The sequence below is a fragment of the Caretta caretta genome, chromosome 3 (genome assembly GCF_965140235.1).
Source record: "Caretta caretta isolate rCarCar2 chromosome 3, rCarCar1.hap1, whole genome shotgun sequence".
NCBI classification, from domain to species: domain Eukaryota; kingdom Metazoa; phylum Chordata; order Testudines; family Cheloniidae; genus Caretta; species Caretta caretta.
Genome location: NC_134208.1, coordinates 92,457,187 through 92,745,544, shown reverse-complemented (window position 1 = coordinate 92,745,544; position 288,358 = coordinate 92,457,187). Strand labels below are relative to the sequence as shown.

The 288,358-nt window shown below is 41.2% G+C and overlaps 1 protein-coding gene across 1 annotated transcript; it reads left to right on the top strand.

Annotated features, from left to right (window-relative positions):
* Nucleotides 1-64,336: 64,336 nt before the first annotated feature.
* Nucleotides 64,337-273,553, top strand: MAN1A1 (mannosidase alpha class 1A member 1). The gene is made up of 12 exons (XM_048844674.2): nucleotides 64,337-65,142; nucleotides 117,025-117,121; nucleotides 147,584-147,699; nucleotides 172,838-172,918; nucleotides 194,944-195,038; nucleotides 225,575-225,698; nucleotides 228,190-228,283; nucleotides 234,610-234,725; nucleotides 252,207-252,426; nucleotides 253,324-253,496; nucleotides 264,280-264,395; nucleotides 269,861-273,553. The coding sequence occupies exons 1-12, from the start codon at nucleotides 64,537-64,539 to the stop codon at nucleotides 269,985-269,987; spliced, it is 1,965 nt and encodes a 654-aa protein (XP_048700631.1). The 5' UTR covers nucleotides 64,337-64,536; the 3' UTR covers nucleotides 269,988-273,553.
* The last annotated feature ends 14,805 nt before the right edge of the window (nucleotides 273,554-288,358 follow it).

The following is a 288,358-nucleotide window of genomic DNA, read 5'->3' as shown; positions in this document are numbered from 1 at the left end:
GAAATAGTTATTCTATTCAGCACAGTTCTTTTCTCAGCCATTTAAAGAAATCACAATCTAACACATACCTAGCTAGATTACTTACTAAAAGTTCTAAGACTCCATTCCTGGTCTATCCCCGGCAAAGCAGCATACAGACAGACAGAGACCCTTTGTTTCTCTCCCTCCTCCCAGCTTTTGAAAGTATCTTGTCTCCTCATTGGTCATTTTGGTCAGGTGCCAGCGAGGTTACCTTTAGCTTCTTAACCCTTTACAGGTGAGAGGAGCTTTCCCCTGGCCAGGAGGGATTTCAAAGGGGTTTACCCTTCCCTTTATATTTATGACAAGGTCAGACTAGATGCTCTAGTGGTTCCTTCTGGCCTTAAAATTGCATGCATATCAGTCTTAATAATTGTTAGTCTGGAGCCTTTGCCAAGGACTAAATTCATTTTAAGAAATTAATTTTTATAATGAAAACAATTATTTAGACCTCAACATGTGGTTCTGCTCAGAAAAGTGACTGCAAAAAAAGCACTGTCACATACCAAGTTGCTCAGTGATTTTCATATTAAATGTGGTCAGTTTGCAAGTAAAAATGAGTGTGTAGAAGGTTGTTCCTAGCTGCCAGCCCTGTAAATACAACCTGTGTTCTGACAGCCACACTTGGTCTTCTCCTTCTTGTATATTATCATCAGTCATAGAAGCTCAGTAGGCCAGATTTGTCCCTCATTTACCCATGTTCAACCACTTTGGCTTTCAGTGGGTTTGCACAGGTGGAAATATTGAAATGTGGATGTAGAAGAATAGAATAGAATTTACTTCCCTCTCAACTGTGTTGGCTTTGCAGGGACAACAGAAATAAAAAAAACCAGCAAAATTTATTGTTGCTAAAATCACTAGATGTGACTCTGGATACACACAAGGAGTAGCTCTAGAGGGCAAGATGACATCATTTGTAATGAATTACCATTCAGAATACAATCACATTTTAAAATCATTAGATTTACATTGCATTTGTTGATTAATATGTATAACCAATTAATTGACTATACTTGTGGTTTGTTATGAAAAATGTTCGAGTCTAAATAACCAAACTTCACTAATTTTATTGTCTAAAGACAAAAGCACAATGCAAAAATGAGATGTGCATATCCTCCTTCCAGGAAGCAATTCTTATTTTGCAGCATGTTCACCTTACACAGAAGGTGTGCTTTGAACTATGCCTCCAAAATCACTTAACTTGTAAAGCAACATGCTAATACTGTAACAAGCATTTTATATGTTACCTAAGATCCAACTCAGCAGTTTGTACAAATTCCTTAACTTGTGCTGTACCTTTCTTATCTCCATTTTGGATAGTACATTTTAAACCAGGTGTCCATAAAGGTATCTGCACTAGGGCAGAGCGAATGTACAGTATATTGCCTTTGTTTGACAGGCTTTATATTCACTAATGCCAAAAGCTATATTTAGCTTTGCAGAGTATTGTGAGATATCTACCTTGACATAAGTGAGCAAACTAGACAGAATTGTGGGAAAAACATAATATAATTTGGTTAACATAACTACCTACATATCATGTATAAAATAATATTAATATGGTATTGTCAAGGTTCCTTCCCCATTCTGAACTCTAGGGTACAGATGTGGGGACCTGCATGAAAGAACCCCTAAGCTTATTCTTACCAGCTTAGGTTAAAAACTTCCCCAAGGAACAAACCTTGCCTTGTCCTTGAACCCTATGCTGCCACCACCAAGCGTTTTAAACAAAGAACAGGGAAAGAGCCCACTTGGAGACGTCTTCCCCCGAAGCTCTACACCCCCTTTCCTGGGGAAGGCTTGATAAGAATCCTCACCAATTTGTACAGGTGAACACAGACCCAAACCCTTGGATCTTAAGAACAATGAAAAAGCAATCAGGTTCTTAAAAGAAGAATTTTAGTTAAGAAAAGGTAAAAGAATCACCTCTGTAAAATCAGGATGGTAAATACCTTACAGGGTAATCAGATTCAAAACATAGAGAATCCCTCTAGGCAAAACCTTAAATTACAAAAAGACACACAAACAGGAATATCCATTCCATTCAGCACAACTTATTTTACCAGCCATTAAACAAAAGGAAATCTAACGCATTTCTAGCTAGATTACTTACTAACTTAACAGGAGTTGTAAGGCTGCATTCCTGATCTGTTCCCAGCAAAAGCATCACACAGACAAACCATTTGTTCCCCGCCCCTCCAGATTTGAAAGTATCTTGTCTCCTCATTGGTCATGTTGGGTCAGGGCCAGCGAGGTTATCATAGCTTCTTAACCCTTTACAGGTGAAAGGGTTTTGCCTCTGACCAGGAGGGATTTTATAGCACTGTATACAGAAAGGTGGTTTCCCTTCCCTTTATATTTATGACAGGTATGCTCTACACCTAACATTTGTATTGGCAAACACATTGTAGTTAAACTAAAGGTAAGTAAAAGTAAAACAATGTGTCTGGCACTTTCTGGAACATTACTGAAAAATCAAATTTACCATTGAACACCCACTAGAAGGACAATTTTGCAGCTCAGACAAACAAGTGTAGAGTTATTCAAGTCACAGTACTACCAATAATATTAATGATCCTGGTAAGTTGATAACTTTTAACTACAGTTATCTGGCACACAAGCTAAATGGCATTAAATAGAAAAGAATACATTAGAAAGCTCTTTAATTACAGATGGAGGCTAAAGGATGAGAAGGGCTTTCAAATTCAGCCTTACCAAAGTCAAGCAAACTGGGATGCTATTTACTGATTGCAAGTCAATAATCTGAATGATGTCATAGCTCAATTGTTATATAGCAGTGTCTGAGCTCTGGCTGCCACTAAAATGTGGATTCACAGAACTATGTTCTGATTTTTGTCCCATCAGAAGAGAGCAATTGTGAAAAATATGCTCAGTGGTTCTGTACAATGCACTATGCTGTAGATTAAATTGCTAGGCAAGGTGAACACAAGACAGAGAAATAGAACTAACCATGATGAGTTTACCTCACGATAGAAATAAAGTGTCTTGTCTTCACTATGTTTTTACCTCAGGATAGCTCATCCCCAGCAGTTACTGTGAGGCCATGTCTACACTAGTGAGCTTACAGCAGGACAGCTATACCGATGCAGCTGTGCCGCTGTAAGATCGCTCATGTAGCCGCTCTATGCCGATGGGAGAGAGCACTCCTGTAGACATAATTAAACCACTTCCAATGAGCAGGAGTAGCTGTTTCGGGGGGGAGAGTGTCTTCCACCAACATAGCCCTGTCCAGACAGAAGTGCCGGTGTAACTTATGCCACTCAGAAGGGTGTTTTTTTCATACCCCTGAGCAACATAAGTTATACCAACCAAGGTGCTAGTGCAGACACAGCCTGAGGTAAAAAATACCGTTTTTAGCAGTGAAGACAAGACCTTAATTTCCCTGCAGTAACCAATCACACGTCTAAACTTCCTCCTTCTTTTATATTTCTAAATTCTATTCTCAAACTTTACTACAGATGAGATATAAATTAGTACAGTATTCTTCTAATTCCTTTTGAGTCTTCACATTTCCTTCCAGCACCTGCTTTATTTTTATATCAACTTTTAAAAAGAGAAAATAAAGGAAAAAGATGTAAGCAGGTAGCATAGGCTATTTAGATCAGTCAGGGGAATCTGTTGGATCCTTTTGTGAATAAAATTTAATTTATTTTCAATGAATAATAGTTTTTTTCTGACTATTAATCCTGTAGAGAAGGTACAGGAAGAGGGAAATAGAATTCTCTGTAACCACACCTCTTCTTCAGTGGACTTCTATCAGTCGTTTCCCCTCTGACCAAGAAACGCTGGATGTAGTTCAGTTGGATACCTATTAATGCTACTCCATATTTTGTTTGGAAAGGTAAGACTGGGGTAAAATGTTTCACTGAAAGGGAAGCAGAGGGACTTCCCTCCATTCAGAGGGGGGCTATACAATGTTTTCTTAAATAAAATCAGATTTGTGTTCTAACAGGAGAAATATCTTTGGTTTGTTTATGTCTGAAAGCACAGAAGAGCCAGTGTCTGCCCAGAAATGTTGCACAGCTTCAGCTTTAATAGCATGTAAAAACAGTTATAACTGATATATTGAAATGAGAACTAATATAGCTTCTTTAAACAGAGAGCTAAAATAACACTGCTCCCAATGAGATGAGGAGTGAACCCTTAGATACCATGCTGTCCCATCCATGTCCCCTTTCCACGATGTGAGGTAAATGGTTTTGTGTGTGTGTACACAAATAAAATATACAGGTTTCAGAGGAACAGCCGTGTTAGTCTGTATTCGCAAAAAGAAAAGGAGTACTTGTGGCACCTTAGAGACTAACCAATTTATTTGAGCATGAGCTTTCGTGAGCTACAGCTCACTTCATCAGATGCATACCGTGGAAACTGCAGCAGACTTTATATATACATAGAGAATATGAAACAATACCTCCTCCCACCCCACTGTCCTGCTGGTAACAGCTTATCTAAAGTGATCAACAGGTGGGCCATTTCCAGCACAAATCCAGGTTTTCTCACCCTCCACCCCCCCACACAAATTCACTCTCCTGTGTGGTGCTCCCAGCAGGAGAGTGAATTTGTGTGGGGGGGTGGAGGGTGAGAAAACCTGGATTTGTGCTGGAAATGGCCCACCTGTTGATCACTTTAGATAAGCTGTTACCAGCAGGACAGTGGGGTGGGAGGAGGTATTGTTTCATATTCTCTATGTATATATAAAGTCTGCTGCAGTTTCCACGGTATGCATCTGATGAAGTGAGCTGTAGCTCACGAAAGCTCATGCTCAAATAAATTGGTTAGTCTCTAAGGTGCCACAAGTACTCCTTTTCTTTTTGCAAATAAAATATACTTACAGCTGTGAAGAGTCATTTTGGTTATTTGACTGAATACCAAATCTGTGTGTCTGTATTTGATGAATAACAAATTCTAATAGTGGGTCTAGGGAAGAGATCCAAATTGTGAGGAAATCTTCTCAAACTTACTTAGCAGTCCTTTTAAAATAGAAATGTAATGCATTCTCCTTGTCTGATTTCCTGAAGAGCAGTTCGGTAACATGTCTTGTACTTCCAGTTCTTACTTCTCCATCACAGCTATTGGCATCCTTTTGCAGGAATCACTGAGCTGGCCTTTGAGTAGCTACTTTGGTGTTGCAGTGTTTTGCATCTCTTCTGGAAGACATATGGGTCTAGCAAACAAAACAACTTCAGTGGGATCTGAGGGTGCTCTGCACCTCAGAGGATTAGGTGCTTAGATAACAAGCTACGATTGCTATACAGATATAGGGTCTAATTTAGTTGCTTTTGATAGGACTTGAGATTACTCAGCACCTCACAGGCTCTGCTCTTAATTGGATAAAAGTCCATATTTATAACCAGTTATAGGGTCTGAGCCTGCAAAGTGCAGAGTGCCTCCTGTGGCATGCGGAGCACCCTCAGCTGCTACTGAGTTTAATGGGAGCTGAAGACTCTCAGCCCCTCCAGGAGCTGCTCTGCAGGATCAGGCCACAGGATAATCCTCCTGTTACCGTTGTATGTGTATTAATTATCACTGCCATGGTAATGGGTATACACAGTGGTGTGTTTGGTTTTGAAAGGAAGCATGTGCATTAATTGGTAGTTCCCATATAAAATGTTAATAACCTGAGCTACTTTTATTTAAATTGCAAAAGATACAGCACTTCATGGAGGACTGAGGGGCGGATGCTGCTTCTTCTGAAGTAATTAGCAATATTACCATAGATTTCAGTGCGAACAATGTGAAGTCCTAAGCATCTAAAGTAAACAAGCTATTTTTTTTTTAATTATGGGATGCAAAACCCCATGAGAACATGGAAAAGATTTGACAGGTTTACCATTCAAGTGTCCTCCTCCATTTATTTCACACCTTCTTCAGGCATAAGACTTAGCAAAAAAAGCCAAAAGGGGATTTTGAAAGGTAGATAGAAGAGGGTCAGTATAAGGACTCAGCATGGAAAGGATCTTGGGATAGTTACAGTGGTGCCTGGATGGCAAATGATATAAGTGTGGGGGTTTGGGGGATTTTTTCTGGAATAGCTGAGGGCTGTGACACAGCCATTCAGCCATCTTTAGTTTGCTAAGTGTATTTTGGTTGCACTATATACCAAACCCCTAGTGTGCCAGGTGTACCGCAATTCAGAGCGCTGCATGTGTTTGACCACCTAGACCTTATAGGCACTAGTGCTGATGGATCCCAATAACCACTTAGACACATGGGTAAGTGAAAGGCTAAGTTACTAGAGCTAGTAGGAAAGGAAAATGATGAAAATTCCCTATATATAGAAGCTTACACAGTTACAGTTCAAAGTAAGCAATAATGGTTCTTATTTGGGTCCCTGGGCAGTCCCATTGAGAGTGAGGGGCTTGTCAGGTTTAGTGCGTGGATTGACCTTTCCAGTCAATCTCTATTCCAAGCAAATAGGTGCTTGCAGGGTTCCAGACCAGGCTCAGTGTCTCTCACTGAAGCCCATTGCACTGACTCCCTGCCCAGCTGCTGCTGCTCCCCCATAAGTCCCACACAAATCTACATCCAACGATAACATGCATCCATGACAGCCTGTTATACATGTGGCTCAGTCCACAGTTCCTTGGGCTTTTGTTCAGCTCCCTGTTTGCCATGTGGCTCCTGCTTCAGCTTCCTTGCAGTTCCCATCTTGCCAAGAGAGCCTGGCCTCTTCCTGATTGAGGACTCTTCCCCTACCTTGCCAGGGGAAAGGGAAGTACAGGGAGGAGGGGGCTGATGGGAGTTTTAGGCCCCTGCTTAGCAGGTCTAGCACATAGGTAATGTCACTCAAGAGTGAACAGTACCAGTTCTAAGCTCTTTGGTACACGGTTGTGCTACCTTATGTGTTTTTAGAATGGCTAGCATCTTGTGGGTACTACTGGAAGCAAATAATTAATAACAATAAATAACAGCAAGTAGCACATGACAGCATGGCCAGGTTGACTAACTGTACTCTCAGACCTGATGGCTAAGGCCTACTTTTTGTCTGCTAGAGAAAATGAGACATTGCATAGACTGGAATCATTTTTACATGACCTGTTCATTTGTGTAGTAACAAATATAACAATTTTACAACTCAGTCAGCAGTCAGTTCATGCTACACTTACAAGTTCTGAGGGAGGGTTAAGGGTCATACAACTGTAGCTGTTGTATCTAATCACCTTCTTTAATGCTGAGTTTCTTCTAAATAGGAGGTTCATCTGTAAATTCACTAGATGCTCAGCAAGGTGTTACTGTGGACCAGATCTTTGGCTGCATTGTGGTAGCTTTGCACTGTCCCATTAGCTTAAATGAGCAGGAGGATCCCTCCTCCTCCTCCCACACACAGGCAAATTTTTGGGTGGTACAGAACCTCCATAACAGCTCCTACGTCACTCATGTCCATGCAGCTAATGCAGGGCTGTGGCCAGAGAAAAGGGAAATAGGCATAGGGTCCCAGTTCTCCAGAAGTCCTCAACAGTTGTAATAATCCCCCGAACCGTAGGTAGTCAGCAGAAATTAAAGCAGTTAAAGTGCACTACCTTTTGCCCAGAAGAATAATCTGGCAAAGAGCAGCCCCAGGATCAAAACTGCAGAGGTGCCTTTACACTCTCCTTTGTTCCCACCCCTCGTCTGCACCAGAGGCTTAATCCTATGCTCATTGAAGGCAATAGCAAAACTCCTATTGGCTCTAATAGAGCAGGATTATCGCCCAGGTGCTTCTGGACCACAGCTGAGATCTGGTCCTGTGTATGTAGCTATAATACAGATGATGGGCAAGTTCCTTTGAAATATTTTGTGTTTCTGGAAATGGAACTATAAACACAAAAGTATTAATGGCTCATCAGGTAACAGCTTTAACATATGCTCCATCATACAGCAGGTGGAGACTGCCTTTATTTTCCTTTCACTCTTGGGAAAGCCTCCAAATGCGACAAGACATTATACACAATGAAATACTTCAGGTTTATATACTTTTACACAGCCATGTTGCAGTTTACACAGACTTTGATTTAATTTAATTTTTTTTTTTACAGCTCAGCTGTACAGTCAAGCTTAAAATCACATGGAGATTCATAATTTTTAGTAAACTGTATGAGTCAGTAAATACATTGCAAAGAGAATGTGAAACACCTTCAGAAACTTAATACCTGTTGTCATAAACTGAAAGTCTTGAGACTTGATCTGTTAACAACTTCACACTATGCTGTCTGGAAAATAAACACAATAATAGGGTTTTTCTTATTTTTCCCCAAACTGAAATAACTCATTGCTTTTTTCTCAGGAAAAAAAAAACCTCCCTCTGAAACCAACTCCCCCAAGAACCCACAAAGGTTTGACACAATGAAACTCAAAACACATATTACATGGATCACTTCCTATGTAGGTATATGCCCCAGTTTGTATTCCCCATAGGAAATGAACTGCAACAGCCTCTGAAGCTGTGGAGACCAAAGTAGTTAAAAGCAATAAATATAGGCTTATTTATAAACAGAGCTCCACCCAGCACTAACCCCACCTGCCAGTCTACAACTTTGGGGTTCATCTGAGTAATATTTAGTAACACTTAGCATTTTTATATTTATTTACATGTCCAAAGAACCATCCGATCGCTAAGTAATTAATCCACACAGTATCCCCACCCATTGCAAGCAACAGGGCTTTGTACCTGCCTGGGCCTGGGCCTGTTTCTTTGCCTAGAAATGACAATGGAGAGGACCACATCATATACTTCTCCCCAAGAAGAAGTAATTCAGAGAGGACTGTTAGGATATAGATATTTAGGCCTGTCTGTAAAGGCCTATACTCTAAGAATTTAGGTGTATTCTTATCGCTTGGCTAGTTCTAGAGGTATAAAAGAAAGAAATCACTGTCTGCCGGTGTAAGGGCCTTCTCTTACTGTGACAGTTTGTGGCCCTGTGCTTAGGCTCAGGCCTTTGGCTAAGCAGCAGAGGCAGCCATAAGCTGGGAAGCCAACGGTCACATCCTCACATTCCAAACTAGTCACATTGAAATAAGGTGCTATTGGGCTGTTAGGCACTATCAGGACAGGATTGTATTCCTATCACCTCCAGAGAAAGGGAAGTGCCTAGAAAATGTAAAAGGAAACTTAGTTTGATAGCATCCTGTCTGGCAAGAACTCACTTATCAATACTGGGATGTGAAATCCTCACTTCTGTATTGTTTTGTCATTATAGTACCCACTTTGCTATTGTTTGTCTGTGTAATCTCTGTCTGGTTCTGTGATTGTTCCCGTCTGCTGTATAATTAATTTTGCTGGGTGTAAACTAATTAAGGTGATGGGATATAATTGGTTACATAATCATGTTACAATATGTTAGGATTGGTTAGTTAAATTTCAGGAAAATGATTGGTTAAGGTATAGCTAAGCAGAACTCAAGTTTTACTATATAATCTGTAGTCAATGAGGAAGTGAGGGGGTGTGGGGGGGAGATGGGAACAGGGAATGGGGGTAAGGAAATTGCAATCATGTTTTGCTAAAGGGGGAAATGGGAACAGGGAATGGGAGTAAGGAAGTTGGAATCATGTTTGGCTAAGGGTAGGAATGGGAACAGGGACACAGGTGTAAGGCTCTGTGGTGTCAGAGCTGGGAAGGAGGATACTAAGGAAGGAAACTGGAATCATGCTTGCTGGAAGTTCACCCCAATAAACATTGAATTGTTTGCCCTTTGGACTTCGGGTATTGTTGCTCTCTGTTCATGCGAGAAGGACCAGGGAAGTAAGTGGGTGAAGGAATAAGCCCCCTAACAAGGACTATCTGTTTTAAAGCCCACATTACTACAGTATCTGATGACCTTTCAACTATTGAAATTTTTCCCTCTCCAGGCCCTTATGAGTTAGAAAAATATTAATATCCCTATTTTATAAATGGTGAACTGAGGCACAGAGCAATTGAGTGAATTGGCCAAGGAAATGTGTGGTCGAACTGTGAATTAAATCAAGAGCTCCCAAGTCCCAGTCCAGTGTCTTTACCACTAGACGATCCTTCTTTCACTAATACATTATTGTCACAATATTGTCTTGTTAAAATCAGTAATCATTTGTATAAGCAATGCACACTGCTCCAGGAAAGGATGGTGTATCTTGAGAAGCTCACAGTGTTTTCCTACAGCTAGCTAAGAACGGGTATAGAAATGTTCTGTACTGAGTATCTTCCAGTCCTCAGCCAAATATACAGTGGCCAAGACATTGGGAATCAAGAGGAGAAGCCTGAGGTGCAAAACAGAGAAAGAGGAAAGGATCATTAGAACTATGACTGATATGGGACCCACCCTCACCCAGGGTAAAAAATGGAATAATTATCCTCTAAATACTGCATACCTTGAATTGTTGAGACTCCTTCGGAATTCCAGAGATAATTTCTCATTGCTCGTTTTATAGTTCCAGAGGTCCCATGAAGGCTCAGAGAGACAATGTTTCCTGATACCTCTTTTGAAATTATAATGAAAAAGTTGGCTCCTTTGGAACTAATTAGGTGCTACATAATGTTCTTCCATTATTCTACTGAATAAATGTTTAATATCTCAAAATGATACAATCAAATTTACAGTGTTGATTGAAGCTACCACAAATAAGAGCTCTAGTCATCATCTTAGTGTTAATTTCTGTCATACTCTCTTCGAGGAATAGTGCTCTTCAACGCCCATAAAATCTCTCTGTCAATTTAATTGTATTTAATTCTTAGAAGGATGCTAATACATTGGCTAAGATTCTATAATTATTATTTGTAATGAAGACTGCCCAATAACTGATAAAGTTCAAAGGATTCCTGGTGTTTATTTTAAGTCAAGATTGAATAACATTATATTTTCTTTTGAATAGTAGGCTGTAAAGCCATTAGTTTATACAGTAATTCTAGATGTCTGTGATGAGTTCTGGGCTTACTGGTGGCATGGCCTCATGGTTAGGTTGCTGGGCCTCCACTTTCCCACCCCCCATCTCCAGTGCCTTGCACCAGAAACTAGTCCGATATTGTGATAGCCCACCTCTTGGTCATCCAGCTGTGTCATCAGCTTAGTTCACCTCCTTTCTGAGTAACAGAGTCCAAAAAAACATATAGATTCCCACATTCTCACAACAGGGAGGGCTTTAGGTCCACCTTCTGATCGCTGTAAGTGGCTCATCCATGCCTTGGGGCTTTCAGCATCTCTACACTCTCTTTACTTTTAAGAGGGGTGTGTAGAAGGAAGGTTTATGCCCCCTCCCCATGGGTGGCTGGTAGGGGAGCCTGGACCCTCACACTCCACCAGGCTCCGACCCAGGGCCTTATGAGACACAACAATACCAAGCACCTGGAGTGACTTGAGGCTGCCTCCCTGGGCCACTTCCTACCATTCACCTCCCCCAACAGTCTCAAAGTCCAACATAAAATAGCAACAAGAAAATAATGGAACCTTCAGTCCAGCTGCGTTCCTGAAACAAAAGGCTTCTGCAGTACCCTTGAACAGGAGCTGTCAGGATTGGTCTGTCCTCTTATCCTGTTTGACCCTTTTGCACTGACTGGTTCCCTGTTAAGTTCCTCCTCCAGTTGAAGCAGGCTATGCAGGTGCAGGTAGGGCAGTGTCATGTGGGCTCAGTACTGCTCCTTAACCCCTTCAGTTCCAGTGTAGGACTTACAACATCCATCTAATACCCCTCCCCTCAAGCGCAGGATCTGGGTACTATCCTGGGACCCTTGTTCTTCCCCATCATGGGGGAAAAAACAGTCCACATTCTTATGGTCCCTTCCCATTTGATGGAGTAGCTGGAAACTGTAGGGTTGCAGGGAGAGGTACCCTCACCTAATCCCAGAGCTGGTTTCTTCCACTGAGTTCAGCCAGCAGAGCACTCCGTCACTAGGAGAAAAGGATTCCCCAACAAATAAATAATATCTGTGGCTCACTTCACGGCCGAGGCCTCCTTCTCGATGAAAGAGTAGGGCACTTCTTGGGGAAACAGCTTCTTACTAAGGTGGAGAATGGAGTATTCTTCCCTGTCAGAGTCCTGGGAAAGTAAGGCCCCAAGACCGACATTGGAGGTGTCTGTTTGCAGTTAGAAGGTGGGCCACAGCCCCATAAAGGCCAAACTGCATGTTCCTGAACTGATGGAGGCCAAACAGGGTGAAGAATGCATTCTTTTCTCATAACTCAGCTATTAAAGGAAGCTGTCAATATCCCTTCATTGGGTCAAAAATGGAGATATATTTGGCAGCCCCTAACCTCTCCAGCAACTCATCCATTCTAAACACAGGATACACACTGAATTTCAATATTGCATTTACTTTCCAAAAATTGATGCAAAAATGGGTTGACACACTGGGTTTTGGCATGAGTATGATGGGACACATTCACTTACCATGGGATAAGTTGACTATCCCTAGGTCCAACACAGCCTTTAGTTCACCTCCTACATTTTCTGACGGAGGGGTTATAGATTTTCCCCAGACCCTTTTTCCCAGCTCAGTGTCCACATGATGGTAGGCTAAGTGGATTCATCCTGGCAACTCTGAGAACACCTAGGGAGAGGTTTCAATTAGCCATTGTATTTGTTGTTTCTGCTTGGTCTGGAGTCCTTCCCCCATTGGAATTGGCCTCACATCATGAGCTGAGGGTGCTTGTGGGACAAGCTCAGTTTGGCTGGAAAAAGCATTCTGAGGAAGCCCTTTTGGGCCTTCCAATCCATCAGCAGGTTCATGTGGTATACCTGTGTCTCTTTTCTCTTCTCCAGATTTCTTAAATGACTGCCCCTACCCTTTCTACAATATCAAATGTTCTGTGCCACCTGAACAATAGCTTCGACTCTAAGGTTGGTAGCAATAACAATACCCTATCCCCAGTGTCATAAATATAAAGGGAAGGGTAAACCCCTTTAAAATCCCTCCTGGCCAGAGGAAAACTCCTCTCACCTGTAAAGGGTTAAGAAGCTAAAGGTAACCTTGCTGGCACCTGACCAAAATGACCAATGAGGAGACAAGATACTTTCAAAAGCTGGGAGAAGGGAGAGAAACAAAGGGTCTCTGTCTATCTGTATGCTGCTTTTGCCAGGGATAAACTAGGAATGGAGTCTTAGAACTTTTAGTAAGTAATCTAGCTAAGTATGTGTTAGATTATGATTTCTTTAAATGGCTGAGAAAAGAATTGTGCTGAATAGAATAACTATTTCTGTCTGTGTATTTTTTTTGTAACTTAAGGTTTTGCCTAGAGGGATTCTCTATGTTTTGAATCTAATTACTCTGTAAGGTATCTACCATCCTGATTTTACAGAGGGGATTTCTTTACTTCTATTTTTATTAAAAGTCTTCTTGTAAGAAAACTGAATGCTTTTTCATTGTTCTCATATCCAAGGGTTTGGGTCTGTAGTCACCTAGGCAAATTGGTGAGGCTTTTTACCAAACCTTGTCCAGGAAGTGGTTGCAAGGTTTTGGGAAGTATTTTAGGGGGAAAGATGTTTCCAAACAGCTCTTCCCCAGTATTCCAGTATTTGTTTGGTGGTGGTAGCGGCCAATCCAAGAACAAAGGGTAGAATATTTTGTATCTTGGGGAAGTTTTTGACTTAAGCTGGTAAAGATAAGCTTAGGAGGTTTTCATGCAGGTCCCCACATCTGTACCCTAGCGTTCAGAGTGGGGGAGGAACCTTGACATCCAGGCTTAAATTCTTGCATCTTGGCCCTTCTATTGTAGACCCGTTCCTGGTTCTGTTGTGACTTAGTCAGCTTTTTTTCTTGCAAAAGTCCCCAGAATCTCCAAATTTTGCCTCAAATGGATCACTTACTGCACCATGTTGGTTGTTTTAGGATCCTATTCCACCCATGTCTTGCAGGGGAAATCAGAAATCCTGCTTGGCTGCCTTCCACATAGTAATTCAAATTGAGGAGAATCCTGTGGATACCTGAAGCGCTTTGCAGATGGCAAATAGGAGGGATGGAAGCAATCAGTCCCAGCATCTTATTAAAGTGTTCCTTCAGCCCATCCATCTGAGGGTAGTAAACTGATGTCTTTACGTTTTTGTTTTTCAACAGACCATGCAATTCCTTCATTAGTTCTTAAGTAAGCTGGTTCCCTGTTCAGTTAATATTTTCTTTGGAATTCCCACCTGAAGAAAGATTTTCATCAGTTCAGGAACAGTGGTCACTGCAGTGGTTGCATGAAGGGGGATGGCTTCAAGGTAGACTATAGTGCAACCTAATATTACCAATATAATGTCTGTATCCAGCTGTGCTCTTTCCCAGCAGTCCCATCAGGTCCCTACTAGTCCTCTTGAAAAGTACTCCAGCCACTAGCAAAGGCAGTAGCAGGGCCTTTGGGATCTTCTTGGGTCCTGCCCACAGACACTCAGCTCATGATTCTCAGGAGTCATTAATCTCTTTATGTACCCCCAGCCAGTAAAATCTGAGGGCTCCCCTTTCAAAGGTCTTCTCTCACCCCAGTGTCCCCCACAAGGTACTGCGTCAGCCAGCCATAGTTCTTCCCTGAGGAATTTCTTTGGGACCAGGAGTTGTACCTTCACTTCTCAGTTTTGGGAGTCCTTCACCACCTGGTGCAGTTTCTCCTTTTTCAGTTCAAATCAGGGCCACTGCTTCATCAGTTGAGGATCAATTACTTCGCCATTAACACAGGCAAGTTGACCATACACTTTGCTCAGGGTTGGATCATCCTTCAGTTCACCTACGAAGTCTATGTGTGACACCTGTAAGTCTAGGTCCAGGGGATGACAGCTCCCCTGGTTTTCCTGAATATAGGAGGGGGTGAGAATTTTGTTCCTGCTGGGATGTTACTTTGTAGAAAGATCTTCTGTCTCCCTGCCTCCAGCTAACTCTTCTGGCTCTTGTAACATAAGGGTCAGTTCCTTCAGGTGGGTCATCACTCCATGATTTATGACCCTCTCTGAAAAACTTCCAATTCTGGCCCAGAATCATTGGATAAACTAGAGTGGGAGCCCCACCCTTTCATACTGTTCCTGTGCCGTTCCCTATGGCTAACTATATCTCTTTCACAGGAGACAAGTGTACATCTCATCAGGTGTACATGCTGGAGGCAGGTGGCATCTCCAGGAGTGTCTCTGGGGCCTGATAGCTGTTCCCCTAATCAATATTTGGCTGCAGCCCAAGTCTATTAGTAGTGGCACTTCTACCCTGTTGACCTGTACTGGGACTAACATCTAGCCAGGTATCTTTTCTGACCCTTGGTGTCAGCTGTCCACACTTACCCATAGTTGCAGTCCATGAAGGGACAGTCACATGAGACATGACCTTGCTGTCCACACAACAAATAACTTTGCTTGAGAAACCTGTCCTGATCCCTGACTGACCTAGAGGGAGTTGAATGTCCATGAAGGACCCACCCTCAGGATAGGGCTTTTCCCTAGCTCTTTAGTCCACATGGGGTAGGAAGGCCACTTGTCCAGTTTTATACTAGGCAGTCCTATTTTTGGCTGACTTGCCCCCTGTCCAGTATTGAGATAAAACCAGACATGGCTTTTTCCGGTATTGGATGGGGGACACCATTTTGAACATCACGCCACTCTGCTCCCACCAGCGTGACCTCATATACATGCTGCATGAGAGGTCAGGCTGGTGGAAGTGGGGCAGCACATTTTTGAAAATGGCTTCCTTCAGGCGGCGTGACCTCACGTGCACTCTGCAGATGAGATCATGCTGGCAGGGGCAGGGTCATGTAGCATGGCGCTGTCCTACACCTACATCTGAAGTGCTGAAATGTCTGGTATTCTGGGAATGTGTAAGTAGCCACCCTCATATGGGGCCAGGCCTTTGTGGCTATGCTGTAGCCCCTGATCATCTGTGGAGCTCAGCTAGGTATACAGTTTCCCAGAGGCCACCCCCCTCACCTGCCCAACAGATCCTTGGAGTTCCAGGAGTCAGGCCTACAGTCACCCTATATTTTAATGTCGGCCTCACTGTGTCAGCCACTGTCTCAGGCCTTTGCTGCACTCTCATACCCCAGCTGGGAGGATCCGTGTAAGTTGTTCCAGTACAGTCTGCTCAGCCACCTGCTCCCTGGTTTGCTTTTCAGGTTGGAGGCCATCACTACTAATGCTCTTTAAGGCTCGAGGTCAGGACCCCAGTTGGTATCTTTCCCAGCAAAAGCAATGTTGGTGGGTCTCAACCTTGATGTCAAACACATCTAAGATATCCACCTTGACCCAAGCATAGTCTTTTGTGGCTGCAATACTGAGGCCATGATATACAACTTGGGCTGGCCACGTCGGGTAAGGTGCCAACAAAAGAGCACAACGTTTGGATGGCCACCATGCCGCAGTGCTGACCCACTCAAGGGTGATGGGGAAAGCTTCTTGGTCATCTCTGGGTCCCATCTTTGTGAGTATTATCAGAATGTTTGGGGCAAGTGGAGTCGAGGGGCCCTGCCTCCTGGTTTGTGCTTACCCCGGCATCATAAAAGGGTTACCATTGGCTGGACCAGGCGCTGTTATCACTCTTGCTGCCGTGCTGCTACCTCCCAAATGAGTTGCTGCTGTTGCTGGGTGGTCACTGGTGGAACAGCTGGTTTTGTTGCTGCGGCTGGGCTGCCTGTTGTTGTTGACTGTCCATCAGTCACTTCAACAATGTGTCTATATCCATCCCATTTTCTTTCTCTCCTTCCACTATGTGATTTTTTTTTCCCCTCCTAGGCCTTACAGCTCACCTCGGACATTGACCACCTTCTGCACCAAATTGTGACAAGGGCTTACCAATGGCATTGCCCAGTGGTTAAGTTTCTAGGCCTCCACCTTCCCATCTCTGGGGCCTCTCATTGGCAACCATGCCAACACTGTGATGGCACACTTATTGGTAGGCAACAATTAAGCCCTCAGGCTGGGTCAACAATTTGCTTTGCCCCCTTCCAGGATAACAGAGCCCAAAGAAATATACAGGGTCCCACATTCACACAAGAGAACAGTCCTTCAGTCCACCTCCTGATCCGTGTAAGTGATTTATCCTCACTTTGGAGCTTTCAGCATCTCTACCCTCTCTACTTCTGAGAGGGATGTGTGGAAGGAAGATTTATACCCCTGCACTGCAACACAGATGATTAGTAAGGGACTCCAGGCCCTCCCACTCTACTGAGCTCTGACCCAGAGCCCCATGAGAGGCAACAATTTCAAGCACCCTGGCATGACTTGAGGCTGCTTCCCTGGGCCACTTCCTACCATTTGCCTCCCAGCAAAGTCCAACATGAGATAGCAAATAGAAAATAACTGAACCTTCAGCCCGACCGGGTTCAAGTGAAAATCCCTTTCTGACAGCAAAGGCTTCTGAAGTACCTTTGTACAGGAGCTCTCAGGCTAGGTCTGTCCTCCTACCCTGTCCGCCCCCTTCTGAGCTGTCTGGTTCTCTATTACACTCCCCCTCCAGCTGGAGCAGGCGCTACAGATGTATGAGAGAGTCATATGGGCCCAGAACTGCTCCTCAGCCTCTTCCATTGCAGTGTGGGGTTTATACACCCGTGCAGAATGTCTCATTCTTTTAAATTATGTCAGCCATAATTCATATCTGCTGATAGAGGCGATGCAAACTGCAAACCCTAATGCATTTCAGAGCCACTGTACCCAACGGAGAATCTCTCCCTGAGACGCACAAGCAGCATGTGCACTATTGCCCTCCCCTGTGATTTCTTCAGAGGACAGCCATCCCAGAGATGACCTTGGCCTCACATCACAGAATCTCTTCTTTGATCTGGACCAGGAAGAATACAGTGGGGTAGGGAGACCCCACAAAGAAGAAGCAAGCTAGAGAGGGGACACAGCTTCTCAGCTGGGTAACATGGATACAGCCATCTTTGTCATTATTATGAAGGATATTTCTAATTAGGCCAAATTTTAGCCTATAATCCTAGCTGCTACTTCAGTTGAGGGTGGATGCTGTACCATTCTCCCACCCTCTTCCGCACATTCCCTATCACACTGATTAAAACCGGGACAAAGGCAGAGGAAAAAAAATGGCAAACTGATAGCTTACAGTGTCTGGATCTGTTCACAGCATATAAGCTACATATGTTAAATTAGTAACACAATTGGAGGGTAAAAAGAAGAACTATAGCACTCAGCATAAAAATCTAGATGTTGAGAACAAAATTAATCAAAGACCCAAATTACATGGAGAAGGAATTCTTTAATTGCCCATACAGCAATGCTAGGAGGCCAGGTAACACAAGAGGAATGGTAATTGCTCATTTATGAGCCTACATTCAATCTAGCTGGTATTACTGAAACCTGGTGGCATGATTTACAAGACTGGAATGTTCAAACCAGTTGTTATAACCTATTTAGGAAGAATCAGGTGGGCAAATGGGGAGGGGAATGGCACTCTATGTCAAAAATGGCAATACCTGTGTCCAAGTCACTGATAACTCAGAAGAAAATTATGCAGAATGCTTATGGATCAGGGTCCTAACAGATAAAGCATAAGATTGGGTTGTCACAAGGCCTCCTTTCACCCATCCTACAAATACCACTGCCTAGCCTGTTCTTGTGGTCTCCCAGCCACAAACACACAGAGACGGTTTCTTTCCCTATGTAAGCATTTAACCTTCAAAAAGAAAAGGAGTACTTGTGGCACCTTAGAGACTAACCAATTTATTTGAGTATAAGCTTTCGTGAGCTACAGCTCACTTCGTCGGATGCATACTGTGGAAAGTGTAGAAGATCTTTTTTTACACACAAAGCATGAAAAAATACCTCCCACCACCCCACTCTCCTGCTGGTAATAGCTTATCTAAAGGGATCACTCTCCTTACAATGTGTATGATAATCAAGGTGGGCCATTTCCAGCACAAATCCAGGGATTAACAAGAACGTCTGACGAGGGGCGGGGGGGTAGGAAAAAACAAGGGGAAATAGGTTACCTTGCATAATGACTTAGCCACTCCTAGTCTCTATTCAAGCCTAAGTTAATTGTATCCAATTTGCAAATGAATTCCAATTCAACAGTCTCTCGCTGGAGTCTGGATTTGAAGTTTTTTTGTTGTAATATCGCAACTTTCATGTCTGTAATCGCGTGACCAGAGAGATTGAAGTGTTCTCCGACTGCTTCATGAATGTTATAATTCTTGACATCTGATTTATGTCCATTTATTCTTTTACGTAGAGACTGTCCAGTTTGACCAATGTACATGGCAGAGAGGCATTGCTGGCACATGATGGCATATATCATATTGGTGGATGTGCAGGTGAACGAGCCTCTGATAGTGTGGCTGATGTTATTAGGCCCTGTGATGGTGTCCCCTGAATAGATATGTGGGCACAGTTGGCAACAGGCTTTGTTGCAAGGATAGGTTCCTGGGTTAGTGGTTCTGTTGTGTGGTATGTGGTTTCTGGTGAGTATTTGCTTCAGGCTGGGGGGCTGTCTGTAGGCAAGGACTGGCCTGTCTCCCAAGATGTGTGTGAGTGTTGGGTCATCCTTCAGGATAGGTTGTAGATCCTTAATAATGCGTTGGAGGGGTTTTAGTTGGGGACTGAAGGTGATGGCTAGTGGCGTTCTGTTATTTTCTTTGTTAGGCCTGTCCTGTAGTAGGTGACTTCTGGGAACTCTTCTGGCTCTATCAATCTGTTTCTTCACTTCTGCAGGTGGGTATTGTAGTTGTAAGAATGCTTGATAGAGATCTTGTAGGTGTTTGTCTCTGTGTGAGGGGTTGGAGCAAATGCAGTTGTATTGCAGAGCTTGGCTGTAGACGATGGATCGTGTGGTGTGGTCAGGGTGAAAGCTGGAGGCATGTAGGTAGGAGTAGGGGTCAGTAGGTTTCCAGTATAGGGTGGTGGTTATGTGACCATTGTTTATTAGCACTGTAGTGTCCAGGAAGTGGATCTCTTGTGTGGACTGGACCAGGCTGAGGTTGATGTTGGGATGGAAATTGTTGAAATCATGGTGGAATTCCTCAAGGGCTTCTTTTCCATGGGTCCAGATGATGAAGATGTCATCAATATAGTGCAAGTAGAGTAGGGGCGTTAGGGGACGAGAGCTGAGGAAGCATTGTTCTAAATCAGCCATAAAAATGTTGGCATACTGTGGGGCCATGCGGGTACCCATAGCAGTGCCGCTGATCTGAAGGTATACATTGTCCCCAAATGTAAAATAGTTATGGGTAAGGACAAAATCACAAAGTTCAGCCACCAGGTTAGCCGTGACATTATCGGGGACAGTGTTCTTGATGGCTTGCAGTCCATCTTTGTGTGGAATGTTGGTGTAGAGGGCTTCTACATCCATAGTGGCCAGGATGGTGTTATCAAGAAGATCACCGATGGATTGTAGTTTCCTCAGGAAGTCAATGGTGTCTCAAAGGTAGCTGGGAGTGCTGGTAGCGTAGGGCCTGAGGAGGGAGTCTACAGAGCCAGACAATCCTGCTGTCAGGGTGCCAATGCCTGAGATGATGGGGCGCCCAGGATTTCCAGGTTTATGGATCTTGGGTAGTAGATAGAATATCCCAGGTCGGGGTTCCAGGGGTGTGTCTGTGTGGATTTGCTCTTGTGTTTTTTCAGGGAGTTTCTTGAGCAAATGCTGTAGTTTCTTTTGGTAACTCTCAGTGGGATCAGAGGGTAATGGCTTGTAGAAAGTGGTGCTGGAGAGCTGCCAAGCAGCCTTCAGTTTCAAAGCATAACAGAATGTACAACAGGTATACAGCAGAAGACAACCTCCATAGGCAGGGGTTCTCACACTTCATGGCACTGCAACCACCGTTCTGACAACGGAAATTACTACACAACCCTAGGAGTGGGGGAACTGAAGCCTGAGCTCACTTGAACCCCACTGCCCCAGATGGGGAGCGGGGGGAAGCCCAAGGCTCACCACCCCATGCAGGGGCTCGGTGGGGAGGAAGGGTGTCAAAAGCAAAATCCAAGGGCTTCAGTTCTAGGCAAAGGGCCTGTAACCTGAACCCTGGCACCACAGGTGCCGGCTTTCCAACGTGCCGGGGGGAGGGAGGGGCTGGACCCCCAGCTCTACCCCAGGCCCTACCTCACTTCTTCCCATCCCATTCCATCCCCTTCCCCAAGCACGCTACATCCTCACTCCACCCCGGAGGCTCCTGCACACCACAAAACAGCTGATTGTGGTGGGTGGGAGGGGAAGCACTGATAGGACCCACCAGCAGGCGGGAAGCACCGGAGACTAATAGGGGGCTGCTAGTGGGTACTCCGCACCCACCATTTTTTCCTCCAGAGGTGCTCCAGCCCCAGAGCACCTACAGAGTCAGCACCTATCCCCAGCACCAAGGGCCAAAGCTCTGGGGTTTTGGCCCCAGGGCCTAGTAATCTAAGCCAGCCCTAACAACCCCATTAAAATAGGGTCCCAACCCACAGTTTGAGAACCACTGCCATATAACTTTCTCTCCTCTCTTAACTTCAACCTCCAAGCTTCCCCATGCTTCCTGTTCCTCCCAAATATACATCTTCCCAGTTACTGAGTGAATTGCCTCATTAGCCCAGCAATTGCCACCAAGTGTCAGTAATCCCCAACAGAAACTGCTTAATTGACTCCAATTAGCCTGTTGTCTTCCCTGGGCTGCAGCAACCTCAGTGACCAGGATGATACAGCTAGCACCCTGTCACAATGATATTAGCTGGTGTTTGCTACAAACCATGAAATCATACCAGGGAACAAGATGACTGACTTGTTAAGTACCTATCTATAATGTGTAGGAAAAAATCTGCATGATCATAAGGGACTTCAATTTGAATGACATATGCTGGCGGTCTCACTCTGCCAGTACTAAAACATCCTTGGAATTTCTAAATATTATGCATGACAATTTCCTAACTCAAAAAGTGTTGCATCCAACATAGGGGAATTCTATATTAGACCTTGTCTTGATGACTAAAGAGGAATTGATCACAGAAGTAAAAAATAGTGGTAACTTAGGTACAAGAGACCGTGAAAAATGTGAATGATAATTGGGAATTGTTTAAGAACACTTTACTAGGTGACCAAAAAGCTAATTTCCCACAATCAAGGAAGAAGGGTGCTGACAGTGCCCCCCATAAGGCTTTATGGAAATATGCTTATGAATGTATATATATGACATAACTGGAATATGTTTTATGCTACATATGCCATGTAACATATCTCTGTAAAGGTTATGATCTACTGAATCTATTTATCCTATTTGTATGCATTTATCTTTTTTGTATTCAAAGGTATGAATATTGGGTGTGTACTGGCTTGATTTTTAAGTAGTCTTGGTAAAGCATTTTGTCATCTTGAGAAAGGAATGTGCCAATTAAGTGCTCAGTCAAGAAGCACTTAAGGGACAATGGATCTTGGAATGCTCCAATCCACATAAGAAGTCTACTTGAGGACATTCAAGGTAGCATGTGACCCATGGCTGCTACCTGTAAGTTCTGAGTCATGCATGGACATGTGACTTGCCCATGTGACTCCAAAAACTCCATCCTGGAGCTGAACTTTGCATAGGAGAGAGGAGGGGGTCTCCACCCACAAGAGAGTCTATTTAAGCCTGTGAGTGACCCCTCCATTTTGTTTTCAGCTGGCTAAGGAGATAGGTATTCTTGGGGGTGGAGAGGCTGAGAGAAACTGGAACAAAGGACAGTAACTACAGGGGGTTTGAGTGATTGCTGGACCCAGACTAGAAGAAGACTAGTCGGTAAAAGGAAGCTTACTGGGTGAGGTTTTTATCTGTATTCAGTTTTCTTAGACATAGACTTGTGTGTTCCATTTTGTTTTGCTTGGTAATTCACTTTGTTCTGTCTACTGTTACTTGGAACCACTTAAATCCTACTTTCTGTATTTAATAAAATCACTTTTTACTTATTAATTAACCCAGAGTATATATTAACATGGGGGAGGGTCAAACAGCTGTGCATCTCTCTCTATCAGTGTTATAGAGGGTGAACAATTTATGAGTTTACCCTGCATAAGCTTTACACAGGGTAAAACAGATTTATTTGGGGTTTGGATCCCATTGGGAGTTGAGCATCTGAGTGTTAAAGACAGGAACACTTCCTAAGCTGCTTTCAATTAAGCCTACAGCTGTTAGGGGACATGGTTCAGACCTGGGTCTGGGTTTGCAGCAGGCTAGCAGGTCTGGCTCAAACCAGGCAGGGCATTCAAGTCCTAAGCTGCCAGGGCAGGAAAGCAGGAGCAGAAGTAGTCTTGGCACATCAGGTGGCAGCCTCCAAAGGGGTTTCTGTGATCCAACCCATCACAGGAGCATTGGTTAAAAAATAGACCTTGCTTGGAGAGAAAGTGTGGTAGGGTTACACATTATCCTTGGAAAGGGTTAATAAAGGCAGGAAAGGGTTAATAAAGGCAAGAAATGTCAATTAGCCATAGGTAGAATGCAATTAGGCTTAAATAGGGATGAAGCTCACCTGATCAGAAACAGGCAGGGCTTCTATATAGCAACAGAGCTGATAACTAGGGTTGCCAGGCATCTGGTTTTAGACCAGAATACCTGGTTGAAAAGGGATCCTGGTGGCTCTGGTCAGTACCACTGACCAGACTGTTAAAAATCTGGTTAGGGATGCAGTGGGAGTCTGGGGCTAAGAGAGGCTCCCTACTTCCGCACAGCTCCCAGAAGTGGCCATCAGGTCCCTACAGCCACTTAGTGCATGGGCGGCCACGGAGGCTCCATATGCTGCCCGCACCTTGAGTGCTGGGAACTGAGACCAATGAGAACTGTGGGGGAAGTGCGTAGAGCCTCCCTGGCTGCTCATAAGTCTAGGGACTGCAGGGATCTGGTGGCCACTTCCTGGGAGCCACAGCAAGTGCCGCAAGGATCCCGCACCCCAATCCCCTGTCCCAGCATGGAGTCCCTTCCTGCACCCAAACTCCCTCCCAGAGCCTGCACCTCTCCCCCTTGCTCCATCCCAGAGCCCTCTCCTGCACCGCAAACCCATCATCTCTGGCCCCACCCCAAAGCCTGCACCCCTAGCTGGAGCCCTCATCCCCTTCCTGCACCCCAACTCCCTGACCCAGCCCAGTGAAAGTGAGTGAGGGTGGGGGAAGGAGCGAGTGATGGATGGAGGGAGGGGGGAGGAGCAAGTGGGGGCAAAGCCTCAGAGAAGGGGTGGGGCAGGGGTGTTTTGGTTTTGTCTGATTAGAAAGTTGGCAACCCTACTGATAACAGAGAAGGGGGTTATAGTAAGGAAGTCTAGAGCCATTTTTCTTAATGCGGGGCGTGGGCAGCAGAGAGGAAAAGAGTCGGAGCTTGTAATAGGAGTAAAGGAAGTAGTCCACGGAGGGGAAAAACCTAAGCTGCTAGTTCAAGGGCCCCTAAATTGGAACCCAGCGTAGAGGACAGACCAGGGTTCCCTTACCAGCCACTGGGAATGGTGCAGTCAGCACAGGTTTCAGAGTAACAGCCGTGTTAGTCTGTATTCACAAAAAGAAAAGGAGTACTTGTGGCACCTTAGAGACTAACCAATTTATTTGAGCATGAGCTTTCGTGAGCTACAGCTCACTTCATCGGATGCATACCGTGGAAACTGCAGCAGACTTTATATACACACAGAGATCATGAAACAATACCTCCTCCCACCCCACTGTCCCGCTGGTAATAGCTTATCTAAAGCATGCTTTTACCAGCTATTACCAGCAGGACAGTGGGGTGGGAGGAGGTATTGTTTCATGATCTCTGTGTGTATATAAAGTCTGCTGCAGTTTCCACGGTATGCATCCGATGAAGTGAGCTGTAGCTCACGAAAGCTCATGCTCAAATAAATTGGTTAGTCTCTAAGGTGCCACAAGTACTCCTTTTCTTTTTGCAGTCAGCACAGTGGATATGGATGTTGCCTGAAACTGTGTGGAGAGAGACTGGTGAGACCCTGGAGAACAATTGTATCTTGACTGGAGAACCAAGCCATAAATTGACAAGCTGCAGCTCCTGACCAGCAGGAGAGGGGTCACAGAGCAAGAGACTTAGGCAATGGGCTGACTGACTGCCAGACAGGGAACAAACAGTGGTGAGCTATTTCCCCAGATGAGCTATGAGTAGCACATGCTGTGTTGCAGAAAGCAAAGGCAGCTTTTAAAAGAGAGAGGGAGAGAGAAGACAGGGGAAATTGATGGTAATGAATATAAATCAGAAGATAAGAAAACATATAAGAAATCTATGGTGAGTTGAGTTAAGGACAATAAGATGTAGGTTTTTTAAAGTCTATTAGGAATAAAAAGAACCTAACAATTTTATTGATCCATTACTAGCTATAACTAGTAGAATTATCAACAATAACACACAAAAGGTGGAAAAGTTCAATAAATATTTCTGTTTTGTATTTGGGGAAAAAAGATGTAGCCATATCATATGACAATGATTATTCTACTCTTTCCATTCCACTAGTATCTCAGGAAGATGTTAAAGAGCAGCTATTAAAGTTAGATATTTTTAAATCGGTGGGTCTGGATAACTTGCATCCAAGAGTTTTTACAGAGCTGGCTGAGGAGATTGCTGGAATGTTGATTCTCAGTTAGTCTTGGAACACTGAGGAGGTTCTAGAAGAAAGCTAACAGTGTGCCAATATTTTACAAGGATAACTGGGATGACCCATGTAACTATAGGTAACACTACAATTTTGTCGCGGAAGTCACGGAATCCATGACTTCCAAAGACCTCTGTGACTTCAGCCCAACTGGCTGGGAGCTGCAGAGTCCTACTGTCTCCATAACAGCAGGGAGCACTGAGGTACCCCCGCCAGCTGAGCCAACAGGCCCCAAGCTCCCAGCCACAGGAGGCAGGGGAGGTACCCTGGCAGCTCCCCAGCTGCTGCCACAGGGCAGCGGCCCGGGGACTCTGGAACTCTGAGCCTCGATGGGTGGTGGGGGCCCCAGAGCTCCCAGCCACCTCGCAGCTGCCCAGTCCTTCCTGTTTTATCATGGATATTTTTAGTAAAAGTCAAGGACAGGTCATGGGCTTCTGTGAATTTTTCTTTATTACCCATTGTTAGGATATAGATATTCAGGTCTGTCTGTAAAGGCCTATACTCTAAGAATTTAAGTGTATTCTTATCACTTGGCTAGTTAGAGAGATATAAAAGAATCAAAATCACTGTCTGCCGGTGTAAGGTCCTTCTCTTACTGTGACAGTCTGAGGCCCTATTCTTAGGCTAAGATCTTTGGCTAAGCAGCAGAGGCAGCCATAAGCTGGGAAGCGAACGGTCACATCCTCACATTCCAAACTAGTCACATTGAAAGAAGGTGCTAATGGGCTGTTAGGAATATAATCCTGTCCTGACAGTGCCTATCACCTCCAGAGAAAGGGAAGTGCCTAGAAAATGTAAAAGGAAACTTAGTTTGATAGCATCCTGTCTGGCAAGAACTCACTTATCAATAGCTGGGATGTGAAATCCTCACTTCTGTATTGTTTTGTCATTATAGTTCCCACTTTGCTATTGTTTGTTTGTATAATCTCTGTTTGGTTCTGTGATTGTTCCTGTCTGCTGCATAATTAATTTTGCTGGGTGTAAACTAATTAAGGTGGTGGGATATAATTGGTTACATAATCATGTTACAATATGTTAGGATTGGTAAGTTAAATTTCAGGAAAATGATTGATTGGTTAAGGTATAGCTAAGCAGAACTCAAGTTTTACTATGTAGTCTGCAGTCAATCAGGAAGGGAGGGGGTGGGTGTGGGAGATGGGAACAGGGAATTGGTAAAGAAATTGGAATCATGTTTTGCTAAAGGGGGAAATGGGAACAGGGAATGGGGGTGGGGAAATTGGAATCATGTTTGGCTAAGGGCAGGAATGGGAATAGGGACACAGGTGTAAGGCTCTGTGGTGTCAGAGCTGGGAGGGGGGACACTAAGGAAGGAAACTGGAATCATGTTGCTGGAAGTTCACCCCAATAAACATTGAATTGTTTGCCCTTTGGACTTCGGGTATTGTTGCTCTCTGTTCATGCGAGAAGGACCAGGGAAGTAAGTGGGTGAAGGAATAAGACCCCTAACACCCATGACCTGTCTGACTTTTACTAAAAATAACCATGACAAAAATCTTAGCCTTAATTATAGGCCTGTCAGTCTGACCTCAATCCTGGACAAGATAATGGAGCAGCTGATATGGGACTCAATCAATAAAGAATAGGAGGGTAATATAATTAATACTAGCCAACATGGATTTATGGAAAACAGATTTTGTCAAACCAACAATGACTTTTTTTTATGAGATGAACAACCTTGGTTTGATAACAGTAATGTATTGATGATACTTAGACTTAAGTAAGGTGTTTGACCTGGTACTGGATGGCATTTAGATTAAAAAGTAGAATGACAGAAAATTAACATGGCACAGATTAGATGGATTACACACTAGCTAACAGGTTTTAAAATGTAATTATAAATGGGGAATCATCATCGAGCAGGTGTGTTTCTAGGGGGGTCCTGTAGGCACTGGTTCTTGCCCCTACACTGTTTGTTGTATGCAGTGTTTGTTGTAGCCATGTCAGTCCCAGGATATTAGAGAGACAAGGTGGGTGAAGTAATACCTTTTATTGGACCAACTTCTATTGGTGAAAGACAAGTTTTCAAGTTTACACAGAGCTCTTCTTCAGAAGCTTGAAAGCGTGTCTCTCCCACCAACAGAATTTGATCCAATAAAAGCTGTTGCCTCACTCAGCTTGTCTCCATACACTATTTAACATTATCAACAACATGCAGGGAAACATAAAAGCAGCACTGATAAAGTTCACAAACGACCCAGAAATTGGCCAAGCAGTAAATAAGGAAGAGAACAGGTCACTGATACAGAGCCATTGTTTGGTAAGCTGGGCTCAAGCAAACAATAGGTGGTTTTTAATATGGCCAAATGTAAACGTACACATCTAGGAACAAAGAATGTAGCCCATACTTAGAGGATGAGGGACTCTATCCTAAGAAGCAGTGAATCTGGCACAGACTTGGGGGTCATGGTGGATAATCAGCTGAAAATTAGCTCTGAGGGCAATGCTGCGACTGAAAAGCCTAATACAACCCATGGATGTATGAACGGGGGAATCTTGAGTAGAAGAAGGGAGGTGATACTACCTCTGTATTTGGGCACTGGTGTGGCCATTACTGGAATATTGTCTAGCTCTAGTGTCCACAATTCAAGAAGAATATCTATAAACTGGAGTGGGTGTGGAGGAGACCCACAAGAATGACTAAAGGTTTGGAAAGTAGGCCTGATCCGATGGAAACTCAATCTGTTTAGTTTAAAAATACGGTTAAGGGGTGACTTGATCAAAGGCTATAAAAACTTACATGAACAAAATCAATAAGTATAAATAGTTGATAGTTGAGGGCTCTTCAGCCCACAAGATGAAGGTATAACAAGTTCCAAGGGCTGGAAGGTGAAGCTGGACAACTTCAGACTAGAAATAAGGCACACATTTTTAAGTGAGAGTAACTAACCATTGAAACAATTTACCAAGGCAGAGGTGGATTCTCCATCACTGGCAATTTTTAAATCAAGATTGGATATTTTTGTAAAAGAGATGCTCTAGGAATTATTTTGGGGAAGTTCTGTGGCCTGTGTTCTACAGGCAGTCGGATTAGATGATCACAGTGGTCCCTTCTGGCCTTTGGAAGCTATGAACACACTCAGAAGTTGAATAGAATAGAATAGAGACAGGAGACACGCTTGCTGCAAGATTACAACGTAACACTGCTTAGTTTCTTAAATCCCAGACCCTAACATGCAACACAGAGGGACAAGTAGGCTGCTCCCTGAAACAGAGAGGCACAACTCATCCCACTTTACTGTCAGCTGGTACCCTGCAGGCTGACTGATTGCATGGTTGAGCTTCCCTACTGTCAGAAATAAAGCCCTGAAGTTGCACCTGCTCAGTCTCCTTACAGCACAATGAGCACAGCTGGGCTGCATGACTGCTCTTTTTGTGCCCAACAGCAGCACTCACTTCCTGCTCAGGACACGCATCCTCCAATTCTCTGTCTCTCTGTGCTAGCCTTGTTTCTGCACCGCTCCAACCTAGCCCCTGCCCTGCACCTAGCCTTGTTTCAGTCCTGTCCTGGAACCAGTCCTGTTCCTGCCTTCCCTCACTTCAGGTAATCCAGTTCTGACCTTTGGCTCTTACTCTACATCAACCGTTGGCTCTGGCATTCAGACTCTGAATCTGGTTCTGATTCCTGCTCTGCCAACTGGACCAGACCAAACGTGACTTGATCTTTTAATACCTCCAGAGCCCCCTGCCTGCAAGCAGGAACAGGAACCCCTTATAAGTTGAAGCGATAGCTTGTAATTTTAACACAGCTTTCCATACACCACAGAATGCAAATAGCAATTTTTAATGGACAAGAATTAAAGCAAACGCTACGCAATTCTGTGTGGGACTGTGTTATATTTTGTTTGGGCTATGACCACAATCCCTAAAAGCACTACCATCCCAAATAGCCCTGTATGTTAAAGCTCCCTCCCACTAGCACAACAGCTGATCTGATTTTGGTCCAGTCCTGGAGACTAAAAAAAAATAGAATTTTTTTCTCCATAAATATTCCACTCCATCTGCCACTGTTATGCTGTGCTCTGTCCAGTCACTTATCAGTTCATCAATCATAGCACAGATGGAGGGTCTATTCCCTGAAGCCTGAAATAACTAGCTTTCTTCCATTCAAGGCTTGGGCTAAGCAGCTGGTTCAATTGCAGTGTAAATGCGTGGGCTGGAGCCCAGGCTCTAGGACCCTGCAAAGTGGGAGGGTTCCAGAACACAGTCTGCAGCCTGAGCCCAAATATCTACAATGCAATTAAACAGCCCCTTAGCCTGAGCCCCGTGAGGCCAGGCCGCATCAGCTGGCATGGGCTAGCCGCAGATGTATAACTGTAGTGTAGGCATACCCTAAAAGTCCAAACAGCCCCTACCTCTCCATCCTATACAAAGTTCAAAACACCCCCTTTGCTGTGGTTACTGATGCTAAGTGGCAATGTGAGCTCGGACTGCTGAATGCTGATTGCTGCTGTCTGGACAGTCTGTCTCCTTGTTGCTGGGTTGGTCTGAGTCCTGCTACTCCATGGGGCAGACTGTCTGAGGCCTTTTTCAGCTGTTTTCCTGTCTCCTCTCTCTCCTGCAGTAGAAAACAAAATCACAGACCACCACCACAGCAGCTTGCTCCAGCCCCCAAGCCTGACTTGCCAAGAGCCTACCAGGTGGTTTACCACCAAGTCCTTTGTTTTAGAGGGCACTCCTGCCCTACAGTAGAAGTTAGACCTAACTCCTGTTGCTGCCCTGCACCCACAATGGGAGGCCAGCCAGTGGGACACTTGGAGGGCACTGCTCTCCCTGCCTTTAGCCAATCAGAGCAGTTCTGTGGAGGGGAGGGCTTTGCACAACTGGATACCAGACCAACACCATTTCCTCCCACAACCTCCAGAGTGGGCAGACTAGTCACTCCACCACACCCTGTGAATGTGAGCGACGCAGTAAGTTGTGGTGCTATGAACCATGGCCCAATATAGTACCAGTGTGGACACAAGGCATGACAGCAGAGTTCTGACAGAGACAACGTGGAGGTGCCATAGCAGGTTCACCTACTGCACTTTAACTAGCTCCCTTGTTGTGTAGCCTGTGGTTAGCCTGCTTTGAAGACAGGTCCTTCAGTCTTATTTCCTATTTTGCGTGTGACTGTAACAAAAATGCAACTTTAGCTAAATACCTTAGGCAGTCTTATACAAGAGGTCAGACCAGAGATGATCACAATTTGTTCCTTCATGCCCTGGAATCTATAAAAATGTATTGTGCTGGATTGTCTCTTTTACCACTGTTGCTACTGCACCTACTCTGTTTGCTGGGAGGTAGCGTTGTGCCATATTGCTAATAGAAAGTTGCTACTGCAAAAAACGTATTGTGCCTCTTCATCCCTCTAAAAATAAAACTGATATTCTCTAATTATTATGAGCTCATTAAATCAAGCCATTGAGATGCAGTAATGAGGGACATAACTATAACTTCATTGATCATGTTGGCACTAAGTACTGGCATTGCACTCGCTAGCCTCCCCAAATCGTGTCCCTTCATGCACTGGGCTCAGTTTAAAACCTAGAAAGGAGTCTCTGGTGGGAAATCTCAGCATAGATTGTTCCAAAGTTTTGATCAGAAATCCAGAGAGGAAGTCCAAAGGGCTGTATATGTATATAAAGTTTATATAATGCTACATATACAAACCTCTGCCTCTTTCCGATAGTCATAAATCATTTGCCGACTTCCGTAGAATGTTTTGATCTGTGATCTTGATGGTGGACCAGGAAAGATGAAAACACAATCCAGCAACAAATTTTACTTTCACAAAGTAGCAAAGATTCAAGATAAGTTAAAAGGGAAATAAGAATAAATTCTTTTTTTTCTTTCATAAATCGGTGATATATCTTTGTTTGTACTGGTGTCGATGCCAGGGCAGTAACTACAATTCATTAAACATAGACAAGAAACTCCAGCCTTGGGATTTACCCTTGCTTGTCCCAGCCGAAAGGTACATGCACTGGTGCTGTAGCTGTGTCAGTCTCAGGATGTTAGTGAGACAAGGTGGGTGAGGTCATGTCTGTTATTGGCCTGACTTCTGAAGAGGGGCTCTGTGTAAGCTTGGAAGCTTGTCTCCCTCACCAACAGAAGTTGGCCCCATAAAAAGATATTACCTCACCCGCCTCATCTCTGTAATAGGTGAAAGGTATAAGCTAAAGAAGGATGAACTAGTGCCAGATTCAATGAAGAGTTACTTCAGTGTGCTCATTCCCTCGGAATAATCCACAAAGAATTCACTTTTCATCTATGTGACAATCACAAATAAATCCCACACTACTGTTTTTTTGGTAATATGCTAATAGTTTCTTGTTACTACTCTGCCAGTGCCACCTCATTTTCCTCATGCTCTGCCTCATTTGCATTTTGTCTTGTATAGCCTCTTTTCAACAACTGTCTTTTGCTGGTCAAGAAACCTATGGGCATAAATGAATGCCAATTATATATTAAGCTGTGCAAAATATGAACAAATGGTGTTTTCTGGTTACTTTATATACACACACACACAAAGTCATCCTTATGTAGAGTATTAATTTTTCATGAAGACAGTCTCATTTGCCCCAAAGAGTGCCATGTTTTTCATTATATTGTCATAAAACAGCTGAACAATTCTTATGAGTCCACGCTGGAATTCCTAAAAATGACTTGTCTGAGGCAGGAACTTTGTTTTCTGAAAAAATGTATTAAAAAAAGACTAAAACAATGAGGAGTCCTTGTGGCACCTTAAAGACTAACAAAATTTATTTGGGCACATTCTTTCTTGAACTACTGTGGAACTGATTCTGCTCTATGGTGACTGCTGCTTGTGCCTCAGACCTGCAATTGCACCTCTGATATCCCTCCACCAAGGTAGAATGGCTAGAGAATCTACATAGGTGAGGATCCACAAATCTAGGCCTTGCTCCTTCCTTCCTTCCTTCCCTCCCCCCCCCCCCCCCCAGTTAATCAAGCATACTTGGGCACAAGCAGCCCCAGTGATGTACAAGGGGTTTAGATACTGTCATAAAAATAAAGGGAAGGGTAACCACCTTTATGTATACAGTGCTATAAAATCCCTCCTGGCCAAAGGCAAAACCCTTTCACCTGTAAAGGGTTAAGAAGCTAGGATAACCTCGCTGGCACCTGACCCAAAATGACCAATGATGGGACAAGATGCTTTCAAATCTGGAGTGGGGTGGGAACAAAGGGTTGGTCTGTCTGTGTGATGCTTTTGCCGGGAACAGATCAGGAATGCAGCCTTACAACTCCTTTTAAGTTAGAAAGTAATCTAGCTAGAACATGCATTAGATTTTCTTTTGTTTAATGGCTGGTAAAATAAGCTGTGCTGGATGGAATGTATATTCCTGTTTGTGTCTTTTTGTAACATAAGGCTTTGCCTAGAGGGATTCTCTATGTTTTGATTTTGTTTACCCTGTAAGGTAGTTAACTATCCTGATTTTACAGGTGATTCTTTTACCTTTTCTTTAATTAAAATTCTTCTTTTAAGAACCTGACTGCTTTTTCATTGTTCCTAAGATCCAAGGGTTTGGGTCTGTGTTCACCTGTACAAATTCGTGAGGATTCTTATCAAGCCTTCCCCAGGAAAGGGGGTGTGGGACTTGGGGGGATATTTTGGGGGAAGATGTCTCCAAGTGGGCTCTTTCCCTGTTCTTTGTTTAACATGCTTGGTGGTGGCAGCACAGGGTTCAAGGACAAGGCAAAGTTTGTACCTTGGGGAAGTTTTTAACCTAAGCTGGTAAGAATAAGCTTAGGGGGTCTTTCATGCAGGTCCTCACATCTGTACCCTAGAGTTCAGAGTGGGGAAGGAACCTTGACAGATACACATACACTTTGGCTCTCAGAATTCTGCCTCTTCCTACAGAATATCTCAAGATTGATACAAAGCTCATTGAAGTAAATGGGTTTCTTTCCATTGGCTTAACTGGCTTTGGATCAGTCCCTTAGAACACAGATCTGATGCTTTCTAAAAATGAATAAACTCATCCTAAATGATTGATTTTCAAGCAGGGGTACACATACTCCTGGGGGTACACAGAGGTCTTCCAGAGGGTACATCAACTCTTCTAGATATTTGCCTAGTTTTACAACAGGCTACATAAAAAGCACTAGCGAAGTCAGTACAAAATAAATTTTCATACAGACAATGATTTGTTTATACTTCTCTATATACTATACACTGAAATGTAAGTACAATATTTATGTTCCAACTGATTTATTTTATAATTATATGGTAAAAATGAGAAAGGAAGCAATTTTTCAGTCGTAGAGTGCTGTGTAACTTTTGTATTTTTATGCCTGATTTTGTAAACAAGTAGTTTTTAAGTGAGGTGTAACTTGAGGTCACGCAAGACAAATCAGACTCCTGAAAGAGGTACGGTAGTCTGGAAAGGTTGAGAAACACCATCCTAAATAAAAAGCACCAAATATTGTACCTTTTTTGAATGTGTTAATTTGAAATAACTAAAACATACAATTAAACAATAACCATTAATTTCTTTCCCATCACATCCTCATTTAGAATATGGTAGCCTATTGTGTTTTACATTTTCCACCCAGAGGCGGTGCTAGCCTTTTCCACATTTGCTACAGTCTTTTTGCTATTATGCATATTCACTAAGGGAAAGTAAACTAAATGTTTCACAGCAGTTTACTCAGGGAGGGTCTGTTTATTTGCTGTATGTCACAGGATTATCTGCTGGTCAAGGCCACATTAAGCCTTATGAAACATTAAGCCTTATGAAACAAGTTCCATGTTACATACATGTACAATTTCAAAGATTTAACTCAAATCACTTTCCCTAAGACAAAAAGCAGCGCCCTAAGTCTTAGTAAAATACATTGATAGTAGTAAATCTTCTTATAATTCATTGGGAATGGCAATGCAATGAACTGCAAATTTAAATAGTTTGAAGATTGAACAGTTTGATTAAAGCGTTTTTAAAAAATCTGTTATTTCCCATCAAGAAGCAAATGAATATTCTGAATGACAAAAGACCAATCAGAGTAATGCTCTTTATTTAAATATATATATATAAAATCACTGCAGTTAAGTGCTGCTCTTGAAACGTTAGCTCAAACTTTGAACCAGCTCTCCACAGTTCCCTTGTGACTGAAAAACATTAGACTGAAATGCAGGTACTTTTCACAAATATAATTGCAACTACACACAAGATTATATTTTTTTTATGTTTGACCCTATAATTCTTCCTGTTTAAGAATCAAGTGCTAGGCTTTTGAAATGCATTAGCAACAAACAGACTCTTTAGTAAACAACCTAAAGTATTACAGTACAAATAAAGCTTTTCTAAAAAGGTACATTCTATTGCTGAACTTTGTACCTTAAAGGTTTACATAGAGTTTGAACATAAATGTTTGATTTACAATTAAGTAACCAGAGAAATAGCTTTTTCGCTCTTTTGAAGTCATTTTATAAGTACAGATAAACAACCGTTGGAAGGATACTAGTAATTTGATTTTTGCTTCCAAATAAGTCTCCCTAATTAATTAATCCACTGACAGAAAGAAATATACATTTTTTTTTTACATTTTAAAAATGTCTCAATGTTTATTAAGTCGTTATTACAAATGGTCAAATAGATGTTTTACTACTGTATACCCTAGCTTTTACAGTGATTTTTTTAAGCCCAACACAAAAAATAATACATAGGTTTTTCTTAGAGTGCTAACAGGCAGACAAACTCAACCTGATTGCCTGATTCAGCAAAGCCCTTAAGTATATGTTTAATTTCAAGCATATGATTAAGTCCATTCCTATTCAGCACAGTTCTTAAGTGTGTATTTCAAAATAAGCACATACTTAAGTGCTTTGCTGAACTGGGGCCAAAAATAACTAATCCTCCACATATGGTATGTGGCTGTGAACAAGTCACTTACCTTCCACGTGTCTCATTTTCACAGAGTCTTGTCATAAAAATAAACATTAGTCCTCAAATTACAGAAAGCATGTGAAAAGACTTTCCTTTACCTAAAAAAAAATAAAATAAAATAACATACCAAGAACAAAGTCCACGTCCAGGTACCAAACAACCAATTAATCCAGCCAGGGGACTGGATGACCTAATGAATTAGTTATGGCCTCTGAAGCCTTTCGCCCCTAGGTCATCCCTTCATATTGGAATAAAATCAGTAATAAAGGGTTATTGCTATTTAACCGCTGTATGTTGCCCAAAACTAAAAGAACACCTTTTCTTGCAAACCAAGGATGGGCTCAGCATGAAGAGTGCATTCTCAACTTCAGAGATGGTCCCTACATTATGGTTCACCAGATTTGATAGAAAAGTGTGAGTATAACTGAGACAAGGAAGGTACTAGCATAAGCCCCAGGCTCACAGAACAATATATTACGTGTGTCCTATACATGTAAGGAGGAAACCAGAACTATATTCAAACCTGAATACATTTAGGGAATTTTTCTGTTTGTTGTTTGATTGTATTGAATGATCTTACTTTTTTGGTTAATAAACCATGAGAAAGAAGCCTTGCTTCCTAAACTCTTTTGTTCTGCTGAGTCACTTCACCAGTTTATAGATGACTTTTGTGGAAGAGGGAAATTGATGTGTGGGAGTGACATAACAAATTTAAGGAAATCTTGGGCCTGATTCTCCACTTTGGGACTTCAGTTTTAGGGAAGCCTAACTCCACTGGACCTAATTCTTCACACCTTGTGTAATAATTTAAGATCAGTGGCAAGTGGGTGAAAAACTCTACCAGATCAGAATGGTAGCATTTTACATACAGTGTGCATGTTTTAAAAATGGATACACATGCTGTGGAGAATCAGGTCCAGAGACTTCAAATGAATTACTTCTGATTTACATTGCTGTGAGAGTTACTTTGACTAACAGTTCACACTTTATAAACAAAAAGAAAAGGAGTACTTGTGGCACCTTAGAGACTAACCAATTTATTTGAGCGTGAGCTTTCGTGAGCTACAGCTCACTTCATCAGATGTATACCGTGGAAACTGCAGCAGACTTTATATACACACAGAGAATATGAAACCAGCAGGACAGTGGGGTGGGAGGAGGTATTGTTTCATATTCTCTGTGTGTATATAAAGTCTGCTGCAGTTTCCACGGTATACATCTGATGAAGTGAGCTGTAGCTCACGAAAGCTCACGCTCAAATAAATTGGTTAGTCTCTAAGGTGCCACAAGTACTCCTTTTCTTTTTGCGAATACAGACTAACACGGCTGTTCCTCTGAAACTTTATAAACACAATATCTGATGCTACCTCTGGGGACTACCAGCTGCTGCTGTCAGTCTGGATGTTGTCTTTCTCTCTGTGTCCCATCTTTGATGTTTGTATCTCCCAAGAAAGAGTTTTATATAAACCAATCTCTTCCCTGTGTCGCTTCAAAAATGGTTCAGACAAGGTTATAAAATATCCCATGTGTTCCTACACCTCAAGAAGAACACACTGCTACAGATGGTATCTGTCTACTGCTCCTTTATGTCTGTTATAGAGATGACGATGGAGTGGTGACCTCTTGGCTATTTGCCTGAGTTACTTCAATATTTTTAATATACCATACATCTAATAAAGCAAATGCTTAACTATCCACAGTGGTGGTCTCTTGTTTTCTAGTCTCTCTGACTTTCTGTTAATATTTCCTTTCCATATGTACTGGGTTACTTGGCACTTAAGCCCCCTGAACTGTAATCATGTCTTCCTATCTAAATGAGGAGGTTATGAGCTCAAGCACCTCAACTGCTTTTAATTGCTGTGGAATCACTCTAGGAGATGCGTAGTTTCTGAAGTAGCTGGATCCAAGCCATTAAGGGTTTTAAAGGTAAAAAACAACAACTTAAACTTCATCCAGAAACAATTGGAAGTCATTTTAGGCCACAGAGGGCAGTCGTAATATACTCCCTGTGAGAAATGCCCCTTGATACACGTGCAGCTGCATTCCACACCAGCTGAAATTTCTGAATGGTCTCATTGAATGCATTCTAGTAATCCAATCCTAAGAGGACAAAGACATGGATCCCTGGGTCAAGGTCCACATCTCAGAAGAAAAGGTTGCAAACTTCTAGACCAATGTAGTTCGGAAAAAGTGTTTTGGCCACCACTGCCCCTGGAGATACAGAAGCAACTGATGATCCAATAAGACCCCAGCTTGCAAACTGGGCTAATAGTGGGCATACCCTTTCAACCAACAGGTAAACAAACTTTGTTTCTTCTGGTTGTATCTCCTAGTCTATCCAAATTACCCCAGTCTTATGTATATTGAATCTTCGGTAAATCATCCTCATCCATGTCCCAATCACAGGCAGAATCCCATTCATTTAAATGGCCCAGGTCAGATGAAATTGACACACAAAGCTGCATGTTTTCCCCATACTGGGTCACCATAGGCCAGTCTCATGATCCCCCATAGTGACTTTAGTCCACCTGTGCCATTGCAGGATTAGGCCTATATTTGTAAATGATTGAGTTCTGAGAGAAGCCCCCATACCTGTTTGTCTACTGATTAAAACTGTATGCCTTTGCCTAGTTATGTGTCTTCAGCCATACAATGACTATTTTCATTTTTGAGGTATGGAGTAGGACAACTTCTTTATTAATTTTCATGAAAATTTCAAAAAAGAAACCAATCATCACAGTGTTACTGGGTTAGGGCAAATTAATGTGCTGTAAGGCTGGGGAAGAGGGTGAAAAAAAGTCAAGGAAAAGGATATTTTTTTACAAGAAGCCCCAGAAGGCTACCTAATGTAGTTCATTTAAAGTCAAGCAAGGATTATTTTTATCCCATAGACCTTTTTTCAACAAAAATTATAAATTTAACAAAAAACTGTTCAAATCTCTTTAGAGAGATCCTGCAAAGTAAATAGTTTATTTGAGGAGCTATGTTCTTTGCTGGTACTTTGGTCTTTCTCCTATGGGAAACATTTAGCTGGACTCATTGTCTCTGCCATCTTGTACAGGTGTTATGATAGAGAAATATTAGCTACTGGCCAGTTGGCTGTTCATGAGTCCTTCACCAGAACAGCTTCAATTAAAGATAATTTAAAGGCAATGAAAAGGTAAACCTCAGTCAGAAGTATCAAACTTGGTGTCTAACTAGGCTAGCAATACATCTTCAAATTATTTTTATTATTATGTAAACTTATTCAGCATATATAATTTTATTATTACCTTTATATGTGGCTGATATTTTTTCTTTTGAAGCTAGTTATGCCCCAGACTCCCTAGTGCTTAGTTTCTCTTGGGCACCAGGTCAAGTTCTCTATTCCCTACTGATAGGCAGCATAAATTAAATATCCTCATTTAAAAACAAAAAGAACATTTTTCCAGATAGGGATAAGGGATGATAAAGTGACCTGACACAGGATATAACTCCGCAGTCTCCATTCATAGATACAGCTTCCATATCCACCCATCCTGTTTGGAACAGGACATTGGAGTAGCCAGTTATTTAGCTGTACACACTTTGTTTTTTCCTATGAATTTTCCATCATCATTGTTATTTATGTGTATTGCACTAACTGTTGCTAGTCCCTTTACAGGCAAGCATGAAGACAACAGCACAACCCTCGAGATCATAACATCTAAATAGAGTTTACAGTGAATCTAAGGCTTTCACAGATCTATTTGGAAAATTGGGGCTTCACAGATATGAGTAACTTTACAGAGAGGAGTAGACGTCTATCTGGGAATACTCGTGTAAAGCTATTGTAACAGAGTTGCTGTAGTGGCTGGGTGAGTGGGCGCTGGCGCAAACTGCTCTTAAAAGGCACGGCCCCTCGCAGCTGGTGAGAAGAGCTCCTGTCTGAGGAAGTAACTCTCCCTGGGGAGAAAGGAAAATATAATAACACCAGCAGCAGGAGAGGAACTGGCATCTATCCTCTCTGCCAATAACATATAGATGTAATTCTGTTGTTTGCTCAGCCTGAACCATTATTTCGGGGGCTCTGCTTGACTGTGCTAAAACGTGAAGGGCTTTTCTATGTGTAAACATCCAGGAAAGTTAACCCAAATTAAGCAAACTCACACCTTTTAAAGTGAATTAGTTAAACCACATTAAATGGTGTGTGAACACTTTCATTCAGAATTAAAGTGACCTTAGTTTACTTTAATTCAGTTTGGAAGTGAATTAAACTAAACCAAATTAAAGACACTTTAATTATGAACAACAGTGTCCACACAGGAATAATGCTACTTAAGTAACCCACTTAAATTCACACCTTTATGTAATTTGGATTAGTTTGTCTGGATGTCCCCATGTATACAAGCCCTAAGAAATGACCGTGAGGTCACATAATACTATCCACATGTGCAATTTTCAGATCACGACCCATTGGCCCAGTGCTACCATCCTTACTCATGCTGATTATTTCCTTATTGTAGTAAGTAATCTCAAACTGGACAGAGTAAGGTACTTCTCAACAGGAGTAATGTAGCAGAACTGGGATCTCAGGGCTCCATGTTGTTTCAAATGCCCCCCCTTTTCTGGTACAAAATGGTCCACATTCTGTTATCAATTACCTGAGTCCAACTCCCAATACATTCAGTAAAGGATGGACCATTAATCTGAGAGCACAATTTGGCCTATTTAGTTTGGTCGGGCTTGTCTCAAGAATTTAGGGGGTTCCAAGATCTTAATCTTCTTTCCATTAAATTCATATTTCTTAGGATTTTGTAACCAGTGTGTTACAAAGAGTGTGGTTAGTGTTACTCTTGAGTAGTATTTTATGCAGGTTTCCCCATTGAAATTCCGAGTCATGCATGTGACTATAAACATTTTTTTAGTCACCAGTACTCTGCATTAGCAAACCTCTAGCTGGAAAATTAAAAATAGAGGAGCAACTGAGAGCCGGGGGCAGAGAGGAGGACTAACGGGACAGAAAACCTTTCCAAGGTAGGCAATGGAAAGTTTTCAGGAAAGACCACATGATATCACATCATCCCCTGATAAAAATCTTTAAAGGCAATTTCATTTTTTCAAGGGCAGTTGCTTTTCAATCTCATCCAAGTCACAGGACAGATCACACCAGCAAGAATTGTAAGAGAAATATGATTTTTCCATGCACATCAGGTAGGATGGATTTATCATTCATTCCATTCCAGTTAAAAAGCAGGATAGATCATTTATAGCTGCTTGAATGTCACATGGTTACTTTGCTGTGAATCTGGAAACACTCACCATAAAATACTGATTTTAATAAACTAAATCAATTCATTCCCAGCACTGATCAATACTTAGCAGTGTGCCTGGGAAGAAGAACTGCTGCCACACTTACCTTTCTGAAGACAAAAAGATGAATACACAGGAAAGAGGAAGTGAATCTGGGAATTAATGGATGATTTTAAGAGCAAGATGACCTGAGCAATTTTCTAGTTCTGCTGCAATTTAAATGCGTCCTTCTGTGTCCATGTACAGATAACTATTAATTTCTATTGCATTGTCTCAGCTGTCTTTCAGGTAGCTTTAGAGAAAGAAAGTCATTCCACTGTCTATTCACTTGAGAAACACAGCAGATGCCAGTAATGAACCAGAAAACAATCTTGATATGATGGAACAGGTTTTACTTTGGTATTAATTTTTGACAAATTAAATACTGTATAACCCCACTAAATACTGTTCACTGTATATTAAGCTAGATATTGTAATAGCTAAGAAAATGTATATTTAAGCTGTGTTATGAAATGAACAAATAGAAGAAGTTGAGCAATACGTTTATTTGGGCCAAGAAGTTAACATGCACTATGGTCAGGAAGGCGAACTCTTGCAAAGAAAGAAAACTGGTTGGAGCGCATTCAATTATATGGAGGATGTCCTCCAAGGAAAAATCAACAAGGCAACACATGCAATCTCTTCGATTCAACAGTATTGCTGGCAATGTTGTACAACAGCGAAACATGGGCGCTGACAGAGACTGAGGAGCAACAACTGTCTGTCACAGACAGAATGATGGCAAGAAGAATTCTGGTGTTTTCAATCTGTGACCAAGTCCCCAATGACGTGATCACAATGCAGTGTGGAGTGCAGGACATAACTGTTGAAAGGAACTATGTTAAAATGTGATGGGCCAGGCATATAGCTAGGCTCACTGACAACGTGGAGGATTGGGCTAAAACAAATCTGATGAGGTTCAACAAGGACAAGTGCAGAGTCCTGCACTTAGGACAGAAGAATCGCAAGCACTGCTACAGGCCGTGGACCAGCTGGCTAAGCGGCAGTTCTGCAAAAAAGGACCTGGGGATTACAGTGGATGAGAAGCTGGATGAGAGTCAACAGTGTGCCCTTGTTGCCAAGAAGGCTAACGGCACACTGGGCTGCATTAGTAGGAGCATTGCCACCAGATCGAGGGAGGTGATTATTTCCCTCTATTTCGCACTGGTGAGGCCACACCTGGAGTATTGTGTCCAGTTTTGAGCATCCCACTACAGAAAGGATGTGGACAAATTGGAGAGAGTCCAGTGGAGGGCAATGAAAATGATTAGGGGGGCAGGAGCACATGACTTATGAGGAGAGGCTGAGGGCCCTGGGCTTATTTAGTCTGCAGAAAAGAAGAGTGAGGCAGGATTTGATAGCAGCCTTCAACTACCTGAAGGGGGGATAGGCTGTTCTCAGTGGTGGCAGATGACAGAAGAAGCAGCAATGGTCTCAAGTTGCAGTGAGGGAGGTCTAGGTTGGATGTTAGGAAAAACTATTTCACTAGGAGGGTGGTGAAGCACTGGAATGGGTTACCTAGGGAGGGGGTGGAATCTCCATCCTTAGAGATTTTTAAGGCCCGACTTGACAAAGCCCTGGCTGGGTTGATTTAGTTGGGGTTGGTCCTACTTTGAGCAGAGGGGTGGCCTGGATGACTTCCTGAGGTCTCCTCCAACCCTAATCTTCTATGATTCTATGAATAGATGGACTGCAGCTGTCAAGAAGTGGTACCCACAGGAACTGAAACAATCACGCAGCCGACCTCCAAAGAGATGGGAAGATTTTATCATGAAAAGGCATGGCTGAATACGGAGAAGCAAGGCTAGGATAAGAGAAGAATGGAAGACATTGTGATTGGCACAATCTATATGAGGGCTGAAGGACTAATCAGTCAGGGTGGTCAAGGTGATGAAATGTGCAGATATTTACTTCACATGTTTACAGTCAATCTGTGTTTTTATTCAGAAAAACAAATGTAGGGCCCAGTCCTGCTCCCACTAAAGTCAATGGCAACATTTCTAAAAATAGAAATAGATAAACCTTTAAATGTAAAATTATGAAATGGTTCGATACCTGTCCCTGCCACCACCCTTCCCAAACTTAGACCTTTCGCTGAACTATTTTTATGGGATTTTTTTAAATGCATTCTCTTACTGACATCTCCAAATAATTCCTCGTGTTCACTCCCGCTCTCATCCCCCCAGGTACCCAATGCGTGCATCAAGACCTCTGTCCCATAATAATTGGTCCAGAATTAATCACTCCTTCCTCTAGTTCTCAGTCAGTTCCCCGTGCTATGACCCTTCTCCCAAAAAAAAAAAAACCAATTTCTCCTGCCCCAATTATTTTCCCTTCTCATCCTTGGATACCCTGAGTCTGATCTTTAATCAAAATCATCCTGTCCCAGTGCCACCTGCTGCCATTATCTTAATTCTGCACGGTGACCCTACACTGCATGATGCTTCTGAAGGAGTATAAAGCATTCTCAGATGCCTTCAACTCAGGGAAGCACTGCATATTGCAAGCTCAAGTCAGTGGCAATGGACCAGAGCATCAGATGTCATTGTTGCAATAGGATTGTCATTACATGTGGATGTCTCAGAGGAAACCAGCTGTATGTGGAGGAGCCAGCAAAAAACTGGGCTAGAAACCAGCTGTGTTCTGGGTAAGGGTGGAAAGTGGAATGGACAGGAATTGGTCAAGAGGGATGGCTGTTGAAAGGAGTCTTGGGATAGGCAGCCAGTCAAGGCAGCCTGGAAAAGGAATGTTGTTGTTTTAATTAATTAATAAATAAATAAAAGTACCTCTAAATGGCCTTTCATCTAAAAATTTCAAAATATGTTACCAACATTAAATATCACAATTTCATTATCAAAATTAGCCCCCCCCATTTTACAGTTGGGGAAACTGAGGCCCAGAACCTGACAGATTGGGGCCCAAGACCATATAGACAGACAATAAAAAAAAGCCATTTTTCTTACCTGGACCCTAAAATAGATATAGGTTTAGTTAAACTGCAAATCGGTTCAGATTAGCTTGGATTTTTGCCTGTCCCATTTAATCCACTAAAAGAAAAACTGATGAATTAAATCAAACCAGGGAGTATGTTTCGGGTAAAATAAAATCACTGTTAGAAAACTGACTGAAAGCCCTCCATTTCATTTAGAAAAAGACAAATATTCACAACTGTGTGGTCAGAACACTGATATCCCAGCTGCCATTAATCAGCCACTGGCATTATACCCCCTGAGAACCACCACCTGTGAGTAGGGTGACCAGACAGCAAATGTGAAAAATCGGGACAGGAGATACGGGGTAATAGGAGCCTATATAATAAAAAGACCCCAAAATTGGGACTGTCCCTATAAAATCGGGACATCTGGTCACCCTACCTGTGACTGATTGTACCAGCTGAAAGTTATGCAGCTAGTTAGATGATAGCAAGACACAAATGGATCATTATCACTATTAGTGTCAAAAGTGAGTCAGACCACAGACGGCTCAGACAGGAATGTTTTTAAAAATTTAAAGAACTTTCAAGCAAATCAAAAAGATTTTTAGGGCCTCCAGTGGGAGAGTCTGTTAGGGATGATACAACAGGCAGCAGAAATTCTGAACAAGTTAAAAAGTAAATATCCAGCAACCCTAACTGGAAGCATTGGACAGGAGCTGGAAAAGTCAAATGGGAGTGGAATATATTCAACAGATATTAGGATCAAAAAAATCCTTCACTGCCCTTTTAACCCGAAAAGCTTTCTAAAGTCCATGCAAGGAGTGGGTGGGCTTTTGAAAAGGCACCAGAATTAAATAATAAAGTTAGTGCAATGGCCCAGTCAATCAGGGTACAGTAAAACAGTCTTGTCTGTATTTGTCCCTTTCAAATGTGCAGGGGAGCAGAATGAATTTTGACAGTTGGGGAAACAGTCACTGGGAAAAGGGAAGCACAAGGACACCATTTCAAAAAGTAACTGATGGTGATTTACAATATCCACAGAGTATCAGGCATGGCCAGGCGAGTCCATAGGCTGGGAACATTTACAGATTTTTGTTTTTTTATGAAATGGCCAAACCACCATTATATGATCACATTAAAATCTTATCCAGACCAAGCATGTCAAGGTTCCTTCCCCACTCTGAACTCTAGGGTACAGATGTGGGGACCTGCATGAAAACCCCCTAAGCTTATTTTTACCAGCTTAGGTTAAAACTTCAAGGTACAAACTATTTTATCTTTTGCCCTTGGACTTTATTGCTGCCACCACCAAGCGTCTAACAGATATATAACAGGGAAAGAGCCCGCTTGGAAACGTCTTTCCCCCCAAAATCCTCTCCAAACCCTACACCCCCTTTCCTGGGGAAAGCTTGATAAAAAATCCTCACCAATTTGCATAGGTGAACACAGACCCAAACCCTTGGATCTTAAGAACAATGAAAAAGCAATCAGGTTCTTAAAAGAAAAGAAAAAAAGTAAAAGAATCACCTCTGTAAAATCAGGATGGTAAATACCTTACAGGGTAATCAGATTCAAAACAGAGAATCCCTCTAGGCAAAAACTTAAGTTCACAAAAACATACATTCCATCCAGCACAGCTTATTTTATCAGCCATTTAAACAAAACAGAATCTAACGTATATCTAGCTAGATTACTTATGAAGTTCTAAGACTCCATTCCTTTTCTGTTCCCGGCAAAAGCATCACACAGACAGAGAGAACCCTTTGTTTCTCCAGCTTTGAAAGTATCTTGTCTCCTCATTGGTCATTTTGGTCAGGTGCCAGCGAGGTTATCCTAGCTTCTTAACCCTTTACAGGTGAAAGGGTTTTTCCTGTGGCCAGGAGGGATTTAAATATAAAGGGAAGGGTAAACACCTTTATGACACCCCCCCCAAATCACAGATAGGGTGAAACGCTGACTGTGATTTCTTCCTGGAGCTCTAGGGGAAAACAGAGTTAATAAGACACATGCACCTCTAAATATAATACCAAGTACATAAAGACTAACAATATTTTCCACATCTCAAGGACGATTTTAACCAGTTGATTCTGGGAAACTTTCACGGGAGAGTGCATCAACCACTTTGTTAGAAGCTCCTGGGATGTGTTGGATGTCGAAATCAAAATCTTGGAGAGCTAAACTCCAACGAAGAAGTTTTTTGTTATTTCCCGTGGCGGTATGAAGACACTGTAGCGCAGCATGGTCGGTTTGCAGGTGGAAACACCGTCCCCAAACATATGGGCGTAGCTAATGGCGTAACATTCTTTTTCACTGACTGACCAGTTGCTTTCCCTCTCAGACAGCTTCTTGCTGAGAAACACTACAGCATGGATTTCTTGATCCGGTCCTTCCTGGATTAAAACTGCTCCCACACCACGCTCAGACGCATCTGTGGTTACTAGGAACGGTTTGTCAAAGTCTGGGGCCCTTAGCACAGGGTCAGACATGAGTGTCGCTTTAAGCTGGTTAAAGGCCTCCTGACACTCTTCGGACCACTGAACGGCATTTAGCTGTTTCTTTTCGGTTAGGTCTGTCAGTGGGGTGGCAATCTGGCTGTATTGCGGTACAAATCGCCTGTAATATCCCGCCAAGCCTAAGAAGGATTGGACCTGTTTCTTTGACTTTGGGACAGGCCACTTTTGGATAGCATCCACTTTGGCCTGTAGGGGGTTGATAGTTCCTTGACCCACCTGGTGTCCAAGGTAAGTCACTCTGTTTAGGTTTATTAGACACTTCTTAGCCTTAACAGTTAGTCCTACCTCCCTTATGCGCTCAAAGACTTTTTGTAGATGTTCCAGGTGTTCTGCCCAGGAATCCGAAAATATGGCCACATCGTCAAGGTAGGCGACTGCATGTTCTCCTAATCCTGCTAGGAGACCATCTACAAGTCTTTGGAAGGTGGCGGGTGCATTCCACAGCCCGAAAGGGAGTATATTAAATTCATACAGCCCGACATGTGTGGTGAAGGCTGACCTTTCCTTGGCGGATTCATCTAGCGGTACTTGCCAGTACCCCTTGGTTAAGTCCAAGGTAGAGATGAACTGTGCCCGTCCCAGTTTCTCTAATAGTTCATCTGTGCGTGGCATTGGATAGTTGTCTGGGCGAGTTACAGCATTTAGCTTATGGTAGTCCACGCAAAAACGTATCTCCCCATCTGGTTTGGGAACTAGAACCACTGGAGATGCCCATGCACTGCCAGAGGGGCGGATTACCCCCATCTGTAACATATCCTGGATCTCCCGTTCTATAGCAGTTTTAGCTTGAGGAGACACCCGGTAAGGTTGGACTTTAATTCGGTGAGCATTACCTGTGTCAATGGAGTGGTATGCCCATTCAGGGGACTGAGAATGGGGGTGGCTGAGAATGTCGGTGCGTAGCTAGTGCACAGTTTCTTGATCTGCTGTCACTGCATACAACCAAGGGTCATGGAGAGGTTCACCTCTTCCACGCCACCAGCACTTTTCCCTTTGTAGTGGACACCTTCAGGCCACTCAGCATCATCTCCTCCCTGGGTTGTAAACTGACAAACCTTTAATTCTCTGGAATAAAAGGGCTTTAGAGGATTAATATGGGCTTTAGAGGATTAACACCTTAGGCTTTCAGTTGGAGGTGGGGAATGCTATGAGATAATTAACAGCTCCCAGGCACTCCTGGACCATGAATGACCCTTCCCATGATGCTTCCATTTTATGGGCCTGAAGCGCCTTTAAGACCATGACCTGGTCCTCTACTTTGAAGGAATGCTCTCTAGCATGTTTATCATACCAGGCTTTTTGCTCTTTTTGAGCATCCTGTAGGTTTTCTTTAGCAAGGGCTAAAGAGGTTCGGAGGGTGTTTTGTAGGTTGGTTACAAAGTCCAGAATGTTAGTTCCTGGAGAAGGTATAAACCCCTCCCATTGCTGTTTCACCAACTGTAATGGCCCCTTAACCTCGTGGCCATATACAAGTTCAAATGGTGAAAACCCTAAACTGGGATGTGGTACAGCTCTGTAGGCAAAGAGCAACTGCTGCAACACTAGGTCCCAATCATTGGAGTGCTCATTTAAGAATTTAAGTATCATGGCCCCCAAAGTTCCATTAAACTTCTCCACCATGCCATTTGTTTGATGGTGGTAAGGAGTGGCAACCAAGTGATTTACCCCATGAGCTTCCCAAAGGCTCTCCATAGTTCCTGCCGGGAAATTAGTTCCTGCATCTGTAAAGATGTCGGAGGGCCAGCCTACCCTGGCAAAAATGGCTGCTAGTGCCTGGCACACACTTTTAGCCCTGGTGTTGCTTAGAACTACTGCTTCCGGCCATCGAGTGGCAAAATCCATGAAAGTGAGTATGTACTGCTTCCCTCTGGGTGTCTTTTTCGGAGAAGGACCCAGAATATCCACAGCTACTTGCTGAAATGGAACCTCAATGATGGGGAGTGGCTGGAGAGAGGCTTTGATCTGGTCTTGGGGTTTTCCCACTCTTTGGCATACTTCACAAGACCGGACATAGGTAGAGACATCGTTGCCCATTCCCTCCCAGTGGAATGACCCCCCCAAACAGTCTTTGGTCCTGTTCACCCCAGTATGGCCATTAGGATGATTGTGGGCTAAGCTAAAGAGCTTGACACGGTACTTAGTTGGAACTACCAACTGTCTCTGAGGATGCCAGTCTTCCTGGTGTCCCCCAGAAAGAGTTTCCTTGTATAAAAGTCCTCTTTCTACAACAAACCTGGATCAATTAGAAGAGCTGAGAGGTGGGGGGGTTGCTCCGTGCCACCGTCCAAGCTCTCTGGAGTCTTTCATCTGCTTCCTGTTCGGTCTCGAACTGTTCCCTTGATGCTGGAGAGACAAGTTCCTCATTGGATTGTGGACCTATGCTTGGTCCCTCTGGAAGTGATGTAGGGGATGGGGCTGTTTCCGTTGACTGTGAACCGCTCTCCACTGGGGCACTATGTTGGGGTTCAGGCTCCGGCTGAGCCTCTTGTGTAGGGTTATTGGCTGCTGCTGGTTCAGGTTCGGTGGGGCCCTCTGGTGTTGAGGTTGCAAGTACTGGATTCAGTGCTGGCAATGGGTCTGGTGCTAGCTGTTCTGCCGGTTCTGGTTCTGGGATTGGCTCTGTCTGGGTCTCTGGGACTGGATCCACTACTGCTGTTGCAGACATTGGCCTGGGGTCCGGGTCCATCACTTCTGACCGGGTCCTGGTAGAAGTTTCCGGAACAGAGCTAGTCGTGACAGCTTGTTTAGCCTGGCTGCAGGTGACCATTCCCACCCTCTTGGCTAGCTTCACATGATTGGCCAAGTCTTCCCTCAACAGCATGGGGATGGGATAATCATCATAGACTGCAAAAGTCCATGTTCCTGACCTGCCCTTGTACTGGACAGGCAACTTGGCTGGAGGCAAACTGAAAGAGTTTGACTTGAAGGGTTGAATAGTCACTTGGATCTCTGGGTTGATTAAATTGGGGTCCACTAAGGAAGCATGGATAGCCGACACTTGTGCTCCAGTGTCCCTCCATGCGGTGACCTTCTTCCCGCCCACACTCACAGTTTCCCTCCACTCCAAGGGTATCTGGGAGGTATCTAGGCCTGAGGACCTCTGGTGTGATTCCAGTGCGATGAACTGTAATCTGTTGGGGTTCTTGGGGCAGTTGGCCTTCACATGCCCCGGCTCGTTACATTTAAAACATCGTCCAGCTAACGGTCACTGGGACGAGGTGGGCTGCTGGAGAATGGTGTGGCGGGACGATAAGGTGTCTGGAGGGTTCCTTGGGGGATAGTTGGGGCCTTGAGCTGCCTACCAGTAGTAGGGTGTGGTCTGAGGTTTTCCCTTCTGGTATTCTGCCACCTCCACCCATTTGGCTCCAATCTCCCCTGCCTCAATTACAATTTTGGGCTTCCCATCTAGGATGTAGATGATCATTATATGATCACATTAAAATCTTATCCAGACCAAGCATTATTAAAATCAATAAATAAATCATACTCTGCCTCCTTCCTTCTGACTCTTTCTAGCTTTTCTAAAAAATATATCTTGCTGCTCCTTTCCCCCTTCAAAGTAAAACAGAATTATACAAGTGTAATGCAGATATAATTTACACCTCACTTCACCAGATTATCAATCTGCGCCCTCAAAAGCATTCACACCAAGGGGAGGCAGACACTTATCACCTTTCTTTAGGTTTTGTTGTTGTTGTTGATTATGATAATTTTTTACTGGGTGTGTGCAGCTTTAGTTTATAGCCAAGGTTCTCCAGGTGACATACTGGCAAGGCTGCTGAGCATATGCTGAATGACTGCATTCCCCATCCCTCCTGGCCATGTACCCTTCCTAGCCAATACCTCTGATTTCTTTTATTGCATTGACCTAGTATAATGTTCCCCATCAGAAGGGAAGTTCTGGATGGTTTCCAAGAGTCCCTTAGTACACTTTCTGCTTCAGAGGTCCTTCCTCTGGTTTTATCCTGACAAAAACTGGTATAAAGCCAGGCTGAATTTGATCATTTCATCCCTTTAAAATGTTTCAATTTGCTGTTGCTTTTTTTCTCCTCTAAAACTCCCACACTTTTTCTTTCCTGATTCAGTCTCTCTTCCATTGTCTACATATCTTCAGTGTCTTCCCTCTCTCCACCTTTCCCCTTTTTGGATCTCCCCATTATTGTCTCTTGTCCCTTCATTGATAAATTCTTGCCCTATGTTTTGCTCTATCTTCCATTTCACCAGCCTCTCCTTTTGGTCATCACAGGGGAGTAGTGCCAGGCAGACTGTTGGCCTGAGTCTCCAGCCTGGGAAGGACTGACACCATACCCAGAGCCTGGATCAGGGTTTCATTTAAGGATTACCTGTTCTGCTCATTCCCTCTAAAGCACCAGGCATTGGCCACTGTCGAAAGACAGGATACTGGGCTAGGTGGACCTTTTGTCTGACCCAGTATGGCCATTCTTATTCTTATTTACTCAAATAGAAAACTCACGAAGTACTATGTAATAAAGCTCTTCACTGGTGTGGTTTTGCAAACTGTACCTTGACGTGGGTTAGCTTCCTAGACAAGAAGCCTGGGGGAGGGTGCTGAAGAAGCCCATGTTCTGTTATGCAGAAGCATTTGGGCAATGGTATCACTGAATAAAGAAGATCTATTTCAAGCACCTTGAGGCCGGTGTGATTACTGAACACCACAAGGTACTGGGCGTAAACAGAAATTTAAGAAAATAACTTGAGTGGAAGAATGGAGCAGCTAACATTGCTCAAACTCACTGGAAATATGTAATTTAAACAGTGCTTTGCTCTGTATGTACAAGCAATAGGTGCCAGTGAAAAGGAAGACAATCAAAAGGTAGCCTTATTTCTGACAATAGCAGGTTCTGATACGCTTAACACTTTTCGGTTTACTCAGGCAGAGGAGAACTGTGAAATAGTACAAAAATTTGAGTAGTACTACATTCCACATAAAAATGAAACATGAGAGAAATGTTTTTACCCAAGGTAACAAAAAGAAAGTGAAGCTATAAAAAAGTTTGTGACTGATCTCAGGCAAAAGACCCAATCTTTTGATTTTGGTGAATGAACCAAGTCCCTGGTAAGAGACCAGAATGTGATTGGAATCCAAAACAAAAAACTGAGAGAGAGAGAGATTACTGGAAGACCCAGAATTAACCCTTGACCAGACAATTAGAATTTCTCTGGTGCAGGAAGTCACCTAGTCCAGAATGAAGCTTATGGACAGTGATCTGACAGGAATCATTTCAGAGATGTTCCATGGCCTGTGCTATGCAGGGGTAAGGTTAGGGGGTTGCAGTGGTCCTATGCGGCCTTGGAATCTTGGAATCTATGATAGAGAATCCAAAATACCACAAGTGTCAAGGTTCCTTCCACACTCTGAACTCTAGGGTACAGATGTGGGGACCTGCATGAAAGACCCCCTAAGCTTATCCTTACCAGCTAAGGTTAAAAACTTCCCCAAGGTACAAACTTTGCCTTGTCCTTGAACCATATGCTGCCACCACCAAGCGTTTTAAACAAAGAACAGGGAAAGAGTCCACTTGGAGACGTCTTTCCCCCAAAATATCCCCCAAGCTCTACACGCCCTTTCCTGGGGAAGGCTTGATAAGAATCCTCACCAATTTGTACAGGTGAACACAGACCCAAACCCTTGGATCTTAAGAACAATGAAAAAGCAATCAGGTTCTTAAAAGAAGAATTTTAATTAAAGAAAAGGTAAAAGAATCACCTCTGTAAAATCAGGATGGTAAATACCTTACAGGGTAATCAGATTCAAAACATAGAGAATCCCTCTAGGCAAAGCCTTAACTTACAAAAAGACACAAAAAACAGGAATATACATTCCATCCAGCACAGCTTATTTTACCAGCCATTAAATAAAAGGAAATCTAACGCATGTTCTAGCTAGTTTACTTACTACAGTAACAGGAGTTGTAAGGCTGCATTCCTGATCTGTTCCCAGCGAAAGCATCACACAGACAGACCAACCCTTTGTTCCCCCCTCCCTCCAGATTTGAAAGTATCTTGTCCCCTCATTGGTCATTTTGGGTCAGGTGTCAGCAAGGTTATCATAGCTTCTTAACCCTTTACAGTGAAAGGGTTTTACCTCTGGCCAGGAGGGATTTTATAGCACTGTATACAGAAAGGTGGTTTCCCTTCCCTTTATATTTATGACAACAAGAAAAGAAACAAGCAGCAGAAAAGTATGCAGAGAGCAGGGCACACAATGTGGAAAAAGAGGACAACAACAGGATCACTGGCTAAGATGAATTCTTAATAAGAGCAATGGACAGTGTTGCAGCAGAAGAGAATTGGGCTATCAACCTGAAAGCAAATTAAGTTGGACAATGGTGCACAAGTCAATATGTTGCCAGAAACCTTGTTATTAACACTGAACAAAAAGCCATAAGTAATAGAAAGTAAACAGGTAAAACTCAGGGTTTACAGTGGTGAGCTTATCCCCACTAAAGGATATGCAAACTAGATATATGGGTAAATAAAGTGGAAAGGGTACAATTTGTAATAGCACCAGGGAAAAGAGCATACATATTTGGTTAAAAATGTGTTATGCTCTTGGTCTCATCAAGAGAGTGCACTCATTGGAGAGGAAGAGACCAATACCAATTGAGGAAGATTTTAAGGACGTCTTCCAGAGCTACTGCTCAGGCTGAGGCTCTGCAGAGAGTCATTAAGGCTATTAGCATAAGGCAGCTGGGACAGCATATTTGAGCCCTTATTATCAATATGAGGAAGCTCTCAATACTTGGTGGAACGTTGTTTAAAGGCACCAGGATGGTGATTCCTAAGGCATTACAGAAAAAGATGTTTTAAAGGATACATGAAGGTCATTTAGGGATTTCTAGATCTAAGCAAAGGGCCAGAGATATTTTTATATTGGCCTCAAATGAACAGTGACACTGAGGATGCTGTTAAGATTTGTCACGTATGCCAAAAATACAGGCCAAGTCAAGCAAAAGAGCCCATGTCGGTGGCACAAGAAAAATCAGTCCCCCGGAGCAAAGTAAGCATTGACTTGTTTACCACTGCTGGAAAAAATTATGTACTTGTCCTAGACTATTATTCTCAATTCTCTGAGGCAGTTTTACCTGAAGATACTACAGTTCCACAGGTGATGGTACATATCAAATCTATTTTGAATAGACATAGTAATGTCTGACAATGGGACTCAGTTTATTGGCCATGAGTTTAAGCAGTTTGTAGTGAAGTTTGGGTTTAGACATCTAACTGCTAGTCCCCATTATCATCCATTCAACAGGTTGGTGGGAAATGGTGTCAAAATAATAAAGCATCACTGAAAAAGGCTGCAGCATCAGACACTGATCCATATTTAGCTCTGTTAAATTATAGGATGGCACCAATGAACTGTGGTTTGTCAGCTGCAGATATTTTATTTAAAAGAAAATTGAGAACTAGAAAGTGTGTCATGATAGAAGCTGAGGTAAGGGAACTGGGGATTCGCAGACGTACAACAAGATAGCTAAAGATAAACAAACAAAAACAATATGACCTGCGGAGCTGGTATTTCATGAACATGATGAAGGACAAATCGATGATGGAAATAACTGGTCACAAACAGCAGTGGTGTAATATGCGGTTGCCTTGTGGTCTTCTAAGTTTATCACCCTAGATGGATATATACTGAGTAAGAGGAGACACCACCTTCTTCTGCTACTAGAAGGGAGGAAGATGAGGGGCACTGATTATGGCTTTGTGCCTGAGGTTCCAGTTAGGCAACAACCACAACAGGTCATGCTAACTGAGCCCCAGGACATAACGCTGCCTCACTGCCTCCTGACAAGACTCGTACTGATATTTCAGTGGAGACCTGCAAGCCCAAGCAGGGCACCTCAGAGATTACTTGAACGTTGTTAAGTAATTTATTTACTAGGTTGGTTATAAGTAGTTGGAATTGTGCGTTATATTAATGGTGTTGTTATCAGGATGGATTGATTTTAGTCCAAGTGATTTAAATCACCACTTTTTATCATGTTTTAGATCAGCAAGCAGAAAATCTTGATTTAAATAATCAATTTTAATCTTGTTTTGCATTTGTATCTTTTAGTTATTTTCCTGAAAAAGATTGATTTTCACTGGTTGGTAACCATTAAAACATGTTGATTTGCAACTAAATACAGCCTTTACACAAAAATTGTTACTTCTTTTTATTAACCAGGATGTTAATACACATCTATATTTATACACATTTATTTAAGAAATTATATAGTTTAAGATTTATTTAGATTCTTAATTTTTATTATTTTTTAATTTTATTAAATTTTATTAATTTTATTATGATAGAAAATGATGAGTGATGCATTTCTTATTTATTTACTAGATTATCAATTTTTTACTTCTGATTTGTGTCAAACTGCATTTGGCTGGAAATTGGTATTCAATTAAAAATGCACCAAAACAGCATTTTAATTTTTTATTAGTTAATAAAGTAAATAAAATGACCTTATATATTCTGGATAGATGAGAAAAAAAGTTTATCAAAACATGTTTTCCATTTAAAACTTATTGACTTATTAAACAAAGGAAGTATTATTTCGTAAGTAGTGAACCAAGGTGATTGTTTCTGGCCACCAGCATCTTCAAGTTTTTTGAACAAATAGATCTCATCCTCTCAGACCTAGTTTTTATTCTTAGATTGGAACAGAGAAAAAAGCTCTCCAGCTTTTTCAACACCCAGTTTGTTTCCTAGCTTTAAATGAACTAGTTTAATAAACTGAAAAGAAGAAAATACTCTCTCTGCACCTGCAGTAAAGGCTAGGGCTGTCAAAAGCTGGTTTAGCACTTGAATAATCTATGGTTCCAGTTGCTTAGCCGTGACTTCCACCAGCTCTGTCATTTGACTTTCTTTAAAACTTAAGCAAACAAGGACTGCTCAACTTTTTAAAATTTAGTTAATTGTAATGATTTTACTACACAATAATAAGTTTTGGCTTTCATATATATTTCTTTTAAAAACATATTTAAATTAAAAATATCAGTTAGTAATGTGTTATTCACCGTAGTTATTATTAAAGTTTTAGATGGACAAAGAAGATGTAGTTTGGGGAACTATACCTTCTCCAAGAGGGTTAGCTTTCCAGACTGTACATCTGAGGGAGAGATGCTACAAAAGCCTACCCTCCAATATTCAGGGACAATTGGGAACTACATCACTGATTATCTCTTTCAACCACATTTGGCCCAAAATCATTACTGAACATCACACCCAATCCTCCTACAGGTCATCTACTAGAAGTCCTCCTTCTGCAGCACCTATCACAGAAACCACTCTATTTCCTGTAAGTGGGAACCCCAAATGAGCCACTTACTGGCTTTTATAATCATCTGATCAATCCCAGCTGGGAGGTAGCTGACCAGTCACAGGTCAGGCTTTCCCTGGGCCTTGCTCTCCCTTAAAGTGCCAGACACATTCTAAAGTGAGTGATAAGTATTTCAGAAGGTACACAAAGACAAAGGCCCAAATCCACGAAGAGACTTAGGCACTATTGCAATCCACAGAACACCCACTCAGCTGCTGCCTAACCTTGTAGACACCTAAACTCACTCAGCACCTAAATTTTCACTGTAAAAGTTCCTTAGGCACCTACATTTCTGCCTCTGGGCATGAGTAGTGCTGCCTCCCTCTAAGCATCCAGAGGCCTATCTCCTGCCTAGTGTACTGGCTTTTGTGGATCCTATTGTTAGGCAGCTATCTCTCCCAATGCATTATAGAGAGAACCTAGGCGCCTAACTCAGTTTTTTGGGATCCCATTGTTGTTCCAGTGATTTTCCAGACACCTAAGCCCCTTTGTGGATTCAGGCCCAAGAGTATTTCTTGGAGACAACTTTCAAATATGGGCCAGGTGACAGCCCTACAAGAATACAGCAAAGTTACAGGATCTGATGGCTCTTCTCCAGTTGTTGTAAGAGCTCTTCAGGATTGGGATAGGTTATTTCCTATATTAGCAAGAAAGTTATAAAGCGTTAAAGGTGGAGACGAGAAATGGAAGTAGATTCAGATATTAGAGGCAGAGGGGAAACACAAGAGGAAGTCTGCAGGCCCAAGAACTTATCTATGTTTAAAATGCTACAGCAGCACAGCCCACATCCAAATAATGAAAACAAAGGGCAACTGGGTTTAGAATAATGACTAAACACTAGTGAGTTACATGACCTTGCAAGGACTCAGAGTTCAAAACCTGGGCTCAGATAAGTTTAATAGCTTTGTAGGAGTTTGGAGCCTTATAAAGGAAATTCAAGTGTGGGTGAAAAGACTTGTGCTGCTGCAGGGATAATTTAGGGTCCTTTTGCATCTAAATTATCTTCAGTAGTGTGACAGATAGGGCAATTTCCTGCGATATGCTTGGGAGACCTTACTGGATAACATTTAAGTATCTTTGGGGTCCATAGTATTAGATTAAATGTTTATATATTATTGTTGGTAGAAAGCATCCACCTTTAGAAAAACTGTTTTTTCAGCAGGGATCTGTATCTTGGAAATACTTTTGTCAAATGGCCCCAAAACTGGATCATTAACCACACACTGTTCCCTCATGAGGCACATTTTGAGTCTCAGACAGACGGGATATCACTCTGGGGGAGGAAAAGGCTGTTTTACTGGGCAAACTTGGGATGTGGACATCAAGGCAATAGCCTGACCACAGGGCTCACAGTCCTCCCATTTACTGAGGCTATTTTGATATCTTCCTCAGCCTTACATAATGAGAATTTAGGAAATTTGAGGGGGCCTGGAGGAAAAGTGGGGTCCCCAGGTGGATGAAGCTCAGGAGAGGGCCACAGTTGGTCCAGAGATTCTCAGGGTCCCAGGAAACATGGGTGAAAAGAACATTAATGATATTGCTACACAGTTTACAGGCCCAAATGTGGGTTTTCCTACTGAAACTGTTTGAGCAAGGGAAGCAAGCCCAGGGAGTACCTGACAGGCAGCAAGCACAGGGAGTACCAGGCAGGCAGGACTAGTAGCAGAGAGGGAGAGAAGATACTTAGTCATGGCTAAAATGAAGTGGCAAATTAACATGCTGAGAAGGGAATGCAGCCTTCTTCATGAGGAAGTCTGAGTTCATGCCCGAGAAGCCCAATGCTTAAGAATATAGCTCCAGCACCTTCTTAGACAGACGATAATAAGATGCTCCAATCACAGGAAGAGCTTACACTTAAGCAAGGTGCCAAATACCAGACACTACACAACTAGGATGGACGAGCTATGGTAGTGACATATACTCAAGGTCAGGGAACTCTAGAAGAGAAGCAATGCCCAGAAACCTGAGTAGCTCAACTTGAGGACATCAAATCAATGCCACAGCAGGGAACAACTGGTTTGCAAGAGCAGATAAAGACCTAAGGGCCAAGTTACAGATGATAGAAAGAATAATGGTGTCTGAGTACAGATTTTCCCTTACAACCTGGGAAGTGAGGGTCACACAGCTTGAACATCAGTGGAACCTATAGTACAAGAAACATCAGGCTGAAGGTCACCAGGCAAACGAGATGGAGAAGGAACTGTTGTGAGAATTGGGCCTACAAATTTATCCTAATTGTGAGCTCACCTGTGACAAGTTGAGTGAATGTTTATGAAGTCTCACAACAGCCTGTAACACATGTTAATGGGAAAAGTTACCAGAGGGAGACGGAAAAACTGAATTAGTCCAAACAAAAAGGCCTACTGATTTAACTCAAGGACTGTGTTAAGATCTTGCCATGTAAATAAGAAAAGTGTGGGACCAGAACTCAATGAAATCAATGTGTCTGATATTATCCCTAATTGGTGGACAAAATAATGAGGGGATGGACTATACTCATCACTCCCTTTTGGTGTCTTCAACAACAGAGACTCTGAAAGAAAACATTGGCTACTGGAGTGAGCCTTCACCAACATGGCTGTCACCCCCCATGGTCTCCTCTGACCTTGAACCTTTGTCATCCTGCTCCTGAGAGATGTCATGACCAGACTGGGCCCGGGAGAAGGACCCATCACCATGACATCCCCACCTCTTCCAGCTCTGGATACCACCTGGGACATGAGACTTTGTCATCCCATTCCCCCCACCCTTCCCATGTCTTCTTTTTCTTTCCTACTTTATTTCTTCTCTTATCTCTCCTTTTTCCTTCTGTCTAACAAAAATCTGGCTTAGCCAGCTAAGACTATATTTTGCAACACTGCTGTAAGCCTGTGACCAGAAAGGCAGCTAAAAGCAATGCCCTAAACAGCCCAATGCTGGTACAAGTTTGCCAGGTCTTGGAGTGGCTAATCAGATCATGAGTTGTGTCTGTGTTTCTCAAGGAGTGTTTGCAAGTGAGCATCAATACCAGAGACAGAAGCTGCATTTTCTGTTTTTTTCTCCCCCCTTTTGTGTATGTTTCTTGTTTTGCCTTCTAGGAAACAGGACTGGACTTTAATAACAATAGCAACAACAAAAGTTCCAGCCCATTTCAACTAACTTCTTCTCTTCTCCCCAAAAGGGCAGTTATTACCATCTTTGATACCATCTAAGAGACTGACAGACAAGGTGAGTTTTCCTTCTAAAATCTGTCTCCATCTTAAGGGAAATGGAACAAGGAATATTGTTCAAACAAAAGCCTTATGGAATACTTTACATTTCAAGATCTTTAACTGTTTTTCATCTTTTTAAAAATATTTTTAATGGTGTGTTTGCCATGGTACTAAACAGGCTGTGGTCTCTTTATACCAAACCCTGAACCTTGTTTAAAGCTATTTAATGTGGGACAGTTTCGGGCTCATGTTAACACCTTTGACTCGTTGGGCCCTTTAGTCTATCTTAATTAATACAATACTACCAGTCAACAGAACAAGTTCCAGGAGCTGAAATAGAAAGAACCTGAACAAGCCCTACAGCTCTTGACAGAGGCACTTTGGAAAGGGCAGTCAGACATGATTAATGTGGCTAACGGACACCAGGAACCAGCTGAGACACAAGTTGTTAGGCACTGTCGATGAACACTGTGTACTGGAGCAGAAACTCAGCACCCTGCTGAAGGATCTGAAGCGGCAGCTGCACCTGCAGCAGAAATGAGCAGACAAGCCCGAAGAGCAACTATGGAAGATCCTGGCCAACAGTAAGACCTGGAGGCCAATCCCTCCCAGGCCTGGCAGCTGCTGTCAGGAATGCAGATAAAACAGGAGACTGAGAAAGAACAGAAGGGGCTGATAAAGGAGCAATAACAGAAGCTTCATCTACACTACAGAGTTAGGTCAACATAAGGCAGCTTACATCGATCTAATTTTGTCAGTGTCTGCACTACAATGCTGCTTCTGCCACAGTAAGTGGCCTGCAGGGGTGAAAGTAACTTAAAGGACTTACCGGTACTCCGGAGTCCTTAGGAGGAGTGGGGCCTCAACCGGAAGAGGCATGGCCTCTACCTGAAGAGGCGGTGCCTTTACATCCCCGGGCCCTTTAAATCAAGATTTAAAGGGCCTGGAGCTGGGACTGTGGTAGCAGCAGCTGGGAGCCCCGGGGTCTTTAAATCACTCTAGAGCTACCAGCTGCAGAGACGGCTGGGAGCCCCAGGGCTCGGGGGTGATTTAAAGGGCCTGGGGCTCCAGCTGCAGTAGTGGCAGCCCCTAGCCCTTTAAATCACCGCCGGAGCCCCACTGCTGCTACTCCAGGGCTCAGGTGGCAATTTAAAGGGCTCCGGAGGGTAGTGGCAGTGGGAGCCCTGGGCCCTTTAAATCGCTACCCGAGCCCCGCTGCTGGAGCCCCGGGGTAGCAGTGGCAGCCGGGGGCTCCAGCAGCAATTTAAAGGGCCCGGGGCTCACAGCCTGTCAAGGTTCCTTCCCCACTCTGAACTCTAGGGTACAGATGTGGGGACCTGCATGAAAACCTCCTAAGCTTACTTTTACCAGCTTAGGTTAAAACTTCCCCAAGGTATAAACTATTTTACCCTTTGCCCTTGGACTTCCACTGCCACCACCAAACTTTATCTGGGTTCCTGAGAAAACGTTGTTTGGAAACGTCATTCCCCCAAAATCCTCCCCACCCTTGCACCTCACTTCCTGGGGAAGGTTTGATAAAAATCCTCACCAATTTGCATAGGTGAGCACAGACCCAAACCCTTGGATCTTAGAACAATGAAAAAGCATTCAGTTTTCTTACAAGACGACTTTTAATAGAAGTAAAAAAGAATCACCTCTGTAAAATCAGGATGGTAAATACCTTACAGGGTAATTAGATTCAAAACATAGAGAATCCCTCTAGGCAAAACCTTAAGTTACAAAAAAGAACACAGACAGCAATATTCATTCTATTCAGCACAGCTATTTTCTCAGCCATTTAAAGAAATCATAATCTAACACATATCTAGCTAGATTACTTACTAAAAGTTCTAAGACTCCATTCCTGTTCTATCCCCGGCCAAAGCATCACACAGACAGCCAGAGACCCTTTGTTTTTCTCCCTCCTCCCAGCTTTTGAAAGCATTTTGGTCAGGTGCGAGCGAGGTTATCCTAGCTTCTTAACCCTTTACAGGTGAGAGGATTTTTCCTCTGGCCAGGAGGGATTTTAAAGGGGTACTGCAGCGAAGCCCCGGGCCCTTTAAATTGCCGCCGCAACCCCCGGGGCTCCAGCAGCAGGGCTTGGACGGTGATTTAAAGGGTCTAGGGCTCCGGTTGCCGCTACCGCCCTGGGTCCTTTAAATCATCCCCAGAACCTACCGGAGTCCTGGGGAAGCGGCAGCAGGGCTCTGGTGGCTATTTAAAGGGCCCGGGGCGGTAAAGACAGCTGGAGCCCAGGCCCTTTAAATTGTCACCTGAGCCCTGCCGCCGCTTCCTCAGGGCTCTGGCAGCAGGGCTCTGGAGGCAATTTAAAGGGCCCGGGGCTCCAGCCACCGCTGGGAGCCCCAGGCCCTTTAAATTGCCGACTGGGGAAGCCGATCCACTCTGGTACGGTGCACGGGCTCTTGTCGGTACGCCGTACTGGGGCGTACCGGCTTACTTTCACCTCTGGTAGCCTGCAGCGTCTGTGTAGACCCTCCACTACTTACATCAGCTGTTGGCTGTCAACCTTGAATGGGGCTGACAGCTGGAGCCCTAGCCCCTCTCCTACCCCACCACCCTTGCCCCAGTGCTGACAGCTGGAGCTGTCAGTGCCAGGGAGGGGGGATCTGACAGCTGTGAGTCCACCACCCAACTGACAGCTGTGGGAGGGAGCAGCCGTGAACTCCACATCTACAGCTGAGGCTGTCAGCCCCAGGGCTGCCAGGCTCCAGCTGTCAATGTCCCACAATGCCCCACTTCAGTCAGTGGAAGCACTCCTGGTGAGGACGCGCACCACTGACTGAAGGAGCAAGTGTGGACATGAACCACCGCTTGAATTACCGCCCCCCTGCACGCTGGAGCCCCGAAACCCCTCCCCCCCAAAAAGGAAAAGCCCTGAGGGGACTCCCAACTGGAGGAGCCCCGGCCCGCCCACCCTAGCTACATCGGGCTGAGCCGCTGCTGCCGCCAGCCCCCCTGATCCACACACACCCCAGCACCAGACTGAGCCTCAGGCCCCCCAAGCGCAGGCTGGCCCCTGCGCTGGCCTGACCCACCAGCCCCCCCAAGCTCCGGGCCGGCCCCAGCACCTGACAGAGCCACCGGCGGCTGGCTCCCCTGAGCACCGCGTCAGCCCTAGCTCCGCCAGAGTTGAGCCATCCTCAGTGCTAGGCTGAGCTGGCAGCCTCCCCGAGCCACCAGACCCCTGCCCCTGATGCCCCCCAATCACAGTCGGGTTGGGCAGAGCCGCCGACAGCCTCCCTGAGTGCCTGCTCCTCCTGCCCCTGAAGACCTTGTCCCCCACCCCGCCGAGTCACCAGCCCCAGCAGCGCCTGACTGAGCCTCCTCAGTCCGCTGGCCACGGGCTCTCCGCGTCATTCCTCACTCCCCCATCCAGAGAGGAGGGACGCAGCAAGCAGCGGGGACCTTTGGGGGTGGAGTGGAGGAGGTGGTGTGGGTCTCGGAAAAGGGGGAGCACCATGGCCCAGTTGTCCGGCAGCGGGTCAGCAGCAGCACCAGGAAAGGCAAAGCCTTCCCTGGCCTATTATACCCGCCACCCACTGGTGGCTGTACGTCAACTTAAGTCAACTTAATTTTGTAGTGTAGACAAGCCCAGAGTCCAAAGTGGGTGAAACAGGCCAAGACCTCCCGGCTCCAGGAAGAGCTGAATAAGTTCACTGAAAGACTACAGAGGAAGTAAGAGTTTCCTGCAGCTACAGACAGAGAAGGAAGCTGTCAAGACTGATCCCCCCACTCTGGCACTTCAAATGCAGAAGTGGGGGCCCGCAAGGTTTCTAAAAATTAATACTGGCCACTCCAGGCTTGTATTAAACTCCCAAGGTTACAGCTTTTCTCTGACCTTGGATGGGTAGATGCTGCCACCACCCAAGTGCAAAAACCCCTTTTAGAACCCAGGAAGAAGCACTTGGGAACTCCTTCCTGTGGGGTACCCTCAAGCCCTTTCACCCTCCCCTCCTGGGAAGAGCTGAGAAAGAAAACAAAAGAATTAGCTGCTGTGACCAGCTAATTAAACAACATGTACAAACCTCTTAGGGACACAAAAATACAATCCTGTTCCTAAAAAAAGGTAAATTGTAGTAAAAACAAAAAGAAAGAAAATACATCTGGAATTTTTAGATTTTAAAAAAACAATTACAGGGCCTAAGCATCAAGATAGCTTCTTGAGATCCGTCTTAAAGTTTACAAGCAAAACAAAAGCACCTGGGGTTAGCACAAGGAAACAAGGAACGACAGTTTGTGTGTGTGTGTGTGGGGGGGGGGGGGGCGGGCAGAGGGTGAGAAAACCTGGATTTGTGCTGGAAATGGCCCAACTTGATTATCATACACATTGTAAGGAGAGTGATCACTTTAGATAAGCTATTACCAGCAGGACAGTGGGGTGGGAGGAGGTATTGTTTCATGGTCTCTGTGTATATAATGTCTTCTGCAGTTTCCACAGTATGCATCCGATGAAGTGAGCTGTAGCTCACGAAAGCTTATGCTCAAATAAATTGGTTAGTCTCTAAGGTGCCACAAGTACTCCTTTTCTTTTTACTGTTACAAAAGGATCTGAGTGAGCTCTGTGAGAAAACCCTTGGGGTTTATGAAGACCCAGCCTAAGAGAATTGAACGACTAGAAGGAGAGAAAGCAGCTGTCAAGTGTGGATTGAGCTCAGCATGTCAGGCACAAGACAGCCAAGAAGAGGCAGGACCTCAAACTCCTGAAACAGAATGCTACATTGTGGTCTACCATGTGTGGGTATTGTGTGGCAGAAATTATTTCATTTGTAGAGGAGCTCTTGCCGTGGGTGGGGAAGGGAGTCATCTCTGATACTTAAAAAATGTATAAACTGAAAATGTAATGGTGAAAGCAAAGCTCTGCTTTTTGGAATAGAAGGTGCATGAAAAGTGGTATTAAACCACGAGAAGGCCTGGAAAGTCCAGCTTACTTTTGACTCCGAGTGACGTTCTTGAAAAGACAAAGTTGTTGCACTTTGTATGGCAAAGTACACATTTGTGTTTCTCTCTCTGTATTTATGAATCTGCAATCTCTGCTTTAAGATAATTAATGCTACATCTATGTATATTACTAAACAGTTGTAGCCAGATGCCTCCAGGCTGGAAAGATTTGCAAAACCCTCTAATTTCTTATCAAAGATCATTACTAAAGTATTTAACAATTAAAAAGTCAAGCGGCGGGATGGCTGCCAACCCCTCAGATGACTAATTAATCTGCACTAATCAATAGGGGGTCTATGCTAATGTCGTTTTAACCTTGGCGATCTTCCCTTTTGCGGACGTCAAACGATGAAGAATAAACGCCCACCGCCCACCCAGTCAAACCCCACCGCCAGAGCAAAAAACAAAAGCAGCAGCAGGAAGGGGAAAAAAAGGCGAATTAAAACCAGCTTACACAGATGCGATTAAAGAAACAGTGGGACCCTCACTGAATAGCATTACTCTCCTTAATGCCGCGGAGGCTGCGGCCCGCTCGAGCGCCGCCCCAGGCGCCCGGAGCTGTTTGTGTGAACCAGAGTCCCCGCCCCGTGCGTGTGCGTGTGCCACTCTCACACGCGCGCCCCGCCCCCTTCCCCCGCCAGCCCCGCCCACTCCCCCCGCCCACGCGCTGATTGGCCCGGCGGCGCCGCTCCCCCTGGCTCGGGCAGGCGGAGGCCGGCGCTGCCTGGCAGTTGTTCGCAGGCAGGGCGAGGCGGCGGGCGCGCGTGTGAGGGGCTTCGGCGCTCTGTCTCCAGCGGCAGCATGGGCAGCAGCAGCAGCTGACAGGCAGCAGCGCCGCGCAGCCGGACCCGCCGGGGAGAGCGGAGCGGAAAAGTTCCTGCCGCCGCTGCCGAGGGGGAACTTGGCGCGGGGCGCTGAGCCATGCCCGCCGTGAGCCTGTTGCCGCTGTTCGGCAGCCCCGCGGGGCCCGGCGCGCTGGGCGGCCCGCTGGGCGGCGGCCCGGGCGGCGGCAGGAAGGCGTCGGGCCCCAGCGCGTTCCGGCTGACGGAGAAGTTCGTGCTGCTGCTGGTGTTCAGCGCCTTCATCACCCTCTGCTTCGGGGCCATCTTCTTCCTGCCCGACTCCTCCAAGCTGCTCAGCGGCGTCTTCTTCCACTCGCCCGCCGCCCTGCAGCCGCCGCCGCCGCCGCCGCCCCCGCCCGGAGGGGAGCAGCGCGCCCCGCCGCCCGGAGCCGGCCCCGCCGCCGGGAGCAGCAGCGCCGGGGAGGCGGCCGCGGAGAACTTGGCCAAGATCCGCGAGGATCACGAGCGGGCTCTGCGCGAGGCCAAGGAGACGCTGCAGAAGCTGCCCGAGGAGATCCGCCGGGACATCCGCCAGGACAAGGAGAAACTTCTCCAGGACAGGCGCGGCAGGAAGGAGGCGGGGGCCGCCGGGCTGCCCAGCCTGCTCTTCCGCAAGCCCGTCGGGGCCGTGGGGCGGGAGCCGGCGGACCCTGATGTCCAGCAGAAACGGGCCAAGATTAAAGAGGTGAGTATCCCCGGCGGCTGGTGTGTGTCCGCCATCGGCCGGGCTCGCCCTGCGCGCCCGGCTCCGCGGGCTGCCTTCCGGCTCACTCGCTACCCCCTTGTTTACCCCGCTCGTTGCCCCTTCCCCTGCGCCTTCTCACTGGCGCGCTTCCCCCAGGTCGCTTATTTCCAACTTGCGGAAGTAAGTTGAGGGGGGTGACGCTGGCTCCGGCTCTGAGAGCAGGAACAGGCAGGCTGATCGGCCTCCGCAGGGCGACACGTTAGCGCCTGGGATCTGCTAGGCGTTTCACGGGGCTTTGTGCAGGTGTTTACACTGGTGGAGTTCAAAATGTAGCGTGGCCGCCCGGGTGTCAGCGAACGCGCGTTCACACTGGAGAGGGAGGGAGAACACCGCCTCCGCGCAGACAAACTACCGAGACTAGCAAAAAGAAAAGGAGTACTTGTGGCACCTTAGAGACTAGAAGCTCTTCACGACTCTCTTTCTTCCAAACACTCCTCTCCCCGGGGAAGCTCGAGGGCCGGGGCGCGTTAACTCCGAGTTGTAAAGTGTAGTGTTTGACGCTCAGAGAGCCGTACGGCGTGAGGATGGAGTGGCACAGCAAGGCCAGAAGGCTCCTGTGGCGTTTCGGAGCCGCATCTGTGACAGCATCGCCGCTACTCAGTGCTGTGCTAGGAGGTATAAGCGTACTTTACATCTCAGAGCAATTGTCTTTGTATCCCGTTTGTGAGTGTGTGTACATTCATAAGTAAGTGTAGGCTTCTGAGCAAAACTTGGGGAAAGTATGAAACCTAGCATTTATTCTGTGTTCAGCAACAAGTCTTCAAAAGCATTTTACTGACTTGGTTTAGCAATCAGTTTTCCATACAGTGTGAAGACCTCATTATGATGGTCATTGATCTAGTCCTTTGGGTGCACTGGCAATTCCTTATTGTGCAGGTAGATGGTTATGTCAGTTTCTCCTCTCTGTTGAAGTCCCACTTTATTTCTCTTCTGGTTAATTTCCTGTCTCTCTGCAGATATCTCCTCCTGCCCCTTGATCTTTTTCTTACCCTCATCCCTTATTCTTTTTGCCTCTCTCTATACTTAAGGAAGCTATTCAGGTATGGCTTTCTACCTTGTGAGGTTTTTTTTTCACAGTCTTCAGATATCTTTATTGAAAGGCCATGCACTGCCCTCTGTTACTATATTTCAAATCACTGTTCGTTTACTTGGTGAAAACACTGCATTTTCTAGTACAAAAATAAGCAGCTTTCAGCCTGCTGCTACAAACTAACTGTAGCATATTTTGTCAGTTTTTGCTTCCAGGCTTTCAGATGTTATTAACCTCCTCTGTGCTGGTCCTGCTCTTACTATTGTATATTTTGCTAAAGCATACATGTCTTGACTTAATAGATAGGAACTCAAATGACCCATATTTACTGATCATAACAAGACATGGCTGTAAAAAGGATTTAGAGAAAATTAAGTTTGTCAGGCCGAGGAGAGAGATGAATTGGGCTCTGCCTGCTGCCCTCATTGGACCCACAGGGCAAACGAACTAATGCACCCAGTTCTGTTTCACTTGCTATTTGTGCTTTGTATCTCATGAACATAGATGATAGACTGATTTACTTCTCTCACTGCACTAGTATTGGGGTACAGTGTGTCCTATATTAATTCTTGCATCTAATATAAAAGGACTGTGTTAGTGGTGGGAAATGTAACTGAAGACTGAACTGCTCTATCTCTTCTGCTGCATTTCACATACATTGCAATACTTCGATTTTCAAATGTTTGTGTTGGAACCTTAGCTAAACTGTATTAATGTGAAATTCTAATCTACAGAGTTAGAAAAAGCTGTTGTTTTATAGCATGTAATAGCGAAATGTGTGACCAATAATATACATTTTGCAAACTGCTTAAAATTTTTATTTATTCAGACTGATCCGGTTGTTCAGAAACCTTTAAAAGCTTGAACACCTCAGACTAAACCTCTTTGTAGGGGAACTCACACTTTTCTCCTTTCCTCTTGGGGGGGGAAGGGGGAAATGAAAGTTTCCTTGATGGAAAATAATAACAAAATGTTTTTTCATTTAGTTTTTCACTGAAACTAATTAATTATTCTGGGACATTCCAAACAAAATGAAAAATATTCACTCTTGTAAAATTTGCCATTTTCAACCAGCTCTAGTTCAACACTGATGTTGATCCCTTTGTGGGTCAGTATGACTCCACAAGACAATTTGTTTTCAGCTTACACTTTTAAAAACCTACAAAATTACGTACGAAATGACATTAAAATTGCAAATCAAGCACTTGAAAGTTAGAAACTACAGAATGAAGGTTGCCCTTGCAACCTTAATCTGTGCTCCCAATGTACATTTCCATTATGATGATCTTTAATTATGTGATCACATAATATTTATTTCCTAGCTTCATTCAGTGCGTAGAATGGACAGTGCTCGCTGAACGGCAAGAGCTACTCTGTATTTCTTCTTCTCTTCATTCAATGTGTGCTCCCATACTTAATTTATTACACACCATATAAACCCTGCACTTAGTACAGTATTAATTTCCTCATGGGCATTTTTATGTGCTGTTCATAGCAGCATCTGGGGCTTCACAAATTGTCAGTTTATTTTTCCAGCACCCTCGTGAGGTGATCTTGTTTCTGTTTCATTGGTGGAGAACTGAGATGTAGGTTAAGGCCAAATCTTCAATTTTGGGTGCCCAGTGGGAGATGCCTGGAACATGATATTTTTTCAGAGTACTCAGCATTATATGGCACTTCATATATTCAAAGCACAACTCCCGTTGACTTCTGAGCGTACACAGCTGTAGCTGTACTCCTGCAAATCAGAACCCAGTTATCTCAAATTGGGCACCTGGAAAATGAGGAACACAGAGTGGCTACCTGAGACTGGACTATAAAAAGAAAGGGGAGAGAACCCCATAGTTGTCCATCACTTGGGGGATTCAAGGCACTGGAGCTTTTGAAATCACTGAATGTTGGGTTCTTCAGCCAATGGTGCTGAAGTCTTTGGGAACAGATTAGGTGAGAAACTTGCTTAGAAAAAGATGGGTAAATTGCTGAAAGTAAGTTGGTTGTGGTTTTTTTTTTTTTTTTGGTCTTGGAACTGTGTTTGCTTTTGTTGGCTTGTAATGCTTTTTATTTTAATGGCTTGGTATCACTTAATCCTATGTCATTTTGTTTAATAAACTTGTTTTAGTAAAAAAACAATTCAGTGCTGTGATGCAAATAGGAGTGTTCACCCCCAATTCAAGTAATTAGCAGCAGTTACTGTCTCTCTAAAGGAGCAGCACATTTCTGAGAGTGTTCCAGGAGAGCACTGGATGCTGCAGTGGGAAGTCAATGGGGTAATTTGGGGTTCACTATTTGTAACTTGCAAGGCAAGGTTAGGACTGGCAGGGTCCAGAAGAGTTTGCTGGTAAGAAGAACAAGCTGGTGTGTCAGACAGTTGTCACACAGCTAGTAATAGCAAAACTCTCACTGAGGCAGCGACACAGTAGCAGTTCTGGGAACCTCAGACAGGGGGTGTGGGGCTGGGGGTATGGTGCACAATCATATGTTTAAAGACTATCATAATGGATACGCACAAGGGGGCTAACATAAGATTGCACAGTACATATGAACATAAAAGTGTGAAAAATCACAGTGACAAGATGGGTGAGGGGGCAGTATCTTCTATTGGACCAACTTCTGTTGATGAGAGAAACAAGCTTTTGAGCTGACATAGAACTGTTCTTCCAGGCTGGGAAGTGTACTTGGAGTGTCGCAGCTAAATAGGAGGTGGAATGTATTTTTTAGCATAAGTAGTCCACCTTGAATGGTCCCTTGAAATGTGTTAAGTGTAATAGTGAAGCCTGCTTATTTTTAAACTCCACTCTGAAGTGAGGAAAATTGAGACCTGGATTGCTGCATTGCTTTATTAGGGTGGAGTTCTATTCAGATGTGCAAAACCTCTTGGAAGGTAGTGTTTTACATTCAGTGGCAGATGTGAGATGCTGCATTCCTAAGTATTCTCCCCCAACTCCTCTTCAGAGGAAGGAGAGGTGGAAAACGCCACCAGTTATTGAAGCCTTTATGCTCTCCAAGCCTGAGGGAGTGAAGAAAGGGCTGCTGTTGTAAGACAGTGAAATGGCTTTGTCTGCCAAACTGTTTCACTGCAAATAAAAGTAACGCTATACTTGTTCGAAGGCCACAACTTCCTTGGAATCTTCACACTGGTAAGCCCATGTGGATATAAACTGTTCAAACTGATGGCTTGTTGTTCTCCTTCTGTCTTGAGTAAGGTCATGAGAATATGTTGCTTAAGTCTTTCTTTTTTAATTACTTCACATTAATAGGTTGACTAGTCTGAGGGCATGTCTTCACTAGCAATGCTAAAGCGCTCCTGCGGCAGTACTTTAATGTGGCTGTGTAGTTGTGGCACCAGTGCTGGGGGAGAGCTTTTCCCAGTGCTGTGTAAAAACAAAACAAAAAATCCGCCCCCACGGGGCGAGTAGCTACCAGTGCTGGAAGCGCGGCTTGCAGCACTGGTGCACTGTCTACACTGCCACTTTACAGTACTGAAACTCGTAGCGCTCGGTGGCGTGTATGTGTGTTTTTCACACCCCTAAGTGAGAAAATTGCAGCACTGTAAAGTGGCAGTGTAGACAAGCCTGAGGCAACTTGTTTTCTCCTGGCCTTGCACATTGAAGAAAATGTAACTTCACGATGCAGGGATCAGATCTTTATTTTGTCTTGTGCAACAAATTGATACTTTACTAGTAAGTAAATAATGGGATCTATTCCCCTTTCTGCTTATGTTGTAAATACAAGGTTTAATTAGGATTACTGTAGGTATAAGGATTTCTTCTAATCTATGTCACAAACATCTCTATCCCCCATTTCTAGCACTTGATACTTTTCTGTTCCTCCATACAGTGGTGGTGCATTGATGAAACTTCTCCTTTGACACTTCTGTGTGCATGTGACTGTACATTTGTACAGTTGGTTGGTGTGGTGGGTTTTTGTTTCAATCACAAAAGCATGGTCTGTTCCTTAAAGATCTCACATTTAAAAAATATAAGACAAAGGGAAGAGAATGGGAATGGACATGCAGTGAAGTAATCAGATGGTGATTATTGGTCATATGCGGCTGATAAATTAAAAAATATAGAATCTTGTAGTACTTCACAACCTTATAATCATCCAGATTCTTGATTGGTCCTTCTTTGAGCAGGGGGTTGGACTAGATGACCTCCTGAGGTCCCTTCCAACCCTGATATTCTGTGATTCAGTTTCTCATACTTCACAGTAGAAGTGAGTCCTTATTGACTACTCTCTGTGGTGGGGAACGGGGGAGTTGTTTTTGCACACACCCCACATTGTACTTGGACGACTACACTTAAAATTTTTTCCCTCTAGTATTTGTATCTTAGGGTTTTATACTGCTACTGTAGATAGGGGCAATGTTTATTTTTAAGATACAGGTATATGAAAGGCACAATTAAAATTGTTTTTTCCATTTTCCCAATGTCTCCCATCAAACTACAACTCTTGATCAGTGAAACTTAACTAATCTCTTTCTATCAGATCATTCCTGGGATAAGGGTGATTCCTACTTGTTCAGGTATTGACCACATCAAAACCTGTTCAGTTTCAAAACTGAACATAGAGTTATTTAGTCTGGAAAAGTCAGATTTGAAGCATTCACCTACTGACTCTTGAATTGTAACGCAACGTCTGAAAAACCTGCTTAGTCAATTGTAACATTCAACTTTTTTCTGTAGCCATCTTTTTCAAACATCTCGCACTTGTTTATGGACGATTAAGTGCAAGACTAGCTTGACTGCCCGAATGGCACTTCAGAGTTATGGGAGAGCAAAAAGGTCTGAATGCTGTCTGTAAATGCCCCCCTTCCTCCCCCCCCCCCCCCCCAGAAATTGCCACAAAGATGCCTTGTCTGAGTTTCTTAAGCTTACCACCACCACCGACTTCTTGGTAAAGACTAAACATAAATTTGAACTAGAAAGGATGAGGTTTGTTTTTGATTGCTGGTGTTTTTGCTTTTTGTTTTGGTGAAAATTACATAAGGCTAGGAGGAGTAAGGTTTAGAATGGAATGTTTTCTGTGTTTTGGCTAAGATTATGAACTCCTAGTGGTAACTTTGTTTTAATGTTCACTTAGCCTGTGGCATCCATGCAGCATGAGGAAAAAGAGTAAATCATAATGTTAGATCATAACTGCATCTTCTATGAAAACCTGCTCACTGCTACTCAGAATTTCGGACGCAGCATTTCTTATGCAAGATAGTTAACTTCATTAGAAGCACCTGTATTGTGTGGATGATACTTTTTAAAAAAGCCTTGGAAAAAAAACTGCTGTGAAGTTTGGTAAACTGTTCTTGGGAAGATTGGGGTGTCGGTTCTCACCTCACCTCCCCACCCCCCCACCATGAGGAAAAGCTATAATAAAGCAAAAGACCCACAAATTTTAAGTGTATAAAATATACCTTAGCATATAATGTTTAGAGAGCTCTAATGGATGAGTAATTTTATATTTATATTTTAAAGTGTTGATTTGCTCATCTTAGGCTACAAACTAAAAGCAGTTCCTGAATTTGGCTTTTATTATGGCGAACACTATCGTATACCGTGGAGTAGCTAACTATATTGTAATATGCTACCTCTTTCTTTGTCGATAAATTGTAGTTTAAGATAGGATGACAGTAATTTTTAAGAAAATGCACTTAAGCTAGTTATCCAAAAATTCCTATTGCCTTATTGCTCAAGAAGTGACAGCACAGTAATGCTATAATGTGCCTTGAGGAAATTGGCCACCTCTTTAGTAATAGTTTACTCTTCTTGCTTATTCTGGGGCTGTAAGCTTGTGGAGAGGAATTTCATAGGTAGGCTCAGAAATAGAATAATGTGTGAAGTACCAGTTTTTCAACATGTTGGATCCTTCCTTTATTGTGTGTGTGGGGGGGGGGGGAAGAGGGGGTTGGTGTGTGTGTGAGAGAGAGATAATTAAAGAAAATGTGTGTATTTCAGGGCAGTGTATTTGTAATGTTTTTCCTTCTGATATACTAAATTCAGCTTTGCATAGGTGTTATGAAAATGATCAGGTCAGGCATAAAATGGGAATTAACTGAAATAGCTTAATAGCAAAAAGTATTCCAGAAGGTGTTTCAATTATAATAAAATACTTGGCAGCTTTTCTCAAAGTACTCTGTGAAGGTGAAGTACTGCTTTTCTCCAATGGGGAAACTGAATTCAAGGTGGCTCACTGGAGGTCACACAGTGGGTCAGTGGTAGAGAATTGCACTCAGTTATCGACTACTAATCTTCTGCCTTGTGCTCTAAATTATGCCTTGTGCTCTAAATTATGCCTTGTGCAGTATCTTACTAAGGGTAAGATACTGCAATTGTTATCAGGCTGAGTAGGTCCTTCTCAGCGAAGTAGTCTCACTGAGGTCCGTGTCGATTAAGCTTTTGGAATCTGGCCCCAACTTAAGATAGCTATTGGCAGTAGTTACGGTGATGGGTGTCCACTGCAAAGGTGAGCAACTCTGAGACTTGCTCTTAAAAGTATATGCTGGCCAATAGGTCCAAATAGTTAAATTATCCTTTAAAGTAGAGTATTGTGTAATCAGTGCTCTAATTAGGGGAGGTAGGAGGCTCCACCTTCTTTCAACATTTTTATCTCTTCCCCTCCCCCCCATCTCTTCAGTTTGAGTTCTGCTGTAACCAAGAACCACTTCCATTGGTCTAATTAGTTTGTACAGGAAATTGATATATTTGAGGGTCTTAGCAAATATACTGCATTTTATTAGCTGGTGGTGAAGAAGATATGGGTATTGCTCATTCTGATGCTTTTAATTTTTAAAGCCTTTGCCAGCATGTTAACAGCAGGTTCTGTGCTCCATCCAGTTATAGTCTCTTACTTATTAGAGTTAAGTACACACAGCACTTGAGGGAATGCTGCTTGTTCCTAAGTTTGCATTCCTAAAGTATCTATCTTTTAAATTATTTAAGAAATACAGCAAGTGAATGAAGTCTGCCTAAAAATTTCTTAAATCTCTCAACACAGGACTCTAATAAGAAATAGCACAAGAAGCAAAAGAGGCAGGATAAATAAGAAAATGTTGAAGGGCCAGAAGGTTGTACAAAGGGTGAGATGATGATTTAGAACATCGTTTAACCATTTAACCAAGACTGACTTGCTTTTCAAAACAAAAGATTTCAGAAGAATCAACTTTTCCTCTGAAAGTGGATGGAGAAGTTACAATTCGGAAAGAACCTGTTTCTGCGTAGTTCTCAGTCACATGGGGATTTCTATCTTCTGTCTTTATTTACTACAAGTTATTGTGTCTGTATCTATTGACAGAATTAAAGTGGAGAGGAAGAAGGTAAAAGGAAAATCATTGTCTTGTACTCATCCTTTTCTTTCACTCTTTTCTTGTCTTATCTGGTTGGTATGTGTCCCATGTCCAGGGATGCCTTTACTGTTCAGCAACATGGAACTTGTCTCTGATATCAAACCTCTGTAGTCTTTGATTTCAGCATTGTTTAAAATGTAGCAAGAAGAGGTCTTGCATTAGATAAATATAACTTGTTTCTTGAATTAATGGCTGGCAGCATTTAATTGTTCTCTTCAAAGGAAAAAACAGTTCAGTAGTTGCAGGCTTCTGATACACACTTAGCAGATGACATAATACAAAGGACCCCTATGCCTTTAAATTCCTTCCTGTTTAGCTTTCCTTCAAAGAAATAGCCTGTGTGAGAGAATGCCTAAGTTTTTTTTTTGTTTGTTTTGTTTTTTTAGATTGGGGTGGCGGAGAATATTGCTTTGGAAAATTGCACTGGTTAAGGAGTTAGTATTTCTACAATTGACTAAAATGCGCACAGATGCAGGTCCATTCTTTCTAGCTCACCGTTTTCTGTCACTGCTTTTCAGCCCTAGCATCAGTAATTGTGCCGACTGGTTCTCTAAAATACAGTTTTGCTAGTACTGCTGGAAACCTGCTGCTCATTACTGTGGTTGTAGTTCTCCACCCATCTGTGATTCTGAGAATTGCAGTCCAAATTTTGTGTTGGACCTAGGTAATCGTTTTAAAATACTTAAACCAAAACTAAAGGAGTGGAAGTAGATGTAAATTATTTACGTCTATAATTATTTTGAGCTCCTGTAACAGAAACCCTAACTGCTGTTCAGACATTAGTGGAGATTGGACCTCTGTGCTGGAATGTGATAATACTTTCTTACTGTATTGAAGTGGTTCTTTTGACAAGCTTGTCAAAATTGTGGATGTCTGAACACAAACTGTATACCAACTAATATTTGCATCACTAGCCATGACCCTGGCAGACCAGGTGCTAGCTCATGTCAAAGCTACTGGGACTCACTGAACACTGACAGATGCATAGCTGGAAACCAGTGTGGCTCTCCTGTGTTAGTATTGTTAAAATAGCTATTAGACTTGTAGAAAAAGTTTAATCTTTAGACTTTGATACGTGCAGCATCCTACAAGCATTTCATAACCTTACATAGGGTAGGTCTTCACTACCAGTGTGGAAGTGCTGCCGTAGCAGCGCTTTAATATGGCTGTGTAGTTGTGGCACCAGCGCTGGGAGAGCTCTCTGCAGCCCCCACGAGGGGAGTAGCTACTAGTGCTGGGAGCACGGCTCCCAGTACTGGTGCACTGTCTACACTGCCATGTTACAGCGCTGAAACTTGCATCGCTCAGGGGGGTGTTTTCCCACACCCATAAGTTGGAAAGTTTCAGGACTGTAAAGTGGCAGTGTAGACAAGGCCTTACTTTATTACCTGGGATATGGATATATCATTTAGGTTTGTTCTGTAACTAAAAATGTTTGCTAAGACTGTAAACCCCTCACAGTCAGGACATAAGCATTACCGAGTGTGAAATACTAGTTTACCACAAGAAGTGTCATCTTCTCTCCAAAAGAAGGCCTATAGACTACAGACAAACCTTTGTGGAACAGCAGTGGACAAAAGATTTTATTGATTCTGTCCCCCCACGCCCATGAAGGAGGCTCTGTGCACAAGCCCTTGTCCCATCATAGCTTAAATGCTGGGGGAAGGGAATAAAAATGCTCATTAAGGAGAAATTATCACTATGCTGCTTGGAATTTGGAGAGGGCAATGTTTCTAAGCATAAACATACTTAGCTTGGGTTAGCCCTAAAGGACATAGAGCTTGCACATCACAGAAGCTTCTATTACTTTTTGAAACCTAAGACTGTGACTCATTTGAGTGTGTGTTTTCCGCCTTTAACCTTGGAATAAAGAAATAGTTATTTACTAGTTAATAAATCTGCAGTTTGTTACAGTTTTGGCTAAAAGCATTTTTTTTCTCCACAAGAGCTGTAGTACAATTGACCTGGGCTTAGTGACTTGTTCTTTAGGACTGTGAGTAAGATGAATATTGTGATTTTGTGTGTGCATGAGGGACTATCACAAAAGCAGGCTTGCCTGAGTGGCAAGATAGACTGGAGTGCTCAAAGGGACTGTCTGTGACTACACCTTAAGGCTGTTATGCTTGAGGAGTTCACACTTGATTGGTGGAATCTAATTTTAGAACACAACCAGCTTTGGGTTTGTAACAGTCTGTGGTGAGGTTGGCAAACATGTTTGTGAGCCACTCCAGACAGCTTGACACAGCCTGTAAAGGCTTGGGTCAGGTCTACGCTACAGACCTATGTCAGTGTAACTGTCACTCGGGGTGTGACAAATCCACACCCTTGAGTGGTGTATTAATAACAGCCTAACCCCTAATGCAGACAGCACTTCATTGACAGGAGAGCTTCTCCCATTGATGTAGCTACTCTCAGGCAGGTGGATTAACTATGTCGACAGTGTAGTAGCATCTTGACGAAAGCGCTGCAGCGGCACAGCTGCACCACTTCAGCTACACTGCTGTAGTGCTGCACATGAAGACAAGCCCTTAGACTGAGCACAGCTGTTGATCCGGAAAGCTGTGTACAGGATTAGTGGAGCCACAAAGGGAATCTATTTGTAAATGTATATAACTTCATCGGGGGTTACATGACAGCACAAATCAGAAAACTGCATTTCAGAGAATTACCTCAGAAAAAGTTTGAAAGTCCCTGCTCGTTCAGGTCCTTCAATAATTATTGGAGCAACAAAGTCAGGTACGATGAGGCGTTAATCCTATCATCCATTCTTGAGTATGTTGAAATCGTTCCTTTAATAAATAATAAAAAAAAAAAGGGAGGGGGGGGAATTGATACCAATATGTTCTCAATTTTGAATAGCAATGGCAGATTTTAAATTCATTAGATGGCCCTCCAGACAAACCCGGGGCTCTGGGAAGGAAAACAAAGCAAATCTGCACCACAACTTGATGAGTCTACAGATACTGCTGGACTGGGAGCAACTACTGCTTTTATTTTGTACTTGAAATGTTTAAGTTAATTGTGCAGGTAAGCATGCTCACCACTAAATTTATTTTAAAAAAAAGATGGTTCTGCAGTTCGAACAGTTTGCCTGTGAAAGTAGTCTGTATTGATGCATGCATGCATATAATCAGTGTTTCTTTTATCACCTCACCTACTTCTTAATTTTTCATTTTACCATAAATTAGACTATTGTCTTATCAGGGCAGGACTTCCTTGTTCCTTCTGTAGTACCTGGCACAAGAGTCTGAAATTAATGGAATTATAATGGGGTGAGAACTTACTTCAAAGAATCAGCTGTTTGTTTGTGTCTCCAGTAAACATATGAAAATGCTGACAGAATCTATTGACCAAATTCTGTATGAAAACATTTAATTTGCCAACTGTGTACCACTTCTGGCAATAAGTATTAAACAAGTACCTGGACAAAAGCTGTGAGGTATAAAAAGTAGCAACTCTTCAAGGATCTACATGTCCACGTGAAACTCCTTTTCCTTGCAGTGGCTGTGAATAAAAACAAAACATAAATCACTTACAACTGGATAATTTGATTGTTTTGCAGGTATGAAATTAAGAATATAGAAATTGACATACTATAAGATTAAGCTCATATTTATGATGATAAAACAGCACTTTGAATTGGTTTCCTTGAAATGAATTTGGAATGGCAGTTCTAATTTATTACTCTTCATATACATTTATATGGTTATAAATTTAATTTCTTTAATCAAATAAAATCAGCAAAGACTTGTTACAAAGAGGATGGTGATCAGTTCTCTGTACCCACTGAAGTAGCACAAGAAGTATTGGTTTTAATCAACAACAAGGGGGATTTAGGTTAGATATTAGGAAAAGCTTTCTAACTATAAGGGTAACTAAGCTCTGGAGTAGGCTTCCAGTGGATGTTGTGGAATTCCCATCATTGGAGGTTTTAAGAACAGGTTTGACAAACACCTGACAGGGATGGTCTAGGTTTACTTGGTTTTATCTCGGCACAGAGCCTGAACCTGCAGACTTTGAGGTCCCTTCCAGCCCTGCATTTCTGTGATTGTATGATATAGTGTCACTCAATCTATTATACCTCAAATACAAAACCTCTTCACCTGCAAATACTGTTGAATTAAAAATAAGGCTTCAGGCTTTGAATATACTTAATTTTAATATTTGACAATTTTCTGCCTTTTCTGACTGAGATTTGCAATACTTTATCAATATTTCAGACACTGAATTTAGTAATTGTTTCTGGTTACATCAGATATAGAAGAAATATAGATGTAGACATTACACTGCAGAGTTGACTTTGCATTTGATCTGTCAATATTCTGCAGCTCTTTAAGGATTTCTAAAAGTGAGACTGTCCTCTGGTGCGGTGGTTTTTTGTTTTTGTTTTTTATGTTAAGTCCTGAAACTTTTAAAAATCCCAACTTGTTTCATCTTAGAAATATTAAATCCAGTTTGATCTTCCCTATTCTTGCTTCTGGAAGACTCTGTGGGCGGGTGTGTGTGTGTGTGTGTGTGTGTTGTGCTTGCCATCTTTTCAATGTTCAAACTTCAACAAGACAAAAGCTTCACTTAAAACACTAGTCCACTAAACATATCAAACACATGAAACAGAAAATAGGATGACAAGGAATCTCTTCTGTTGCCAAGCATTCATTGCCATGGTTCATGGTACTAATTCTCCAGTCATAGTAGATGGAACCTGAATTCCTAATTAAAAAACAAGCAAGAAATGCAATAAAAACCATTTGGGCCTTCTTTAAACGTCATAAAGAAGCAGAAAAAGCACACAAATCTTTCTTTCTAGGCCACTCTGAAACCTACTTCAAATGGACAATGTGTATTACTGATGAATAAAAGCTAATACAGGTGAGTTGCATCATACGCACATTTAACTTACGCGAATTCAACTATATGCGCTCAGCAAAAAAAAAAGGAAAAATAAGATACCTGTAAATAGTGCGGGTGACTCTGCCCACCATTCCACTCAATAAGTGTATGTCTGGAGTGAGCGTGAGATGGGAGACGTGAATCTGCTGTTCCTTCAGTCGCTCTCAGTTCCTGCATGCCTCTCATAGTGTGAGCATCTTGCTGCGCTGAGCGTGATTCTAGTGTTTAAAGGTACTGTATGTATTTTTCATACAACATGGCCCTTAAACACAAGCCAACTACTTCATCTGGTGCTCAACCGAAGAGAAAGCAATCTGTTCCAATGCTGGAGGAAAAACTGGCTTGTTGGACTTACTGAGAGAAAGTATGTCGATCTCCAGTGTGGCGTGTAAATATGGCCACAACGAATCTCGCATCCGTGCCATCAAGATGTGAGAGAGAAATTCATCAAGCTGTGGCATCAACTGCTCCAATAACTAAGGTGATGAGCCAGGTGCATGATAAGACTTTAGTGAAGACTGAAAAGGCATTAAACTTACGGCTGGAAGACATGAACCGTAAACGTGTGCCTATCGATGGCAACACGTTGCGAGAAAAGGCTCTTAGCCTCGATGTGCTGTTCAAACCTCCTGCCGAAGAGGGACAACCTTCTGATGAGAAGGAATTCAAAGCCAGCCAAGGTTGGCTTAATATTTTTAGGAACCGCATCAGTCTCAAAAACATGCAGACTACTGGTGAAGCTGCATCTGCCAATGAAGAGGCAGCAGAAGTGTACCCAAACAATTAAAGAAAATCATAGAAGAAAAGGGCTATCTTCCGGAACAAGTTTTTAATGCTGACGAGACTGGGCTCTTCTGGAAAAAAAATGCCCAACCACACTCACACTTCAAAATCAGAAAGACAAGCCCCTGGCTTCAAAGCAGCTAAGACCATGTGACTGTGTTTTGCACAATGCGGCTGGGCATTTAATAAAGCCAGGCTTGCTCTACAGGGCTGCAAATCCCCATGCCCTAAAAGGCAAGAACAAAAATCTCTTGCCTGTGTTCTGGCAATCAAATAAGGGCTTGGGTGATGGCAGCATTATTTCTGGATTGGTTCCACAAGTCTTTCATTCCAGAGGTCAAAGGGTACCTCGAAGAGAAAGGACTTGACTTTAAAGTGTTGTTGATTGTAGACCATGCTCATGGCCACCCTGCAGCACTCCGGTTTGCACATAACGACGTTGAAGTCGTCTTTCTCTCACCCCCAATACCTCCTCCAACCTCTCGACCAAGGTGTGACTCGCTGTTTCACGGCCACGTGCACGAGGCTTACATTCTCATAGATATGTAGGGCTATGGATGCTAATCCCAATCTTAAAGTAATAGAGTGTTGGAAGTCCTTCAACATTGCCAATTGCATCACTTATATTAAGCAGGCAATGGATGCAATCAAGCCTGAAACAGTCAATGCATGTTGGCGAAACCTATGGAAAGAATGTGTGAATGATTTCAAGGGTTTCCTGACCCATTGACAAAAGTGAAATGCATTGTTCAGGTGGCCAGGCAAGTGGGTGGTGATAGCTTCATTGACATCCTTGAGGAAGAAATTGAAGAATTAATTGAGAGCCATAGAAAAACATTGACCAATGAAGAGTTAGAGGAACTGATAAAATCGTCTACAGATGACAATGAGGACGAACAGGAAGAGCCAGCAAGTTGGAATCTATATAAATTTGCTGAAGTGTTCCAAGCAGCGAAACGCTTGAATGATTTTAATTTCTGAATACCATGCCTCTATGGAACAAAGCCTCAAAATCACAAGTCGTATTACAGACAATTTGAGACCATATCAAGAAATGTTTGAGCAGCTCAACAGACAACAGCAACGGTTGCCGAGTACCATGTTTTTCAAGGAAAAACGAGCCGCAGATGAGCCTATGCAATCAACTTCTGAACTGAACCAGAGCCAACCACTTAATCTACGACTCGCTCTCCATCACCTCCATCTCCTGGATCGACATCAAGCCCTGACAACCCCCTGTAATTATCCCCTGTAATTAAAAATACAGTACGGTAAAATTATATTTTGGATATGTACTCTTTAGTATATACTATACATTACACATTACTGTACAGGGTTGTATACACAAAACCATGTATAGTATACTGTACTTTATGGTCTTTAAGGGATTTTCAAGGGTCATTTTGACTATACATGATTTTCGCCTTACTTTAGAACCTAACTCCCGTGTAAGATGCAGCTCCACTGAACAAGCACTTCCTCTTTGCGTCTGGGTAACTTAATTTTAAAGTGTAATACTAGCGTTCATAGGTGTGGCCTTACTGCAAAACAAATTTAAAGTAATCATGAGGGGTCTTAAGCCTTCTAAATTCTTCCCAGGCACGCAGTCAGTTGTAACTACTCAACCACTTCTACAGCGTAGCATTGCTAACTTGTATTACGCTAGTATATTGCATTGGCTTTCTTTTCTTTATTCCTATTGTATCCATTAATATAACAAATGGATTCCTTTGTCTGTCTCCAGAGTTCTGATCTTCCTAAAAATGATTACTATAAGCCTACACCTATACAAAGTTACCAAAATCGTTCAGGTTGGCTGTATCTGAAGACTCTTCTCCCCCCCCCATCCCCCACCTTTAGCTTTCCTAATGTTCAACTCACTAGTTTAAATTATATACAATCTAAGTAGTCTTATAAATATTATAGTGGTAACACAGATTGTACCCAGAAGCTTGCTTTCTTCCATTGCAAGGGTTTTGGCACACAGTTTGTTCTACTGTCTTAAAACTTATCCCTGATGTGAAAGGGTCAGTAGTGAAATAGTGAAAATATGCACTTCAAAGGTGGTGGTAAAAAAAAATAAAATAAAAAATGAACTCCCTGTACAAGATTTACCAGGGCAAAGATACTTCCCCACATCAAAATAAACTATCTGTCCCCCAAACTAACCTTGGCAATTCACCCTAAAATTTAAGCAATCGTTGCTCTATTACACAAGGGTGGAAATTAATTCTGCCTGTGAAGAACACTTTTGCCACCAGTCTTCTGCTCCTTCAAAAAGATCTGTGAGCACAAGCACCTTCATGGAAGGGTTAGTGGGAGGAAGAGGCTTGCCAGTCATCAGGCCCCAAGCCATTTAAGACCATATGGATCAAAATCAATTGGATCCCAGTGCAGACTATGGAGCACTTACGTAATGTGGGTGTGGTGTGTTTTTTTTTTTTTGCTTGAAGCATTCATTGCTCATGCAGCAAGCGCTTGTTTCTCTAGGAGTTTACTGCAGAAGTTGGGTAGATGCCAAGTTACTTCATAGCTTAAATGATAGCCTATGCTATCTGTAAAAACTTGCTCTGTGCTGAGAAGTAGGTTAAAGATCTTTCTCTCCCAGGAAAGCTTAGTGTGGGGTTAATGGACCACCAACAGAACTTTGAGCAAGGAGTTGGACCACTTATTTTTAGTATCAACAAGACCATGTCTGGTAATGCTCCTGCAATGAATTTAGAGTGGTGTCTTGAAAGCTTCTTGTTGTGAAATCTCACTTTTTAAATTTAACTAGATGGGCATCAACAGCAAAAGATGTATATATTTTAAATAACCATATCTACACAAAACAAATGAAGTAAAAATGACTCCAGAAAGACTGTCATTTTCTTTCAGAGAATAGAAATCAGGTTAAGAGAACTCTTGTTAAAATTGGTTTGAAAACCACTAGACTACAAATATTTTAAGTGAGTTTTCAGAGTATCTTTTCAGATAATTGTAGTGTTAGCGTAAACTTGTTTCTCTATTTTGTTGACAGCATTCAGAAATTTCAGATCAAGTCAGACTTTGACTGAAGTCCCTTTCACCTTTCTCTGCTTTTTTTTTCTTTCAAGCTATCCTTCATTTAGACTCAGCCCCCTTTCCTTCTAGCCTTATTTCAGCACTTTATTCTATTGGTGGCGATCTACTCTGGTTATTACCTCTTAGAATTAAGGGTACACACATTGACACCTTTCCAATGCTAACATTCAGAGTCCAGTGTTCTAACTTAAGTTTCTAAGTGTAGGCCTTTTTTCCTGTAAATGATTCTTCCTGCCCATTAACAAATATGTGGCAGTTGCTGTAGAGTAGCCATGGAGATAGTCAGAGACATAGTAACTTTAAGCTGTTACATAAATCAAATGAAAATATCTTTAGATCAGTAAAAGACCATTTATTTTCACAACATTCCTCATGGTATCCCTGTTTTATGAGTAGGGGTAGTCTCTGTTTGCCAGAAGCTAGGGAATAGGCGATAGGATGGATCACTTGATGATTACCTGTTCTGTTCATTCTCTCTGGGGCACCTGGCATTGGCCACTGTCAGAAGACAGGATACTGGGCTAGATGGACCTTTGGTCTGACCCAGTATGGCCGTTCTTATGTAGAGAGCTGAGGTGCGGAGATCTAAGGTCAAAAGTATCCACTAATTTTTGGTGCCCAATTTGAAATTCCTAGAACCTGATTATTCTCCTCCCCTCCCCGCCACCCCACCCGAATATCTAGCATTCTGTAGCACTTTATATGTTCAAAGCACAGCTCCTGTTGACTCGAGTTGCAGCTGTGAGTACTTGGCACTCCTGCAGATCAGACCCAAGGCCTCAAGTCAGATGCCCAGAAAATAAGGAATGATTAGAGACCGCCTGTGGAAAAAATGGGTTAAAGGAACTTGCCTAGCATTACATACAAACTCTGTGGCTAACGCAGGGATAGACTCCAGTTCTCCAGGGCAGCATTCAGCTGCCTTAACTATGGAATCATCCTTTCTCTTCCTGTAGTCTCTTGCCTCACTCACTACATGCTATACAAGTTCCACAATATACGAGGCAAAGGATCTGTACTACACAATTCTGAGTCATCCCCAAAGCATGTCCATCCTGTGCACTTAATGTTCCTGTGGAAAAAATAGTATGTGATCACATAATTGAAAGCCGTCTTACAATGTATACACAATGTGGGGAGCGGGTGAATTGAGATTGTGTGGGCAACTTCAGTTCTGGCATTTCCTAACTTTTGAGTGAGTGACTTGGCAACCTTAATGTTTTTTATGTACGTAATTTCTTAAATCTTTGCTTTTTAAAATAAAAAAAAATGAAAAAACAAGAATTAACCATGTGCCATCGTATGGACACCTAAATGGGTCATCCAGGAATGGAACCCTTTCATCCACTACACAGACCATTGCTATTTATGGGGATAACTGACAGTTGTAGCCAGTTTTATTCTCTCTGGCCCTTCACTACAAGGGAATGGAATACTTTGGAATTTTGCAGATGGTTGCTGACTGCAGAGGAATAGTAAGACTCTGTGACCTTGGGTTCCCTTCTAGGTGGAGGGAAGTGTTCCCTAGGGGCCCTGGACTCTTCTACCTGTTTTGCCTAAGTGTAACCACTTCACCCTGGCGTGGTCCCCGTCCTTTTCACATCATTTAGCTAGTCCCAGTCTCCATTCTTCAGATTTTCTAGTAAATCCTAGTCTCACCTCTCTGGACTCCTAGTTCCAGTCACTTCTGTAGCTCCTCATCACATTTCTCTGCATGTGCCCATCATTCCCTTGCAGAGGATTCCAAGGATATACAAGGGAGAGTGACCCCAACCACTCCTTAGTTCCTTTAACTAAAAGGTACATTGAACTTAGCCCTGCTCTACGCTTTGAGTTTAGGTCGAATTTAGCAGTATTAGATCGATTTAACCTTGCACCCATCCACACAAAGAAGCCATTTTTGTTGACTTAAAGGGCTCTTAAAATGGATTTCTGTACTCCTCCCCACCGAGGGGATTAGCACTGAAATAGACATCGCTGGGTCGAATTTGGGGTAGCGTAGACTCAGTTCGACAACATTGGTCTCTGGGAATTATCCCAGAGTGCCCCATTGTGACCGCTCTGGACAGCACTTTCAACTTAGAGGCATTAGCCAGGTACACAGGAAAAGCATCGGGAACTTGTGAATTTCATTTCCTGTTTGGCGTGTGTGGCGAGCTCATCAGCAGAGGTGACCATGCAGTCCCAGAATCTCAAAAGAGCTCCAGCATGGACCGAATGGGAGGTACTGGATCTGATTGCTGTATAGGGAGATGAAACCATGCTATCAGAACTCCGTTCCAAAAGACAAAATGCAAAAATATTTGAAAAAATCTCCAAGGGCATGATGGACAGAGGCTATAAGAGAGGACCCACAGCAGTGCTATGTGAAAATTAAGGAGCTCAGGCAAGCGTACCAAAAACTGAAGAGACAAACGGCTGCTCCAGGTCAGAGCCCCAGACATGCCGCTTCTATGATGAGCTGCATGCGATTCTTGTGGGTGCCCCTACCACTGCCCCACCTCTGTCCTTGGACACCTGCAAGGGGGGAATCTCCTGAAACAGGCATGCGGATTTTGGGGATGAGGAAGATGATGATGATGAGGAGATAGCAAACAGGGAAGCAGAGAAAGCGTTCTCCCCGACAGCCAGGAACTGTTGATCACCCTGGAGCCAATACCCTCCCAAGGCGGGTTCCTGGACCATGAAGCCGGAGACAGCACCTCTGGTGAGTGTACCTTTGTAAATATAATATATATGGTTTAAAAGCAAGTGTGTTTAATGATTGATTTGCCCTGAAAACTTGGGATGCATTTGCAGCCAGTACAGCTACTGGAAAAGTCTGTTAATGTGTCTGGGGATGGAGCGGAAATCCTGCAGGGACATTATTAAGGGGACATTCAGAGGAGGCCGTTCCTGCTGGACTGTTTGCCTGTGGCTGAAAAAAAAATTATCCCCACTTTTAGCCACACGGTTGGGGGGGCCCGTTCACGCTGAGCTGTTTGCGTTTGGCTGGCAGGGATCTTCCCTGATACTAGTCAAGCAGTGGGAGGAGGGGTGAAGCGATCATCCCAGAGCATTGGGTGGGGGTGGGGTTTAGTTGAGTTTGTGCTGCATGTTAACCCGAAAACCGCAGCCCGTTCTTTTAAATGTCCAACCTAACGGGTGCTTGGTATGGGAAAGGAGGGCGCTGCTGTTTGAAACAATTCCCACATGTTATGAAAGTTGAAGAAGACAAAAGACTGTGGCTTACCATGGCTGCCTGCAAGCTGAATTCTGTTTCCCGGCCCTGCGTGTGTGATTTCTCACACCAGACCCTCAATATAAGAGGCAAAATGCGACTGTGTACCGAAAGCACATGTGCTGTGTAATGTTAACAGCTTGGTTCACCGTGAAAGTCTACCCATTGTTCTCTAAAATGTGTCTTTTTAAATACTACTCTACCTTTTTTCCCTCCCACAGCTGCAAATGTTTCAACACTCCCCCATCGTCTCCATCCCAGAGGCTAGCGCAGATCAGGCGAAAAAAAACGCACTTGCGATGAAATGTTCTCTGAGCTCATGCAGTCTTCCTGCACTGAAAGAGCTCAGCAGAATGCATGGAGGCAAACAATGACAGAGTCCAGGAAAGCAGAAAATGAAGGTGAGGACAGGAGGGACGAGCAAGAGGAGAGGTGGTGGCAGCATGATGAGAGGAGGCAAGAAGCAATGCTAAGGCTACTGGAGGATCACACTGATATGCTCCGGCTTCTGGTGGAGCTGCAGCAAAGGCAACAGGAGCACAGACTGCCACTGCAGCCCCTGTGTAACCGCCCGCCCTCCTCCAAGTTCCATAGCCGCCTCACCCAGACTTTCAAGAACGCGGGGGGGCGCCCTTTGGGCATCCAACCAGTCCACCCCAGAGGACTGCCCAAGCAACAGAAGGCTGGCATTCAATAAGTTTTGAAGTGCAGTGTGGCGTTGTCCTTCCCTCCTCCCCTCATCCACCTCTCCACCCGGTGCTTTCCTCCTCCCCCACCCCTCCCGGGCTACCTTGGCAGTTATCCCCCTATTTGTGTGTGGAATTAATAAAGAATGCATGATTTTGAAACATCAATGACTATTGCTTCTGCAAGCAGTGATTGAAGGGAGGGAGGGTGGTTGGCTTACAGGGAAGTAGAGTGAACCAAGGGAGCGGGTTTTCGTCAAGGAGAAACAAACAACTGTCACACCGTAGCCTGACCAGTCATGAAACTGGTTTTCAAAGCTTCTCTGACGCGCAGTGTGCCCTGCTGTGCTCTTCTAATTGCCCTGGTGTCTGGCTGCGCGTAACCAGCAGCCAGGCGATTTGCCTCAACCTCCCACTCCGCCATAAACATCTCCCCCTTACTCTCACAGATATTGTGGAGCGCACACCAAGCAGTAATAACAGTGGGAATATTGGTTTCGCTGAGGTCTAAGCGAGTCAGTAAACTGCGCCAGTGCGCCTTTAAACGTCCAAATGCACATTCTACCACCATTCTGCACTTGCTCAGCCTGTAGTCGAACAGCTCCTGACTACTGTCCAGGCTGCCTGTGTACGGCTTCATGAGCCATGGCATTAAGGGGTAGGCTGGGTCCCCAAGGATAACTATAGGCCTTTCAACATCCCCAACCGTTATTTTCTGGTCTGGGAAGTAAGTCCCTTCCTGCGGTTTTTGAAACAGACCAGAGTTCCTGAAGATGCGAGCATCATGTACCTTTCCCGGCCATCCCACGTTGATGATGGTGAAACGTCCCTTGTGATCTGCCAGTACTTGCAGCCCCATTGAAAAGTACCCCTTGTGGTTTATGTACTCGCCGGCTTGGTGCTCCGGTGCCAAGATGGGGATATGTGTTCCGTCTATGGCCCCACCACTGTTAAGGAATCCCATTGCTGCAAAGCCATCCACTATGACCTGCACATTTCCCAGGGTCAGCACTCTTGATATCAGCAGATCTTTGATTGCACTGGCTACTTGCATCACAGCAGCCCCCACAGTAGATTTGCACACTCCAAATTGATTCCCAACTGACCGGTAGCTGTCTGGCATTGCAAGCTTCCACAGGGCTATTGCCACTCGCTTCTCAACTGTAAGGGCTGCTTTCATCTTGGTGTTCTTGCACCTCAGGGCAGGGGAAAGCAAGTCACATAGTTCCATGAAAGTGCCCTTATGCATGCGAAAGTTTTGCAGCCACTAGGAATCGTCCCAGACCCGCAACACTATGCGGTCCCACGAGTCTGTGCTTGTTTCCCGAGCCCAGAATCAGTGTTCCACCACACAAACCTGCCCCATTAGCACCATGATGCCCACATTGCCAGGGCCCGTGCTTTGAGAGAAGTCTGTGTCCATGTCCTCATCACACTCATCACTGCGCTGACGTTGCCTACTCGCCCGGTTTCGCTTTGCCAGGTTCTGGTGCCGCATATACTGCTGGATAATGTGTGTGGTGTTTAATGTGCTCTTAATTGCCAAAGTGATCTGAGCGGGCTCCATGCTTGCCGTGGTATGGCGTCTGCACAGGTAAGTCAGGGAAAAAAGTCGTGAAACGATTGTCTGCCGTTACTTTCACGGAGGGAGAGAGGGCGGGCCTGATGACATGTACCCAGAACCACCCGCGACAATGTTTTTGCCCCAATAGGCATTGGGATCTCAACCCAGAATTCCAATGGGTAGCAGAGACTGCGGGAACTGTGGGATAGCTACCCACAGTGCAATGCTCCGGAAGTCGACACTAGCCTCGGTACTATGGAAGCACTCCGGCAAGTTAATGCACTTCGAGTGTTTTGTCTGGGGACACACAATCTACTATATAAAAACGATTTCTAAAAAACCTACTTCTGTAAATTTGACCTAATTTCATAGTGTAGACCTACCCTAAGTATTCATTCTCTTTTGATTGTCTTATTGTGGCAATAAAACTGCAGATGAACTGATTCAGTTGCATCAGTTCATCTTAAACATTGAGTGTTAAAGCAGGAAGACATAAGGGGGGTGGGAGGAGTGTTTTTGGTTAAATAAGTTATGTTCTATGTCTGTTCTTAAATCAGATTTAGTAGGAGCTTTTATTTGTGGTGATAGCCGTTAAAGTTCTATTAAGTAAATTATATGTGCTACTTCTGTACTAGAACTAGAGTCTTAAGTGAAGGCTTATTTGTTTGAGCCTCTTATCAATATATCTAGTCATTGGGACTTGCTGAACAAGAAAACCATAGATCTGATTGGTATTTGAAGATGAACTTTTGCTCTGTATTGAGTATGGTTTTCGGTTGCTTTCTACCTCTTATATACATTGGACTTCCTTTCTGTTCTTAGGGTGGCATTTGCATGTTGCTCAGAGTAGAGCGATTAGGTAAAGGGTTTCTAATATGACTGTGTGAAGTCAGGCCCATAATCCATATTTAGGCAAAATATGTGTGTAAAACACCTCTGAAAAAATCAAGCCATTTATCTACTAATACAGATTTAGGTGTTTAATTTTACTCACCTATGTTGGGAAAACTTTCTTGGCTCTTCATATAGTGGACTGGCTCATAGCAAGCTTTTTATTGCAATTTGCAGAAACCCTCTTATGTTCTGTATATTTCAAAGCCTTAAGATCATGTTAATAAAAATCATTGTAATGTAGTTTTTGGAGGTCAGCCAGTGAAAATTCAGAAATGTATTCCTGGTATAGTCTCTTTCCCTGCTAGTATTTAAATTAGACAGAACCATTGTGAATTAATGAAACTATAATACTGATAGCACCAAGAAGTTTAAAAAGAAAACTGTTACTGGGGTGTAAAAATGCATAAATGAAATATTAAGCTATTTTTGTCTGGTTTAAAATATCTCTTGTAACTTTGATAACCACAAACTGTCTTTTTCGGCTGTGGTTACAGAAAACCATTTTCTGTACTCAACCATCTTCCTGTTAAAAAGAGACAACCAAGGGACCCTAATTGAGGAACCTAATTTTTCCCCATGAAACTGTAATTGAACTGTTTTCTGGAATTGTAGCTGAGCCTAAATGGGCTGATACAAATGGACTAGGTACTTCTGTGTTTATAGTAAGATCAGAAAATATATTGAATTGGATTCTTTCCTTTCCTTGACAATTTTTTTTCCAAATAGCGATGGTGATGAAAAACTTTTCCTACCTCTACCGAATCATAGCAGTGTGTGTGCATGAACGGGTTTCAAAAAAGACCTCCAGTTTTTTAGGTTTTCACTTTTTGAGTGAAAGATGCATAAGGATGTATTTTTTTCTGAAACAATTCTATCATTTAATAATATTGTGGGAGAGAGGGAAGGGAAATACAAGTTTTACATGCTTTGATTTCTTTCTGTTCTAAGAGTTGTCTTCTAATTTAACTCTGTGCACAGTGGATGGTAGGTTGCTAGGCCATGCCATTTATCTGTTAAATAAGTTTTTTGCCTCTTCAGACCAATTTTTGTACAGAATCCTCCATTTAATAAAACTTAAATATCTCATTGCTCTTAATTTTAAACATATTATCTATTTAGAGCAGTGGTGGACAAACTTTTTGGCCCGAGCGCCACATCTGGGAATAGAAATTGTATGGTGGACCATGAATGCTCACAAAATTGGGGTTGGGGTGTGAGAGGGGGTGAGGGCTCCAGGGTGGGGCCAGAAATGAGTTCAAGGTGCAGGAGGCGGTGGGGGAGGGGGGTGTGGGCTCTGGGGTGGGGCTGCGTATGAGCGGTTTGGGGTGTAGGAGGGTGCTCTGGGCTTGGACCAAGGGGTTCGGAGGGCAGAAGGGGAGTCAGGGCTGGGGCAAGGGGTTGGGGTACAGGAAGGGGTGCAGGCTCCAGCTCGGGGGTGCGGGTTCTACAGTGAGGCTGAGGATGAGGGGTTTGGGTGTAGGAGGGTGCTCTGGGCTGGGATTGAGGAGTTCCGAGGTGGAGGTTCAGAGCTGGGGTAGGGGTGTTGGGGCATGGGGAGAGGCTCGGGGTGTAGGCTCTGGGCGGCGCTTACCTCAAGCATCCCCTGGAAGTAGCGGGATGTCACTTCTCCAGATCCTACGCAGAGGCGCGGCCAGACGGCTCTGCACGGTGCCCCGTCTACACGCACCATCCCTGTAGCTCCCATTGGAGCACGTTGGAGCCGGAGGGAGGCCATGCTGCTGCTTCCGGGAGCCACGTGGAGCGGGCCCTGACCCTGCTTCCTGGCTGGAGCGCTGGAACAGGTTATGCCCCAGACCCTGCTCCCCAGCAGGAGCTTGAGGGCCAACTTAAAACAGCTGGCGGGCTATAGTTTGCCCACCCCTGATTTAGAGTGTTCAGCTGAGCTACTGTGGGATATATTAAAATACCTCAACACCTTACAGCACAGGCCTGCTGACGATGAACTTATGATGGCAAACAGGCCAGAAAGGTTGTACGTGGCTGTTAAAAGTTCTGCCAGTAGTTCCTGTTCTAAGAAAACAGAAAATTTTGTTTAAGAGGAGTGGTGAGGCTTTTTTTCTCTGCTCAAGAATAAAACGGGTATGCTGACTTATTTTTCATTCCATTGTGCAAAGTGAGGCCAGGTCCTTCCTAGGTGTCATGGAAAAATCAAAGTTGTCGGTGTGGGTTTGGAGGGGTAGTATGCTGAGGAAGTTCCTTGCCTGTATGTCCTGCCATCTTGTATTGATATGGGGAATACACCTTCAGCTTTTGCTGGGGGAGAAAATATACCATATTAAACTTCCCCAAGCTGATTTGGTCACTCCAGAAAAGGCCACTTGAAGCATAAATATTATTTATTTGGCGATGTTAAGGGAAAGTAGTAGATACAGCAAAACAAGTCCTATCAAATGATTGTTTACCCGCATTTATCTTCCCACTCAGTCCCTTTTTCAGAGATAGTCAGATTCTACATTCTATGTCCCATTTGTCTGTTTTTACTTAAGTATGGGCAGCGAGGAGGAGGATTAAGGATTTTTTATATTTTTTTTTTTTACAATTAACTTCTTTGGGGACAAGGACTGCCCATTTGTTACGTTTGTACAGAACCTAACACAATGGGTCTCTGCTTGTGACCCCCAGGAAGTGCCACACACTAAGAATAATATTGGGTGCAAGAGCAACACAGAAAATCATTTCTGCCTTTTCAGGCAATATTAGATGTCCCTGCTGCTTTGCATAATACTATAGCATGTAAAGGTCAGCATGACATTAGCAAAGTTGCAGACACTGCACGGTAGTATTGAAAATACAAGTGAAGCATGAAAGTTTTGGGGCATTTGCCAGAGATCCTAGTTGCTAAATCTTTGTCAAATGTATGGCAGTACTTTGATTAGGAACATAGGAAATGCAATACTGGATCAGATCAGTGATGGCTATTTTATCTATACAAAATCTATTTTGTTTTTGCTTTGATAAACTTAGCTTCAGTTGTATATTGTGGCAATGATTACACATGTTTTGTGTTCTGTTTTTAGAAAAAGCCTCCTTTTCATCAGTTTTAAATTTGGCATTCAGTTTAATTGACTAAATAGGAGCTAATGACTATCTTCTGTATATCATTTACTTCATAAATCTCTATCATGTCCTCCTGTTGCCGCCTCTAAACTAAATAGTGTCAATCTTTTCGGTCTGTCCTCATAAGAAATCCTTCCCTGCTTCTGTGGCCTCTAAGTCTTTATCCCTTCTATTTTCTGCTATATAATTTTGTGAGATAAGAGTAATCAGAACTGAGCATCACTATTCAGGTATCTTAAATGGTTACATAACCACTACATTGGTTATGAAAACTAGATCAATGGCATATCAATCCTAGAAATCTGAACACTTCATTTGTTTTGGCTGACACAAAACATCGAACAGAGTCTTACATTGAGCTGCCCACATTAATGCCCAGACTTTTTCCTGAAATTCTTATAGTTAATTTAGCTGGTCTCTCACACTGCTAAGTTCTAAAATTATTCCTTTCAAAATGCACCATCATGCATTTGTCAGCCATGAAGTTAATCTGCTGTCATGCTACCTACTTATGTTGCTTTACTCTTTAAAGTTCCTCAGTCTTTCTCTAATTTTGACTTAACTTAGTCCGTAAACTAATTCCTTAATCTTCTGTTGAAAATATTAATTCATATATATGGAAAACTAGTGTTAATTTTTTAGTGTTGTCTTTATATTAGTTTTTGTCTCCCAAGTCCAGTATTGAGATTGATATTATGCATTGTAAAGACTCCATGGTGTGGAACTTTTGGATTCATTAAATTATGTAATAAAGTATCCAGTGACTCATGACTCGAAACCATTTAATCGGTAAATTTTAAAGTTGGAAAATACCAGGACTTAAGAAATATATGCAAGAACTTGTTTCAGAGATGTCCTTAATCAACAAAGCATCCCCCACAAACGGATGGAATGCATACACACATTTTTATAATGAAAACTTCTTCACAAAACTGCTGTCACACTTAACTTTGGTGGAATGAAGGAAATGGTTACAACTAATGACACAAGTGTCTCATATTCCTTTCTCTGGAAATAAGGTGCCTTAATTGGAATATTAATAACTTCTAAAACTAGTTCAATATTGTGTAAAACTATAACATAATGGATACCCTAATTACACAAATCTCCTTTTATAAGGAAATGTGGCATGAAAACTTTAGGAATAATAATGATGTGCCCAGTGCTCACAGCTCTAGAACTATTGACCATGAAAGACCAAAATAGTCAGGAGAACGACAGGTTACACTTAAGTTTTCGTGTGTGTGTATGCATGTGTGTATCATAGTATACATGTATGGTTCATGAAGGTAGGTGACAGTTTGAAAACACCCTCACTGCTTCTGGGTTTTCATGATTTTACAAGCAGCTTTTAGGAAAAATACAAAAAATTAAAGAAAATAGTGCTTTTAGCATCTTTGAAACTCTAGTTGCAAAACCTACATGCATGTAGAGGAAAATAGTTTTCTTTTTCACATTGGCTAACTTTGAAAATCTTGCATGTTTTCTTCTTTATTTTTTTAAAGAGGTATTTTAAAGGCTGTAGAAGTAAACTGTATTTTTAAATAACCTTTACAAAGGTCAATACAGTAATGGTCTGGATCCGTTTGGATCGTAGTCCGAACATGTTAGCCGACGGCCAAGGATGTTTGGTGAGGTGCCAGCTATGCCCGTTTATACCATCCGTGACTTTAACCGCTAGGACGCACTGTCCCTTCGCGGCGGGCAGCCCGGGCTAGGCTGACGGATGCCCCAAGGTCCTAACCACCCGTGACTTTAACTGCTAGAGCTCAGAGCTCCTTCGCAGCGGGCAGTCAATACTGACTGACAGGTGCCCCAATGGCAGCACTAAGAGCCTCTCCACACCCGTGACTTTAACTGCTAGAGCTCAGAGCTCCTTCACAGCGGGCAGCCAGGATTGACTGACAGGTGCCCCAAGAGTTTGCCCCGTGGAGGCGGCACAACTCAACGCTAGGCTCTTAGTACTCTCACCTAATGGCCAGGCTTTAGAGCCAAAACGGCTGAGGTTTTTTAATTGTGTTGGCTGCTTTACAGTAAACCAGAGAAAACAAGTCAGGCTTATGCATAAATGGTTACCAAAATTTATTAAGCTAGATTCTAATCATTTGGTTACAAAATTGCTAGTGCCTACTTATTTAAATGTAGAGATGTTACACACACAAACAAGTTACAAAACTGAAGCCAAAAGAAAACAAAGTATAGAGCTCTATTTCAAAATATGTGTACACTAAAGATAGGAGATCAGGTGTGGGTGCTTCTTACCCTCCTTGCATCTCTCGATTCCAGCGGTGCCAAGCCAGGATCGGTCACTCAATTCCACGGAAAGACGAATAAGGGACAAGGCGTAGGGACCCTCTTAGCTGCAGAAGCCTTGGGAGGCTGTCACTTATCTGACCAGCAGATAGATAGTGAAAAGCACTCAAAAATCATGGTGCTGTAGGTCCCCTACTTATACCTCTGTACTCCTTTATTCTCTTTCTCCTTTCTTATGCCAAATTGAGGCTGGTCTGTCGGGGTGACGCCAGCTTTCGCAAGAGTAGTTTACACTTGCAAGGGAGAGAAACAATAAGTTTCGACTACTGGACATTTCTTTTATCAGGGTAAATATTTTCCCACCTAGGATGTTGGTGTGTGTGCATCACGCTATTTAGTAGGGGCTAAGAGCCAGGTCTGTCACAGGGCCTCTGCCTGCTGTGAGCTTAATCGTTGTATCTGTTCCCAGAGGCACATTGTAGCAGCACACCTGTGCTTTCACAGCTTCAAAGGCTGTGCTGGAATATATGTTAAGTGCCCTGTTCCGGCTTCCTCCTGTGTTTCCAGCAATGCTGGTCTGAGGGGGGGGGGGTGCTGGCTGTCTGGCTACAAGGCTGTAGAAGTAAACTGTATTTTTAAATAACCTTTACAAAGGTCAATACGGTAATGGTCTGGATCCGTTTGGATCGTAGTCCGAACAGGTAGTTACCTTATTTGCATCCATAACAATGCGTGGATAACTACTAAGACTTACCTGATAAAAGTGGTACCATACTGCATTTTCTAAATAAAGGTATGAGTGTCTTACTGGGGCAGAGATAGACCTCATTGGTTTGGCATAAAGTGAGATCAAGGCAGAGGTAAATGAGGGAGAAAGGATACCAGTGAAGAGCAGCTGATCTCTTAGAAGGGGGTCTATAGTGCATTGTGTACCTAAATGGAATTTTGTGATGTAAAAAGGTAATGAAATATTTCCCAAAACTTGCAGAGAACCATAATATTAGAGCTGAATTTTCAATTTTCTTAAAATGCATATTTGCAAATGATGCTGTTTGGGAACAGGAATCGGAGTTGCTGCACTGTGTTAATGTTCTGTTTGGAAAGATTTATGAGGGAATGTGTGATGCTTGTTGAATCTAGTGGTGGTGAGCTGACATTATCTGCTTCATCCCAAGTATTGTGATTAACTGGGATTAACGTCTAATGTGTATTTTTCAGCAGTTTGGAAAGTCCAACTCTGTTCCTCCAATTTCATGCTGTTCGACTGGAGGTTGTTTTCTGGCCACAGTGGTAACACTACAGCCTCATTTGGTGAACGGATCAACTGCCATATATAAATTTAATCTATGTAAACAGTTTCAACAGAAACAGGCTCTCCTTTTAAATTCTGAAAGGGCAGTTTTATGAAAGCATTTGTTGTTGTGAACCTGGTATCAAAGGTCCTGTGCTTCTCCTGACTTAACCATCAGTATTTAACCATACTGAACAAATAGTTTGATTATTTCATTTGGCTAGGGGGCGAAAAGAGAAGAAAATTAAGATGAGAGTTAGTGGTCCAGGACTTGATATGGTCAGTCTCCTGACCCAGTATCAAGACCTCTGATAGGGCAAGTGTTACTTCCCATGTCCAACATTTTGGAAAACGTTGGCTGCTCAGTTGCAAGGGTAATCTTGATTCTGGTGGCTTCATAACTTGAGTGCTTGACTCTGCAAACTTGCTCAAAATAACTTTTTGTGTGCAATGTATTTTCTAAATGTCTTACTGCTTGGTCTTGTATAACTATGCAATAAATATACTATACACTAGCATCCATAGTTAGAGTTGTAATGGGGAAAAGTAAATTTAGTTTCCTGTGTAAACTCAAATCTTAATGCTGCAGTAATGTAACTTGCTATTCATTACTATTGATTACTAAGGAAAATAATTTAAAAATAAAATGGGTGGAAATAGAACTAAAAATTTAATTGAGGTGGCACAAAACTATTTGAGATGGAACATAAGATGTCCCATGTTTTCCTCTTCGTTCTTTTCCTTCTGGCTATCGCCATACACTTTCTGACCAATCCAGTACTAAACACTTTGAGAACACCAAATTTGTTGTAACTAAACAATATTAACTGGAATAATCCTATGCTAGTGTTTTGACAGTGGATCTGTCCTCTGAGCAGAAGATGGTCTGAGACAAAGGAGAAAAATCTTTTCAACCTAACTAGCTAAATAGCTTAGGAAATAATGTTCTGTGTCTGGATGAGCGGTGGTAGTGTTAGACACACATACTTTATAATCTCTAGTTGAGGCTCACAATGACAGATTTTGGGCTTATTGCTTCTTTATAATTTTGGAGGCTCATTTACTACTGTGATAAAGTTGAGAGATAATCCTTCTGCCCTAAAACCTTAAATGTTTATTTTTATAGAAACTGATTATGCTTCAATAGTAGAAGTGAAGTATTGATTTTTGATACTCATCGCTTCTGAACCTTTAATCACATAGCACATCAAGACCTTAACTTTTTTTTTGACTTAGTGAGCCACAAGAGAAGTAGAGTTTGTTGTATTTGAGGTTCCGACACTAATTCTCAAAGTATGCTTTCGCTGGGTGGCTGGACATTTCTGTGGCACCCCCAAGGCATGCATCAACTCCAGAGAGTCAGTGGGCATAAGTCTCTGCGCAAAGATAATGTTTACATTTTTTTCTGTATCTGTTACTATTTGCTCTTATTTGTGTTTAATGGATACATAGGTTTTGTTCCCACACCTATTATCATATGGTGAACAGTAGCAGTTTTAGTTGCAGAGACTTTACTTTCTCCTCCCATTCCTTCTAACTGAGCTGCAGTGACTTGCAGGCAGCTAAGTTGTAAGTTTTTGTACTTGCTAGAAAAAAAAAAAGCAAACCCTGAATGGGAGCAATAGACTCACTTCGAGCTTATACTAAACAGTATGAACTTTAAAGCAGTCCTACTAAGCAGTCCTTCTGTCTTTGAAATACTACTGAGCCACTGCAACTGGGCTAGAAGGGAAATGCAATATTTCTCTCTGAAATTCAGCTATTTGCAAAGCGCTGCGAGCTGAATTTCAAAGAAAACTACCATGTCCTTTCTGAGTTCAGCCCCTGAGGGTTACTTTATTTTTTCCCTTAAAAAGGAGCCAGTTTACTTGCTCAAATGAAAGTAAAAGTTCAGATTTCCCGACATGCCTGTAAAAGTTTAGTTGCCAGGATTAGGGAGAGTAGCCTCAAGAATCTTCAGTGGGTAGAGGTGGGCTGTGGAGGAAGAGGAATAATGCTCATTGTAATCCTGTCTTCATCTTATTTGGAAAAGTAATTTACAGTTAAGAGAATGTGATGTATATAATCACTTGTCAAAACTGGTTTCCAGTTTTATTATGATGCCTGTTTATTGACACATGTGAAGAGCTGGTCTCAATCCAGTTTTTAGTTGACAACGGTGGTGGTGGTGGTGTTTGACACCTTGTTCTGTTGTTGGTGACCAAGGACTGAACTGAACAGAAGACCCTCACCCTTAGATGTGGACCTCCCAGGTCATGAGGACAGGAGATTGTGAAGTTTTCACTTGTACTCTCAGAACAAAACAAGTTCTGGGATAAACAGGATTTCAGTATCCAGAGAGTTCAGCCACTTTTCACAAGCAACTGAATCCACTAAAAAGAGAAATTTAAAGAATTGTAATAGTGATGAACCACTTAAGTGAACATGCTTCTTGGCCAGTGCATGGTCTTTGGCCTTCTGACTCAATTGAGGTATGCACCAGAGATCCAGGAATGTGCAGCCTTCTGTGACTTAAGAAAGCAATTGAGTGTTTAGAGAACTTTGAGGGAAATAGCTGGTGGACTGTGATTAAATCTGAAAATTGTTAAAGCCTTTTCCTGGTCCATATATTTCCATGTTGGCAGAGTAAATGAGCCTGTTTATACTTCCAGAAAATAAATCTCCTAGGTCAAGATGCTAGGAAGAATACTGAAGACTCATGAAAGCAATAATGTGGTGGTTTGGTTTTTTGTTATATTTTAAAACATTTCAGATATCACTTGTGTATTGTTTCCTGTCAAAAGCATCACTTCTGAATTTAGATATGTAAGTAACTATATTCTTTCAGTGCATTTTCGTAGAAATGTAGAGCTGGACTGGACCTCAAAGTCATCAAGTCCAGCCCCCTGTGTGGAGGCAGGACCAAGTAAAGTAGACCAGTGGCTCTCAACCTTTTCAGACTACTATACCCCTTTCAGGAGTCTGATTTGTCTTGTGTACCCCAAGTTTCACCTCACTTAAAAGCTACTTGCTTACAAAATCAGATCTAAAAATACAAAAGTGTCACAGCACACTATTACTGAAAAATTGCTTCCTTTATCATTTTTACCATATAATTATAAAATAAATCAGTTGGAATATAACTATTATACTTGCATTTCAGTGTATAGTATGTAGTAGTATATATTCAGTATATAAAGCAGCATAAACAAGTCATTGTCTGTATGAAATTGTAAGTGTATTGACTTTGCTCGTGCTTTTTATGTAGCCTCTTGTAAAACTAAGCAAATACCTAGATGAATTGATGTACCCCCTGGAAGACCTCTGTGTAACCCCAGGGATACTTTACCCCTGGTTGAGAACCCCTGACCTAGACTATCCCTGAGAGGTGTTTGTCCAACCTATTCTTAAAAACCTCTAGTGAAGGACATTCCACAACTTCCTTGGAAGCCTATTCCAGTACTTTACTGTCCTTAGAGTTAGAAAGTTTTTCCTAATACCTAAACTAAATCTCCTTTGCTGTGGATTAAGCCCATTACTTGTTATCCTACCTTCAGTGGACCCAGAGAACAATTGATTACTGTTCTCTTTACAACATCCCTTAACATATTTGAAGACTGTTATCAGGTCCCCATTCAGTCTTCTTAAGACTAAACATGCCAGTTTTTAATCTTTCCTCATAGGTCAGGTTTTCTAAACCTTTTATCACTTTGTAGCTCTGCTCTGGACTTTCTCCAAGTTCTCCATCTTTCCTAAAGTGTGGAGCCGAGAACTGGACACAGACTCCAACAGAGGCCTCACCAGTGTTGAGTAGAAAGGGACACTTACCTCCCGTGTCTTACATACGAACCCCCTGTTAATATACGCCAGAACATTAGCCTTTTTTGGAACTGCAAAACGGTATATTTTGCTTGGTAGTGTTCTATTTAAATTATTTGTATTGAGTTTGTGGCATTTTGGTGCTAACTTATTATGAACAGGACTCTGTTGTTAGGCACTTTACAAATACACAGGAAAGTATGCTCCTCCCAAATAACTTGCAATCTAATTTGAAACAAGACTCCTCAAATGCTTGTGAAGAACAATAGGAAGGGGAGACGGATGACAAAAATATAATCATATCAGAGCTACATAAGCTAGCTATGTGTACTGCTTGATGGTTCAAAGTGATTGGAAACTGTAACAGTACATATGTGGACCTTAATGAATATTTGAGTGAGAGGGAGGATAATATATCTGTGGTGCTGAGTAGAATTTTTACAATTACTTTTTTCTAGCTATATCAGTAAAGTTGTTGTGGAAAAAAATGGAAAGGACTACTTTAGACGATAATTCTCTGTTTGGTATCTAAATAACATGCCAGTTATTTTTGTACAGTCTCTAGTGAAATGCAACTATTTTTGTATGTCTGAATGTAGATATTGAATTTTTATTCTTTGCTTGTCATTCAGGATTAATGTCCAATCTGAGTTCTTGCCCTCTAAACTTTCCTCTTCAGGCATGTTTGTCTTCAGTTCAAATATTTTCTTCCTTTTTACAATAAACAGTCTAATAATGTTTTGGACTCCCTTTCAGTGACTTGCTTGGGAAAGGAAAGTTGTAGAATGCCCTAAGGACATCTTCTGCATGTAACCATTACTCCTGGGATGTTTTTCACTTTCTGCTCATGGGGTTAATATATTTGTAAGCCAATGCGATGGGCATCTCAAATTTCTGAGAAGGAAAATCTGCAGAGGGAAAAAGGAAACCGCCAACTTCTCTCCTTTACCGTACTGGGAATATGGAGCTGGTTCCTCTGCCCTTATTTTGATGCTTTTCCATTCTCCTACCCTCCTCTTCAGCTCTTGCTAAAAGTAAGGAAGAAAAGAAAAGTAGGTAAGTGGATGGGGGAGGAATGAGGAGAGAACTTTAACCTCAAGGTACTTTGTTTTAATCCAGATCATGGCAACAGTCACAAAGTTATAAGATGAATGCTTGATGGACCGTTTGGGACAAGTTTTGTCTCGCCTTTTAAATAAGGCAGTAACCTAACTCGAATGGCTCTGGTGGTAACAGCTGTTTATATTGTGTAATTTAAATGGAAATTGAAATACTTATCTGAAAATTGGGGCATATTAAACCTAGTATGAGACTGTGCCCAACTAAACGTTGAGTGCTATACTGCAATATCATATCTGTATTGCCTTTTCTACCACTGTAACTACTGCTCTTGCAGAACGGTTTCCTTCATTAAAAACGATAATTGGAGGCAAAGAAAGCTTTGTGGTAATCAAAATTACTTATGATATCTTAACATGCCAACTAAGGTAAATATTTTCAGGACCAGTGAATAATTTTCAAACTTCTAAAAGTTACAAGAGAATATCACAATGTATTTCCATTTGTTTTAATGCTTAGGTTTTTTAAACAGTTAAATTTTATGCATATTCTATTAACTTGCATTTTATACCTCTTTACCCTATAGATACAGACAACCACGGGTAAGATTTTCTGGTGTGGCCTCTTTGAACTGTCCTATTGGTATAATTTGGCTCTAAAACTAGCTAGTTCAGCCTAAAGAGGATCACCCAAGTACACATACTGGTCTCCTTTCCTTCTTGTTTAGCAGGAAGAATGGTGGGCCCTGAAAAAAGGATCATGACTAGGATACTCATGCCACACCACACAAGTTACAGCTGCCCTTGGGCTGCTCTAACTTGATGCAGAGATGCTGATCCTGTGCTAAGCAGCATTCATGTCAGGAGTGTTAAGGTGAATTTTAAGCCACCTTTGTACCACCATCCTCTCCCAGCTTGCAACTTGTGCTCTGTTACCTTCAGTGATAGCTAAAGATCTGGCTGCATAACTCTGACTCAAGGTAACAGGGAAATTTTTGGTGTTGGTGTTCAATTGAGATATTAGAAGCAAACATTCAAGACTTACTACTTCTAAAATGTACTGTTAAAGTGTATATTACATATCAAAACTCTATTCAGGCATTAATCCTGAGTGACTTGATATCCCTACAGTAATTCTTACATTATTTAACTGAGTTTTATGATTATGTAGATGGGTCAAAGGAATAGTTGTCCTTTTGTTTCTGCATTTATAAAGTTGTCTTCATTTTTAAGTGTATATATGAAATGTCAAGCAATGGAATACATTTAGTCATTCCCTTAACTATTCATTTCCATTCTCCTTAGTTACTTTTTAAACAAACGTTCAGGTTATAGAATTAATAGTTAGCTATTCTCTTTAGAAAACGCCATGTCTTTTAAAAACAAAAACAAAAAAACCCCCAAAAACCTAGAACAAAACACGCTGTTGGACATGCTTCTCCCCTCAAGGAAGGGTTGAGAGAACAAACACATGAGTGTCACCATTTAATGCAGTACTGGAAGGCTCTCATAGTAGGGTGATGAGGGCTGTCTAAGAATCTATACAGAATAGAACCTTATCGGTAATTTACCATAACTCCTATTAAGAAATACTACTTAGCATTTCTATCATGCCTTCTATTTGAGGATTTTAAAGTGCTTTATGTTAATGAATTAATCCTAACAGCCCTCAATGTTTTCCTTTGCTGTACTTATTTCCTTTTAATGTCTAGAATTTATTATGTTGATTTTTATGTAGGCTACAAACTGCTCATATGAATGACTTAAAATTCTGAAGCACAAACAATAAGCTGGTCACTTCTCTCATACAGAGCATTAAATCCAGTACTGAGTTATATATTTCACAATATTATGGGTTATGTCATAAACATAAAGGGAAGGGTAACCCTTTCTGTATACAGAACTATAAAATCCTTCCTGGGCAGAGTCAAAACCCTTTCACCTGTAAAGGGTTAAGAAGCTAAGATAACCTCGCTGGCACCTGACCAAAATGACCAATGAGGAGACAAGATACTTTGGAAGTTGGAGGGGGGTGGAAACAAAGGGTCTGTCTATCTGTGTGATGTTTTTTGCTGGGAACAGATCAGGAATGCAGCCTTACAACTCCTTTTAAAGTAATCTAGCTAGAAATGCGTTAGATTTCCTTTTGTTTAATGGCTGGTAAATAAGCTGTGCTGAATGGAATGTATATTCCTGTTTTTGTGTCTTTTTGTAACTTAAGGTTTTGCCTAGAGGGATTCTCTATGTTTTGAATCTGATTACCCTGTAAGGTATTTACCATCCTGATTTTACAGAAGTGATACTTTTATCTTTTCTTTAATTAAAATTCTTCTTTTAAGAACCTGATTGATTTTTCATTGTTCTTAAGATCCAAGGGTTTGGGTCTTTGTTCACCTATGCAAATTGGTGAGGATTTTTATCAAACCTTCCCCAGGAAAGGGGGTGTAGGGCTTGGGGGAATATTTTGGCGGGAAGACGTCTCCAAGTGAGCTCTTTCCCTATTCTTTGCTGCCACCACCAAGCGTGTTAAACATAGGGTTCAAGGACAAGGCAAAGTGTGTACCTTGAGGAAGCTTTTAACCTAAGCTGGTAAGAATAAGCTTAAGGGGTCTTTCATGCAGGTCCCCACATCTGTAGCCTAGAGTTCAGAGTAGGGAAGGAACCTTGACAGGTTATATGAATGATTGCAAAGGATGTTCCTGGAAACCAGTGTGGCTTGTCTAGGCACTTTATGGGATTCTCAAGGTTTCAAGTAGTTCTAAAAGCTTTTCCAACACTGTTCAGGTACGTTATGCTATGAGTAAAATTTTCAAAACTCCCTAGAAGCCCAACTCTTACTGAAAGGCAATTAGACTTGGGCACTTAAATTACTTTGGGAAATATTACCTTATCCCTCATATGAAACCTTGAATGAAAATTTAAATGTAGTTTAAAAAAGCTCTTTGGTTTATTTCCCTAGAATTAAAGTCTGTGCAGGAGGCTACTTACTGAAACACTAACATGAACATACTTCAGAACATGTTTGACATCATCTGACTGATTTAGAAACATTGACATTTTGTCTGGGTATTATGCAAACTAGCCAGTGTGTACATACTTTTTACTCAGTATGATGCCATTAGGAAATTATGCTATTAATCTGTTCAGCTCACAATTTGCAATAATCACCACACTGACAGATCAGAGCTTCTGTATATTAAGATCCTTGATGACTGGGGATATGTTTGTATCTATGACAAAATACTGTTTTTACCAATGGGAACTCTGACAAGTTATGTCTATATATAAACTTAAACTCCTATGAAATAAATGAAAATGGAGACACTCCCTTTAAGATGTTAAAGCATTATCCTACTTAATGTAAAACATGTGGGGCTCAAACAACATTCTGTTGATTATCACTGTTAATTTTTAAATTTAAAATTAAAATGTGGGAGTATTCTATTCTAATATATACTTTATTTTAATTAACTGATACTTTGAATCTTATGTATAAATTCTTCTAAACCTGTATTTTGCTAACTTGTGTCATCTTGACTGGATATCTTGACATAAACTTTGCATTTTTGTTGAAGGCAATGTTTGAAATTTATGAAACAATGAAACAAAACCCACTTACTAGCAAATGTAGCTAACAGTCCAAAATGGTTTTAAAAAGACTAGTTTTCTTCCTTAGTTGTTATATCTCCATAGATACTCATACTACTCCATGGATAGGGTTCTGTGTCTGTCACAGAGGTCGTGGAGGTCACGGTTTCCGTGACTTCTGCAGTGGCAAGTGTGGCTGACCCCCAGGGCCGCCCAAGCAGCTGGCTGAGGGCCAGCCACAGCCAGCCACTTGGGCAGCCCTGTAGCCAGCAACACCGATTGCTGCTGGAGCTGCCTTGGCCACTGATTGGGCAGCTGGCCCCGGGACCACCTGAGTAGCGGCTGGTGTGGCTGGCCCTGGAGACCACCTGAGCAGTGGGCCTGGGGGCAATGGGATACAACCCCAGGGGCGGTCGGAGCAGCCGCTGCTCGGTGGCCCCAGGCAGCTGCTGCCGCTGGCCCTGGCTCCCCCAGACTCCCCAGCTAAGATTTAGTGTGGGATATTTATTGTACAAGTCATGGAGAGGTCATGGGGCTGTGAATTTTTGTTTATTGCCCGTGGCCTGTCCATGACTTAATTAAAAATACCCATGACTAAATGCAGCCTAACTCATGGATATTGGCTAACTGCTGTAGTAGTAACTACAGTAGCACATTTTACTTTGCGTCCAATGGGGGAGGGAATGATTAGGTTTTCTTATGAATTTTGCTGAGATTAGATTAGGGAAATGTGAATCAGTGAAAGATTTAGTTTTAAGTGGCGTCTTTTAAACCTCGGGATAAGGCATAATTTTAAAGTGAATAGAACAGATTTGGATTATGGAGTTTTCAAGCTTTTTTGTATAAACATAATGTGTAGTATAGGATTATCTGTAATAGCAATATTTGGAAAAAAGGATTAGGATTAGAATAAGAATTCCGAATGCTTGAGTGGTGGGGAATATGGGCTAGTCTACACTGGCAACTACCACAGCAGCGCTTCAGCGTGCCTTGTGTGGCCGCAGCAGAGTGCTGGGAGAGAGCTCTCCCAGCGCGCTAAAGAAACCAGCGCTGGTGCACTGTCTGGACTGGCACTTTACAGCGCTGAAACCTGCTGCACTCAGGGGGGTGTTTTTTCACCCCCCTGAGCAAGAACGTTGCAGCGCTGGAAATTGCCAGTGTAGAGAAGCCTATTAGTTGTGTTAAACACTTTCTAATGCTGTCTTCATACCAGTTTGACCAGGATATGGAATTGGCTAAAGGTGAGCTCTCCCTTTCCTATATTCTTGTAATGGAATCCGAGTTGATCTGATAGGTAGAATTGAAAACTGCATTTGCTTTTTTTAAGTCAATGTCAAGGTTCCTTCCCCTCTCTGAACTCTAGGGTACAGATGTGGGGATCTGCATGAAAGACCCCCTAAGCTTATTCTTACCAGCTTAGGTTAAAAACTTCCCCAAGGTACAAACCTTGCCTTGTCCTGGAACCCTGTGCTGCCACCACCAAGCATGTTAAACAAAGAACAGGGAAAGAGCCCACTTGGAGACGTCTTTCCCCAAAATATCCCCCCAAACCCTACACCCCCTTTCCTGGGGAAGGCTTGATAAAAATCCTCACCAATTTGTACAGGTGAACACAAACCCAAACCCTTGGATCTTAAGAACAATGAAAAATCAATCAGGTTCTTAAAAGAAGAATTTTAATTAAAGAAAAGGTAAAAGAATCACCTCTGTAAAATCAGGATGGTAAATACCTTACAGGGTAATCAGATTCAAAATACAGAGAATCCCTCTAGGCAAAGCCTTAAGTTACAAAAAGACACAACAACAGGAATATACATTCCATCCAGCGCAGCTTATTTTACCAGCCATTAAACAAAAGGAAATCTAACACATTTCTAGCTAGATTACTTTAAAAGGAGTTGTAAGGCTACATTCCTGATCTGTTCCCAGCAAAAGCATCAAACACAGACAGATCAACCCTTTGTCCGTCCGTCCCCCCCCCCCTCCAGATTTGAAAGTACCTTGTCCTCTCATTGGTCATGTTAGGTCAGATGCCAGCTCGGTTACCTTAGCTTCTTATCCCTTTACAGGTGAAAGGGTTTTGGCCAGGAGGGATTTTATAGCACTGTATACAGAAAGATGGTTACCCTTCCCTTTATTTTTCTGACAATCGACATTAGATAAAATTGCATATTGCCTTTGAATACTGTAGGAAGTGAGGCAGTGATAAGTTTGGATCCAATTTTGGGTAAACCAGTTCCATATTCAGGGGGTTTTAAGCTTCTTCAGAGGCTAGCTAGGGAGGATGCTTCGATTTCCTCTGTAAAGCTTTGGAGGGAGGTTCAAAACACTGCTGCTTTGAGTTGATACTGATAACAGTACAAAGCCTAATCATTTAGGAGAAATCACAGTGTATTGGCTCTCTAATGGGTAAGGTTTGGCACCCTGATTTAAACCAGCCCATATGATTTCTAGCAATCTGGATTGTGATCTTCCTTGAATTGTGGACAATGATGTTGATTGGAGATGGTTCAGAGACGAGCCATATGAATGATTAAAGGATTGGAAATCATCCCTTACAGTGAGGGAGTCAAGGAGCTCTATCTATTTATCTTATCAAAGAGAAGGTTAAGGGGTGGCTTGATCACAGCCCAGAAGTACTTACATGGGGAACAGAAATTTGATAAGTGTTCTTCAATCTAGTAGACAAATATATAACAAGACACAATGGCTAGAAGTTGAAGTTAGACAAATTTAGATTAGGAAATAAGGCGCACATTTTAAGTATTGGTAATTAACCATTGGACAACTTACTAAGGTTATGGTGGATTGCCCATCATTGGAAACTTTGTAAAATCAAGATTGAATGCTTTTCTAAAAGGTGTGCTGTAGTTCAAAAAGGAATAAATTAGGGAAGCCTTATGGCCTGTTACGCAGGGTCAGACTAAATGATCGCAGTGGTCCCTTGTGGCCTTAAGAAATGTAAACTAAAAGTGGGGGATGGAGAGCATCTTGTAAATGAAATATTAAAGTTTGTAACAGAGGATTGTTTAGCCAGAAAATGTTTAGTAAAATTCCATTCTTAATGTCAGTCCCAGAAACCTTGCCAAATCCAAGACTTCGTATGTGACTATCATCTGCTAAAGTGGTCAGACTTAAGGTAATTTTTTTGTTTAATGTATGTTGGAAGTAGAGCTACTACTTGGTAACACTAATGCAGTGATACTCAGACCTCAGTGGTTCAGGAGCCAATTTAGCTCAAATCAGCATTTCCCAAAAGAGCCACAGTATTGTGAATTCATTGTTTAATTTACTATAGTACCATATATTAATATTTAAACAGTATAACAGGAAATATTTAGGGGTGTGTGTGTATGCACAGCAGAATGAGCAAGTATTTTATCAACTACAATTGGTTAACATAGCAAACGCATCCTGACTGATTAATAACTTAAGTTGTTTAATAATCAGTGTTTTAATATCATGTGCTGCAAAGAGCCACAGGAGACACATTAAAGAACCACTTACGACTCCTATGCCTCAGTCTGAGTATCACTGACATTAATTTAATATTAATGGAAAATGGTACGACAATGATTTGAGGGGGAAAAAAGTGCACAAGAATTTTAAATTATTAAGCTCCAATAAACAAGACTTCTTGGCTAATTAAAAATACAAATTTGAGACTGATTTTTGTCTGTCTAGCATGCTATAGTGCTAACTAAAACAAGTCTATTAATCTACGGTATTTTGTCTCTTGTTCTCTGTACAACAAAAACAATATTAAGAAACTATAGGGGGGCACAGTTGTCTACTCCATGTACATAAATATGCAAGTTCTAGCTGCATAGTGTTACCTGGGTCTCCTGGAGGCTTCTGAAATCTAGAACACAATGAAGAGCACCGGAGGTCTGACAAACTATTTATAAGGGATGCTGCTTTATATACTACGTTGCATTAAAAAAAAAAAAAACAAAAAAAAAACTTGTATTGAGCTAAAGTTAAACTAAAAAGTGTCTGTAGAAAACTAATTGGAAATAAACTTGACTAAAAATTTAATAGTCATAGCTAGCTGACAATAAGCAAAACAAATTGAAATTTTAAAGTGATATGGGAAAACATAGGAAAACGTTCTGTAAGTTTGGCATATACAACAAGAAAATGAGTAAGCTTGGCTGTTAGTGGTTTTGAACCCCTATCCATTTGTTCCGTTACTTACTATAGGAGAAGCTCGTAGTTACCCTATATTTAAGTTGCCTAACACTGTCCATTATAAAGGATTTCTGCAACCTTTCTTTGAGAATCTCTCAGCTCTATTATTTGCTACAGGTCTTTGATGTTCAGCACAGTTCATGGCCTGAGGCTAAAGAAGTGACTTTTCTTGTTCTGTGAAATTCCATTCAGATTTTACTGAGGAATAGTATGTTTAAAAATGGCTATTTCCTTTCTTTTGCTTGCCTTTTTTAGGAAATGGCAGCATGGATTCATTCAGAGGCCAGGCTTACATCTGTGGCAGCACCACCAACACCTGCTGCCTGAGCAGTAGGGAGGTAGGTGAAGCTGCTGGAGGGAGGACGTGGGGGCTGATTGCACCCTGGACCCAGCACTCCTTGCACTTTGAGCACATTGCTAGACCTGTAGCTCTAGTAGCAGTCTCTGCTGTAATACTGCAGGTTTGAGGTTCAAACCTTGTTGATTCAGAAGGCTTGAGTAGGTTGTTAGCTGCACATACTTAACTTGATTTTGCTTTGAGTTTTTTAAAAACAAATCCATAAACTCAGGAAATTTCATACTCAATCTGTTAAAAGAATGCCAAGGTTGCAAAGCCAAGCAGTCAAAACTTAGGAAGTGGCAAATTTAGGGTGGCCTGTGCATTCTTAATTTGACCCCCATACTGATACAGTTATTAATTACATGATGACATATTATCATTTTCTTTGAGATTCCTGCACACTTTATTCACTTTACAGGATAGGTACACAAGGGGGCAGAATTGAAATTCCTCTACAAGTACCAGATTTATGGTTGCCCAATTCTCAAGTGTTTTTGCAACCTTTAAGTTACATTTAAAATAGTTGTTAGTATAATTATAACTATTCAGAATTTTGCTGTAATGGTACAATACTACTTTTTCAGTTTCTTAACTTTTTTTTGTTCCTTCTACATAAAGATAATCTGCTATTTCTGTTATCAGAGAGATCAGCATGGCTATGTAAAGCAGCAAATGTGAGTTGTCTTTGTAGGAGATTCCAGCTTTTCTCCCCATGCAGAATTCTAGGTGCCCGGAAGTTGATGATTTTGTATAAAAAGAGACTATTATGAAACAGATATATAAATCTAGTAATGCAGCCACACCTATCGTGTCAGAATGCTGAAAGTATTACTGTATGATAGCCCAATCTGGGGGAAAAAAATTAGTTACAGCCTGTATAAAGGAATAGCTTCTTGTTCTCTTCAAGCATTAGTGGGACTTGACAATAGTAGTCAATCCTATGGTCACCTCAGGGAGTTTTCTACTTCTTGAAAAGTAATTTGATAACATCAAAGTTTCTGTGGTAGAAATAAATGTTACCTTGTCTTTTGAGTATCGCCTGTATGAATCCCCTTCCTTGGTGTGAATGCACCTTGCATGCCTGAGCTCAGATATTTCTAGAGAGCAGTATCTCAGCTTGTGCACTCAACCAGCGTGTGACTTTTACCTGAAGACACACAAGGGGATACAGAAGAAGAAAAAAGAGCAAGTATACAGATGCAAATAAGTAGCCACATTGAGCATTGTAGTTCTTTTCTTAAGATGTTGTCCTTTTATTGTTGACATGATTTTTAGAATAGCCCAATTAACCTATTAATGACATTAACTTGCAGATTAAAAACTTACCCACTATAATATGTATCATATCAGACAGATAAGGAACATTGAGGTCTTTCATTTTTAAGTTTGAAAAGTTAGTTGGCTCTGCCACTAGCTAAGCATTCTATTAGCAATAATTTAAGGTTAACTTCAGCAGATGAACATCCTACTTGCTGCTGCAGAACTGCACTCAAATTTTCTCAATACCAATAAATATTAAACACTTGTGAAAGGAGCTTGTTAAATATAAAAATTGCTTATTAAATACAAAAATTTAAGTCCTGTTAAAATATCTGTTTGGCTAGTTCAGTTTTGAATTCACTTCGAGGCAGTTTGATCTCTTCATTTTTTGCCAAATATGCTTATTCTTTGACTTGATTAAACTGACGAATGTGTCTTTAATGATATTAAATGGTAACTTTTTACCTAGTTTTCTAAGCTGGTCTTTGTCACATACACTCAACTCTGCACAATGATTGTATCTGACTACTAAAAACTCATGAAGACCTGAAGAGCTCTTCGTAGCTCAAAAGCTTGTCTCTCTCACCAACAGAAGTTGGTCTAATAAAAGATATTACCTCCTCCATCTTGTCTCTCTTATATCTTGGGACCAACATGGCTGCAACAACACTGAAAACTAAAAATTCATGTTTATCACTGATTGATTTTAACATAAGGCATGATAAGTTAAGGCATTGTTAAGGCATGATAATATCACTCCTAATGCTAATCCTAATACAATCTTCCAGTTCATGTTCTGGTGTTTCCACATTTATTGATTAAAAGGAAGGCTCAACTGTTAAATTAAGCATTCCAGCTATAAAGACCATACTGCACTGTATTGTATTGTATCGACTAATTCCATTTAACTGTAAGTTCCTCTGGGCCAGGGACTTGACTATTTGGCGCACTTCACCTATTCTACGTCAGTAACATATGTGCTTTTCTCTACTTGCTGAATGGCTCTACAGAAGACCACAAAAGCCATGTCTGCTTGTATGAGCTAACCCACTGGTGGGTATTCTAAGGTCTTTTATTAACACAACCCAGCCTGTATCCTTGCAATATTTAGTAACCAGAAAGATAAGTATACTGATTCTCTTCTGCTTCATTAGGAAAGTGTCTCCGTGAAACCAAATAAGACTTTTCTCTAAGCTGTCATGACATAATGACAAAACTCATCTGAACATCAGATGAAATAATTAGGATAAGTGCTTAGTACAGTCAAATTGTGATTCTTGTAAAATACAAGCAATATGCAGAAGTCTCTGTGGAGCATAATAAAAGTATCCTCGCCTTCCAGAAAACTCTTGTGAAGTATTCTGGGAAACCTTTCAGGGCAGAATTTGTTTCTGAGAAGAAAAATAATTGCTACTACTCTTTTCTGCTGTCGCTAGGTAGAAGATACACTGTCTTGTACAAAATATGATGGATTCAATGGTCTGGCTAACAGACCTAGCCATTTTTCAATTATTTCAACACCAGTGGGTCAAATTCCTCTGTTAGATAATATTTTATATCATATAAATACTCTTTGCTGTTTTGAAAAGGAAGGTGCTGAGCCCAGATGCAGAAAGTGAGCATCCTTCTTGATCAGCAGTTAAGAATCTGATATTCAGGGGTCAGGGCTGCTCTGTTTAAATGAAGTAGACAACTAGGATTCCTATTAAATCATGTTAATTATACTGTCTCATTATTTTATGGTTGTGTTGGTGTTTAAACTAAACTTTACAAAGTAACTCTCTATTTCTTCTTTAGCCAGCTTTCAGTCTAATATTTGGGTGATTTCAGTTATACCTTGTTAAGTTTATGAAAATGTGTGGAGAAGGTAGAAAGTATTATCTAAATAAAGCACATTTCTGCTTTTGACATTGACTGAACACATTGCAAAATGGGGTAGGGGGGAATCTTGCCCATTTTTGTGGAATTGAGTTGCCAAGTTTTGGTCAAAACAAATATTTGTCATGATCTGACCACAGGTGTATTAGAGAGTACAAGAATGTAGTGCTGATTAAGGTCCATAACTGGGTATTGAAGTGAGGATTATGTTTTCCCATCCCAATGGTATAATTATAATATTGGGATATATATTGAAGATACAGATTACAGAAAAACAATTATTTTAAGTAACAAAATATACTGGTGTCTGCACTGGGTATATTTATTCTCCCTTCACCCTTCTGTAGCCACACTTTACTCTTAGAGCAATTTTACATGCTACAGAAGGGGAGGAAGGAGAATGGATATACCCCAGTGCAGACTTCAGGGCTAGGGTAAGGAAACCCAAATAAACTAACTTTTGGTGTCCAGGAATTATGCTGCTCTCCTACCTGCTCCTCTGAAGTTGATTCCCACCACCACGTCCTCTTGCTCTGTAGCTGCAGGTGGTGTAGCCCTGCAGGAGTGTTTCTTCTAGAAGCTTGCTGGATTCTAGGGGAGGATGGAAAGACAGGAAGCAAATATCCATTCTCCTCCTCTTCATATTTATACTAGTGTGGATGGTTTGACTTTAAAAATGAAATAAAATGAGACAGTAAGTAAGGCCCTGTCTATGCTAAGGAAATTTACTCCTATGCAAACCCTTAATGTAGACAGGCCTCCACTGCTGCAGTGCAACTTTACCTTGGTTCAGCCTGCTACAAAGTGTTTTAGTCAGAAAATCCCCAAGAATAAAGATCAAATATTTCTCTTGGATGCAGGCATACAACTTTGATTGAAGCCGGTGGGAGTTGCAAACATTTAGGGAAGATCTACACTACGGGGTTAAGTCAACCTATGTTATACAACTCACGCTATGTGAATAATATAGCTGGAGTCGATGTAGCTCAGGTTGACTTATTGCAGCATATGCACTGTGCTGGGTCGATGGGAGAGTTGACTTACCTTATGCTTCTCGTTCCGGTGGAGTACCAGAGTCGACGAGAGTGATCTGAGGTTGATTTATCGGGTCTTTGTTGCAGCACTGATCCACAGTATGTGTAGATATACCCTTAGTGAGTGACAGAATTTTGAGGCTGTTAACTTGTCCAGCATTGTTAGTGTACTCCCGTAAATAGAAATTTCAACAGTTAACAAGCACCATCTGAAGAAGGTTTTATTGCCTTTGCTCATTACTGGATATAAGTGTAGACTTGATGGACGGTCAAGACACCGATCAGTATATAACATGCTCCCTTCAGTTTTTAACTCCTTTGTTCCATTTGTAGCCTATATGTCACCGGACACCATCTACAATAAAGGGTCATTAGGCAGAAGACAGATTAGCAACATTGACTCTGAATTCCATATTGTTAGTCAAACATTTGAGGTTATTTGAATGTAGGTATACATGCAATGGTACTTTCACTCCCATGTTAAAGAATGTATTCTGTGAGTTGAGAGTGGTGAAGTTGATTGTAAAATGGAATGTTAGATCACAAATGTGATTTGTGTCCAGTTCATTTTGCTGTTGGCATTACAAGAAATATATGCTTCAAATGAAGCTGGAGTTTGAGATTTGAGAGATACTGGAGACTAGTGTCAGTTTAAAAGTTCTGAATTATGTTAACTTCTTAGTGAATGCTCTATAATGATTCCACAAGATTGTAACTGATGCTGGCTGAAGCCTCGTGAAACATACTTTATACTTTATACTTTAGGGATAAAGTATACTTTATACTTTAGGGAGGTTTTTCTTTATTTAAAACAGGGGTCAGCAACCTTTCAGAAGTGGTGTGCCGAGTCTTCATTTATTCACTTTAATTTAAGGTTTCGCGTGCCAGTAATACATTAACTTTTTTAGAAGGTCTCTTTCTATGAATCTATATATTATATAACTAAACTATTGTCGTATGTAAGTAAACAAGGTTTTCAAAATGTTTAAGAAGCTTCATTTAAAATTAAATTAAAATGCTGATCTTATGCTGCTGGCCCGCTCAGCCCGCTGCCAGCCTGGGGTTCCGTTCACCTAGGCCGGCAACAGGCTGAGCGGGGTCTGCAGCCGGGCCGGGACCGGTGGCCTGGGGACGGGGGGATGGGGCCCGGTGGGATGGGGCCCGGGGACGGGGGACGGCGGGCCGGGGACGGCGGCCGGGCCGCTGCCACTCAGCCCGATGTTGGTCTGGGGTTCAGTCTGCCGGCTCCTGCCAGCCAGGGTTCCGGCTGCTGTCCCCGCTCAGCCTGCTGCCAGTTTGGGATCCCGGCCCTGCCCACACAGAGTGGGTACCTACCTTCTCCCTGATTCTAGCCCAGTCTCTTCCTCTCTCTCTGCACTGAACTGAGGATGGAAGTGCACTGAGCACAGGGCTGGAGGTAAAGGAGCAGGCTGGGGGTTGGGGTGCAGGGTGTGGGGAGGGAGGTGCGGGGGTCAGGGCGGAGGGCTGGGGGTGTGTGGGGAGGGAGGTGCGGGGGTCAGGGCGGAGGGCTGGGGGTGTGTGGGGGGGGGAGGTGCGGGGGTCAGGGCGGAGGGCTGGGGGTGTGTGGGGGGGGGAGGTGCGGGGGTCAGGGCGGAGGGCTGGGGGTGTGTGTGTGAGGGGGGGAGGTGCGGGGGTCGGGGGTGTGGGCTGGGGTCGTCGGGGTGCTCACAGCCCCCTTTCCAGAGCGGCTCACAGCAGGGGCCTGGAGGGGATATACCCTGACTCCACCCCCCACTCCCGCCCCCGCTTCCTCCTCAGAGTAGCGAGCGTGCTACGGCTCTGCTTCTCCTCCTCCCGTACAAGGGCCATCAGCTGATTGGCGGCAGGGAGGAAGAGGAGGAGGGGCAGCAACCCCGAATTCTGGGGTAATAGGCAGGGGAGGAGGGAGCTTGCCTGCTTTGCAGCAGCAGCCGACAGAATCAAGCTTCTTCAACCTGGCCGGGGGAGCAAAGAAGAGCCGGCCGGGTCAGGCAGGATTTTTAATGGCGCGCTGCTGCCTTCCAGGGTCCTGGCCTGGGTTCGGCAGCGGGCTGAGTGGGGCCGGTGGCTGGGACCCGGCAGGCAGCAGCGTGCCATTAAAAATCAGCTCGCGTGCCATCTTTGGCACGCGTGCCATAGGTTGCCGACCCCTGGTCTAAAACTAGATTGTGAAAAAAATTATTGGTTAACATACTTTCTGGTTTACATATATGCAGAGCAGCTGGGGGGGGGGGGGATAAAAATATCTTGCTGCCACTTGACTTAATATTTCACAGGAGTATTTGTTATGAAAAGGTTATTTGAGAGGTATAAATAGACATCCTTCTTAATGGCTTGCTAACTGTGAAACATTTAGCTTTGTAGGTTTCAGAGTAGCAGCTGTGTTAGTCTGTATTCGCAAAAAGAAAAGGAGTACTTGTGGCACCTTAGAGACTAACATATTTATTTGAGCATAAGCTTTTGTGAGCTACAGCTCACTTCATCGGACTTCACCGATGAAGTGAGCTGTAGCTCACAAAAGCTTATGCTCAAATAAATGTTAGTCTCTAAGGTGCCACAAGTACTCCTTTTCTTTTTGCGAATACAGACTAAACATATTTATTTGAGCATAAGTTTTTGTGAGCTACAGCTCACTTCATCGGACTTCACCGATGAAGTGAGCTGTAGCTCACGAAAGCTTATGCTCAGATAAATTTGTTAGTCTCTAAGGTGCCACAAGTACTCATTTTCTTTTCCCTTAGCTTTGTCAGAGCTGTTGCCCTCCACCACCTCAGAAGAGGGCACTGTGTGTGTTGAGGAGCAACCTTGTTGCCATCCCTTTATCAAGCTCTATCCTGTTGACATAGGCCTCCCTCCTCCTCCTCCTCCTCCTCATTTGCGCAGGAGTTTCCTTCCAGGACTGAATCCAACTTGCTGGAAGACAGGTATTCAGATAAGCGGGGTGGGCATAGGGACCCAGCCTAACTAGAGAGTGGTGATGGGTCCTCACCAGTCCAGCAGACTTGTGTAGATGGAGCCATTCTGAAGGTCTGGGATTAGGAGGCAGCACTGTCCGGCAAGGGGGTCAGTACTCCCGGGGTCCAGACTTCTGCTCTCTGTTTGCAGAGTTTCTGCTTGGTCTCCCCAGCAGAGAAGGTCAACTGCTGGTTGGTGGCTGCTGCAGCAGTGAGGTAGCAAGACTGGCAAGGAGCCTTGTTCCAGCAGTTGAGACGCGCTCTCATAGCCCCATCCGCTTCTGCCAGACAAAACCCGCTCCTGACACCAGTCCTTCAGTGTGGCCCCATCAGGCACTAGTGTCTGTTTGACAGCCTTGTCATGTGCTCTCCATCTGGGGGGCACATCCCATGTTTTACAAACCTCTGCTTCAGACCATTCCAGAGAAGCATCATGGTCTGGCTAGGTGTGGTTTAGTGTTCATATATATAGGTTCTGTGGCTCTGAGAAAACAACACACTTGAAGAAATATTCTGTTCAGGTGACATCATGTGTTTTAGAGGTTGTGTCCACTTAAAATGCTACAGCTGAACCAGTGTAGATGCTACCTATGCTGACAGGAGGACTTATGCTGTTGGTGTAGGTCATCCCCTTCTCCAAGAGGCAATAACTAGGTCGACAGAAAAATTCTTCTGTCGCTCTAATGCTGTCTATACCTGGACTGAGGCTGGTTTAAGTACACCACTCAGACATGGATTTTTTTATTATTATTTATTTATTTATTTTTGCGCCCCAGACTAGTGTAGTTAAATGGCTCTAATTTGCTGGTGTAGATCAGGCCTTAGTAATCTTCCCTTGAGGTAATGGAATTCCTCAAAATGAGTTTTGTACTTTCAGAGACCAATATACCTATTGATATGGGTATATATTTGCATTAGTGTGAATGTTCAATCATAGGAAGAAAGCATTGGCTACTGCCGCTAAATGACATCCAGAAGCAGCAAAGTATTTAGTATGACACTGCCTCTCTCCATTCACTGTTGCAAATTATAGTAATTTTAAAATATCAACATATCTTCTCAAATGAAGCAGCGAGCAGCTATGGTAGCGATGTCAATTTTCCCCCCACATATTTTGCCTAGCCCTCTTCAGCTGATGTTACTTGTACGGATCTTGAACCAGCTGGTTTGTATCCAAGCCACAATCTCTTTGCCAGATATTGAAAATACTCTTAATCTTTGCCAAATTTTGATCTCTTAAAAATTGCTCTCTCCTGCTCCAGGAGAATGCATGTCAGACTGTCTTCAAAGTAATATTTACTTGTCTTGGTTCCAGCCATTTACCCAAGGAAAATTCTTAACTGAATTAATATACTGTGTATATATCAAATTTCATCTTGATGAGAATTAATTGGTCTCTATTGTAAATTTGAGGATTTAATTGAAATGGAACCTCTAGTATAACCATAGTATCGCATCAGTAACACAGTGCTGTTAAATTGTTGTTTGATGAAATATCTTACACTTCTAATACATACAACCATAATTCAATGCTTAAATTCAACACTTCTTGAAAATACAGTATATTCGCAGTATTTACTGTTATGTTTTCTTGTTAAATCAACATTATAATCCTGATTTCATTTCCCTCCAGATGATGAAACATTCCTGGGATAATTATAAGCGTTACGCTTGGGGATTAAATGAACTGAAACCCATATCTAAGCAAGGACATTCAAGCAATTTATTTGGTGAGTAGTTTGTGCTTTTGTACTTAGTGACATGTATGTTAGGACAGTAAATCAGTTGAGATTACAGTGGTGACACACGTGCTCTTCCCACCTGTTGTGATACTGATGTTTTTTGCATAGCATGTTTTGTATAGAAGTTAACAGACTCAGGTGACAGCTGCATTGCCTTGTCACAAGTTATGTCATCTTGCTCCTCTGAATGAAGATAATGAAGCATATCGGCGCTATACCATATGTAGGTAATTGCACTGTATTACACTACTCTGATTCAGATCATTTTGTCACTTCACACGGTAAAAACATAAAATAAAAATTAAATGCTAGACCAGGGATGTAGCTACCACTTCCATGGAAGTGCAAAAGTGGAACTTTCACAAGTATCTTCTGGCGAGGAGTGAGTGACCTGTTAATTGACTTGAAATGGAGAAAATCTTTAACTGGTTTTCTCTTCTGTGAGATGGCCTATAGTTGTACTCATAAAAGTTGCAAGAGATATAGCTATAAATTAGTGTTAAACATTTCTTCAGCCTGAAATTAGCTTGAAAAAGTTACAGCTGTATTGGAAGAAGAATGTGGACAGAAGACTAACGTAATGCATTTTAGAAATATCTTTTACATTTAGAAATGGTGCAGAACTGAATAGAAGAGCAGCAGCTAAAGGGGAGGTTGAGTGGAGAACACTGCTTCCTTATGCACAGATTAATGTTGGCTTAAACCTTGTACAACAGGAAAGAACCTGAAAATTGCTCATTAGAATATAGAAACTATTGTTAGCCTTCATTATTCTAGAAATAGTAAAAGTGAACTAATTTCCTGATGCCCGCAAGATGATGCATAGCTTTGATTTATTAGAAAAATACAAAAATATGTGAAGCTATGTGCATGTGTATGGTATGTAAAAATAGGACATTTATATTTTGCTTGAAATGGGAGAAGAGATGAAAAATTGTATTATCTTTGGATGACCCTCCTAAAACAGCCTAAGTGCAGCATTTAGCAAATCCTCAAGAATTAAGTATTCTAGTGCAACATTTCCAGAAGTTCAGGTTTTACTCCCCTCAGGATTCAAAGATCATGAGTGAGTGAGTGTGTGTGTGTGTGAGAGAGAGGGGAGGAATGGGGTGGTGGGAAAGGGGGTGAGAACATAAGAATGTCCATAATGGGTCAGACCAATGGTCCGGCTAGCCCAGTACCCTTTTTTCTGACAGTGGCCAGGGCAATTGAGTGATCCATCTCCTGGTGTCCAGTCCCAGCATCTGGGAGTAAGAAACTTAGGGACACCCAGAGCATGGGGTTGCATTTCTGATGATCTTGGTAAATAGCCATTGATAAACTTCTCCTCCGTGAACTTATCTAATTCTTCTTTGAACTCTGTTATACTTCTGGCCTTCACAACACCCCATGGCAACGAGTTCCACAGGTTGACTGTGCGTTGTGTGAAGATGTATTTCCTTCTGTTATGTGAAGAGGTAAATAACACTTCCCTATTCACTTTCTATACCCATTTATGGTTTTATAGACACCTATCATATCTTCCCTTTGTTCACCTTGGAAAAGAGACCACTGTCCCAGTTTTTGAATCTCTCCTCATCTGGAAGCTGTTCCATACCCCTAATAATTTTTGTTGCCCTGCTCTGTACCTTTTCCGTTTCTAATATCTGTTTTTTGAAATGGGGAAACCAGAACTGTATGTGGTATTCAAGGTGTGGGCGTACCATGGATTTATATAGTGGCATTATATATTCTGTCTTCTCAATCCCTTTCTTAATGGTTCCTAACATTCTGTTAGCTTTTTTGGCTGCCACTGCACATTTGAGGAGATTTTTTCAGAGAACTGTCTACAATGACTCCAAGATCTTTCTTGAGTGGTAACAGCTAATTTAGACCCCATCATTTTGTGGGTATAGCTGAGATTGTTTTCCAATGTGCATTACTTTGCATTTATCAACATTGAATTTCATCTGCTATTTTGGTGTCGTCCAGTCACCCACTACTGTGAAAACTCTTTGCAACTGTTCATAGCCTGCTTTGGACTTCACTATCTTGAGTAATTTTGTGTCTGCAAATTTTGCCATCTCACTGTTTATCCCTTTTTCCAGATCATTTATGAATATGTCTAATAGCACAGGTCCCAGTAGAGACCCCTGGGGGACACCACTATTTACTTCTCTCCCTTCTGAAAACTGACCATTTATTCCTACCCTTTTTCCTGTCTTTTAACCAATTACCGATCCACGCGAGGACCTTCCCTCTTATTCCATGACTGCTTATTTTGCTTAAGAGCCTTTGGTGAAGGACCTTATACTCGGACTTTCAGAAAACCTTTGACACTATCTGCACTGGGTCACCTTTGTCCACGTTTGTTTGACCCTCTCAAAGAATTCGAATAGATTGGTGAGGCATGATTTCCCTTCACAAAAGTCATGTTGACTCTTCGCCAATAAATAATGTTAATCTGTTTGTGTGATGATTTTCTTCTTTACTATAGCTTTCACCAATTTGCCTGAAAGTTAAGCTTACCGGCCTGTAATTGCCAGATGGCATCTGGAGCCTTTTAAAAAAATTGGTGTTACATTATGTATCTTCCTGTTACCTGGTACAGAGGCCGACTTAAGTGATCGGTGATATACCACAGCTAGTAGTTCTACAGTTGCATACTTCGGTTCCATCAGGACTTTTGCATGAATACCATCTGGTCATGGTGAGTTAGTACTTTTCAGGTTATCAGTTTGTTCCAAAACTTCGTCTATTGATGCCTTAATCTGGGACAGTTACTCAGATTTGTCACCTAAAAATGGCTCAGGTGTGGGAATCTCCCTCCCATCCTCCTGTAGTGAAGATTGATCAAAGGCTTCATTTAGCTTCTCTGCAACAGCCTTGTCTTTCTAGACTGCTCCTTTGGCACCTCCATCATCCAGTGGCCTCACTGAGTGTTTGACAGGCTTCCTGCTTCTGATATACTTCAAGTATTTTTTGCTGTTTAGTTTTTGTCTTTCGCTAGTTGCTCTTCAAATTCTTTATTGGCCTTTTGACTTGCCAGAGTTTATGCTGCTTTCTATTTTCTTCAGTAGGATTTGACTTCCAATATTTAAATTTTCTTTTTGTCTCTAACTTCCTCTTTTTACTTTGTTTAGCCATTGCATTTTTTTGATCCTCTTACTGTGTTGTTTAATTTTGGGTATACATGTAATTTGAGCCTCAATTAAGGTGTTTTGTAATAGTTTCCATGCAGTTGGGTGGCATTTCACTCTTGTCACTGTTCCTTTTAATTTCTGTTTTTAACTAGTGTCCTCATATTTGTGTGGTTACCCTTTTTGAAGTTAAATGCTACTGTGGGAGCTGCTTTGGTATATTTTAAATGTTATGTTAAATTTAGTTACGCTATTGTTATTACTGAGTGGTTCAACTATATTCACCTCTTGTGTGCCACTTAAGACTAAATCAAAAAATGCCTCTCTCCTTGTGAGTTCCAGAACTAGCTGCTCCAGAAGCAGTCATTAATAGTGTCTAGAAATTTTATTTGTGCATCCCATCCTGAGCTGACATGTACCTAGTCAATACGGGGACAGTTGAAATCCCTCACTATTACTGAGTTTTCTATTTTTATAGCTTCTCATCTCCCTGAGCATTTCATAATAACTTTCATCCATAGAAATTCCATGGTACAGTTTGATTCATTTAAGATTTTTACTGAATTTGACTCTATATGCATGCTTTCATTTATAGTGCCACTCCCCCACCAGAACAACCTACTCTGTCATTCACATATATTTTGTCCCAATATCATCATACCATCAGGTTTCTGTGATGCCTACTATATCAATATCCTCGTTTAATACCAGGCACGCAAGTTCACCCATCTTAGTATTTAGACTTCTAGCATTTGTATATAAGCAGTTATAAAATGTATCAATATATAGTGGTCTGCCTTCATGTGATGTAATCTTTCTGTTTCTCTTCAGCTACTACCTGTACTTTATCAGTTTCTATCCTATTCTTTTTAATAGGATATAGAGAATCCCCATTAAAAGATCCTCCCCTAAGGGATGTCTCTGTCCCAAAAGGTGTGCTCCTCTGCACTTGTCAGCTTCCCCGACCCCCCTTAGTTTAAAAAAACTCCTCTATAGCCTTCTTAATTTTACATGTCAGCTATCTGGTTCTGTTTTGGTTTAGGTGGAGCCCATCCTTCCTGTATAGGCTCCTCCTTTCCCAAAAATATTCCTCAATTCCTAATAATCCTAAAAACTTCCTCACTATGTCATAGTTTCATCTGCATGTTGAGATCCTGCAGTTCTGTCTGTCTAATTGGACACATGCATGGAACTGGAAGCATTTTGGAGAATGCTACCATGGAGGTCCTAGGCTTTAATCTCATATCTAGCAACCTAAATTTGGACTCCATGTCTCAAGAGATCAGCAACCTTTGCACCTAGCAGGCAGTTTACCTCCATGAGGGTCTCCAGGTGATTACAAACAGTTATTTATATTTCCTATGATCTCCCATTACTATTACCAATCTTCCTAATAACTAGGGTCCCCTCATCCAGAGGGGTGTCCTCAGTGTGAGAGGATACTATGACATCATCTGGAAGGAGAGTCTCAACTATGGGATCATTTCCTTCCACTCCACTTTGATGTTCTCCAATTAGAATTTTTTCCTCCTCAACAGCACAGAGGCTGTCAGAGTAGGGGTCGGACTTCTCCACTTTGTCCCAGAAAGTCTTTCTTCCTTAGCTCCTCCAGTTCAGCCACTCTGGCCTCAAGAGCTCCTGCGTGGTCTTTGAGGGCCATGACTGCTTGCACCAAATGCAATTGACATGCCACTTGCCAACATATGTGAGTGAAAAGAGAAATTGGAAACTATCCAAGTGTCAGCAGTGCAACTGTATCTGAGGGTATGTCTTCATTGCAGAGTCAGCCCAGACTCTTAGATTTTTAGCTCAACTGCATCCACATACAAAAACCTCTATCTGGGTTTGGAGTTGCATTTAAGCCTAAACTGGAATCCACCCACTTTCCAGTGAGGACACAGACAAAGATCACTCAAATGCTGATAGTCTTCCATTGCTATTCCTGAAGAACAGACAAATTCTTCTGCAATTGACAATACTAACTGTGAAAGAATCCTAGTTTCTCAGCACAAAGAAGGATGGAATATGCCCCCAGAGACACATGTAGGTGAATGAAGAACCAGTGAGGACACAGTAACACAGATATGACTTAGCTGTAGGGTTGCTCATGTCCAGTCTAGACTAACCAGGGTGCTCACAAGCTGGGTACTGATCACGTAGGTTAACTCTGCTGTGAAGGCATATACTGAGTTTGCAAGGAGCCAGGAACAGTAGCTGAAGTATGAACTTATTCATTTCAGTGGGTGCTAATTCAGATGTCAAATAATAATTTAAATGTCAACAGTTAAGCAGTGAAATAGTTATCAAAGCATGTAAGAAAAGAGGATGTCATTATGAAGACGATTATTTTTTGGATAGGCCTAGAAATGCACAAGGTTTCCAGAGGGGCATGATTTGTTCCCTTTTCCTGAAGGGAGGTCTGCTGCTTTCGAAAGTGTGGGAAACGTTATTGTAGTCTCTAAATTTATGAGAACAGTGGCACCTTAAAAACTAACAGATTTATTTGGGCATAAACCTTGTGGGTAAGAAACCTTCAGATCTGAAGAAGTGGGTGTTCTACCCACAAAAGCTTATGCCCAAATAAATCTGTTAGTCTTTAAGGTGCCACCAGACTCCTCATTGTTTTTGTGGACACAGACTAACATGGCTACCCTTCTGATAAATTTATGAGAACACTGTTTCTTTTTTCATTTCAGTTAATGGCTGTTTGAAAGGTTTAATATTTGATTTGACTAAAATAGTTAAACGAAATAGTTTAAAATGTTACCTGGGTCTAATTTTAAATCCCTGTTTTTCTGATGTACATAAAACAGAAGTGAAATTTCACCTTTACTAATTGATTCAGGATGGATCCCTTTTTAGTAAATTCTGATAAGGGGCTATAATGCAATTTATCCACTGTTGTCATTTTGCATCCAGTATAAATTGTTCCAGTACTCAGATAGTATAATCTGTCATCTGAAAACCGGAGACCAGTAGTTTAATAAGAAATAGCCATAAAATCATAAGAACAAGATGTCTAAGTAGGGGTTGTAATCCTTCATGACATCAGACAGACATGCAGGAAAATTATTAAAGATGTACTGTACTTTGAAATTTTTCTTATCTGTGGTTATAGCATTAGCAAAGGTCATGCTAGACATTCTTCACTGTGGAACAAGTGAGGTGTTATACTTAACCTTTACTTTTATGTGTCAAGGAAGAATAACAGCTATATTGTTGTTTGAAGTTTGACAATGATGGACAGATCACTTTGCTAATTATGCTTGTGGATATAATAGTGCAAGATTTAGATCTGAGTGGCTGGTGCAAACTACTCGTGAGACTAATAAGAAAAAAAATTGAACATATCCCACTTAAAATGGCCACCATAAAAATTAAAGCTCTGGAGACCAATGAATCTGTGTGAAATGTAGCCGTTTTAGTCAATGTAGCCTGTGATAAACAGGATGAGAAAATGAACCTGGTACCAAAAATAGTGTGTGGGTCTCTAATACTGGGAAAAATTTCAGAGACCTATGAAAGCACTGAAGAAATCATGGAGCAGATAATGCGTTACCACATTGTCATGTGGTTCCTTCTGGAGGCCATCTATTTGGTATTGGTCTTGTCCATCAAGAAAATAAACCAACATGAGCCTATGAAGTTACTTGGTAGAAGGAAGCATTAGAAGGTCCTCTGAAAATATCCACCGCTCATTTCAATAGTAGCTATCTACTTTGTTTTTAAAATCCTTCAGGTATGGATGGGGAAGAGAAGAAAAAAAAATTACCAAATGGTGCCCCTTTTAAAGCTGTGTGTAGGATTTGGGCCTTATGTATTGTAAACTGGCTGCTAATTTCATATACTATATCATGCATAACTAAAGACTATAATATTATAGAAAGTTATGGCCTCTAACTGAAATCAGGCACGAGTCTGATTCTGTTGCTTGAAAGTGTCCTAAATCAGGCCCAGAAGATGCTTTGGCGCACCAAAGCTTCCTGTCTCATTGCAGTGCTAAATTTCTTACCCAAGTATATCTTTGCACTACTTGTGAAGAAAGTCATTCCTCTAGATACCTCAACTACATCCACCATTGCCCAGAATCAAGGGAAGTAGAGTAAAACACTGGCTCTCATTTGGTCTAATTGCTCCTTATAATACCAGAAAGCACCAAATCTACTAGAATCTTCATCTGTTTCTCCTGAAATCTTCGGGGTCTCTAGTAGGGGGAAATCATAGAACTGTTTCTAACAGTGGCCTCAGACAGGTAGGAGTATATATAACTTCAGATTAGACTTCAATAAATGCCCTCCCCCCACCCCCAGCTCTTTCCCTCCCTGACAATATTTTGGACCATAAAACAGTAAAAAGCTTTATAGATTATTTTGCATTTATTGTCTTCAGACGCATACGAGCTTTTTCTCCTCCTTTTACTCACATACTATATATAATTGAAGTCATAAAAAACATCTGTGCTTATCCACTTGTTGTTCTGAGGGGGGAAAAAAGATCAAAGAGTTAGACTTCAACTGTTTCAACCAGTTGATTGCTGCAAAGAAATTCGAAATGGAATTGGTCAGGAATGTAACCCTGGGAGGGTTGTTTTTTAAGAATGGATCTCCGCTAGTGAACCCAAGGATCTTCCAGCCATTCTTCAACAACCAAGCAAGTCCATCTTAAATTCAGACTGTCGTCATTAGTACCCTCAGTTTGCAGTAAGGAGTCTTTACTTTGAGTACTAAACCTTATTCTTTCTGGCTTTTGGTATCTTGTGTCACAAGATTTCTAAACTACAATTGCATTCGTGGTGATAAGTTAAAGCCTAAGTATAATTTATTAACCAGCTGGTTAATTTTGAACCTTACTCCTCTCCAAGTTAATTGGTTCAATTAAGTTCTATTGTATTTAACATGAAAAGTGAGTGTCTGCTGTGGAACAGATTGGACTTCAGGCCCTTATTGTAGAATGCCAACTTCCAGAGCTATAATTCAGTGGTGCTAATGTCAAACAGACAATATACCAATCCATCCAGATTAACAGAGAGGACACAAAAGACTTATGCAAGCGACATTCCACCTTCAAAACTTAATTTTGGATGTATAAAACTGGACTTGAGAGTATGGCAGTCCTCGTTTGGAATGTCAAGCCACCTGCAAATCACCATTTGTTCATATCCTGGAGTCTTTTGAGAGGGAAAATAAAAGATGCTTTTAACAAGTGAAGTTGAATGTGGATGTTAGTGAGGCTCTTTACGTGACATGTGCATACTCTCCTCTGTACTTCACACCACCATTCCAGGTTAAGCTTTTCTCCACCAAAATATAAAGTAAGATGGCAGTTATGGCAAGCAAGATGATGGGATAGGATGACCAGAGTAAGTGTACCTGGGACCAGAATGATTATATAAACCATGTTTCTCAGCGGTAAGGCTACGATTTTTGGCCCACAAATTTTTGGTAAGTTTCATGGCAGACAGCAGGTGTGTGTGTGAGGGAGAGAGAGAAATGTAGCTTTTGCTACATCAACATACACAGGTGCTGAAGGATGAAGCCTGGGAGTAGCATGGTTTGGAGTGCAAGTTCAACCTGGGGTGGCAGTTCCTGTCCCTCAGGGCTGTGCCTGTCTTCCCTATCCAGGTATTGCAACCTAGCACACGGGATTGTAGCAGCACTCGGGTTGGGCCCATCTGCCCCTGCCTCCATTTGTGGAATGGAGGACGGGCCCAACCTGAGTGCTGCTGCGATCCAAGTCCCAATGCAATTTGGTTTGGGGGGACCTAATGAAATGTAGTTTTTTTTAAAAAAAATTTTAACAGCCATTTCCAAGATTTCAGACTTCATTCAAATTCAAGATTTCTGTGATTTCTTTGACAAAATCATAACCATGCTCATAGGATAGTAGGGTACAATCACTTATGACTTTAACCAGATTAGGTGTTTTAGGTAGTTTTATCATATACACACACACACACAGAGAAAAGAAGTTGACAAAATTGGTATAAGAAGGAAGACTTAGGACTACCACAACAAGGTTTTAAGACTTAATTTTTTAAATCTTAACCTATTGATTTATTAGGTCATTTCCAACTGAAATTTAGACATTCAGAAAATGGGGAATTTTGTGATAATTTTATTAATTTTGCCACTTATGATGTTTACCTTGCAGGAGAAGAGGAAGTCCCCTCCCTCCCCAGCCCAGCTGACACTAGCAGCTGGAGCTGGGTGCACAGTAGGAACCACTGGCTTGTGCTCCCCCAGCCACTGGTGCTGGAACTGGGGACACCAGAGGGCCATTCTTCCCCCCCCTTAACATGGCATAGGTGGGTGGGCGCAGAGTGGCACAGTCAGGGGCTGTGCATTGCAGAGGGAAGCTGATCACAGCTCCCCTGCAGCAAAGCGCAGCCCCTGCTGGCTTTGCTCTACACCTTCCTGAGGTTTGCTGTTTGTGGGGGAGGGGCAATGCTGCCTCCTGCCCTCCCAAACTATGCCATGTTAAAAAGGGGGGAGCATAGCCTCCCAGCACCAGTAGCCCCTCCATTTTTACAGTTTCCGGTGCTTTTGCTCCCGGCCCTGCCTCTCCCCAGCTCCAGGCCCAGCACTTGGAAGTGGGGGTAGGGCTAACGGGGCCTTTGGGCTCACAGTGTGTGTGCGGGGGGTATCACAGCACCTACCTGACTATGGGGCTCTGGGCAGGCACCCAACCCAAAGGTCATCCCTGCCCCACTCACTAAAAAAGGGATGACCCCTCCCATAACATGCGACCCACATCTCTGTGCTGTCTAATGCACTTTGGCTGCCCAGCTGTGAAGGCAGCACCTCTGTCAGCAGCAGTGCAGAAGTAAGGGTGGCAAAACTGTGATTCCCCCCTCCCCCCCCCCCACACAATTGCCTTGAGACCTTCCCACAACTCTCGTTTGGGTTGGGACCCCTATTGTTATCACAGCATGAATTTTCAGATGTAAATATCTGAAATTGACTATTTTTAAAATCCTGTGACCATGGACCATGAATTTTGTAGTGTCCTATGTATGCGTATGATAGAAGGGACTGCCTAGTATTAGATCTGTACAGCTGCTTATACCGACAAGGGTATTTTTCCTGCTACGGTTGATATTGGTTGCCTGAGCAAAATAGCCTATTCTGGCAAAAGCACTTTTATGCTGGTATAGCTGCATCTACATTAGGGTTTTTGCTGGAATAAAAATGTTTTAAAAATCCTAATCCTATACTGGCAAAAGTTTGTGTAGATGTGGCCTAAGTTTGTAGGCCTGTGGGAAGAGGAGGGGAGCAGGGGAGGATTGTTAAAAATCTTCTAATGGATTTCCGATACTGATTTCTGGGTTTTGGTGAAAATTAGTTTGGGAGTAGTAAACTGTCTCTTGCTTGTTCTTTGGGGGTTCTTAACATCCCCCCCAAAGCTTTCCACAGTCAAGTATATTTGTTTGATGTGGACATCCCATTCCTCCAGTGCTGACTTGATGCTGCAACTCAGTTCTAAGTCTGGGAGTGCTGTGGTGTAGTAAGAATGTGGGGGTAAAGCTAGCCATAAGTTTTGTGAGGCTGTTGTTTTATCAAAAAATTCTTTTCTTTCAAACTGGAAACTTTCTTGCAAAGCTTTAGGATTCTGAAAGCTTCTAATATTTCAGCAAAAACAGAAATGTCAGGGTTTCCCCCACTTTTGCCACTAAATGCACTAGCATGACTTATATGCAGGGCATTTTTGTTTCATTTTTGAGACTGGCTTTTTTTCTTGCTATTCTGACTTCTCAAAATCTCCAGCTTTTGAGAAATTAGTAGTTTAAAAAAGAATTGAAAGTGGGAGAGAGGAATTGTGAATATCACTTATTTTATTGCATTCAGTGGCAAAAATGGTAACAGAGCAAAACAAAAACAATTTTGAAATCTGGGTTTTAAAAAAAAAACAAATGTATGTTTTGGTTTTAGAAAGAAAATTATTTAAAGTCTTCAATACTTAGTTTTGGTATGGAGTAGTGACACTGTCACCTTGTAGGGTAGGACTGCTATTTAGTATGATTTCAAACATACACATCTTTCCATTTCTGTCTTAATTCCCTCCTTGACCTAATAAACTTCTTATCTCCTGTAGCAGTCAGAGTTATTGCAGGAAATGAACTAGTCATGTTGGAAACCAGTTCTTCACTAATTAAAGCACTATGCTACAGTATGCGTCTTCCTCAAAGTGCATTAGTTTGACCCATTTGAAATGGGGATTAACTGACATTATGTAGAGAATGTCAAATATGAGGTGAAAGTCAGAACTGAAAATCCTAGCTGCTTTATGAATAGTAGGGAGAAATTAAATGGTCTTTGGCATTGTAGAAAGAGCTCTGTAAGTTCTGCTGTTCTTTCTCCTCCAGACAATTTCCCTTCCCGTCAACCGCTTTCCCTGAAACTATACTGAATCTGCTTATTAGCATGTATATGTGTAGTAAAAGGAGTACTGATATATCGGTAAATAACCAATATGCATGTAACATCCTGGTATCTCAGTAATCTTTAACCTGCCATTACTGGGAAACTTCTTCTAAAATTAACACTGTTTTCAGACTTCTTAGGGTTGCCAACCCTCCAGGAATTAGATTAGTTTTTAATTAAAGATTGTCATGTGATGAACCTTTCAGGAATACATCCAACCAAAATCTGCAACCCTAGCTCTAGGTGATCTGTGTTAGCCATGCAGTCTGGTTTTAAGTTTGTAGGGATCATCATTTCAGAACATTTTCCTATGGGGTGTTACTGCAAGAAAGAATTATATCTTTGTTGCAGCTTTTGCATATGGAAGGCAGTATGATCTAGTGAATTTGGCATTGGCCTGGGAATCAGGCCTGGGTTCTATTCCTGGCTGTCACTGACCTTCTCTGTGTGACTTTTGAAAGTCACTTTACTCCTCTCTGCCTTTGTTTCCCTTTCCACTCTGTCTTGTATGGACTATAGGTTCCCTGGCGCAGGGGGCTTGCTCAGTACGTGTTTGTCCAGGGTAAAGCATAGTGGAGCCCTAATCTGGACTGGGGCCTCTAGACGCTACGGTAGTACATATAATTAACAATGCTTGTCCATGGCAACATGCAAGTTCATTCCATGGCTACTGCTTGGCCATGAGGAAGGCACCGACTCCAAATAGGGACAGTGTAACACTACAGTTTTCTGCTTCTGGGTGTTGGAGAGACAAAAGTTAGAACTTTTAGGGCTTGTCTAAGTAGGAGAATTTACTGCTAGAGGCGTTGGTATAACTCCTTTAGTCTTCCTTTTGTCCCTTCTCACCTTGCTCCGCAAGAGGATTGTGCCTTTGCTGCTTCTGCAGTATGTTTAATACTATTAATGTGCAAATACAATAGTTCTATAGCTGACAGTAAGTCTTGAAAAACCCTTCTGAGATATTTTGGTGAGTTTCCAAAACCAATTGAATACTAGATTTGAGGGGTGGGAGTGTTGGGAGGGAGGATGAAGAAGACTCATTAGTTTTTGCCCCCATCTTTCATACAAAAATGAAAGCCACAGCCACAGTTTTCAGGTAAATTTAATGAAACATAATTTCAGAGGCGGGAGTATTAGTGAGAGTGGGAGGGGGAAGGAAAGGATGTGATAAAATCATAGTGGTGGTAAATGTGTGCACTTTTAAGGTAACTGATTTTGGAAGGAGGAGAGCAGGGACTAGACCAGGGGCAGGCAAACTTTTTGGCCTGAGGGCCGCATCAGGTTTCTGAAATTGTATGGAGGGCCGGTTAGGGGAGGCTGTGCCTCCCCAAACAGCCAGGCATGGCCTGGCCCCCGCCCCCTATCGGACCCCCCCCTGCTTCTCGCTCCCTGACAGCCCTTCTCCCCCCCCCGACCTCTGCCCCATCCAACCCCCCTGTTCCCTGACGGCCCTCAAACCCACCGCCCCTAACTACCCCCCGCTGCCCCATCCAACTCTCCCCTCGCCTTCCTGACTTCCCCCCCTTGCCCCATCCAACCACCCCGTCTCCTTGACTGCCCCAGACCCCCTGCCCCTGACTGCCCCCCCGTCCCCAGAACCCCTGCCCCCATTCAACCACCCTGTTCCCTTCCCTCTGACTTCCCCAACCCCTGTCAACACCCCTGCCCCCTGACCACCACCCCTGAACTCCCCTGCCCTCTATCCAACCCCCCCCGCTCCATGCCTCCTTACCGTGCTGTTTGGAGCACCGGTGGCTGGCAGCATGGCTGCACCAGGACAGGCAGCCATGCAGCACAGAGCATCGGGTCAGGCTGGGCTCTGCAGCTGCGCTGCCTCAAGAGCTCGCTGCTCCGCTGCCCAGAGCATTGCCCGGCAGAGCAGTGAGCGGAGACTGCAGTGGGAGGGGGAACAGCAGGGGAGGGGCCAGGGGCTAGCCTTGTGCGCCAGAAGCTCAGGGGCCAGGCAGGACAGTCCCCCGGGCCGGAGTTTACCCACCTCTGGACTAGACTTAACTCCTACAGTGTTGGACGCTCAAATGCAGCTGCACTTTATTGATTTTCATCTTTGTATTCACTCTCACTGGTAAATTTACTGGCTAAAAGTTTATTTTTCTTAGCACTACAGAGCCAATTCATCTATGGGAGAACCTAAAAATTAAGTTCAAATTGTAAAATGTTAATGCTGATTTATAAGCCAGAAAGAATCCTTTCTTTGACTTTCACGTTTGGGGTGTACAGAGAAGGCAGCTTGATGGGGGAGAAAACTCAAGTTATTAGTAAATTAAGCAGATTTGATCTGGGAGCCCACTGTGAAAATGCTAGAGTTCTGTACTATCTCTGTGGACTAACCACAGGAATCCTATTAATTGTAATTCAAGAAGAAAAGTTAGTGTCTGCCCACCCCACCCCTAACCTTCCCAAGGCAGAGGGAGCTAGACATGCAAGGAAAAAAATCATAGGCACAGCCAGTCGAAGGAGAGCGCTTTAGCCTAAGGTTTATTTAAGTTAACAATGAAGTAAAAACCCTGGAAGGTGTAAGTTTTGTTTTTTGTTTGATTTTGGTTTCTTTGTTGGACTGCATTCAGTATGTGTACTGTATTTATATTGGGGTGGGTTATCAGTTTGCTTACATTGCTGTATTAAATAACCGCCATCTTAGGACACATCCGCAAAGATATTAAGTAGAATTCTGCTCCGCTTCGTTATATGGTCACCTTTGTTAAACTACTGGATTTTTGTTGGTCTGTTAAGTGGTCTCTAAATCTTATGCTCTTAAATGCCATGGGTAACATTTTCAGAAGTCTGCCTAGTCACCAAAGTCCTTGTCTGCTCTTTATGCAACATTAAGAATATGAGGAAACCTGCATAGGCATAGCTGAGTTCTCCTTAGCCATATAAAACAACTATATACAAACATTTATCTAGGAGGCCTAAATAAATAAATACACTGCTGCTATGTTAGATTTAGATGCCTTCTTCAAGAGAAGAGGAACCCCAAACTAGAGGTATACTGCCCAATTCCTATACACCACAGTCAACTGAAGTCAGTTAAGAAGACTCACTGGATTGAAAGTGTTCGGTTCATTTTTCACTATTACCAAATGACTGGATTAAAAACTAATCTGAAGTATTGAAATCTGCAGGGGATTAGCCATTTTTTAACTAGGGTTTTGCAAACGTTGGTGTGACGGGTTGGATCACAGAAACCCCCTTGGGGCTGCCAACTGATGTACCAAGACTACTTCTGCCCCGCCTTCCCTGCCAGCTTGGGACTCCAAAACCCTGCCTGCTTGTGCCAGATACACTTGCCACGTACAAACACAGACCCAGATCTGAACCACGTCCCACAAACTGCAGGCTTAACTGAAAGCAGCTTAAGAAGTGTTCCTGTTTCTAACACTCAGATACCCAACGCCCAATGGGGTCCAAACCCCAAATAAGTCCGTTTTACCTTGTATAAAGCTTATACAGGGTAAACTCATAAATTGTTCGCCCTCTGTAACACTGATAGAGATGCACAGCTGTTTGCCCCCCACTCCCCCCAGGTATTAATACATACTCTGGGTTAATTAATAAGTAAAAAATGATTTTATTAAATCCAAAAAGTAGGATTTAAGTGGTTCCAAGTGATAACAGACAGAACAAAGTGAATTACTACGCAAAATAAAATAAACCACGCAAGCCTATGCCTAATACATTAAGATGAAGACAGATAAAATCTCATGGTCAGAGATGTTCCAATAAGCCTTTTTTACAGACTAGCCTCCTTCTAGTCTTGGTCCAGCAATCAGTCCCACCCCCTGTAGTTATTGTTCTTTGTCGCAGTTTTTTTCAGGTACGCTTTGGGGGTGAAAAGGCTATCTCTTGAGTCAGCTGAAGACCAAATGGAGGGGTCTCCCAGGGGCTTAAATAGACTTTCTCTTGTGACCCCTCCTCTCCCATAAGCAAAGTCCAGCTCCAAGATGGAGTTTTGGAGTCACATGGGCAAGTCACATGTCCATGCATGACTCAGTTTTTACAGGCAGCAGCCATTGCCCACATGCTATATTGAATGTCTCCAGGAAGACTTCTTATGTGGATTGGAATCTTCCAAGATCCATTGTTCGTTAAGTGTTTCTTGATTGATCACTTAATTTGCACATTCCTTTCTCAAGAAGCTGACCAAATGCTTTTCTAAGGCTACTTAAAATCAAGCAAGTACACAGCCAGTATTCATAACTTCGAGTACAAAAATGACATGCGTACAAATAGGATGAATATATTCAGTAGATCATAACCTTTACAGAGATATGTTACATGGCATATGTAGCATAAAACATATTCCAGTTATGTCATATATACATTCATAAGCATATTCCAATAAAGCATTGTGGGGTGCAATGTCTCAGTTAGCTTTCGTGCATTTTTAATAATTAATCACCCTTGGCAACTTTAATCTCTAACAATATATTGGAGTACCATCTAGGAAAAAAAACCTTTTAGTGAACTTTAAATCTAGGAAGTCAGCTTCTTAAAATCTGAGTTAGCTTTTACCTCAGCACTTCAACAGCTGTAGATGTACAGAAATGTTAGCTTTGAGTCCGACATTTCTATGTTTCCACATATAGTGAGGATAACAAATTCAGTGTGTTCTTGGTAGTACTGTATGTATACTTAGAAAACTTGCAGGTGATTCCTGCTAGTAGACATTTTAATATGTTATCAATGCGAGGTTGCTTCCTGTCTGTTAGCCCAGGATAACTTATTATACATAATCAGGTTTGTATTTTTTTTCTTGTATCGAATAAAAGTTGTACCAGCTGTTGATGGCTAGATGAAATGAGAAACTGAGGCAGCCATGTTTGATGTGGCCATGATACAGATACAGAAAACATATAGTAGCATGTCTGAGTGCAGTGTTTCATAAAATGTACACTTGTGATTATTAAATTACTACAGTGTGTTCTGTGCCCTGGCTGAGCCTCTTCCACTTCTGTAGAAATGATAGCTGAGAAAATGGCAAAACATTAGTTGCTTCATTCTAGTTATGGAAGTAATGTAAAACAGGGTCTAAAATATTAGTCGTATTTCCTTAGTGCATCTTAAACAAATACTATCAAAGACTTTATCACAGAAATACAAAGAATTAAGTAACCATTATGGCTGTCAAGCAATTAAAAAAATTAATCCCCATTAATTGCATGATTAAAAATATTAATCGCATAATAGAATACCATTTATTTAAATATTTTTTCTACATTTTCAAATATATTGACTTCAGTTACAACACAGAATACAAAGTGTACAGTGCTCACTTTATATTTTTATTTCAAATATTTGTGCTGTAAAAAAATAGTATTTTTCAATTCACCTCATACAAGTACTGTAATGCAATCTCTTTATCATGAAAGTTGAACTTACAAATATAGAATTATGTACAAAAAATAACAGCATTCATAAGTAAAACAGTGTAAAAGTTTAGAGCCTGCACATCCACTCAGTCCTACTACTTCAACCAATCGCTTAGATAAGCAAGTTCGTTTACATTTTCAGGAGATATTGCTGCCTGCTTCTTATTCACAATGTCACCTGAAAGTGAGAACAGGCGTTCGCATGGCACTTTCTTAGCTCACATTGCAAGATATTTACATGCCAGATGCGCTAAAGATTCACATGTCCCTTCATGCTTCTGCCACCAGTCAAGAGGACATGCGTCCATGCTGATGACAGGTTCTGCTTGATAACAATCCAAAGCAGTGCGGACCGACGCATGTTCATTTTCATCATCTGAGTCAGGTGCCTCCAGCAGAAGGTTGATTTTCTTTTTTGGTGGTTCGGGTTCTGTAGTTTCCGCATCGGAATATTGCTCTTCTAAGACTTCTTAAAGCATTCTCCATCCCTCTCAGATTTTGGTAGGCACTTCAGATTCTGAAACCTTGGGTCGAATGCTGTACCTGTCTTTAGAAATCTCACATTGGTACCTTCTTTGCGTTTTGTCAAATCTGCTGTGTTCTTAAAACAAACGTGCTGGGTTATCATCCAAGACTGCTATAATATGGAATATATGGCAGAATGTGGGTAAAACAGAGCAGGAGACCTACTATTCTCCCCCAAGGAGTTCAGTCAAAATTTAATTAACACGTTATTTTTTTAATGAGCTTCATCAGCGTGGAAGCACGTCCTCTGGAATGGTGGCCGAAGCATGAAGGGACATAAGCGTATCTGGCATGTAAATATCTTGCAATACCAGCTACACAAGTGCCATGCAAACGCCTGTTCTCACTATCAGGTGACATTGTGAATAAGAAGCAGGCAACATTATCTCCTGAAAGTGTAAACAAACTTGTTTATCTAAGTGATTGGCTGAATAAGTAGTAGGACTGAGTGAACATGTAGGCTCTAAAGTTTTACATTGTTTTGGTTTAGAGTACACTTATGTAACACAAAAAAAATCTATCCTTATAAGTTGGTTTCATGATAGAGATTGCTTTACAGTACTTGTATGAGGTGAATTGAAAAATAAAATTTATCATTTTTACAGAGCAAATTTGTAATACTATAAAGTGAGCACTGTACACTTTATTGCGAGTTGTAATTTAAATCCTTATATTTGAAAATGTAAAAAAAAATCCCAAAATACTTAATAAATTGCAGTTGGTATTCTATTGTTTAACAGTGTGATTAAAACTGTGATTGATTTATTTTTTTTAATTGTGATTAATTTTTTGAGTTAATTGTGATTAATCGACAGCCCTAGTAACCATAAAAACTACCTTTCCCTTAGCACAAGAGAGGACAATTGCACTGCTTTTAGAAAGGCCATCTGTTAGTGGTGTATGCCAAACTTCCGACATTTTAAAACTTCTCCTTTTGTCTCAGAAACCCTGCACGAAAAGTCATGATTTCTTGATGTAACTCATCCTGTATTCTTTTGTAGACACAAAGGATTACAAGACTGGGGCCTAGTTTTGCATGCTGGATTGGATAGTGGATGTTTCAAGGTGGGATACAAGGCGTCGTGGGTGATACGGTGTTGGGAAGTGTTGATGGTCCTCTCCTTGCTCCTCCCCCAGTTGGTTTTGCACTGTGCTGTGAGATCAAGGCAGCTGATTTCTTTCCATTCCAGCTGAGTACAGCACTGGTAGAGGAGGAAGAAATGCTGCAGAGTAAGGGAAAAAGGGAACTTTACTTCACTGCCTCTTCATTCTAGTGCCTAAGGGATTTTTTTGAAACTCTGTTTTTCAGCCTGAGAGATAATGATCCAGCAGACCCACATGTGTGACCTGCACCACAAGCTGATAGACACTGCTGTCTACTTCCCCATTTTTTTTAGACTGTTTGTCTTAGATAGCTTTGATATCTGGGAAGTTGTTTTGGAGCAGTAAACTTATTTTTTCTTTCAGTTTAATTTTATCTGACATTATTAGTTATTGGATTTAGTGTTCTTTTTGGCAACTTAATGGCTGTCTTCTGTTTCAATTTTTGAGTCAATAACATAGCTTAACAACTCTCTTCTTCTCTAGTCCAGAGATCCTCAAAGTTACAGTGGGGACAACCTTTTGGTGTCTTTTTCACAAATCACCTCTTCTTACATTCATAACTGTGTGGACTACATTGCACTGGAAAACATATGGTTCATTAATGATTTTGGCCTTTCATTCACAATTTTTATAACTTCTTAATGTGAACTCTAACAGTTTTTAAATGGAAAAGTAGTAATAGAAAAGTATTTATGGTGTTATTTCCCCCACCCACCCACTTAGCAGTTGGCAACAAGAACATGTGATCAAGTTAAATCTTCACACAGAGTTTGACAGCAGCTGCTACAGACTACAGAGGCCCAAATCCCTTAATTCTTCGTCAACTTCGTTTTTCCCCAGCTTTCCTTTTTTTATCCACCTCATGAATTCTCTCCAGTATCCACTTTGTATTATTTATTTCCCAGGCAAAGGCTGTCCCATCCCAAGCAAGTCGCATACAGTATATTGGTTACCATTTAAAAATCAACAGATCATAGACTTAGAGTATAAGGTCAGAAGAGACTATAGATAATCTAATCTGATCTCCTCTATATCAGTCTATTACATTTCACTTCACGCAGTGACTGTTATATTTAAACTAAGTTATTCGAGTAAATCATAACTTGTGTTTGGCTAAAACATTTTCCAGAAAGGCCTCCAGTTGATAACAAGACATGGAGACTCTACCAATGCCATTTGTAATTTGTTCTAATGGTTAATTACTCTGTTAAAAGTGTGTGCCCAATTTCCCGTTTGACTTGTCTGGCTTCAGCTTCCAGTCTGTTATGCTTCTCTGCTACATTCAAGGGCCCTTTAGTACCTGGTATTTTCTCCCAGTGAAGATACTTGTATACTATAATCAAAGTCGCCTCTCTGCGTTTTTTGATAAGTTAAACAGGCACTGAAAAGCATTTTCTCCAACCCTTGAATAATTTTTATAGCTCTTTTCTGCACATTCTCCAGTTTTTTCAACACCCTTTTAAAAATGTAGTCACCGAAACTATATGTAGTATTTCATTGTCGATCACAACAATGACATGCACAGAGGTAAAATCACCTTGCTGCTTCCTCTGTTTAGATGTCCAAGGTTCACATTAGGCCATTTTGCCACAGTATTGAACTGGGAACTCATTTTGAGTTGCTTGTCCACTATGACCCCATAATCCTTTTCAGAGTCATTGCTTTCCAATATACATTTTCTCACTGTGTAGGTCAGACCTCCGTTCCCTGTTCCTAGATATACAACCTTGCATTTGGTGGTATTAAAATCCATATTGTTTAAATTGGGCACAGCTTACCACATGATCTTGGTTGCTCTGATTGACTGCTCTGTCTCCTGATAATTTACCATTCTGCCAGTCTTTGTCATCCACAGATTTTATCAGGCAATTTATTAACTTTCAGATCACTGATGAAAATGTCAAACAGTGTCAGGTCCAATTTTGATCCCTTTGGAACCCACTGTAAACACCCCCCTGCAATGACCATTCTCTTTTTAAGATCTGTTAGCTGGTCAAATCTTAATCCATTTAATATGTGCTCTATTGACCACCCTCTTTATGTTTGTTCCTACCCTAAGTAAGACAAACCACATGCTATTTTTTATTTTAAAATATGTAACTAAAATAGAACATCAATTGGTATTTGCCTTTTTTGTGTGTGCTTTGTTTTTTTTACTGTTTTTTTTTAAATTACACTTAACTCCTTGATTGTTCTCTTGTACTACTGCCGACTCAGTAAACTTGTACATTTGGTTATTCCTGCCATTATGAACTAAATTAACTTTGTCACTGTCAAACTTTAAGGATTTGAATCCAGTTTCTCAAACTTGGCTCCAAACTGTAATATTACCCTCTAAGTGTGTAATCCTTTTTCAAGTAATTATCCTCCAGTTTGATCAGTGTTCTTTCTGTGCCGTCCCCATAATAGTTAAGAAAACAGTGAAGAATCTAGAATATGTCCCTACTCAGTTTCATTGACGTTATTTGCAACTCGGCACTGAACCATTGGTATATTTTTATAGTGCTGTCGAAGTCAAACATCTTTTTGTACGAAAAGTCTTGTGAAACATTTTAAAATAGTTTACTTAAATTTGAGAGAAATGTATGTTGGATTTCCTTTAGTCCCAACATTTGTTGCCTTGCTGAAAAAAGAGCTTAGCCTGATAGTGTTACATTGAAATGATGATTAGCAATCTTATTTTGCTTTTGATGCTCAGAAATCATCTGCTTTATTCTAATAAAGGCATTGAAATTAAGCTCACTGGTCTATAATTCCTTGGGACTTTGAGATTTAACGTTGATTTAATTACAGAGTTACATGTGGTCTACAGATGCAGGTTTTCAAAAAGGTGGTGTGTGTATATATAGGCTTGAATAATTTAGCTAACAAAGTATTAAGTGATTTGTTACTTAGTCTGCCGTTTCATTTCTAGAAAGTTCCTGTTTCTTTCCTTTTGTATTTGGTGGGTTTGAATGGTTACAGTTGTGGTTTATCCATGGTACAACTGTATGCTCTATGTAGTTTTCTTGTAATTTTGAGTTCCCATAAATAGTACTTGTGAGTTAACTCAGTATTTCCAACACCATGTGCTCAAAATTTGAGTCAGGCCTCAAAACTATGAAACAAAACAAAACAAAAAATTTTAGGTTCTTTGTATTGGCCTTACAGTTTCATACCTGTTCAGGCATGGGGGTGTTCACTTTTTGATGAAACTTGAGGACTTATTTTGGCTATTGTTTTTAAGAGGGGGAGATTTCCATGTATCACTGGATTCCAGGAGCTGGAGTCTTGAGAATAACACACAATATTACGAGACTCAAAATAAAATGGTGAGAGTTGACAACTCTATCTTCTTTCTTCCTTGGTTAAGAATTTTAGACCAGTCTCTTTGCTCAGTCCCTTGCTCAATACTGTAGAGGTACCAATCATGGCTACATATTTATGGCTGAGTTGAGCGTTTTTTATGTTTTATCTTTATAAAATATTGTGCATTACCCACTGTAGCTGCTTTTTTTGGAGATCTCCGCTTTAAACTTTTGTGTATTAAGAAGAAATCAGTATCTTTCTAAATACATCTAATAAAAAAAGATTGAGTGTTTTAATGTGTCTAAAATCTGAATGACTTCAGTTCCCACGCTACAGAGACTGGGTGGTACATTGTTCAAAATTTAGGCTAGCACTCAGAAAAAGCAGATTTTAATTTTTTTAGAACACCACAGTCAGCTTGTCATATAAATACAGGGGGAGTCTGAAAGTCTCTGCATTTTGTTCACTCAAGCTGGTAGCCTCCCAGCTCAGGTAGACACTTGTGCTAGTGGGGTTTGAGCTAGCACGCTAAAATAGCAGTGTGGGTGGTGGTGTACTAGCAGAGACTCGGGCTACCCACCCGAGCTAGGACACATCCAACTCCATGGATCATGAGTCTGTCTGCCTAGGCTGGGAAGCTCACTGCCAGCTGCTGTTTAGATGTGCCTAGGAAGGCCACATTCTTACTATAACTGCTTGCATCAGATAGCAAAACTGTTTCTTTCTGCTCCACGCAGGAAACAGCTGCAGCTATGAATGACTCCAAACCTCTTTCCTCAACAGGGCAGAAGCATCTTTTCTCTTGCTCAAAGCAGGGGATGGGTTAGGTTACACACCCTGGAATGCAGTACTTAACTCTTTTTAGAGCAGTGGTTTTCAGCCTGTGGACCCCTTGGGGGTCTTCAGACTAAAATTTCCAAAGAGGTCTGTACCTCCATTCAAAAATTTGTTAGGGGTCCACGAGTCCAAAAAGGTTGAAAACCACCACTTTAGAGAGATTAGCTGTATTACAAGAGGATTAACTCAGGGAGAGGTATTGTAATGCAAGCAGACAAAAAGTCCATTGAAATGCACTGAAGGAAATCCAGATACAAACTTTTTTCCTGTAAGTGGAGCTAAACGATTACAAAATTTACTATAAGCAGTTTTCACAGTACTTTGTTATTAAATGTCTCTAGAACCATAACATGATATGATGTATCCTCTTATGGCACCTTAAAATCCCACTTCTTCAGTTGCATCTGAAGAAGTGGGATTTTTACCCATGAAAGCTTATGCCCAAATAAATCTGTTAGTCTTTAAGGTGCCACCAGACTCCTTGTTGTTTTTGCGGACACAGACTGTCAAGGTTCCTTCCCTACTCTGAACTCTAGGATACAGATGTGGGGACCTGCAAGAAAGACCCCCTAAGCTTATTCTTACTCGCTTAGGTTAAAAATTTCCCCAAGGTACAAACTTTGCCCTGTCCTTGAACCGTACGCTGCCACCACCAAGCGTTTTAAACAAAGAACAGGGAAAGAGACCGCTTGGAGACGTCTTTCCCCCAAAATATCCCCCCAAACCCCACGCCCCCTTTCCTGGGGAAGGCTTGATAAGAATCCTCACCAATTTGTACAGGTGAACACAGACCCTAACCCTTGGATCTTAAGAACAATGAAAAATAAATCAGGTTCTTAAAAGAAGAATTTTAATTAAAGAAAAGGTAAAAGAATCACCTCTGTAAAATCAGGATGGTAAATACCTTACAGGGTAATCAGATTCAAAATACAGAGAATCCCTCTAGGTCCAACCTTAAATTACAAAAAGACACAACAGGAATATACATTCCATCCAGCGCAGCTTATTTTACCAGCCATTAAACAAAAGGAAATCTAACGCATTTCTAGCTAGATTACTTTAAAAGGAGTTGTGAGGCTGCATTCCTGATCAGTTCCCAGCAAAAGCATCACACAGACAGACCAACCCTTTGTCTCCCCGCCCTCCCCACCCTGCTTCCAGATTTTAAAGTACCTTGTCCTCTCATTGGTCATGTTAGGTCAGGTGCCAGCTCGGTTACCTTAGCTTCTTATCCCTTTACAGGTGAAAGGGTTTTGCCTCTGGCCAGGAGGGATTTTATATCCCTGTATACAGAAAGGTGTGGTTACCCTTTCCTTTATATTTATGACACAGGCTAACATGTCTACCCCTGATACTTGACCTCTTATCCATGCATTCTAGTAGATTTCCTGAGCATGCCCCTTATTTTCTTGTATGATTTTGTTGACTTGGATCACAATGTATCATTCCTGAACTGCTGTCTTCCAGCTACCAATAGTGTACGTCTTGCATTTTGTATTATGTTTTACGTTGTAAGAACACTTGAATTTAGATAAGCACAAGTTACTTTACTAAGTTAAAGGGACACTGTCAGCTTGAATTTATGAGAAAGGGGCTCCAGGCAGGGGTTGTGGGAAGAGGAGACACCCTTCTGGTTTCAAACCTCAGAAACAGCAGCAGTTCTGCCATCCTGTTACTAGTAAACATCCTCTTTCAGGCCCTAGGGCTGAGTGAACATGAGCTCTCTGAGTGGAGTGCTAAGGTGAAGTCACGCTAGTGCCGGACATGGGGTGGTATATCTGCAGTGTTATAGCTATGTAGCTCTGCTAGTCTTAGAATATTAGAGAGGTGTGGGTGAAGTAATATATTTTCTTGGTACAACTTCTGTTGGTGAAAGACCATTCTTTTTCAGGGAAAGGTAGAGTGTCACAACTAAATACAAGGGTGGAATAGATCAGAAGTTAATGTATGTTGCAAGAGACCATTCCGGGCGAAGTGGAGTAGATAAGCAGCTGGCAATCAACATCACAGTGCAAGTGGGTAAATGCCCAGTTCGGGTAAATGCAGAGTTCCTATAAATGCACAAAGAAGATAGGAACAACTTTTAAACTTAAACTATAACCAGTTACAGTAACGTTAGGTGTCACAAGTAACTAGTAATAGAAGAATTAGTGTGTCCTTCAAACAAGTCTCTCTCAAAAAAAATTGGCAGCCCTGTTGTTTCTGTACAAGGAGTCAAATTGCTTATCTGTTTCGTGAATAAGCAGGAGACCTGAAGCTCTAAATTCTAAAGCAGGAAACCAAAACTGCAATTAGTACTGCAGTTCAACTCAGGAAAATAGTATTGCTTTATAGTCTTAGTACAAACCCGCATTGCTGATATATTTCTATCCTGGTATATTTCAAAAACAGTATGACAGTGTTAAAGTTACACTGGCAACTAAATACATATTTCTAAAAATTAGTTCTCTGTTGACTCAGCAAGATGAATTCACAGGCAAACTAGTGTTATCAAATGTTAGCCAATACATCTCGATGCTTCTGCACAAAACACACAATTAGATCACATATGTAAACTAAAATAAATTTAAAATATAAATATTAAACTACTGAGTAAATCTGGCTTAAAATTACTGTGCTCATTATTGACTAAAATTCTTTGGGATAAGAAGAAGCATATAAACAGTTTTGGACTGAAATAACATTTTGAGAAGGTTATCAGTGAAAGTGGAAGTTTAGACTAGAATGCTGCTTTTATTATTACTGCAGTTATCTGTATTACCATAAGACCTAAGATCCCCAGTCATGGACCAATACCTCATTGCGATAGGTACTTGATAAACACAGAACAAAAAGGTAGTCACTAGCCTGCATTATAGAGCTGCTTCTCAGTCTGTTAAAACTTTTTTTACATCCTTTGCTAACAGTGCCTGCACTCAGAAATGCTTGGATATTCTGTGTTAGCTGTTGGTTTTCCAATAAGTATTTTAATCGTTTCCAGTACTGTTTCTCAGGATTTTAAGCCCTCTTCTGTTCTGTAAGTCCTTTGTTCACTGAGTCTTCCTGATTCGATTTGGTATGGTGTGTATTAACTCTTCTCATGAATTCCTCTCATCTTCGCTGTATCTATAATTTTATTTAAACATTTAAAATGCAGTATTCTAAAAGCAGAAGTTCCATAACAGCAGTACTAAATTGCAGCTAGCACTGAACTGCACGCATGTGGGCAAGCCTGCTGTGATAGCAGCACTGACCTTGTTCCTTGCTTCGTGGGTGTTGGGCTCCTGCCAAACTTCCTGCCCATCATAAAATCTTGCAGAGGAGTAGGATTTATGAACATACACTCTGGAGCTGACAGTTGGATCAGTGATACTACAAGTCTTAATTTGTTTCATATTCGAATTAAAAAAGGAATTTCTTATTCTTAGCTTAGGTTTTTTTATTGATCCAGGTTTTTATATAGTGCTCAATCACCATATCAGTGCTTCCATAGAGTATCCAAGGTGTTGTCCCCATGCCCTTGTGAACAGACACTGTGAATGTGTGGGCTGGCTAGCCTGGCACCAGCTGTGACATTGTGGCATCCTCAGTATGTGGGCTATGGCTGTGATGGAATTTATTCAGGACTGTACACTCAATTTGGAGGTTTCAGAGTAGCAGCCGTGTTAGTCTGTATTCGCAAAAAGAAAAGGAGTACTAGTGGCACCTTAGAGACTAACCAATTTATTTGAGCATAAGCTTTCGTGAGCTACAGCTCACTTCATCAGATGCATTCAGTAGAAAATACAGTGAGGAGATTTATATACACACAACATGAAAAAATGGGTGTTTATCATGCACACTGTAAGGAGAGTGATCACTTAAGATGAGCTATTACCAGCAGGAGAGCGGAGGGAGGGGAAGAAAACCTTTTGTAGTGATAATCAAAGTGGGCCATTTCCAGCAGTTAACAAGAACGTCTGAGGAACAGTGGGGAGCGGGGGGGGGGGGGAATAAACAAGGGGAAATAGTTTTACTTTGTGTAATGACTCAACCACTCCCAGTCTCTATTCAAGCCTAAGTTAATTGTATCCAATTTGCAAATTAATTCCAATTCAGCAGTCTCTCCTTGGAGTCTGTTTTTGAAGTCTTTTTGTTGAAGAATTGCCACTTTTAGGTCAGAAATCGAGTGACCAGAGAGACTGAAGTGTTCTCCGACTAGTTTATGAATATTATAATTCTTGACATCTGATTTGTGTCCATTTATTGTTTTACGTAGAGACTGTCCAGTTTGACCAATGTACATGGCAGAGGGGCATTGCTGGCACATGATGGCATATATCACATTGGTGGATGTGCTGGTGAACGAGCCTCTGATAGTGTGGCTGATGTTATTAGGCCCTTTGATGGTGTCCCCTGAATAGATATGTGGGCACAGTTGGCAATGGGCTTTGTTGCAAGGATAGGTTCCTGGGTTAGTGGTTCTGTTGTGTGGTTGCTGGTGAGTATTTGCTTCAGGTTGGGGGGCTGTCTGTAAGCAAGGACTGGCCTGTCTCCCAAGATTTGTGAGAGCGATGGGGGTCGTCCTTCAGGATAGGTTGTAGATCCTTGATGATGCATTGGAGTGGTTTTAGTTGGGGGCTGAAGGTGACGGCTAGTGGCGTTCTGTTATTTTCTTTGTTGGGCCTGTGCTCTGTCAATTTGTTTCTTCACTTCAGCAGGTGGGTATTGTAGTTGTAAGAAAGCTTGAAAGAGATTTTGTAGGCTTTATCTCTGTCTGAGGGGTTGGAGCAAATGCAGTTGTATCGTAGAGCTTGGCTGTAGACAATGGATTGTGTGGTGTGGTCTGGGTGAAAGCTGGAGGCATGTAGGTAGGCATAGCAGTCAGTAGGTTTCCGGTATAGGGTGGTGTTTATGTGACCATCGCTTATTAGCACCGTAGTGTCAGGAAGCGGATCTCTTGTGTGGACTGGTCCAGGCTGAGGTTGATGTTGGGATGGAAATAGTTGAAATCATGGTGGAATTCCTCAAGGGCTTCTTTTCCATGGGTCCAGATGATGAAGATGTCATCAATATAGCGCAAGTAGAGTAGGGTCATTAGGGGACGAGAGCTGAGGAAGTGTTGTTCTAAGTCAGCCATAAAAATGTTGGCATACTGTGGGACCATGCGGGTACCCATAGCAGTGCTGCTGGTTTGAAGGTATACGTTGTCCCCAAATGTGAAATAGTTATGGGTGAGGACAAAGTTCAGCCACCAGGTTTGCCGTGTTTCAGAGTAGCAGCCGTGTTAGTCTGTATTCGCAAAAAGAAAAGGAGTATTTGTAGCACCTTAGAGACGAACCAATTTATTTGAGCGTAAGCTTTCGTGAGCTACAGCTCACTTGTCTGATGCATAAAAGTGGAAAATGCAGTGAGGATGTTTTTATACACACAGATCATGAAAAAATGGGTGTTTATCACTACAAAAGGTTTTCTCTCCCCCACCCCACTCTCCTGCTGGTAATAGCTTATCTAAAGTGATCACTCTCCTTACAATGTGTATGATAATCAAGGTGGGCCATTTCCAGCACAAATCCAGGGTTTAACAAGAATGTCTGAGGAACGGGGAGGAGGGAGGAAAAAACAAGGGGAAATAGGTTACCTTGCATAATGACTTAGCCACTCCCAGTCTCTATTGAAGCCTAAGTTAATTGTATCCAATTTGCAAATGAATTCCAATTCAGCAGTCTCTCGCTGGAGTCTGGTTTTGAAGTTTTTCTGTTGTAATATCGCAAATTTCATGTCTGTAAAGTTTGCCATGACATTACTGGGGATAGTGTTCCTGACAGCTTGCAGTCCATCTTTGTGTGGAATGTTGGTGTAGAGGGCTTCTACATCCATAGTGGCCAGGATGGTGTTTTCAGGAAGATCACCAATGGATTGTAGTTTCTTCAGGAAGTCAGTTTGGAGGAAGTCAATTTGGACGAAGCTTGAGACAGCCTAAAGCCAATAGCAAGTAACTCAGATGGCTTCCTCCCCCTGCCTCACCAGTGTGATTGGTTCATGAATCTTCAGGAAAAAGTCAGTGGCAGATTTTAAACACTAGTGATGTATTTTGTTTTGCACCAAAACAGGATAAATACTTTTTTTAAATTGAAAGTTGTGATAACCTGACTTCTTTAAGTCCCCAAAATCAAGAAGAAAGATTGCAGCCTATGTGAGTCACCAGAACTAGCTCTAGAAATAGCATCTAATACCTCCTTGGTTTTGAATTGGAAGATAAACTGGTTGACATGCACACTTAAGTGAAGACAAAGATTTGAAAAACTGTATGTATCCATCTGTCTCTGGTCTTATACTTAGATTGTAAGCTCTGTGCGGTGGGACTGTATTTTTGTTGTTTGTACAATGCCTAGCACAATGGGGCGTGGTCCATGAGTAGGGCTCCTAGGAACAGTAAGACAAATAATAATAGTAGGTGAGGTCACTTGAGGTCAAGGTAGGGCCAAGTGGAATATAAACACAATTCACTTAGGGCTAGTCTACAGTGGCAACGCTAAAGCTCTGCCACGGCAGTGCTTTCATGTGCATTGTGTGGTTGCGGCACAGAGCTGGGAGACAGCTCTCCCAGCGCTCTAAAAAAACCACCTCCACAAGGGGCGTAGCTACCGGCGCTGGCAGCGTGACTCTCAGCACTGGTGCACTGTCTACATGGACACTTTACAGTCCTGAAACTTGTATCGCTGAGGGTTAGTTTTTTTCAGTTTTGTCAGTGTAGACAAGTTCTTAGAGAAAGGATGTTCTTTTGATTGCAGTACATGATTAGAAGACGAGTTCAAGAGTCTGTTCCTTGCTGTCAGGCACTCCTGTGTGACCCTAGAAAATGAGAATATTATTCTCGAACTCTTGATGTTGTTGTGAAACTGAGTACATCTTTAATAGTGTTTCAAGATCCTCAGTGGCTGTTTAGTATTATGCACTGAGTGTGCAAGACAGACAGTGACTGAGAACCCAAAAAAAGACTCTGAAATACATTTTCACAAATATAACATTAACTAGTATTACAGTTGTGGTAATCTTAGTTATGTACTTTGGTCAGTCTTATAAATGCAAAAATATTGTTAGAGCTTCTGTTACTACTTGAAGGGACGTTATCAATTACATTGTGCTCAAATTTTAGTGTGTGCCATATAAGTAGGCTTGGCAGAATATGATTTAAAAAAAAATAATTTCAGTGGATAATAGATGTATGTTTGTTACGCATTTTTTAAAATTTTTATCAAATTCGAAATTTCACAGTTGTGGGAAATTACGGGGGGAGGGTCAGACAATAATTAAATGACATCAGACACTGAGATTCCAAAAGTTAATTTTTATAACCATTAAAACAAAAAATTTTCAACATCACATGTAAAAATACAAAAAGTAAATATCCTTAAATCAAACTAAGCTCTCAAGCAGCATTTTTCTTATTTTGCCAATCTGTAAATTTCTGCAATCCATGGAAATGTTTTTCATCAGCTTCTGTGTTTACAGTGAAATAGACATTTGCTGACATGACATTTACCGATTGAAAATCTAATCCTTACAAATCAAAGTATAAAACACAATTCCCCACCCACACCCCCAATCCAGTAGAAAAGTCAATGAAATATAAACATTCCCCTACAGTATTTGAAACACAAAACATTAGTGTTTTACTCAGGCATGAGAATCAAAATTAACTGACTAGAAACTAGTTGTACACTTGTTCGTATGTTTTATTTTTAACCAGATTTATTTGAAGAAATTACTATTAGAGTTTATAATTATATTTCCATGTATTTTCAGGTAACATTCAAGGAGCAACAATAGTAGATGCCTTGGATACACTGTATATCATGGAAATGAAAGATGAATTCAAGGAAGCCAAGGAATGGGTAGAAAAAAACTTAGATTTCAATGTGGTGAGTATTGGGGATTATTTTTTTTTATTAATTGTTAGTGCATTGTGATGATCTGAGAACAGGGTCCCATTGTGCTAGGCACTGTATAAACAAACTAAAAAATAATCCCTGCCCCCATAAAGCATATAATCTAAATAGGCAAGGTGACATAGGAGACAAAGTTGTAACCTGTAGTCAGAATGAACGGAATGATCACAAATGGCGTGTTAGTGCCACAATTTTGGGGGGCTGTGGGTGGGGTATTTTTTGAGTGGTCATGAGTTAAAAGGGGACTAGCTAAATGGAAGGGAAAAAGGACACTGGCCTGTCACTGCTTCTGTGCAGCCAGCTTCTCTTGCTAGAACTAATATTCTGGTCAAAGCTACTTGATAGATGTGAAGAAAATCAAGCACGTTCAAAAAGTACTTTTTAGTTGACTGACTATACAATTTGAGGCCAAAATGGTACCCAAAGTTGACTCCTAAATCAAGGTAATCTGACTTTTTTTTTCCAGAAGGGCTGAATGCTTGCAGTTCACATTACAGTTAGTAGGAGTTGCTAATGGGGACCTTTAATAATATCCCACTGTAACTTGCGTGTCAACTTTAGATGCCCAAATTTTAAAACTTTTGGTCTGTTTCTGTACAGGACACAAGATGATGATCTACCAATAAAGTTATTACCTTTCTCTATAATTAATATACACTGTAAATGTCAGTGTAGTTAGGGACTTTTATGCATACTGATAAGACCATTGAAGTTGAGAATCCCATGACCTGAAAGTGAATAAGCTTGGATGTAAGGGCTTATCTTGGTAGAAATGACACAGACTAGCTGTTGCAAACCTGTTTCCTATATGGACACTATTCCACATCTTGGAATTCAGTTCTTCTAAATCACAAGAAGGCACTCTGAGTGCACAGTCTATGAAAATAGGCCCCTATGGCATGAACCATTTTTAATCAGTAGGTTTTTTTAGCGCTGCGGCGGAGTTAAATGTGGGTTTAGTGGTGTTAGAAAACTAAATGAATAAATTTACTTTGAATAATGCTAACTTTAATTTAGGTAGGTTAGCTCCAAATACCACTTAAGGCTCAGCACTTACAGCTAGTGGAAAAACAGAACAGGCTCCATTCTTTGTCATATGTCTGTATATCTCTGCTGAAATGTTTTATCATATTATCCTGCACTAGTTAACATTTTATTGCCCTTTCTTCCTTAACGTTTTATTTGTATATTAAATTTCTGAGATTTTTAGTAACTGTCTTTTTACCCATGCAAAGGATTTATTTTTTATCATCCGTGCAGTGATACAGCTACTAAACGTTTACTGTTACACAGCTGGTGTATAGATGGGGGTTATGTGAAATTAATCTGATCGTTTCAGTTAGTTGTTGCAGAAAGAGAAGATTAATCAGGTAGCTATTTAAAAAAGTATATTTGAAGTCTTCATTTGAACTCCTGGACTAACTCTCTACAAATTTAGTTTTAGAACTCTGCTGTTTCACTTTCCACAGCTATAAAATTTGTTTTCTTTACATACATAACCTAGTAAACAAGGATAAAATGAAGAAACATATAGCACTTAAAAATGACTCTGTGAGGCAAAACTCTTAATCTCTTTGTCTAGGTATCTATATGGCCCCCATCATCAGAGTATGGCAACATAGCTTAGCTAAATTAAATGATGGTTTCTATAAGCTTGTAAAACTAAGGATGTTCATTTGTTTAATTTGGCTAGTTTTAGGTTGTTCTTTTTCACTGGATAGACTTACTGTTACCAAATTTATTAACACAGCCACTTTAAGATTAACCTAGCAAAATAAATGGTATTACAAAACAAAGAAAATGAGTATGAAGAATTGTATGAAATTGATTGATTAGTGGAGCTACAAATGTTAAGCTGAAAGACTAAAACCAAATAAGCTATTTGTCAAATATAGTTTGTTTTTTTATTGCTCAGAATACGCTCTCAAGCTTCTGAGAAGGCCAACAGTTGAATTCTCTACAAATTTGGCTCCTATGGTGAATACTGACTTTCTTGGTATACTCAATGATTTGAGTCCTGCCTATAGTTATGGCACTTCCCATTGGCCTTTTTTTAGCTAGACCATCTTCTAGTTTTCCCAGTAATATAGCAATCTGCAGTAAAATTGCTTCCTGGAAAAACAGGGCTGTTTTTATTTTGAGATATTTAAACGGAGAATTGGGTCTATGCTGAAGTTTAGTTAAACTAGCAGCTGAAAATGTCTTGTTAATGTTTGAATTTGTTTAGTAGTTTGCCAAAGTAGACTCAAGTTGGTATACTTTAAATGTCTCACTTAAAAGTGGTTTTCTTTTGTTCAGCTTTGAGGATGAAAAGAAATAAAAGTATTTCAAAAGGTTAGGGGAGATCCTAAGGGTACATTTATCATGGGGCGTAATAAATTGTTGTCCCGTCAAAGTCTGTTGGAAGGAAAACAAGCATGAAAATAAAATATTATGAATGGCACGGAAGTTCTAAACATGCACATTGGAGCTTGAACAGTTCTGAGTAAAAAGGGGTGTTATACTGATTTCTTACTAGTTGTATAATATCCAATTTGTCAGTTATACCACAGGAGTGTAATACTTTTGATCGGTAATATAGCAAACCATGTCATTTAATTTTAGTAGTTGAAGTGTGAACAGGGTTTTATTATATAATTATTGGTTAAAAATGTGGCAAGCTATTTAAAAATTGTAAGCAACATTCTTTCACCATCAGTTTTATTTTTGTAGTAGCCTTAACCATCTAGTGCATTTTTAGTGATCTAGAATTAAAGAAAAAAAGGTTTTTGTCATAGTTTTTCTGACAAGGGGGCTTTTCCCTTGTAAATCCTTCCTTACTTCCTCAGATCCGTCATGAGCGATTACTCATTCTGACTGGAGAAGACTGGATGAGGCTGAGCTCTCCTTTGTCATCCCAAAGGGTTAGTGAGGGAAACAATATTGTATGGTTTCCCTCAGAGGGCCTAAACATGTTGTCACTGCAGTTATTGGCTCCTACCAATCTGGTACAGGGTTAATCTCAGGCTGTCATCCACAAAAACACTGTAACAACTAGTTCTTAGAGTGCTTGTTCATGTCAATTCCAATCAGGTGTGTGTGCGTGCACGGCAGCCAGAAGATGTTTTCTCTAGCACCATCTGTGGGATAGGCCTGGGCGCCCCTGGGAGTTGCGCCTTCATGACTCATGGCTTAATAAAGAGCCCTGCCAACCCGCCCCACCCCACCCCTCCTCAGTTTCTTCTTACTGCCAGTGATGGTTAGCTGGAACATCCCATAGCTCTTGCCTTGGCAAGCACCATTAGTAGTGTCCGTTGTATATAGTTATCATACGTTAGTGTTAGTTATTAGTAATTGTAGTGTAGATATAGTTGATGTTAAGTTTTTCGATGGGGGTTTCCCCCATCCCCTCCCAAGACTCCTGGCACTATGGTATGCCACAGTCTCTGAGCTTTAAAACTTGCAAGGCCTGTGGCAAACGTATGCCTAAAAGTGGCTGCACACCTTGTGTTTAAGGTGCGTTGGGGAGAGTCACCAGAAGGAGTGGTGAGCCAGATCTATCTTGGGTTTCGCCCTCGGACTTCGAAAGACAGAGACTAGCATCTTAAAGTCCTTCTTATGGAAGCTGCGGTCCAGCCGCTGTCAGACCCCAGATTGGGGGATCCCGCACATAGCATCTCCTCCTCGGTGCGGAGCACCCGGCACCATCTGCAGAGAGACTCTCGGCACTGTCACAGCTCCTCCTGTGTTCAGCGGGCACCTCTCGCAATCAGCTGTGCCACAAAAGAAAAGGAGGCGAGAGAGGGGCTGCTGTCCCCTGGCCAAGACTGAGGAGCCAGCCGCTGCGAGACCCCAGTCGGGCCCCACCACCTCGGCCCCTTCGCCTGCTAGGGTCACGTCGACTCCTGCTCCAGTGGTGGCATAGTTGAATCTGGATCCTCCCTGCTTGCTGGCCCCATGGAGCCAACAGCTACAGCTCTCATTTACTCTTGAGGTACTTATGGTGGCCCAGGACTTGTTACACTGTATGGTGCTGTTCTCCCCTCCCAGGAGGGATGAATTGCCCGCACCAGGCTGTCCCAAGGCACCATCAAGGGGAAAGCCGGTGATGATGTCGCAGCACTCACCATCCCCAGACCTCTCCCTGGCACCAATGGCACAGGTGCGGGAGCCACGCCAGTCCCCTCGCCCACGCCACAAACTGTCTATTCCCTGCAGTGCAGCTTCTCCATGGTCATCCTTCTCGGAGACAGACTCTGACTTCATTTGATCAGACAGGAGGAGGAGTAGGAGATGGAGGTTGCGGCAGGATCGTCCTGCTTACCCGGCACTGTGGCCTGCTCAATGGCAACACCTGACGCAGTGGCCCTTCTGGATGCCCTGGGCCTTACACCAAATCCAAGGGCGAAGCCAGGAGTCCCAATCTAGAACAGCATTGGTAGCATTTATACTGCCTCCAGCTCAGTCAGCTCCGGGAGTACCAGGAGTGGCTCTAGCCTTTCCCAATACCAGGTTACCACCACCCATGGTACCGCTGCTGATCACATAGATGCCATCGGCACCAACAGCCCCAGCACCGGCGGTCTTGATGTCGCCACTGACTCTCCCGGCACTGGCTTCTATAGTCATGGCACCGAGAGTCACAGCACTGTTGGGGTCGACATCTGCATCCCAGGAATCCAAGCTGCTGCTGGATCCCCTGGTCATGGAGAGAAGGGAACAGCCAATTCTTCTGGGGCTTTCCTTTTCTTCCTCACCAGATGAGGCAGTGGCAGGCACTGCTATAGCCCTGGCCCTAGAGGACAGCACTACAGCAGCTGCTGCAGCGGGCTGCCAAGATTCTGGGCATCCAGGTGGAGGAGGTTGTAGAGGATGCCGATCACGTAGTGTATATCCTTGCCCCCTCCGGACCTGCACACGTTGCCTTGCCCCTCATAAGACCGATAAAAGGCTGCATAGCCTAAAGAACTCTGGGCCCAGCGACTTGAGGGTGGCTCTCCACACTCCTGCCACCCAGCAGAAACACTTCAGGCTGCAACCCCCTCCGCGGTTGTACCAACCACAGAACCGTCAAAATGATTCCTGGAGGAGGAACAGGAGCAGCAGGAAAAGACAGCACCTGTCCTCAGGACAGGGCTCTGGCCAATCCAAGTCATCTTCAGGCCAGAAACAGGCCTTTTGAAGGTGCACCAGTGCATGGACTGGATCCAACCCGTCTTTCTCTTCCTGACGATCCCCTTTCTATCCTGTGTGGGCTCGTTTCACATCAGACTGATGGGTGCACTGCATGGTAGAAAGGGGATACTCTCTCCAATTCTCGGCCCTCCTGCCCTTCTACCCTCCTTACCCATCCCTTTTCAAGGACCCTTCTCATGAGCAACTCCTCATACAGGAGGTGCACTCACTCCTTTAGCTGGGAGCAGTGGAAGAGGTTCCGCAGGAGCTGAAGGGCAAGGGCTTCTATTCCTGGTATTTCTGAATACCAAAAGCCAAAGGCAGGCTCAGGCCCATCCTAGACCTGCGAGAGCTCAACTGGTTCATGAAGAAAGTCAAGTTCCTCATGGTCTCTTTGGCCTCCATTATCCCTTCTCTGGATCCAGGGGACTGGTATGCCGCACTCTACTTGGAGGATGCGTACTTTCATATAGCAGTCACACTGTCCCACAGAAAGTACCTCAGGTTTGTGGTGAGCAACAACCGCTACCAATTCAGTCCTCCCATTCGACCAGTCAGCGGCTTCTCGAGTATTTACCAAGTGCATGGCAGTCGTGGCCACGTTCCTACGTAGGTGGCAGGTACAGGTCTTCCTGTACCTCGATGAATGGTCCCAAGTGGAGGCACAGGTCAACTTCATAAGAATGACATTCAATGAAGTGGGCCTTCTGAAAGTGGGGAAATCTATGTTGACCCTGGTTCAACAGCTAGAATTTATAGGGATGGTACTGGACTCAACACGGGTCAGGGCATACCTCCTAGAAGTTAGGTTCTGGTCCCTGGGTGATATCATTTGAAGGTTTAGGCAGTTCCCCACCGCCACAGCAAGGAATTGCCTGAAACTCCTGGGGAAAAAAGGCTGCTTGCACCTATGTGGTGCAACACACCAGGCTTAGATTCCAGCCGCTCCAGTCATGGTTAGCCTCAGTGTATCGGCTGGGTTGGGACAGTTCGGACAGGGTCGTGACTCTGCCTCACCTGGTCCTCTACTCCCTCCTGCAGTGGCTTGAGCCGAAGGTAGTGTGTGTAGGGGTCCCCTTCACCAGCCTTCAGCCATCCCTCTTGCTAGTGATGGACATGTCAGCCTTGAGCTGGGGAGCACCTCTGGGAGACCTCGGGACCCATGGCCTCTGGTCTTAGGTGGATCTCGCTCTCCACATCAATGTCGGAGAGCTCAGAGCGGTCCACCATGCCAGACTTTCGGAGCCCACTTGGCAGGGAGATGTGTATCAGTTATGACTGAGAACACCACGGCAGTGGTTTATATCAACAAACGGGAGGGTACACACTCCTCTCTCCTGTGCCAGGAAGCCCTCAGTAGAGGTTCACTTGGCTGCCGTCTCGGCCTTCCATCCAGGTGCAGAGAGTTGGTCAGCTCTTTTCTGAAAGGTCTCGACAGGTTATACCACACGTCCGACAACCAGTCCCAGCCTGGGACCTTAATCTGGTTCTTTCCAAATCGATGGGGCCACCCTTCGAACCGCTGGCAACTTGCTCCCTGCTCTACCTCTCGTACAAGGTGGCCTTTCTGCTAGCAATAGCCTCAGCCTAACATCAGAGCCTCCTTACACGGTGTTCTATAAGGACAAGGTTTAGCTCAGGCCACACCCAGCTTTCCTCCCGAAGGTTGTCTCCCAGTTTCACATCAACCAAGACTTCTTCCTTCCCTGTGTTCTATGCAAAGCTGCACACAAACGCCGGGGAGCAGAGGCTTCACTTGTTGGACATCCACAGAGCCCTAGCCTATTACACTGAAAGAACTAAACTGTTCCAGAAATCCATTCAACTGTTTGTGGCTGTGGCACACAGGATGAAAGGTCTTTCAGTCTCCTCAAACGAATTTCATTGTGGATCACGTCCTGAATCCGTGAGTGCTAAACCTGGCAGAGGGGCTTGCCCCTCCGCTCACAGCGCACTCCTCCAGGGCGCAGGCTTCTTCTTTCCTGGCGCAGGTTCCCATTCAGGAAATATGCAAAGCAGCAACGTGGTCATCTATACATACCTTTATATCACATTATGCTATCACCCAGCAGGCCAGAGATGATGCGGCTTTTGGTAGAGCAGTGTTCCAGTCAGTGGACATCTGAACTCTGACCCCGCCTCTGGAATTTAGGCTTGGGAGTCCCCTGATTTGGCACTGACATAAACAAGTACTCGAAGAAAAAACGGTTACTCACCTTCTCGTTACTGTTCTTCGAGATGTGGTGTTCATGTCCATTCCAATACCCACCCACCTACCCCTCTGTCAGAGTAGTCAGCAAGAAGGAACTGAGGGGATGACAGGTCAGCAGGGCTCTATATTGAGTGCCGTGAAGGCGTGACCTCAGGGGGTGCCCAGGCCGACCCAGTGGATGCTGCTGGAGAAAAATCTTGTGGCTGCTGTGCACGTACATGCACCTGATTGGAATGGACATGAATAACACATCTCAAAGAACAACAGTTACGAGAAGGTGAGTGACCATTTTACTTCTAGGCTGTTTATCCACAAATGTGTTAAATTACATTTTGCTTTAAGGTAGATACATGATCAGAATTCATAAGATATTTGTCACCAGAAGGCAGGCCCTCGAATGGGAGTTGCATCTAATCCCACCTGTAATTGATCAGCTGCCTGTCAGCTGATGCTATGAGACAATAGATAAAGTGAAAGCTTGAAGGTCAACTGGTCTTCATAAAAGCCAGAAAGTAGATGGAGGTGGTAATTGTTAATGTTGCATAAAAGGCAGAAATGTTACATAACAAACAAATATTTATTTATTTGGAAAGAAGCAGGATTAGGTGCCCGTATTGCATAAGGTTGATGAAGTACTTTCCCGTACATTAGTAACTGTGGAAGATATTAAGCAACTACTAGGGAATGATATAATTAATGCCTGTCAACTTGGTTTTGTGGAAAATAGATCTTGTCAAACAAACCTTACTTCATTCGTTGAGACTTGAAGTTTGGTTGATAAAGGTAACTGCAAAGATGTAATATACTTTGCCTTTTGTAAGGCATATGACTTGATACCACGTGACGTTCTGATTTAAAAACAAAAAACCCTAGCACTATAAGTTATCAATAAATCACATGTTAAGTGGATTAAGAACTGGTGAACTGACAGAACTCAAAGTAACTGTCATGGCGGGGAGTCAGTGAGTGGGATGTTTTCTACTGGAGTTCCGTAGCGATCTGTACTAAGCCCCACATTATTCAACATTTTATCAATCATCAGGAGTGTTGTATGTAAGACATGGAAGGTAACTTTCACTTTGCTTGGCAGTGGTAAGGTTTTAGTAGGAGTACTGTAGCCAGTTTTGGTCACCATATTTTAGGAAGAATGTGAACAAATTGGAGAGAGTCCAGAGGAAAGCAACAAAAATGATAAGTTTTAGAAAACCTCGCCTATGAGGGAAGGTAGGACAAGAAATGGGCTTAATTTGCAGCAAGGGAGATTTAGGTTATATTAACAAAAACATTCTAACTGTAAGGATAGTTAAGCACTGGAATAGGCTTCCAAGAGTTATGGAATCCCCATCATTGGAGGTTTTTAAGTACAGGTTAGACAAAGACCTATCAGGGATGGTCTAGGTGTACTTGATCCTACCTGAGCTCGGGGGGCTAATGACCTCTCAAAGTCTCTTCCACCACTACCTTTCTGTGATTAGCCATTGGAACAAACTAACACAGGAAGTGGTAGATTCTCCATCTCTTGACGACAGATCAAAATTAGATGCGTGTCTGGAATAGATGCTTTCCCAAGCAAGTTATTGGGCTCAATTCAGGGGTTAATGGGTGAAATTGAATGGCCTTCAATATATGAGAGGTCAGATTAGACTCTCTAAGGTTCTCTTCTGGCCTTAAATTCAGAGAGTTTAAAAGGGAGATTGGCGGGAGGTAGGGAGGCTCTTGCATGAAATTCTGGGCCACGCTGCTATATGAAATGCCTGCCTGGGAATATAAGCAGAAACTCTCTGAGACTGAGGTCTTAGGCCAGGCAGCAGGACTTAATTTACCATTCTGATTGATACTGAGATCTGTGTATATTTTGAACAATAATCGCATCCCCGAGGAATAGGATTGAGAAACTGACATGATGGGAGCTTCACTGATGTACTGGCTGAGAAGTTGACCTTCTAGCTTACACAAGTGTGGAAACTAAGGCAGAGTGAAATGCAGAGATAGGATGACCCTGCTTCTGAACTGTCAGAATGCTCAGTAAACCAAATTAGCAAATTAACACTATTTTAAATGTTGATATGTTGTTGATAATATTTAATATTATTCTTTATGCTGAAAGCGTGCAAGACTCTTTTTGAAAGGTTTTGGATCCCTGCGCTCAACTGGCTCCTGTGACTCCACAGTCCTTTGCCCAGGAAATGTGTTAGAGGGATGAGGTCTAGAACATGCAGGACGTTTGATTATATATTGACAGGTCTGTGGTTCCTTGGCAGTTCCAACTTGCACAGGAGCATTGGCAAAGAATTGGTGAGCCATAGCTGTAATAACTGTTTGCTGGTTCTCAGCCTGTCCCTCTTTCCCATTTCCTGGGCTGCCCTTGGTTGCTGTGTAAGGCACAAACGTCATCCTTTGCTAGGCATTCTGCCAGGTTGAGGAAGAGTCATTGGCACTCATTTTCTCCCTGGGGACCTCACAGCCAGAGCTACTCTCTCCTTTCACCCCTATGATGCAGCTGGAGGCCAGTCGGGAGAAACTGAAGCTGAACAGCAATGATAATTGCTCTGAGCCCTTTCAGCTTTGAGCAGAGCTACTCTTGGGCATATAGGGAAGCAGTGCTCATTTGGGGAAATGGTGCCCCCTAATATCTCTTTTTAGTGACATGGCTGATTTACTTAACAGATTTCAGAGTAACAGCCGTGTTAGTCTGTATTCGCAAAAAGAAAAGGCGTACTTGTGGCACCTTAGAGACTAACCAATTTATTTGAGCATAAGCTTTCATGAGCTACAGCTCACTTCATCGGATGCCTAAAGTGGAAAATACAGTGAAGATGTTTTTATACACACAGACCATGGGAAAAAAAAGTGAGGATGTTTTTATACACACAGACCATGAAAAAATGGGTGTTTATCACTACAAAAGGTTTTCTCTCCCCACTCCCCCCCCACCCCCACTCTCCTGCTGGTAATAGCTTATCTAAAGTGATCACTCTCCTTACAATGTGTATGATTATCAAGGTGGGCCATTTCTAGCACAAATCCAGGGTTTAACAAGAACGTCTGAGGAGGGGGGGGGGGAATAAACATGGGGAAATAGGCTACTTTTTATAAAGACTCAACCACTCCCAGTCTCTATTATTATCATACACATTGTAAGGAGAGTGATCACTTTAGATAAGCTATTACCAGCAGGAGAGTGGGGTGGGGGGAGAGAGAACCTTTTTGTAGTGATAAACACCCATTTTTTCATGGTCTGTGTGTATAAAAACATCTTCACTGTATTTTCCACTTTATGCATCCGATGAAGTGAGCTGTAGCTCACGAAAGCTTATGCTCAAATAAATTGGTTAGTCTCTAAGGTGCCACAAGTACTCCTTTTCTTTTAACTTAACAGAGGGGACCTTGAGGGCCATGGTTTATACTCTCAGAAGCCCCAAGTGGCCTAGCCTTGGGCTACATGTTGGATGACACTGATCTAAATAGACGACAAGCAGATGAAGGATGGACAAGCCAATGTAATCAAAGAAAACCTTGGTGGTGATAAAAATGCCTTCTAGGTCTGTGTGTTTTTTTAATTACATCATTAAAGAATGACTGGGGGGAAATACTTTTTTCAAGACCATGAATATCAGAAAAGACCGTGGGAGCCATGGGGACTGGGTCAGCAAAGAAGTTGCAGCATGTTGCATGGAAGCGGTGCAGAGAGAAGAGGTGACAAAGAGGGGGAGTTAGGTATGTTGCTTTGGCAAACCAAAGTTAGGAAGTAGGTTGTACAGATCCTGGAAGGAGAGGCCAAAGTTGATGCAGGGCTAATGTAAGAAAAAATGCTATATATGATATAATTGAGACTCATACTTTCTTGCCTAAGATATATCTGCTCACCTTGATAGACCACAGGTATAGGGTTAGGTCCCTTCCAAAATAGCAGGAATACATCCATGTTACTCTGGTGGTATAAAACTGAATCACTATAGAAATACATGAGAATTTGTACTGTACTTCCTAAATCTCTGCTACACAATTCACAAAAGAATCTCTGCTCACTCTACAGTGATTGTCTTCAGATCTGCTTCCTATGTTGGTATTAGAGCAGTGGATATCAAACTCTGGGTTGGGACCCCAGAGTGGGTCGCGACCCCATTTTAATGGGACACCCGGGCTGGTTTAGACTTGCTGAGGTCTGGAGCCAGAGTTCGAGGGCTTCAACCCTAGGAGATGGAGCTGAGGTTACAGAAGGGGTCAACAACCTTTGGCACCCAGCCTGTCATGGAAATCCACCGGCGGGCCGGGACCATTTGTTTACCTGCAGCGTCCGCAGTTTCAGCCGATCGCAGCTCCCACTGGCCACGGTTCGCTGTTCCAGGCCAGTGGGGGTTGCAGGAAGCAGCGGCCAGCACGTCCCTCGGCCCACACCACTTCCCACAGCCCCCATTGCTTCTGTTTGCAACAAACCTTTGTCATTTGTTAGAGGAGGAATGCCCTTGGTCTGAGCTGGCCCTGCCTTCTTGCCCACCACTGACTCCCCCGGCACCTGTACCTAGTGGTCCTTCCTTCCCTTTGGGACAACAGCCTTTAACTGTTTTCAGGTAATGAACTGTCTGTGTTCTGGGGCTGAAGCTTCAGGGGTTCTAACAGGTTTTTTAAGCTGCAAAATCAACAGCTAGGACATGCCTGTGCAACCATAATATACCTGTTATTCTCTCCCTTCCGTGTATTCATTATGATACAGTCTTCAGTTACAGATCAGATATATTTTCTGAGAGGACTCAGCCTCATTTAGTTCAAAGGGTGCAGACACAAGGGAGCAGAACTAAAGTCACACTGACAACTGTAAATATCGCATTTCTTTTTTGCATTTCTGACAGGTTAATGGTTAACGTTGAATAAAGATTGACAGATTGTGGAGATAACTGATAAAATAATCCCATTTGCTGTTTATGCTAGATTGTATGGCTCCATTTTTATAGAGTTTGTGCTTTCACTCTTCTGCATGGTTTTTATTTTAGTTGAAAAAGACCTTTACTGAAATTGTACTTAACTTTAAAACATATTCGTCCTACTATTTATTATATGGCGCTTGATGTACACACATAAAATACTGAAGATATTGCAGTTTATTTTCTTGAATAAGAAAAGACAGTAAAATTGCTTTTTGTTAGGATTTTGCTGTAAAGGTTCCTCATTCAAAATATCTTTCCATTACCTTGCAGCAGATATTTTTGCCTGCTATCATATTTTTCAATATGGTATCTTGTTTTGCCCTTATGGTCTGACAGACTGTGAGATAAACAGAGGTCTTCACCATGTGTACTTGCTTATTTTGCTTTCATATCCTCTTTACTTTGCACAGTTGGCTGCACTCTAAAATATCTGGCAACAGCAGGGCAATATACTAGTAATAGACTAGCATGTAAAGACCCTAAAAGCTTGTGGGTTTTATTTATGGTAAAGTTAACAGAAGCTTGCACTTCACAATCAAATGTGGGAGGTTTCTGTCAGCCAGTGTTCCATTTCACTCTTCCGTGGCCTCTCTCAGCCTGTACATTGCACTTCCCTCTGAGCACGATCACTGCAGCGTGAACTTGCCAGGGACCTGCCAGGTGCCTTCCTGTAGCACAGCAAAGGGATTGTGAGCAGCTAGTGTAACAGTGTCTTCAGAAATATACCTTTTTGTATCAGCTCCTTATGCTCAGATGTAGCTGAGAAGAAGTTTGTGGAGGCTTTGTTTTGTTTTTTCAATTGTAAGAGTGTTTGTGAGGGGAGTACTTGTGGCACCTCAGAGACTAACCAGTTTATTTGAGCATAAGCTTTCGTGAGCTACAGCTCACTTCATCGGATAAGTATGTATATTTATTTATTTATATTTATTTGAATATAAGCTCACGAAAGCTTATACTCAAATAAATTGGTTAGTCTCTAAGGTACCACAAGTACTCCTTTTCTTTTTGTGAATACAGACTAACACGGCTGCTACTCTGAAACCTGTGAGGGAGCGTACTTTCCTTTCATTAAAGAGACTGTAAAGGAACAGAACAATTTACTTCTACCACGTGCTGCTTGTTTGTTTCACCTTTGAACAATGAAAACAGGCTTATCAGTGTTGCAGAATATGTATTTATTAAACAGATGTGATGTCTTCCTGAGTCTGCATACAGGTCCCAGAGTATTTGCTGCTGTTTGGCAAAGCACTAAACGGCCTGAGTGAGATAAGACAAGTCTTTCCGGTGTGGCTAATGCATTAAAACAGGGGTCGACAACCTTTCAGAAGTGGTGTGCCAAGACTTCATTTATTCACTGTAATTTAAGGTTTTGTGTGCCAGTAATATGTGTTAACATTTTTAGAAGGTGTCTCTCTAAGTCTATATTCTATAACTAAACTATTGTTATATGTAAAGTAAATACATTTTTTTAAATGTTTAAGAAGCTTCATTTAAAATTAAATTAAAATTCAGATCTTATCAGTTTAGTGTGATCCTTGCCCTTGCTTTTTCTTGCTGAGGTTTCCAGTGTCTGGCACATTTTTGGATACTTTAAGCTGCACACAGGCTTCTGAGTCATCAGTTGTTAACCGGCTCAAAGAGGGACAGAGGATAGATTTCATGTGTGAAAATACCTATTCACACAGGTACATGGATCCACATACCTGTAAGCATTGCAAATGCAATTTTCTTCAAACAGTTAAATTTCACTGGCAGGGATGTCCAGCAGGTCAGAGTAGAGGCCCCATGATCTCTCTCAGTAGCTTCAAGTGCACTCCACAGATCTCCAAACTTTGATGCCACAATTCTGAGCTTTTTAACTGAATGAGCTGCACTTTGGAATCTTCAGCGCCCATCCACTGAAATACAGACAAATCCAAGTTGCTTTCGTTGAACTTTTCAGGTTTAATTAGAAAAGAAAACATTGGGACAAATCACTGGAAATCTTGAAATCTGTCAGAAACTTCTGATTCCAGTTCTTGCATATACATTCCAATCTCATCGACACTGACAGTGTAACGTGTAACGTGTCGATAGCTTTTTTATGTAGCGGAAAGTAGAAGTTTGAATATCCAAGAAAAAACTGCTAGTTTTACAACAAATGTCTTCCAAGCTTCATAAAGATCCAGAACTGTTTGCCCTGCACCCTGGAGACAGAGGTTGAGCTCATTTAGGTGAGGGGTGATGTCAGTTAGAAACATGAGCTTACACAGCCATTTGTAATCATCCAGTTTGGGATAGTTTTGTCCTTTTCCCGACAAAAAGGCCTTGATTGCATCAAAACAGTTTACAAAGCACACCAAAACCTTGCCAAGATTTAGCCACGACTTAGCCACCAAATGTTGCTGTGAACTGGAATGTCGTTATAAGCACTGATCATCTCTTTTAGCAGTGCTTGAAACTGTCTGTGAGTCAAAGCAGATGGAGCAACAAGGAAATTCATAATTCTGTATTCATCACATTATTAAGCTCTGAGTTAGAAATTATAGCTCCCAGGTTATCCTCATGGATGATACAGTGAAATTTGACTGTCAGGCGGCCAATCTGATCTTCAAGTAACTTTACAAATCCCTTCTGTTTTCCAACCATGGCAGGAGCACCATCTATTGTCACACAAAATATTTTTCTGATGTCAACTCCTCATTCTTCAAAATGGTTTAGAAAACTTTCCACTATATCTTCCCCCTTTGTTTTGCGATGCAGGGGTTTTAGGCAACAGAGTTCCTCTTGGATTTCATCGGAAGCACAATATCTTGCAACAACTGCCAAACGTGGAATGTCAATTATATCCAGGCTCTCATCAACTGCAACGCCAACTGTCTTTTAATGCAGTCATCTGCTTTTCATTAATGTTTTCTGCCATTCCGTTTATGCTTCTCTCAACTGTTCTGAGACCGGCAGTTTTTATTCTAGATATGATCATATCTTTATCTGGCAAATGATTGAAAAAAACCTCCGAACTGCTGAGAAAAACTTTTTATATATTCCCCATCTGTAAACAGCTTTCCATTTTTTGCAATGCACTGTGCAGTCTTGTAACTTCCTTCTGTAGCTTGATTTTTTTACTTACACTTAAGCATTTAAAAACACTGCTTTGCTTCTCATATCCTGCTACTGCCTTTTTGATCGATTGTCTTGTCTGCTTCGTCAAGAGGTTTTCTCGTGCTTACTTTCAAAATGTCATCGAACACTTGATGTGCGACAAATAACACTTTCACAACAGAGAGCACAAACAGCACGGTCCTTTTGAATAAATCCAAATGTGTCTGTCCAAGAAGGCTGAAATGAACGGACATCTAACTTTGCTTTCCTAGGAGCTGACATTTTGTCAAATGTACCCCTCAACTCAGTGGGGAAAAAAAATGGTGACAGAGGGCACGCACAAGGTCAGACGCAGTACACTGTTCCACGTGGTCTGATATAAGCAGCAAACCAGGACTTAAAAATATCCCAGTGGCCTGGAACAATTTTTAAGGTGGGGGGAGCTGAGCTGTGCCCCCTCCTGCCTCTGTCTGCACCCCTCACTGGCCTAGGCTGGGGCCAGTGGGCCACAGCTTGGGGCAGCTGCAGAGCACCAGGCCGAGGCCAGGATCAGAGCCAGAGGCCAGCGGCTGGTGTCCTAGGCCAGCAGTGGGCTGGCAGGGGGCCAGCGGCCGGGACCCCCGGCTGGCAGGGGGCCAGCGGCCGGGACCCCCGGCTGGCAGGGGGCCAGCGGCCGGGACCCCCGGCTGGCAGGGGGCCAGCGGCCGGGACCCCCGGCTGGCAGGGGGCCAGCGGCCGGGACCCCCGGCTGGCAGGGGGCCAGCGGCCGGGACCCCCGGCTGGCAGGGGGCCAGCGGCCGGGACCCCCGGCTGGCAGGGGGCCAGCGGCCGGGACCCCCGGCTGGCAGGGGGCCAGCGGCCGGGACCCCCGGCTGGCAGCAAACTGAGGGCTTGGGGTTCCATCCATCCAGGCAGGCAGCGGGCTGAGCAGGGCTGGCGGCCGGGACCCTGGTCGGCAAGGGGCCGGTGGCCGGAACCCCAGGCCAGCAGCAGAGTGCCACTGAAAATCAGCTTGCATGCCGCCTTTGGCATGCGTGCCATAGGTTGCTGACCCCTGCATTAAAATATACTTTTCAGGAGACAAGTTCAGCAACCAGAGTATGAGTATTTTTACCAAAGTTTTTGTTTAGAATGAAATCTTTAAACTAGTTTTATCTTTAGCCAATCAACAAGGCACATGCTGGTACATTCCACACTAGACTGCTGAGGATAATGAAAAGAATGATATGACAAAATTAAGTTGGGAGAAATACCAAATCATATGTGCCGATGAGGATAACTTAGTCTCTGCTCCACATAGAGTTTTACAAAGGGGACATGAAGGATCAATTTCTCCTGACCCAAAATGCGATTATTTTATTTCTAAGGAAAGAAATGAGCAAAAATCCAGTTACCTCTCCTCAGGGATTCTGATAGGATGGTACAATAAATTAAAAAAACTTTTCAGGCATCCTTTTGAGTGATCAGTTGGAGGTATAAAAGAGGAAGGAAGACAAGGACACATGATCTGGGGACCAAAAATAAGAGCCATCCTCTTGGGGTTTGCAAAAATGAGGAGGGGAGGGGTGAGCCCTAACCAAAAAGCCCAATTCAATGGATGAGGAAGGAAAAGTCTGAATAAGATAAGCTGGTTAATGGTTTGTCCTAGAATTCTTTGGCCCCATTTACAAGTTTCTTTCATGATATGTATCTTAATTTTCAGCTGGGTCTGATAGAGAAAATAGCTTTTCATTTTGCCTTATATGCATCCTTTGAACAAATTATACATTAGTAGGATAAACATAATGGAAGGGAAATAGATAGGACTTTTTACACCTTAAATATTGCAATACAATAAATCTAATTTTACCCTGATTCCTAAGACTGACACATCAGTACCCTGCTGCTTATAGAATGTCTTCTTTCCTTAGAAGGAGAGTTAGAGATGGAGGCTTCCTTCAGGGGAAGATATAAAACCTCTTCTGCTGCTTTACAAATCTCTATATCATCCACATACTTTGCCAAGGTGAAACTTTCTTGGCATAATGATCTTAAGGATAAATATCCTATTAAAGATGCAGCTCTCAAAGCTACACTCCATGAAATGTCTGGCTCCTTCATTTGTTTCATATGTTTCAGTGGATTTGAATCAAGAATTCAGTAAGGGTATGTCTACACTACGAAATTAGGTCGAATTTATAGAATTTGTTTTTTTAGAAATCGGTTTTATATATTTGTGTGTGTATCCCCACAGAAAATGCTCTAAGTGCATTAAGTGCATTAACTCGGCGGAGTGCTTCCACAGTACCGAGACTAGAGTCGACTTCCGGAGTGTTGCACTGTGGGTAGCTATCCCACAGTTCCCGCAGTCTCCGCTGTCCATTGGAATTCTGGGTTGAGATCCCAATGCCTGATGGGGGTAAAACATTGTCGCGGGTGGTTTTGGGTACATATCGTCAGGTCCCCGTTCCCTCCCTCCCTCTGTGAAAGCAAGGGCAGACAATCGTTTCACGCCTTTTTTCCTGAGTTACCTGTGCAGACGCCATACCACGGCAAGCATGGAGCCCGCTCAGCTCACTGTCACCGTATGTCTCCTGGGTGCTGGCAGACGTGGTACTGCATTGCTACACAGCAGCAGAACCCCTTGCCTTGTGGCAGCAGACGGTGCAATAGGACTGGTAGCCGTCATCGTCATGTCCGAGGTGCTCCTGGTTGCCTGTGTGAGGTCGATCAGGAGCGCCTGGGCAGACATGGGCGCAGGAACTAAAGTTGGAGTGACTTGATCAAGTCATTCTCTTTAGTCCTGCAGTCAGTCCTATTGAACCATCTTATGGTGAGCAGGCAGGCGATACGGATTGCTAGCAGTCCTACTGTACCATATTCTGCCAGGCAGGCAAGAGATGAGGATGGCTAGCAGTCCTACTGCACCGTCCTCTGCCGAGCAGCCATGAGATGTGGATGGCTTGCAGTCCTTCTGCACCATCTGCTGCCAACCAAAGATGTAAAAGATAGATGGAGTGGATCAAAACAAGAAATAGACCAGATTTGTTTTGTACTCATTTGCTTCCCCCCTTCCCCCGTCTAGGGGACTCATTCCTCTAGGTCACACTGCAGTCACTCACAGAGAAGGTGCAGCGAGGTAAATCTAGCCATGTATCAATCAGAGACCAGACCAACCTGCTTGCTCCAATAAGAACAATTACTTAGGTGCACCATTTCTTATTGGATCCTTCCGTGAAGTCCTGCCTGAAATACTCATTGATGTAAAGCCACCCCCTTTGTTGATTTTAATTCCCTGTAAGCCAACCCTGTAAGCCATGTCGTCAGTCACCCCTCTCTCCGTCAGAGCAACGGCAGACAATCGTTCCGTGCCTTTTTTCTGTGCGGACGCCATACCAAGGCAAGCATGGAGGCCGCTCAGCTCACTTTGGCAATTAGGAGCACATTAAACACCACACGCATTATCCAGCAGTATATGCAGCACCGGAACCTGGCAGAGCGATACCGGGCGAGTAGGCGACGTCAGCGCGGTCGCGTGAGTGATCAGGACGTAGACCCAGATTTCTCTGAAAGCATGGGCCCTGGCAGTGCATGCGTCATGGTGCTAATGGGGCAGGTTCATGCTGTGGAACGCCGATTCTGGGCTCGGGAAACAAGCACAGACTGGTGGGACCGCATAGTGTTGCAGGTCTGGGACGATTCCCAGTGGCTGTGAAACTTTCGCATGCGTAAGGGCACTTTCATAGAACTTTGTGACTTGCTTTCCCCTGCCCTGAAGCGCATGAATACCAAGATGAGAGCAGCCCTCACAATTGAGAAGCGGGTGGCGATAGCCCTGTGGAAGCTCGCAACACCAGACAGCTACCAGTCAGTTGGCAATCAATTTGGAGTGGGTAAATCTACTGTGGGGGCTGCTGTGATGCAAGTAGCACACGCAATCAAAGACCTCAGAGAAACCAATATTCCCACTGTTATTACTGCTTGCTGTGTGCTCCACAATATCTGTGAGTAAGGGGGAGATGTTTATGGCGGGGTGGGAGGTTGAGGCAAATCGCCTGGCTGCTGGTTATGCGCAGCCAGACACCAGGGCGGTTAGAAGAGCACAGGAGGGCGCAGTACACATCAGAGAAGCTTTGAAAACCAGTTTCATGACTGGCCAGGCTACGGTGTGAAAGTTCTCTTTGTTTCTCCTTGATGAAACCCCACACCCCTTGGTTCACTCTACTTCCCTGTAAGCTAACCACCCTTCCCTCCTCCCTTCGATCACCGCTTGCAGAGGCAATAAAGTCATTGTTGCTTCACATTCATGCATTCTTTATTCATTCATCACACAAATAGGGGGATGACTACCAAGGTAGCCCAGGAGGGGTGGTGGAGGAGGGAAGGAAATTGCCACACAGCACTTTAAGCACAGCACTTTAAAAGTTTACAACTTTAAAATTTATTGAATGACAGCCTTCTTTTTTTTTGGGCAATCCTCTGTGGCGGAGTGGCTGGTTGGCCGGTGGCCCCCCCCCACCGCATTCTTGGGCCTCTGGGTGTGGAGACTATGGAACTTGGGGAGGAGGGCGGTTGGTTACACAGGGGCTGTAGTGGCAGTCTGTGCTCCAGCTGCCTTTGCTGCAGCTCAACCATACACTGGAGCATACTGGTTTGGTCCTCCAGCAGCCTCAGCATTGAATCCTGCCTCCTCTCATCACGCTGCCGCCACATTAGAGCTTCAGCCCTCTCTTCAGCCCGCCACTTACTCTCTTCAGCCCTCCACCTCTCCTCCCGGTCATTTTGTGCTTTTCTGCACTCTGACATTATTTGCCTCCACACATTCATCTGTGCTCTGTCAGTGTGGGAGGACAGCATGAGCTCGGAGAACATTTCATCGCGAGTGCGTTTTTTTTCTAATCTTCACTAGCCTCTGGGAAGGAGAAGATCCTGTGATCATTGAAACACATGCAGCTGGTGGAGGAAAAAAAAAGGGACAGCGGTATTTAAAAAGACACATTTCATAAAACAGTGGCTACACTCTTTCAGAGTAAACCTTGCTGTTAACATTGCATACATAGCACACGTGCTTTCGTTACAAGGTCGCATTTTGCCTCCCCCCACCGCATGGCTACCCCCTCAACCTTCCCCCCTCCCCGTGGCTAACAGCGGGGAACATTTCTGTTCAGCCACAGGCAAACAGCCCAGCAGGAACGGGCTCCTCTGAGTGTCCCCTGAAGAAAAGCACCCTATTTCAACCAGGTGACCATGAATGATATCTCACTCTCCTGAGGATAACACAGAGAGAGAAAGAACGGATGTTGTTTGAACACCAGCAAACGTACACTGCAATGCTTTGTTGTACAATGATTCCTGAGTACGTGTTACTGGCCTGGAGTGGTGACTTGTCCTACCATGAAGGACGCAATAAGGCTGCCCTCCCCAGAAACCTTTTGCAAAAGCTTTGGGAGTACATCCAGGAGAGCCGCGAATGCCAGGGCAAAGTAATCATTTCACACGCTTGCTTTTAAACCATGTACAGTATTTTAAAAGGTACACTCACCGGAGGTCCCTTCTCCGCCTGCTGGGTCCAGGAGGCAGCCTTGGGTGGGTTCAGGGGGTACTGCTCCAGGTCCAGGGTGAGAAACAGTTCCTGGCTGTCGGGAAAACCGGTTTCTCCTCTTGCTTGCTGTGAGCTATCTACAACCTCATCATCATCTTCTTCGTCCCCAAAACCTGCTTCCGTGTTGCCTCCATCTCCATTGAAGGAGTCAAACAACACGGCTCGGGTAGTGGTGGCTGAACCCCGTAAAATGGCATGCAGCTCATCATAGAAGCGGCATGTTTGGGGCTCTGACCCGGAGTGGCCGTTCGCCTCTCTGGTTTTCTGGTAGGCTTGCCTCAACTCCTTCAGTTTCACGCGACACTGCTTCGGGTCCCTGTTATGGCCTCTGTCCTTCATGCTCTGGGAGATTTTGACAAAGGTTTTGGCATTTCGAAAACTGGAACGGATTTCTGATAGCACGGATTCCTCTCGCCATACAGCGATCAGATCCCGTACCTCCCGTTCAGTCCATGCTGGAGCTCTTTTGCGATTCTGGGACTCCATCATGGTCACCTCTGCTGATGAGCTCTGCATGGTCACCTGCAGCTTGCCACACTGGCCAAACAGGAAATGAGATTCAAAAGTTCACGGTTCTTTTCCTGTCTATCTGGCCAGTGCATCTGAGTTGAGAGCGCTGTCCAGAGCGGTCACAATGGAGCACTCTGGCATAGCTCCCGGAGGCCAATACCGTCAAATTGTGTCCACAGTACCCCAAATTCGACCCGGCAAGGCCGATTTAAGCGCTAATCCACTTGTCAGGGGTGGAGTAAGGAAATCGATTTTAAGAGCCCTTTAAGTCGAAATAAAGGGCTTCATTGTGTGGACGGGTGCAGGTTTACATCGATTTAACGCTGCTAAATTCGACCTAAAGTCCTATTGTAGACCAGGGCTAAGAGTTGAGATTTCAAACAAAGCTGCAAAGAGAGGTATGTGGATGAAGTTTTGTAAATCTGATAACTTTCAAACCATTGTTAGCTTCAAAAAAGTCTGTCTCCTATTTCCTTCTCAACCTCTCTCCAAGTGTATAGATTTTTGATATATAAACCAACACCTCCTCCCTTTTTTCCCCTGCTTGTCCTCCCTGAGCAAGCTGTCCCCTTCTATACCAATATTCCAGCCATGTATCCCACCCAAGTAACTTGCAGCCAGGCATTCATCTCCAGGATGTATCTGTCTCTGCCTGGGCCCCTACACTTGACCAGAAGGATTGAAGAGAACACCACCTGCGCCCCCAGCTCCTTCACCCTTACTCCCAGAGCCCTGTAGTCACCTGATTTGCTCAGAGTCATACCTCACAGTATCAGTAGTGCCCACATGGATGAGTAGCATGACATAGTAGTCAGAGGGCTGGATGATCCTTGACAATTCCTGTATAATGTCTTGGATATGGGCTCCTGGCAGGCAGCACACCCCCTGGGAGGAGAGAACACTTATGAACAGCAGTCTCAAACCAATTTTGGAGCTAGAAATAGTGTCCAGACTTCCGTTTTGTGGTTCTCTTAAAGACTACTGGAGTACTAGCAGGCCTCTGTTGGGTTTGTGGTATCGCTGAGACATTGCAAATGTAGCTGATGGACCAAGTTGTGTGTCAGAATATTTTTCAGTATTGGCAGCAAACTTCTTGAAAGGTTTCAGAGTAACAGCCGTGTTAGTCTGTATTCGCAAAAAGAAAAGGAGTACTTGTGGCACCTTAGAGACTAACCAATTTATTTGAGCATGAGCTTTCGTGAGCTAGCTCACGAAAGCTCATGCTCAAATAAATTGGTTAGTCTCTAAGGTGCCACAAGTACTCCTTTTCTTTTTGCAAACTTCTTGAAGACACTTGATGACCAGGACAAGTAGGTGAATGATTGGCAGACAGATGGGATGGTCTTAAATAGCAGGCTGCAAATTTTTTAATTATATTTCAGGGAGGGCTGCTACGCTTCCTGACCCCTGCTCTCTGATACCAGGCATTAATTGGTTCCCATGATGGTTACACAGCTGTGATCAGAAAGCAAACTGTTTTTCTGGGTAGACAAGGAAGGGTCTACCCATTGACTAAGCTCTGAAATCTTTCTGCCCTCCTCCCACAACTTCCCCATGTAAGGTGGAGGTGAAGTACCGAGGCCACGAGGTTGGGTGGGGGCAGGATCTCAGGTCTGAGACTTCAGGTTCCACCTTCCGCCCCACTGGGCATGAAGTCCAGCTGTGCAATCCTGGGTCTCATTTACCTCTGTGAGATGGCACTTTTAGACTTTACCCTCACTAGCCACGGGGAACACCAGTGTTTAGCATGAACTCATCTCACACTCACTAAGCCCTGGTACCCATCTCCTGCCTGACCCAGTTCCTGGTCAAGGGACCAAATGTCTGCCACAGCTTATGACAGATGTACTCTGTCATCTCTAAGAAGCTCAGGACCATTGTTATGGAGATCCCTGGGTTATCACTGCCCTCCCTCTGAGCTTCCAAAATCCTGGCCATGATTCACATTTTTTAGTGCTTGCCCCTCTTCAGGCTTACTCAATGCCCCAACAAACTCATCTTGCAAACATCTGACTAAACCAATGGCGTGTGAAGGCATGACTGCATAATCCACTCTACATCTCTGTATGTCCTAATTCTTAAACATAAGAATGGGCAAAGGGAGGATACTGGAAAAAGTAGTCCTATCGAGAAGATTGTCAGGAGGTTCTTGGAATAGAAAGATGGTGAGCCCCACCAAGTTCCTTGACTTTCGGCTGACTTTGGCTTTTCTTCAACATAACATTATAATTTTGGAACAGCCTCCAAAATAATCTCTGAAACCCATTCTATACCATGAAGCATTCCATACCATGAAGCATTCCATCTTTTATGCTCATATGTCACTGATTTTAGATCTGTATTGTTTATGCAGTCTTTTGAACCCATAATATATCTTTTAGAAACCACATATCTTGTTTGTTTAGCACAGCCTATTTATTCTACAGCCAATTCTTTATATGCTAATCACACTGCAAAAATATGATTCTTGCTAATTGGGAAACTCACTAACTTCATAGTAGTTTTTAACTAGGGTGACCCTATGTCCCATTTTTTATAGGGACAGTCCCCTTTTTTGGGACTTTTTGTTATATAGGCACCTATTACCCCCCACCCCCGTCCCATTTTTTCAGTTTCTATCTGGTCACCCTATTTTTAACCACTCGAGCAATTGACAGCTACCCTTGTACTATTGCACTCCTTGGCCCTTGCTCCAAAATTCAGATCTTTCATCATGTATAATACAAACTCACTTAAGGTGTCCTTGTGCTATCTGAATGTATGACAGAATCATTAGTACTAATGTGCTAACCTCTCTGGCATTTTTAATTGAAGTGTCTGCTGAGTTCAGTTCTGCAAAATAAAGGCAACATTTGAACAGAATATTTTGAGAGCAATCAGGCACTAGGTTAAGTAACTTTTAAACTATGAGTATTCAGATATCCTACATCTCTCATTGAAAGGACATTATCAAATTATGTAGGTTGTCAAACGTTTTAGAAGAGCAGACGTGACGAATCCATTGGAAATTTTTCCCTGTTAAAGCAACTTTGTTCCATGAAAGCTTTTACATAATATTGATATGTAAAAATACATTGGGCCAAGAGCATCTGGGGAAGGACTAACATTAGAAATGTGAAAGATTATATGCTTTTTTTATTCCGTTTTTATAATTAATACATCTAATCAATGTAATTTTTCTTTTAAACAATCTATTAGATTGAGGGAACAAACCTTGGTCAAGATGCAAGTCTAACAAAAACATATTTGCTCTGGGAGCACATTCTGTGCACAGGTACTGAGTCACTTGTAGGAGAAGAGTACCAAGATGTGGGGTGTGTTAGATATAACTGTGTGGGGATCAGAGCTAGTCAGCACTAAAGTCATACAGCATCTTTAAAGTTAGGAAGAAGAACTAATAGTGTTATGCTTCGAATTATTTGTTTCCCTCTTCTGCATGCTGCTGATTGGTATTAATGGAGTTTAACACCCACAAAGTAAGGTGGAGGATGGTGAACTTGAGATATTTCTTCTGCTATAATTGAAATTGTGAATACATTATATACAGCATGCATTAGCATGCCATTGTGGCCTTATGAAACTAACACTGGATTTTTTCACATATAAAACTGACGTTCAAGCTCTAACTATATGTATTTATATCCCTAGAATGCAGAAATTTCAGTTTTTGAAGTGAACATCCGTTTTGTTGGTGGACTGCTTTCAGCATATTATCTTTCCGGAGAAGAGGTAAGATTATCTATCTGCATTGTCAATCTAAAATTCCAATCATCTTCCCCCCCCCCCAAGTTATTGTTTTGTATAAGTCTAATGAATGGGAAAAAAGTCTCAGTTGTAAAACTGTAATCAATGTATACGCTAGGTGTAATGTATACGCTAGGTGTTACATTCAAGCACAGAGTAGTGAAGTTTGCTGATGCTACTGGAGGTGGGTTTGGATCATATGCTTCTCACAGGCCAGTTTGGAGTGTATTGTCACAGACTCACACAATTTACAACTGACAGGACTAATTATTCATCCAAGTGTTAGCAAAAGTGCAGTTGGAAGATATGACTGGAGAAACTGTTGATATGATTGAAGGGGGAACGGAATGAATAACTAGCATACAGATGCCAAAGGAGACTCCTAAAAATACCACTGCTCAGGGGTCTTAGATTAGTTGGTATGAAATTCGGGTCTTAGGTGAGTTGGTATTTGGTATTCTGGCCAGCTGCAGAAAGAGAATGAAGATTGCTGTGTGGTTTTTAACTTTTGTCCTGATCCTCAGTTGTATAGATGTGGAGAAAGTAGAGCTGGAATTTGTCCTCTAATCTCAAACAGCCAATGGTGTCAATCTTTACTTGTTTCCCATAGCTAGTCTGGAGGCCTCAGGGACCACAAAAGCAGTAGCCCCTCCTACCAGTAGGTTCCAGTGAAGAGCATGCTGGCAACTATTGCAGAAGTCTTGATAGCTGCTCCTAGATATTTCTTCTTGACTTCCTTCGCAATGTTATGCCTGTTTTTTCTTGAGCAAACACAAGCGAGCACGCCTCATGATTCTCTTCACAGTGGCAGTTACACAGAAGGCGTTGGGTTTATAGTTAAAATTCTAAAGGTTCTATGTTTAAACTCCCCTGTTCAAGTTCTCTGAAGCAGTTTATACTCTCACATAGATATATTGCTCCACATTCAACGTTATTGTGATAGTAAATCCCAGAGGCTGAAACTAACCACCCTTTTGTTTTTAGTAAATATACATTTTAACTGAGATGTTTCATCTGACACTTGAAGGAAATCAGCCATCATTCTACAATAACTTACTGACCCAGAAATGAGTCCATCTAGAGTAATTTTAGAAACAAAAATATCGGGTTTTTTCAATTAAATAGTTATACTCCACCAATAATTTCTCTTCCAGCAAAGCTGCTGCTGCTCACAAACTAGTGAGCTTTTTGCAGTATAACCTGTTGTTAACATTTAATTAAGCAGTAGTAACAGACGTGGAGAACATTTCTTGGCAGTTAATGACCAGCTAGAAGAGTTAAGCGCTCTGAACTCAATTGGTCATTAACTGCCAAGAAATATTCGATGTGTCAGTTATTAGGTCTATTCTAAACCATCAAAATATAAACATATAAGGAGAAAATTAATGATCTTGTGTGATTATACATACACACACACACTACTTATCATGGATACAGTATTCTGTTCTAGTACTTACATTCCTCTAGAAATTACTTACCAGTATACTAACTGGTAAGAAAAGAGGCCTGTGTGTTCAACATGCCTTTAAGTCTATAGCTGTGAATAAGTTATTTTATGTAAGATCTTTGTAGGACAAAATAGTTTTATTGGCTGAAGAAAGGAGGGTAGGTCATTATGGTGCTACATGTGAGCCTTTGGGTGAAAATCTTACAAGTCCAAAAATTGACGCATAGCTACTTCTTTTTAGTTGATACCTGACCAACATCTCTTGGGCCATTCAGTCCAATTTCAAGTGGAATAGGAATTTGTGCATTCTTTCAAACTTTTTTTCCATCTACTACAAATCAAATCTAGTGACAGTGCATCCTCCACAGGGAGGAAGGAGAGCAGCTGGATTTGACATCCTCCACCTTCAAAGATCTCTGCTGTGTTTGATAAGTACATACCACCTCACAGATGTCTCGATTATTTCAAGATATCAGTGCTTGTTATAGTACCTCTCAAATACTGGGCAGAGTGTTCAGCACCTTTTTTATTCTGGTTCCTTCACTCCTCACCCCCCCCCCCCCTGAAAGCCTTGTGTATATTGTTACCGTACCACCACCTAATGGATAATATAGTATCATCTTATCCTTTTATTATTTTTGTCAGACAATTCTGAATTGACAAGTGTGAGATCATGAATTCCCTAAGCAGTTGTCTAGTTTAAAGAAAACAGTTTGTTGGCACACCCCCCAAAAAAACTTTTGGCTTATTTTCCATTCTCATTTAGAAATATTTTGATTTTGCATTAATAGATAATTTTCCACTTCAAATTCAGCTACTTGAGTTCTCTGAACTGCTATCTAGAATTATGTCATGGGGTAGCTGCATATCTCTAAGATGTAGACTGGAAAGAGCTTATGTTCATCTGAAAGTCTTTGGGATGTTGGTCCTTTTTTCCTGTATTAGAAATGAACATTTTTGGACTCCATGGGGTCTCATTATTCATTTCAGAAAATCGGCCGGATATGGTTGTCCCTGCAGTTGTCAGGTAGCTACTTTCTGGGTCCCATGCTGTGGCTGCTTGAGCATAATCTATACATGGCCACTGGTGAAGCTTTAGTCTGTAGTTGAAACACCTTTTTAAATCAGACATTTCAAAGTGTAGGAATTTTTTTCCTCTTGACAAAAAAATAAAATGGCTAAAATTAATAGGAAACAATTGTTTCAGTGGTAATTCTCTTGCCCAGTTAGGTGGACTCTTTTCCAGAAGCAAATAAGTTGGTTAATTAAGCAACTGGCAAACAACAATTTATAATGTTTGAATACAGGCACTCCTCACTTTTTCTCAAGGCTAAGTATTACAACTTATTTTAAAGTACAGTGGTCATTTGCCTGTCTTGTTACTAGGTTTAACTTGTGAACTGCTTTGAAGATGTTTGGTTTTTTAGAACACACTTACATCTATTTTCTTTGAAATATATGCCCACTGATTGTTTTTCATGGCTTTAGTTATGCCCGCCCCAGCTTATGGCAAGGGAACTGCTACATATGCAGTCCCAAATTGCTCTACCAGCGTCGTCAGACCAAATTTGTAACATCCTTGATATTCAAGTTAGACTTAAACCCCTCCCCTGCTTGTATCCAGCTAGCAGTTGTCGTAGTGCTTTAAGTTCAGTATCTTGACCTATTTCTGGTAGGCCTCTTTAAAAAGATTCTTACCTTTCAGAAGCAGTGAACTACAAATTATCTAGTTTTCTAATGAAGGTAAACTCTGGAAATGATCAAAAAGCTGAACATGGCAAGCTTTAATATAATATAATATATGACATATTCTGTCTAAAAACATTTTGGAGAAAATCTTCATCTTTAAATGAGAAATTTATGGCAATTGATTACTCGAGAAGGAAAATTTTAAACATATCCTTTATTGAATATTTCTGTTTTGTGTTTTTAGTATCTTCAGCCACAGTTCAGAATAATCCTTGTAATACCTCTGACCCTTACTCATATGAGTAAGCCTTTGTAAGTATTCACACAAGAGGTTCTGATTAAAGTTTGGAAGATCAGATCCTCAGCTCTTCCACATCATAATCAGATTGCCTGTGAAAAGCGTAATGTTGATGTGCTTTGTTTTCAGTAGTGTGACTAAAGGCAGCTTTGGTTATGTAAAAAGAAGTGATTGAAACAATAATTGTTGGTACTTCGGAATTAAATGCCCATGGTTAATGATCTAAAATAGTAACATATTGCACGTCCCATAATTATTTGTAAATTTAAGTTTAATCATAATTAACTAGGAATATTGAAACACATTGAATAGATTCTAAAACATCTTGCTTGCGCTAAAATTCATTCAAATAAAATCGTGAATATAGCTCATTTTAAAAATGTGATAGACATTGAATACTTTGGTCTGATAGCCAAGTCTTTACATGGCATATTTGACACATCTTGTTGCTGTAATTACATTAAAACCTACTGAAAAAAAAAAATTGCCTTTCTGGATTTAATCAGGCTACCATGAATGATATACAAGTATTAAAAGAATTAGATTTGAAACCAGGAGTTTGTTTGCATTTGGATTTAAATGTTAGTCTTAAAATAGAGAGAACACACAAGAAAGGTCAAACTTGACTAAGATGAGCTAAACTTTTCATCGGTGTTAAGAGCACTTCAGGTATTTATAGACAACATAATCTGAAAAGAAGTCTTAGATTTTAAGATCTTTTCTTTTCTTGTGTATCTGGATTACTACAGAATATTGTGTGTGTAACTGAAGACTGCTTTCTTGCTATTTATCAGATGTGCTATGGAGAAAGAGAGTTCATTTATGAGGGAGGAATTGGGGATAAAGTTGACTTAGGGGTGGGAGAGAGGAATCATCATTTGTCTGGAAGTAATACAAATCTTTGGGAGTTTTGTTTTGCTTTCCTTCAGGGTGCCACTAATGCTGATTTTTCCTCTTTAGCTTGACCACTCTTACACTTCATTTGCAGTTAGACAATGGATTTATTATTTTATCTTCAATTGTGCTTATGGCATGGTCAGTACAGCTTATAAAAGTGGGCCAAGTTTCTCGCAAATTTTTGCTTAATTGCTAGAGGAATTAAAATGTCTAAATCTGTTAAAACCGTATGACTGACTGACTGATTCCAGTTCTCAGCTACCACTATGCTCTCTCCATTATTGTCCTGGGAAGACCGCTACTAGGGGCGGGATGGGGACAGTGTCAGAGCTGCCATGTGATGGCCACCATATGCTGCACCCATAAAAGAGATTTTACTGGAGGGGAAGCTTCCTGAGCATGCTTCACCATACCTTCTCCCTGTCCCCACTCTCTATTTTCTGCTAATGGGAACAACACAAACTCCTGTCTAGTCATATGAACAAAACTAGTTTTTAACAACTTTTTGGAGTCAAGCTCTTGATCTGCTAACAATAATCAGCGACTGAGTGGCTAACTGGAATCCCCACAAGAGCTGTTCTTCTACTGCTCTGCAGCACTGCAATCCCAGGTAAGCGTGGAAGAACTGTGGTGCTACTGTCAATAAACACGATAGCTTCCCTCTCAAGCTCTTGTCATTGATAGGTATACATGGATATTAGACAAATGAGAGCTGTACAGAGGGGTACAGGCAGTTCTTTGACTTACTTTTTCATTTGATCATTGGCTGCTGCTTCTGAGTGATGTTGAATTTTCTTCTAGCTATGGGCACTCCTTTCCTATTCCTCCACACCCGACAGGCCAATAAGCAGACACCTCTTGTTAGATTGGTGGGAGCCCTCATAGATGGTCACACAGTATAGGGCACTTGGACATCCCACAAAATCAGCATACACACACATCCCCTGGAATTCAGAGCAGTCTGAGAAGCATGCAGGGCATTCTTACCGTTAATCCAGTCTCAGCACATTCTCATAATGTCAGACAACATGACAACTGATCCGCATAAACAAACAGGAAGTAGTGAGATCCATTCCACTGTGCATATAAGTGGCCAATTTATAGAACTGGAATATCAAGAACCACAACACCCTGTCTACAGCGTACCTTGCAGGAACCCAGAATTCACTGGCAGACAGCCTCAGCAGGTGCTTTAGCTCCCACTTGTAGATGGTGGCATACAGCTAACTGGTGAATAGCTTCTTCACTCAGTGGGGAATCCCATCCTGCCTCCCAGACAAACAGGAAATGTAGCACATACTGTTCCATAGAGTTAAAAGCCAGAGGGACCACCTGATCATCTGGTCTGACCTCCTGTATATCAGAGGTCACCAACAGCACCTAGTGTCCACACGTTAAACAACTGAAATTAGACCTGAGTATTACAGCTCACAGAAGACTAAACTATTACATGCCACAGGCAGAAAATAGGAAGGACTGAGGTGCACCAATGCCCAAGGCCCCCACAATGCCAGGGAAATGAATAAGTGAGAGAGACCTGGATAATTCTGGCAAGTGATCTGCATCCATGCTCTCGGAAAGCTCAGGGCCAGTTCTTCAGAGGCGATCATCTCCTACTCCCTTGGATAGATGGTTTGATCCTGCTGCTTCCTTAAGTAATGTGGAAGATTTGACAGGACAGAGCATGAGTTGTCGTCATGCCCAAATGGCCTAGAGAGTTCAGGTTCCAAGGTCTTCTCCATATGTCAGCCCAGCTGCCTGCCCATCAACATTCTTCCCTTCCCAGACCTCGATTCAATAGAACAGCAGGGTCAGATATCCCAATCCAAAAGCTCTTTGCCTCACCTTGTTATTTGGATGGGCATTGGATCTAGAACATTCCTGTTCTGCAACTGTGCAAGCCATTTTTACTAATAGCAGAAAGGAGTTCACCAGGAAATGTTACCTCTCTGGGCCCAACACAATCATATGTCTCCAGAGACAACAGATATTCCTTGGTATATTGGGTTACCACCTTACCCTCAAGATGACAGTTCTTTCCCTTAGCTCAATACAGGTTCTCCTGGCAGCAATCAACATAGAATCATAGAATATCAGGGTTGGAAGGGACCTCAGGAGATCTAGTCCAACCCCCTGCTCAAAGCAGGACCACTCCCCAACTAAATCATCCAAATTTAATTTTGTATTTATTTCCTTTTGCCCCAGATCCCTAAATGGCTCCCTCAAGGATTGAACTCACAACCCTGGGTTTAGCAGGCCACTGAGCTATCCCTCCCCCCGGGCATGTCTACCTCCAGTGCATAGCTACCCTGTAATTACTCACCCACTAACCTCCAGGTTCTCAGAGAGCTTAATTAGAACTTTCCCACTGGTAATAAAACTGACCCCTCAATGGAACCTTAATTAACCCTTTCAGCACTTACCAAGCCATCTTTCCACCCCCTGTTAGCCTTCATAGACAAGTGAAGCACTTACATTCCTCATTGCATCAGCCAGACAGATAGGTAAACTGGGGGCACCAATGACAGGCCCTCCGTATGCAATATTTCATTAAGACTTACTACTACTACTGCTGCTACTACTATATCCGAAATTTACCCCTACAGTAGTTTTGGAATTTCCCATAAACCCCCAGATTATCAGCTCCCCTGTATTCTTCCCAAAGCCCCAAGCCTCCAGTGAAGAGAGAGAACTTTATTCCTTGAACAAAAAATAAGCTTTGGAATGTTACCTACAGAGAACAAAGCAGGTCAGAAAGTCACTCGGGCTGTTTGTTGCCATAGTGGAACAAGCTTGAGGACTAGTTATTTCCTCCGAGGGTCTCCCAATTGGATTTCTGGCTGTATTCTACTTTATCAGCTTGTACATCTTCCTCCCCCACACAGGATCAGGGCTCATTCTTATGGGAACACAAGCAGCCTCAGTAGGAGGGCTGGCTCCAGGCACCAGCAAACCAAGCAGGTGCCTGCAGCGGCAAGTGTAAAGGGGCAGCAGGATGTCGGGCCTTGGGGCGGCAATTCACCCTTGGCGGTGGCGGGAATTTGGCAGCTGCTCCATCACTCCACCTCCCTGTTCGGCTGCAAGTATTTTTTGTTTGTTTTGGTTGCCGCTTGGGGCAGCAAAAACACTGGAGCCAGCCCTGCTCAGTAGTATCACTTCAAGAGGGTACTTTTGCTTGTTGTTTGCAAGACAGTAACATGGAGTTCCATTCACACATTCACAAGACGCCACACCTTGGTCCAAGCCTCCTCCTCTGATACATTCTTTGGGACAATGGTTCTACAAGCAGCTAGGCCACGTTGCACCCTCCTCACCAAGTAGTGCTTATCAGTCACACACAGTGGGATAGGACCAGCCCTCGAAGAAGAAGGGGAAGTTGCTTACCCTTCATAATTGGAGTTTTTTGAGATGCATGCAGAGGATGGAAGTTCTGTTTTGTGAATAATGTTGAAATTTTGAAAATGGGTTTCATTCCAAAAGGAAATTCTCTATGAAGGGAAATTCTGAGGGGGAAAAAATCACTTTGGGTTGATCAAATGTTCTTTGTTTTGATTTTGAGTATATTTTAGAACTTATATTTTAACATTGTAAAAATTTTAAAATGAAAAGTTTCAAAATGGAAAATCAGAATGTTTGCTCTGAAAATGTATATAAGACATGTAAACATGGTTGAAACTGTTTGGGGTTGTTTTTTTTCCTTCTAAAACTAAGTTCCAGTAAAGTCAACTTGATTTTGTGAAGTGTTTTGATTCTGATAGAACTGCATAGTCTGGCAGACTATAGCGCAGTTGAAATTTCTCTGACTACCTGTGTTTAGTATTCACATAGCTATAAGTTAACATCCTAGGAAGATGATTGGGGACAGTTTTATATTTTAGTGGTATTGCCTGTCAGCAAAATGAACCAAACACAAAGGTTTATTTTTTTCCAGTGCCGCTAAACCCCAATTATCTGAAATTCAGATGATCAAAAATGTGAAAATAGACAAAATTCTGATTTTAAGGGATATGTCTCCTGAGCCATTCAGACAATCAGAATGTAAACGTAGTGATGTTAGTCACAAAATATACTATTTGTGTATGAAATGTAGATATGAGATGAAAGAACTAGTCATTTAAATGCAAATTTGCTATTTTTATTGTAAAAGCCATTCAATAAATTATTTCGAATTATACAACTAAAAATGCAGTTGTATTTCAGTTTACTTATATGTTGAATATTTAATTTGATCAGTACTGTAAATGGCTAAAATATGAGAAGTCTACAGAAAACAAAAACAAAAAGATATGCTACCCTGTTGTGTGCATGCATGTGTATATATTCTAAAATAAAAGCAATAGTATTCTAGTGTTTGATCTTTTTTTAATGACTTAAAGAACAAGAGTAGTCTGTCTTACTAGAAAAAGAGGGCTAAGTGTTCCTCTGCTCTGACTATGGCAAGCTTTCCAGAGGACAGCTCAGCTGTGAAGGAAGTTGCCCTTTTGTTTCCTCCACTCACAAGCAAACGTCAAGGACCCAAATTATGAGGGTAACAGCTACTGTTAAAGAAACTTAATGAGTAAGCACTTGCTGTTCCTGACAGTCATAAGGATAAACTGCAGTCTGCCAAGCCCAAGTATTTTTCAAAAGCTTTCTTGTCAGGTTTCACTATAAATCCAATGAGAGCAAAAATTATTCTGTGATTAGGTTCAGTGCTTTAGTTATGACAATGTTTTCCAGAGTCATTGCCCTCCTAAGATCACCACTTTGACAGGTTAGTTCTAGGTCATAGATCTAAAGGAAAACTTGAAGCCACAAGAATGTAAATCCTGTTTGGCAACTGCCTGGAGCAGAGCTTCTGGTCTGTCTCAAGCCTGAATAAATATACCTTCAGTATTTTTCTTTAACAGGCTCCATCTGTTTCTTTCTCTCATGGGATGGGGCAGATTGAGATTAATTAAAATGGCACAACCAATTTAAATCAGTAGGGGGTACTTCAATAAGTCAATTAATGCAATGTGCAGTAGTAAATGAAACTTCACCTTACATTTACACTGTCACCATTTACCCCACTCCTAAATGTGCACTTCTCTGAATTTAAGTTCTAAACTCATGTGGGTGCACTTGAAGACCTTGAAGCTGAGGACAGTCCTCTCTTGGTCCAGTAAACCAGCCCAGCTAAAGCAACAAGGAGCAGAGCAATTCTAACTTGAGATCATTCCAAGCTGCACATCTCCTCTGACGAGGGAGTTGTTTAAAGGACGGGTCAGTATTGCTGGATTCTGGTTAGAGGATAAGACCACTTGATCTCTTATCAGACTTAAGCAACCCCCTAGTCTTTTTGCTATCTCTCTTCCCTTGCCAGCACTTTCCCAAACAATAAAGGTGGTGGTTACTCACAATGCCTTTATTTGTTTACACAAACTGCAGAAGACTTCACAATTCCTATATTAAATAAAGGGTGCAGGCACTTAGCATTAGTCAAACTTGTTTTGACAAAGCCAATAGGTGTGGTGTCTTAGATGTTAGGTTCTAACAATCAAATGGATTGTAGCCAGTGATAGCCCATTTCTTTGAAAGAATCCTCAGTAGTAATTAAGAAACCAGCCATTCAGGAGAGGGTGACTGTCCTTTCCTACCCTGCAAGAGAAAACACATGTTCATTTTGTGCCTTGTAACAGATGTTCCATATGAAGGTGATGGCCAAAGTTTTCCAAGATGTGCTGAATATACTACCCTTTAAAATGTTGCTCTCCCCTGGGGGGAAAATTGACACTCTAAAAATGGCATCATGGGGTTCCATGTATGCCTCTGTCATTTCTATATCTGATTACAAAGAGATTTTTTTCTAACTCTCAGTCCTGCCATCTCTGGTTTCACTTCTCACATGTACAATAAAGGATTTACAGGCTGAATTTGGTCCTTAATGATATCTGTCAACCATTGCTTTTAATGGAGTTGCCTGGACATCACTGGAATTCATGAAGCATTTCTGCTGAGCACAAGAATGTGTAGTTAGTCTCTACAATGTTGAACAGGAGTGAAAAGCATAAAAACTTACTGTCACTTGCCTAAGTAGCTATGACTTGAAGATGCACACAGCACAGATCTGTTAGCAAGAAATTACTAATTTTTACAGTCACTATTCAGATTTGAACCACCCTTGAAACTGAATCAACAGATACATGGTGCACGAAGTCACAATCCTGGGTTCCAAATCTGTCTCCATTTCTACTGTTGTATACAAAGAGTGGGGCACTTGTGAGTAAGTTTTAGCCTCTCTAGCTCGTTAAAATTTTGAATTCTTGCAGTATTATGAGGAACACAATGTAAATAAATAGTTCTGCAATCTGCTGTAATTTTTTTTTACCACAAAACCTAATAATTGTATAGCTCCACTACTGGGTCTGATCTCTGTAAGTGTAAATAAAAATGGCCCATATTCAGTGGAACTGCTATGGAGGAAAACATCTAGAAACTGCTTCAATATCAGTTCTTCCAAACTAAATGAACGATATGTGGTCTCTCTCGAGGATAAGTGGTGGAGGGAGGCAGGGGGAATGATCTTTATTAAAATTGCTACCTGTCAATGATAGAAGCTGAACAAGTTTAGTATAATTACAGTTGTGCTATATTATCCTTTTCTGGAAGTCATCTTACTAATATGGGAGTTCACGGTAAGAGCTGGTAATTCCTAATCCAATTCCAGTTTTAGTTTAACAATTAGAAGAACTTTGCCCTTTAAACATGAAATATTCAGTATAACCTCGGAATTACGAACACCTCAGGAATGGAGGTTGTTTGTGACTCTGAACAAAACATTATGGTGGTTCTTTCAAAAGTTTACAGCTGAACATTGACTTAATACTGCTTTGAAACTTTATGCAGAAGAAAAATGCCGCTGTTAACCATCTTAATTTAAATGAAACAAGCTCAGAAACCGTTTCCTTCCCTTGTCAGATCTTCTTTTAAACTTTCCCTTTTTTTTTTTTAGGCAGTTTGTGTTTAACACAGGACTGTACTATACAGGATTTGCTTTTTTGGGTCTCTGCTGCATGATTGCGTACTTCTGGTACCAAATTAGGTGTGTGGTTGACCGATCGGTTTGTAACTCTTTAGTGTTTGTAACTCTGAGGTTCTATTGTATTTCAGTATTATGTATTCAATTTCTGCTGCTTCATGTTAAAACAGTAAAGGAAACAGTTACTCTTTAAAGGAGTGCTGTGTTTTTTCTTGATGCATAAACAAATCCCACTACTGTTCAGTGGAATTATACATGTGTATCAAGGGGGGGCAGTAGTATGCAGCTACCACAATGATAGTGCTGTATAAGAACTTGAACAGAATAGATCTTGTGCATAAATGACAGTAAAATAAGCTTTAAATGTTCACTTTTCTTGAAAGAAATATTGAACTAGTGAGTGTTAGATTTTTGAGTTTAGTGTAGACTTGATGAAACATCCATATACACATGATGACTTACCTTAAAACTTTGGCAGATAAACTGAGGAAATTTGTTGTCCTTCAGAAACCACCAAATTTGAGCTGCCATCTTGCTTTTTTTCCTGTGTCCATCCACTACTGTTTACAAAGGTTTGACTAATGCACCTGTTCACAACTTCTGAAAACAAAAGCAAAGTTTCTATAGAAGTTGTTGGGCTCATTCCTCTCCTGGAGGAAATCGAGGGTGCCAGTCAGATGGAGTGTGTGCATAGGACTTCAGATCCAGTGTTTCTACACTACATGAGACCTGCAAGTCTCTGTTTACCTCAAACCCTTTTGATGTAACAGTAATAAGCTCCTCTGATCAGTTGTGTTACAACAGTTTCCTCCACTTTTTTAATTTAAAGGCAAAGAATTGTTTCAAGTCACTTGCAAAAAATGTTTTGTTTAGAAATGCATAGATTCTTCATAGGGAAGTGTGACTTTAATGAAATTTAATGTAACATAATGAAAACAGTACTTACTATTATTCAGATGGTCACCTTTATAATACGAAAGAATTCTTCAGCCCTTTGTATCCCAGGGCCAATCCCCAACTGTCTGGTTTCTGCTCCTGTTCCATCAGAAGGGGAATGTCTGTTTGCTACTGCTTACTCCTAGTAGTTAACACTGCGCTGCTACCAGTTGAGGAGCTCCTTAAATCGTTGTTCTGACATACCAATAAGAAATTCAGGTATTTTATACCAAAATTAATAAAATTGATTGGAAGCATAAATCAACTAATAGGAGTACTCAGTAAAATACTGTGCCTATTTATTGTTTTACAACAATATTTAATATGAATAAGGGCTTTTAAGAAGTGTTTTTCCCACTAGCAAATAGAACAAGCTTACAAATGTCCTGTGATGTTGAATCTGAAATTTAACAACCCATCTTCTCATTCGCTATTGACATTAAAGAGCAAATAGGACAGCCACTGCCTCCACAAATTGCATGCCATCAGCACATAATTTCAGTCTTTATGTGCCTCCCATAGTGATTTAGGAGCTTATTCTATTGCTAAATCATGGCTCAAAGTCACTTAATGGCATTAGAATTAAAAGATATAGCCAGATTTATGAGGCCAGGAATGAACCTTCTGTGAGTGCTTTATGCTGCTTAAAGAATGTAGTTATTGATTCACAACATAGCACCTATTAGGTGCCTCCCTCCTTTCACACAAGCTATGCTGCGAATCAGATCTTACCAGTCAGCTATCTGAAAAGAAAATTTTATATGGAAAGTGCTACCCCTTGTTTGGATATGGTGGCTCACAACATGTAAAATGAAGTTTCTAAGTTTGCTGTTGTAGCTAGGGTTTGGTACACAAAGCTAAATGAACAGAAAATTAGGAAGCAGATGCTTGTGGCTTAACAGTGGAACTGTGCTTAAAGATACTCATTACTGGTGAATAAGGATCAATTTTATTGGGACAGCTGTTTCCTTAATCAGGAAAAACTCAAACCCCTAAGATGACATCCAGAGGTATACTGTCTCTTCACAATGTGATATAGTATGTCTCGCTGTTGTATACTGTGTTCTTTACTTAAATGTATAAATGTTTTAATTTATACCACATAAAGTATATTGTCAAAACCATGTAGTGTTAAATTTCTTTCTTCCTTAGCCATGGAGGAAGCAGAACCATGAAATATATTGCATTTATGTTGCACTTTTGGCCTCCCAACGCTCTGCTTATCCTAGAAGAGATTAGTAGACAAGTAACATTCCATTTCTATGAGCAGCATTCCAACAGCAATTAATGAAAAAAAAAATCTGTCATAGATTGTGAGTTCTGTGGGGTATAGACTATCTACCTGTGGCATATGTCTGTACAGTGCTTTGCACAGTGTGGACAAGGATCCTGAGTGAGGCCTTTGGGCACTACAGCAGTACAGATGATAAATGTGATAATATCAGGTTACTTTCCCCACACATATAGGTCATGTGAAAGCAGGGATTTGACATTTACACTGGTCTGAGATCTAGGATCAATATACAGTTGTGGACCACTGAGAGTTTTAACATCTGATATCTTGCCATCTTGGGATTTCAGCCTTTACAGTGATACAAAACATTCTGTTTCTGTTCCTACATGATAAGAATGGTACTTCCAAACTCTGTCACTGATTTATTGACACTGAGATACTATTTTAAAAAAACTGGTGTTAAGAAGACTATAGGGGGACCTGATGCCATAGTCTTCAAATGTGTTAAGGGCTTTTTATAAAGAGGGATGGTGATCAAGTGTTTCTCTATTTCCACTGAAGGTGGAAAAAGAAGTGTTCTGCTTAATCAGCAGCAAGGGAGATTTAGGTTAGATACTAGGAAAAACTTTATAGCTTTAAGGATTAGTTAAATACTGGAATAGGTTACCAAAGGAGGTTGTGGAATCGCCATTTTAGGAAGTTTTTAAGAACAGGTTAGAGAAACACCTGTCAGAGATGGTCTAGGTATATATGGTCCTGCTACAGTGAAGGGAGATGAGCTGGGTGACATCTCAAGTCCTTTCCAACCTTATGATTCTGTCACTTCTGTATAGTTATTCATTCATTAATTGTTGTATAGCTTTTTCAAACACCACTCATACCTGAAAATTAAATACCTCAAGCTGAGAAATTTTTCCATTTGTATGTTCCTCTAACTTCACTTTTAACTGTACCAATAAACATAAACCTTAAAGAAATTACAAATTTCCTGTTATAAATATCAGCTACGTTAGCAATTACTGCCCTTCGCCTCCAGATTAAGGGCCCTTCCTCAAAACTTTTAGGCTGTTTTTGCAATTTATGGCTACCTAAGCACTTCCTAAATGTACAGAAGCATAACCAAAAGACAGAGTTCAATATAATTGAAACAAAACTCTGTGTCTTGAAGTTTGTTTTATGTATTTATTTTTGATTTGAGCCTAAAATTGAGCAGTCACCTGCCTAACTGCTAGTTTCAAGCATAAATCTAAATTCAAATTATTATACAGCAGTTTCTCGTCCATCTCTGTTTAGTTCTGTCTTCAAGCTTTTTAGTATTTTGTGCTGGGCATTACTGGCTTCCCTAAAAGATTTCAGAAGACAGTAGAGCTACACTTTAGTTCCCTAGTTACAGTGTTTCAAAAAATCATTATACATGTTAGATACTGCTAGGATTAGCAAGTATGATTGATTAATTTTTCACTGTTTGTATATTTGGATTAAGCGTGGGAAGCTCTCACTAATCCAGTTATTTCAGTCTGATTAAACTCTCCAAAGCCTTTTCTGACACGGATAACTTCATGGCACTGTTTGACTCTTTTTTGGTATGATGATCATTTGAACAATAGAGGAGTAATTTCCTTTTCCTGCGGTTCATGGTACCATAAAACAGCCAAAGCTAATCTACTGAAAATAGTGGCAGGATTTTGGTTGTTACATTAGGTAACTCTTTATTTCTAAATAGAAAACACTTCAGAACAATTTTATTAGTTTTAGTCAATGAGCAATGTAATACCAACAGCAATTTGTCTTAAGGTTTAACTGCCTTGTAAAATTATGGGTACATTCCATGCTCTGACTCTCAAAATAACATCATTCTAAAAACACAAAATACAGAACAGTATGTACCACATTATGTATTTATATATGTTAAATACTCCAGTATCATATTTAGGGATTCGACAATTTATGAATAAGCAGTTAAGATGAGAGTTTAGCCACAATGTGTTAAGCTAAGCAGAAGATTTAAAATAACTGTAACAAAGGTAACAGTAACTAAAGAACTAAGAAAATCAAAGACCTTCAGCACTGACTGACATCTAAATTCTGGGAGTGCAGCATAACAGAAACAGAACTTTTAGGGCATGGGTACTAGCGGAGTCTGTATGTGGAAATGTTTTGTAGACTACTACACATTTGTCTGGAGTCAGATTTCCAGTAGAGCTATGAGATGCCCAACATACTGTTACTGGCACATTTATTTATTCACTTCTGGATTTTTCATGACGATAACTTCCGAGGGTCCTACAGGAATGCTGTTACTTGCATCTGTTTAATGTGTTTCTTTACATTGAATAAAGTTAGACCAAGACTGTTTCGAAAGTTGGAGCCTAAAGTTAAGCTCCTAAATCTATATTAGGCATTGAAATACATAGCCTGATTTTTAGAAGTGCTACACACTCTAACTTCTGTTTTCTGAAAATCTTGTCCAGAATATTCTCCTTTTGATAAGGATGTTGTGCTTGTTTCACGCACTTCCGTATAAAAATATTCAGTAAACATAAAGGGGCTTCCATTATATGATCTGTATCTCCCCATTTTGCTTTCCTACCACAATGTATACAGTTTCACATTTCACTTGCTTTTTCATGTGTTGGTGAAGGGAATCAAATCTTCAACAATGTGCTAACATAATGAGTTTGATATATGCTACACATTTAGAATTTTGTGATTTTTCTTTGTTTCCATTTCAATGACCTATAGAGAAGCAGTTTAGAGTCTTAAGGACTTTTTTTTTGTGTTGCCATGTTTATGATGTTTACCTTATAATCACTTAGCAAGTTATATGCTGAGACAAATTCAATAACAGAGTCTTCCCCTGCAATTGTTTGTTTTTACAATTACTGTTGCATTGCTAGTAATAGGTATTTTATAAGTTTACCATTGTTTTAAACTATGCTTTTAGGTTGATCCATTGCATTTTTAAGGAAATGGTATATGCATCAAATTTAACATACTAGCAAACTCTCAAAATAACTTGTAACTAACAATGCAATGGCAATTATAAAATAACTTACCTGCAGGTAAAGGATTTGCTGTTGAATTTGTGAAAGCATCTGGATAATCTGTAGATGGATCATAAAGACCATGAACATGACGTTATAGGAATTGCTGAAAATAATGTGACATTTAAAGTAGTACTCTGTATATAAAAGTGGTGTTGCATGCTAAAGGACACACCAGTATGTGGAAAATAGGATTTCTATGTGTAGCTTTGAACATCTTTTGTGGGGGGGGAAAAACATTATTTTAGTAGGTGATCTTGTATAGAAAGTATCAGAATGAGCTTTTCAAAAGAGTTCTCTGTTAGCAGATCATTTTAAACTTAAATAAATCAGTACTCGTTGTGGTAAAAAGTCTTCTATTATATTGCCTGAGGAAAAGCAAAGCAGACTGTCCTTGTTCATTCTCGTATCCTTGTTTCTTTGTTTTGCATTGTAATATTCTTGGGCTGGCCCACTGGGAAAGGCGGTCAGTTGCTGCAAAGAAAACAATGCATCTTAGTCAGAGTCCTGTCTATTTCCATCTGTAAGTGTAATGAAAAAAGTGAGTAATGTTTTATTGAACAGATATAGAAATGAGAAGAAAATGTTTTCAATATTTGTTTTTAAAATTCTAAGTATGATGTTTTCCTGATGTAGTGGTTAAACTTTAACTTCCAGTTTCATCTTTCTGTAGAGAATTCTTTCAGGGGTGTATGTTTTATAATTTATTTTATTTTTTAATCAATCAGATACCACAATGCATAAATTAGTTTGGAGCTGAAGGATAAGATAAAATTACCCCATCGTTGCTGATGAAGGTTAATGTCTTTTGATGGAGTTAGAAATGCCCTTTAATTTACAATAATTCACCATGCTTGGCTGTGTATTATAGTTAGAATTTGTAGGAGGCACTTGTTCCTCCTTTGTATTCTGTTTTCCCTTTTTTCTGATCACTTCATTTGCAATAGTTATTAGGCTAATTTGACTTTCATAAATATTTGTCATTCCAGGTAGAGGGCATCATTTTTCTCTGAGAGCGAATATGTATGCCTGTTTCATTCAGGAAAAGAAAACCCTATACTTTGGGTTGTTCATTCTCACCACAGAAAATAGCTTTGCACTCAATCCTGCAATTAGATCTGGGCAAGTAGCCCTTTGTGCCCATGTGGATGTTAATGAGGTTCCATGGGAGTATAAGGGCCTGCCATCATGGACGTGATCTCAGGACTGGAGCTTCTGTTTGTTAGTTTGAACTATTCAGTTCTGAATATTTGATCTACTATCTTGAAAATAAAGCTTTTATTTAAATCCACAATGATCAATTCAGTAAAAGAAAAAAGTTTTATGAGTACACTTGCCATTTCTGCATAGCATATAATAGCATGGTGAATGGGAGTAATCTCTCTAAATAGACTTTTTAAAAACTAATTTATTTAAACTCTCCACACATACAGTCTAAAGTTGGTGTCCAAGTTCATCAGAGCACATAACTTAAGTTCTTTGCTGAACAGGGATGACTTTCTGAGTTTGGAGTAGGTCAGAAAGGTGCTTCACACACTTTGAGAGATGATTGAACAAATTATAAAAGCAATTATTGTAGGAAGTTTGCTGATGAAAATACAGTGTATGTAGATGTGGTTATTTTCCTTACCTTGTACAAGGAAGAGTTCTAACAAGTGTTAATACTGTGAAAGACAGAGAATTAAAATTGAGGAATCTGGATGACTTATTAGTAATAGGGGCCACGATACACATAGGCATTGTGTTATACCAAGGCATGTCTCCCCAGAGCTTGTGTATCCTATCGACAGAAAGAAAAGGAGTACTTGTGGCACCTTAGAGATTTACAAATTTATTTGAGCATAAGCTTTTGTGAGCTACAGGTCAGATGAAGTGAGCTGTAGCTCAAGAAAGCTGGTGCTCAAATAAATTTGTTAGTCTCTAAGGTGCCACAAGTACTCCTTTTCTTTTTGCAAATACAGACTAACACGGCTGCTACTCAGAAACCTGTCGACAAAGTAGTTCATTTTGCAAAACTGTTAATCTAGCGTCTCTCATGAGGAATAAATTTATTTAAATATTTTTTAAAATTAAGAAGCTAAATTATAGAGGCAGAATGATAAGTTAACAATTTTAATGTGTTCATTGAATGAATTGAATGACAGGTTAAGTTTGGTGTATGACAATAGATGGAATAGACATGTTTAAAATATTCTGAGGGAACAGAGACAAGTTTAGTAAACATTCGCTAAAATCTATATTGGCATGTGGATGTGTCTTTAAAAATGAACGTTTCAACTTCTTAATTTTCATCAACTTGTAAAAAGCAAGTACCTTATGGATTCTTTTGCATAGCATTTATTTCTTGCACACTGTTAGGAAATGTATGGTCTGCAAAAGAAAAAAATGTTCTGAGATAGATTGAGCTTACTAATTGCAGCTAAGATGAGTTTTTCTTGTTTGTGTAGCTGAACTGTATTAAAGGTATCAGTTAAATGAATAAAAAGTGGCTTCGCTGTTAGCTTTTTGTCTATTCAAGGATGGTGATTTTTGCTGGATCATGTTCCAATTAAATATGTTCAGCCATTCACACAGCATTATTGTATGCTTGAAATCACAGTTGCCAGTACTGTTTTTTACTCATTTAGATAGTTACCGCACAGTCAGTAGTACAGTCATGTTAAATTGTAGTCTAGGATAAAATTAAAGAATGTCTATAGTTCCTTTATTCTAGTTCAAATTTTGAATTTTTGAAAGAAGTTAAAAATTATTAGAATCAATTGAGTAATTTATGAAAATCTTTGTTGCAAGTGACAAGAGTGGACTTTTATGCTCAAGACTTGTTCTAGAATGTTAGTTCAATTTAAAAATTACTCTGGTCCTATTTTCTTAATGGCTTTTCCTTTTCCGTTTCAATTCCTGTACTTTTAGCTGCTAATTTTGAAAAGGGTATTCCAATTAACTTCCTAACACCAATATGCTTAATTTTTTCTCATGTTTTAAAGCTGATGTAATATTTGTTCACAGCATTAGTTCACATGAATAACTTATGGCTTTCCTTGCTTATCTAAAAGTGGAAAAATATTTCCTTAATGCTTAATATTACAACCATTAGTTTTGGCTAACCAATTCTTGTCTCCCTAAAACAGACAAAACAAGTTTCAAGGAAATTGAGATATGTCAACAAATAAGTATAACAAGATTGAATGATGGAAGTTTTATTACTGAAAGTTGTGAATAATTCGCAGTTCAGTATTGCAGCATTAAAACCTTGATGTTAAACTAAAGTAGTATCTTCTTGTCCAGAAACAGTTACTCTAATATATCTCTTGCTGAGCCTGTGTATAGGCTGCTTAGTAATGATTAATACAGCCAATAATGTACCACAGTTCTGAAATCATGGTCATGGCCTTGTATCCTATATTATAATTAAATGTATGTATGTTTTTATTTATAAAAAGCAACTCAGACTGTCCCGGGGCACATGTCTTAAAAATAATACCCATGAAACATTGACAACCATCAACCTTGACTCCTGTTCCACAAAATAAAATACGTACTGCCACAATGTCTCATTCAGGCAAAACCCCGAGAAAAGATATGATCTCATACTGTGTCCTCCTCTGTTGCATTAGTAGGGAACATAAATTCCAACATGAGTGAGGTCCATCATTATATACTGTACAGCCAGTCTCCAGATGTTTTAAATATAGGGACTGCTAGCATGAGTTGTCCAGTTATCTCCACTGTCATGACATCGTATAGGAAAAAGAGATGGTCTCTAAAGTAGCTAGGGCAAAAAACAATATTGGTATTTATAGATCAATCTGAACAACTTGAATTGCAAACAAAAAGAAATGGAAAGCCAGTGCAGTCTTCATAGACTTATTTTAACATGCTCCCGATAGCTAATGCCTCCAAGCAGGGAGACAGTTGAATTCTACACTAGCTGTGGTTTCAAAGTATCCTCTACATTAACCCCAGGCATACTGTAAAGCAGTCTGAAGGACATAGCCATAATTTGTAGCAAAATCCATATCATCATGAAAATATAATGAACTGCTTTGAATATTCAGAACAAACTGGATATCGAAAGCATCCTAAACAAATTGCTTATTTTTCTCATTGTCAAATTTCTGTTAAATCTACCTCGATACTACTTTGGCCCTGCTCACAGCACTTAATTCCTGCCTCTCTTCTGTGGAGTAGAGTACGGTTAAGAGTGGGAGGAGTAGGCTGAAGCACCAACTCCTGCGGTCCAACTCCATGCGGATACCAGCTCTAGTACAAGAATGCAGCTAACCGGCCCCATCCAAAATCACATATTTCTGTTGCAAGTCCAATCCCACAATCATTCGTAGTCACAAATGGTAAGATAGAGGACCCAACAGGAAACTATGGTTAGTTTTGTCCCATGTGGTTACAGAATCAGAGGCCAGAAGGGATCATGGTCATCTAGTGTGATCTTCTGTATATCTCAGGCTACCAACGCCACCCAGTATCCAGGCACTAAAATCCAGCAACTGAAATTTGACCAAAAAGTGTAAGATCCTCTGATTAAATAAAAACCTACTTTATTTACAAATATTGAAAGTGGCTTTTGGAAAGTACAGTATTTCTTATGAACTGCTGTTATTTATGAGAAGGTAAATGAGTGTGCTCCCATCTTCTCTTGCATTGGTCCACCAGCAAATGTTGTTTACACACACAAGTACATCTGTACAAAGTTGGTGTGTGCATTTTTCTTCCTCAGAAAATTTGGCTTAGAATACCAATTTAAATTGTGATATATATCAAACTGAAAATTGATGCCTAAAAACATATATTGTAAATGTTTTCATGAGAAAAACTAAGTTGAAGGGGGAGGCACTGTTGGAGAGAAAATCAGCAAAGGTGACTTTGATATTTTAGTACACCTGGGATAATTATTTTTTGTATGTTCTATAAAACCCCAGTGTGATTCAAAGCAGATAATAGTGCTTGAACAACCAAGTATTGTAATTGCTCTCCATAAATAGGTTTCTATATTAATTTGGAACAGTTTTCCTGTATTAGAAAACTCTCTTCTTGAAGAGATCATCAGATAGTGCTCAAAGAAAGCCTTCCAACAGTTAGCTCAGTCCAGCCTGAGCTGACTGTTGGCAATTGGAGAGAGCAGAACCCATATTTGCAGTATTGTTATAACTAGATACTTTTTCTCTAAGCATAAAAAGTTTTGTTGTGTTTCCTGCTGATAGTTAGACATATTGAAGTAGTTCTAAATCTTATGAATAGAATGCCAGGTATAACTTTTCCTTCGGTACTAAAGTATTGTATCTTCCTTTTTCTTCAACATCTCTGCACAAACCCCAGGGTGCTATACTATGTAGTGTTAAGGGATGCTTTGTAAAACACTACCAATAGTAATATCAACAACACTATTTATTTCCTAGTACTTAGTACATAGTTTATACGGTATAATATTATGATTGGTTTTTATTTTTCAGATATTTCGAAAGAAAGCAGTGGAACTTGGAGAAAAGTTGCTCCCAGCGTTTAACACTCCCACTGGAATACCTTGGGCATTGCTTAATATTAAGAGGTAAAAATAACTATTTTTTGTGAATTTAGCACACATGAGAAGGGCTGCATTCAGTTAAATTGAAGCTGAAGTCCTGTGTTTCTCCACAGAACAGGCGTAAGCACAGGCAGAGCATATACTTTCTCAGGTTTACAGTCTGAGCAGTGTACCCCAGACTTTGTTTTGAAGAGATCACCTCTGAGCAACGAAAATAATTCAGTCCTGTCCATTTAGTCCTTAAACTCTCAATGGAGACTGCCAACAAAGATGCCAATTGAGGGGGGAATTTTTGTTCACTCTGAACTTGGCTGATGTCAACTCATTACACGGACCAGTGAACAGCCACCATTTTAATATTCTAGAAAATTTTAGTCTTCCTACATGCTCACTGGGGGGAAATTCCTATAAGATCTTATGTTTTGCAGTTCTGAATGTAAATAAATTAAAAATAAAAAGTTAGAGAACATACGTGAATTCCTAAGTGTGTTTCCCATTTTCTTTTTATCACTTACTGTGCTGCTAGTCATGAGTGCAATAGAAATACCCCACTTACCAAAATGGAGATTTTTCCCATTTTAATCAGTTTTGGAAAGCCTTTTGGGGGAAACATATTCTATTCAATATTTTTTTATACCACACTAGTCTCAATAGTAACAGCACTTTTGGGAGTGCATTAAGAGATGTGAGTAACATCTATCATATGATTCATTCTCTTCTCTCTTCCTCTCCCCACGGAGAAAATTGTGTGTGCAGTGCAGTGTTTTGGTTTACTAGGATTTTGTTTCAGGTTTTTTTAATATACACATTGTGTGTGTTAAAGGCAGGTTGAAGGAAGTGTGCCTTGCACTTGGGGCAAAAGATGGTGAAAGAAGGAAGTTTATGATGGTCCTTAGTTTCTTTGGGAGAAAGACTGGTCCCCAGAAAAGCTCTGTCTCCTGCATAGATGAGTTTCATCTTTATTGTAGAAAGTTCCATTTTATCCAAGGGTGGAGTTGTCGACTACGGTTCTCATCCCAGAGAATAATGATGATCCTTTAGATATCCTGGGACAGGCCATCAACTGCCATCAAGACCTTGGACGTGACTCTGTTGTATGGGAATCCAGCATAGAGAGTAGAGGATGGGTTTGGTTTGCTCATGGTAGCCAGTGTTGCGAATTAGTTAGAGTCTTGAAGGGCTGATGGCTTCAATCTATGTACCGCAGGAGCTTTGAGGGAGCACAATATTGAGATTCTGTATAGTCTTGGGCAGTGAAATCAGTCTCTGATTCCAGGGCCAGGGCATCAAGGGTGTAGTGGATTCAGCACCAAGTGGTTCAGTGCCTCCTCCTCACCCAAAATTAGAACCATTCGGAATGCTTTCAGAACTGAACTAACTTTTTTGCCGGCCAAACAGAAAAATCAATTGATTTCCCAGCTCTAGCATCAATAGAAGCTTTGTCCTTTGCCTCCCTTGCTTCAGGGAAGCCAGTGTTTATAACATTTGAAAGGGACTGACACTTGTGGGCAGGAGACAAACTATGACATACAGAAAAGTAGTTTGGATTGCTTTTGTCATGTTGGGCCAGTCAAGGGTAAATCTCTATCCCTGGGGACAAGTTCCTATACAATACTTTTCTGGTTTGGATGGAAATTGTCTCCAAAAATATGACCCAGCCCACCTCTTTATTTTTGAGCAGAGTTGGACATTTGTCCATATTATTCCCGCTCAGACAATGTTACCACTCTTCCACAACATCCAAGTATTATTTTCACCTGTCAGAAGTAAGGGGCCTGAGGCTTCCTGCTGTTCCATAAAATATCTGGTCTCCACTCGCCTGGAGAAAGGGAGTCCGGAGGTTACTTAAGAACCTACTTGTTAGTAGGTAACATTACTGCTAATCCACTGAGTTGTTCCTTTTTAGAATAATGTTTGTTTAACATCCTGACTAGCTCTTCACCATGTGTAAACTATATTTATTACATGATAATATATTTTAAAACACTGGAAAGAAAATTGTAAACGTAAAAGCGTACAGTGAAAGTTAAAGCCGGTCTAAATAAAATTATCATTTGTGTAGTTAGAACAGGGTTGACAGTGTTTGTTAGACACCCCTTCTCCCTCCCTTTCCTCCCCCCCCCCCCCCACTCCACACTGTTAGCAAGTGTTGGTCCTGTGATGGAATATTATGTAGGTTCCACCAAGTCATTACCCACCAGAGATATAAGGGAGCTGTCTGTAAGGAAAAGATATAAGAGATGGGGAGAACAATCCTGAGATGGGAACCATAAGAGCAGTTAAGACTAGGGAGAAAATTTGAGCTGAATGTTAATAAAAGCAAACGCCAGGAAACGGTAAGTTTGTACACTACATAGGCTACTGACTATGTTTGAGTGTAGACTGAGAATAACATCTGTTCACGATAGATTCAATTATGTCTTATTTCTGCATTTTAACATCTGTTACAAGTTAAAAGTGGAATTGAGCTGAACTCTTAATTCTCTGTTCCACAAAGTGAGAAAGCAAATGGTTGACAGAATGGTTGAAATATCTATGAACAAACTGGATACAGTAGTTACTCAAATCATAGAATTGTGGGACTGGATGGGACCTTAAGAGGTCATCTAGTCCATCCCCCCCTGCACTGAGATAGGACTAAGTATACCTAGACCTTCCCTGACAAGTGTTTGTCTAAATTAGTCTTTAAAACCTCCAATGACAGGGATACCACAGCCTCCCTTGGTAAGCAATTGCAATGCTTAGTTATCCTTATAGTTAGAACATTTTCCCTAATATCTAATCTAAACCTCCCTTGCTGCAGAGTAAACCGTTTAATGTTTGTCCTGCCTTCAGTAGACATGGAGAACAATTGACCCACTATCCTCTTTATATAACAGCCCTTAACATATTTGAAGAGTGTTATCAGGTCTCTCCCAGTCTTCTTTTCTCAAGACTAAACACAGCTTAGTTTTTTGGATGAGGAAGAAAGTTCCCTTAACAAAACAACATTTATGCTATATGAGCATTGTGCATATCTTTGTATCAATAAGTAATGTCTTTATAGCAGGCTAGGCTTTGATTTTCATTAATCACCATACTGTACAGAATGGCTGTCTGAGTTAGGCTGGGGGTCTATCAATCCCTGAAGCAGTGCAGAATTGAGAGGGCACAAAGGTATTGCCCTAAAGCCAATTTAGCTAATATGCCTATAGGAAGCACAACACAGAATCTCACTCTAAGGCCATATACTGTATAAATTATTTCTTCAGTCTTGAAAAAAGAAAAAAACTTGTCCTAAAATACTTTAATATATACTTTTTGAATCATGGTAATGACAGACCACATATTTTAAAATAGTGCAGAAAAAGTAAGGTTCTGTGACACTGCACCCCATATTCTTCATAGTGTTGTTATGATGTGATTATGACATAGTTATGATGAATGTAAGATAAGTCGTGAGATATCATTAGAAAGGTTATGATTTTCTGAATATGATTATGCTATTTGTATGCATGTATAATTTTGTATCTGAAGTTGTGTCTCTGTATTTCAAATGTAGTTACACCTGGGGAACACCCACTAGACAAGATGCCTACATTCTAGATAGTGGGTGAGGAAGAGCCATTAGAGAGAACAATAGGCCTTAGGAGAAGCTTATCTCCCACCTGGGGAGCCTTCCTGTGAATGCTCCAAACAGCCTGTGAGTGATGGCTGCTATGACTCTACAAGGACATGTGATGAAACCACATGTCTCTAGACTCCATTTTGGAATGTCAGTAATTTTCCACAGACCAGTCTGGGAACTAAGCTTTGAAACAAAGGGTTCCAGATGTATGCAAAAGCTATATAAGGCAGGGAGTGACATCATCTGGTGTTCTTCACTCCCCACACAAGAGACTCCTGGACCCAGGCTAAAGGGATTCTTAGCCTGTGAATGGAACACCTGGAGATTCCAAGCTGTAAGCATGTGTAGCTTGCCCCTTAAGAATCTGCAGCCTGCTTGTATCATGTCTTACGGTGAGAAACTGCTATTCATATCCAATCTATTTAGTATATTAAGAAGGGCTGTCGATTTAATTGCAGTTAAGTCACGCAATTAACTCAAATAAAAAAATAATTGCAATTAATCGCAGTTTTAATTACACTGTTAAATACAAACTGAAATGTATTAAGTATTTTGGATGTTTTTCTACATTTTCAAATATATTGATTTTTGGTTACAACCCAGAATACAAAGTGTACAGTACTCACTTTATATTATTTTTATGACAAATATTTGCACTGTAAAAATGATAAATGAAAGAAATAGTATTTTTCAGTTCATCTCATAAGAGTACCGCAGTGCAATCTCTTCATTGTGAAAACGCAATTTACAAATGTAGATTTTTTTTGTTACATAACTGCACTCAAAAATAAAACAATGTAAAACTTTAGAGCCTCCAAGTCCACTCAGTCCTACTTCTTGTTCAGCCAATCGTTCAGACAAACAAGTTTGCTTACATTTATGGGAGATAATTCTGCCTGCTTGTTATTTACAATGTCACCTGAAAGTGAGAAAAGATGTTCACATGGCACTGTTGTAGCTGGCATTGCAAGATATTTACGTGCCAGATACGCTAAACATTCATATTCCCCTTTGTGCTTTGGCCACCATTCCAGATGACGTTTCCATGCTAATGACACTCGTTAAAAAAAATTCATTAATTAAATTTGTAACTGAACTCCTTTGGGGAGAATTGTATGTCTCCTGCTCTGTGTTCTACCCATTTTCTGCCATACGTTTCATGTTATAGCAGTCTCAGATGATGCCCCAGTATGTTCTTTGTTTTAAGAACACTTTCACTGCAGCTTTCACAAAACGCAAAGAAGGTATCAATGTGACATTTCTAAAGATAGCACTCGACCCAAGATTTAAGAATGTGAAGTGCCTTCCAAAATCTGATCGGGACGGGGTGTGGAGCATGCTTTCAGAAGTCTTAAAAGAGCAACACTCCGATGTGGAAACTACAGAACCCAAACCACCAAAAAAGAAAATCAGCCTTCTGCTGATGGCATCTAACTCAGATGATGAAAATGAACATGTGTCAGTCCACACTGCTTTGATTGTTATCAAGCAGAACCCATCATCAGCATGGAAGCATGTCCTCTGGAAAGGTGGTTAAAGCATGAAGGGACGTATGAATCTTTAGCGCATCTGGCATGTAAATATCTTGCAATACCGGCTACAACAGTGCCAAAAAGGGACTTAAGTGTTTTTGGAAATTATACTCTTTGTCTTTCTCAGCTGTCATTTTGCTTACTTGAGGAAAGATACAGATTTTAGTGTTTAAAATAACACTTCCCTTTGAGTTTCTGGACTTTATTCAAAACTCCTTTAAACATTTTGTTTGTCTTAAAGAAACAATAATCATCCTATTTAAGAGCCTGTACCTAGTAAGAGTATTTAAAGAAACCTTAATGGGAATGAGAAAATGAATATATGAAAGAGGATCAAAACAAATGAGAGAAGTCAATAAATCAGAAACCTTATCTGTTGGCTCAATTCCACTTATTATCGAGAATACCTAAAACATGAATATTGCAGAGATTGAATTGTGTTAACTACTAGAGAAACTTTGGAAGAAAAACTGGTAGGTACAGATTTAAAAGCAAATTATTTTTTCAGTTGATCATACAGAATCTCTAATTGTACATACTAACATAGCTGTACATGTAGGGGATTGTAGTGAGAGCATCAACCTCCTCATATTTTCTGCTCCAGCTGTCACTGCTGACCATACAGAAGTTACACCTGTAAATGGTATTTTTCCTTTTATCTTATTGTCTAATTCTGGCGATTATACGTAGTTGTAGAGGAGAGAAATGAGTCCTAACAAAACAAAAAAGCTAGGAGTTCTTTTGATTGCTTGCTTGAATTTTAGGACAAATGCCTCATTTAAAAGCAGTAGCAACACTAAAATAAATAAATAAAAAGCGTAGGGTTTAGGGCATAACGCTGGGAGCCCTGAGAGTCCCAGCTGTGTCAGAGAGACAAGCTAAAAACTGGTCTACTGTAGAAAATTAAGTCTGCTGTCACTGAGAGGTGTGAAAAATCTACACCCCTGAATGGCATAGTTAAGCCAACCTAACTCCCAGTGTAGGCAGCACTAGGTCAATGGAAGGCTTCTTCCATCAACCTAGCTGCCACCTCTCAGGGAGGTAGATTACCAGCGCTGATGGGAGAAACACTCCCATCGGCATAGGTAGTATCTATGCACTGCATACACGTGCTGCTGCAGTCCTTTAAGTGTAGATATACCCTAAGGTTTTAAGTCCTCCCTGCTGGCATCGCAAAGTCTTGTGGCTTAGCATTGGAGACTCTGAGTGGCCAGCAGACAATAGTCTACATTATCTTTGTCTCTGCAAAGGATCTATCTATCAGTGATTAATTTGCATTTCAAGCATTCTTTAATCAACAAATTGATTTATGTCCTAGACACAAGTCCTTCAGCCTGTATTTAATTTCTAACTTTTAAAAGAAGCGTTATTTACTAACTATTCTAATTATGTCACCAGGGTATAAACAGTGTTATTAGCTTTTAATTGTTTTAGGCAACGCAGTCCCCCTTGTGGCAAATTGTAGAAGGCTTTGCTTTAACTGAAATGGAGAACTAGTTGGTTGTATGTTACGTGCTTAGTGTATTTCTTTAGTAGTAAAAATCAGATGAGCAGTACTAAAAGTAAAATGAAAGGTCTTGTGCTGCTTTAAGTTGGTGTACTTTTTCAAGGGGCATGCATAAAATAAAAGCAGTATATACAAAACTAAGTTAAACTTCCATGATGATACAGAAGACTTTACAGTTTGGACTGTGTATTACTTTGACTCTAAATGGCAAAGCACTGAAAATAAGTGTCCTTTTTATATAAATTTTCAAGACATTTTTAAACCTATTTGCTGTCTGATTTGCAGCTGAGCAGTGCAGAATCCCAAACTATAACATTTCAGAAGAGGCTCCAGGGAACATAGTGTAAGCATGTAGCCATTTTAAAAACAAGAAAAATGTTTTTCATTGTTAGCTCATTCATTAATATATGTAGTTCAGACTGCAGCTTTAAGACATTTGATTTGTGTGTGAAGGTGCCATGTGGCTCACCTACACAAAGGATGAGGGACCAACTGTTGTTACCATGGATATCTCCTTTAGCCCAAGTACCAGAGGCCTGTGATTGTTTTGGATCTGAAAGACAACGGTTCTAGTTCCGCCTTCCCCCACAATACAAGATGTATATAGTAATTGTTTTTTTCTTACTGTATATGAATTTATTATAGTGAGTGATTATGTTCTCAGATTCTGTGTACCTAACTTAAAGAATCTAATTAAAAATCCCTTCCCTATCAATGGCTTTGATTTCTTTGGATGTCCTAATTCTAATAGTTGTCCAATAATCTGTAGTTTCATAATAGACAAGATTTAAGTTGGTTAAAACCAAACAAAGATTTGGTTAAAACCAAACAAAACTGAAAATACTTTTTTGGGGCGAGGGAAAGAGAGGAGAGGACACATGGCTTTCATGCGTAATAAAGAAGGCAAAGAGGGCACAAGCACGCTCCCCCATTCAAGTAACAGTAAGGGGGCAGAGTCAACGTAAAAATCACACTTAAGTTGAATTTTTTTTACCTTTGTCACAAATAACATCTGGAATTGTTCTAATTGAAAGATTAGAGGAAAACCTTTTATCAGTTTACTTCGTGCATTTGACGTTATATATGCGGTGTAGTTTCCATTATCTGAATAGCATGGGGGACACAGTTTTTATTCGGATAAGCAGGAGTTCAGATAATTGAGAGGGCAGAAGCAGCAGCACCCGGAGCTCTCTGCAGCTCCGCTGTTATGGCCCCGCTTGCCCGCTCCGGTATTGGCAGGACTGCAGAGGGCTCTCTGCACTGAAGCAGGAGCCATTAAGCAGCAGGATGGCCTCCCTTGCACCTGGGGGTCTCTGTTCTATTATCCGAATCAACTGCGGGACAAGGATGGGATACAGAGAATGTGGAGGTTTGGATAATAGGTTTTGGAAAATCCAGAGTATACTGGATTCAGTTTCACGGTTTTGCCGTGAGTCAGTAGTCCCTAGGAAAAAGAAAATTTAAGAAATAAATAATTCTCAAGCCACAAAAATTGACAAAGTGACTTGGGTACGGTATCTGAAGTTGCTTTAACCTAGCTTTTAAATGGTCTAGTTTTCAAACTGCTGGAGTAACTTTTAACAAATGGTGGCCATGGTTTTATTGAGAGAAGGGGCAATACTCCCAAATATCATTAAACTCCAAAACCTTATTAACATTCCAAAATATCATTTAAAACAAATAATTGTCAACTGTTTTTCATAATTCGCTGGTAAAATGGATTCTGTTAGGATCTTCAGAGGCAGAAAATTCTGCGTGTTTCTTATTCCCTGAAGAAACAAGACCTCCTTCCATATTGACCTTTTTAAAAAAAAAAAAATGTTCTCCTCTTGATAAATAGATCATTATCTATATTTATATAATCCCCCTGAAGTACTTACATAATAGAATCCCTCCATAGCCTTTCTCCAAACAGTGTAAGGTGTAGTCTCCCTAGGTTGTTATAGCTGAAACCTTCCATATATTTGGTTAATTTAGTAGCTCTATTCTGGAATTTCTATATGTGGATAGTAGTAATGTGCCCCAGGTGCATACATACAATATATAAATATTTCACTTGTCTGAATTTTAACCTTTTTGATGGTCGCTGGGAATCCTATAAGCCTGTTGGCATTCTTTTCTGAAACAAGAATGCATGAACCTCAGAGTTCCAGACGCCTCAGGAATGGAGGTTGTCCATAACTCTGAACAAAATGCAGTTCGGGCTCCAGTTCCAGCAGTTGACACTCCAAGGCAAATTGCAAGAAGGGGCAACACTTCCTCAAGTAAATTACTACTGATACCTCTACTCTGGAAGCTACTGTCATTTACGGTGATTTCTGACCATTTAACCAATTTGCTTTACGATTTCCATGACCTTCAAATGCAAATTGAAAAGTTATAAGTTTTCAATTTTCTGCTGCTATTGTGTAGGGAACAAGACCATTAAGGGAAGACCACAAAACACTTTTGTGTCTCCAGCAGTCTAATACCTCAGAGAGGGATTAAAACCGTTGTGGTTGCTCCCATTAGGGCTGGGCTTAGTGTTGCCAGGTGTCCGGTTTTCAACCGGAACACTCGGTCAAAAAGGGACCCTGGCGATTCTGGTCAGCGCTGCTAACTAGGCCATAAAAAGTCTGGTTAGCATGGGGCTGGCAGGCTCCCTACCCAGCTCTGCATGGCTCCCTGGAAGTGGTAGGCATGGCCATGGGGGCTTCACGTGCTGGCCCCACCCCGCTCACTGGCTCTGTAGCTCCAATTGGCTGGGAACTGTGGCCAATGGGAGCTGCGGGGGCAGTGTATGTGGGCGGAGGCAATGCACAGAGCCACCTGGCTGTACCTCTGCCTAGGAGCTAGAGGAATATGCCTGCCACTTCCCGGGAGCTGCCTGAGGTAAGTGCCACCCTGAACCCCTTCCCGCTCCCAGCCCTGAGCCCCCTCCCAACCCAAACTCCGTCCCTGAGCCTGAACCCCAAACTCCCTGCCCCAGCTCAGAAACCCCTCCAAGCTCCCAGGCCCCAGCTCAAAGCCCCCTCTTGTACCCTGAACCCCTCATCTCCAGCCCCCCAGGCAGAGCCCTCACTCCCCCCCCCGCACTCCTTCCCCAGACTGGAGCCCCCTCCCATGTCCTGGAGCCCTACCCCCAGCTCAGAGCCCATACATGCCCCAAACCCCTCAGCCCCAGCCAGGAGCTCCCTCCTGAAGCCCAAACTCTTCATCCCTGGCCCCACCCAGAGCCCTCACCCCCAGTCAGAGCACACACCCCAGCCCCAGTCTGGTGAAAATGAGCAAGTGAATGAGGGTGGGGGAGAGCAAGCGACAGAGGGAGTGGGGATGGAGTGAGTGCGGGACGGGGTGCCTCAGGGAAGGGGTATGGACAAGGGTGTTCAGTTTTATTTGATTAGGAAGTTGGCAACCCTAACTGGGGTGTCGCCAAAGGAATGAAGAACTGGCTTCCTCAGACTACCAGTGTCAATGAGGAATCCAATAGCGCTGTTTGATCTAATAAGACTCCAAGATTGCTAACTACAGAGAAGAAAAGGAGGCAGCCATTATAACCTCAAGTTGCTTTCCTCTACACACTAGGTCTGAGTTAAAACAGCTAGCTTTCATCCAGGAAGCTATCTGAGACAGGCACTAAGAAAGCAGAGCGATCAGAGCCAGGGTTTGAGAAAGATTATACTTGACTACCATTAGCATTCTGATTGTATTATTGACCCAGAACATCTCTACTCACCCAGCAGCTACACATACATATTAAATATAAGGACATAACCCTGAGGGCTCCCCACATACACAAGAGAGCCTTCAGGAAGGATGAGCGGTTGCCCATTATAACTGACTACTACACTCAGAAGGAAACAAATGGAGATACTGTAAATTGATCTACATCCATGCCATGTTACGGATCTTTGCTTCATACCTCTTTTTTTATGGCCCTTTACATATAACTCTTTATTTCCTTCTACCCCCACCACCTTTTTTGTTTTCAATTTGTATAAGCATATTTACTTTCTGGTACCATACTTTAAATCTAGCTAGCAGGATGGATGTTTACAATGTTGTTTGCTTGTCTTGAAATTTGTGATAAATCTGCTGAGGATGCTATAAAGAGATCAAGCATTCTTGTGTAGCATTTTGTTGTTCAGTCCTTTTGGAGTGCCTTCAAAACAATTTTTACAATTTGTTTTCCCTAAATAACAGTTCTACTTATTATAGATTATTTTCCCCTAGTAATCAAAGAATCCCATCATCATATTAAGATCACTGAAGCCAAGCAGTTCTCAAACATCAAAATCCATAATTTCTTTAGCCTCTGTGATGATAAGGTTTAATGGTGTTTCCCCCGTTGTTAAGATCCTTCTCAGTAATTCAGCAAAGACCCTTCTTTTAGGATAATTGGTTTGTTCCTGCTTCCATTTGATTCTTGAATTGTATTTTGAGTGTCTCCCAATGTTTGTATTCATTGTTTGTTTTTGATTGAAAACTCCTCAGGTCGACCATGTCTTCTATAGCATATTCTTCTAATTTTATAGAAATTATAGAAATGTAGGGCTGGAAGGAATGTCAAGATGTCATCTAGTCCAGCCCCTTGCCCTGCGGCAGAACCATGTATACCTAGGCCATCCCTGACAAGTGTCTGTGTAATCTATTCCTAAAAACCTGTAATGAAGAGTATTCCACAACCTCCATTGATAACTTATAGCACTTAACTCTTCATAGCGTTAGGAAGATTTTTGTAATATGTAGGGTAGGCAGAATTCAAATTTTATGTTTGTAATTATCACTTTATTTTTAAGATTTTTAAGTGTTCACAGTTAGTGGGGAAATTATGGGGTGGGTGAGGGAATTATGTAATGTGAGTAGATGTTGAGATTCAGAAAGCTTTATAAACGTTAGAACAAATAGTCAAATCACATCAAAATATACAAAGTAAATATCCTTAAATCAAACTCTACCAGTTCTCATGCAGCATTCTGCTTACTTTGCCTAGATCTATATATCTGTTATCAATGAAAATGTTTTTTTTGGGGGGGGAGGATGTATGGGTGGTGAAATGGACATTTACTGATAAAAATCTAATCCTTCCAAGCATATCCTTCCAAGCATATCTGAGAGCTTTCTCCGCTATTAATAGTTGTTGAATCTCCAACTTCTGTTAGTTGTTGAATTTCCCATAATTTCTCAGATATCTGAGAATATATTAAAAGTTCTAATTTAATCACTTCCCCTGTCCATCAGATGTCACTTCCTTGGAAACTGTGATGTCACATACTGACTAGTTCTCCAGTTATCCATGCTCTTCCAGGAGAAAAGGAGTAGACAAACGAATTCCTACTGTATAAACAAGCAGAAACAAGGTCCTTTCAGGCCTTTCTGATGCATCTCTAAATAAACAAAAGGCAGAGACTAATTTGTTTTTTTTAGGTCACATGTAAGCCCCATTCTGCTTGTTTCTCTCCACTCACGTGCACTATAAAAGCCTTCTTTTGATATTAGTACAGACTCACAAGAAGAGGCCATGCTGGTGAAACATTGTACCAATTCACTTGAAAATATATCTAAACGAAAATGTCCAAAGCACTCTTGAAATACCCATTAGTCTAAATCTTTTAAAAATCAATTTCTTACCCTTACCACTTCAGTTCAGTTCTTGTAAATTTCTAAGTTCATGCTCTATGATGGTCAGACAGGTATTGAGCAATTTTAATAGTTTCTAACTAGACCAAAAAAATCACTACAAGAAGGAATACCTTCTTTAATTATGATTAAATATTTCTAGCAGTGAACTTGAATCATTCAACAAATTCCATTTAAAAAGGATGCTTAAAATACAGTATAGTTGAAATAGGGATTAAAATACTCTGTGGTTATCTGGAGTATTCCACCCATAAAAGGCTCTTAAAAATCCCTTACTATAAAGTTGACTCTAGCTTTTCTCTCAACTACATTAAATCCAGTTATAATTTATTTCCCTTATTATAACACCTTCTTACAATAATTTAAAAAATAGATCCCAGAGAGGGTGCTATGCAGAAAGATCATTGCAGAGAATCATATATGGAAATAACTACAGCACTTCTGTTCTGCAACATGGGTTAACAATGATTGATTGCAATCTGTTTTTATTAACTGGAAGAAGAAATATGGCATAGCAATATTAAGAAAATTAATTGTAATTTTCTAATCTGGAAATTAAAGTGCAGCTGGGCATGAGTACAGTTAGTGCAATTTTGTGATTTAGCAGTCATGACAAATTATCTTCATCTGTTTTAAGGCAGAGCGTTGTTTTGTTTTATCTTTATTCAATTTCACAACTGCACCAGTTTCAGGAAAGCTTTATATGTAAAAGTGCTAGAGATGCCCATTCATTCTGAAAATGTCAATTGAAGCTCAGCAGCATTAATTAAAGCACTCTTTCTTTTTTCCTCTTTGTCAGTGTCAGTGTAGTTTTTATGGAACATTTGTATAAAACAGTGATTACTGGTAATTGACCTGCATATGTTGAATAATCTTAAAATGCTACTGAGAGTTTAATGTTCCTTGTAAATTGAGAGGCTTCCAATTAAATAGAGTTCTTAAGATAATCACTTTCAAAACTAATCAAGTAATATAAGGATGTTACTAAAGCTCTTATTGACTTAATTGTGAAAAATTAAAAAATGCAACCAATGCAATTACTGTAATGGTTTTTATCTACTTGTATTTTTCATAATTTATCCATAAATCTGTTTTTCTGCAACACAAGGAGAAAATAAAAATTACTTAGGTGTATTAGATTTGGATCTGTGCAAATCAGTCTGAGTGCTGTCTGCCATATCTTTAAAATAAATCAGTGTTGCAGTGAACTATTATTATAAATGCATTGCTTTACTTACACAAAAAATCAAACCAGGCCCATTAAGGGGAGATAATAATGAACACAGTTTGGTCTGTTAAACTAATTTCCTAATCAAGGGTAGCATAGAAACCCTGCTATATTTATAGCTTAATAGAATCAACTTTGAGAAGTTGGTTCTGTTTGAAATAACCCCAAATCTTCAAAAGCCTAAAGTTGATTACTCAACCACACAGAGCTTCCCACAAATGCTTAAAGGATTGCTGACTATGTGGTAACTGTGCCTCAAAGAACTGCAGACAATGTCCAGAAAATAATTAAAAATACAAAAGGGGTTTGAAATATGAAAAGGCAAAATACAACCATTTTAAGATGGTCATCAAAAATTCCAGATGAAGAGACTAAACATAACTCAGACTGGCCTTTTAGAGAGAGTTTGCCATGTGCAGAAATTGGATCTTCTTGAAGCATTAAAAAAAAAAAAAAAAAAAAAAACCACTGAAATAATGGAAAAGCAAATTCTAATTAAAACACATATTAGATCAGTTTGACTTTTGAGTTTGTTGATGATCAAGTAATGTTTCTCTTGTATTGATTTATTAGAATGTTATGTTTATTAAAAAAAAAAAAACCCAGACCCTATGTATCCCTGATGGCTGTAGCTGGCTGGTCCATCAAGGCTGTATAGGCCACTCTCACAGATTCAATATATGCTACTACCAGAATCTGACTAGAGAGAGATCTTTGGGGCAGGGGACAGTCTTCTTGTTCCGTGTAGAGCACCTTGCACAAAGGCATCTTAGTCCAGTACTTGGGCTCGTAAGCACTACCAAGGTACAAATAAATAATATCAAATTCAAGTCTTTAAACCAAAATGAAAACTTTGGTTATTCCCTGGATAAAAATAACATATTTGCTTTAAGAGGAAGTTCTTGAAGCTTTACTCAATTTACTTTAGAATTTCACCGGGAACTGACTTGGATTCAGGGAACAGAATCACCCCCACACACACACATACACCCAATTGAAGAAATAGTAGGAGAGGGCAAGGGCTTATTTTGTTTTGACTTCAGATACGGCTCCCTGAGGCATTAAAAGACAGTGATATATGTAAATATGAATACAGAGCTATTTGGGTTTATATGAATATTTCTGTGAATGCACAATGTTAGTGCTTTTCCTAGTAAGCACTTCACAGCCAGCTTATGGTTGCCTTTGGCTTACATTTTCATTGAAGGTTCTCTAGTAAATTAGTTGATATTCTGTATCATTTAACTTCCTATGTACTTCAGTCCTGTTTAATGTTTAGACCTGATCAAATTATTCATTGCAGAAAATGTAGTACCTGAGTAACTTGTTTCATTAACATTTATCTTAATAAACCATTGCTTCCACAAATGTTGGTTCAAAAGCAAATGAAAATAGTATAAACACTGCTGAAGTGAAATACAGCTGAGAATTTGCAAAAAGACCCTGGAGAACTTGTCCAAATTCTTTCTCTGTGGCATATCAAATTTTTATTCTGCTGAAGCTTCTACCATACTGTACCTTTCAGCTCTTAGATCAGCAGTATTTTCTTGGGATACTTTCATGGACTACATGATCTTATAAAAAGATGATTGGCACAGAGTATACCTTACAAAACCGGTGATGATTTATATCGTACAATGTATTGTCTGGAGTGATATCCTAAGCTGTAATTCAATCAAAGCTGTGTTGACGCAGTATATTGTTGCACTGCTCAAGTGGATCATGCAAAACAACAAATTCCTCAAAAGCAAATTCAACTATGTATTCATCTCAGGAGTATTAGTAGTTTTGTAGAATGCTTTTTAACAAAATTAAAATATAGCTTAAAGATTTGAAACCTTTGTTTTCGGTAATGCTAGGCTTGCCTGAATTTTCTATTTAAATTTACATTTTTTTAGAACTTCACCTGAGTTATGTAGTTTTGCTTAGTCTTGTTTTATTTTCCTGATAATTTTTTTAAATTCATCCCTATATTTTGCCATATCGTTGGGTTTCTGTTGTGGTATTGCTGGCTTAATATTGAGGATTCTTCATAAGGGAGAGAAATTGACAGTTGGGTCTAGGAAGTCTCATGTTGGGGAGGAATCAGGGTTGCCAAAGAATCGACATCTAATCAGACAGTTCAAGATTAACTCTGAGTCACCATCTCCCTGATCTACTGCAGAACATCCTGTGTGCAGGGATCACGCTGGTCTGTGTTGCATGTTCACTTGAAGGCAAGACCTGGAGACATTTGTGTGCACAAGCACACACACCCACAATGATCACCAAGGAATCCTAATCTGTTTACAGGCCAGAATATGTACAATATGTACAGTCTTCATCCTTTATTACAAATAACTGACACAGTAGTCAATTTTTAAAATTTTAAACTCTTAAAATCTGAGATTTTCCAAGGGTCTGCCTAGCCCTTAGACTCCTGGAAGGTTTTTTGTGTTTTAACTAGTGACATCCGGGGGCCCCACAATACTCACTCTCCTTCCCTAATAATGGAACCCTGGAACTGACCCTGCTTGAAGGTTGAGGTTATCTGAGAAAGTTTCAAGTGGCCATGACCCTTGCCACATCAGGTTGGCTGCATCAAGAGCAGGAGCCCCACCAGCTTCCTTACTTCTCAGCTCTGTGCATCTTCCCAAAACCACCAAATCTCTTAAGAGCAAGGCATAAACCTCAAGGGGGCTCTTCAGATTGGTTCTCCAGGTGAACCGATCCAGATGGGGAATGTGGGTGCTAAATGCCCCCAGCAAGGCTGTGGTTTTCCCACTATTCATCAACAGGTTATGTGGTTTGTTACTGGTCACAGCAGGAATTGTATGTCATGATATTTTTTTTCTCAAGGATATCATTTGAAAGCATAGTATGGAGCAGGAAGTCATGGGGTGTCTCATTGGCTAGCACTGAAAGCTGTGTCTCCAGGAGTCCTCATTCTTTCTCCTACTCTGTCCTGAGAGCTTTGGGAAAAGAGGGGGAGAGTAGTGTGTTCGTGTCAGTGTTTCTAAATTGTCTTAATATCCCAAAATTTTATTTACTTAGTAATAAATAATACACCCTCATCAAGGCAAACAGTAATAGAATTCCAGTAGCAGCTGTGGTCGAGGCACTAATGTCACTCAGCATCTGGGACACCAGAGGGAAGGACAAAATGAAACTGCACAACCATAGGGCAATTTAAAAGCTATTAAAAAGAGAACTGAGACATGCATAGAATGACAGATATTGGTAGGTAAGCCATCCAAACAGTTTTGTTCTAGAAATTTTTCTTTCTGGATTTAAATTTAGGTTAAAAAGTTACATTTCTATTTAGAAAGTTAACTTCTTCTTAGAGAGATGTCAATAGAAGCAAATAATCCCTCAGCAAATTAAATGAAAGGCTACTATATCTCACTGACGTCTGTGAAACACTATTGCTGTACTTCTCCACAGTGGCTTATAATGGAATAAATGGGGAAAGTATTCATTATATGATTATAATTGGATTTTAATAGTAGGTATATATAATGTATCTTATAAAGCTGTTAGTGTTGATATTTGCCCTTCAGTGGTTTCTACAAGACATAGAGAAGAGGGTATTTTTATTAGTCGTCTGTCAAAGGCTCCTTGATGTAGATACTTTGAGTACATAGTGTTGGTAGGGTTGTCTACATTAAATACCCTCAGTAAAATGTATTAAAAGGGGCCCAAGGCAGGCTTTCTGCTCAACCTCTCTGGATGTCCACTTCAATTTTCATACCCCGTAGGGTATGCAACACACTGGAGCCCCCACAGCACACAAAATACATCCCCTTAAAGAACACACATAATTTGATTTGAATTTTTGATAATTTTTCAAATGAATGCAAATATTAGACTGTACAGACAGTGAACAATGCAACACATTTTGGTGTTCAGCAGATACAGCATGGAAATTGTACTTGCTCTGCTTATTCCACAGTGTGATTATTTTCTGTCTAGATAATAAAGTGTAAATAGTTCTGTGCATAACAGACTTGTTCTCTGGGATAATGTATCAAAGATGTTCTGAGTATCCCCACTTTTAAAAGTGATTGGCAAAGAATCTTTAAAAATCGAGTTGTTCCTTTTTTCTTCCTTATGATGGATAAAGAAATTCTAAAAGTATTTTAACAGCTTTTTAAAAAAAAAACCTTAAAAGTTATGAGGAATGTCAGGTTTGGTATTCTCTGGTTTTGCAGAATGACTTCTGGGATGTTAATTCTGAACTCCAACAGCTAAACTGAAAATACTGGGAAGTTAAATCTTTAACAAAGGCTTATTTTAGCCAAAACATTAGTCATATAAATGTTAACAAAGACTTTATATAGTCACACTAAAAATTCCTTCTCTCAGTTGCTCAATTTTCATTTGCTTTGCTTTTGTGACAGTGTCATTTTATCTTTCTCCAGTCAAGTCTTCCTAGTTACGGCCTGCATTTTTAATGTGAGGAACATACAGAAGTTCTATATTATGGAGATAGGGTAAGGGGTAAAGTTACAACCTTTTAGCCCTTTATAGTCATAAAAACTAGAAAAAGTATAAAAGCCATTATTTTTAACTCCACGGGTCATCTTTAAATAGGTAAGTATAGTTACAGTATTTATTAAATGTCACAAGGCCAAAAATGCAGCAGAAGAATCATGAAATAAAAATCGAATACACAAAAGGGGTGGGGGGGGGAATGGTGTATTAAAACGTTATAGATGAGCTCATTCTATTGGAAAGTTTTTTGTCAAAGATGTAGATAGATTTAGTATAGTTCACAAATACCTGTTAAAAATCTTGGCTGTTTTTTATGGAACCCTTGCTCCTTTGTTCTTGAGTTATATGTTGTCAAGGTCTCTCTGATTCTCTCACCTCCCTCAACCTTTGGAGGACTGAAAGGTGATCTGCGTTTCTGCCCAGCCATCTGTTTCATTTTAAATACCTTGTTATGGGGGAATTCTGCACCAAAAAATAAAAAATTCTGCACACAATATTTTAAAATTCTGCAAAATTCTGCATATTTTATTTGTCAAAATAACTCAATATAATCACACCAGCTTCAATTATTTTGGTAATTTATTTCAAAATACCTGTTAAGTATGTCCTGAACAATACAGACAGTGAAAAAGATTCAGGAAATGTTTTTTGTCATATAGATTCCTTACTAGGCATATAAATACAGAACTTTGAGTAATTAATTTCAACTGCAATACAGAATCATATTTCCCAGCCCCCTCAGAAGCAGTGCAAAGGCTTGGGGGAGTCAGGGTAACAGGAGCTGAGGGAAAGGGAAGGAGCCTGGGAGTGAACCTGGACAGGTGTTGGGTGTGGGTGGGAGAAATATGGAATAGATTTTGGGGCGGGAGGGGGGCAGGGAGGGATTGTTAGGGAGCCTCTCCCATGCAGATTCTGGCTGACCCCTAGCCTCTTCCATTCAGTCAGGCACACCTACCCCCATCTCCATATGTTCCTCTATCCCCGTTCAGATACCCATTTCCCCCATCCCTGTGTGTCGCCACCTCACTCATCCACCCCCATGTGCCCCTGCACAGTCTCCATCCTGTCCCCACATGTCTCCATGCCCCCACTCAGTCACCCCCTTTGTCCCCATGTGGCCCTGCGTCCCTCAGCCAGCCTCCACTTCCCATTCCCATGTGTTTCTGCATCCTCTCTCCTCTGTCCCCATGTGGCCCTGTGCCTGCACTCAGCCAGCCCCTTCCCCCATGTGGCCCTGCAGCCCCTCCCTTGTCCCCAAGTGGCCCAGCACCTCCATTCCCATTTAGCCCCTGCCCCAGTCTGTCCTTCCTCAATCCCCCTTACAACCCCCAGTCTGTGACCTCCACGCTGTCTGCCCCCTCCCCACCCCCCAGCCCCTGTCTCCTGACCTGGCTCCACAGGCATGGCACTGTCAGGCAGGCAACCTCTTACCTTCCCTGTCAGCAGCTATTGCTGCTCCTGCTTTTTTTCTAGCACCACTACGGGCCAATGGGAGCTGCTGGAAGTGGCGGCCAGTATGTCCCTCAGCCCGCGCGCTTCCAGCAGCTCCCATTAGCCCGGAGCAGCGAACCGCAGCCACTGGGAGCCGCGATTGGCCGAACCTGCGGATGCAGCAGGTAAACAAACCGGCCCGGCCAACCAGAGGCTTTCCCTGCACAAGCGGCGGTACAAGTTTGGGAACCACTGGTATAGTTAGTTTGGGAGCAAATTAAAATACTTTTTCACCCAACTCTCCTGAGAGAGATGAAAAAAATCGTATTTATAAAGTATTTCAAAAGTTATATATCTGCTTATATCAATAATAGAAAAAGCAAAAATATAAGAAAACACCAGGTACTTTTACTGATGAACTATTCATCATTTAATATATTCAGAAACTTGTGGTGGTGTTGATTAGAGAGAGTGTGGTGATAAGTCCTTAGCATGGAAAATGTGCTTATTGAATCCGGTTGGATTCAAAGAAGATTGGTCAGTTGCTCTAAATTGTCCTGCTTTTATGCTAACTCTGTTTAACTTTAATATGTATAATTTTCATTGTGCCATATGATTAAAATCACTTTACTTTTAGTAAGAGAATTACTCTAAAACTTGATGACAGCTAATTTAACAGTTTATTTTACACAGTTCTCAATTAAATGCCTTAAACTGAAGTGATAGAAATATTAGTGCATATTATGAGCATTATTTGTTTCTGGTCATGTTAAAGGATTATTCTTCAACATATGATTTAAGTATACTCATATTTTCTACCCTGCTGTGGGGATACAGCCCTTTCAACCTTTTTCAGCTCTCCGGAATTATCTGGTACTTAAATTGAAAAGGAGGAAAAATTCTGCTTTGGATATTCCCTACTTCAGGCTATGATGATGTTCTAATTTACATCACAGATTATTGCAAAAAGATTGCTGAACAAAATTAATGTTAATGTAGCTAACTTAATTAACAGTAATAATGATTAAAGGCAAAACAAGCATTTTTAACTATCCACTCATGAGTAGGTATTTTGACATCGCATGCTTGTTCTTTTTTAAAAAAAAATTTTTAGACTCACTTAATCGTAAAGGGATGCTCGGGAAGTTTTAGACAAACTTTTGAGTGACACTAAAATCAGATGGAGAATGTACTGGATTATAATTTTTATCACAACAGGTGGGAGCCAGTGAGTCATGACATTCTGCGTCCTTGCTATTTAAGACAATTAGTATATAACACTAGAATTAATTCCTTTTTAAATACCTTAGGCCATCTGTAAGGTGGCTACCCATTATGTGAAAATATTGGTTCCCTGAAGTAATCCTAAATAGCTGAAAGGAAGAGATACAGGGTCACTAGAATGTAATTAACTGGTAGGTAATAAAGTCTCGCACCTGGGGAAGACTGCATTGTCTTTATAAGGTCACTGTATCAATGCCTGAATGTGTAAAACTTGAGGAAAACCAGACACGTGCAACACAATATTCACAAATGTGCCAACTTTTCAATCAATCCCTTAGACAACAGTAAAGAAATATTCCTATTTAATTTCTAGTGAGGTGTAATTACACTAGTGCTGATTGATCAAATTGATCATAGTTCAGGCATTCTGTTTGATTTCTATTTATCTCCATGACTGAGTGTGGTAGTTTCATTTATAAACTTGGAGTCCCTTGAAATTGCATAACTCCCCACTATGAATTAACTTCTGTTTTATCATACCGTACTATATCAGGAGGCACAAGTGAAGCACTAAAATAAAAAATTCATAAATAACATGGATATTTTCTAGCATACCAGAAGTGTTTCACTTAGTATAAATGTATCTTGTGAAAAGCAAAATATCTCTTTATTAGTAAATTGACTGGATCCTACTGGACAATAATATACTACTAAAAAATGTATGTGATCGAAAAAGAGAGCCTGTAAAAAGTGTGTAAATATGCATTTTTTACAGGATTTTGACTTTCATCTTAATTATGAAATAGTCATGGGCAGTAAAGGATAAAATTGTGATATGTAAACATACCCTGTGCTGGGGAGAGGAAACTCTGTTTTTACTGAATATTATTGATTCCCGTAAAGAAGGCTCTCATTTCTCAAATCCAAACAGCTTTAATGCAAGATATTTATACAGTGACAGTTATGTTGTAGCCAACCTACCCAATTTTGCAATGTAAAACTTTGCAATGCTATGTTCCTCTTTTTTATTTGTAATTAACTAAAAATATATCCTGATCTTTAGCATTGTATGCCCCAGTGCAGCAAAGCGAAGTACTTAAGCCCATGCTTAAGTGCTCTGCTGAGTCAGGGGCTTGACCCCCTTCTGTTTTTCCCCTTTTCCACCACATCAGGTTCAGGCTTCTCCTAAAGGCTCTGCATAACTCTGTCTCTGCCTACTTATCCAGGTTAATCTGAAAAACATGACACCTTTCCACTCCAAACTTGATACCCTGTCTGTCCTCTTCTCTGCAGCCATCTCTGTACCTTTTTTCATACACTTGAAACTTGCTTAGGAAGGTCATGTTGTGTTATCTATGTCCTTTGTTACAATGCTTGAGGCTAACTAAAGGAACTTTTAGTGCCTGATCCTTCTCCATTGAAGCCAATGTGACCTTGACCATTGACTTTGATGAGCATAGGATCATGCCTATGATGAGAGTCACTGATAAAAACAAGAATTATTTGATCCAAGGACAAATGTATTTATAAGAAAAGTAAGAATGGGGGGTGGGAGAGAAAAGGAAGATTGGGGCAGGCTGGGAGAAAAAGATATTTCATACTTTCTTAAAACATTTGGCTTCTCCCCTTTTGGGGGAAGTGGTACTGTATTGCTGTACTCCTGCTGTGTTTTCTTTGTCACTGTATTTGAATATATCTAAGGATATGTTAAAACTTCTGAAAAATAAAATTAAAAAAACATTTGGCAAAGTAGATTATGTCTGGAAAATTACAAGTCTGAAAAAGACAACTTGAATTTTTATCTAGAAAAACAGAAATCCATTTAATACTCTTTCATGTAAGTGTCATAGAATCTCTGAAAGTAAAGATCAGAAAGGCAGCCACGCACTGCCAGCATGGGGTCCATGTGTGTTATGCATAATGTTATGCATAAATGTGTTACATAACGAAAATGAACAAGGTAAGGCATTTATAAATTCATGTCATAATGCATGTCATAGTTGCAGTCTTACGATAAGTTACCCACTATCTGAAACGAGTGTTGATACAATTGCTGCGTTCAAAAGAAATAAATGGGTTGTCAGTCAAAATGACTATGATGCATAAATCTTGATATGATTGGTTGATGCACTAAGTGTTAAAATAAATTTTCAACACTTTGTATCTGCCATTTATTTTAATAATGCATCTATGTAGTTAGAATAATTTAATTCCCAGAACAAAAATTTAATCATGCCACATGCAATACCAAGAAAAATAAATGTGAATTGTAGTTGAATCATTGTAAGGCATTAATTATTTGTAACTTCAAAATATATCAATTTAATGTATTTTGATGTACTTAAAATATTTTATTAGGACTAGGACACGAGGCTCACAAAACAGGATGAAGTGACTTCAGAAAAATGAAGGATAAAATCCATATTAAAATGGCCATATGAAAGAATAGTAAACATGGTTTAGGCAATATAAAAGTAATTATCTAAACTCAGCTGTTAAATCTTAATTTATAAGATTATGATATAGTGCTTTATAAAACCATTTGAAATTATTTGTATAACCTGATAAATTATGATAGTCTCCCAGTTGTCAGTGTATGCTATCCAGTGTTTTGAAGCATCAAGCCTTGTAAATGGACAGTTTTCCCTTGATCTGAAAACTCTCCACCAAATTGGAAGGGCTGGTATACTTTAACCTTTCCCTGCCTTGAAAATTGATGGTGGCTTTCTTTCAGAAAACGACTGCGTGCTGCTTCTAAAAGAGAAGTTGACTTTTTGACCATTTTTTTAACATTTATTACTCAGGCATGGTTACTAATTTGAAGTAGAAGAAACCATTTTTCCAGAATCTGAGGCAGGGAGGCCCATCTTAACTATCTTTCAATCAACTTTTTACAAAGCAACTTTAAAACCTGAGATGAGTCAGTGAAAAGTTGGCAGTGGAGGGAAGTGTCTGGTACTTTTGGGGAGGATTGAGGGAGAAGAGTTGAAGAAGATGCTCTTTTTTTAGTCTTCAAAGTAGCCACTACTCTGGTCCACAGTCCTCTTTACAGCATTGTTGATTTCAGGAAATGCTATGCTGCTGCCAAAAACAAAGCACATATGAATGCCTCATATATACCTGTAGCTTTTATTTATAACAAATCAACCACTGCGTAAAACAGTCTTTCTGTGGGACTCTCTAGTTTCTTTAGTATTTGAACACAGCTTTTGTGTAAAGAACAGTCCACAAAAAGATACTGCTGGAGCGAATATGCTGCTTGTCAGTATATAGCTGAGTGAATAACAGGCTTTTTATGATAGAAGCAGAGGAAAGATCCCCCTTCTCCTTTGCCTGCTGGGATTGCTGAAATGTGATGAGTGTCTTTTTATTCCCCTTGCAGAGAGGAAACCCATAGTAGTCATGTAAAGAACACGTTAGTGGCACCCAGCCTGGTTATTCGTATATTGTGAGATCATGGGCATAGTGTGGTGTTTTTGAAGGACTAACTGTGATGTTCAAAGACATATTTTAGACTAGGATAAATGGATTTAGTTTACTCCAAGTACTACAGGATGTGTATTTTATATACAAGCATTCTTTACATGGTTTCTGTCAAAACTCTATTAATTTTTTGTCAGTTATTTCCAATTCAGAGGGGGTTTTCATTGGTTTCTGAGAATTCTTTTTATATTTATACTGATTCTACTCAGCATCCCAAATTATGCAGGTAGTTGCAGTAGTGAATTTTGCTCTAATAGCTCTCTGTTTTACATATTCTAATTTATTATTACATGGATGGCAGAACTGTAGAATCCTGTTAATGATTTTTGATTTGCTGTTCACTTTTCTTTGGGGGACTCTATTAAAAGTAGTTCCCACTAGTATGCATTATTGATATCCCTTTTCTGATGTATTCTGTTTCCTACAGCTTTTTTTAGTCCTTGGAAATTGATTACTTAGAACCTTAGTGCATAAAGTAACAGGAAACATGAATTGTTTAGATTATTCATTAGTGTATTTCAGGAAACATATTTAAGACCTGTGGTGAAATTAATTTTTATTAAAATTAATTGTGTTAATGAATAAAGTTAGAGGAATTTTTTGATTGTAACATTGAAAAATTGCATTTAAAACCTTAGCATTTCTAATAGCAATGTTTAAATTGTGTACTACCCCACTACCCTGTGTGTCTGTCTTTTTGTTTCTCTCTTTCGCTCACTCCCTCTCTCACACTCACACACACACAGTCACACAAAAAATCTCGACATTTACTGCTCAGTTGAGTGCCTTATGCTTCCTGGTCTGCTATCCCTCCATCTTCAGGGCACTACTAATGTCATCATATTAGCATAGGACAGACAACCGGTTGAAAGGAGTATAAACCAATGCCCATTTGCGTGCAAATAGATGCACTACATTTGAACAATGAGGGAAAACTAGAAAAGGTTAACATGGAATATCAGAATAAACAGAATGGAGACAGTTATACAATTAACCCTAACCAAGACTGTATATTGGCTACTTTGACTAGTAACCTCACAATTAACCAGCATCAATAGGTGCAGTATTGCCAAGTCCACGTGTTCAAAAGTCTCACATCAGAACCCAAAAATCCTAAATTGCACAGCTCCAGGAGCAGCCCAACGACCCTATTGTGACTCACTCATAACATGGTCAATTGTTCACCCTTGCTCTGGGGGAAATAATCCACCCCAGCCCTCTGTCTGTACATTAGAGGTAGAGACAAGGCTATGTTGACATGTAGAGGGAGGAAAGTGGTGGCCCTACAGAGGCTGCTCTCCCTCACTCCACAGTGCCACCTGTGATATGGGTAGCCTGCACAATGAGGTAAGGGGAGGGCCTTATGTTACCTTGCTCCCTTGCACAGCCGTGTAAGAAAAGGACGGTCTCACCCTATGTATGTATACATTAGGTTTTATGTATAGGTAAAACAAGATACTCCAAAGTAAGTAATGATTTTGAGTGCCCAATTTGAGACACTTCAAAGGAACCTGATTTTCAGAGTGTGCTCAGCACTTTTTGAAAACCATGTGCCTTTAAGTGTCTGAAGTTGGGTACCCAAAATTACAAGAGGCTTTTGAAAATCCTGGACAGGGCACCTATAAAACCCTCTGGGGATCAAATGCCTACCATTCTTGCCGGTACCATAACTCCCCACATTGGATTATAGTGCTGTGGTGATAAAAGAAGTTGATCAGTTTTTCATTAAGTATTAAAGCAGTAAAATTTAACCTTTGTTCAGGGAAAATGGAGGATTATTCTTAAGAAAGCATTTCTGAGGTAGTACTCAGTAATAGAGTATAAAATATCTGATATTTGAAGAAGCAGACCTACTGTAGCCACCTCGTTGGTTGTCTGTCAAGAGTCACTTGACCTACAGAATCTTTGTGCTCAACTAGAGAGCACAATTGGGACAAATTTCTTCACCGGTAGCTCATTTTTATGTGTGCACCTGTGTTGCTGAATGTTTAGAACATATTCTTGATTCCTTTCATTTGCTTAGTAAAAATGTTGGAAGCAATTATGTTTTATTTATCAAATTGACTTATTTTATGCTATCTGGTTATGTGGCAGGTGTGACTTTTAAAATATTTTACTTCATATGAAAGGTAGACATTGAACGTATAGATAAAAACCTGTATTGGTACTGACCTTTTTTCACTGCTGCTAAGGAGGTTTCATTTAATAAAATATTGTTCTGAAAAAGTAGTTGTCAGATGAGAACTAGACCTGAGAATTTTTACACTGTATGAATACTGCTTATTACAACTGCCATGACTGGCCATTATGAACTGACTCACAAAGGTATCACTTACGGAAACTGGAGATGCCTGTATGGATGTAACAATCAATTTAACCTAAATGGAATGTACCCATGGAGATATTTTTTTCTTTGGGTAGAGGCATAAGGGAAGATAACTAATAAAATTGACATGTATGACATCTATAATAGTGGCACTTCACATTCATAATGTATCATGTTAACTTTTGAAACTTATTCAGAGAGCATTATAATGAGCAATGTACTGTACCATCTGCCTAGCTGTAACTAGTTAGTCATATAAAATGCACCGTTTAAAAAAAATATGTTGTAGCACTATGTGAGCACTTAGACAGTGGGGTCCTAGTCCATACCTTGGGTTCCTAGGCGCTACAGTAATACAAATAAATAATAATATTTATAATGAATGTTATTGCGAATGACCTTTCCAAAACAGGACCATTTTAAGTAAACATAAGTCTGAGATTCTAAAAGACTTTCTAATGAATTTTAGAAAGAGTAGGAGAAAAATGTGTCTCTACTGGAAGTATCTCTACGCAGTTTGGACTACAGAGGGTGTGAATTGTGTGTGGATAGTGTAGGCACAAACTCAAGAATACTTACTTTGCTTAAATGTAGTCCTCTTTAAACAGCACTAAGTTGATGTGGAGTAGGTACCTTATAGATAATGTCTGCAGCATCCAAACAAGGGAGCTACACAGCACAGCACACTAGTGCTCCGTACAATTAACATCCCGTAGTCCAAACTGTGGGGCCATGCGGATAAGCCCTTAATTTCAGAACAATTGTTTTGAGACCAACTTTTACAGAGCAGCAGATCAGATCAACCATCATTCCATTTAATTAATCTGAACAGTTTATTTAAATGGAATTTTAAAAAATTAGTTTGAACCACAAAATACAGCTGATCAGAAAATTGTTTTCCCATCCCACAAGGATTTTTGAGATTTTGAAAAATTATCCCATCCCGAATCAAGACCAAAAGTGAAAATCTTGAAAATTTTCTTTGAAATAAATCTTGAAAATAAAAAAATTATATTTGATTGAAATTTTCAACCTATTTTTACTATAAATAACTTAAAGTAACTTACATTTTTAAGTGAAAAGGTTTTTTTGAACAAAATAAAATTTTTCATTTAGAAAATATTGAAAAGAGATATATCAACAATTTCAAAACATTTTTTGAAAATGTTTTGAAATTTTACCAAAAGCAACCCTTTCTCACATTTTTGGTTTCAACAAATTGGCATTTTCCATCTTTTGTTGAAAAATTAACAGCCCTTTCTTCCACAGCTGACTGATCCGTAAATAATCATGCATAGTCAACTGCTTTTGACTTGTCAAACACCGTATCATCCAAATCACTTATGACTAGTTCTACGACTTTGTCACAGAAGTCATGGAATCTGTGACTTCCAGAAACCTCTGTCACTTGAGCCCCCATGCATGGGAGCTGTAGGGTCCCCGCCACCCCTGGCTGCTGGGAACTGCAGGGCCCAAGCTCCCAGCTGCAGAGGGCCACGGGGTGCCTCTCAGCTCCCAGCCGCTGCGGACAGCGGGGGTGCCCCGGAGCACAGAGCTGCTGTGACTGGCAGGGGTACCCGGGAACATGGAGCGGCACAGCCAGCAGGGGTGCCCAGGAGCTCCAAGCCAGAGCCACTACAGGTGGTGGGGGTGCCCCGAGCTTGGAGCTGCCAGTGGTGTGGAGACCCTGCAGCTCCAAGCCAGGCACCCCTGGGTGGTGTGGGGAGCCTGCAGCTCTCTATTTTGTCATGCATATTTTAAATAAAAGTCACGAATAAGTCACGGGCTTCCGTGAATTTTTCTTTATTGCCCGTGACCTGTCCATAACTTTTACTAAAATTATGCGTGACAAAATCTTAGCCTTACTTATGATTACCTAATCTGGTTACAAAAATTACTTTTCAAAGCCCATGCAAACATCAGAGGCCTCAGCTTTAAGCCCTCACTCAAGGCTTGTAAGAGATATCTGCTTTCATTTTTGGATGGTGGGGACCAGATGCCCTGAAATTCCTCATTCCCCTTCTGCGAAATCTTTTGGTGGAAGTACAGCTAACTCCCATACTATCTCTTCAGAAAGTGGCCACATGCAGTGTTCTCTATGCCTGTGATGTATTCTGGGATGCATCTTTTTTCCCCTCCCTTATGAAGTAAGTATAGATTGCAGTAGGACCAGTGTTGTACTGCTGAATATCAGGGATGGCAAGTTGCCCACTCCCCTGAATATCCTGATGGGATGGGGAGAATATTCCTGCTTTGTTGGCTCATAAAGATGACATGGGAGGGGACAAGGTCAACTATCTGCAGCAGAGTGCTGCACAGCTGGCCAGTTTGCTGAAGATACTGAAGTTAGTTTGAATTTAGGGTACACCACCTGCCATTTTGACCAGTGACATCTGCGAAAGCCAAAACCGGCAGGTTTCAGATAACACTATTTTTAATTACTTTGCATAATTGCGAAAATCCATCTGTGCTTATTTTAAGCAACTTTTGTGATCAAATGTATGAAAAGACGTGTACATTCAGTAGCTGTAGTTCCCTCCTTTTGTGAAGACAATAATACAAGTCCCTCAGGATCTTTAGAAGAAAAAATACAATCTGAAGCCTGGAAGTTTGATATTTACTTTTAATGGAGCAAAAATAGAGAATACCTGTGCCCTAGTAATGTCACCTTGGACAAGGAGAATCTGCCACCCACCCTAAAACCTCTAATACTCCAGCCAGTACTAAAGAAACCTTCATGACATGCTAGAAACTTCGCAAATGAAGCGGATTGGAAATTTTCTGATTGCAAGTTTTTTATCAGAAATGTCTTTGCCACAATTGAGATCTGCTATGGGACTGTAACTATTTGCTGAAACTTCCAATAGAAATCTGGCTGGTTTCCTGTCACCACCTCTGCCTGACTCCTCAGCAGCTCCGCTGAATGGCTTCCACAGTGCTGGGGCTGCCAAGGCTTCAGGCTCCAAAGAGACTGAGGAGGCTGTGGGCCATATTTTGTTTCAGAAACACTAAAATGTTCCCTTTGCAGGAATAGTTCAGTGATACTGAAACAAAATACTGCAGAATTTCACTTCCATGAAAACTTTTGAGATTTTGGCTTTTTGTCCCAATTTGAGACAACTTTTTTCTCCCCAGAAAAAACCCTCAAATGTTTTTGTGGAAGTGGAATTCAGTTTACCAGTGAGCACCACCTGCAAGATAGAGTCCAATGTTTAAACTCCCCTATGCAAATCGAGAGACTCGTTTAAAAAAAAAAAAATTCTCCAGTGCCTCTTGTCAACTGTCAGTCAAGCTTCAGGCAGAGCACAGTAAAGAGGTGGCACTTGTTTCTTTGAATTTATCAGTTAAATACCCACAGCTGGCCCATGCTAGCTGACTGGCTCACAGGACTCAGGCTAAGGGGCTGTTTAATTGCAGTGTGGACATTCAGGCTCCGACTGCAGCCTGGGCTCTAGGACCTTGCAAGGTGGGAGGGTCCCAAAGCTCAGCCTCCCATCTGTAAAGATTAAATTTTATTCGGTGAAGTGTTGTTAGTTCTGAATTTAATTCTGAAAACATTAATCATGGTTAAAGAGTGCCCTGAAAGACAATGGATGATAGCTATCATACCTGTAGTTAAAATCTACATTATTAGGGTAGGATTTATGTTCTAAAGTCTTATGAAATCTTTTATTGAGACTTCATAAATTTAATATTCAATATTTAGATTACAGTAGAAACCCAGAGAACCCAGTCAGAATCCGGGTCCATTGTGCTAAGCGTTGTGCACAAACACATGAATCCCCAAAGGGCTTATAACTTAACTTTAGGAATGCATAGTAGTCATGTAAACATAAATACAGCTAAATCTTTAAGTGATCAATCAATGTCTGACTTGCTTAAAAAGGTGGTCTAATAAAGGTGGAGCAGAATTGAATTGTACTCAAACATTTAAGGTAACTATGGGGTAGTTTCATAAAACAGAAGGTGGCCTAGTAAGGGTGTTACTTTTACAAGTTTCATTGTGTTATTAATTAAAAGCTTTGAAGTTAATTCTCTTCTGGTAGCTAGAGTGTACCTAATATACCGTATATTTTATTAGTACTACTTTATAGATGCTAATGACCTTTTCTGCCTTTTCCTCCCTTTAGTGGGATTGGTCGAAACTGGCCCTGGGCTTCTGGAGGAAGCAGTATTCTGGCAGAATTTGGAACTCTGCATTTGGAGTTCATACATTTGAGCCATTTGTCTGGAAACCCAGTGTTTGCTGAAAAGGTTAGATTCTTTGGTAAAACTTTTATTTTAAAAAAATGAAAAATTGGAATTTCTGTAATTTTAAGTGTGTCACAGTAAGCAGGTGAATAGTTTCTGTGGGAATCCATATTAATGAACACAAAGCACATGGCTGAATTGACATCCATTTTGTCATGGTTATAAAAATTAGAAAACCACTTATCAGGCCACATAATATTTGGAAGTTTGGTTAAGTGGTAAATTCATGTAGATTAGGTATTTGGAACACAGCACTTATTTTAGTTGGTGTAACTTGTTTGGTTAAGGTGAAAACCACAAATGAATTTTATATTCAGATAATATACTGTGTTCATGCAGAAGTACAAAGGACTGTGACCTAGCAATCACTTCGATGCATTTTCTAAAAATACAGGGTGTCACTACTGTAAGTAAGGGATTTGGGAGTCTCTTCCATTTCATGTCCATCTTTATAGTGTTCATAACTTTTTGAGGAAAGTACCCTTTAAGTGATATTTCTCATACTTGTTCACAGCCCAAAGGTGCATTTTTTCCAAGTTTGGTAAAATTCTACGTGGCCGTTTTTGAGCTTTAAAAAAATAACATTTTCACTACTTCAGAAATTGTTGTGGCTAGCCCTGTATTCACATTTAGATAACTACAAATGGATTATTTTAAAAACTTCAAATGTGGCTTGATGATTTTTTACATATTTGAAGAAACATCGCATACAAATAAATTTTTATGCATTCTAAAAAAGCCTATGGTTCCTGCATAGTATGTTTTTTCTATTAAGTTTTTAACATATTGCACCACAGTACAGTATTTCATTTACTGGTGTACAGATTTATATTGAATCAGTACAGATGTGTTTATTGGAATAGATACATATTTGAATAAATGTACTACAATAATTTTAATAATCCCATGTGTATGTACAATATAAAAATGTTCCCAGTGAATTGTTCCTTTAATCACAAACATAAATACATTTTAAATAAGAAAAATGTCTATTATTTCAAAATCTATAATGTGCCTATCAAAAGACCTCTGTGCATATGCACAATTTAAAAAACCTAATCTGATATCAAGTAAGAAACTCCACAGAAAAACCCAGAGTTGGTCTATTCAACAGCTCCCTTAAAGGCCTTGTTAAAGAGATCTGCAGCATGCTCTGAAGGTCAATAGATTTGGTTCTGTTGGACTAAAAAAGGTGACAAAATGGTGGATATGGATCTTATACAGGTAGATTTATTGAATATGTATTCAGAGTTTTTTTTATTTTTGAAAAAAAATTACTAAATACAAAAAACTGTGTGCAAAGGCGTTAAAATTAAATTACTGGTTCCTAGGCAACTGTAACTCAGCTACATTTAACATATATACCACATGCATTTATATAAAATATTACTATGTACAATAGAGTAGAATTATAGATGTTGTAATCGTATGTTTTTATTTCCTGACTTTTGTATATTTTAGATCGCAACAGGAACATTGCATTAATGTAGTTTATGTACTTAATTTTGTTTATTAATTAGAAATGGGTCAGACATGTATACAGCAATATACATATTTAAAAATGACTTTTCTCTGTTAAATTATGACATCTTAATAAGAAATTCCAAAGGAAGCTGTAAACTTTGTTTCGCTCCAAAAGCAGTGGTCAAACCTTTTAATTGAGTATTAAGTACACCAAGCTTCATGGATTGGCTGAACAATGTATTGTCCCATTATGTAGAGTGCAATATTAAAGCTCACACAATTATTGGAATCCATGAAATGCATATGGCAAAATGAGATTAATTAAGGACAGAGTTTGTTTTAAATAAATTTGAATTTCAAATGTTTTTTCCCCAGGCTCACAAGAAGTAACATTTAAGATAACATATTTTAATTTTTAAACTAGTATTAAGAACAAAGAAAAACCTAATGAAAATGCACAAGTAGATAATCTTGGCAAAGAAGCCAAAGATTTGAATAACCTTTAAATGGAACTACATTCTGTATCATAGAGGTAGGAACTCCAACAGAGCTGAGGACATCTTGACAGTGTTTTAGGGAAAAGCTTCCAGTGCTCCTGCATTGCTGTTTCTGTTCTGTGGCTAAATCATGATCTTCTTTCTTCAGTGCAGTTAATCTGGTGTCTTTCATTAAAATTCCATTAAAATACTACATGTGCTCTATCTACAATGAACCATGCTTGAGGGACACACAGACTGCTGCTGTCTTATGGTCCTGCAATGATCTCAATATCGGTGGAGCATTCTTTTTTTCTGTGGAGCATTTTAGTTGATGACTAGATTAGATTTGTTTATTTTAAAAAGAAATCCTCTATGCCTATGCATAGAGGTCTTTCGATAGGGACATTATATATGTTGAAAGAATACGTATTTGTTTGAATTAAAATGTATTTATGCATGTTGGTTTAAAAAAGGATGTACTGATGCTACTTGTATTTAATGGGAATATAAGACTAGATCAAGTGCTCATTGTTTGGTTTTCTTTGTAATAGGTAATGAACATTCGTAAAGTTCTGAACCGGCTTGATAAACCAGAAGGTCTTTACCCTAATTACCTGAATCCCAGTAGCGGTCAATGGGGTCAACGTAAGTATGACAGTTCTTCAGAACTGCCAGTTAACTATTTTTACATACCATTTCTAGGAAGACATCAACTCTTGGTTGTTTCTTGCACTGTTAGCAATTGATAAACCTGAGTTCTGCTTGGGTTACTTATTTTTCTACCTACTTCATATATGTTAATTTATATTTCTCTGACCTCTAGCATATTTGTTAGTTGAAAACTTTTGAATGAGTCTAAGTGTGTGATTGAAAAATGTCTTTTTTCACTGAAAAAATTAAAGTGCTGTTAAGGCTGCTGTTTAAAGAAATGCTATCAGCTTGTCTTGGATCAAAATTCTATGTTGGTATAAATTGGTTTAGTTTCATTGAAGTTAATGAAACTGTGCCAGTTTATATTAGCTGAGGGTTTGCCTCTATATTTCTTCTGTGAGTGCTTACTCCACTCCATTACACTGTAGGCGTATGTGTCTCATGCATTGGTTCCAGAGAGTTTTCCCTAGTGGTATCTGTAGGGGCCGCCCTGCCCACAACCAAGCTCTGAATGGAGGGCATAGAGGAAGGAGCTACCCCATCCCTTCTTGAGTTTTTCTTACCTTCTGTGATCAGTAGTCGGAGCATTCTGTGTTCACAGCCTCGCTCCCTGAGAACAAACTTGTGAGTACTTTAGCTAACTTTTGCCTATTGTTACTGTGTTTCATCCATTGGACTTTATTTTTCTTTCTGTATTTTCCTTTATATTAAAAACTATTCCCTTTTAGTACATTTTCTGAATTGGACAGATCTCCAGGTCTCACCTAGTATTGGGGAGCCTATGCCAAGGTCGCCAGGTTTCAAGCCTTGCTCTGGTTGTCAAAAGCAGATTCCTATCACAGGTTTCAGAGTAGCAGCCGTGTTAGTCTGTATTTGCAAAAAGAAAAGGAGTACTTGTGGAGTACCTTAGAGACTAACAAATCTATTTGAGCATAAGCTTTCATGAGCTGACCCTCATTCACACTGTCTTAAGTGCGTGGATGAGGGCCACATAAGAGACAGATGCTTGATATGCCAGGGCTTAAAGACCAGAATGAAAAAGCTGAGGGAAGAGCAGCTTTGATGTATTCTGTGGAGGCTGCTCTTAGATCAATGTCTGAACCCTCTTGGTTGTCAAAAAGAAGCTCAACAATTACTCCTTGGAGAATCCACCATGACCCCGGTCTGCTAAGATCCTGAAACTGGTGCCCAGCCCCTTCAAGTCCCCTTCATTTGTCTAGACACACTCCCTGCCCCCCGAGTCAACTCGGCTGCGGGAACTCTGGTATTCTAGTTGCACCCTTCAGAGGCAGTGTGGAAGTAAAGCATGCATTTGTGGAACGTTTCCCTACTGACTTCTTCAGAGTAGCAACATGGTCTTCCGTCAACACGTTTACTAGACAATATGCACTTATTGCTTGCATCAAGAAAAGACACAAACAAGGGAAAAATGGTTCTACAATTACTCTTATGATGCGACTTCAAGGCCCATTGCGTTTGATAACAGCTTGGGAGTCAACTAAAGTGTAAAAGACGTATGCTAGCACTCGAAGAAGAAAGAATGGTTATTCGCCATCTTGTAACTATTGTTTTTCGAAATACGTTGCATATGTCTGCTATATGCCAACCCTCTTTCCCAACACATCGGAGTCTACCATTGGCATGCTGGTCCGAAGAAACTAAAGAAGGGGTAGGGAGGCCAACCTGAGCCTGAGAGAGAGCCAGAATTTACCAATGTACATTGCCAAAGAGCCACAGTAAACATGTCAACAGCACCCCATCAGCTCCACTCCCAGCGCCTCACACACACCGGGAGCCTCACCGATCAGCACCTCCCGCTCTCTCCCTGCACTTTCTGATCAGCTGTTTCATGGCATGTAGGAGGCTCTGGGGGGAGGAGCGCGGGCACTGCAGGCTCAGGGGACGGGGCAGGAAGGGATGGAGGCAGGGCAGGACCTGTGGCAGAGCCAGGACTTGAGCAGTGAGCACCCCCTGGCAATTTGGAGGCTGTAGCTCCATCCCTGGAGTCGGTGCCTATACAAGGAGCCACATACTAACTTCTGAAGAGCTGCATGTGGCTCCGAAGCCACAGGTTGGCCACCTCTGCTTTATATCCTCCATTCAGAGCATGAGCAGCCAGAGCATGAGCAGGGCTGCCACTATGGGTACTACTAAGAAAAATTCCCCATCACTGGTGCATGAGATGCACACAGACCTACAGTGTAATGGGCATATGCAACACGTCTCAAAGACCAGCAGTTATGAGAAGGTGAGTAACATTTTTCTGCAGGTGAGTATTTGTTCTGCTGACATTAAATGATGTAGGCAGACAAGGAAGTAAGCTAAACAGAATTATATTGCCTTCAATTCCACTGGAAACATCATGAGGAAAAATCTAACAAAATCAGTGGGGAATGAATATATTGAACAACGTCTCAGGCATTTTAAGTTCCTGGCCCCTTTCTGGTCATTTGACTTTTTCCTGTATGAACACTGCCTATTGTACTTCTATAGCATGTTGAGAACATGGGTTGCTAAACTAGAAGGTGTTACTAGAATCCCTTTTTTATATTGTTACACTATTAAATGATTGTGGTTTGGGGGGTTTTACAAGAGGAACTTTGGTTTACCTTTACTGTAGCAATCCCATCATAGAAATTCTTCTGAACAGTTGATTCTGCACACCCACTGAAAAGAAACAAAATAGGAATTATTAAAATATTTAGGCAGAGATATACAAGGTACTTGGGTATCTATCTCATGCCCAAGCCCCAGCTGGATTCTCAAGCCAGGTGAAGATGGGCATTCCCTCACCTGTCTTACCTGCAGGACCTGATTTGGTAGGCATGCTCTGAGCACATCTATTGGATTGAAGCCCATTCAAAATCCAGCAGAATGAGGAAGAGGTAGTGGTGCCACCCTTATAATTTTTAGCCCACTAGATAGAGCACTCACCGAGGATGTGGGCAGCTCTGGCTGATGGGGAGAAGGGTTCAAATCCTTTCTAAGGAGAGAGCCCTATCCATTGGATTTTGGGATATTCTAATGTGAGTCTCTCTCCATCTCTCCTGTTGAACCTGTTCTACTTTGGATAGATGCTGAAATAGCCATTGGGCAAGAGAGAGAGACTGAGAATGACTCTAAACCTAGCATGCTGGCTTTTGTAGATCCCATTTTTAGATGCCTATCTCTCCTCATTCATCATACAGAGAGGCTTGGTGCCTAACCCAGGCTTTGTGGATTCTAGTGATTTTCAAGGTGCCTAAAAATTAGGCATTGCAGCACCTAAGTTCCTCTGGGGAGCCAGACCTTAGAATATAAAAGAAAAATAATTGTTTTGGGAAAGTTGTTCTTTTTAAATGTGTTTAGTAAAGTATTTTAGAGGGAATGACATAATGTAGAAAGTTTCTTGCTGGTTTTAAATGTCAGTTTTTGAAGAAACTATTTAATATTGACTTCCTTATTTGTTCGTGTTTTCTGCTTTTTAAATAAATGATCTACATGTACGCTACAGGACAAAAGAAAAGGTGGATCGGAAAAATCATTTAAGTCAGCATGAACACACAGATTTTATTCTCTAGACACCCTCTTACTTTCTCAGTCTGGCACAACACTGAGTTGGCATGATCTGGTAGTCTTTCATCCTTTTGCTTTTTTTTCTTTTTCTTTAAACAGAGGAACAGGTTGCTTATTCTGTCTTGTTCTGTCATGTTGACTATATCAGGCAGCTCAGTTAATTTCAAAACTTGCCAAGCATGCAGTCAGTTAAACAAGACACACAATGGGAGGGGACATGAGGAATCCTCACTGTTCTGTTTGCAGCCTGGGTATATTGGAGAGTTGTCCCCAAAGGCAAAGGAAGTTACTGTTTTTATTGAATAATGGATTTGAGGACCTAAATTATACTCTTTTATATCTTTCAGAGTAGCAGCCGTGTTAGTCTGTATCCGCAAAAAGAACAGGAGTACTTGTGGCACCTTAGAGACTAACAAATCTATTTGAGCATAAGCTTTCGTGGGCTCCAGCCCACTTCATCAGATGCATAGAATGGAACATATAGTAAGAAGATATATATGTATCTGATGAAGTGGGCTGGAGCCCACGAAAGCTTATGCTCAAATAGATTTGTTAGTCTCTAAGGTGCCACAGTACTCCTGTTCTTTTTGCGGATACAGACTAACACGGCTGCTACTCTGAAACCTTACCTAATATTGCAGTGCCTCACCTGGGAAGATAGCCCTTACTCTCACCCAGTTTAAAAGCTGCCACTGTCTCTCTCTGATTGTCCTTTTTTAAAAGTGAATCAAATTCTAATTCTGCTATTTGGGCTTTTGACCTTTCTTATGTTTATATAATAGTGCCTCAAACTTCTCTTTTGCATGAATTCCCTGGGTCGTATCCGGGAGCTTGTAAATTATAAAGCCATCTTTCTTTACCAATGGCATGTAATTTATATATGGAAATTAGCTTCTTGTCCATACAAACCACGAACACAAGTGTTGATGCAGGTCGATCCATGGCATGTTGAAAAAGCAACAAATAAAATTAAATCTACATTTGTTTCCTCTGTTCCAATTCACTTGCTTTTTGTTTGCAAGCACGGATTTTTAACAGTGGAAGAAAACAAGAACATAAGTCATAAAAAGATGTTTTATTTAAGATTATTTTTCCAGTGCCTATTGATTGCAACAAAAAACTAATTGCAACAACATAGAAGTATTCGTCTCACAAACATCAGCCAGGGGAAAATAACAGCTTCTGAATGTTAGTGTTTCACTTACAATGCTGTAACTCTGAAGGACGTTGTTGGTTCACTGCCGTTGTTCTTGTAAATTCATTTAGTCCTTGTTATTTTGACAGTAACCTTACAGTGATTTGCTGCAGCGTGCACCAATTGGATTTGTCTCCTGCAATAATGTATATAATAATAAGACTTATTATTGATGAGATTGTTTGTGCTATTTAGTTTGCAAATGTCAAGGGTTTCTATGGTAATTTTATTTAGGAAACTGTAAAGGTCATTTAAATGCTGCTATTCAGAGATCAGCCCTCCATCATAGAAAAACTGCTCTTGGGTTTTTTTGAAGAAGCCTTTTTTCCTTTCGGATTATGAATAATAATTAAATGGTATATTCTCTTCAAAAATTAAAAGATCTAATTTTTTTAAAAGCTCTTCATAATTCAAAGCTCTGCATAATCATAGTACATTTGTTTGGGATGGGATACTAGGAAATATTTTGGACACCTAAATTGGACACTGGAGGTCACAGGCTAGTGGAGAAAAGACACACTGTCGTGGCAAAGCTTTAATGGAAATACATGTAGATTCTACATTTGCATGGCTTTCCAACCCCCAAGGTGAGCAAGAGGATGCATTTTGTGAATGGGGAGAGGGAGAGAATTTAGGAATTTTGAAAAATTCCAAATGTCGCATTCAACTTCATAGAGAAGCAAGGATAGCCTTGCAGTCAAGGCCCAGGACTAGGAGTTAGGAGTCACTGGCTTTTTATACAGCTTTGCCACAGACTTCCTGTTAACCTCTGTGTGCCTCAGTTCCCAAATCTGTGAAACTAGATTATTTTAATTGATTAGTATCAGTAAAGCACTTTGAAGTCCTCTTATTGAAGATGCTCAATAAATGCTAATTATTAATATGAGTAACAATAGTTTTATTAGAAAATACTATTTGTGGAAGAGGAAATCTTTATCTAGTGCTCTTGTTTTAAAGCAGGGGTCTCAAACTCAAATGACCACAAGGACCACATGAGGACTAGTACATTGGCCTGAGGGCTGCATCACTGACCCCCCCCACCCCCCGCCACTGCCCTGGCCATGCCCCCACTCCACCCCTTCAATGAGGCCCCACCTCTTCCCACCCCTTCCCTGCCCCCATTCCAACCCCTTCCCCGAAATAAGGAATGCATTTGTGAGATTAGGAGTGGGTTTTTTGCCAACTTTTTCTGTTTTTTAAAAAACCTTACAGTATATTATAGTTACACATCTTTTGTCTATCTTAGATTATAAACACTTAGTGCAGAGATATTGACTTTTTTCATTTCTGTAAAATACCATGAACTCCAAAGACACTATGTAAATAATAATGGCTGCCTTCTCCCACCCTGTTACAGGTCGTCATTCAAGCAGAAAGACTAACCATTTATTTTAAAAATATTTTCTGCTGTAAAATAAGTACTTTTCTGAGGTTTTGGGCTATATTTATAACATGATTGTTAGAGGGAGGCATCCTGAAATTTGTTAATCTATCACAGTTACAAACTGTAATTGTGTTTCAGTGCTCAAATTCAAGGTGGAATTGCTGAATCCTCTTCCTCCCTTTTCAGATCACGTCTCTGTTGGAGGACTTGGAGATAGCTTTTATGAGTATTTGCTCAAGGCATGGCTGATGTCAGACAAGACAGATGAAGAAGGCAAGAAAATGTATTATGATGCTGTTCAGGTAAATGAGATATTTAAATCTTTCTTGCCATAATAATCTAATCTATAATGTTCCTAAAGAAACAGGCTCTGGGGAGAATGCAGGATTTATGCCTTTGCTACCACAATGAATAAGTTTTTTAAAAACTAGTTGTTTTATAAGACTTTATCAAATATAAATCTTAGAACAGTGCAGATGCTGTGTGGGAATCTAAAACTGAACTGAAATTATTTCAACTCAAGTTATAAAAACAGTATCTAATATTTTAAAATGTGTATAAAATGTGCATTAGTGTGTAATTTTTTAAAGAAAGCTTTATCTGCAAGCAGTGCCAACAAGGATTCCATTTTTCCTCACAATAACATAAATTAGATACTTTTTTGTCCCTTTTCTTATGTTTATGATACAGGAAATCCCTCTACTGTGTGTTTTAATTCCCAAAACATATTACTTAAACTGCTAGAGTATTTTGAATGTGGGCATAATAGTGTCTTAATATATAATCAGTCTGTGGATAATTATCAGTAAAATTACAGTACTGGATTAGTGTTGTATAAGCACATTAGTTATATCATATATTCATTTTTCAGCTTTTGTGAAGTAACAAACTGCTTGAATTGAACTGTGATTGGAAAGTTTGCCCAAAAATAAAAAATTGTGCATAGTCACCCCCAAATGCAGAATACAGTGCAATAATACAGTCTTGACCACTGCAACCAAGTTCACATCCAAGAGAAAAGGCACACCCTCCTGCCCAGCAAAAGATCAAGGGGGAAGGATATGTTCTGGCCTCCAATGAGAGGTCCAGAGATTGCTCACCACCTGGATGAAAACAGGAGAGCAAGCTACCTTTATTAATGCCATCAGTTCAGATCCTTCTGGTCTTTTGGTAGGCTTCCTTTTGCCTACCAATTCCACCTCCATTTTTTCTGAACTGAGCACGAGCCAACTGTTCTTAATCTAGGTTTCTATTTGCCTCAGATACTGTAACAAAGGGGAGTCAACATTATCTGTGCTAGATGGTGAGGCAGAGCTATTTTTTAGCATAGTGATGATCCTGTAACTTACAGCATCCTTCAGTCTACCCATGCCTTACGTGAGTGTTGAACAAAGCTTTTCTACACAGGAAAGTGTTACCAGTTATACCGACATAATTATATGGTTTGGTTAAACTGATGTAGTTATACAAGTATAACCCCCTGTGTGGTCACACGTGTTCTGGTACAAAAGTAGCTTTATTTGGTTTAGTTTAAACCTGTTCCCAGGTGACATAAGCTACACTGAAAAAAATGCCTTCTTACACCAGAGTAAGGGTGGGTTGATGGGTGTGAAAGAGTGTGTAATACCAGTTTAACTATGTTGGTTTAAATTCACACCTTAACTTATACTAGTTTTTGGAATTATTATCATTAATATGGGATACTACCATGACATCAGTTTAACCATAAATTCCTTTATTAAATCTAAAGGTCACATGATATTTCTACAATAGCTCTAAGCATGTCTAAAAAGCTTAAATAATAAGCATTTTACTATATCCAAACAATAACAGAACATTTATAGGTGTTTGATTAAAATACTTACAAAAGGGCTGACCCAGGGTACTTAGACCCATATTGGTCATTTTCAACTTGGTCAGGCAGGTATTAGCAATAGCCTTTTAAAAGAATTTTTTTATACCCTATAATAAACAAGTGATGTCATTGCCAATTATTAGACCTGAGCGAAGTCCATTTTATAATACATTAAACTAACACATATAGCCAATTATTTACTGCACCTGGTACCCAATTAACCATGTTTTATTTCAATTACTTCAGACCAAATCTTAAATAAGAAAACACTACAAGTTTAACACATCTCTTCTTTCTCATGATCTCATTCTTTGTGGTCACATGTTTTGGGCCTATTTCTCATGCTAGTATCACAACCCAGTTGAAAACCATAGTTCACCCATGTCTAAGGTAGGCCTGTATTCCAACACTGGTATAACTTTCCTGTGTAGACAAGCCCTAAGAAAGGGGACAGGACTGAACTGTGCACACCTCTGCATGTGAGAACTCTCAGCAAAGAGGAGATGATGCCCATCGTGATCCCTTGGGATCTGTTCAAGGAGAAAAGCTAATCTAGCTCTTCCTTGCTAGACATTTAGGTGGGTGAGCAGTACCTCACGATCAAGAAGTGTCGTTAAATCTAACATTAGTATGGCTGTTTGAACTCTATTATTAATATGCTTATTATCATGTTTATATCTAAGGTGTATTTTAGGCATAAATAGCTCTTAGGTTGTTATTCAGCATTACCAGCCAGCAGAATTAGAGGCACGGTGGTAGTTGGCAAGCTTATTAGTATCCAGTGATCATGAAGCATGTGCAAGACGTCTACATGTTATAACGTTGCTGGTAGAATGACATCCTTATGTGTGGTGGTGTTATGCTTTTGTCAGTACTGGCCCCTTGTTTTTTCCACTGTCCTACTCTAAAAGCATTATGAATCTACTTCACATACGGTGGGATTAATTTTCCCCAATGCTTTCAGTGTGCGAGAGACTAACCCAAAGCAGTCACAGGGACCTGTATATTCCAATATACTCCCATCTGTCAGTGCTACTCCTCCCCACCAAAAAAGCAATTGTGCTGATGCAAGATTTAATGCCTAATTCATTACTTTATATTGCCCAGCAACTAAAAAGGTAGGTGTCTATAGCATAGTGGGATTTAGTTTTGTGTGAAAAAATCATTAATTTGGAGTTTGTTTAGAAAGAAGTATTTTGCTGAAATCTTCTTTTTCTTCTATCCAGGGCTTGTATGTTAAAGGCAAGCTCGTTTCTTTAAAATGTGATGATGTCCTTGCATGTTGTTTTCTTATGGCCACCATGAAAAGCAAGAACTAAATTGAAAATCTATATTTTTAAACTGTCGTTATTAAAATATATTTTTGTGGTTGACCCTGTTTAAAATTTAGTTGGTTTGTGATGCGCAAAAAAAAATAGAGGTATCCTCATTTCAATTACCAGAACATAATCTTATAAAGTATTTATAAAGCAATCTTTAGAAAGATTCCTAAAAACTGGAATTTATGTGGGAGAGACCATGAATAAATAACCAAATTTAGGCCTGTTTTCCCCCATTAAAAGGAAGCATTATACTTTAAGTAATCCGCATGTTTCAAGTGATTGTGGAGGTAGGAAGAATTTTAAAGAGCTAATGCCTCATTGATGATGATGCCCAAGAGTAAAGAGTCCACAAAATATTTTTTACTCCTCATATTTAATTGTTCATGAGCTAAAATATCAATCTACACACACACACACACATATGCAATACAATAACTAGTCTTTTATTTTAGGATTAATGCAGTTACTTTCTAAGGGACTGTCAAGTAGTTTGGTCAGAATATTGGTCCGAGCATAATTTATCACCTGGCAAAAAAAGAATCCTCCATTCTGAGGTGTCTGCACATGGAGCCTGCCAGAATTATACAGAGCTACTGGGAGTAGTGGCCAGAAGGGCCAGTGCGAGTCCTGTGGCTGCCCAAACCAATCGCCTTCCTTTTGGGCAAAATTAATTAATCACCTCATTTAGGGCCTGAAAAATGAGGCTGAGAAGGTACTGTGCATGTAAAGCACCTCCCTGACTGTGCAGGATGGAACATGTAATCCCCTAGCTATTGGCCAAGCAGCCTGGGGAGTCTACCTTAAAGGAGCTGCAGCAAAAGAGAGACCTCCTGACAAACAGTTCTAAAACCGATCTTGGTTGGAAGAGGAGACAGTCAGACCAAAGAACACTGTCAGTGGGGTACAGAAGGACAACCACCCCTTCCTACTGCTTACCTTAAAAGTGGTAACATATTCATTTTTGATTGCTTACAAAATAGAGGGATCCTATTCCAGTAGCCTTCTCTCTCCCCATGGTCGTAGTGTAGGGGGTGTTGCAGCGCTACTGCTGGGCAGCCTTTGTGGGTCCAACATATTGTCAAAGTTTGACTCAGACTCACAATTTATCAGACCACTCTGTTTTATTCGCAAAGCTGCTCTGCTAATACATTTAGAAGTGAGCCCCCCGAGTGGGGCTTGTGTCTTTTAATTTATACAGTTTTTTGGAGAACAAGTTACAGAGAAGTTACAGACAAAAGAAGAAAAAGATTTTAGTCACCACCCTTCGAGATCCCTGAGACCAGTCACGTATCTTCCATTACCTGCCACCGTTAACAATCTCCTTTAACAGCTTCCAGTTAACTTAACTAATTGCCCTTCACACCTTCTGTTCTGATGCCTGCTTCTTAGACGTGCTGGCTCTATCTTAATTGCTTCTCCATTCAAAAGCTAACTGTCCCTACGTGTGCTCCCTCAGATACTTTGTAACATGTTTTGGCATGCCCTCTCATACACAATGTATCCAGCATGTCCCCTTATACAACGTTATACTTATACAATGTTATACTTCCACAATATATAGAGAGAAACCATGGGAAAATCCTACAAAGTCTTTGGATAATGATCATCAGAGAGCAGGTGTGAAGACCCATCACACCCCTTCCACCCTGGGTCTAAACATCGTTTGGGAGTTTGAAACCAGAAACATGCTTGAATTTGCCTTATATTACATCTTGATAAAGCCCTTGCATCAAATTAACATGACAAAATTTATGTCCCCATAGGGTCAACAGACCTGTACAGCATTACAATACGTCCAGCCCTAGCATAAGCCTGTGTGACCCAACCAACTGGTTAAATGAATGCAGACCCATAGTAGGTGGTGCATAGAACTTTCACAGACAATCAGGGAGTAGTGAGCACTTCTATTATAAACTCCTATATAACTGCTATAAAAATTCACATTTCACATCAAGCTAAAGCTTGTCATATGGTGCATGGCATAGGCCCAGAAGCAATAAGTGTCAACCCTTTTCAGGAAGTATTGTGGAATATATTTGCTATAAAAAAAAAATCTTAATGTCTCAGGTATATTATGTGCGTATATTTCAGTGAAACTTGGTAGGTGATTAGTCTAGGATATTATGTAATTACTTTTTGTTAATAAGATATTTAACTTTCTACTTGAGTTCAGAAACTGGAACTTTTATGCCATGGCTGGCATAAACAGTTGTTCTGACCATATGGAGCTGCCAGTTGCATCTCCATAGGTAAGGATGAGTTGAGTTTTGCATGCAAAGTAGGAATTAAACTGCTCTGTTAGGTATGAAGAATACAACATATCCGTCCCAAAATTACAGCACTCGTGTACAAAACATTTGTTTGAGAATTCCCAAGTGCATACATTAGTTGGAGTTAAAATTAATTTTTAAATTGGTCCTTTAAGAAGTTTAGCACCCTTCTTGATATCTTTCCTCTCCCACCCCCAAAAATTACTTTAATAATACATATTCTTCACATTTTCCATAGAGCTAACGCATTTAAATCTTCTATGTAGACTACATTTTAATCACTTTTTTAGTGTTAACGATCACTTTTTGCCATTACTGTTCACAACTAAACTTTATTCTTCAGTAAGGCTGGCACATAGATGTATTCTTTTTCAGAAAAACAGTCAAAGAATTTCCTTCTTTCAAAATGGTTGCCATCTCCTATTATTGGCAATGGAGTAGATGCCACAGGCTGCTCTTAGTAGACATGGTCATCATCGCCCTTCGCGTCTCCCAGCAGTCCTCCTCTCTGCATCCTGATAGCGTGGAGACCTTCTCTGAGGAAAGGAGGGCTTCACTTCCATCAGGAACAAAAGGAGGCGGTGCAGTTTGACCTCAGTCCTATTGAGAACATTAGGAAATAATGGCCATTTTGCAAAAGGACAATTCTTTCTGTGATTCTGAAGAAGATCTTATTCTTCAGTTTATGCTGACAGATATACTTTAATTTATGAAGAATAATAAAAAAATTACTATTAGGGCTGTCAAGCGATTAAAAGATTAATCAAGCAATTAAAAAAATTAATCACAATTAATCGTGCTGTTAAATAATAGAATACCATTTATTTAAATATTATGGATGTTTTCTACAGTTTCAAATATATTGATTTCAATTACAACACAGAATACAAAGTATACAGTGCTTACTTTATATTTATTTTTTATTACAAATATTTACACTGTAAAAAACAAAAATAGTATTCTTCAATTCTCCTAATACAAGTACTGTAATGCAATCTCTTTATCATGAAAGTTGAACTCACAAATGTAGAATTATGTACAAAAAAAACTGCATTCAGAAACAAAACAATGTAAAACCTTAGTGCCTACAAGTCAACTCCGTCCTATTTCTTGTTCAGACAGTTGCGAAGAGACACAAGTTTGTTTACACTTGTAGGAGATGATGCTGGCCTCTTCTTGTTTACAGTGTCACGTGAAAGTGAGAACAGGCGTTCACATGGCACTGTTGTAGACGGTGTCACAAGATATTTACGTTCCAGATGCGCTAAAATTTCATGTGTCCTTTCATGCTTCAACCACCATTCCAGAGGACATGTGTCCATGCTGATGATGAGCTCTGTTCAATAACGATCTAAAGCAGTGCGGCACAACACACGTTTATTTTCATCATCTGAGTCAGATGCCACCAGCAGAAGGTTGATTTCCTTTTTTGGTGGTTCGGGTTCTGTCATTTCCACATCAGAGTGTTGCTCTTTTGAGACTTCTGAAAGCATGTTCCACACCTTGTCCCTCTCAGATTTTGGAAGGCACTTCAGATTCTTAAACCTTGGGTTGAGCACTGTAGCTATCTTTAGAAATCTCACATTGGTACCTTCTTTGCATTTTGTCAAATCTGCAGTGAAACTGTTCTTAAAATGAACATGTGCTGGGTCATAAGAACAGTCATGCTGGGTCAGACCAAAAGTCCATTTAACCCAGTGTCCTGTCTTCTGACAGTGGCCAATGCCAGGTGCCCCAGAGGGAATGAACAGAACAGGTAATCATCAAGTGATCCATCCCCTGTCGCCCAATCCCAGCTTCTGCCAAACAGAGGCTAGGGACACCATCCCTGTTCATCCTGGCTAATAGCCATTGGTGGACCTATCCTCCATGAACTTACCTAGTTCTTTTTTGAACCCTGTTATAGTCTTGGCCTTCACAGATGCACAGGTTGCCTGTGCGTTGTGGGAAAAATACTTCCTTTTGTTTGTTTTAAACCTCCTTCCTATTAATTTCATTTGGTGACCCCCTAGTTCTTGTGTTATGAGAGAGTAAATAACACTTCCTTATTTACTTTCTGCACACCAGTCATGATTTTATAGACCTCTATCATATCCCCCCTTAGTAATCTCTTTTCCAAGCTGAAAAATCCCAGTCTTATTAATCTCTCCTCATATAGCAGCCATTCCATACCCCTAATCATTTTTGTTGCACTGAACCTATTACAATACATCTTTTTTGAGATGGGGTGACCACATCTACACGCAGTATTCAAGATGTGGGCGTAGCATGGATTTATATAGAGGCAATATGATATTTTCTGTCTCATTATCTATCCCTTAATGATTCCAAACATTCTGTTCACTTTTTTGACTGTTGCTGCACATTGAGTGGATGTTTTCAGAGAACTATCCACAATGACTCCAAGATCTCTTTCTTGTGTGGTAACAGCCAATTTAGACCCCATCATCCAAGACTGCTGTAACATGAAATAAATGGCACAATGTGGATAAAACAGAGAAGGAGACCTAAAATACTCCCCCAAGGATTTCAGTCACAAATTATTTAACACATTAGTTTTTTAACGAGTATCATCATCATGGAAGCATGTCCTCTGGAATGGTGGTCAAAGCATGAAGGGGAATACAAATGTTTAGCATATCTGGCATGTAAATACCTTGCAATGCTGGCTACAAAAGTGCCATTTGAACGCCTGTTCTCACTTTCAGGTGACATTGTAAATAAGAAGCAGGCCACATTATCTCCTGTAAATGTAAACAAACTTGTTTGTCTTCGCGATTGACTGAACAAGCAATAGGACCGAGTGGAATTGTAGTCTATGAAGTTTTACATTGTTTTGTTTTTGAGTACAGTTATGTAACAAAAAATCTAGAATTTTTAAGTTTCACTTTCTTGATAGAGATTGCACTACAGTAGTAGTATGAGGTGAATTGAAAAATATTGTTTCTTTTGTTTGTCATTTTTACAATGCAAATAGTTGTAATCAAAAGTAATATAAAGTGAGCACTGTACAGTTTGTATTCTGTGTTGTAATTGAAATCAATATGTTTGAAAATGTAGAAAACTTCCAAAAATATTTAATAAATTTCAGTTGGTATTCTCTTTAACAGTGTGATTAAAACTGTGATTAATCATGATTAATTTTTTTAATCGTGTGCATTAACTAAGATTAATCGACAGTCCTACTCTTAATCTATTTCTTTTCAAAAACTATTGCACCACATCAACTCAATGAAGACAATTTTGTGGGGTTTTTTTGTTCTTTACTAAAACCTGTTCCTTTACCACATAGATGAGCATGTTTTGTATTGCATCTTATTATATCTGGGCATACTTTTAACAAGACTCTATAACAAGCTGTACAAGTAGATTTATGTCTGTCATCATTAGTCTTCCACTGTTCACTTAAGCCCTCTGGTGAAGCCAAAACAAAGTCTACACCCCATATGTTCGTTGTTGTAAACAAACGAATCATCTTTCTGGAAGAATTTGAAAATGGAGGACTTCCCTCCCTCCTCTCCAAAAAGTTAAACCCATGTGCAGGGAGGAGGGGATTGAAAGAACAGGTAGTGGAGACTCCTCTAAGCTGTTTTCTAGCCCACAACATTCCTTTTTTCCTTCTCTTCCTCTTTCTATCTCTGCAGCCTTATGTTAGCTGTCATTTTGTTGTTAAACTGCTCCCAGGTAGCATCTGCTGCTGTTCCCTTTATGATGATACACTCCAGCCACTTCCTCCCTGCAACCTCTTGCATTGCACCCTCTATTCTAGCTGTCTTGATAGAGTGCTAACTGTACTCTTGCCCCTGTTCTCTCAAATGCATTTCTGTTTACTGTGAAGGAAAACTATACCAGTTCCAAACAATTATCCATCAGTAATGTATTTTCATCTAATCAAAAACCACCTCTTATAGTTTTTTGATTCCTTGCAGATGCTGTAAATTGGTTCATGTAGAGAATATTTCACTATGTAGAATGAAATAATAAATTTATCTCATAGTGATAAATGTGAAACCACCAGATTCACAAGTGGGGAAACATCACTGGAATTATTCCCAGATCAAATCTTTGTTGAAATTGAGTTAAAAGTTAAAATAAATGACATGTATGTTTTAAAAAAAAATCTATGTATTATATAAAAAGGAAAATAAATTGGCCATAAGTAGACAATTTTGAATTTCATGCTGTCCTGAACTATTCATCTATAAAGATTCCCTTTACCACTACCCCACTCCAATATCCCTTTCTAATACATTTTAGAGACTTGATTTCCCTGCCAGAACTTTTCACACCACAAATTGTGAAACACTAATTTATATGGGATTGGGACTGCAACATACCACTAAAATTCAGAGACTACAAGAGCTCATATTTTAATGCTTGGCTGCACCAGGAATTATTCCTGATTAACTCCATGTGTGGAGACACTTATTCCAAAATAAGACTGACTTTTTCCAATTTAACTTAATCCATTCATGCCAGAAGAACACTGACACATGGACTTAATCTTTCAGGGCAACCAGTTGGCATTGTTAGGGAAAGAGTAGAGATCAGTAAGAAAAAGTGGAGATCAGGTGTGCAGTGATTGGAGGTAGGGACCAATTTACTGGGCTTTTGTGAAAGATGTGTTTGTGTTTCAAAATTAAGTTTTATAATACAAACTACCTCGCAGCCTTAACTATAATCACTAGAGTCCATTGATTCCACTTTGGATCAGGCCTTTAAGTGGCTTCATGATGATCAGTGGCTTTATCATGCATGGGAATTAAATCAATCTTTGCTATGTATAATAGTTTGATTTATGAATTGGTTTATTTTAATGTACCCAATCTAGCTGCTAGATAATTTATTGTAGAATTACCAACTGTTACCAGAATAGTGATTTTTTTTTTTTTAAAAAGGATGCTACTCTGAGACAGGTTTGCCCTTTCGGTTTACAAAAAGTTTTAGTTTGAGGTTGTTTTGTCCTAAATTATTGACAGTTTAATATTAGAATTTACTAATATTCAGAAAGCAGTTACCCACACAACTATAGGCTATCTTAAATAATACCATATTTTATTATAACACAAAAATCATTTTATTGCATAGCAGTTGAAAGTGTCTGGAAATTTCTTTGTCTGTTTATTTTTACTTTCCAATACAATTATGCAGTAATATATTTCACTACAAGCTTCTTTGAGTCCAACTTCTTAGTTATATAATTATAAATGAAAATATTTTAAACCCTATTGGAATAACCAGTGAAAACAAGCTTTAAACAACATTCTTTTAAAAAATAATTACCCAGCTACTCCAAAAGAAAGAAGCTTCCCCACCTGACAGAAAAGCAATTTTTCATGCATTTGGAATGCAATTCACTTGTTAGTGACTCAATCTCTGTAATCCTGTTGCCAGCCATATTGGAAGGGGAGCAGAATCCATGTTCCAGCCTCTATTCCAAATAGGCTAAGGAAGAGAGAGAACCCAGGAGGGAGCATTTGGGATGGAGGAAGAAGAAAAACAACACTGAAGGTTCCAGGGGGGAAAGTGGGGGAGAATGAAAGGAAGAGGATAAATCGGGGGAAAATAGGGGTATACGAGACACACTCACGCTCTCAAAGTCCCACATGACAGTTTCATAAGCAAACTAGGGAAATGTGGTTTGGATGAAATTACTATAAGGTGGATGCACAAGTGATTGAAAACACATACTCAAAAAGTCGTTATCTGTCCAACTGGGAGAAAGTATCTAGTAGGAGCCCACAGGGGCCTGTTCGGGGTCTGGTACTAGTCAGTATTTTCATTAATGACAGATAATGGATTGGAGAGTATTCGTATAAAAGTTGTGGATGACACCAAGCGGGGAGGGGTTGCAGGCACTTCGAAGAACAGGACTTAAATTCAAAATGACCTTGACAAATTGGAGAATTGGTCTGAATTCAACAAGATGAAATTCAGTAGAGACAAGTGCAAAGTACTACATTAAGGAAGGAAAAATAAAATGCACGACTACAAAATGGGGAATAACTGGCAAGGCAGTAGTACTGCTGAAAAGGATCTGGGGGTTATAGTGTATCACAAATTGAATATGAGTCAACAGTGTGATGCAGTTAGTATTATTCTGTGTTACATGTAAGACACGAGAGGTAATTGTTCTGCTCTACTCAGCACTGGTGAGGCCTCAGCTGAAATACTGTGTCCAGCTCTGGGGACCACGCTTCAAGACAGATGTGAACAAATTGGAGAGAGCCCAGAGGAGAGCAACAAAATAAGAGGTTTAGAAAGCAAGACCAATTAAGAAAGATAAAAGAATTGGTCAAGCTTCGTCTAAAGAAAAGAAGACCGAGGGGGAGACCTGATAGCGTTCAAATGTGTAAGAGATTGTTATAAAGACAACAGTGATCAGTTGTTCTCCATGTCCACTGAGGATAGGACAAGAAGTAATCAGCTCAGTTTACAACAAGAGAGATTTAGGTTACATTTGAGGAAAAGTTTTCTGTAAGGAGAGTTAAGCTCCGGAACAGGTTACCAGGGGATGTTGTGGAATCCTTGTCATTGGAAGTTTTGAAGAACAGTCTTTTAAATAGTCAGAGATGATCTAGGTATATTTAATTTTGCCCCAATATTGGGTGGGGGTGAACCTTGTGAATCCCTTCCAACCTTACATTAGCATAAGATCCACATTAGGAAACTGTGAGAACCCCCTGACTTGTATCTTTATCGTCAAAAATGGAAGGAAGTCTTCATCTGCCAAAACCCACATTTTCAGTTCCCAAACCAGAGTTTTCAAAAACGTGTGAGGATTTTTTTTTCAAGCAGTTGTAATTTTTTAGCAAAGTTCTGTATCATGTGAGGAAAACTGAATTGCCTGAAACTGGGGTAGCTAGGGGGAATTCAAAGGATCCCAAAAGAGAAAGAAGAATAGGTTGAGGAACTTCCTAAGTCAGTAAGTGATGCCAGAGAAAAGACAAAGTGTCACTGGTAAATCCTTAGGCATAGGAGAGACAAAGACAAAGGAAAGACAAAGTTAGTATTTTTCAGAATTTGTTGGCTTTATTTTTGTAGGTGCTCAGATAGCACAACATAAGTACCTTGATGGATAGATGCAGTAAAAGTTAATAAAGAATTTTCTGCTGATGTTACAGTATATAGAAGACCTTTATTGCTACTAAAAATAACATTGGCATTAAAAGGGAACAAATAACTATGATCAATACTTCCCATGTATGGTCAGTTTATTGTTTTTATCTTTGTTTTTTAATGGTTCCCTGTACTGTTTTTTGGGGGAGGAGGGGCAGGGGGTGATTTAGTGTGGACTATCAAATTTATCTTCCCTTTAATTTATCTTCCAGCCATCCTTTTGGGTTTTATTATTGTAATGGAATAAACTAAGCATTTGGTGGACAACTGAATAAACAATAGCATTGTTCATCTTCAGTCCCTTTCAAGAGCACATGGGTCCCATTCCCTGTGACTGTCATCTTATGTTTTCAGATTTTTCTTTATGCCTCCCATTTAATCTCATGATACATATGTGGCTAAATTGGAGAGAGTCCAGCGAAGGGCAATAAAAATGATTAGGGGTCTGGAACACATGACTTATGAGGAGAGGCTGAGGGAACTGGGATTGTTTAGTCTGCAGAAGAGAAGAATGAGGGGGGATTTGATAGCTGCTTTCAACTACCTGAGAGGTGGTTCCAGAGAGGATGGTTCTAGACTATTCTCAGTGGTAGAAGAGGACAGGACAAGGAGTAATGGTCTCAAGTTGCAGTGGGGGAGGTTTAGGTTGGATATTAGGAAAAAAATTTTCACTAGGAGGGTGGTGAAACACTGGAATGCGTTACCTAGGGAGATGGTAGAATCTCCTTCCTTAGAAGTTTTTAAGGTCAGGCTTGACAAAGCCCTGGCTGGGATAATTTAATTGGGGATTGGTCCTGCTTTCAGCAGAGGGTTGGACTAGATGACCTCCTGAGGTCCCTTCCAACCCTGATATTCTATGTAAGCGGGGGAATAGTCCCGCTATTGTGGGGAACTTTCCTGGCTTCTGCATTACCCCGGTAAGTGGGCTAGCGAAAGGATCTGAGTCCTCGCTTCCACTTCCTTTACCCGGTGGCCTCCCTGCCCTTGAGGACTCCCCTTCCACTCTCCTATCTGGCAGAGTCCTCGTAACCCCAACAAGGCTGGGCCCAGGATTCCTGGGGGGCTCGACCCCCAACCCTGCTGTGATTACCTAGGACGGGCTACGGTGTACCCACTCCGGGGTACTCTCTCTGCACTGGGCACTTCCCTGACCCACTGGCCATTACATACAATTTAAAGCAAATGCAAGTTATTTAATCAACAATTAATTTTAAAAAGAATAAGGAAAAATGGGAAAGGTTAAAGGAAACACATCAACCCGCTCTGTGGCAGGGAACATCACAAACAATGTCTCTGGAATGTCAGGGCAGTTCACAGTCTGTTCCTTGTAAGTCCCAGGCCTTTTTCTCAGGCCTGGCTGTGCTGTAGGGATGCTGTGGGTTGGACGCTCGCTCTGGTGGTGGCCACATGCTCTCAGGCTCTAAGTGGTAGGACCCTTCTTCCCAGTGTCACCCCTGCCCTGTCGGGGTTACAATCCAAACCTGGCCTGCAGAGCCTCTTGGCTGAGGCATCTCCCTGTGCTGGAACCACTGCCCGGGGTCCCCCTTGTTCTCCCCACCTGCTCTCCAGCCCCAGCTCCACCACTGTCCCAGTGCTGCTGCTGCTCTGCCTCCAACTCCATGGGCTGCTTCTTTGGCCCCTCTGCCCTCTGGTTGCTAAGCTCTGCTCCCAGGACAGGTCTGCTCTGCAGGCTACTTCTGTGACTCTGCTCCCAGCACTGACCTGCTTCGTGGGCTGCTTTTCTGGCCCCTCTGGCTATGGTTGCTGCAGCTCTCCTCCCAGGGCAAGTCTGCTCTCTCTGGGCTGTGCCTCTGGCTTTGGGGTTGCAGCTCTGCTCCCAGGACAGGGTCTGCTCTCTCTGGGCTGCTTTTCTGGCCTCTCTGGATCTGGCACAGCTCTGCTCCACAGCTTAGCTTGGGCCCCTGCTTTCTCCTTAGCTCGGCCCCACTCTGTCTGACCCAGGCAAATCCAGTTCACACGGAGGACCGGGACCTCCCTGGCCTCCTGACTCTCTGATTCGCCTGCCCGTCCTGTCATTGAGGCTGACCTGAAGCATTGGCCTCTCCGCATTGTTCCTGGGGACTATGAGTCTCAGGGTCCTGATTCCCCATCAACGCTTCCCCCCTTTTTAGTACTGGGAGCTAGCAACTAAAACACCCCCACTGAATGTTAGTAAGGGGGCAACAGTCCCCTTACACACAGTGTACCTTCTGGTACGTACATAGTGTGTTCAGATTTCCCTAAATCTTGTGATGACAGACTTCCCCTACTCCTAATTCTTTCTTACTAGTATATTTCAGCATTTTTATTGCTGGGTTTTTCAGAGGTCTCCAAGACCTCATACACTGAGAACTGCCTAGGCAGAACCCTGAGTTCATGTGGAGCTCTGCTGGCTTTTAGCTGTGCGCCAGGGTTTCATGTGGGTAGGCTTCTGCAGCTACGTTTCTCAGTACAGCGTCAGAGCTTTAGTATGTTCACTTCTGGAATATGTAAAGTACATCAATTTGAATAACACTTTTTTTGTAAAGGAACCATTCAGTGCACAAGAAATACTCATTACTTATAGCACTGCAAGCTGGGAACGTGCTGCTTTATTCAACTACATAGCAAAGAGAGCAGGGGGAAAAGACAGGCGAGCTAAACAGGAAGTAAGGGAGGGCTAGATCATAGCTGCAGCTCATAATGTTCTGAATAGCCCTTGATGATCACTTGACTACACCCTGGCTTGAAGTGGTTTCCATCATATACAGGGTTTGAAGTTCGGGTCAATGGCTCTCAGCACCCCCACTGTACAAATTGTTCCAGCACCCCTGACCACTTCTGGTGTCATCAAAAAGCATTTATTTTTCTGTAAGCGGACTGCTGCTGCCTCAAATCTTCTCCAGTGTTGATAGATGTTCAGTGTCATTTCTGCTTGTGATGGCCTTGGCAAAATTCCACATGTTGACAATATTCCATATGGCAATCTATTGTGTGGTATAAGCCCCTGTGGTTGTTTCTAGGGGTAACTTTTTTTGTCTTTACAATCCTGCTCCAGCCTCATCAGTTGGTATGCCTGCAACATGTCCAGCTTACTAAATTTTTGAACTTCTACCTAACACTGCCAGCAAGTCCTCCATCCATGGAATGGGATAATAGTCTAACCTGAAGCCTTGACACACCTGACTTTATAATTCCCATAGATATGGATGGTCTTGGGTTTAACCACAGAAACTGTACGTGTGACCCATTCAGAAAATTGCACTGGTGAAATGATACCTTCTTTTCCAGTCTGTGCAACTCAGTCTGTCTTTTTTTCTGAAACCTTAAGGAACTGGAGTTGCTTTAAAGTATTTGGTATGACCCCATCCTGGGTGTAAATCCTGGCTTTTACACCATCCAAGGTCCCTAACCTTTCTTTAAAAGTGGCTGGGTGAGCATATAGGATTTCCTGGAATGCTGGTATTGTGCTACGATCTAATTTGAAAATTTCTTCCCAGTTTAGTTTTAGTTCTTGGAACCAGTCTCAGCCTCCTAGGTTTTGCCTTTGTCCCTTGACCACTAGGACTGCTAAATTTTTCTTTTGGCTTTTATATTTTACAGGGGCAAGCACAGCATCTACTTCCTTGCTGGGTTCTCTGCTGTAGGCACTCAGGGTCATTCTTGCATTCACTATCAGGCTCGGTTCTGCTTTGCATTGTTGATATGTTTGTAGATTCATTGATTGCAGTAGCTGAAACCCCTGTATTTAATTCTACTGTTACTTTGTAAGGTCCCACGTTCTTCCCTTATAGACAATACATAGTGTGTACCTCCTTTGTGTCTTCCTTTCTGCTTTCTTCTGTTTGCTCTGTTTTTTTCAGTCTACCCCGTCTGGGCTTGAGATGCTGTTTGCTTTGCATCATCTGGCTGAGTGTCCAGTCTTGAGGCACTTACGGCATTGGGCTGTCCCTTGCAGCTGGCTTAGCATTTTGCATATTGAATCAGCTTGATTGTCCCTGCAGTCTAAGTGCAAATCTCGTAAGCTTTTCACTGCTTCCATTGCTGTTGCTAATTCTGCTGCTTTGGGCCAGGTTAAGTTCCCCTCTGACAGCAGTTGTCTTTGAATTCTCTTATTACTGATACCACAAACAAATCTGTCCCACAACATGTCCTCTAGGACGCTTCCAAATTACCAATATTCCATTAGTCTTTTTAGTTGTGACACATACACAGGTACACTTTCACCTTGCCACCTCATTCTAGTATGAAACTTGAAACATTCTGTAATAATGTCTGGCTTTGGCATGCAGTACTCTGTTAAAGTCTTCTGAAGGTCATTCAAACTCTTATCTCCTGGTTTCTGAGGTTGTAACAAACTCCTTAAGAGACAGTGGGTTTTACTGTCAGACACTGAGGAAAATTGCTTTCTGTTTTGTCCTGATCTGTAATCTCATTTGCAATAACATAGTGGCCCAATCTTCCAATATATTACTGTCAATCTTCATGTTCTGAATTAAACTCCTCAGTTTTCCCATGAATTACCATTTTTATCTTCTTCCTCCTCACCAGTTTTGTGAAGAGACCCACTCAGCGCATAAGAAACACACTTTAGTTGCAGTGCTGCGGTCTGGGAACCTGCTGCTTTATTCAGCTATGTAACAAACAGTGGGAGAAAATGTGCACTAACAAAACAAAGTAAGGGGAGGAGGTGGAGCATGGCTCCAACCTCTAGTATTTTGAGTATCGCAATTAACCCTTTGATAATCACCTTACTACACAATTATATTTGATACCATAACTATATCCTTTGAGTACAGTAGCATTTTAAGATGGAAAATTTGCAAGCTAAATCACTGAAGCCATTAAAAATATATCCTATGTATACAAGATGTACTTTTCATAAAACTGAGGGGAAGATCTGAATCATAAAATGGTATTTTCTTATCTTTTTAATTCAACTTTTTTAGAAAATTTACCAGGTAGTATACAGACAGTCTCAGCAAATTTATCATGTTGTTGTTGTATGCCAACCTGCGCTGGTAAAGAAGAGTTGCATTTTCTTTGGGCTAGAGGTTAATTAGCATCATTAGTGGCAAATAAAATCAAAGCAAAAACTATACTGAAGATAAAACTGAAAACAAAAAAAGCTGGATGGGTGTAAATTTATTACTTTCCTATTTTGTGCAATTTTGCCTTTGTATTTCACACATTGCTTACAAAGTAGTAAATTTGGCTTAAAAATGTATATTTTTGCAGTCCATAGAAACCCATCTGATCCGGAAATCTAGTGGAGGTCTGACGTACATTGCTGAGTGGAAGGGTGGCCTGCTTGAACATAAAATGGGACATCTGACGTGTTTTGCTGGAGGCATGTTTGCGCTGGGTGCAGATGGGGCACCCAATGATAAAACTGGGCGTCATATTGAACTTGGTGCTGAAATTGCTCGCACGTGTCATGAGTCTTATGATCGTACAAGTAAGTACAGTATGATGAATTTTGAGAGATTAGCTGTGCTTTAATCTTTATCTATAATTCTGTCCTGGTTAAAACAGGTGCAGAAGGTATTGTATGGAACTCTGTAAAATTAATGTAAAGTCCTTTTTGTTCCCTCATTTAAACTGTTGTTTTGCTCTGAATAGTGACTCTAAAAATGGTCCCTCATTGTCAACAGATATGCTGTCTGTGTCTATTGCATCTCATCTTCTTTCATTAGTGACAAAAATATTTTTGCTCCCTCCAGCTCTGTTGAGCCCACCACAGATGAAATGGATTCTGTTAATTTGTGCATACATAGAACTATTAATGAAGTTCTAAATACAAGGACAACATTCTGTTCAGAGTTTCTCCTGTGTAACATTTAGACAGTAGGGTTACACAAAGATGACTGAATGCAGAATTTGTCCTTCAAGATCATTCTTAAAGTTGCTGAAGCAAGAAGATGAAAGAACCCAATCGCGGTGAATTTTTCAGAGCGAACTGGAAAAAAATCAGCCACAATACACATGAAATATCCCACAATACAAGTTTTACAGTTACTCTTTGGAGTAGAACTGCAATTTAAAGCATTGATACAGCATATCCCTTTTGACCCAGCTATTGGGATTTCCCAAATATAACAATTATAAGGAGGAGTTTGGTCACCCCTGGCTAAAGTGTTGACTACATGTGTAATGTTAACTTCATATGAAAGTATGATTAATGTTTAGTAATTTACATAAACTGTCATGGTTTGTGCCTGAAAAGGAGCATTTGTGGGTTTTAATACTTATATTTACAGTGAAAAAATACTCAAACAATTGGAAGATGTACAGTTAAATTCCTGCATACAAAATCATTGCTAACATTGTTATACATTTAATTTTTATTGCCTAGGTATGAAATTGGGACCAGAAGCTTTCAGATTCGATGGAGGTGTAGAGGCCATTGCTACAAGGCAAAATGAGAAATATTATATCTTGCGACCTGAAGTTCTAGAGACCTACATGTATATGTGGAGGTTCACTCATGATCCAAAATACAGGCAGTGGGGATGGGAAGCAGTAGAGGTAACACATTTTGTGGGATTGTGTGGTGCGTTTTTAGTTTGTTTGTTGAGAGAGAGTTCTCCTATTACAACTTAACATCTTGATAAATTATTTACTTTTGCTACTATTCAGTAACAGTAAACATGTTCATTTTGTGATTTGTTCGTCTAAAACAACAGGTAATGCAGTAAAATACTCTCTGGAGATTTAGATGAAATCAGATAATTTTGGCTTTGGCTAAACCCAGTCTTCCCAGTTATCTACATCCGTAAAACACCTCACAGTTTTTCTGTTAGTTGCCTCTTAGGCCAGAAATCCTGCAGGTCTGTACCAGGTGCATAGTCAGGGCTTATTGGGGAAATCTGAGCAGTGTCCGCTGTATGACCACTAATATGCACTAAAATTGATTTTTAGGGGAAATTTACATTATTAAATGTTTTGCAAAAAGTGTTGTGTCAGGGATATTTAATAATTGCATTTTGATGACACAGTGAATAGGTTTCTTAAAGTAAATTTCAGCCAAGATTTCAAAAGTGACCAGAGATTTTTGACAGCCAATTTTAGGAGTCTCAAAACTTAAGTCACTTTTGAAAATCTTGGCCTTAATTCATATTGTTTAAGGCCACAAGTAACCATTAGATCATCTAGTCTTACCTCCTGCATATTACAAGCCACTATGTTTCACAGTTACTCCTGTACTGAGTCAAATAACTTGACTAAACCATAATTTGAGTTGGGCTTACGCTTCTCTTCCGGAAAGGCATCAGTCTTGATTTGAAGACATCAAGAGATAGAGAATCCACCTCTTCCCTTGGTAGTTTGTTCCAAAAACCAGTACTCACCCTCATTGTTTAAAGTTTGTGCCTTATTTCCTAATTGAATTGTCTGGTTTCAGCTTCCCATCTTTGGTTCTTGTTAAATCTTTATCAGCTAGATTAAAGAGTCCTTTAGTACCTGGTATTTTCTCCCCATCACAGTACTTATATAATATAATGAAGTCACTTCTCAATCTTATTTTATGAGCCAAACTGACATCTTTAAGTCTATCACTGTAATGTATCTTCTCCAGCTCTCAAATTGTTTTTGTGGCTCTATTCTACTGTCTCTCCTGTTTTTCAACATCCTTTCTAAAACGTGGACATCAGAACTGTATTCAGTATTCCAGGCTCAGTCTCTCCATTGCCATATACAGAGGTAAAATCTATTCTCAACTCCTGCTCGTTATTAACCTGTTTATACATCCAAGGATCGCGTTAGCCCCTGGTAGCCACAGCATCTCACTGGGAGTGCTTGTTGAGTTGTTTTCCACTATGACCCCTAGATACTTTTCAGAGTCACTGCTTTCCAGGATACAGTCCTTGTTCCTGGATTATTAATTTTGCATTTGGCTGTATTAAAACACATTTTGTTTGAATGGGCCCAGCTTACCAAGCAATCCAGATCGCTCAGTATCACTGCCCTGTCTACTCATCATTATTTATCATTCCAGCACTCTTTTCTCTCACCCACAAATTTTATTAGCGGTGATTTTATATTTACTTCCAGATCATTCAGGTAAATGTTGAATAGAATCAGACCTAGTTCTTCAGAAGCTCAGTAGAAATACCCCATTTAGTGTTGATTCCCTATTTATAATTATTTTCTGAGATCTGTCAATTAGCCAGTTCATAATTCATTTAACATGTGCTTTTTAGATATTGTGTAGTTTTGATTTTTTTAATCAATGTCATGTAGTACTAAGTCAGACATTTTACAAAAATCTAAGTGTGTTACATCTACATAGTTACTTTGTGACCCAAACTAGTAATCTCATCTAAGAATGAAATCAAGTTTGTTTGACAAGCCTTATTTTCCATAAAACCGTGTTGACTGGCATTCATTATATTCCTATCCTTTAATTCTTTATCACGTGAACCCCCTATCAGTGTTTTCCTTATTTTGCCTGAGATTGATGTCTAAGTAAGAGACCTATTGTTACCTGGCTCATGCCACTTACCTTTTTGGAATACTGGCACAATGTTAGAACTCTTCCAGTTTTGTGGCATTTTTCTGATATGCCAAGATTTATTAAAAATTAACTCAATGGGCCAGAGATCTCCTCAGCCAGCTTTTTTAGGACTTTTGAGTGCAAGTTATTCAGAACTGCAGATTTTAAAATGTCTATCCCTGTTTTTCACCATCCTCCTTGGTTAATAATGTACTGGAAAATGCTGCTCAGGCTTTGGCTGGCTACCTGCACTTTCTTATCCATGATCTTTTTGGGAGCTTCCTTCTCGAGCCTTTGTCTTCATCTAGTAGTAGTAGTGGTGGTGGTGTTCTCTTCTTCAGTGCTGGGTTGAAAATAATTAGCATCACTATAGATACCTGATAAGTTACTGCATAATGTGAAGATTCACCAGCTCAATACATGGAGAAGCTCTCCCTATCTCTGTTACAAATTCAATATAAGTTATAGATTCATAAAGCCCAAAGCCAGAAGGAACCATTCTGATCATCTAGCCTGACCTTGTGTAGGGATACAGGTCATTGGACTTCGCTGAATTAATTCTTGTTTGAACTAGAGCAAAAACATCCAATCTTGATTTAAAAATCAAGTTGTTCCAATGGTTAATTACCCTTGCTGGTAAAAAATTGAATCTTACTTCTATTTTGAAGCTGTTGAGCTTCAGCTTCCAGCCATTGTAACTCATTCTGCCTTAGTCTTCTAGACCAGGTGTCGGCAACCTATGGTATGCGTGCCAATTTTTAATGGCACGCTACTGTCTGCCAGACCCGGGCAGACAGCACCTTGCCACTAAAAGTCGGGCCCGGCCCGCTCTTTTCCGGACCCCCACCCACCGCTCTCTCCTTGCAGGGCAAGCAAGCTTCCCCCTCCCCCAGCCTCTTCCCCGAGCGTGCTGGATTCCTGCCCCTCCTTCTCTCCCTCCCTGCGGCTGATCAGCTGATGGCCCTTGCTACGGAGGGGGAGAGGTAAAAGCCGGGGAGAGGTAAAAGTTTGGTTATGTTGGAGAGAGGTAGTTTGGTAAGCGGACATGGGTAGAAAGGGAGTTAAAGGGCATGTTGGCCCCACAGAGATGTCAGTTAGGTTGTGATGAATGGCCTGTTTTGGTAATAAGCGTGTGACTGGGGAGGAGTAGAAGGTATGGACAGTTAAATAACTGAATGTATCATTTTCTTTTCTGGATTTGTGTCAGGTATGGTTTGTGGGGCGGGTCAACCCTGACTACTTCACAGTGACTTTTTTTGGGTATTAATTTGCTAGTTTCCCCTCTAGCCCCAGGCCATGAGCCCATAATTTGAGTTGGGCTTACGCCTCTCTTCCAGAAAGGCATCAGAAACTAGTCTTGATTTGAAAACATCAGGAGAGAGAGAATCCACCTCTTCCCTTGGGCACACCCTTTACTAAATAATTTTTCATCAACACTAATATGCCCTGATTCCACCCCTTCCCCAAGGTCCCCGGAGCAGAGAGCTTTCTTTTTTGCTAGTTTTTTAAATTAATAATTGGCGCCTGGAGTTTGGCAGCGAAGAGGTGAGGGGGAGATGGGAGGTCAGATGTGGGTGCTAATGCAGGGGCTGACAGAAATTTTATCTATCAGTAATTGTACATAAGCTCTTGTTTGTCAACCAATGAATACAGATCCTTCTTTGTTGTAGTGTAAAAATCTTTTATTCACACCTGGCTTCCATCAGTCAATCAGTTTGTGTGCGCAGCACAAACTTTCATTAACTTTTAAAATAACCCTCAATCCAACATCTAAAACAATTACCTGTTGCACCATATCTAATCAGAGATTACCAAAATATGGGTATATGGAAAATATTTTAAGAGATATCTGTCAACAATGAAAAGTGGGACTACTACCAAGGAAAAGTTCAGCCAGATCCCAACTTCAGTGACTTCCCTTTAAAAATTTATGAAAAGAAACCAAATAAAAATTATATAGAAAATTCAAAGGTTATAAAAACTAATCCTATGTGAAATTTCATACTGATTAGCCACTTACTTTTAAATAAAAGAAGGAATTTATGCCCCATTTCAAAGCTCATTTTAGAAAACAGCCCTAACTGTGAAGTCACTACCAAATGCCACCATAATACAGAAATAACAAATTAATACAGGTGTATCTAATAACCTAGTCCTTGGGTTTCTTGTAAATTTAATGCTAACTATTCAGCTGGTTTCTTGTAAATTTCAGTTTTAATAATGTTAACTGTTCAGCTGGATGGTAAAATGATCAGCTATGAAAATGCTTTTCACACAAATCCAGACTACCTCCCATACCTTCCCTGGTGCCAACTGTCCCTTACACAATTGCAAAAACCTCCACCTTCTGTAATGCTTATGCTTATCAATACAAAATTCTGCAGCACACTGAAAAATTAAAAAATTTGGAAACAGCATAAACTGAATTAAGAACTAATAGATAAGAGAGGGGGATACTGTAGTGATTGCATTATACATTTTCATATTTATTTCAGTATAAACCTCCAATTTTAAATTTATCAGAAGCTGATGTAGAATCTCCAGTTTGCTGCTCAGAAGTGCAGAATAATATAGGGGCCTTGGCACAGAATTCAGTTCAAACTTGCTGTGGAGTAATACAGGGCTTTCTTTGTAAGGGTATAGCTCTGCATTATAGAAGCATAGAATCGTAGAAATGCAGGACTGGAAGGGACCTCAGTAGGTCATCTGCACTGAGACAGGACTAAGTATTATCTAGACCATCTTTGATAGGTGTTTGTCTAACCTGTTCTTAAAAACCTCCAATGATGGAGATTCCATAGCCTACCTAGATTATATGTTTCAGTGCTTAACAACTCTTGACAGTTGGAAAGTATGTCCAACCTAAACCTCTTTTGCTATAATTTAAGCCCATCATGTCTTTCTGTCCTCAGTGGCTAAGGAGAACAATTTATCACCCTTGTCATTATAACAACCTTTTACATACTTGAAGATTGCTGCCATGTCCCCCCTCGGTCTTCTCTTCTCCAGACTGAACAAACTCAGCTTTTTCAGTCTTTCCTTGTAGGTGTGTTTTTCTTGACCATTAAATCATTTTTGTTGCTCTCCACTGTGGTGCCTAGAACTGGACACAGTACTCCAGTTGAGGCCTTATCAATGCTGAATAGAGCAGAAGAAATAGTTCTCATGTCTTGCTTACAACACTCCTGTTAATACATTCCAAAATGATGTTCTATTTTTTGTAACACTATTATGTTATGTTGACTCATATTTAGTTTGTGATCCACTCTAACTCCCACATCCTTCTCTGTAATTCTCCTTCCTAAGCAGTCCTTTCCCATTTTGTATTTGTGCAGTTGATTATTCCTTCCTGAGCGTGGTACTTTGCATTTATTGAATTTTATCCTATTTATTTCAGACCATTTCTACAGTTTGTCAAAATCATTTTGATTTCTGATCCTATCCTCCAAAGTGCTTGAAACTCCTCCCAGCTTCATATTGTCTGCAAACTTTATAAGTGTCCTGTCTATGATATTATGATTATTAAAATCATGTATGAAGATATTGAATAGAACTGGACCCAGAACAGATCCCTGCAGGACCCTGCTCAGTATGTCCTTGAAGCTTGGACCTGACAAAATACATCCTAGAGTACTTAAGAAACTGGCTGAAGAGATCTTTGACCCATTTAGCTTGACTGTGAACCATTGATGACTGCTCTGAGTAGTTTTGTAGCCAGTTGTGCTCCCATCTTTAGTAGGTTCATCTAAGCTAGGAACATATAGCTGCATTTCCCTACTCATAGATATATATGAGACAGTATCAGAAGCCTTACTAAAGTCAAGCTATATCACATCTACTGCTTCCCGTGTCCAAAAGTCTTGTTACTCTATCAAAGGAGGATTTTAGGTTGGTTTGAGGTGATTTCTTGACAAATCCATGTTGACTGTTTCTTCTTATTTTATTATCTTCTGGGTGCTTACAAACTGATTATTTGTTCCACTATCTTTCTGAGTACCGAAGTTAAGCTGTCCAGTCTATAATTTCCTGGGTTGTCCTTATTCCCCTTTTTATACATAGATACTTTATTTGCCTTTTTCCAGCCCTCTGGGATCTCTCCCGTCCTCCACGAGTTCTCAAAGATAATTGCTAATGATTGAGAGATCTCTTTGGCCAGTTCCTTCAGTAGTCCATAATGTGTTTCATCAGGCCCTGCCTCCTTGAAGACATCTAACTTGTCTAAGTAATTCTTTCCCTTTTTCAGCCTCAGATCCTACCTCATTTACACTGTTCAGTTTGTTAGTTGTCCAGTCACTGCTAACCTTTTTGGTGAAAACAAAAACAGGCATTTAATACTCAGACCACTGCTGCATTTTCAGTTATTGTCTTTCCCTTCACATAAAGTAAATGGGCCTACCCTACCCTTAGTCTTCCTCTTGGTTCTAATGTATTTGTAAAATGATTTCTTGTTACACTTTGTCCATAGTTAATTTAATCTCATTTTGCACCTTGACCTTTCTAATTTTGTCCCTACATGCTTGTGGTGTTTTTTATATTCATTCTTAGTAATTTGACTTCGTTTTCACTTTTATATGACTCATTTCTGGTTTCAGGTTGTTGTAGATCTCTGGATTAAATCAGGAGTTTAATGATAATTGAGTCTAATATGATGGAATCTAATAGACTGTGCTAGAGATCTTTCTTTGAATACCTGTAGGATTATAGGGATTATCTTGTGATAGAGGGAGCCCTATTAATGAAAGGAAAATGAGATTAATATAAACTGTCACTTAGAAATAAGGCACGCATTTTTAACCATGAGAATAATTAACTATTAGAACAATTTACTGAGAATTGTGGTGGATTCTCCGTCAGTGACCACTTTACATCAAGATTGGACGTTATTCTAAAAGATGCACTCTAGGAATTATTTTGAGGAAATTCTCTGGGCCTTTGTTTTATACAAGGGGTCACACTAGATGATCACAATGATCTCTTCTGGCCTTTGTATCTATGATTCCATGGAGAATATTTGAAAGGGTGATCAAACCTTCTTGTTTCCTCACCCTGAAAATTCAGTTTTGTAAAAAAAAAAGTTACTATACTATACTATTTCTTCTATAAACTTGTTGTTTTTTTGCGGTTTTTTTCACGTGCTGGTCCTTATGTCTGTTCAATAAATGGGTACACATGTGCATCATACACCTATAACTGAAAAATCTTGCAAGTCGTATCTGTTGGTTTGAGCCAGCATCGTGGATTGTCTCATGCTAAGCACCCATGCAATCCTCTGCTTTTGAGTCCAGTGCTTCTGAGGGATATTTTCAGCCCAGAAGAGGATGTTATCTCAAGGAGGAATTAAATCCCTTCTCTGACCACACACCAAAGCTTCCTTCCACTGGCACTGCAGGACCTCCAGTGGAAACTGACCCTGCCCTTTTATCAGCTGAATCTGATGTCCTGGATGAACCCCCAGAGAGGTTAGCCCAGACAGGGCTTCAGTTGTTTTGATGGATCCCATCCTCAGCCCAAGCAGGATTATTCTCCAAAGGACCGCTGGTATCCTGCTTTGGGGGGCCCTTCCCCGCCCCCACCCCAACCAGCTTTTGTGACCCTTCATGCTGGCCCTATTGGGGATCATGGGATCCTTTTGCCCAACACCCTGGACCTGTACACTCTACCAGAGAATTACTCTCCTCAGCAACAGCAACTGGCTGTGCAGGACTGTGTGGAAGAGGAAGATGACAAGCTGGATACGCCAGTACTGGACGTACCAACAGGAGTAATCTTCCTCACCCAATGAGGCAATTATTCAGTCTTCACCATCCCCACCTGATGACCATAAACAATACCAATAATTGTTGCAGAGGATGGTGACAATACTTCAGATCCCATTATAAGTTCAGGATATAAGCACTTGGATACCCTGCAGCCTATAGGACCCAGTCAAGTAGCTCTCCTAGTGAATGAAACCATTATAGAACCAGCTAGAGCATATGGCCTACACAGGCAACATGTACCTTATTCCCCTAAAAGAGCTAAGAAACATTACTTTGTGTCAGCAAAAGGGACAGAATACTTGTTCACCCATCCTGCCCCAAAGTCCCAGGTAGTACAGGCAGCCATGGAAAGATCCAGGCAGCAACACACTAAAACCATTCCTGTGGACAACATAGCGAAACAACTGGACCATCTCATGTCCACAGGGTTGGTTTTTGGGTGTTGCTGCTTGGGTCTTTCCATGGTTGCTTGTACTACTAGGGACTTTGGGCAGGATGGAACATTCTGGAATTCAGAATCTCTAACTACAAGGCCCTGTTAGCGACATATGACTTTATGAACTACTCACAAGACAAAGCTCCCCCAGGAGGAAAGGGCCCAATTCCAAACCCTTGTTGAGGAAGGTAGAATTGTGGCTAAAACTTCTTTGCAAACTGCAGTTGGTGCGGCCAGTACCCCATCAAGATGTACAGTGACCACTATAGTAATGTGGTGATAGTTGTGGCTTCATCTTCAGGTTTCTCCGGACACGTTCAGAGGTCCAGTGAGGACTTACCTTTTGATTAAACCAATATCTTTAGGGAGAAAACAGATGGGTTTTTGCACTCACTAAAAGACTCTAGGACAGCTCTCTGCTCCCTGGGCATGTATATCCCAGCCATGAAAAGGAAGTGTCATTAACAAGTGTATGAGCCAACACCCTTCTGCAGTCTACCACCGAAGACCATAAAAATCACCACACAAGCATTAGAGCATGCGGAGTCCAACATATGCAGTCCCATCCACCAAAGGCAGATTAGCGTTTGTGGGGCCTTGGACTAGAGGAAGTGGGGAGCCCTCCCCACCCCTTCTGCCTGCAGTTCTCCCCTCTTCCCCTGCCCCACGCTCCTGCTAGGGAAAAGAGGTTGGGGCATGGGGGCTTTTCCTGCTCCCCCCCCGCCCCACCCCCCCGTCTGCCCGGCATTTCTGCCAGGGAGCCGGAGAAGTCCCAGCACCCTGACCCTGCTCCCCGGCAGGAGCACTGAGCGGTCAGAGTGCAGGGGCACTCCAATTGGCCGGGGCCCTTGGGCATGGGCCCCATTGGTCCAGTGGCTAATGTGCCACTACCATCCACCTTGACAACAGCCATCCAACCTCATCCACCAGCCAAAGGTTACTTTTGATGGGTTGCTTTGAGTTGTGACCTTTAACAATGATGCCATCTCCAACCTGTTTCCAAAGTCTGTTTTGGTGGCCACCTTGCATACTCTGGGCACAATTGGAGGGCTATAACAATGGACAAGTGGATACTAGACATCATCCACTTCGGTTATACCATAAGTGTCTTTCCCTGCCTTCTTCAAAACACCCTTCCCAGCCCCTCTTCAAGGACCACTGTTACAAGGAGCAACTCTAATAGAAGGTGGACTCTCTTCTGGTTCAGGAAGATATAGAGCAAGTGCCACCTCAGCATCAAGAGAAAGGGTTTATTCAACTATTTCATAGATCCAAAGAAAAAGGGAGAATGGAAGCCCATTTTTAACCTATGTCAGCTATTTATTTATTTTTGCAAATGAAAATTCTTCATGGTTATGCTGGTATCAATAATTCCCTCCTTGGAGGAAGTCAAGTGGTTTGCAGCCCTCCAATGTGAAAGGTGTTTTCACCCATCCCACAGACAGTTGTTCAGTTTTCTGGTAGGACAGGAACATTACCAGTTCAGAGTACTTCTGTTTGGGCTGGCAGCAGTACCCAAGAACTTCATGAAGGTCTTTTCAGTGGTCGTAGCACAAATGAGATAAAATGACTATACCATCTTCCTGTACTTGGACAAGTGGCTTCTAACGGGCAGATCGTATTTGGAAGGTGTCGGCAACCTTGTCCTTGCGCCACTTCTTGGCATACTTGGGAACATGCCTAAACATGGGGAAGTCTACTCTGACTCCCAAATATCTCATAAACTTTATAGGGGCACCCCTGGACTTGACCACAGTGAGGGCCTACCTCCCAGCAGACAGATTCCATACCAAGAGCAGTCTGATAAAAACAAGTCACTCGTAAACCCTGAACACCAGTCTAGGTCCATCTTTTTCTGCTAAGCCACATGGCCTCCTGTACTTACATAATTCTGTTCACCAGGCTACATCTCCATTGTCTGCAAGCCTGGCTCAGGGCAAGATATACATCAGACAGACATAGCATAAATGCTGTAGCAACAATCTCCATCAACATCAGTGCTTCACTTACCTTTTGGACAAACCTGAAATACATGTATTGGAGTCCCTTTTCTGCCTCCCACACCCAGCGTGACAATAATCACAGATGCATTCCTCATAGGTTGGGGAGCCCACATAAGCAGTCATAAAATATGTGGACACCTCGGAAGGCCAGGATGCATATCAATCTCTTGGAACTAATGTCAGTCAGACAGGCCTGCAATGCATTCCTACCATTCATACGATCCCAATGTGCCTAGATAACGTCAGACAACATGATGCCATATAAACAATCAAAGTGGGGCAAGATCCGCTGGCCCCAGGTACTTGGTGCACCTGCGTACCCACATGTGGAACACAGATAGGGACCATCCATCTCACAGAACCTCCTTTTATAGTTAGTCACCTCCATTTTTGCTTTCCCCATAAATATATAATTATGCCAATATATGCACTCTGCAAAAGTAAAAATACAAGAATTTTAAGTATATTTATCTAGTTCTGCAATTTCAGATCTTTCCCAAGGACACTATGACAAAAGGGTTCTCATTTAGCTGCAGTGTAATTGGATTTGGCAGACTAACAGTAAAATTGACAGAAGATTAATTTTCTTTAACTTAATTTTTTTCTCTCATGAATTCAGGCATTGGAACAACATTGCAGAGTAGATGGTGGCTATTCTGGAATTAGAGATGTTTATAGCAACCATCAAAGCCATGATGATGTGCAGCAGAGTTTCTTCCTTTCAGAGACCCTCAAGTAAGTTAGTAAGGAGACTTAATTTATATTAATGAACCTCTACAGATTTTCTTTACAGATGAGTACTTAACATTAGTAGTCTTGACATTCAGGTAATGTAAAATCTGACTGGAACAGTATGCAGCTTTTGTTACATGGCAGGCGGATAGATTGCATTTTTATTTATAAACTGAATTCTGTGACTTTTGGAAATATCTTTACCTCGGTTAAAGACACTTGATATTTATTGTTAAGAAATTACATCTCACAGTTTTGATAGGTTCTAGTTATACATGCCAATACCAGTACCACTGTTTTACCAGACAAGATGGTGAGATTGTCCTCTTGTACTGAATACTTTCATGTCAACTATGGAGCAGAAAAAAAGGAACTAACTTTTATGGTAAATTCACACAGACTTGATAAGAGAACAAAAAAGGGGCCCTCATTCGCTCCTCAGCTTTTAATGAAAGAAAGGAAATCTTGCATCAATCTTTTTTTCCCCATTTCTTTCTATTCTTTGCAACCCAGCCTTGTATAATAACAATGTAATCCTGCAGTTTCTACTGACAGTGTATTTCCCTAGTGGGTTTTTAATTTTGTGTCTATACATGTGGGATTTTTTTAAGAGCATAGTGTACAATCTAGTATTCTGTCTCCATAATACAGTCCTTTAAGACAGCCATGTGAGGATTTTGACCAAACAAACTTGTTATGGCTTCTTGGAGATTTTGCTCTCAACTATCGTTGAGCCCACTGGGTTTCTGATTATATTAGTTTGAATAACCCGTCTGAAACCATGCTCCAAAACACACTTTTGTGAAAGAGTTAAAAAAAAACAAAACACTTACCAGTCAAACAGCCTTTTCGATAGTTTTATGCAAAGGGAGGACTGAAGAGACAAGTTTTTTCTGAAGCCTAGCATCTCCCACAGTTTTCCTTCAGATGGGCTATTCCCATTCTGTCTGCTCTTTCTGAAGGCAGTTGAAAGCTGTAGCACAGCCTGTGCTAGCCACGCTCCTTTCTCCAGCCTGCTGTCAGATCATCTGCCTCCACCACAGCAATGAGTGGATGTTCCCTTTGTTTCTGAACTTTCCTTTGCCTTCTTATTTTTACTTTGTTTTGTTTTCAGGCTGTATCGAGCACCCTTCTTTGTTCTTTCCTCTGCTCCTCCTCTTAAAGCGGGTATTTAGCGGCACATGGCTGAAGCCATCTGGAGTAGTCCTCCCTTTCAGGGATGGTACAGCAGCCACATAAGCACTGGACTAAGCCTAAAAGGTGCACCATTTGTGAGGCAGCTTTAACAGGCTTTACAGAGGGCAAGTTATGCCCTGCCTGTTCTCAGCCAGCCAGTCCTAGCACTGCTAGGATACAGAACTTTGAGTCAGACAGCCATGTTGGTACCCCATCTCCTCAAGAAACCCTGACTCCCCCACAGAAATGCCTGAACAGAGGAGACAGAGCAGAATAGGGGGAGGTCGTAAGGATGAGGGAGGACTTAATTCAGATGCCCAAGTGGATAAGTCCTGGGGCAATTCAGGACCATAAGAATAAGACACTAGTAGGGCTACAGTCCTACCCCAAGTCCTGAAATGGGTCCTAAATGCTCTGGGGGTAGAAGCAGGTTCACAATCAGCCCCACCTTCCTCTCAGCTTGATTCAGAAAAATAGCAGTGAATTCCCATCCCCCAACCTGCTGGAGTGGGAGTCTACATGGGAGGACTCCAAGAGAGAAATTTCTAGAGGACTCATGACCCTGCACAAGGCTAGCCACAAAAGACCCCATCCAGGGCACAGTCCACTGGCCTGCAAAGCACATAAAAAAAATATTAAAATATCCAAAAGAAATTTTAGCGGGTAAGAAAAAATACAAAAAACCAAATAGGTATTCGTCCTCTGACCCAGACACCGCCTCCTCTACCAAGGAAGGAGATCTATTATCAGACTCTGATTATGAGCAGGACACAAACAAAATGCAACCAAGTTTTCAAGCCCCCTTGAGAAGCTCGAAGCCGTGTGCAAAAAGATTGTATCCATGATTCAGTTTCAGCCTGAGCATGCCCTCAAGACTTGGAGCAAATACCTCCCTTCTAAATATTGTCCTTAGGCAGCGATTCCCCTGCATGCATCCTTTGAGGAAGTAATCTGGGGGAGAGGGAATCTCCTGGAAAGAGTAAATATGTTAACAGCCATGTTCTCAACTTCTACAAGCTTCAAGATCCAAAAGAATGCTCTCATAAATGTACCTAAGGTTGATGATGCCATAGCTTCTCTACCAAAGGATATGGTTATTCCATCCAAAGGGGACTTAGTCCCCAAGAATCCAACAAATAGGAAGGTGGAAGCCACCCTGAGAGCAGTGTCATGGCTGGAGGACCTTAAAGCCCTTACAGGCAGAGATCAACCCAACTTTACATCTATACAACATCATTCATGGCAGATACTTCAAAGGATGCTATGAGGTTTTCTGCCAGGGCCATGGCATCCAGCTCAGTACCCAGGAGACACATATGACTTCCTACCTGAAAGGTAGATACTCACTCCAAACAAGTCCTGTGCTCATCTAAATTCACAGGATTTTTTCCTCTTTGGAGAAAAATTGGACAAAATAGTGGCTGAAAATGCTGCCAAACTTACAGTTCCTTACCGTCTCCAATTAGTGCTCTAAGAGGGGACTACAAACCTTCTATCAGACAGAGATGCTCCTTTTCATCCATCTTCCTCTCAGAGGTTCCAGAGGAAAGATAACACATGTCAAGGGAAAAGCCTTCGATGGAATGGAAAGCGAATGGAAAACCTAGAGATGCTCCCGCAACCTCCTGGGGCTCATTATGGCAATCAGCATGTGTCTCCTCCCAGACCTGAGCTTGGGAGACAGGGTTTCCCACTTTCTAAATTAATAGCTTGTTTCTACCGCAGATAAGTGGATGTAAGAGACAAAGTGCACCAGGGGTGCTCCCTCAAGCTACGGGCTCCACCTTATCTCTCCCTCATCCAGTTGTCATATCATCAATGTCTTGGAGCTTCGAGCGGACAAACTAGCTATTCTGAGATTCCAGAGCCATTTGGAAGGGAAGCATATCCTGGTCCAACCCCATAGTTGCATACATAAACAACCAAGGAGAGAAGAAACGTAGCTCTACATTCAGAGGCAATGGAAATAATGGAATGGGCAGAAAAGACACTCCCTTCCCTAAAGGCAATCCACATAAATGGGGAGCTGAGCCAAAAGGTAGACTGGCCATCACAATGTCAATAACCCAGAATGGTGCCTACACCAGGAAGTCTACAATCTGACGGCACAGACTTTCGGTCTTCCTTCAGTCATCCTGATTGCCAGTCATAAGAATGCAAAGTGACCAAAATACTTGACCAGGAAAGCAGACCCCTATCTGTGGGGACAGATGCTGTGTCACACAGATGGCCTCAAGGCCTGCTGTATGCATATTCCACCCTTCCGTCTCATAGGGAAAGTGATCCAAAAAATAAGATTAGAAGAAGCAAGGGTGATCATGCTAGCACACTGGCTCAGGAGACCCTGGTTCTCCAGACTGAGAACTGAAGCTGAAACCACCATTGCAGCTACTGGAGAGGCCAGACACTATTTATCAAGGATTGGTCCTCCATCCAGACCCAGATAGTCTCCATCTGACAGCTTGACTGTTGCAAGAGAAGTGTTAGCCACGCTTGGCCTATATTCCAAAGCGATAGAGACTCTGCTGTGTTCCAGGAAAGCTTCCTCACTAAAAGCCTATTCCTCCATCTGGACCAAAGTCAGTGTTTGGTGTCAAGCACAGAGGAAAATCAAAGAGATCCTGGGATTCCAGTTATTCTGGACGTTGTTCAAGAAGGAGTTGATAAGGGACTTCAGCCAAACACCACAACAGCCCAGGTGTCAGCCCTCAGTAGCTACTGTTTGCAGGATCCTTGGGCTCTCTGGCCAAAAACTTTCAGTTATCGGGTCCCTCAGAGTAGTTAAACTGTCCAGAGAACAGAACTGTGGGAGATGTTGTGCTGAAGATTGGAAATTTTCTTACCTGATCATTTCTTTTCTGCTGTTCGTGTCTCCCACAATTCTACCCAGCCTGGATGGGTTTCCAGATGTGGGTCGACATTTTATTTGAATAGTTACAGTATAAGCAAGGACTCACTGCACCTAGTTACTTTGTTGGCATTGGAATGACTTTTATTAATTATTTTCTACAAGTTTTTACACAGCTTTGGAATGAATCCTCTGGCAGCAGGCTGGAGAAAGGGGCGTGGCTAGCACAGGCTGTGCTAAAGCTTTGAACTGCCTCCAGAAACTGCAGACAGGAAGGGCAGAAATTTTTCATTTTATTAGAAGGCAATTGAAATCCGAATGTACCAAAGCTATTCTAATATGTTTTATAACATTTTTAATCTTTTTGTTTACTTAAACGGTGGCACTTATTCATTTAACTAGGTACTTTAAAATGAGACAGCATATCTGACAGCTTACAAGTATTCTGATTTCCATTGCCTTCTAAAGGGAAGGCTGATCCTTTTAGTCCTTTATAGCCTTGGGAGCCTTGTGTACACTGTTCCTGTCACCAGGGAAGTTCCACCTGTGTTAGCAACATTCGGAAACCTTTTCAGACAAACCCTAGTGTAGACAGCCAATGTGGCAACCTCAGCTGAAAGTGCCAACTGCACTGTGCACTGAATGACAAAGGTAAAGAAAGATACAAGGGGTTCTAAAAACTATTTTGATTATATTTTGCTATAAAACTTTGTAATTTGAAAAATGTAAAGTACTTTAAAAGGTTAAGTATAGTGGTAAGAATTAAAAGGTCAGCATTTGCCAACACTTCCCATGCAGTGGTATTTGAGTGTACAATTTATATATATACTACAGTATCTCCAAGATCTCTGTGTATAACAGTGAGTAAGTGTTGTTGCTTTTAATGGTGATTATTATTAGTATTAATATAGTCCTATTTAGTAAACGTATCCACGGTATTGTTCCAATTCCTGTTTTTAATCTAAATATCATACCTTGAACCAAATCATGCTCTTATGAGTAAGGCAAACAGGATTTGTGATGCAGTACATACACTCAGTTTTCTTTTGATGCATGTGGTCATTTATAAAAGCTTGTCATGACTGTATATTGCTGTAATAATATGTAACCAAAAAGAATGAAACAGAAAAAGAAGTGCTGTTTAACTTCAAGAACCTAGACTTTATATCTTTTTTGTTTATCATAACAGAAATTTTTACATCACCACCTGCTACTGTCAAGCAGTGAAGCCAATTTTAATTAAGTAGTCTCAATGCTTGGTGCCAAAACGTTAGTAACTGTCACTGGTTGATAATGTTTTACTTTAGATCTGCTACCTAATATTTCCATCAATAGAAGTGGGGAGTTAATATTTATCCATGAAAATGAATTAGTTCCATCTTTCTCTTCTTTAAACCTTAGGTTATTTCATGGTGCTCTCATGTTACCTGTTTTCTCTTGCCAGGTACTTATACTTACTGTTTTCTGACGATGATCTTCTTCCTTTTGAACATTGGATCTTCAACACTGAGGCTCACCCTCTACCAGTTCTTCACAGAGATGATGGGAAGAAGGAAGAAAAACACAAATAAAACAATGTTAAGTTAATTTTTGTTTCATTCCTTAGAAATTTCTTTCCAATATTGGGCACACGATGCAGTTTTACTTAAATTCCTGAGTTTTAAGCCAACCTTTTTGCAGTCTGTTATATTTGCCAGTAAAGATTTATGAATGGACCTAAATTCATTACAGCAAAACTTTTAATCTTATTTTTCCAGCTGAACCACTTTTTTTTTTAAGAAATCTGACGTCTCTAGACTTCATTAAGCTGCAGTGTCATCTTTGCCAAATAGAAGAGAGGGGTCTGCATGTGACTTGTTTCCTATTTCACTTTTGTTTTGACTGCAAAATTCTTTCCTCCTCTGTGAGGAGATGTCTGCTTTAAGCTGTAATATTTTGCCATGTTGCAAAAAGCCATAAAGAATTAAGTATAAAGAGCTTTTTTTGTTGTTCTATGTTAATTTTGTTTTGTCTGTCTGTCACCTGAGACAAATCTTGTAACTGTGTGACAGCCTCTTCTTATGCGGGTCTATCAATTGGTAAAATATCTTCTGAAGTTTTTAATTATCAGTGAAGTCTACATAGGAATAGTTTAATCTGATGCAGACACAATTCTGTTTAAAACTGCAGTATACTTTGAATTGAACCTAAACATTTTTACAAATCCATTACATTAGTTGGACAGATCCTAGTTTTTATTAAAACTCACATTTTTGTTTTTGTTTTGTTTAGAATATCACTGCAAACTGAATTGTTTCTTCCATTTTCTAGCTAGAGTTACTATCACTTCTATAATCAGTTTGGTAAGAGCAAAATAAACAATTTGAAAAACTGGCATTATTGAATTATTAAAAAGGGAATCATATCTTGTTTATAGGTATTTACGTAATCTGTTAGCTTTTTCGTTTGACTGGATGTGTGAGATAAATAAGATGTTATGAAATCCTTTCTAAAGGCTACAAATTATTCTAATCAGAGAAGGGGAGATGATTTTTTAATCTGTTGTGATCTTACTTTTCAACAATTCCATTTGGTTTAGATTGTAACCTAAGACAGTCAGGTGGAACAAAGTAGTATAAAAAGATTATCAGAACAGGAGTTCTGAATAGCTCAAAGGAAACTTGTCTTTATTAAAAAAAAAAAAAAAAAAAGTATTGTTTGCATTGGAAGATGGAAATTGACCAGCAGAGAATTAGTACATTTTGGTAGCCCAGAACTCTTTCTTCCAAGGATGACCAAAGTTATAGAAATATAACCTGTTTAAAAGTATTCTTCAGACATAAGACCTTGATTACCAAGAAAAGCTACTTTTAATGGAGTCACCAAAGGGAAAAATCAGGCACAATTCCTTTTCTATTGAGATGCATTTTGGAATAGTTTAAATGAATAATTCATATAGATATTAGGAACTTAACTTTTGCAGGCAGGGTGACTGTACTGTATGTTCAGAGTAGGATGTGACCACTGGCTTCCCAGCATGCAAAAGCACACTATTAGATGATGTGACTGCAAAGAAGCCAACATGGTTCAGAACAGTAATTCTCAATTTTCTTTTAAATAAGTGCATATGATGACTCAAATGTCCTGCTTAGTTATTTAGGCACTATGGTTCCACAACTGTAATTAGGTATAGATCTTCTTTCACAAAAGAACAAGAACCCTTTTTTTCCCCTTAATGCTGGAAGTGCTGCAACATAGGGCTTTTTCCGGTAAAAATTAGGAACAAAGGAAACTTATTACCATCATGTCCTGCATTTTGGATAAATCCATATCCCCTCCTCTGCAGATGCAAAGGGCCGTTTACAGCCACACATGTGTTGTTCCGCTGGTACAGAAAAGGGTGTATATCCCACGCAATCTGCCTGGGTGGAGGCAAGGCTGGAGGATCCACTAGTAGGCTAATCCTCCCCCTTTGGGGTTTGGCGAGAACATAAAGCCTTTGTAAGGCAATGCATCATTAGGCTGAGCCTGCAGAGAGGACCTGCTGGGGGCTACACAACCTGGGTGTGGAGGGAGATTCCTGTGCCACACACACACTTGCCCGGTGCCCTGCCTGGCTACTCTTAATCAGTGCTCAGATCAGGATTTGAGCCTTCGTTATCCATATGTGTATTCATTAAAAAAAATATCCGAGACAAGGTATCCACATTTTTAGGTGCCTTGTATTCGATAATTTACCATGCTCCATTAAAATGCACGGTAAATCTCCCATTGACTTCAGTGGGCCAGGATTTGTATCGTTTGAGGATATTAACTATGTCATCCTTTTCATTATGAGATGCACCAATATAATACAAGGTGGTTTTAAAAGGAATACAAGTCCATCTAATTTTGGAGTACAACTAATTTTTTCACTTCCTTCCACTCCAAAAAAAAAAAAAAAAAAAAGCAATATTGAATTTTTATCCAGTTACTCCATAAACATCTTGTGCTGCCTGCTGTGTAATTTTCGTGTGCGCGCTTCTGTGGGTCTCATTTCTTTTAGTCAGATGATAAAACCAATAAAATCAGAAAAACCGTATTTTGGAGACATGTGTTTTGTAAACCTGGTTTTTACATTTTCTTGATCAGGGTCTTCTACACCCTTAGTGATCTTGGGACAAATTGCGGGAAATTTATTGTACATACAAATTTCCCTTACTCCCAGCAAATAAAGGTAAAGAATGCAAAATGGTTGTATAAGTTGGGTTATAAGTGTTTAGATATTTAAATTTCATGTTGATTTCCCTGGAATACAGAAATTTTGAAGAGTGTAATTTTTTCTGGTTTGGGGGTTATGATTTGAAAGAGCACAAAGTTGATACGTGATTCTGTTGCTGACAACATATTTGGTATTCAGGTGTACGAACTGCACTGTATTGTACCTTTTGTAAACTATGTAAGTAGACAAGAAGATTGTACAACCTGTAGAGTTTGCCAACTGTAAGAATACCCTATTTTGTAAGTTCAGGAATATTGATTTTTTTTAAAAAAAGAACCCCAAAACACCAAAGTGTGAAATGTTCTAGTGATCACCATTTAATCAGTCCGCTTTTACCAACAGTTACCACACAGCTAAAATGGTATTTTCCTAGTATTTACAATATGAAATTAACTCTGTGGAAACTGATGATTTAAAGGCCACTGTATATGTAATTGATAATTCAGATGGAAGAGAAACTGCTGAATTTTGAAAAACTTTAAACAGTGTATCAAATATCTTTGTGAAAACATTGCCTAAACTCTCATTCCTTTTCAGCATATAACAGTTCAGTTAAGTTTACATGTTAAATTCTAAATGGTGAATAATTTAAATGGCACTTAAATTAAGTTGCAAAAACAACAGTTGTTTTGATTGTTTGTGGAATGAATATTGCATATGTTTGTTGTATGACAGTTCTACAATACCCAATGACTCACTGTTTCTATGGTGACTTCATCATATGTATTATCCATTTCTCTCCATTAAATTGTTTTTGATTTGTATATATTCCATTTAGTCTTTTCCACCTTTATATAAATCTCTGATGTAATGAGAGACATAACAGATCAAGATGCTTAATTTTTAAGAACTATATTTGTAAAAATTTCTCTATTGTGAATAAAGTCTTTTAATATATCTGTTCATTTTGTTAGTTTATTCTTTGTATTACTAAGTGGATGAAGGTCCTGATCTTACAAGAATTACAGTAAGTATTTCAGAGGCTTGTAAATAAGTGCAGAAGAAATGCAATAATCTGCTTCATAGCCCTGGTTGGGACACTGTTCTGCTGAATTCTGATCAGTAGCTCTGATAAATGCAGAATACTGTTAATAACTTGCTAAGGTATTGTAATTAATCAAAGGGTACCAATTAATGTCTGTGAAATAGGGTATAGAATTGCTGCTATAACAAAAATCTGTGGACACTAAATCAGTCCTATTGAAGAAATATTTATTAGTAACAAAAAAAGGGCAAAAATGTGGTAACCAACAGAAAACAAAATGAAAAAAGATACAGGAAATTGGGCGGACAGAGATGACAGGGTAGTTGGGAATGATCTAAAAGAAGGTCAGTTCTGAGAATGATCAGAATATGCATGCTGTGGGGATCACAAGCAGACTTCAACTAGTTCCCACTTAGGAATACAGTAAACACTGCTTTTGAAATGACAAGGCTGTCAGATTGCCCAGTGTTATGTGATCATGTAATGAAAGGTTATCATTAGTGTATGTACTAGAGGATAGAGGGACAGTTGTCATGGGAACTGTGACTGCATTTTGCAGCTTTTGAGTGAGGGTGATTAAGATCTCAACCTTAATGTTGAATTAACAGATTTTTTGTTTAATATATTTTAGCTTATTTTCTTTTTAATAAAGAGCACCACAGTCAACTCCAAAAACATCTGGTAAGCGAAATAATTTTGATTTTTACAGGACATATTTCTAAATATCACTTTAAAACTAAGGGCTTCTTAATTTAGACACACTAGTCAATTTAAAAAAAAAAGTTATTTAAGATAATGCACCTGCCTCAAAATCCACTTGCCAATACATTGTTTTACATCCACATCTTTCTGTTTTTTAAAATGCATTTGTCTCCGTGTTGCTGTCTCACAGGACCACACAAATAGGAGGAGGAAACAACTAACTATGTACAAAGTGCTATTAAATGAAAAATATAATCTTTATCTAGTGGAAAGTCTAACCAAATGATTAAATACACTATTTTGAAAACATTTATTTTACAAATGTGGATTAAGCCATGTGCCAAGTTGCATTAGAGGAGCAGTGTCCGATGTTTGGTTTTGGAGGTGTTAAATGACTGTAGCAAATTGCCGGTATGAATATGATGGGTCCCGCGCTTCCTCTTCTTGGGGGTGAGGGGGGTTCAGGGCGCAGTTTCCTGCCCCTGAACTAGGGTATCTACTGTCCCACTGGTAACCCACAGAAGGGTAGTGGAGAGGGAGGGACCCGGGCCCACCCTCTACTCCGGGTCCCAGCCCACGGGCCCTAGGGATAGTGGTAAACCACTTGAACTAGTGCTTCCTTCCCCTGGGCTACTTCCCTCTCCTGCTCTTCAGCTTGTGGGGCTTCCTGCTCTCTCTCTCTCTCTCTCTCTCTGCACAAGCCGGGTGTCTCTTTACCTAGGGTCTTGGTCTTCTAGCCAGCCACGGCACTTCTCCAAACTCTCCTCTACTTCAACTCCTTCAAACTGCTCTCTGCTCCAACTCCTTCTCCTGGCTGATTGAAGCTGGGGGGTTTTATCAGGTGACTAGCTTTAGAAACCTTTCTTCCCTCTACAGGGAATAAGGCTTCTCCTCATCCTGGGACTTACATATTTCTCCTATATCACTCTCCTGCTGCCTTCTGGCCATGCTGTATCACATGACATTGAGTAGATCTTCAAGTCAAGACTGTAAATAGGCAAGATTCATAGCTCCTTCCACTGTCTCCATCTAACTTTCCCTCCTATTCTTCCCACACTGCTGCATCCACCAACTCTTCTTTCTCCTATTGTTCTTCCCCTTCCCTCTCTACCTGACCTAGCTTGGAGATGTGTCTGTGAAAAGGAATGTAGTCAAAGAGCGGCTGGGCTCAGGTGAACAAACTTTTAGCTTGGGGAACAAACTTTTGGCTGCTTTATCTTAAGTTTGAGACTAAACCAGCCTTGTCCAACCCCAGATTGAAAGGAGTAGGTCCTGCATCAAAGAGCAGGTTCCAAATCCAAGGATTGGGCCCTTGGGCTTCAGAGGGTTTATATCTGAATGGTTATAAAGTGTCTAAGGGAATGTCTACACTTCAATTAAATACCCCTGGCTGCCCCATGTCAGCTGACTTGAGGCTCGCTGGGCTCAGGCTAAGGGGCTGTTTAACGATGGTATAGATATTCAGCTTCAAGCTGGAGCCCAAGGACTGGGACCCTCCCACCTTGTGAGGTTCCAGACCCTGGGCTCCAGTCCAAGCCCTAACATCTACACAATTAAACAGACCCTTAGCCCAAGCCCCATAAGCCTGAGTCAGCTGACACAGGCCAGCCACGGGTTTTTAATTGGAATGTAGAAATGCCCTAAAATCCAATTATTATTAACTTCTGATTTGAGTTTTCAGTAATAAATTGTGAAATTGTTGAAAGTCATGCCACTGTTTTACATAACTGCCAAACAATTCCATTTAAACTGTAAATGGATGTTTGTGCATAATCTCTTGATCCACTTTCAGCCCAATACTCCCTTCTCTTCCTGCTTTCACTGAAATGCAGCCTCATCTGTGAACCAATATAGTGAACAGACTTCCCTTCCACACCAAATTATTCCATTCTAAAGCCTCATGATTGGCCCTTATATCTCTCTGCCATCATCAGCTACTCCATCTTCACGGGCTGTTTCCCTGTATTCAAAACCACTGTTATCACCCTTCTTTTTGAAAAACTCATCTTTTAACTTCTATCCGCTCTCCACCTTTTGGCTGATTTCAGTTAGGCATTTAACCTTTCACAGTACAGATATTGACCTTCTACAGGTGCTTAATGACCTACATCTCAGTATTGATCCCTTTCTCTTCTCATCTTACTTGAGCACTGTGCTACTTTCACACTATTGATCAGAGTAGCACTAAGCTGCTACTATTCTTGAGTACCTCTGGCATGGAGTCAAAAAGCAAAATTCTTTGTAGGTGCCACTTTTTATTGTATTGTCAGTGGATCCTGGCCATAAAACCAGTGTAGTCACCTCCCCAGAAATATTACCCAGTGCAAAAAAGGATTCTCTGATACCACAAAGACTCGTCAGCTGCCATTCCTTGCTTTTGACATAGGAGTCATGGCCAGATGTCCTTATGGTCTGCTGCTCTCCAGCTGCTAGTTCACACAGTTGGGGCTGTTAGAGCATCATGCGGTTGCTAAAGGAATTTCAGGGCATCAGCCTGGGGACCCAAGAATGGGAGTGCTAAGGTGACTCTTCTTTGAACAGCCCTCTGACTTCCATTGCATACTTCATGGATATCTGGTCCAGTATCTTCAGCATTCTCTCCTAGCTTGGTCTGATGTCATACCACACGGTGGAAGCTTTACATCTTCCTCTTGTCTCCTCTGGTATAAGATGCCTCAAGGCTTTGCCTTTGGCTTTCTTCTGCATCTGGACATCTCACTCAAGTGGATAAAATATTAGTACTGCAAATGTATAATGGGGAACAATCCTCCACCACCACCACCAGGGAGGTGATCCAGATTATATCATCAGTCTTTTCCGTCTCTGCATTTTGTGAGCCCATTGATATTTTCAGCCTTGGAAACCATTTCTGTTTAGTCTAGCACCTGATACATTACCTCACTTCTATCCCTCTTAGGTTTTGGAGCAATCATCAGAAGGCAATCATAACTTCCTGATTACAAATGCCTCAAAGAATGAAGTTCCCCTCCTGTAGAAAAAGTCGCTTGACTCTGTCACAGTCTTTGATTCAGACATTAACTTTTGCTGTTGGGGCAGAAATTTACGACATCATTCTTGACAGTAAACCATTTTTCTACATCTCGCTTGTGGTAATCTATCCTCTGCTGGAAACATGGTCATAAATAGCCTTGCTCTGCTGAAATCTTGTATTGGGTATGACAACCCCCTCTTAAGATCTTAAATTCCTAACTTCAGGAGGCTCAGACTAGTATATAGAAACAGGTTCTTATCATTTCTTTTGCAATTTCTCTGACTTCCTATATTTCCAAACCCACTCAAAAATTACTACTAAGCTGTGTGACGAATCCTCTTTAAATCTCTCCTTAAAGCCCCTCTCTTCTCCATTAGCTATGATTTAATCATGGGTATTTTTAGTAAAAGTCATGAACAGATCACAAGCAAAAAAACAAAAAATCACAGCCCATGACCTGTCCATGACTTATACCATAAATACCCCTGATTGAATCTGGGGAGGGCATTATGGGGTGGGAGCCCTGGGGGATCTGTGGCCCCTCAAGCTGCCACTGTGGGGGAGTCGCGGGGTCAGTCACTGCTCCCACCACTCCTGGAACCGCTGCTCAGGCAGTCCTCGGGGCCAGCTGTATCAGCCGCTGCTCGGGTGGTCCCTGGGGCCAGCTACCACCAGAGCCGTGGCTGGGGCAGTTGCAGCAGAAGCTGATGTGGCTGGCTGCAGAACCACTCCAGCAGCAGCCAGTGTGGCTGTCCCCAGGGCCACCTGAGCAGCTGGTCCTGGGGCCAGCCACGCTGGCCACTGCAGAAGTCTCAGAGGTTGCAGGAAGGCATGGAATCCGTGACTTCCGCAACTTCTGTGACAGACACAGAGTCCTAATTATGTGATCAAGTGTGCTTTTCGAAAACAGTTACTGTATTGCTCTAAGGCACAAGATGATGAATGAACTAAAAAGTACAAGAATTTTTGCCATTAAGTCTTGGTTATGGTTTAGGTTTTTTGTGGCCACATAACTTTTCTCATTTTCTAAAATTCAGAAGTACACTTTGTTCTTTCAGTCTGCAGCTACTTATCTTGTACTGATGTGGGTATGTGCCCTTGAGAATTTTAACTTGTTTAGGGGTTCAGTAATTTTATTAAGACATCAGATAACCAGGTTCAATCAGTTTATTAATCAAAGATAGATCAGCACAGTATACAAAGGCAAATGCATACCAATCTGGAGAACAGACTTCCAGATTACATCTTCACTCTGTTCCAAAAGTATGAGCTCAGTTTGGCTCATATGTTATACCCCCTTGTTTAGAACAGAAAATTCCACTTTTAGTATCAACATTACCTCTTCTTATCTAGCAGAAAGACATTGGCACCAATACCCTAGCATCTATGCTAACCACACCTAGCAACACTTTATATTTGACGAGCATAGTTCAGAATGTACATTGTGTTTCTGACGGTTCCTACACGTACAAGGAACAGGGGTTACACACTGTTTACCTAGAGTAAATTTCCACTCTAAAGCTTAGAATGTGTACAAGGCATTCTGGGAATACAGTTCATAGTTCTACAACTTGGGATAAGTACAAAGCCTTTTGGAAATATATTAGCTAACAAACATCTTTTTTTCTTGGTATAACTTGTCACTGTTGGAAAGTTAAATGCAACATACAGCCATGCTGGCATTGTGTTTTCCCCAAAAATAAAACAACGTGTAAACTTTTGTGAGCTTATGTAAATTTAGTATTGAAATAGGTGACTGTATTAAGAAGTTTCTCTTAGAATTTAAGCAAAAGTAATTGAAGACTTTTTAGCTACTATTCACTTCTTAAAAAATAATTTTTTTTCTTGTGTAATCCTAATTGGTACATTTTATATAACACCTTTTAAGCTAAAGGTATGCAAGGGGGACACTAACTACACAGGATTCACCCCTAATGAAATGCAGCCAAAATGGGTGTGGGATGCAGCAACTAGTTGTTGTTCAAGGCAGGAATTGAAGAATACCAGATGCCTAGAGAAACTTGAAGACAGCAGAAAGTAACTACCCAAAATAGCATAAAAGTCTAACCTCTGAGAAAAGATTAAATGTTAAACAGCTTTCTTGGGGAAACAGGGACAAGTGAGTGCCAGGTGCATAAAGCATTCAATAAGTTACTCAAGTAGAACATTGCTTAATGGTTTCTTCTTTGTAGTTTGACAAGCAGAAATAATTACCTCCTGTAGTCTTTCTTTTTTGTGTGTGAGAGAGAAATGGCCCCACCTCAGGTCTGGGATCCCTTCACTACCCGAACCACTGTCCCATCAACAAGCATCCGAGAACAAATAGAGCTTGTAGCATGAACTGGACGTTAGCACATTTGTGCTTTTTTAAGACCTGGCTTCTGTAAATAATAGCCCCTCAGTGAAAATTCTCTGCTTCCAGCCCCCTCCTCTATAAATCAAGGGAATGCTAACTCATGTGCCTTACAACTCAATTACTACAGTATCTCATGACAAGATGGGTGGCCTTTAAAGCGATCAGAATCCAACTCATTTAATGGTTTAAGAACAACACCTTAAATTGTACACAGAAATTACCTGGGAGCCATTGACGCATACAGAGCACAACTGTCATATCTTTTTAATAATGTAATACAATACCTAACTCTTATTTCGCACCTTTTTCAGCAGTAGATCTCAAAGCACATAAGTGTTTAATATATTTATCCTCATAACACCACTTTGAGTATGGGAAGTATTGTTATCCCCATTTTTATAGATGGAGAACTGAGACTGAGAGAGGCTAAGTGACTTGCCCCAGATCACACAGGAAGTCTGTGGCAATGTAGGGCTGCTGCAATTTGAATAACTGGTAACACCTCAAGATGGTAAACCACATCTAGGACTTCCTCTGTGGACCGCAACAGCCCTCTGGAATAAGTGCCTTTCCATTTCATAGAATTTGGCACATTTTGGGGTGAGTTGGACCTATTCTTATCATGGCTGATGAGTGATTTCTGGGACCATCTAGAGAGTTCACCCATGCCACATTTGAAAAGGAAACCTACCATCCACCATAAAGTATGCCATGGTCCTGCCATTTCTCAAGAAACCATTTCAGAACCCAAGAGACCTTACCTATTACTGCCTCATGTCAAACCTCCCATTTTTGAGCAAAATAAAATAGCAAAGAAACACCTCCAAACATGCTTGGCCCCTGTCAGTATCCCGCCATTAGGAGTCATACAATCTTATTGAATGGAAACATCATTGGTAGTACTTACAAATGACCTCTAGTCTGTACATGAGGCAAAATGACCATACTCATTCTTCTGGATCTGTCTGTGCCATTTTGTATGGTAAGCCATGGCATGCTATCATCCTACATCAGGGATCAGCAACCTTTGGCACACGGCCCATCAGGGAAATCCGCTGATGGGCCGGAATGGTTTGTTTATCTGCAGGTTCGGCCAATTTCAGCTCCCATTGGCCATGGTTCGCTGTTCCAGGCCAATGGGGGCTGCAGGAAGCAGCAGCCAGCACATCCCTCAGCCCACGCCACTTCCCGCAACCCCCATTGTCCTGAAACAGTGAACTGCAGCCAGTGGGAGCTGCAATCGGCCGAACCTGCAGATGCTGCAGGTAAACAAACTGTCCCAGCCCACCAGTGGAGTTCCCTGATGGGCCACATGCCAAAGGTTGCTGATCCCTGTCCTACATTGACAGTGTAGCAGACTGTTGACATGAAGGCTCTGAAATGGCTCCAGTTCAGGTGTTCACAGATAGTGGTTATGGGCAACTGTTCTTTTATCTCTAGAGCAATATCCTGTGGAGTACCAAAAGGCTCAATATTCTCCCCTCTATCCTTTTTAACATTTACATCAAATAGAAATGGGACTCCAAACTGGGAGCTGGCACAGTTTAAAATGCATGCAGTATGGAGAAAATACTCAACTGTGTGGTTCTTTGTTTTTTGTTTTGTTTTTAACTTCTGATGCAAAAATAGCACCACCCCTGACTATTCTGCCTGACAGAGATCAAATGCAGCTGAGGATGCGGTTGGATGAAAAGCAGCTGAGGCTGAAAAGTTAGGAGGTGATAGTGGTGGAAAGGAAATCTCACTGTGGGCTTAGCCATCACAGCAACCACCTTGCTGTCCATCAAAGGAGTCTGGTCCCAGATTGTTAAATCAGCCTGCAACTATGGAGTCCTCCTAATCTCATTGTTGCTGTTGAACGGATGAAAATGGATTATTCCATGTAAGGTTAGATGGAAGACTGCAAACAATCTTATCGTAGGTGTAGTCTCAGTGATCCATGACTTTGTGACCACGAGTACAAACAATTACAACCCATTGCACCTACGTATGAGTGCAGCAATATTAAAAAGGTTCACTTAGTCCAGAATGCGTTAGTTCTCTTCCTCAGGAACATCAATCACTTGGAGCTCATCACACCATGCTGGCTCTCCAGAGAATATGGGGTGATATTCAGTGTTAAACATCATGGCTCTCCGTCAAGCTGGCCTCAGAGTACTCCCCTCTCTGCAGTAGTAATCTCCATTGAGAGCTCCATTTCTCATGGGTGAAACTCATGAAATCAGGGAACCAGGCTCTTGGCAACAGGACTGAGGTTTGGGAACTCATGAGCTGAGAAGATCAAAATAGGCATGTTGGAGGGTGGCTGGCCCTCGGAAGGGGTCAAGGATCCTCAGCCAACCTCTGACAGGCTCCACAAGGGAGAATGAGGCAATTCAGGGTCATCTGGGAGTTATTTAATTAGGCAGAGAAGTACCTGAGTGTGGAAAAAGGCTAAGGACCTCAGTTTGGCAAGGACTCCTGAAGAGAAAGGAAGCTCCAGGGGAGGAGAGCTGAACTAGGTAAAAACTACACAGGCAGGGAGACCTGGTAGAGTAAATGGGGGAGAGACTTCAGAACTCTCCAGGCAGTGGAAAAACTTGAGGCTTTACAGGAGAACGAATTGCTGCTGGAACCTAGAGACTTGTTTGGGGACTTCTGAGTTTTATCAGGGTTCTGAGGTAAGAGCCTTTAAACCATTGTACAAGTGCTCCTTTCAGAAGGCTTTATTGAAGGGAGACATACTACTGTAAAGTAGAGTGTTTTGGTTTCTCCTTGACCAGGCTGTTTACCTCATTGAGGGAGGAACCTGAGGCATGCCACAACAGAGCCATACTAAACTGTAAGAGGACTCTCAGGAGGCAATGGTGCCCATGCTAAAAGCCACAAATCCCACTGTCTTGAGTATGAAGTGTAAAACTCCTTTTGGTGACTTAGCATTCCTGTGCAAGTAACGACAGTTAACAGAAGCAAAGAGAGAGAGAAGAGCAAGCAAAAGGAGGTGTTAAGGAAGGACAGATGGAGAATGATTAGTAGGTGAGGACAGTAGAAGATTTAAAAGGAAAAAGCAGTAACTGAGTGCAATGAGGGAAGTAGAAAGGAAACTTGTATTTTTCTCTATCCCTTGGGAAGCAAACTGACTTTATGGTGACAAGTGTCATTAATCAGCCTTCTGTCAATTTGTGGTGTTATAAACACACCATCTAGGTCCAACAAGATATTGTACAGACGTACAGAGAGTTTCATCCTGATGCTGAAGATACTTCAGCTGAAAGTGCCTCTATATTTCCTAACCGTCTCATATACACAAACATGGGGTGGGGGGAGGGGGAATGTGGAGAGAGAGGGGATGATGAGCTAGGACCCTACTGTACTAGAAAGAAGCGGATCGGCAGAGCCCCCCTCCAACCAAGACACCGCCAGCTTCCTGAGCGGTTCCTTGGATGGCAAATTCGGACGGGACTGGTGCAACATCGCTTCACTGTGGTCCTGCGCTCGCAATGCCATGCTTCACCTGGGGAAGCGCGTTGGCTGCCGCTGGGAGTGGTGCGAGGAGCGCCAGGAGCTGGGAGTCCTGGTGCCGCAGATCAGGTCTGACAACAACACCATCACCACCCTGAGCACCAGGGGCCTGCTGGAGAGGACCCTGAAGGCAGCCATCCACTCACTAGTGGTACATGGAAACCTTGAAGCGTAAACCGGACCAGGGTAAAGCCTTCAAACTGACCAGCAAGTGGGATGCCAGCAACCACTTCCTCCCTGGGGGGCGGCTTCACCCATTTCGCCGACTGGCGGTTCATCCACCATGCCCGGCTCAACTGCGTCCCGCTCAACAGAGCCGTCCGCCACGGGAACCGAGACTAGCATTGCAGGAAGTGCAGCTACTCCAACAAGACCCTGCCCCACATCCTGTGGAGCTGCAAGCCCCATTCCAGAGCCTGGCAGCTGCGCCACAACGCCATCCAGAACCCCCTAGTGAAAGCCCTCACACTGCGCCTCGGGGAGGTCACCGTGAACTGCGTAATCCCCGGTACTGACAGCCAGTTGCGACCTGACGTGGTAGTCACAGACAAGGCCCAGAAAAAGATTATCCTCGTCGATGTCATGGTCTCCTTTGAGAACAGGACCCCGGCCTTCCGCAAAGCCCGAGCTCGTAAGCTGGAAAAATACGCTCCCCTGGCAGACACCCTGAGAGCGAAGGGCTACGAGATGCAGGTGGATGCCCTGATCGTCGGAGCCCTGGGCACTTGGGACCCCTGCAATGAGCGTGTGCTGCGGACCTGAGGGATCGGTCGACGCTACTCCCGGCTCATGCGGTGCCTCATGGTCTCGGACACCATCCGATGGTCCAGGGACATCTACATTGAACACATCACCGGCCACCAACAGAACCGGGAGGTGTGAGCTGGTACGACATCGTGCATCAACTATGGGAAAGGGACTGAGAGACTTTTTCCATTGGACCATATGAACTGGAACCATAAACTCGCTCAAAAATAAATCCCACCAAATGAGGGTAGATCCATCCTCATCATCGTACCCATTCATTATACTCCACACCTGAACATAGCCATTATATGGACAACATACCCCCATAGCTCAATGTCTGTACCTTGACCGGTTAAACTTTTACCCCCAATCGGGGAGATTGCAGATTATGTATTCTTTACACCACCCGTTCCTAAACCGAATTTTGCACCCCTTGATAATCTGTACCTTATTCCCTGATAACCAGAAACTTCTATGCTTAAACTCTGTACCGTTTTTTTTTACTTCAACATTATCTTAATAAAACTATTCATCATGAACAGTTATCTACCACTCCCCTCCAAGTCCTCTCAGGAAGAAAGGAATGGAGGGTCACAAAAGTGCCTGTGTCCATTGCCACCAGGACACTACACTCCATCAGCGTAACACCTTTGCAGTCACTACTAACAGAAACTAATCAACCATTAAAACCAGTGCCATTTCTATTCCATATGCAGGCCTAAAATCACAGTGACCACAGTCCAAGAAATCCTAGGTATTTCATTGTCAGAGTTGCTTTACCACCCTCTCTGTGTCTCTGAAATTAGCCCAGAGCATGTATACAAGTGGCTGTCTCACACAGACTAAGGAAAGGGCCTGGCACAAAAATCTCCTTTAAAATAGAGAAGTGAACTGGGATGTGTTTTATTCTCTTTACAATCTTACAGCTGCATAAAAACTAAGCCCACTATTAAAACATGAAGCCTGAGTAACTGGTTTCTACTTCAGTGCACCCATATTCCTCCTGCAAATAGAGCAATTCTATTGTCTGCATCTTTCCGTTGCTGCCTTGTAAATCTCACAAACAGAGGACTGAGCAAAGTATTACTAATTAGCAAGAGCCTTTTGGTTCCTTAATTAGCTACTCATGTTTTTTCATCTCATAAATTGTTCTTCAATAGTATGCAGACCTAATTTCAACAGAAATGAGCTCATCATAATGCTGTCTGCTAATACCTAATGTTAACTTATGTCTGGCAAGTGGGATTGTTGAGAAAATCCGTTTTTTAAAAGTTGATATTCTTTCCCTTTTGCTTACTTGGAATAAACTCGGTAGCTGGATAAACAACTGAATATGCTTTTTTGTTTGTTTTCGATAGTCCCGAAGTGAGTATATTTGTACACTAATGTGTGTGTTTGTGCCTTTTGGAATGTCAGGGTAGTTTCCTTTAAAAAAAACAAGTCTACTGTCCATATGCAACAACTTTTCTCCATAAACTAGAAAAGTTGAAATTAATGTGCATGCAAGACAGTATCCATTAATAAATCTAAGACATTTCTAAATCAAAGTGGTACACCTCTACCCCGATGTAACGCTGTCCTCGGGAGCCAAAAAATCTTGCCGCGTTATAGGTGAAACCGCGTTATATCCAAATTGCTTTGATCCACCAGAGCGTGCAGCCCCATGCCCCCGGAGCGCTGCTTTACCACGTTCTAGCCGAATTCATGTGATATCGGGTCGCGTTATACTGGGGTAGAGGTGTCCTCAGGACTAGCCAAGAACCCACTGTGAGGTGAAATTTGATATATAGTACCACAGATCGCCGCATATAATTCTTCTTTTCCAATCTAAAAGATGAGAAAGAGAAGACAGGGTATATTCTAAGCCTGTGATTTGTGTAACATTTTCTGGCAGACTGTTGAGAGTTGGCTGATCACATGAAGCTTATTGTTGCAATTCTTTTGATATTTTTTGATGGACTGACTCTTCTAACATCACATAAGTGATATTTCTGAAGTGGGTTATGAAGAGCTCGGTGCAGTTCAAAAGCTTGCCTTTTTCACCAACAGATGTTAGCCCAAAGACACATTTTCCTGTCTGAACTAAAATATACAAAGTGAAATTCTGGCCCTATTGATGTCAAAGGCAAAACTTCCATTGATTTCAATAGGGCCAGGATTTCAGCTTCAATCAAAGAACAATTTCATGAAATTTTACAGGAGTATTCATCTTGTTCTGTCTTAAGGAACACTTTATATAAGCCAAAACTAGCCCTTCTCTATCCTTTTCATAACCAATATAAAGTGGCTGATTTATGTTTTAAAAGGTTGTGATTTTTAAATCTAGTTACAGTGGTTATTAAATATCTTCTATTTTATCTCAGCAATATATGGCTAATTAAATTATCAACTTTCTTATCATCCAGAACTACACTATGTCTAGCTAACACAAATCCGTAACTTCAGATTTAATTTGTTTTGCTTCTTCTGTGAAGTTTTGTGTGTATTAGATTTTTTAACTTGTAGAACTTAGAATCAGAAAACAAAATTTCCTTTCTACCGATGTCAGAATATTTCCATTTAACTTTTGAGACTTTGCTCTCTCTCCATGAGCATGCTTAATGTGTTTTTTAAAGAGAGAGCGAGCGAGCGAGCCACGGTATAGTACAGCAGAACCATGTTCATATCCACCTCTTACAATTTGCATAAAAAACTTTTTTCCACTTCTCACCACAGATTCAATAGTCACGAGCTGTAGTGAGGTTCTTCATTAGTGGGACTTCATTACTTTTATTAAATATATTACAGAACATTTACTAGCAATGGTATGAAAGATTATAAATTAAAATAACTACATTTTGTCAAATAAGTGGACAAAGATCATTGTGATGCATTATTAATAACAATCATTTATGCTGTATAACACCATCAATTTAGATAATTCTACAGACAAGTTCACTCCCATGATTTGATTTTACATTTGTAGACAGATCAGACAAATGGAGGTGAGTCACTGGACAATTTCCAAACAAGGGGAGAGCATAGGCAGATTATTGTTGAGAAGAACAAGGTAGGGAGTGTTCATGGAAGACATGGGTTTTAAAGGGGGATGGGAAGAAGAGAGAGGACAATTTGTGGAAAGACTTTTCCAAGCTTCAGAGGCACCATGAATGAAATCAGGAAGCCATGAATGGGGTAAAGAGAGGGCATAAAGACAATCAGTAAAACAGACAATTAGGAGCAGCAGGGAAGCAGAGAGGAGGAATAGTTTCTAGGGGACAAGTGTGGCTGTCCCAAAAGTGGTACACTTGCAAGAAGTCTTGAGAAGAGGCCAGGCATTGAATTGGTATAGAAACTGAGCTACCCTCTCAGAGATGGTTCCTCTAGTCCAGGGTTAAAGCTTGCTGTCAGATGGAGAAACTTACTCTGCTGCTGTCTTAAACAAGGTTGTTAATCGGACACCTTTCAGAAGCACTAACTTTTAAAAAAAAATGTCAATAATAACGTAAGAGACAGTAGAAAATGTTTAGGTTTTGCTGCTTTCTTTGCTGCAAGGGACTATGTAGGAGTAACATTTTCTTTTTGTACCTTTTAGAAGATGAGATCAGATCCTGACTGGCTTCTGGGTGGCAGAGAAGATGTGCAACAGTTGGGAAGAGGGCACAAGTAGTTTCACACCCTGCACCATGCCTAACCAGACTCCACGGGGAAGTATCATGTCTGCTATTGGCTGGCATATGTGTGCTCTCTCTGAAAGGATTGCCTTGAGGTTGGAGCCATTACAAGCCAGATGCAGAGTCAGGATCATGCTTTATCCTCTGCACCGTTAGCAGAGCTGCTGCTCCAGCACCAGAAGTGCCCAGGAGGAGCTGCAAAATCATTCTTACACAACTCTCCTTCCCTGACTCATCATATCATGTTGCATTTTACATGCACATTTATCTTAGTGTTTTAAACAAAAAAACCAGTGCACTGATGGGATTGCTTTCCCCACCTTGGGATGCCTGTCAAGGGGCTAATTAGCTGCAAAGATACCATTTGACAGCATCCCCAGGCACTTACAGAGCTGCCTCTGGGACTTGTGCTTAGATACAGCTTGGCCTCCTGCACTTCAGAGCCTGCTTAAACCCTGTTCCCCTTTTATTTGCACTTTGATGGTTAGAAATTTACATACTTTCTTCAAGCAAATCCCTAAGAGCTGGGCACACAGACCTTTAAAAGGTTATGATAGAAGAGATTTCTCATAAGTCCATATGGAGGTTTTCTAGGTATTCAGACTAGCTGCAGAGATGCTCACAAGCTGCGTAGGGTGCATCTGCTCTAGCAACAATACATGTGTCTATGTGTGTGATTGTGCCATAACCCGCCTGCTGTGCACCCTAAACCACCAGAAGCACATGTCTGAAGATGAGTAGAGGCCAAGTAAGCTGGCGTGCCTGA

Bases quoted from the DNA above. Each gene is read 5' to 3' on its own strand.
- MAN1A1 (XM_048844674.2), top strand. From the start codon at position 64,537: ATGCCCGCCGTGAGCCTGTTGCCGCTGTTCGGCAGCCCCGCGGGGCCC. The intron at 65,143-117,024 runs GTGAGTATCCCC...ATTTCCCTCCAG, and splicing joins AACGGGCCAAGATTAAAGAG to ATGATGAAACATTCCTGGGA. The intron at 225,699-228,189 runs GTTAGATTCTTT...TCTTTGTAATAG, and splicing joins ACCCAGTGTTTGCTGAAAAG to GTAATGAACATTCGTAAAGT.